This window comes from Hyperolius riggenbachi, chromosome 3, assembly GCF_040937935.1.
Source record: "Hyperolius riggenbachi isolate aHypRig1 chromosome 3, aHypRig1.pri, whole genome shotgun sequence".
Lineage (NCBI taxonomy): Eukaryota > Metazoa > Chordata > Amphibia > Anura > Hyperoliidae > Hyperolius > Hyperolius riggenbachi.
Genome location: NC_090648.1, coordinates 167,378,785 through 167,661,502, shown reverse-complemented (window position 1 = coordinate 167,661,502; position 282,718 = coordinate 167,378,785). Strand labels below are relative to the sequence as shown.

Below are 282,718 nucleotides of genomic sequence, written 5' to 3'. Positions count from 1 at the left end.
TATCTGCACCACCATCACCCACTTTGTGCTATAACGACACCCACTATCTGCACCACCATCACCCACTTTGTGCTATAACGACACCCACTATCTGCACCACCATCACCCACTTTGTGCTACGCTGACACCCACTATCTGCACCACCATCACCCACTTTGTGCTATAACGACACCCACTATCTGCACCACCATCACCCACTTTGTGCTACGCTGACACCCACTATGTGCACCACCATCACCCACTTTGTGCTATAACGACATCCACTATCTGCACCACCATCACCCACTTTGTGCTATGCTGACACCCACTATGTGCACCACCATCACCCACTTTCTGCATTAACGTCACCCACTATCTGCACCACCATCACCCATTTGTGCTACGCCGACACCCACTATCTGCACCACCATCACCCACTTTCTGCACCAATGTCACCCACTTTCTTCACTCCCATTACCCACTTTCTGCACCACCATCACCCATTGTCTGTACCACCATCACCCATTGTCTGTACCATCATCACCCATTGTCTGTACCACCATCACCCATTGGGCCTGATTCACAAAGCGGTGCAAAGTGTTTGCACGCCTGTGAAAAGCCCTTTATCACGCCTAAACTCAGTTTAGGCGTGATAAAATGAAACTCGCGCGAAATTCCTTTGCGCAAAATTTTGCGCGCGCAATCGCGTGGCGCACGGTGCAGTGCGCGCGATGCGCCCATTAAAACCTATGGGCACTGTGCGCGGAGTTGCAAAACTTTGCGCGCGGGACTTTCTGCGCGATAAAGAGCACAACACGGTGCTAACTCAGCAGTGCAAAGGTTATCACGTCTAAAGTCTTTTAGGCGTGATAACTGAGATATCACCGCTTTGTGAATCAGGCCCATTGTCTGTACCACCATCACCCATTGGAGGGACAATACTGGCTAACTGCACTATCTATCTAATATTTTTGAGAGGTACATCTGGCTACCTAATACTATTTAGGAAGCACATTGCAACGGTACACCCAATACTACTCATTGGGGGACTCACATGACTACCTAATAGAGCACAGGACTAATCCTGCTAAGTGGGGTACACACTTGGCTACCTAATACTTATCTGGGTAAGGAGTCATACATGGCTTCCTAATAACTAATACTGCTATCTGGGGAACTCACAGGGTTTCCTAATATTGCTAACTGGCTGGGGACACATCTGGCTACCTAATACTGATTTCTAGGGACACATAGCTTAATTCTTAAGGCCCATTTAAACTGCTATGCACGATCACAAGTGCAATCGTGCTGCATTGCGATGATCTCCCAAGCAGTAATTTCCACTAGCGCAAGCCGGGGAATGCTTTTTATAAGTATTGTATCCGGTATTTTAGTAAACTCAGAAAAACAGAATGGGTTAATAAATATGTAGGGCATTGTCTGAAAAAATACTGATTAACACAGTAGTGGTACAATATCTATGCAATTCCTCTTGCTTGCTAACAGAACATACTGTATATTTAGCTAAACTTTTTTGGCAAAAGAATGTTGTTTTAGTAAGGGAGCTGTAACACTAAAATCTTTAGCTCCCCCAGGTGTTAGTTTTTTGAATGGCACTGGAAGTATATGTAGGTGCTTTACAGTCGTGAAGAACACATATTTTTAATTAAAGAAGCTGAATTGTGCTGCCATTGCAACATTTACAAAAAAAAAAAGTTTCCGATGTGCAGCTTCCCAGGACTGAGAACATATATCACTGATTCACAAAGGTCAGATATGACCCATGTCATAGCAGCAAAGCATCTTATACGGCTTAATACAGTATGTTTTGTACAGAAAGTCTGCAAACATTTATCCTCTAATAAAGTGAATAATCCTATCTAAATGTTTTTAGCTATAATTATTTTTTTTAAAGCTTCAAATTTTATTACTGTAACCTCTATTTTCCAGTCCCTCTCATGTAAGATCATTTAGAGGACAACTGAAGTGAGAGTTATATGGAAGCTGCCCTATTTATTTCCTTTTAACTGGTTGCCAACTGCTCCACTTGGCCAATTGGTGTGAATGCGGCGCCGGCCCCAGGACCGCTCAACGCCAATTGGCGTGAAGTCCTCAGGTGGTGTTTTGCAGGAGATGGCACACGCATGTTCGCTCTGTCATCAGTCTCCCAGCGGTGATCGCCGCTAGGAGAGTGTTAGACGGCGAAACCGTTGTCTATTTACATTGTACAGCGCTGCGATCTACAGCAGCACTGTACTGGGGACAGCCGTGTGACACAGCTGTCCCCCTGGGGGACACAGAAGCGATCGGCTGTCATCGGCTGATGCCTATGACAGCCGATCACTGTGATTGGCTGGTGGGAGGAGGGAGGGATGGGTATATTTTTTTAAAATTAGTAATATTTATTAAAATAAATAAATAAACATTCTGGCAGGGATCAGAGCCCACCAACAGAAATCTCTGTTGGTGGGCAGAAAAGGGGGGGGGGGAATCACTTGTGTGCTGAGTTGTACAACCCTGCAGCGAGGCCTTAAAGCTGCAGTGGCCTAAATTCTAAATAATAGACTGGTCACTAGGGAGGTGTAAGCCTCTGGTCCTCAAGTGGTTAAGCAATACCAGTTACTTGGCTATCCTGCCGATCCTTTGCCTTTAATGCTTTTAGCCATAGACCCTGAACAAGCATGCAGCAGATCAGATGTTTCTGACATTATTGTCAGATCTGACAAGATTAGCTGCATGCTTGTTTCTGGTGTGATCAGGGCCGGATTTTCCATGAGGCACTGTAGGCTGATGCCTACAGGTGCCTGATGATGGAGCGGCGGCTCACTCCCCTCCCTGAGAGCCTGCCTCCTTTCCTATGCAGAGTCCCAAGCGGAGTGTAAATGAGATGTTACTTACCTGACTCTTGGCATTCTACTTGAGATCTCCATTCAGCCAGAGGCAACTCTAGCTACCTAATATTTGGGGGCACCTCCAGCTACTTAATATGGAGGGTACCTCTGGCTACCTAATGCTAAGGATCACCTGTAGCTACCTATGACAGGCAAGGGAAGGAAGGAGTGACAGCTGGGACAGACAGCCAGCACACTTGTGGTGTGGTTAGGTGGGGGATTTGGGGGTTCGAGGAGGGAGAAGACCAGAGCGCCAGAGCATCTGTTCCTAAAGGCTCCTCTGATGTAAATCTGAGCCTGGGTGTGATTCAGGCACTATTGCAGCCAACTAGATCGGCAGGGCTCCCAGGCAATTGGTATTGTTTAAAAAGAAATAAATATGGCAGCCGCCATATACTTTTCTCTTCAGTTGTCTGTTTGTAGTGTTTGTAGTGTGTAGTTTGTAGTGGGAGGGTGGGTGATCTTGCAGGAGTGCTTTGCTTTGGGGAACCAGTGCGGTCTTTACTTCCTTGCACTAGAGCGAGGAGGCGACCTGCCAATGTAATTGCAATATTAGACAGCACAGCATGGTGCTGAAGGGAATCAAAGTCTCTGACTTAGTCTGACACTTTGATCCACAAAGTCTGACCGTGGCTGAACACTTCTGTGACAGCCAGATTATCTTGAGCAGCCTTGCCAAATGCTGCCCAGGAGTCGGGACCTACCACAGAAAAGAACACCACTGCACCTTTACAACTGGAACACCTTGGCCAGCACTGCCAGATGCCAGCAACCAGGATCCTCAGCAGTGTCAGCCATCACTGCCAGTCTCTTTCATGAAGAACTGGGCCATCACTGCTGTACCTTCACCTCCCTCTGTCCCTCACCCACCTTCGATGTCTTCCTAGAGATAACAGATCATTGCCAAGTGCGACTGGTGACGCTGTAGTACGGCAGCCTTGGCTCTTGGACAATTTCCCACTTACTCTAACCATCCAACCCCCCTTCCAGAACATGTATGAGCCAAACCAAATCCAGGCAAAACCTCCTTTGTATTTGGTGAAATAAATTATTCTGATTCTGTTGGACTATGCCCGACATTGGGCCTGAACTGGAAAATGCCAATGTCAGGCAAAAGTCCGACACAAGATAGAAAAAGGTTAATATCCAGAAATAGTCACATAGCCAATTTCAAAAAATTGTATATGTAATTTCATCAGTTGCATACAAATTGCACAAAAATATACATTAACTCAAATACATATTTCTGTGGAAAATACTTTTTTTTCAAAATGTTTTTTGTTTTGTTTTATTTTCTATGCATTTAATGCATCTATGCATTTTAAAAGAAATACGTAGGAAAATAATGGAAACCATTTGTTAGTTTTCATACACAATCGTTTTAACATAAACAACACAACTGAATAAAAGCTTAAAATTCCATAAACTGGTTTATCTACAGTGTGTAGAGGGGATATTTGATTTTGAAATTAAGGAACAGGTAGATTTTGTTCTGCATCCTGTACAGTTTTCTCCTTGTACCGTTTCATGGTAACATGGGGAAGAAGAGGTTAATAGGGAGGGCACTTGGTTACTTTACTGTGTTGGGGGTGTGGTCTCAAAATATGCATGGATATAGAAGGGGGATAAACAGTATTATCATTGCACTATCCTTCATATGTTCTTCCTATTGTACCCTCTCTATGATGTGCACCTAGTATTAAATGCCCACATTCCATTTATCTACATTTAAATGCTCTGTGCTATAGTTCCCCACAGTACAGTGCCACATATAGTGAACCCTTTCTCATTGATTGCACCCATATAGTGCACCTTTATGATGATTTCATTTATGGTTATGGTACCACCATGTATAAGGCCCTCCTTACTGTGCGTAGTAGTAGTAGCCCTGCATAGTGGCCCCCATGATTAGTTCTAGTTATATCCAGGTCCCCTAAAATTAAGTCAAGGGCCTCACTGACGGACCCCCTCCACAGACCTCTACACCCCCCCCCCCCCCCCCATTCCTTCCCAGAGCAGCACTAGGGGACCCTTGGTCGATGCTTAATTCCAAGCAGCATAATTCTATTTTTGGAACATGCTGGGAGATGTAGCGTGCCAGGCTGCTAGAACACACCGGGAAAGGTAGCATGCCAGGGAGATTTAGTCTTTAATGTCTTTACATTTCCCAGCCTAGAGATGTATTGACTACACCTCCTGGCATGCACTAGCGGCATAGTATGTTACATCTCCCAGTGTGCTCTAGCAGTCTAGCATGTTACACCTCCTGGCATGCACTAGCGGCTTAGCACGTTACATCTCCCGGTGTGCTCTAGCAGTCTAGCATGTTACACCTCCTGGCATGCACTAGCGGCTTAGCACGTTACATCTCCCAGTGTGCTCTAGCAGTCTGGCATGTTACATCTCCTGGCATGCACTAGCGGCTTAGCACGTTACATCTCCCAGTGTGCTCTAGCAGTCTAGCATGTTACACCTCCTGGCATGCACTAGCGGCTTAGCACGTTACATCTCCCGGTGTGCTCTAGCAGCCTAGCATGTTACACCTCCTGGCATGCACTAGCGGCTTAGCACGTTACATCTCCCGGTGTGCTCTAGCAGCCTAGCATGTTACACCTCCTGGCATGCACTAGCGGCATAGCACGTTACATCTCCCAGTGTGCTCTAGCAGCCTAGCATGTTATACCTCCTGGCATGCACTAGCGGCATAGCACGTTACATCTCGGGGTGTGCTCTAGCAGCCTGGCATGCTACATCTCGGAGCATGCTTAACAACCGGAGCACACTATCTCCCAGCATGCTGTAGTGGCCTGGCACGTTGCATCTCCCAGCATGCTCCAGCGGCCTGGCACGCTACATCTCCCAGCGTGCTCTAACAGCTGGGCACACTATAGCCGGGCACACTATATCTGACACTTTGAACCACGACTTTGACAGGTGCAAGATGGATGCTCTTGTGAAGAATTTAATGCTGTCCACCCCCCCAGCCCCCGCTCACACCCTCACATAGCACACATCATTTATGAACCTTCTAGGAGGAGGTATATATATATATATATATATATATATATATATATATATATATATATATATATATATATCATACAAGGAAGAGAGTAGAAAGCGTCTGGCACTGTAGCTTTAATTGAACACAGCAGGTGTACAGTGAAGTGGCAATAAACATACACAAAGAACAAAGTTCATGTGATGCTAGTGATGCTGGTACTTATCGTGCTCTGCTGAAGGTGGGAAGGCAACTGTGGGCGCCAGAGGGTGCACGGCCTTACAGCCGTTTCACGTTGGGGTGATTCTTGCTTCTTCGGAGGCTAATCGTGCACGATTAGCCTCCGAAGAAGCAAGGCTCACCCCAACGTGAAACGGCTGTAAGGCCGTGCACCCTCTGGCGCCCACAGTTGCCTTCCCACCTTCAGCAGAGCACGATAAGTACCAGCATCACTAGCATCACATGAACTTTGTTCTTTGTGTATGTTTATTGCCACTTCACTGTACACCTGCTGTGTTCAATTAAAGCTACAGTGCCAGACGCTTTCTACTCTCTTCCTTGTATGATATGGTCACAATGCTTGAATTGCATACGTCTTGAGCACGTAGCTGCTGCTGAAGCTGCCTGCACCACACTTGGCGGAACCATTTCCATCTGTTATCTCACTGAGTGCCTACCTACCCTCTTTTTAGTGTGTGTATATATATATATATATATATATAATATATATATATATATATATATATATATATATATATATATATATATATACCGGTATATATATATATATATTGCTCAGGTCTCCTTGAAGTTTGCTAAACAACATTTGGACAAGCAAATAAAATACTGGGAGAATGCAGTCTCGTCAGATTAGACCAAGATAAACTCTTTCGGCTTGATTCACAAAATAGTGCTAACTGTTAGCACGGCCGTTTTTGCGCGAATTTTCGCGCGCAATTAAACGCTTTCACGCGCAAAGTAAAATTCGTGTCTGCGCACAAAAACGATAAAGATTTAGAGTGAAAATTTGCATTTGCGCACGAAACCATTTAGTTGCACGCAAAAATCCTTAATTCCGCGCAAACGTGAAAATCCTCGTGAAAACGGCCGTGCTAACAGTTAGCACTCTTTTGTGAATCAAGCCCTTTGGATGTCATTGCTGACACCAGGGGCTTGATTCACAAAACGGTGCTAACCTACTTAGCATGCCTAAAGACTTTTGGGAGTGATAATAACCATTGCACTAAGTAGGCTAGCACCGTTTTGAGGAATAAACGTGCGCGCAAAGTCCCACGCGCAAGTCCGGTGCATGCGGAAAGTCGCATAGGGTTTAATGGGCGCATAAAACTTTATGCGCACTAAACTTTACGCGCGCAAACTATTACGTGCACATTAGCCTGTGAAGAGGCAGTTTGCACGTGATAAGCAGCTTTTCACTGGCGTGATAACAGTTAGCATGCTTTTGTGAATCAAGCTCCATGTGTGTAGAATTGGCACTGTACATCACTCCCAAAACACCATGCCAACAGAGAGGTTTGGGGGTGGGAACATCATGGTGTGGGGCAGTGGCATAGCTAAGGAGCTATGGACCCCGGTGAAAGTTTTACATGCCCCCCCCCCCCCCCCCCCCCCCGGCCCAAGGGCCCCGATGCGGTCGCTACCTCTGCATCCCCTAATGCTACGTCACTGGTGTGGGGATGTTTTTTAGCATATGGTACTGGCAGTCTTCAGACCACTGAAGGAAGGATGACTGAGAATTGTATTGGGACATTCTTAATAAGAATCTGCTGCCTGCTACCCACCAGAATGCTAAGGATGAAACAAGGGTTGGCATTTCTGACAGACAATTATCCTAAACACACAGTCAAGAAAACTCTCAAGAAGGAAACTGGAGCTGCTAGAATGGCTAGTCAATCACCCTAAGTTGAATCCATTTGAAAATCTATGGGTAAAACTGAAGATCAAAGTTCATAGAGGAGCAGGGGGTGCAGAGGTAGCGACCGCATCGGGGCCCTTGGGCCAGAGGGGCCCCGAAGGGTCCACCCTCTATCACAGTATTAGCTCTCTATTGGTCCTGTGCTGGTAATAATCACTTCTACAGATGCTTTGAATAGTAGTAATCCTTAACACACTGTTCCCCAACCCCTTCTTGCACCTCTGACACTGGGGTTGTCCTTGGCAGGTTTTGGTGCGCCGTATCAATTGTTATGTATAGAGTGCTTGGGGGGGCCCCATGTAAAACTTGCACCGGGGCCCACAGCTCTTTACCTACACCACTGTAGAGGAGGCCCCAGAACCTTCAACATTTTAAGCCAGTTTGTGTTAAAGAATAGGCCAACATCACACCTGAGTAATGCAAAATGTGGAGCAGACATGTAGATCAATTTGTTTTGATTGGTTGATCTAAGCATCTGCTCTACTGTACTCTCTCTGCATTAGTTTTGATAAACGTGTGATTGTTTTGGGTGAAATTTTAGCATGGGTACAGGTGTCTCCTAGATTTTGGCCACCATCCTTTTAGTAATCCACCAAGCCAAATACAACTCGGCTGACTGCTATTTAAGTTTTAGCAGAGAACTACTGCAGGCTTTTCATCCCTCCCACCTTTCTATAGCTGAGCAGTTCATCATTCACTACATTGATCAGGAAAAAATGCCAACCAAAGAAGTCACAGGTAATCTGGCCAGTTGCAGCCAGTCCTGCGCTCCTGCGCATACGTGGCTCAGCCACTCATGCGCCCCAATGCGCTAATGTGCCTAGATCTTTCTGCGCAGGCGCAATACTACTGCTCAGGTGCAGAATGCTCCCGGCTATGGGAGTGCAACAAAGGGTGCGTGCGAGGCTGGACTGAGCTTGAGCAGAAGAGCATGGTCGGATTACCAGAGAGAATTAGAAGAGAACAGAGCCGCCCGGGAGGACGGTGAGGGAGCCCACAAGCATCATCATGGGGCTGGAGGAAGCCCTAGGTAAGTAAGTAGAAATATAGCCTGGAGTACAATCTCAGGATCTCTTTAAGACTCTGAAACCACATGGTTTGAACACAGATTTCAGAATAAACTGTTTTATAGATAATTCTTACTGTGTATATATAATGGAATGCCATTTCTTTTTCTTTTTTTTAACAGACTCGCAATTTACTTTTTGGCCACAAGATGCCAGCACTGAGCATGTAAAACGACTTGTCACACTTAGTATGTATTTGTGTTTATTTTAATGTTGTGTGCAGCTTTTATACTTTTTTAAGCTTTCATTTATCTATGTTGATTCTAAGTACGTTTTAACCAGCCTGTTTTTTTTTTGTGCAAGGACTACATCTCCCATGAGTTTGTAGGCTGTGAGTTCACAGGCTTTGTTGGCAGCTGACACGCACTGAACCAATGAAGAGCAGTGCTTGTCAGATGACTAGCCCTGACCAATTAGAGCACTCAGACAAGCGATCAGCTGACTGCTCTCATCCAATGGCATGCTTCCAATTAGTTTCTATGAGAATCTCAGTGGAGGAGCATTTGAACTATGGATTATCACTAGATAAGGTAATTACTGTATATACAGGGATAATACACGTGTACGCTCGTTCTCCTATCCTCTGATGACGGTGGAGCTACAACTTCCCAGGGAGAAAGGAGGTCTCTGTTGTTTCCCTGCAAAGCTGATTACTTTTCTTTTTGTTGAAAAACTTTTGCATCTCTGGGAATACATCTCCACTTATGTATGTATTCTCTATAACATAATATAGTAGAGTTGCTGGTACATGATTCTGCATACTGTAAAAAAGTTTGCCGTGACTTTTCACACTTGCAGAACAACTTGCAACCCATCTCCAGGCTCAGTATTTGAGAAGGTGCCCAGTGTCAGAGCTTGTCATTATCTGACTGTACAGGTGCCGTTTGATTATCTCATTTTACTATAGATGACCATGCATGCACAGATTGCTCCCTAAAGTGCCAAACAGATTAAAGGGATACTGTAGGGGGGTCGGGAGAAAATGAGTTGAAGTTACTTTAAAGTCTGAAAACCACTACGCCTGCGTTACCGTGTCCTCGCTTCCCCTGATGTCACTAGAAGCGCACGGGGGAGGCACAGACCATACTGTGCCTGCGCAGTACGCTTCTGGTGCCATCAGCGGGAGTGAGGACACGGCAACGCAGGCGCAGTGGTTTTCAGACTTTAAAGTCTGAAATTCCAGAAGTGAACCGGAGGCGGGGCCAAAGCATCAGTGAGTGGCTGCGCAGGCCCAGGATGTCTGCGGGGGACCATTAGAAGCCCCGGGTAACTTCAACTCATTTTCCCCCGACCCCCCCTACAGTATCCCTTTAAGACCTCTTTTATCTGAATCTGATCAGAGAGGGTATCAAATACATCCATACACTGCACACAGATCTTCAATAGCTGTTCTCATGAAACTTTTTGAAAATGTATGTAACGGTTTGATACAGTGCAGCACCATGGGTTATCAGTCTGCTGTTTTCTCGCAGTGTCTGATCGACCAAAATTTTACATCCAGTGTAATGAGAAATATTGCAACCTGTAATATTTTGCAACTTGAATTGACTGTGTATGCATGCCTTCTTTCACATTTCCTGCCTGTCATTATTTGCAACTGCCAGTGTTTAGTTCCCTCCAGGGGGTGTTATTAGTTGCCCACCAGGGGGTTCTTTATTTCTGTGGGGGGTGGGGGTTATTAGTTGCCTAGTAGAGGAGGGTTCTCTGTGAGAATAAGGTTAAGTTGGGTTGGATTTTCTGATACAAATAAGAATTGAAATCAATGGTTAGGTTACACTTTCTAAAAGCTATAAGTATAAATTATTGCAACCGGTTGCAAAATATTATAAAGGTGCAAAAATGTTCACCGCACTGGTCATAATTTTGATCAATCTTTGCCACAAATTAATTGAAATTACTATCCATACGGCATGTGCTATAGATTTTCAGCAGATTCGGTCAGAGTCGCTTCGTACTACTGCACAGGTGCTGACCGTAGTAGTGCATGCGCAGTACAACCATGTTCTTACGTGGAGTGGAGCACAGAAATAAGAAGGGAGGGACCCGGTGCTGGAGCGGTGGGCTCATGGATGTATCAATTTTGAATTTAGTGATGCATATATTCCATGCTTGATAACTGAGTGGGATAATCATTGTATGTTATATGTGCGAGAGCTGACTAAATCCTTATGCTCTTTTATGTTTCCTTTTTTTGTACTGAGAGACATGTATTTTTGTTGAATAATAATGGGTATCGCATGATCTGAGATTAGAATGTGAAAATTGGGAAACTCTTAACCGAATCTAGCAAACAACCAGAATTGTACTTTTAAAGGACAACTGAGAGAGGGATATGGAGGCTGCCATATTTATTTCCTAGAAACACCAATTGCCTGGCAGTCCTGCTGATCCTCTTCCTATAATACTTTTTAGCCATAGACCCTAAACGAGCATGCAGCAGATCAGGTGTTTCTGGTATTATTGTCAGATCTGACAAGATTAGCTGCATGCTTGTTTCTGGTATTCAAGTACTGCTGTAGCGAAATAGATCATTGCCTGGGACCCTCCAGCTGATCAGGGCCAGTGTTCTCCCCAGGCTCTTTTAGCCAGGTGCTTCACTCAGCTAATTTTGGTGAGCACTCGGCTGTCATCGGCCCACCTCTTCCTCCTCCTATGCTGAAAGTAGAGTTGTGGCGGTTCTGCATCCCCCCGCCACACCCCACCCAGCTGGAAAAAAATTCTGTGGAGAACACTGAGGGCTGTGCTCCTTTTCTGCACAGTAGCATAGAGCCGTTTGTGCTCGAGTGGCTCTGCCTTACTGCCTACACATGGCTGTACTTGGACAGGCACAATATGGCCACACAAATACTTACACGCAAAGATAAGCACGACCCTGATCAGATTACCGACAAGCTTTTGCATGTAATCTTTGGAGGGTTGGAGCTCGGTAACAGGGGACCGGAGGATGCTGTGGGAAGTATCATTAGGATCCAGAGGCTTCCTTCTTCTTGGGTAAGTATGTGATTTTGTACCCGAGCTTTGGCACGAGTCCACTTTACATCTTACCTGAACTGACTTTTGATATGTGTGGTGTACATGTTATGGCCAAAGCCAGAAGATGGCCAAAGTGACAATGGCTGGTCATTTCTCAAAATGGCCAGTTTACAGTGGTTTGCAAAAGTATTCGGCCCCTTGATGTTTTCCACATTTTGTCACATTACTGCCACAAACATGAATCAATTTTATTGGAATTCCATGTGAAAGACCAATACAAAGTGGTGTACATGTGAGAATGAAACGAAAATCATACATGATTCCAAACATTTTTTACAAATCAGTAACTGCAAAGTGGTGTGTGCATAATTATTCAGCTCCCTGAGTAAATACTTTGCAGAACCACCTCTTGCTGCAATTACAGCTGCCAGTCTTTTAGGGTATGTCTCTACCAGCTTTGCACATCTAGAGACTGAAACCCTTGCCCATTCTTCTTTGCAAAATAGCTCCAGCTCAGTCAGATTAGATGGACAGCGTTTGTGAACAGCAGTGTTCAGATCTTGCCACAGATTCTCGATTGGATTTAGATCTGGACTTTTACTGGGACATTGTAGCACATGGATATGTTTTGTTTTAAACCATTCCATTGCTGCCCTGGCTTTATGTTTAGGGTCGTTGTCCTGCTGGAAGGAGAACCTTCATCCCAGTCTCAAGTCTTTTGCAGACTCCAAGAGGTTTTCGTCCAAGATTGCCCTGTATTTGGCTCCATCCATCTTCCCATCACCTCTGACCAGCTTCCCTGCCCCTGCTGAAGAGATGCACCCCCAGAGCATGATGCTGCCACATCATATTTGACAGTGGGGATGGTGTGTTCAGAGTGATGTGCAGTGTTTGTTTTCCGCCACACACAGCGTTTTGCATTTTGGCCAAAAAGTTCCATTTTGGTTTCATCTGACTAGAGCACCTTCTTCCACATGTTTGCTGTGTCCCCCACATGGCTTTTGGCAAACTGCAAATGGGACTTCCTATGCTTTTCTGTTACAAATGGCTTTCTTCTTGCCACTCTTCCATAAAGGTCAACTTTGTGCAGTGCATGACTAATCCTACGACTGTCATATGGACAGATTCCCCCACCTGAGCTGTAGATCTCTGCAGCTCGTCCAGAGTCACCATGGGCCTCTTGACTGCATTTCTGATCAGCGCTCTCCTTGCTCAGCTTGTGAGTTTAGGTGGAAGGCCTTGTCTTGGTAGGTTTACAGTTGTGCCATACTCCTTCCATTTCTGAATGGTCGCTTGAACAGTGCTCCGTGGGATGTTCAAGGCTTTGGAAATCTTTTTGTAGCCTAAGCCTGCTTTACATTTCTCAATAACTTTATCCATGACCTGTCTGGTGTGTTCTTTGGACTTCATGGTGTTGTTGCTCCCAATATTCTTTTAGACAACCTCTGAGGCCGTCACAGAGCAGCTGCATTTGTACTGACATTAGATTACACACAGGTGCACTCTATTTAGTCATTAGCACTCATCAGGCAATGTCTATGGGCAACTAACTTCACTCAGACCAAAGGGGGCTGAATAATTACGCACACCCCACTTTGCAGTTATTGAGTTGTAAAAAATGTTTGGACTCGTGTATGATTTTCTGGACTTGCTTCCTCTAAACTAGCTTCATTAGAATTAACAAGTTTTCACACCTGTTGTGCATCTGAGGGACTCTAAACCTATTTAAGCACTACCTGGTCAGCAGTGCAGGGGTCATGGGAATACCTGAAGAAGCCCAACACCAAATTTCAGCCTGCAAATCTTCTGCTAGTGAGTCTTTGCAGCTACCTAGAATAGGTAACTATACACACTACAATGCACCTATGCCTTTGATATGCTACTATGCCTATGCTTTTGATAGAATCACAGCACACGGGCTTAGCCACACCATCCTACCCATCTACCACCGTAACATAGAGACCGTCAATGAGATGCAAATAATTATGGTTAACATGCGATGATGCAAATTGTATGCAGATTGGACCTGGGTAAATTTTGCATGCAGGCTGAAGATTTTTTGTATCCCATCTTTGTATACCATTAATCCTTATTTAGAGCAGAAATAGAGGGACTGTCATTTTCTCAACAAAAGTGGAATTCCTCTTTTATATAAATGATATATTTAGATCTCTACAACCAATACATAAAGTAATAATCCTCTTATTATCTGTTGTACAGCAGTCATGGCTCCTAAAGCCCAACCGGTCCGAGGGGAGGAGACAGCAGTGCGTGTGGTGGTCAGGGTCCGCCCATTGCTACCTAAAGAGGTGCTCCATGGACAGCAGACATGCATCCACATTGATCCGGACAAGCAGAAGCTAACACTGGGCTCCAACAGGCACTTCCACTTCCAGGATATTGTGGATGAAACCCGCAGCCAGGAAACAGTATACCTTCGCTGTGTGCAGCCATTGCTTGAAGCTTTCTTTCAAGGCTTTAATGTCACTGTGGTAGCTTATGGACAGACTGGGTCAGGAAAAACCTATACTATTGGAGAAGCAAGCATATGTGAGTATATCTAGGATGGAAAAAGTAATAGTAGTAGACTTCCCCACTCTCACTGATTTGTATAAGGAGTTGTTACCATAAACTAGTACCTATGAACATGATCACAGAGCTGCAGTTCAAAGTCTGTTAACTGGATCAGTCGTATAAACATCCCTGCCAAAATCAAAATGACAAATCCCAGCATTTGGCTAGTGCTGACTAGTTCAGCACTCTCCCACATGGCTAAATTCACACTGGAAGTTTTGAGGGTTTTTCCCTATCCTCTAAAGCTGCCATTATGGTAATTATAGTTTTTATGTACATGAGGATGGTGCTGTTAAAGGCATTTAAAGGACAACTGAAGTGAGAAGAATATGGTAGCTGACATATTTATTTCCTTTTAAACAACACCAGTTGCCTGGCAGCCCTGCTGGTCTATTTGGCTGCAGTAGTGTCTGAATAACACCAACAAGCATGCAGCTAATCTTGTCAGATCTGATAATAATGTCACCTTATCTTCTGCATGCTTGTTCAGGGTCTATGGTTAACCGTATTAGAGGAAGAGGATCAGCAGGATAGCCAGGCAACTGGTATTGCTTCAAAAGAAATAAACATGGCAGCCTCCACATACCTCTCGCTACAGTTGTCCTTTGAGGGCCCATTTCCACTACAGCGGAAAATGGTCTGAATTCCCAGAGTTTCCCCGCAGCCAGATCGCGCTGGGAAACTCTATCATAGGGATAATGCTGCCGCTGTCCGAAACGCTTGCCATAGCGATTTGTCTGGTTTGCAGCATTTTTCTGTGCGGGCAGCAGAGAATCTCATCATAGCCATGCATGGCACGGCTTCCGGGATTTGGTTGCGTACTTGCACATCAAGGAAGTGCCGCAGAGCGTCTCGTAGGACGCACAGCGGCTAGTGGTAACGGGCCCTAAATCACCCACAGCCGTGTACATGTTTATATACTGCCATATTGGTTTTTGCAGCGAGCTTGGGATTGTTTCTAAGGATAACTAAGTTTAGCTTTTTTTTTATAACCACTGGCTGCTCTCTAATATCTGGCTTGCTGGTTCCTGAAAAGCATCTGTGGTTTTCCAGACAATTCCAAAACCATGAGTTTGAACTTAGGCTTTAATTTCCCATCCCTATCTTGCATTTCCTGTATGTAGAAGTGGCGAGACATTGTCACAGCTGCACCTGTAGGATTCCTGCACAATGCTAGTTCTGTGGCAGTTCTTTACTTCTACTGGTCCCCATAGAGCAGGCTTTCTCAACCAGGGTTCCATGAGTACTCTGCAGGGGTTCCTTGGCATTTTCCCCCATTATGGGGGGAGTATAATAGAGCACATTATAATAGGGGGTACTGTAAAAAGAAGCACTAAATTAGGGTCAGAATAATAATGAGATAATGAGTACATTAATAAAAAGCACTAGGATAAGGAGACCATATAATGAGTGGCAGTGTAATATATGGGGTAGTGAAATAAACAGCCTCACCTACTCTACACCTCATGCAAAAAAATAAATGCAGGGGTTCCTCGAGATCAAAACATTGTTTGCAGGGGTTCCTTGAGATGTAAAAGTTATTTGCAGGGTTCCTCCAGGGTAAGACGGTTGAGAAAGGCTGCCATAGACTATCACAAGGGGATGCATGCACAAGCAACGGCTAATGCTAGCCTATAAGAGCTAGGACTGCATCCCCTGCTCAGTATTTGAATGTGGCAAAGATAACGACTGATAACCACGTTCCACAGAATGTGGGAGCTAAGGATAAAGAGTTATGAGCTAGCGCTGAATTAGTCCTCACTAACACTATGCTGAGATTTTTTTTTATCTTGACTTTTAATAGGCTGTTGGCTGTATAAATAACAAAGCTCTAACAGCAACTGGATGAAAAAACACAGACCTCCCCCAGAAATACTTACCGAGCCTCCAGCAATGTCTTGTAGTCTCCCTGCGGCTTCTAGCTGGCCCCTGGTGGCTTCCTGGCGTCCTCTGTGGGCGTAAGCTGTGGTGTCATCTGGCCCGCATTGGGTCAGGCACACCGTCTTCTGTGCACAGCACCGTAAAGCCGCTAGAAGCTGCAGGGAGACTACAAGACACCGCTGGAGGCTCTGTAAGTATTTTAAATGCCTCCAACTCCCCCCCCCCCCCCCACCCCTCAAAAAAAAAAAGTCTTCATTATCTATTACGCAAGCCGGTTAGTTGAGACTTCCGGTTGCCTGACTTCAATATAAGGAGAACTCTGCAGTAGTATACTTGAGATATTCATATGTAAAACTTACTTCCCTCTTTTAAAAATCACTTACTGCTGGCTTAAATTACATAGAATTTGCATGACTTTGTTGGCATAGATCCTATTGCTCTCTTTTGCTGCTTTAATAGTACCATGCAGTAAATCTTTTTTTTTTTTTTTTTTTTCTTGTAGCTTCCATCTCGGAGGATGAGCAGGGCATCATACCACGAGCTATGGCTGAAATCTTTCAACTAGTTGATGAGAATGATCTGATTGATTACACCATCCGAGTGTCCTACCTAGAGGTCTACAAGGAGGAGTTCAGTGATCTGCTGGAGGTGCAGACATCTAGTAAAGACATCCTAATCCGAGAGGATGACAAAGGCAATGTCGGTAAGATATGCTAGCAATATTCCACTGAGTGTGTCTGCAATGATGAAAGGCATTTCCCAGATATGCTCAAGGCATCCATACACTTATCGATTTTCTCATTCAATTTGCAGTAGATTCGACAACTCAGATCAACTTTGCTTTAAATCGATCCCCCCCAAAATGTGTAATTGGTTGACTTTCAGTAAATTTTGACTGAAAATTGATGGAAAGCATTAATCGGAGAGAAAATGTAGGTCCAACAGGGACAGGGCAAGAGCAGTGGTAGATCGCCTGGAAATATTATTGCACTGTACTGAACAGTGCAGTACAGCAGTGGCCTATTTATATAGGTAATTCTAATACTGCTGTGGCCTATTTGTATAGGTAACGGAGTGCGGCATGGCAACATACTGTGCGTATTAACAGTTACAGTGAAGTTGTTTTCATTGACTATATGCTTCACTGTATGTGACGCAATGCTCTGATCGTATGCAGCCCCACTTTCCCGTTATGAGTTGTGTCTGTGCTGTCACAGCGAACACAATGTAATGGTCACTGTGAATATTGCCTCAGCTAAAGGCTGTGATATATTTTGAGTGTATTATGTCATTTTTGAGAAAAAGTACGTTTCTACAAATCAACTATAACAAAATCACATAAACCTTACAATGCAGTTCCTGGGCAGCAGTGAGCCAGGACCCCTGAAAAAGATGCTGCCGGCACCTCATGTTTTTTTATTTTATCCCTTCTTATTGCTGCTGGTGGAAGCCTGTACTTTGTGGTTGCATATGGTTGATTGGTATATCTAGCTCCTGAATTTGACACCACTGAACCTCATCTGCCTGAGCATGGAGAAAAATTATGTTTTCCCAGAACGTCATTTCGGACAGCACCCCTGGATGAGACCTGTCTCCCTCCCCACTGTGGACAGGAAACTGTTAAAAGAAGAATTTGCATAAGCAATAGGCAGCCACATATAAGATACTACACCTGCCACAGTACCTCAGTTTAGTTTCCTGTCCCGGACGGGATGCATGGGAGAGGTCTCCAGGAGTGCCATCCATGTCAGGCGGCAGGGGCAGCGTTTTCCAGGGCTCCAAGCAGCGCTGTTCAGTGAACAGTCGGAGCCCTGCAGCGTGGAGGAGGCTTCTCCATCGGAGGCAGCAACTTTATGCGCGCATGTGCGTGCATTGGAGAGAGGTCACTTCCGGTTGAACCGGAGGTAGTCACGCGCTGGCGTCCCGCGTGATCTGAAGTCTGAGCCGGGCGGCAGGGGCCGCGGCGGTGATTAGGAATCGGCATACAGCTGATTCCTTAAGGTAAGAAGCTGATTAAGCATATGCTTAGCCGGCAGGGGCCGCATGCATAATTGGATCAGCTGCATCAAATCAGCAGCACAGGTATAAGTTTGTAGAGTCCATGATGCACTCTGGTTTGTGGCTGAGATCATGGAGGACGCCTCTGGGTCAGCTCCTGCACAATCTGCTGAATCTGCCCAGGATCCCTCTCTGGCAAGTAGATGTGATTATGTTTCTTCTGCTTGGCTGGATGTATGTTATGTATAGAGGGATTTGTCTAATGGCTGGCTATCGTTTATTATGTTTTATACCCAAAAGACATAAGACTGAGAAGGTTGAAAAGTCTGAAAAATCTTCTACTCAGTCCAGTCAGCATGGATTGGCAACTCTGAATGGAAATGGTGCCAGTATTGTACAGAGAAGGTCCACAGCAATAGGAAATTAAAGATTCTGCTATTGCTTCTACCGCCTCAGCTGCTTCAGATGGGCCTGGGACTAGTACTGCTATGGCCTATCTACCTGTTATAGCTAATCCATCATCTCCTATGTTGTCTGCACCTCTAACTATGCCTCCTGCTTCCAAGAGACATAGGCCTCTATTGAGCATTCCTGCATGCGGTAATGCTCAAAACAGCTGACTTTACCCACCATTTAGTAAAGTGTGCATTCATAAAACCTGTGTCCGCATGAAAATCTATAATTCCTGAGCAGGTGCGGGAAATTAACACCTTGTGTGGAGATTATCACAACACAGGTCACTGAAGGTTAATTCTTAAAAATTAAAGCAGGCAAATGTGAGCAGAGAAACCCTGGCTGTTTAGAGAAGGCGATAAGCCAGCCATAACAGGCAAGCTAATGGAGAGACAGACCTCCCGGGCAGCTGCAGTGAGAGCAGAACAAACTGCATCCCAGAATACCCAGGCTGTGTTTTTAACCCCTTGGGTACCTGTTTTCAGATAAATTTCACATCAGAAAGCCTGCATGTGTAACATTCTTGAAGTTCTTCTAAGCTGCAGCAATTAAATAGATTGTTTAAAAGAACTAGACAGATTCAGGGCAAGGAGAGGCAATTTAAACAAAAATGCACATGTAAAGGAATGCTGGGGCTGCCTCCTTTATAGTAACTCTCTCTGCACAGAGAAAATGTATCAAACTAGGAGGAAGATTTGAGTAAAACTGACTAAGGGCCTTTTTTTCATTACCCTGCGAGCTACGATTTGATTCTGATCACGAGGTACGTTAAACTAATGGAAACTGCAGCAGCAATTTCCATTAGTGCAATCTGATTGCGATGCGATTTGGACAAAGCACAATCGTCATCCTCCTGCATTGTATGCAATTGAGCTGTACTAGAAGTATAGTAGCGCAATCGCATAGTGGAAATTGAAGTACGATTGGGATCGCAAATGTGGTTGCGATCGCATTTCATAGTGGAAAAGAGCCCTAACCGCAATGTTTTTTTCCTGAATTAATGAAAGACTTACTAATAGGTATTAAGTCTGAGCAGAAATCTTTGACACCTTTGGATCAAATGTATGAGAGTTTGGCGGATCCTCATTCTCGGTTTATTCCAGTCCATTCTACTTTTAAGATTAGGATTAAGGAGTGGGATAATCCTAGGAAAAGGTTTTTTTTTTGGCCCAGATCATTATCTAAATGTTGTTTTTCTCCTGAAGATCAGGGTTTTTGGGAACCCCACCTAAATTAGGTCCATATTTTTCAAGGGTATCAAACAAAACTGACCTACTTTTTTGAGGATTTCTGGGAAATTTTGAATGATTTCCCTAAAGTTTGGAATGCTTCCAATTATCTAGTGGACGCTTCAGATGATACGGTTAAACTTATGGCCAGAACTACGGCATTAGTTAATTCAGCCAGAAGAGGTGTATGGGTAAAAACTTGGAATGATGACAATTCTTCAAAATCAAGTTATGTGGTGTACCTTGTGAAGGGGGTCTGCTGTTTGAGTCAGTTAGACAACCCTCTAGACAGAACGGCAGACACACATGTAAAAAAAAAAAAAAAAAAAAAAAAAAAGGATTCCTGTTAAAGGAATTCTATCGATTTCACATATTTTCAATTGACACAGGAATTGTTTGGGAAGTGTTGCTAAGTACTGGTGTATACATTTTTAGTAGCAACCTTTTTGTTTACTGTTATCAAAATGCTTTCAAACTTTACTGACAAAACTGACTCCGAGCCATGAGGAGAGGGGAAATTCCCCTCACACTTGATCAGATAACTCTGTGTAACTGTGTGTGACAGAGAGAACAGCTGCAGCTTCTGTGTCCTGTTTTGGACTGAAGTGTCTGTAGAGAGCAGAGGAAATGTAACTAATTGTTACAGCTTTTCATACTGTTTTTTGCTTTCAGAGTTTGTTTGATATTTGCTTTCTGTAGTCCGATATGCAACTCTGGCTGTGCATTGAAGTAGACACCCCTTCTGCAATTGATTTGTCCCAATATAGCTAATCCTACCCTCAGTAAATTACAGCTTTTGCCTCTGATATTTAACATGAAAGGTAGGGAAATGTTTACACAGCAACTTAGACATTATTTGTACATTGTTATTTTAGAACACTTGGGTATTGATAGTATTCCTTTAAGAAAGGACCTTTTCAAAGTAAACGGTCCTTTCGTCCCTCCTTCTAAGAATAAGTCAGATCCCTAGTCCTCTAAGGGCAGGAGATGGGCTCTCTACAAGTCACAGAAGCCTAAGGGCCTGTTCAGACTGCACACGTTTCCAGCTGCGTTTTGGAAACGCGTGCAGAAGGCCAACACGCACGACATCAGACAGTGCATAGAGTGCACTGTCTGATGTTCACACTGCATGCGTTCCGGACCTGTGCGGTCCGGGAACGCATGCTGCACGCAGATTTAGCAAAAAACGCACGGCTGTCCCATTCACTTTTCAGTGATGGGATCAGCCACGCAACGTCGTACGCGTTGCGTTCCGCATGCGTGGCTGTCCGTGTTTGTAATGTGAACCGGCCCTAAGTCCAACTTCACTTTTACTAAGAAGTCAGATAAGCAATGACGCTAGTATTCCAGTGAGATGGAGAATTGCAAATTTCAAAACATGGCAACTACAGTGCACAAAATATTGGTTATTTAGGCTTTTCACAGTGGGACGTTACAGGCGCAGGTTAGAGCAGCCTGTAACGCAGCCCAGCTCACAGTAATGAAAAATCAATGGGCTGTTCACAGTGCCCACGTTGTGTTACACTGTAACGCTGGACGTTTAAAGAAAGTGCATCATGCTGTGCGTTATACACGGTTTTAGCCGCATTAGACTGTTTGCATATGCTCAATAATGTGTGTTTTGTTTTTTTTTTGTTTTTTTTTTTCTTGCAGGAGAGGAGGGGAGAGTCCGCTGTTGTGGCCATCCACATGACTTATTAATATGCACTGCAGTGTTAACTTCCTGGAGCGGCCGCTTATTGGCTGGCAGGACCACGTGATGCGGAGTTTTCCGATCACGTGCTCTCCACAGTCTTTTGCCGCATGTGCCGTTTTCGTCCGATAGTATGCGTCAAAAAGTACGCATCACAGACCCATCAGGAGACGCATAACGTGGCTCTAAATAGCATCCAACTTCAAAGCTCACATGCGTTGCGTTGGGGGCACGTTATGTGACCTTAGCGTCGCATCTAACGCAACGTCTTAGTGGGAAAGAGCCTTTAAAGTGTTTTTTTGGAGGGATACAGAATAGAGTTCAGCCAGCCTCCTTTTAAGAGCTTTTGCATTACTTCCCGCTTGCAGGACCAAATAAAGTTTTCAGCCCTACAATCGAAAGTCCTTTCCCTGTTTAGAAAAAAAGGGTAATTCGAGAAGTACCGAAATGTCAGAGGACAGGGATTCTATTGCCCTGTGTTTTTTCTAGTAAAGGAGCTACAGGGAAATTATCAGTTCATACTAAATTTAAAGAGTCTAAACCAGAAGGTAAAATACAGAAAATTCAGGATGGATTTGATCTATTATTCATCTCTTACAGAAGGACGATTTCCTAGCCTTTCTAGACTGAAAAGATGCGTATCTTCAATTACCGATACATCTGTCTTCTCAATAATACTTAAGGTTTGCCATCCAGATGGAGGAAGAGGTAAGAATGTATCAGTTTAATGCTTTGCCCTTCGGATTATCCTCAACTCCAGGGTTGTTTATGAAGGTAATGTCTGGGGTTCTGGCTACACTTAGACAGAGAAAGGTTAACATTTTGGGTTACCTTGACTTTCTGTTTTGGTGGACATCTCCCAATTCGGTAAGAGATCAGATTGTTGCGACAATAGTCTTACTACAAGATCTAGGTTGGATCATTAATTGGGAGAAATCTTCCTTAATTAAATCCTACACAGATTATACATTTGTTTGGGCTATTTCATTAGCATATCAGACACAGGGGAAGCAATTCAATTCTATCATGGCTCATTCCACAAGAGGAATTTCGACTTCCTGGGCAGAGAGGGCAGGGGCCTCTATAGATCAGATCTGCAGAGCTGCGACCTGGTCAAGTCACAATACGTTTGTAAAGCACTATCGCCTTAATGTATCTGCCTCTGCAGGGTTATCCTTCAGAAGGAAAGTTTTGCAAGCTGTGGTCCCACCCTAAGGTTTTAACTCTTGTATATCGTCTCATCCAGGGGTGCTGTCCGAAATGGCGTTCTGGGAAAGACCACTTTACTTACGGTAAAGTCTTTTCCAGTAGTCATGAGGACAGCACCCCTGCAACCCGCCCTTATTTGGGTAGGAAAGAGAAATAAGTTTGTGTAAGCATCATTAAATGTCCGTGTCATCTTTTTATTAACTGAGGTACTGTGGCAGGTGTAGTATCTTATATGTGGCTGCCTATTGCTTATGCAAATTCTTCTTTTAACAGTTTCCTGTCCACAGTGGGGAGGGAGACAGGTCTCATCCAGGGGTGCTGTCCTCATGACTACTGGAAAAGACTTTACCGTAAGTAAAGTGGTCTTTTTTGGCTTTTGAAAGCTGATTAGATTTTTCTATTCAGAAAATGTACCCACTGGGGACTAGAGGTAGTTTTGCATTCTAACAGCATTCAGTATGTCCATCATTGTGTCCGGAGGAGTAGACTGGTGACCGTGTTTCTGATTTAAAACATTGTCAGAATGAGCCGGGGTGCAGCATTAACTCAGGGGACACCCCCGCAACAAGATAATAATGGGACCTCCTCCTTGAATCCAAACCCTGCTCCCTCCCCCCATTTAACTGGAAAGACACACATACACGCCTTCCCTCCCACACCATCTCCCCACATAGTAGAGGAGCGCAGCAGAACAGTGTAATATTTACCTACTCCATCAGTTGGCGCGTGTAACGTCACACACGTTATGCTGGCAAGCATGTGGGGCACGTGTATGAAGGCGGAGCCAGCGGCGGACATGGACTGGTAAAGTGTACTGCACGGGAAGGGGCTACATTTTACATTGGAGTGACCTTGCCGGGTGTTCTGTCGCATTTGTTGCTTGTCCTGCTATCGCACGCCATTACCGCCTTGCACCCGATCAAGCATGTTGGCCCTGCATCTTGCAGCATGTCCGATTGATGCATGTGACCAACTTAGGCCTGAATTTGGTCGCATTGTCGATCGGGTATACCCTTGTCGGCACCGATTTTCATCAGATTATAATAATTGAATTGGATGGCCGATCGACCACCAAGTCGCCTGATGTATAGCTACCTTTAGTTTTAGACTGTTCAATAAATGTTGAATCTTCGTAAACAATTTGGCCCATGACAGACTGTTTTAGATTTTGTCCCCTTACGTGATTGAGTTTGACACCCCTGGTGTAGAGGCCCCCCAGAGTTTGTGTCCTTACTCCGGCCATATAACATGCATAGTGCATACAGTGCATAAACCTAGCAAAACTTTTAGAACACATATCATAGAAAGGTGAGGGGGGGAACCTAGAAGAAAAATATTTTGGCAGGTAAGTATCCATATTCATAAACGGAATAAAAATGCAAGTAAACACTAATATCTGGACTTGCTGCTTGAAAAGATTGCAATAAGTATCTTCCTTTCACTTAATATACTTGTTTTAATATTCTATACACTGTAATTAATTTTGTTTGACTGTTTATTGATATAAGTAGAATACTTACAAATATTTAGGGTAATGGCCATATTGCTATGTAAGGATTGGAGTGTGTGCTTACCTGCATGCCCATGTCTATTTTTGTCTGTCTTCCAGTGCTGTGTGGTGTAAAGGAGACAGAAGTAGAAGGCCTGGATGAGGTGCTCAGCCTGTTAGAGGTGGGCAATGCTGCTAAACACACGGGAGCCACACAAGTCAATACACATTCCAGCCGCTCTCATACAATCTTCACTGTCACCATGGAACAGAGGAGAGTGGCTGGTCGAGTCACCAGAATAACCAATGGGGAAGATGGCTCCATACTTGCGTTTGGCCAGGTTCTGTCTTCCAAGTTCCACTTTGTAGACCTGGCTGGTTCTGAGCGGATTCTGAAAACGGGCAACACTGGAGAGCGGCTGAAGGAAAGCATTCAGATTAACACTGGACTTCTGGCGCTGGGAAATGTCATTAGTGCTCTGGGTGACCCAAAACGGAAGAGCAGCCATATTCCCTACAGGGATTCCAAGATCACCAGGTATTGTGCCCTGGTCCAGATACTCAGTCATGTCTCCATGTCTCTCCTAGTCATATTGCAGATGTGCTGCTTGTGGTATGTGACATGTTGGCAGATTCACTATGCCATTATGTTACATCCACCCAAAAGAATATAATTTTACTTTCTAATCTAAGCAGGGATGTTCTTGTTGAGGCTAGCTGGTACTTGTATGTAAGACTAGTTCATGCTAGAGTGCAGAAGGGTCTGACCTGAGGGTGACCTATTTTGAAATGAGGTGGAAATTCAGTTTAAATGTGTGTGTATAGCAACTAATCAACACAGGCTAATCAAGTTCTGCAATTTAGTGCTTTAACCACTCGAGTGACCAGGCTATTTTTTACAATTTAGGTCACTGCAGCTTTAAGGGCTCACTGCACGGCCGTACAACTCAACACACAGGTGATTTCCCCCCCCCCTTTTTCTGCCCACCAACAGAGCTTTCTGTTGGTGGGCTCTGATCCCTGCCAGCATGTTTGTTTGTTTTTGTTTTATTTGTGTTTTTTTGTTTTTAAATGTGACTCATTTTTTTAATTCCCGGCCCTCCCTCCCTCTGCAAGCCAATCACCGTGCTCGGCTGTCACCCGATCGCTCCTGTGCCTCCCCGGGGGACAGCCAAGTGACACGGCTGTCCCCAGTACAGCGCTGCCTTAGATAGCAGCGCTGTACTTTGTAAATAGACAGCAGTTTCACCGTCTTAACAGTCTCCCAGCAGCGATGGGAGATGCGCGCACATCAGCGCGTGCAATCTCATTCAAAGCCCCACCCCAGGACTTCACGCCAATTGGCGTTGAGCGGTCCTGGGGCTGCCACCACGTTCACACCATTTGGTGTGGAGCAGTCGGCAAGTAGTTAACCTAGGAGTTGTGGCTTTAAGACAGGGGTCTCAAACTCAATTTACCTGGGGGCCGCAGGAGGCAAAGTCAGGATGAGGCTGGGCCGCATAAGGGATTTCACAAAAAAAGTCCTCAAATGTCATTATTAACAGTTTTAATTATTTCTTCTGAACATGAAGTGTCCTACCTCATAGTTCGCTTCAGTGCTCCCATTACAAGTAATCCGCCGTGTCCCCGCCGCAAAACGAGGGCTGCAGAGCCCCCTAATCGCCCAGGGGAGCAATCCGCCGGCATTTCCTGGAAGGGGCAGAGCTTTCAGCTTCAGCTCTGCCCCTCCTGACGTCAATCGAGGTGGATCGCCGCCTCTGCCCGCCCCTCAAACGATTGAAGTCTGGAGGGGCAGAGCTACAGCTGGAAGCTCTGCCCCTCAGCGCAGTCGTGGATGTTTGCCCGGGGGATTTGGGGGCTCTGCAGCCCTCGTTTAGCGGCGGGGATGCGGCGGATTACTTGGGAGCACTGAAGCGAACTATAAGGTAAAATAGTTCGCTTCAGTGTCTCTTTTGCCGGAGCGGGCCACAAAATATTGTACTGAGGGCCGCAAATGGCACTGCGTCGCCCTGCGTTATGTTTCCCCGCCACAAGAACCATGCAACTCTATGGACACTTTCACACTTCTCATGATGCAACGCAGTGCGCCAGGACTATCCAAATCGCTGCATATCTGACGCAAAGTCTGCAGGCAGTTGCCATATGATCTGTGCCTACCTCACGGATTGTGCAGCAATGCAAGTCAATGAGCGACGCAGCAAGTGTGAATGGTGTGACCCGACTCCCAGCAGGGAGTATTGTCACTGAGCAGAGTCAAATGAGTGCGGATTTCTGTGATTAAACTATACTCATAATCGATGGTATTTCCCCTCTGCTCTTCTTGAAAACCTGTACGGACAAACAGTTATTTTGTAAAATTACTGAAAGGGTTAATAGACTTTCACTTTGCTGAGGTTATCAATCACATGCAACTCATCAGTGTCCTTGAAAGCTACCCAATTTGTTCTTTAAGCACTAAATGTAGTCGGTTAAAACTGCACAAACATGTCAAAGAGTTTTTTTTTCTGCACTAGTCAGTGACTGTACATATAATGCATCAAAAAGCTAGTACTAGGGCCCAACCATACAAATACTAGAAAATTATTCACCCCACCTGATGGAAGCTACTCTGCTGTGAGCTGCTCATTGTCCCTTCTTCCCTTTCCATGGTAACAGACATATCGCTAGTCTCTACTCTCTAGGCTAGTCAGGGGTGTTGCTAGCCCCAAAGGTCAGTGGCACGTGCCCCGGATCTATTCTGGTATTCTGTTGTTCCAGATGTCCCCCAGGCAAAGTAGAGGTGCCACAGCACGGCACCACATAATACCCAGCATGCCCCACAGAGGCACCAGCATAGCATTACAGCACCCAGAGTGCCCCATAAAGGCACCATTGCACCCAGCATGGCACCACAGCACACAGCAATGGGGTGTATGCTGGGTGCTATGGTGCCTCTATGTGGCCATATTGGGTGTTGTAATGCTATGCTAGGTGCTGTGGTGCCTTTATGGGGACATGCAGGGAGCTGTGGTTCTTCTATGGGGGCATGCTGGGAGTTGTGGGAGCATAGGACGTCCTCCCATGCTCCCACCTTCCAATAGAAGGTCAAGGAATGCTATGGGGGGACTGGCCGCAGGCCACCTCACCCAGCAGAAATACAGACCAGCCAGCACAGAAGCCAGGTAACTCTGCCTAGTTACAGTGGTTTGCAAAAGTTTTCAGCCACCTTGAAGTTTTCCACATTTAGTCACATTACTGCCACAAACATGAATAAATGTTATTGGAATTTCACGTGAAAGACCAAAACAAAGTGGTGTACACATGAGAAGTGGAAAGAAAATCATACATGATTCCAAACATTTTTTTTACAAATAAATAACTGCAAAGTGGGGTGTGCATAATTATTCAGCCCCCTTAGTCAATACATTGTAGAATCACCTTTTGCTGCAATTACAGCTGCCAGTCTTTTAGGGTATGTCTCTACAAGCTTTGCACATCTAGAGACTGAAATCCTTGCCCATTCTTCTTTGTAAAACAGCTCCACCTCAGTCAGATTAGATGGACAACATTTGTGAACAGCAGCTTTCAGATCTTGCCACAGATTCTCGATTGGATTTAGATCTGGACTTTGACTGGGCCATTCTAAAACATGGATATGTTTTGTTTTAAACCATTCCATTGTTGCCCTGGCTTTATGTTTAAGGTCGTTGTCCTGCTGGAAGGTGAACCTCCGCCCCAGTCTCAAGTCTTTTGCAGACGCCAAGAGGTTTTCTTCCAAGATTGCCCTATATTTGGCTCCATCCATCTTCCCATCAACTCTGACCAGCTTCCCTGTCCCTGCTGAAGAGAAGCACCCCCAGATCATGATGCTGCCACCACCATATTTGACAGTGGGGATGGTGTGTTCATGAGTGATTTGCATTTTGGCCAAAAAGTTCCATTTTGGTCTCTACTGACCAGAGCACCTTCTTCCACATGGTTGCTGTGTCCCCCACTTGGCTTGTGGCAAACTGCAAACGGGACTTCTTATGCTTTTCTGTTAACAATGGCTTTCTTCTTGCCACTCTTCCATAAAGGCCAACTTTGCGCAGTGCATGACTAATAGTTGTCCTATGGACAGGTTCCCCCACCTGAGCTGTAGAACTCTGCAGCTTGTCCAGAGTCACCGTGGGCCTCTTGAGTGCATTTCTGATCAGCGCTCTCCTTGTTCGGCCTGTGAGTTTAGGTGGACGGCCTTGTCTTGGTAGGTTTACAGTTGTGTCCTACTACTTCCATTTCGGAATCATCGCTTGAACAGTGTGCCGTGGGATGTTCAAGGCTTTGGAAATCTTTTTGTAGCCTAAGCCTGCTTTAAATTTCTCATTAACTATATCCCTGACCTGTCAGGTGTGTTCTTTAGCCTTCATGGTGTTGTTGTTCCCAATATTCTCTTAGACAACCTCTGAGGCCGTCACAGAGCAGCTGTATTTGTACTGGCATTAGATTACACACAGGTGCACTCTATTTAGTCATTAGTACTCATCAGGCAATGTCTATGGGCAACTAACTGCACTCAGACCAAAGGGGGCTGAATAATTACGCACAACCCCACTTTGCAGTTATTTATTTGTAAAAAAAATGTTTGGAATAATGTATGATTTTCATTCCACTTTTCATGTGTACACCACTTTGTATTGGTCTTTCATGTGGAATTCCAATAAAATTGATTCATCTTTGTGGCAGTAATATGACAAAATGTGGAAAACTTCAAGGGGGCCGAATACTTTTGCAAACCACTGTATGTTTAAGTGACACTGTTGGGCTTGATTTTCTAAAGCGTGATAACTGCTATCACAGGAGCTGCTGCGCGCAAAGGTTAGCGTGCGAACAGCGTTACTTAGTGTGATAAGCAAAGATTTGCATGCGATCATGTGCACTTTTCACGTGCAAGTGTGATAGCAGTTATCACGCTTTGGAGAGTCGAGCCCATTATGTGATATGATGCATTTTTCATTATGGCGAGGGAAGCTTCATCCAACATTTTCCTGGGCAGGCCTACTTAGCCCGCTGTTAAGTGAATGGAAGTTTGTCTCCACCCATGACCACACCCACATTCTGGTGCATGGCCACACCCATTTTTTAGCTAGAGTACCCAAAAGTGCCCCTGAGGCTAGTGATGCGTCTGCACAAGTCAGACGCAAACTGTTGTCTAAGGCAGTGTTCTCCAATCCTGTCCTCAAGGCCCATCAACAGTGCACATTTTGTGGAAATCCACAGAGGTAGGAATCGGCTCTGCTGAGACACTAATTACTTGACACGAATGTTTGTGGTTTTCTGCAAAACATGTACTGTTGGTGGGCCTTGAGGACAGGGTTGTGGAACTATGGTCTGACGCTAGGCATAGACTGTTCGAGAATGCGCTGGTATCGAGCCAGCGCGGATCGATTCACGCTCGTCTCCGCGGGCATTCTTTATCAGACGCTCGTTTCCCTGCTATTGTCCGCCGGTGGGGATCGAGCGGGGAATCTATCGGGCGGGCCGCGGGTCATTGGACCTGTCAGATATTATCAATTGAGCCATCAGCGGCTCGATTAATAAGGACACAAATGAACTGTCTATGCCCAGCATAAGTGATTAACTTCCTAAACAAATGCTGGCACTGATTGTTTTGTTCTCTATCACTGTCTAGATTAGTTGCCTGCAACCAGTGCCGTTTTTTATGTGCGGGTGGCTCCCCACATGGAGGGGGGGGGGGGGGTAGCAGGGCCAGGCAGATGTGCACAGTGGAACAGACACTCTCCTCTCTTTACAGATGCCTGATGCTACACTGTGCTACCCTAATTTGGGGGGGGGGGGGGGGGGGGGAGGGCACCCTGGCCTACCACTGGTGGGCACATCTGGCTACCACATTGCAACAGTGTGCTGGGGAGGGGGGGGGCACATTTCACAAATTTGCTATGTGAGGTTGTTGGTTTTTTTCCCCTAGAAACTGCCCTGCCTGTGCATGCAGTTCAGGTATGATGACTTTCTTCTGACCTTTCTGATCTGATAGAGAATCAGAACCACAGCCAGGAAACTGTTTTTTTGGGGAGAGGAGGTATATTATATCAATAAACTATTTTCTTTAGCTTACAGACTTCTTACATAATTAATGTTTATTTGTTTTGGAGATTCTTTAGTTCAGCTATGTTTACAGCATGGAAACTGGGTTGATTAAAACTGTTAATTTCCTTTTCTGCCTGTAGAATTTTGAAGGATTCCTTGGGAGGCAATGCCAAGACTGTGATGATTTCTTGCATAAGTCCTTCTGCTTCTGATTTCGATGAAACACTGAATACGCTAAACTATGCCAGCCGAGCCCAAAATATAAAGAACAAAGCAATCATCAATTGCAAGAGAGAAGCAGAACGTGTGGAAGACCTCCAGCAACAAATAAAATCCCTGCAGCGTGCTCTGGAACAGAGACATCGCTCCGAAACTCGCATACTCAATAGGTTTGACCCTAGCAAGCATGCAGCCCATAGGTCCACTGAAGATCACGTTTCCAGGTTAATGGCTGAGTGCGCCCATTACAGGACATGTACAGACACAGGCTACCTCCTCCTCATGGACCTTCTCTCGGAAGGAGGCCTTTCTGCTGCTCAGGTCCAGAGGGTCAGGGATTGGATGTGTACTGTAGAGGAGGAGAGAAGTGAGGTTACATCAGCTTCTGGCTTGGATAGTGGTATAGAAAGTTCTTCTGTTGAGGACCCCACTGCAGAGCTCAGCAGGAAGCAGGTGAAAAGCAAGGTATTAATCACAAGCAAACAATCGCATTTCATCATCTCTCTTCTATTATTCTTTACACAGTTTTATATAGTTCCATACCTTTCCATAACTTTGTGAGATAACAAAGAGGGACACTTAAAGAGAGAGTGAAGCGAAAATATTTTGACATTTTTACCTTATAATTCGCTTCAGTACTCTCATCAGAAGTAAACCGCCGCATTCCTGCCGAAAAACGAGTGCTTTAGACCCCCCAGGGGCGGAGATCCGCACTGCGATTGACGTCAGGAGAGGCAGAGCTGAAACTGAAAGCTCTGCCTATCAGCACAGCAAAATCCACGACCAAGTTGGTCGTGGATCTTTGCCTGGGGATTTGGGGGGTCTAAACTCCTCGTTTTGCAGCAGGGATGTAACGGTTTACTTTTGATGAGACTACTGGCGCGAATAACAAGGTAAAAATGGCAAATTTTATTCGCTTCAGAGTCTCTTTAAGGTATGTCCTTGCATGGCCCTGGCACACCACTAATCACAAATGTCATGACCATTTCACAAGAAAAATATGTTTTATAATTCAAACCACATTGGTCCTTTCTATCCTGGCTCATTTTCCTTTATATTAATGTTCGAATATAAGAAATATATCAATTTAAAAGATAGGAATACAGTTTATAGTCATTTAAGCAAATTTTTCAGTGGAAAACGACATATATTTACGCAGATCTGTACATGAGTCTTGAAAGAGGGTAAAATGAGGAAGACAGAGGGACTGAGTACCCAGAGAGGGACTGTCCCTCCAAAAGAAGGACAATTGTGAGCTATGTAGGTCTGACAGTTTTTGCAGTGATTTACAAAAGTGGTAACTCCGTTCCTGTCCTCCAGAGGAGCTCCCACTGTTTTTTGTTTTTGTTTTTTTTGTGTGACAGATATTTGCTTAAATTGGCAATCATATAAAACAGTGGTCAGGCTTATCACCGCTTTTATAAATCTGTTAGTCTGAAACATAGCTTTATTTCAGTCGAAATAATGCTGATTAATAAATAGGCTTAACTACAAGAAAATGTATGCGTGCTCAACACCAAGCTTAACCCTTTCAAGTCTGGCTGTGCAAATCTGGCTAAAATGGCTTATCATGAGGCATTGCTCATGCAGAAACGCATCTGCTTTCGCATGCCAAACTTTGCAGGGTCAAAAACTAATACCGCGAAGCGGTTGCCCTGCGGGACTTAGTTCATGCTATACAGCACTATCCAGGAGTGCCACGGGGAGGCTTTTCTCTCTGTTGTAATTAGCAATGATTAATTAATAGGCCCCTATGTGATAGGACTGCCTTTTAACGGGTATATTAAATTCTAGCACAGGTTCAAGTGGACTGGCACTTTACTCAGTGACTGAAATCATTTCCCTCTGAGCCAATGTTTGTTTAGGATGGAAAGTGATTTAAAAACCCTGCATGCAGATTTGCATTTCTGTGCATTCTAAAATGGTGCATAAAGTTCCCTTTTTATTGTTCTGCCATTGCTTTTCAATGACTGCAGGTCATTCATTACTCTGCACTTTTATCATAAATATCTCTATTAGACTAATAAATAGGGTAAAAGAACAGTTTTAAAATGCCATGGGTTGAAGCTAAATAAGTGTAAAGAGAAATATCTTTGTATATTGGGCACTAAATAAACACAAAAGTATTTACAGTGGTAATGACAACAGTAAAACACTGGTATACATTACCTGTATTTTACTACAACTAAACCTAACCCTACTCTCACACAGAACCCTATCCCCTATAGTTCCTAACCCTAAAACCTTTCTTCCTGATTCCTAACCCTAAGACCCACCTTCATGACACCTAACTAAAACCCCCCTTCCTAATGCCTAACCCTAAAACCCTCCTTACTGATGCCTAACCCTAAGACCCTCCTTACTGATGCCTAACCCTAAGACCCGCCTTCCCTACACATAATTCTAAAAACTCCTTCCTGATGCCTAACCCTAAGACCCACCTTCCTGACACCTAACTAAAACCCCCCTTTCCTAACGCCTAACCCTAAAACCCTCCTTACTGATGCCTAACGCTAAGACCCGCCTTCTTGAGGCCTTACAATAACTTAAATACAAAAACTATACATTTCCCAAACAATAAATGTTAAAATGATCATTTTCAAAAATAATTTCAGGATCATTTTCATAACAATAATTCTCAAAATGAAAAATTTCGGTTGCACTGGCGTCACTCCCGCTATTTTTTTGCATACGTAATCCGTGTTTTCCTTGTGTGCTGTGTATGAGTTCAGGTTCACTTTAAAGCAATGTATTAAGGAACGTACCACTCAACATGTTTTGGGCTGTGCCTGATGAAAGCCATAGATATGCTGGAAACGTGTGATATGTTCTTTCATACATTACTTTTAATGTGCACCTGAGGGGTGTGATTAAAAATGACATACCTAATGAAGAAGTAGCCTCTGGATGCTGCAGAGGCTTCCCATATCCTCCTGGCCACCACCATTTCCGTGTGCAGACCCCTGGGGCAAGTCTTACAAGAGCTTGTTGGATATGTTATGTGGCTCCTTTATGCACGAGCACTGCCATACTGCACATGTACCATAAGCTGGAGCTGCTCATCCATGTGTGTTACTTCGCTGGCGTGGCTGTGCTCATCAAGGTGTAGCGTGGCCGCGCTCGTGCACCAAGAGGAAGACAGACGTGATCTTCAAAAGGGTACCAGGCAGTGGCGATAGTCTGAGGAGGGTGATCCAGAGTAGGGATGGTCAGTGAGATGCAAATTTCAAGTTTATACAGGATTTTGCAGAATTTGGTTCATGGTCAAGCTGCATAAAGTTGCATAATAATGCATCTACTTGAAATTATTTGCATCTTATTGACCATCCCTAATCCAGAGGTCTTCCCTACATTCTAGGTATCATTTTTTTTTCTTTTTGTTTATTGCTGCCTCAGGTTTACTTTAAGCATTGCTTGTGGTGTGCTGCCTTCATTTCTTCTTTATTCTTTATTCTTTATTTGTACTTTAGCAACAGGCATTCACATGCTCTAGATGGGAGAACTTGAGCCTCTTTTCCACGGGAAGTTGATAGGCAGCAAAATGCCTCTTAAACTCTCTCAACTGCTAGCTGCTACCTGGTTACTGTTCACTGCTGCCTGGTTACTGCTTACTGCTGCCTGGCAACAGCTTGCTGAGCATACAGTTCAACTGCTCGTGGAAAAAGAGGCCTTAGTGTGGCCTGTGCTGGAAGATAAAGGTCTTTATACCAAATTATATGATAACTACAAGGTGCCCAGTAATAATAAAATGGGTGTCTAATGTATACTATATACTATATTTTTACTATATACCAACTACAGACACTGCCATAACTCTCATTTTATTTATTTATTGCATTTATAGAGAAGCAAAATATTACGCATTTGTCCAGGAACTGGTCCATATACAGTTTCCATCCTGCAAGAGTCATTGATATTAGCACTTTAGAGCAATTCCATGTCCATTTAGCACACTGCCCTTCCCAAAGTGATTTTTGGTGTCCATAGAAGTTCTCAGTCTGCAGGTGAACATGCTCGCGCTAGTGGTGGCTGAGACTGTAATTATGCCCTCTCAACACAGGGCCTATTCACACTGCACGCCCTTCACTCCCAATTTAGCAACACATGCGGTTTGCAGATCGCATGGATGGCGGTGTGGTAATGTAGTTTGTGGTGCGGAGTTTTCACTACTGTAGTTCGATTTCCAGCAATTGGAAAATGCACTATCTGCTTTGTTTTTTGCATTTGCACAAACAAAGTAGAGGAAACACGCAGGAAAAACTATTGTGCTATGATTAGGGTTTTTTTGTGTGTGCTTTGCCTCTGAAATCCTAAATGTTATGGACACATTTCATAAACCATACATGCCTCACATCTTTGTATGTGTGTGCTTTTGTACTATTTAACTGGAGACATGAGACTAATGTTCATGTCATGAATACTTTTTTAACGGAATGATTTATTCTGCCATAAAAACGTGTAAGACAATTTAAATAGCATCAATCTGTAAATGATCAGCCTGTACGAGCTAAACAGCTGTTGGTTGTTAAGCATGGAGATGGCTTTACAGTTCCGTGGAAATCTTGACTCTGGACCACGAATGTGAGCAGCCTAATTCGTGGGAAGAACAGCTGTAAACGGTTTATCCCTTTGTGAAAGTGGTGGGTAGTCTCCCTGCCGCACTTCACAGTATTGTCCTTGCATTATGAGCTCATGAAAGCCAATTTTAGCTTGCTAAAAATATTTTGCAGTGATCTTGCAAAAAAGAGCAATTACCGTACATATCCTCCAACTGTCTCTGGTTTAGATGCAAAAGAACTTCTAGCAACAAAATGTGTTGAAACTAACGTATTCATGTATTGGCCATCCACAAAAAGCATTTTATTTTAGGGCGCTTACACACATTCAATTTTGATTGGCCAATTTTACCACCTCTGTGTAGTATGAGGGCCAACGGATTATGCATACTATGAACTGATTGCGTAGGTAAGCTCTCCTACTGCACGGAAGTGGTAAAACTAACCAATCAGAATTGCATGTGTATGCATGCACCGTTAGCTACATCTGCTCCAATTTTTATATTTTTGTGGATTTTAAGGATAATGTGAAAGTGTGGCAAGAAGCCCTGCTGATCTAGTTGGCTGCTGTAGTGTGGGAATCACATCAGAAACAAGCATGCAGCTGATCACATTTTACAAAATGTCAAACTGCTGATCTGCTGCATGCTTGTTCAGGGTCTGTGGCTAAAAGTATTAGAGGCAGAGGATCAGCAGGATAACCAGGCAACTGGTATTGCTTAAAGAGACTCTGAAGTCTCAAAAAAAGCTTCTTTTTATGTAGTAAAAGTGTTTAGCCCTAACTAAACCGCTGCATTCCCGCTGCTCTAATCTATCTAAATCCCCCCAAACTTAAATCTTGTATTTTTTAATTTGGGTCCACTTTAACTATAAAAGGAAACCAAGATTCTGATTGGTAATGCCTGGTAGTGTCTGTTTCACCTTTGCTCCAGTTTTCATGGAATGGTCTTGATCAGTTAGGCTCACTTTTCTTTATAGAATTCTTATAGTGTTCCTTACTTGATGTAGGATTAACATCTAAATGGGCACATTTGACTAAAGTAACAATAGGTTTCAAGTACTATTCATGTACTGTAAAGAATCGTTTTGATTTGTTTTACATTGACTGTAACAACATTTTTGCATTCCTAAGACAATCATTATAAGGCTCCCTGCACACTGCAAATCTGTTTTGCAATTCCGATGTGAAATTCCGATTTTCCCTGAATACAATTAACAGAAAAACAGGAAAAAACGCAGCATGCAGTAACGATTAAAAATCGGAATCGGGTGTAAAAACCAATTAAAAATCGGAATCGCATGCAGTGTGCAGGGCCTTATGGTGACTCAGACAAGATGAAATGCATAAACAGTACAGTTCTCTATGGGTGTTTGTTGCATTGCTAACCGTCTGATTTCCATCCATAAAAGTCGTGCAGGATGAGATTTTATGTTTGGTCACTGCATTGGACACAACAGTCTGAACAGATCCTACGTTTGACATGTCCGATTGCTTGTCCGTTCGTTCGTTCTGTCTGAACAGCTTTATTCAATCCATGTTTTCTATCCATGTTTTCTGGAGCCAGGACTGTTGGTGTGTATATTTTGTGTAACTGCAGGGGGGATAGGGGTATGAACAGTGTCTGGGATCCATCCCACTTGCCTCCAGTGATATGTAATGTTACTCAACTATAGTTCTGAACAGGGCCGCCATCAGAAATTTTGGGGCCCCTCACAAATCATCAGTCTGGGCCCCCCCCCCCCCCCCAAACTGAGAAATGTGCGTAGCCATTACATGTTGGCAGAGCTAGTTGGAGGCTTGCTGTCCACAAATTAATCACGAATAACCACAGTGGATACTCGTGATTCAAGTTAGCTCCAATTGCCACAGCTGAGCGGCTAGATGCGGCGGGGTTAATTACCCAGAACGCCACTCTCCGCCCAGCGTTTCAACGAGGTGCAAGTGTCCGAATGGACGCGTTGCAAGCCTCGATATCGAGCACTTCCTCCTTCAAGCCGGAAGGAGGAAGTGCTCCATCATTTTTTTAGAACCTCCCAGTTTTCTTTTCTGTTTAAAAAAGCTAAAAAAAAGTAGGTTTAATGCTATTGTCTCATATGGTAATGATTCAGCTTTTCCCATAGTCTCGCAGTTAGCAATCATGAGACCCCCAACAAGACAAATTCAGCAATCATGAGGCCCCCAACAAACCATGAGGCCCCCAACAAGACAAATTCAGCAATCATGAGGCCCCCAACAAGACAAATTCAGCAATCATGAGGCCCCCAACAAATCATGAGGCCTCCAACAAGACAAATTCAGTAATCTTGAGGCTCCCAACAAATCATGAGGCCCCCAACAAGTAAAAATTCAATCATTAGGCCCCCAGCAAGACAAATTCAGCAGTCATGAGGCACATAAATAGACAGCATTTCACATAAATAGGCAGAATGACCCCTTATGGTAGACACCTCTCACCTGGATTCTGACAGGGACCCCCAGGTTAGGTAGTGAGTGACATGGAGCCCTTTAGGCAGTGAGTGACAGGGAGCCCTTTTAGGTAGTGAGTGAGTGACAGGGAGCCCCTTTAGGTAGTGAGTGAGTGCCAGGGAGCCCCTTTAGGTAGTGAGTGAGTGCCAGGGAGCCCCTTTAGGTAGTGAGTGAGTGCCAGGGAGCCCCTTTAGGTAGTGAGTGAGTGCCAGGGAGCCCCTTTAGGTAGTGAGTGAGTGCCAGGGAGCCCCTTTAGGTAGTGAGTGAGTGCCAGGGAGCCCCTTTAGGTAGTGAGTGCCAGGGAGCCCCTTTAGGTAGTGAGTGCCAGGGAGCCCCTTTAGGTAGTGAGTGAGTGCCAGGGAGGCCCTTTAGGTAGTGAGTGAGTGCCAGGGAGGCCCTTTAGGTAGTGAGTGAGTGCCAGGGAGCCCCTTTAGCAAGTGAGTGATGACAGGGAGCCCCTTTAGCAAGTGAGTGATGACAGGGAGCCCCTTTAGCAAGTGAGTGATGACAGGGAGCCCCTTTAGCAAGTGAGTGAGTGACAGGGAGCCCCTTTAGCAAGTGAGTGAGTGACAGGGAGCCCCTTTAGCAAGTGAGTGAGAGGGAGGCCCTTTAGCAAGTGAGTGATGACAGGGAGCCCCTTTAGCAAGTGAGTGAGTGACAGGGAGCCCCTTTAGCAAGTGAGTGAGTGACAGGGAGCCCCTTTAGCAAGTGAGTGAGTGACAGGGAGCCCCTTTAGCAAGTGAGTGAGTGACAGGGAGCCCCTTTAGCAAGTGAGTGACAGGGAGCCCCTTTAGCAAGTGAGTGAGTGACAGGGAGGCCCTTTAGCAAGTGAGTGAGTGACAGGGAGGCCCTTTAGCAAGTGAGTGAGTGACAGGGAGGCCCTTTAGCAAGTGAGTGAGTGACAGGGAGGCCCTTTAGCTAGTGAGTGAGTGACAGGGAGGCCCTTTAGCAAGTGAGTGAGTGACAGGGAGGCCCTTTAGCAAGTGAGTGAGTGACAGGGAGGCCCTTTAGCAAGTGAGTGAGTGACAGGGAGGCCCTTTAGCAAGTGAGTGAGTGACAGGGAGGCCCTTTAGCAAGTGAGTGAGTGACAGGGAGGCCCTTTAGCAAGTGAGTGAGTGACAGGGAGCCCCTTTAGCAAGTGAGTGAGTGACAGGGAGCCCCTTTAGCAAGTGAGTGAGTGACAGGGAGCCCCTTTAGCAAGTGAGTGAGTGACAGGGAGGCCCTTTAGCAAGTGAGTGAGTGACAGGGAGGCCCTTTAGCAAGTGAGTGAGTGACAGGGAGGCCCTTTAGCAAGTGAGTGAGTGACAGGGAGGCCCTTTAGCTAGTGAGTGAGTGACAGGGAGGCCCTTTAGCAAGTGAGTGAGTGACAGGGAGGCCCTTTAGCAAGTGAGTGAGTGACAGGGAGGCCCTTTAGCAAGTGAGTGAGTGACAGGGAGGCCCTTTAGCAAGTGAGTGAGTGACAGGGAGGCCCTTTAGCAAGTGAGTGAGTGACAGGGAGGCCCTTTAGCTAGTGAGTGAGTGACAGGGAGGCCCTTTAGCAAGTGAGTGAGTGACAGGGAGGCCCTTTAGCAAGTGAGTGAGTGACAGGGAGGCCCTTTAGCAAGTGAGTGAGTGACAGGGAGGCCCTTTAGCAAGTGAGTGAGTGACAGGGAGGCCCTTTAGCAAGTGAGTGAGTGACAGGGAGGCCCTTTAGCAAGTGAGTGAGTGACAGGGAGGCCCTTTAGCAAGTGAGTGAGTGACAGGGAGCCCCTTTAGCAAGTGAGTGAGTGACAGGGAGCCCCTTTAGCAAGTGAGTGACAGGGAGCCCCTTTAGCAAGTGAGTGAGTGACAGGGAGGCCCTTTAGCAAGTGAGTGAGTGACAGGGAGGCCCTTTAGCAAGTGAGTGAGTGACAGGGAGGCCCTTTAGCAAGTGAGTGAGTGACAGGGAGGCCCTTTAGCTAGTGAGTGAGTGACAGGGAGGCCCTTTAGCAAGTGAGTGAGTGACAGGGAGGCCCTTTAGCAAGTGAGTGAGTGACAGGGAGGCCCTTTAGCAAGTGAGTGAGTGACAGGGAGGCCCTTTAGCAAGTGAGTGAGTGACAGGGAGGCCCTTTAGCAAGTGAGTGAGTGACAGGGAGGCCCTTTAGCAAGTGAGTGAGTGACAGGGAGGCCCTTTAGCAAGTGAGTGAGTGACAGGGAGCCCCTTTAGCAAGTGAGTGAGTGACAGGGAGCCCCTTTAGCAAGTGAGTGAGTGACAGGGAGGCCCTTTAGCTAGTGAGTGAGTGACAGGGAGCCCCTTTAGCAAGTGAGTGAGTGACAGGGAGCCCCCCCCAGCCGCCGCCGCTTCCCCTACCTTGCAGCCAGCAGCCCAGCGTCAGACCTCAAGATCAGCGGCGACCCGACCAGTAAGAGCGGGCACCGGACGCACCCGCTCTATATGCGGAAGTGATGTCACTTCCGCATATCAGTGCGGGCGCTGGGTCCTAGCGCCCGCACTATTGTCGCCGCCTGATCGAGGTCTGACGCGGCGGAGGCGGCTATAGGGATGGAGGGAGGGAGCAGCGGCCAGAGGGGTTGAGCGGCGGCCGGGCGGCACCCGCAGCGCCGCGGCGGGGATGGGGCCCCCCTGCAGGCCCCGGGCCCGTGACGGGAGTCACGGATGTCCCCCCCTGATGGCGGGCCTGGTTCTGAACCCCAGATAAACTCTGCTGTGAATATTAGATGCAGACTCGTAGTGTTTGTGAGACTTTTGCATGAATATGTATCTTCGTAATGGATGCACCTGCTGCTTTATTCAAGTTTTGATAATCTATAGAAGTGTGGTTATATGGTAACACCCGTCCCTAGCCTTGTATTGCTGGAGGTAGCTGCAGAGTAAAGGTGGCTATACACTTATCGATCTTTCCAATCGATATCTGTCAGATTCTATCACTCTGTTTGAATCTGCTAAAAACCAGTGGTAAATCAATCAATATCTGACCTAAATAGATTGAATTGGTGAAGCACTGGACGGAAGAGATCACTCGGCTGGAGGAAGTCCCAGGTATGTATAAATCTTTTTACTATTTTCAGCTCTGAGTCCCGTTAACCTCCCTGGCGGTATGATTCTTTCTAGATTTTTTTTTTTTTTCCAAAAGCGGTACAATTTTTTCCCTGACTTTCAGACCCTAAAAATCATACCGCTTGGTAGATCTGCAGCAGCCCTGCATATTCCACACCTCCGACGGATCCAACTCTGGATTACTGCTCTGAGCTGCGAATGTTTGTCCCGAGCCTGACTCGGGGTTACCGCTAATCATATCTTGCTCTTGTCTATATCAGGCAGTGATCATCAGCCTCTGTATATTCACAGCAGCTTTGGATTTTTTCTTTAATAGTTGAATACAGCTATTAGGACTTTGATTGAGATCTTTTCTTTACACTGAGTATAATTCTCAGACATTAATCTGTGTGTTAATTGTAGGGAACCTTGAACTTTAAAACCACAAGTGATGGTGAGAAAGACAAGTGCATTGATGCTCTGCGGAATAAAGTCCAGAGGCTGGAGGATGAGAACACCGACTTCCTGGCTGCATTAGAGGATGCCATGGAGCAATACAAGCTGCAGGTACCCGCTTTATCCAGTGTACAAATTAGCCATTTATACAGCCAATTTCTTGTTTTACCTCTTCAAGAACTCTATTATTTTCAAGTTGTACACTCCTTGCATTGTTGTAATCAGCGTTTTATTATTTCACCCTTTGCTAAAACTCATCCAGAAGATTTTTATTTCACAGACCGCAGTAAAACCTCTGTTAGGATTGTTTACAATTGGCAGTTTTAGTTAAAGTGGACCTGAACTCTTGCACAGGACAGAAGGAAAACATAGAGAAATGCACCCTGTATGTACTTAGAGAGTTTAGCCTGTCTAATTCCCCCTCCTCTGTGTCTAATCACAAGTTGCAATTTGATCTCTCCCCAGTGTCAGCTGACTGCCACGGCAGATAAGCTCATTTGAAAGCACAGGATGTTAACAATGTCTGCTTCCATGAAAGCAGGAAGTAGAAACAGTGCAGATTTATTGCAGGATTTGTAACAAAGGATTGTTTGTCGCTAAAGGTTATGTTGTTTTGTATCTTTTAGAGCAGAGCGGAAGTTCTAAGTTCAGGTCCACTTTAAAAAAAAAAAAGACTGAAGACATTTGGTTGATCAGTACACTAAAGGTGCTATTGTGCGATATTGTGCTACATTGTGCGATATTGCCCGGCATATTTGAACACCGATCAAAGCCCTAACAATGCCACCTGATCACAATTTTGATCGGTCAGAAATTGATCGATATTACAGATAAGACAGGAATTTTTTAAAAAAAAATTTTGTGGTCAAAAAGGAGGGCTGGTGGGACCTAGAACTGGTGATGGCCCAGCTATACTGCTTCCTGGGGCCCCTGCAGAGTATTAGTGCAGCGGAGAGAACTTGTCCGGCCAACATGCTACCTCCTGTGTGCTTCTTTCATCTCCCAGTACCAGTGGCTCGGCCGCATGCTGTGGTGTAACTATGTACTAGCCAGCCCCGCTCCTTCCTGTGTGCTTTCATAGTCTCCTGGTGCCCATACTTTGTGACATGGCGGCACAGTGTTACTTACAGTGGAGGAAATAATTATTTGACCCCTCACTGATTTTGTAAGTTTGTCCAATGACAAAGAAATGAAAAGTCTCAGAACAGTATCATTTCAATGGTAGGTTTATTTTAACAGTGGCAGATAGCACATCAAAAGGAAAATCGAAAAAATAACCTTAAATAAGATAGCAACTGATTTGCATTTCATTGAGTGAAATAAGTTTTTGAACCCTCTAACAATAAAAGACTTAATACTTAGTGGAAAAACCCTTGTTTGCAAGCACAGAGGTCAAACGTTTCTTGTAATTGATTACCAAGTTTGCACACATTTTAGGAGGAATGTTGGTCCACTCCTCTTTGCAGATCATCTCTAAATCCCTAAGGTTTCGAGGCTGTCTCTGTGCAACTCTGAGCTTGAGCTCCCTCCATAGGTTTTCTATTGGATTAAGGTCCGGAGACTGACTAGGCCACTCCATGACCTTAATGTGCTTCTACTTGAGCCACTCCTTTGTTGCCTTTGCTGTATGTTTTGGGTCATTGTCGTGCTGGAACACGACCCATTTTCAGTTTCCTGGCAGAGGGAAGGAGGTTGTCGTTCAGGATTTCACGTTACATGGCTCCGTCCATTTTCCCGTTAATGCGATTAAGTTGTCCTGTGCCCTTAGCAGAAAAACACCCCCAAAGCAAAATGTTTCCACCCCCATGCTTGACGGTGGGGACGGTGTTTTGGGGGTCATAGGCAGCATTTTTCTTCCTCCAAACACAGCAAGTTGAGTTAATGCCAAAGAGCTCTATTTTGGTCTCATCAGACCACAGCACCTTCTCCCAGTCACTCACAGAATCATTCAGGTGTTCATTGGCAAACTTCAGACGGGCCTACACATGTGCCTTCTTGAGCAGGGGGACCTTGCGAGCCCTGCAGGATTTTAATCCATTGCGGTGTAATGTGTTTCCAATGGTTTTCTTGGTGACTGTGGTCCCTGCTAATTTGAGGTCATTCACTAACTCCTCCCGTGTAGTTCTAGGATGCTTTTTCACCATTCTCAGAACCATTGACACCCCACGTGGTGAGATCTTGCGTGGAGCCCCAGAGCAAGGTCGATTGATGGTCATTTTGTGCTCCTTCCATTTTCGAACAATCGCACCAACAGTTGTCACATTCTCTCCCAGCTTCTTGCTAATGGTTTTGTAGCCCATTCCAGCCTTGTGCAGGTCTACAATTTTGTCTCTGACATCCTTGGACAGCTCTTTGGTCTTTCCCATGTTGGAGAGTTTGGAGTCTGCTTGATTGATTGATTCTGTGGACAGGTGTCTTTTATACAGGTGACTAGTTAAGACAGGTGTCCTTAATGAGGGTGACTAATTGAGTAGAAGTGTCTAACCACTCTGTGGGAGCCAGAACTCTTAACCTGCTGAGCGGTCTGGACGAGCTCAGCTCGTCCAACACCGCCAGAGGCTGCCGCTCAGGCCCTGCTGGGCCAATTTCCACCAAATAAAAAGCAGCACACGCAGCCGGCACTTTGCCAGCCGCGTGTGCTGCCTGATCGCCGCTGCAGCGCGGCGATCCGCCGCGTGCAGCGGCGAAAGAGGGTCCCCCCAGCCGCCCGAGCCCAGCGTAGCCGGAACAAACAGTTCCGGCCAGCGCTAAGGGCTGGATCGGAGGCGGCTGACGTCAGGACGTCGGCTGACGTCCATGACGTCACTCCGCTCGTCGCCATGGCGACGAGGGAGGCGAAACACGGAGGGCCGCTCATTGCGGCCTTCCGTGTTATTCCTTGCCGCCGGAGGCGATCGGAAGATCGCCTCCGGAGCGCCCTCTAGTGGGCTTTCATGCAGCCAACTTTCAGTTGGCTGCATGAAATAGTTTTTTTTTAATTTAAAAAAAACCCTCCCGCAGCCACCCTGGCGATTTAATCAGAACGCCAGGGTGGTTAATGGTTGGTAGGGGTTCAAAAACTTATTTCACTTAATGAAATGCAAATCAGTTGCTATCTTTTATTTAAGGTTATTTTTTCGATTTTCCTTTTGATGTGCTATCTGCCACTGTTAAAATAAACCTACCATTGAAATGATACTGTTCTGAGACTTTTCATTTCTTTGTCATTGGACAAACTTACAAAATCGGTGAGGGGTCAAATAATTATTTCCTCCACTGTATGTAATTCTGTTGGGTCACTGAGTATCATGCTGTGGCTAATCTTTTAGTGCCAAAAGGAAATGAGTTCAAATCCACTTTAACGTGCCTTTCCATACAGTATTACAGCAATGCATATGCACTAGTGTGTATTTCTGCCAATGATATGATGGCACCATTCCAACTGAATAATCACAGGGATGTAATGTCTTTTTGTTTGCAATCAGAATTTCTGAAAAAGATTGATTTTGTGTGACCTATTATTTATCAGCACCGCTAACTTTTTATACATTTGATTTCTTCCCTAGTAATGCATTCACACAGCTGGTGTACTTTCTCTGCATTATACCCCTTTCACTGCCTACACACTCATACTGCATGTTAGACTGGTAGACGGTGAAACCTCCATCTAATTAGGCTGTACAATGCTGCAATCTATGGCAGCGCTGTACTATGGACAGCTCTGTAACACTGCTGTCCCCCTGGGACACAGGAGAGCGATCAGCTCTCATAGGTTTAAGCCTATGACAGACAATTGCTGTCATTGCCTAGCTGGGGGGAGGTAGGGAGTTAGGAAAAAAATAAATACAATATGTAAATTTATTAAAAAACAACAAATATTTATAAAAAAAATAAAATAAACACGGGGGGGGGGGGGGGGGGTCAGACCCCACCAACAGAGAACTCTGTTGGTGGGGAGAAAAGAGGGTGGGGGATCACTTGTATGCTGTGCGGCCCTGCAGCGAGCCCTTAAAGCAGCAGTGGCCTATTTACAGAAAAATGGCCTGGTCTATAGGGGGGTTTAACACTGCGGTCCTCAGGTGGTTAAACTTTTTTACTTGCTCAGCTTTAGTCATGCGTTATTGGGGTAATTACTTGCTCATGTAAATCTGAATGCTGAAGAGCCATTTTTTATGTTACAGAGTGATAAACTGCAAGAACAGCAAGATGAAATTGAGCAATTGCAGGCCTACCTGGAGCAGCTGAAGCCTGATCTCTCCGTCACAGCCCTGCTGAAAGATGTACACTTGTTACAGATTGGAGCCAGGCCAAATACAGCTCCTCTGATCAGAAAACATTCACATCCTGTGGAGCAGAGCAAACTATTACCTTTGACATATTCAAACCAAAGAAAGGTAGGGATGAGGTGCAAAAGTAATTACTTGACCTATAATTGCCTAAAAAGGGCAGATCTCAAAATGTGTCCCACACTGGAACTGGAGCCCTCAGGACTAATACGGTAACTTTTATTGAACAATTAAAAGGGGGGTGTCTATGTGTATAAGACATAATCCAAAACTGTAAAGTGTGTCACTACAAATGTAACACTGAGATTCTGTAGTAGGGTCGAGTAATACATAGCCCAGACACATGCATAGAATGCCCGTATTCACATTTATGTAATGCCCATCTACCTACTGACTAGTATAACTCAGTGGTCACACCACTATTTGAAGACTACATACATAGTGCAAGTGCTAGATAGGAAAACATCAACCTACATCAACATGTTTCACCTAGCTAAAGCTTCCTCAGACTAAGGTTAAAGTTGTATGTTAACCTTAGTCCTGAGGGCTCCAGTTCCAGAGTGATACAAGTTTTGATATTCATATTCCTGGACGTCTTTCTTTGATCTAGTTTATTTTAGAATGGGCAGACATAGTGTTTCACACTACAACATTACAATTGGTTAAGAAAATAGAGTTTAAAATAGTAAAGTAATTCAGGTCCCTTAGAAAAATGAGCCAAGCTGATGGCTGTGAGCAAGGATGGATAATGTAAGGCAAATCACAGCTGAGTCACGTTAGCAGAAAAGGAGAGGGCAGAATGAAGACATAGGTAGAGAAATTCTTGCTGGCAATGATTACTTTTGCCAATTATCCAGAGATAAGCAAGGCTGTACTGCTCTCTGCAGTGAAAATAAACATTTTTACATATAAAAATACTCGGAAATACTTCCAAAAGTGATTTTATGTACCTAAGAATAGTTACCAAAATGTTAGTTTTCAGAGTAAAATCCCACTTGAAAATTCAGGCCCACTAGCCCCATGACCCAGAGCATGTACAGTACAAATGGCTTTGCTCCACATGAGAGCTTAGATGGCCTCTGCAGTCCAGCAAGCTTCTCAGTAATCGAAGGATATTTGCATTTCACTGTTAAACGACACAGTAGATATAGCCAATAACGGGATGAGCAGTCCTGATTTGAGGAGCATCTGAGTTACATTCTGAAGCTCCATGACTCTTATACAGAGTTCTTTGAATGACATTCTTCTTATATTTTTTCTTATGTATATTTTGTATTAGAAAGCTGTGAGATTATAAATGTACTGTGCATTTTATTTCTAGATTTCAGACAGCGTGGCTTCCTTGTCCAAAGAACTAAAGAAGAACTTTCAGAGTAGCACACAGAAGTTGCTTAGTAGCCTGGAAGAGGCAGACAGTGTACTCTACAGACATTTCAGTGAAGAATCTGACCTTACAGAAGAGTCTGATGAGGATAAGGCCAAAGAGAAGGTGGAGGTCGAACAAGAATCCAGCAAGTCACATAGGTAAATAGATCTGGTCTAGTTCCTGGGTTTATATAATTGACTTCTGGATTTTCTGGATTTTCAAAGCGGTTTAAACAGTATATTGTCTGTTATGCTCCTTTAATTGTGATCCTGCCAGCCTATATGCTATTCAGGTATTTTCATCAGCCTACAAGCCTGATCAATGTTTATTCTGCTAACAGCATAGATGATGGGCTTGTATAAAAATCATCCAACTCCTCGGTTTATGATTCCTCACATTCCTTTAAATTACAAATAACAATCTTGTTGATTTGAAAGTACCGGTATGTAACATATTTAATCACTGCCAAAGCTTAGGTATTTTAAAGCTGTATTAAGATGGCATCTGCCTCTGGCCAGGAATAAGGTTCCAGTGAATCTTATTTATTGGAGAATGTGTTGGGACACTAACTTTTAAGCATTGGCGTGCCTCTGAGTTTGTTTGTTTTATGTACACCAGAGATGAATTTTAACTAAACTTAGGATATAGCTCTAGAGTAGCTGTTACATAGACATCAAAACTAGTCCTTGGTTACAGAGTTAACTCTATACATGCAGAGGGTCCAGACGGGAATAAAGAATATCCATCAAGGCCCTAGGCAATCTAACTATGGGCACATGTAAGAATGATGTGCAAGGTACTCTGCAGGCAAATTTTTTTAAAGAGAATTTTTATTGAGATTTATACACAAAAATAAATAACAATTCCAACCTTTAAACACACCTACCCCTACCCCTACCACACTCAATGCCCATACAGATACATATTCCAGTAATACAGATACATATTCCAGTAATACATATGCACAAAGGCCTGGTGCACACCAAAAAACGCTAGCAGATCCGCAAAATGCTAGCAGATTTTGAAACGCTTTTTCTTCTTTTTCTGTAGTTTCAGCTAGCATTTTGCGGTTTTGTGAAGCGTTTTTGGTGTAGTAGATTTCATGTATTGTTACAGTAAAGCTGTTACTGAACAGCTACTGTAACAAAAAACGCCTGGCAAACCGCTCTGAAGTGCCGTTTTTCAGAGCGGTTTGCGTTTTTCCTATACTTAACATTGAAGCAGAAACGCATCCGCAATCCAAAATCTGCAGCAGCCCGGGAGTATGCGTTTCTGCAAAACGCCTCCCGCTCTGGTGTGCACCAGCCCATTGAAATACATTACCCTAGCGGATCCGCACCCGCAAGCGGATCGCGAACCGCAGCCGAACCGCTCTGGTGTGCACTAGGCCTTACAGTATAGATCAAACTGCTGCAGATATTTACCATAAATAATCCAGCAGCACATAGAGCAATGAAAAATGTAAACGTTTACAAATGCAGATCCGATACACTGATTGTGATGTCCAAGTCAGATATGACTGTGTGACCAGTCTCTACCCAACGACCCCATACCTTATCCAATTTAACAGGGTGACCTCGGGTTTGATAAGTGAAACAGTACAAAGGAATAAGGGAATTTTGATTGACCAAGGTTTTGAAATCGTCCAAAGATGGAACATAGTATTATTTCCATTTAAATAGTTAACATTTACTAGCGTAGAAAAAAGCAATTCTGAAGAATAGTTGTTTATACTCACTACAGGTGTCGTTGACAATAATCCCCAACTGTCATTACAGTACCTTAGCTAGAAATTGTGTAACATGATTCCAGAATTTCTGAAGGAGATTCTTGTAACACTTTCTTCATGCACGATCTGAACCAGGTTTGCGGGATAAATAAAACACCTCTGTGTTCAATGTTCTCAGTGGATTCACAACAGTTCTGCAGGGATTGCATACTTGGAGTATAATACTTAGTCATTGGGAGTCATTAAAAAAAAAAAAATCCACGTGCTGCATGTACTTCCTGTTCTTGCATTCCATGTCACAGTAACAGCACCCCAGTATAGGTGCCCACTATCCAGGGGCATAACTAGAACTCACTGGGCCCCCCCTGCAAGAATCAAGGCCGTTATGAGGGGGGGGGGGCAGGAGGGGTTGCAGCATGAGGGTAGAGCATTGCACATCGGTGGGGAGAAGGGACAGTGTTTAAACGGGAAGTAGCATAAAGCACTTACAGATCGGAGACCTCCGGGGGTGAATGGAGGTATGTATTGCTGCTGCCGCTGCTGCCAGTAATAGATGCAGGAGGGGAGCGCAGAAGGGAGAGCCCGAGGTGAGGGAGAGGAGGGGGGTTGTCCCCCCTCCCCGCCGATATGCAATGCTCTCCCCTCATGCTGCGACCCCTCCTGCCCCCACCCCAAACGGTCCTGAGTGGGCCCCAGAGGGCCCCCCACGGGTGCAGTTGCTGCACCCCCAAATGTTACGCCCCTGCCACTATCACAAAAACTCAACTAAAGATGTAGTATTAGGTATATGCAAATACCAAACACTGAGACTGGACCACAGTCTCCTAAGAAGCCCTTCCTAAATGGTATCTATAGTACCTAAAATATAACCTTTAATAAGTTCCAATTAAAATATACATATAACCGGGCCATACAGCCTCCACCAAACATATAGTGTGGTGGGGGTGATAAACAAACCCTTAATCAACTGGACTATACTAGATGTTCTAATAAACTGTATCAAAACAGTTAAATGTATAAACATGGTAGGGATGTTGACGTGTGTGTGTGTGTGTGTGTGTGTGTAGCCCTAAATAGGGAATCATCCACCTACCATTCGTTATAGTCCATATATGAGGCTAAAGCGCACATACATCTATTAGTTTAATCGAGGTGCACATATCCAACGTAATGGAATATATAAGGTATAGCTGTGTAACCACGATATATGGGAAACCCAAATTATGTGCACCACACATCACCTCCTTAACATACATCACCCCTAACAATTCGACATTAACATAATACAGTCTTTATCAGGAAAATAAAAAAGGTGCAGTGCTTAAAGCGGACCCAAACCAAACATTTTTTTAATTCAAAATATCTAGTTGCACCACTCTGACACATACAAAGATAAATCAACACTCCTTCAAGCCTATGAGCATTTCAGTGCATGCTTTTCACCCTTCTCTTTTCATAACTAGGGTTATACAGGTGGCAGCCATTACTTCTGAGCTTAGTAGGAGGTTTTAGATCATGGGTGTGTTTGTTGTCATCAGCTACAGGGGGGTCATCTATGTGAAATCTCACACAAGCTGAGATCACCTCCCCTGTGACATCATCAGTAGCAGCCTGTGTTTTGTTTTTGTTTTTTATCTTCTCCACCAGTCTGCCGGATTCTGTCCTAGCAACATGAAAGGAAGGGAGGGGTTCCTCTAATAAATGTAAAATATTTTATATTTGTCATCATGCAGCTGAAAAAAGCTGCTATTTATTATTATAATTTAGAAAATACATTTTATTTCTGAAATCTTGTATTTTTAATTTGGGTCCACTTTAATAGTGCATAGTGACAGTGATATAGAGTATAGCCCAAGTCAGAGCCCGCTTCATAAACTGAGGAGTTGGAGTCAGATGATTTTTATACTGACTCCACAGCCCTGGGATCAAATGCTAGAACTAATTACAAAATCATGGTTACAGTTAAACTAGAATTACAGTTTGGCATAACTTAAAACAAAAGCCCGTCTCTGGACTCCCTCTTGCACATATAGTTGTCCTGCCTGTCTTTTTCCCAAGATAATATCCTCTATTTATAAGTCACCATTAACCCCTGGTTACACTTCACTTAGTAATGGTAGCAGCTATAGTGTATTTTTTGTCATAGGAAGTTGTGACAAAAGCTTCTCGTTTGTTTGCTTAGCAAACTGTACCTCATCTCCTGCTTTGTGCAGATGAAAGGACAAATTCCGATATGCAGGAAGAGCTGAGTTTGCTTCCGCTTCTTGTCAGCACAAACCTATGATAAGATTTCAGAGGTGGGTACAAGTGGGCCAGTTCCATTATCTGAACAGGAGTCTGCCTTTAGATGTTTTAATGATGTGATCAATGTATTGGAGTAGAGGGTATTTTTTTTCACTTCAATTCTTCTTTAATATCAGGTCTTTCCATAAAATAAAGCATCAACTACTAAGTATGTAAACTAAAAATTAATAATAAATTATTGAATCTACCCAAACCTAGGGGAAACTGTCAGCCATCTCCACAGACCAGCGAAGAGGAGGATGAAGATGCTGCATTAGAAAGAGAGTTACTTGAAGGTAAGTAGAAATCTGTGGATTTATTAGTGTTTCTGAAGTGCTATTCCATAATATGCAATGTGCATAAGCCTTAACCTCTGTACACACATGGGATGAGTGTCTACTGACCTTTCATGATCGCTTTGTATGGCAGTTTACTTGTGATCTCTGTTCACATTCGTGTTTAACCTGTGATTCTATAAGGAACCTGAAGTGAGAGGACTGTGTAGGCTGTCCTCTTCATTCTCTGATTAGCGTTACTAGTTGCCTGACTTCTGTGTTAAAACAATTCCTCTAATATTATAAGTGACTGGCCCAGAATGAGCATGCAGATCAGATGCTGTGACTCTGCTGTGACTCCCCTGGCTGCATGCTTGTTTCAGGTGTGAATCACCAACAATTAACAACTAAAGCCAAACGCCCATCGTGACTGCCAGGCAACTGGCATGGTTTATAAGGGAATGAAGATGACAGCCTCTGGATTCCTCTCACTTCAGGTTCCCTTTAAATCTAGCTATTGAATGAAGTGCTCATACTACATTGTTACTTGAAGCTCTCTTACATGGCCTTTCATAGGATATAAATGAATGTTTCATGGGATATGTTTGTATATAGCTTAAAGCACACCTGAATAGTGCCAAAACCTATAATTTAAAGGACTACTGTAGGGGGGGAAAGAGTTGAACTTACCTGGGGCTTCTAATGGTCCACCACAGACGTCCTGTGCCCACGCCACCACTCACTGATGCTCCGGCCCGGATCACTTCTGGAATTTCTGCCTTTAAAGTCGGAAAACTACTGCGCCTGCGTTGCCGTGTCCTCGCTCCTGCTGATGTCACCAGGAGTGTATCAGCGGGGGCGAGGGCATGGCCACTCAGGCACAGGGGTTTTCCGACTTAAAAGTCGCAAATTCCAAAAGTGAACCGGAGGCGGGGACCGGAGCATCGGTGATTGGCTGCATGGCACAGGACGTCTGCGGGGGGCCATTAGAAGCCCCAGGTAAGAGGTACGTTCAAGTCTTTTCCCCCTACTCCCCTACAGTACTCCTTTAAAACATGCTAGTACCCACCTCCGACAATCCTCCCACTGCTCATCTTCTACAGGGTCCCCTCCACTCTCTACTCCTACAGGTTTTTTTCTCCACTCCCTCCTGCAAAACTTTGTGCATAATAATTAATGCAAATTTACTTGGCCAGACTAGAGCTGTAAATGTTTATAGCTGGAGTATGAAATTCACCATACCAAACAAAAGAGGGCAAGAACATCCTTAACGACTTTATGACCGCAGTGTTAAACCCTCCTAAAGACCAGGCTCTTTTTGGCTGAACTGGGCTGTGGAGGCTTTTCAGCCTCCTGCACAACCCAGCTAATAAGTATGGCAATCGGACTCGCCTCCTATTTTTGTCCCTAAGGGGGACATGCTGCCGGAGGGGTCCGATCGCTCCTGTCACGTTTTTTTTTCTTAGCCTGTATCAGGCTCTCTTTCACTCCCCCTCTCTCCTCCCTTCCCTCCTCCCCTCCCTCCTCCCCTCCCCACATTACACTGAACAGGACGGCGATCCATCCTGTTTCCGCCTCTCATAGGCATCAGCCTATGAGAGGACAGCGATCCCCGGCCGGGGATCGCTGATTTCCTACAGTGCTGCTGGAGACTGCAGCGATGTGCGCTTGTAAACAAAGGGGATTTCTTTCCCCTTTAGTTTACAAGCAGCCTGCTACCCGCGATCATCGGCTAGCAGGCTATTCACAGAACTCCGTGAACGGGCAGGGAACGATCACGCATGCGCGCGGCCATTCCCTGATGCATACTAGGTAGAAATGGGAAGTGAAATTCAACAGGCTGGTTCTTCTCTCTTTTTCTTTTGCTCTGCGTTGAGCAGAAACACACTGGACAGTCAATAAGATGCTAATAGTGATGAGTTAATGTAAATGCATGCAGCTGGTAAATGGACTGATCAGATTCAGCAGTTCCTGCATTTGATTGGTCCATTGCCAAGGTGCATAAAATCAGCACAACTTTTGCATCAACGTAGAAAGTGTAGCATCTTGACCATACCAATTAATGAATAGTTTGAGAATCTGATAGCTCGATGTTACCGTAATTAACAGAGTTTGGGTTTTGGCTATAGTGGAATGTGAGGCTCTTCTGTAGCTGTGGTCACACTGTATAGAAATTATGCTGGCTATTGTAACACTCACACTTTGTCTTTCTCACCCGTGTAGCTGTGGTCACACTGTATAGAGATGATGCTGGCTATTGTAACACTCATACTTTCTTTCTTACCCGTGTAGCTGTGGTCACACGGTATAGAGATAATGCTGACTATTGTAACACTCACACTTTGTCTTCCTCACCCGTGTAGCTGTGGTCACACGGTATAGAGATAATGCTGACTATTGTAACACTCACACTTTGTCTTCCTCACAGCTAAGCGTAAGAGGAGAGAGCAGCTTGTAGTAAGAGAGCGCACCAGCCCTGGCAGAGACTCTAAATGGCAGCTGCGGCAGGCTGAGCAGAAGATCCGGGAACTCGCCATCAACATCCGTATGAAGGAAGAGCTTATTAAAGAGCTGGTTAAAACTGGTGAGGCTCAGGCTGGTCTTGTTACTCACTTACCTGTCCTAATAAACAATAATGGATTTTAACTGTATTAAGAATATTTTAGGCCATCCACCTAAAATAATGTTTCTTATATGTGTTCATGGTTGTTTACAGTAAAGCATTAGCATCGTTACATGTGCCTATAATATTTTAAAATAGGACCTTAATCAATGCTGCAGTTTATAAAGTACTTACCGTATATTATTGATAATGCAAATAGTGCACTATATAGGAGCTTTCTCCCCGCCATGGAGCTATGTCCATGAGGATGCCGGTTTAGCGCAAAACAATTGTTGGGCAACTAGTCTCTATGGGTGTGCAGCACGCTGGATTGGTGAAGTATCTCTGTGTTGTGAAAACATGTCATTTTAAGCTATGCTGTGAAAACACCGGTTACCAGATTGAAATATATGCTTGAGAACTATCAGTGCCCACATTGCAATTTTTTCTTGTTGAATGTAGTGCACTATGTAGCACTTGTATTGTTGCTGCTCCTCTATGAAGATATGTCTACTCCAGTATGTACAGTGTAAGGCGTACATGCAAAAAGGGCACTGGGAAAACTTGATAATAGAATATTGGTAAATTTAGCTAAATTTCCCCCCAATGCTGGTATTTCAGTGGGGGCCTGTGGTGGTGCCCAAACTTCCGCCACTAGCAGACACCCAAGTTTCCGGTCACCCAGTGTAAGCTATTGCAGTGTGTGTAGATCACTATCTGAAATATGTGCTTCTAAAATGTTCCCAATGCTTTGTAATGCTAGGTACACCATACCATCCAATTTTCTGGATTTACCTGCCAGATCGATTATTTTCAACATCTCCGATCTGACTTTCAGTCGATTTCTCCCCCGATTGTTTTTACCATCTTTTTTTGATTGTTTTTCATAGAACTAAATGAAAATCCTTTGGAAAAAAAAATAATTAAAAAACGGTCGGAAAATCGATTGAAATTCAGATCGAACATGTTGGAAATAATCAAACTGAAATTAATCAACTCAAAGGTCACGGGAGTGGACCCCTCAGATGACCCCTCATACTACCTCTTACATAATACCCCAAGTCGGCTTGGTAAATACAAGAAATCGCTCTCTAAACATATGATCAATGCGGCAAGGCTGCTCATTGCTCGTCATTGGAAATCAACTCGGACTCCCCCTGTGGTTGAGTGGATTAGAGAGATCCAACATATTAAATGAATGGAAAATCTAACCCAAACTATGCACAAATGTGATGAACAATTTAGCCGTACCTGGGCGCCATGGCACGAGTATGAGGAGTCTGATGAGCTCAAACATCTGATGGCCTAGACTCTGGAATATGGGCAGCGTACTGATTTCCCCCCCCCCCCCCCCCCCCATGTGAGTTTTGTGAAGATACAGCAAATGGCTCCATGGAGAGGGCATCTGTTCTCTCAATGCATTAGCAGCCAGATGCCTAATTCTCAGGACGCTATTCCCTGGTTTCTCAATCTTTTCCTGTTCTCTCTTCTTCTCTCTTTTCTATACTCTACTGTTCTTTTCCTTTTTTCTCTCTCTTATACCCTCTGTGGGTAAGGTATCTAAAGTTCTAATGGGGCCTTAGGTTCACCCCAGATTGGGAATTGTCTCTATGCTCCCAGATTGCACTAAAGCAAGTTTGTAGGGATGTGACTCAGGGAAATGATCATCCTGGGCCCCCCTTACTATCACTAGTTCCATGGTATTCAGTCTGGTTATTAGCATGAAGGTTTAGCTTTATTACTCTTATAATTCAAGCATACCATCTCTACTCAGGTAGATACTAAATAAGTTCTCCTATGGCCCCGGCTTGGTGCTCTTGAGGCGCTGCTTTTCTTTCCCTATAACCAGAATTTCTTACAGGTACGGACATTTCTCCACATGACTGGTCGGCCGTGCAAACTGCATTTGTTCTCTACTTGTTATGTGAGACGTTTGTAATGTATATTGAAAGATACTGTGAACAGCTATTATTTCTTGTTACTCTTTAAAAATTGTTCTAAAAATAAACAATCTTTAAAGGGAAGGTTCAAGCAAAATAAAAAAATGAGTTTCACTTACCTGGGGCTTCTACCAGCCCCATGGAGCCATCCTGTGCCCTCATAGTCACTCACTGCTGCTTCTGTCCCCCGCTGGCAGCTTGCCGACCTCAGAGGTCGGCGGGCCGCATTGCGTACATTTTTACGCATTCCCGCTAGTGCAGGAACATTAACACATACATTTTTACGCATTACTGGTTCAATGCGTACATTTTTACGCATTGAATCAGTAATGCGTAAAAATGTATGTGTTAATGTTCCTGCACTAGCGGGAATGCGTAAAAATGTATGCAATGCGTCCCGCCGACCTCCGAGGTCGGAAAGCTGCCAGCAGGGGACTGGAGCAACAGTGAGTCACTACGAGGGCACAGGATGGCTGCATGGGGCTGGTAAAAGCCCCAGGTAAGTGAAACTCATTTTTTTATTTTGCTTGGACCTTCCCTTAAAAAAAAAAAAAAATAATCGAACTGGCAGGTAAATCTGCCAGAAAATTGTATGGTGCGTTCCTAGCATTAGTCTTTACCCTCCTTGGTTGTAAATTGTCCCTCTCTTTATTCTTATCCCTGAGCAGATGTTATCAGCAGTTCAAACACATGCAGTTACTGTTGACCACAGGGACTGGGAATCAATCCCTCAGAGACAGTTCAGGGCCAAGTACAGTATCAATTCTAGTCTACAGGTTAGCAATTATGGAGAGGGAAGGAGGGGTGATGATGCAGCTTCAAAGCAGGAAGGGGTAAGGAGGCGAACAACGCACTTTGCTGAGATGATCCAGCACTACATATCTCTTGGTGATGCACTGGGCTGCCAAACGCACACTAAATTTTAAAGTGAATTTTAAGCCAGAAAAAAAAAAATGAGTTTTATTCACCTGGGGCTTCTACCAGCCCACTGCAGCAGTCCTGTGCCCTCGCAGCCACTCACTAATCCTCTGGTCCCCCGCTGCCAGCTAGTTTCGTTTTTGCCAACAGGGCCGTCAGGACTGGCCACGCGTATCTTTTTCTGCATTCCCGACTGTAATTAGCGCTATTGCGGACCGCAATGCGTACAAAAATACGCGTTGCCGCATATTTACGCGTAGGTAATGCGGCAACGCATATCTTTGTACGCGTTGCAGTCCGCAATAGCGCTAATTACAGACGGGAATGCGGAAAAAGATACGCGTGGCCAGTCCTGACGGGCCTGTCGGCAAAAACGAAACTAGCTGGCAGCGGGGGACCAGAGGATTAGTGAGTGGCTGCAAGGGCACAGGACTGCTGCAGGGGGCTGGTAGAAGCCCCAGGTGAGTAAAACTCATTTTTTTTTTCTGGCTTAAGGTTCACTTTAAGCAGAGACATCCCAACTGGCCGCTGAGAACCCTGCAGCATGTTTACTAGAGAACAGGGCAGACACTTGCGGTAAGTTTACGTACACTATAGCTCCCAACTGTCCCTTCTCCAGAGGGACAGTCCCTCTTCAGGAACCAAACCCATCTGTCCCTCCTTCTTCATTTGTCCCTCTTTCAGGACTGATGTATAGATTTGTGTAAATACCGGTATGTATTTTTCTACTGAAAACTGTGTTTAAACTTTACTCTAAATTGATACATTTTTATTTTTAGATGTTAATATGAAGGAAAATGAACCAGAATAGAAAGAACCAATGTTATTTGAATGATAAAACATATTTAAGATATTCCACGGTTTTATTTTATATTTAAATCTACTTTTTACATGTTTTACTGTTTTATTGTTTTTACTCAATGAAACATTCATTGAAGTATGCCAGAGCTAAAATCTATGAATTATTGACCCTTTTTATCTCGTTCCTGCTCATAAGTCATTTTCTGCTAGGAAAGTGTTTTTTAGTTGTAATTTCTTATCAGTGAGGGTCACGCTGTAGTCTGACCCAGTCCTGACTCAGACAAGAACTGCCACTTACATACCTGATGCTTAACTCTTTCAGGCAGAGAAAGGAAAAAAAAGGAACACAGCATAGTTATTTGTGTGCTTGGCACTGTACATGTCTATCTCATCATGTCACATATCACCTCGGGTATCCATTAAGTGTCCCTGTTTCTTTTCTCAAAAAGTTGGGAGGTATGCGTACAACTAGCATCTTACATTAAACCTGAAAGCTGTGTTCTCTTCAGTCAGCTAATGGCATGGCCAAGTGCATGCAAGTTGTGATGTCTGCGTTGTGCACATCAACTTGCTCCCCTGGTAAGCAGTCCTCATATAGAAGTACATGTGAAAAACACTGTTTTGTGCAGAGTGCCTCCTAGCAGCTCTGAGTGAATGAAGGGTCAGGGGACTATGCAGTGTAACCACAGATATCAGCTGGTCACAAGCATGCTGTGGCTATCAGTGATCTGATGAACCTTGATGAAGTGGCAGGCAGATAGGTCTGGAAGCAGGGTATTTCCTCCCATCTATCATTCCTCATTATACAAGCATATTGGAAACAGATTAGCCATTTTGTTGATGATTTCATGAGATCGGCTGTTTCACAAGACCTTCAGCTGCGTTTCCTGTACTTTATGAGAGCTTCAGATATTTATTTTTTCTTTTATGTGAGACTCAAAGCTTGGAAAATCTTAGCTGGAATATGGCTAGCTTTAATTCCCTCAGTGAGCATTTTAGTTAACTCAGTAAACATTGTTCTGCCATATAAAATGCGGAATATACAGTATATTCACAAGAAATCCCCTATTTAGTTTCAGTGGATTTCCAGAATAATAGTATAATTCCCTTTAAGGGAACCCGAGGTGCGAGTGGAGGCTGCCATATTTATTTCCTTTTAAACAATTGCAGTTGCCTGGCAGTCCTCCTGATCCTGTGTCTCTAATACTTTTAGCCATAGACCCTGAACAAGCATATGCAGATCAGGTATTTTGACTCAGATGACTCAGGTCTTAGGGCCCGTTTCCACTAGCCACCGCGAGCGGCTGCGAGACGCGCGGTGGCACTTCCTGGTCAGTGGGAACGCTGACGAATCCCAGAAGCCGTGCCATGCACGGCTATAGGATTCGCTGCGTCCTGCGCGAAATCTGAGGGCAATGTCGGCTGAATCGCTAGGGCAAGCGATTCTGCCACTGGCGCCATTATTTCCTATGGCAGTTTCCCCAAGTGATTTGCCTGCAGAGAAACTCTGCGGATTCGGCCCGGTTCCCGCGCTAGTGGAAACGGGCCCTTACTGGTTTAGCCATATGCTTGGCTGGATGGTGTAATGGTTAAGGGCTCTGCCTCTGACACTGGAGACCAGGGTTCAAATCTCGGCTCTGCCTGTTCAGTAAGCCAGCACCTATTCAGTAGGAGACCTTAGGCAAGTCTCCCTAACACTGCTACTGCCTATAGCGCGCGTCCTAGTGGCTGCAGCTCTGGTGCTTTGAGTCCGCCAGGAGAAAAGCGCGATATAAGTGTTATTTGTCTTGTCTTGTCATATGCTTGTTTCAGGGTCTTGGCAGGACTGTCATGCAATAGGCATTGTTTACAAGGAAATAAATATGGCAGCCTCCAGATCACTCTCACCTCAGAATCTCTTTAATACTGGTTATGAGTCATACTATGATTCCATAGAAGTAAAACGCCCACATTCCTTGGTATAATGTATTCCATATAACCAAATTCTCCATGGCCATGTTATATAGATGGTTCTGCTGCTGCAGCAACTGTGATGTATATTTAGAGTAGTTGCCACCAGCAACAAGGTTACTCTGCAGAAATCCTGAAATCACTATGGAAGTTATTTATGAAATCAGAGCTGTACAGATCCGTTGCTAGTCTATAGGCTGGCAACATGTTCTGTTACTCTGGAGGTGGGAGGGGATTTGTGAAATCAGACCTGTACAGATCCGTTGCTACCGGTAGTACATAGGTTGACGATATGTTCTGTTACTATGGAGGTTGTAAGGGATTTGTGAAATCAGCTCGTACAGATCTGTTGCTAGTCTATAGACTGGTGACATGTTCTGTTAGTATGGAGATGGTATGATAGTGCAGCCTCAAGTGGGAGGGTAAAGGAGGAGAACAGTGTACTTGGCTGGGATGATCTGGCACACCTGATCTCTTGGTGATGCACTGGAGCTGCTGTGCATGCACTGGGTTTTAGGCAGAGATGCATGGCAGCAGAGAACGCATTGGAGGAGGAGGTCGGTAAAAGAAAAGTCCATATTTCTTACCAGCACGGATTTCTGTGGTGGATGGAAGTTGTTTTGACTGGACTGCTTGATAGTAAGACTTGCTCCCAGCAAATACACCATGACCTCGATAAATCTGAATCTTCACATACCGTACTGGTTTCACATCTGTGACAAAGTTTCTTTATTACTTCAGAGCTGGGACTTAGCTGAGCATATGTCAAATGGCATAATTTATATTTTGGTACAGGTAGAGAGGCTCAGGCCATAAATAAAGAATATTGTCTGAAGATATCTGACTTGGAAGCTGAAGCAGAACAGGTGCGGATGGAGGTCAGTGAGAATCAGCGCCATCTGCAGGAATTGGAAGGTAAAGATGTGCGGGATCCAGTTGAGAAATCCAAGCTACAAGAATACCGCAAAAAGATAGCCGCGGCTGAGAATAAAGTGCAGGTGCGTAAAGAGTTTGCCAGAGGTAAAACATTTAGTAATCATTTTTCTACAGCTTTTTCTTCTGTGACATTTAATGTAGTAGATTGACTCAAAAACAATGAAAGCCAAAAGCTCAGTATGACAACCGGGCAACTGGCATTGTTTATAACGGAATGAAGATCGCAGCTTCCGAATTCCTTTTCAGTTTCTTTCATGTGCAGACCGCCTCGTTGATTATGGCAGACATTACATTTTCTTTTTTTGTATATGTTAGCTATAAGGTTTTTTATTTTTAATATCCCTGTGAGAAATTGAGCCATAAAGCAAACCTGAAATGAGAAAATTCACTACAGGTTTAATGCCTACCTTGATAGAAAGAAGACTCTGGATAGTAAAGGGCTTTCCTGTGCCTCTGCTCGGCCCATCCTTCACAGAAAATAAAGGTGTATTTTTTCTGTTAGTGATTTTTAATACTTTATCACTAATTAAAAGCCTTTATTTTCAAAATTAACAGTAATATACCCTCATGACATACATATTAACCACTTAAGGACCACCGGCTTAAACCCCCCTATCGACCAGGCTATTTTTTTTAAAATAGGCACTTCAGCTTTAACGGCTCGCTGCAGGGCCGTACAACTCAGCACAGAAGTGATTTCCCTCCCTTTCTGCCCACCAACAGAGCTTTCTGTTGGTGGGCTGTGATCGCTCCTGGGATGTTTTTTTTTGTTTTTTTTTTTAATATATATATATATATATATATATATATATATATATATATATATATATATATATATATATATATATATATATATATATATATATATATATAAATATTTATTAATTTTACAATAAATAATACTATTTTCTTCTTGATTTCCCACCCTCCCTCTCCCCCTGCCAGCCAATCACAGTGATCGGCTCTCATAGACATCAGCCTATGAGAGCCGGTCACTTCCTGAGCCTCCAGAGGGGATAGTCGTGTTACATGACGGTCCCCAGTACAGCACTGCCTTAGATCGCAGCGCTGTATGGTGTAAATAGTCGGTGGTTTCACCATCTAACAGTCTCATAGCGGCGATCGCCGCTGGGAGACTGATGACGGAGCGGAGCGCAGAAGTGCGCACACCGACGTGCGCACACCGACGTGCGCACACTGACGTGCGCACACTGACGTGCGCACACCGACGCGCGCAATCTCCTGCAATATCTTGCCGCAGGACTTCATGCCAATTGTGGAGTGGTCCTGGGGCTGCCAAAAGGGGAAAAGGGGTTAAAAATTCCATAAGGAAGCTTTTTTTTTTTTTTTCTTCTTTATGGTTTGGTTTTTTACAAGTGTTTCATTTTGTTAACTATAGGGTAGGGGTGTAAAGGGGTTAAAATTTAATAAAAATGTATGTATTTCTCTCTTAATATGTATGTGTGGGTGCATTTTTACTTCTTAAGCAGCCCATACACTCAGACGATTTTCTGGCCGACCGATCGATCCCGATCGGTCGATCGATCGATTGCAAATCGGTTGGCCAATCGACCGATCGACGGCCGATTTCGATGGATTTCCATCGAACTTGCAGGGTGGAAAATTTAGGTCGATCTGATGAGATTGCTTATCAGTTTGCATTGGCCTTAATGGAAATCTGATGGCAAAAAAATGCCATCAGATCGAATTTCAATAGATTTCAAACTGAAATCTATTGGAATTCTATCCTGGTAAAAAATGTTCTAAAAACGCATCAGATAGATCATCAGATGCATTTCTTATCTATCTGCTGCCAATCTGACGAGTGTATGGGCACCTTTAGCCATAAGTGCTACACTGGACTGCCGAGTACTGCTTACAGTACTTGGAAGTACTGTAGTTAGTGTATCTGTTTACATTTGTTTTGTGAATGAAATGTAGGCATTGCGCTGATGCTGGCTTTTCATTCATCACAGGCACTGCAATCAGGTTTGGGAACAAGCTGTTCCCATTCCCCGATCACTGAACAGCGGGATTGCAGCCGAAACAAACGACAGTGGCAGGGCGATTGGGAGTGGCGAGGTAAACAAAGTGGGTACATGTATTTACACCACTGGTTGTGAATCGTTGTGCAGGGGGTCGTAAATACACAATACAGCAATCGTGTAAAGGTTAAAGGGCTTAAAGAGACCAAAAAGTCCTCTATTAAAAGAACGCCAAACGTAATTTTGCCTTCTTAAAAATCAAGTCCGAAAAAGGCTGTATGTATGTAGGATTGTTGAACTTTGCAAAATGTATTAGCTATAAGGCTCAGTATACACCAGCGGTTCTGGATTTGCAACCTTTTTTTCAAGGGCATAAAGAGATGATTTGCATATTTGGGAGTGATACATCATGGGAAACCACAGTTGCTCACTTATCCCAAATACTTTAAGGAGGCAAAATTACATTTTAGCTTTTTTTTAATAGACAGCTTTTTGTCTTTTAGCCCTTTCTACCTGCTGTCTGGGTATTCCCCATGCCCGGATTTACATCACAGGAGCCTATATCCACCGAAAGTCTTGGCACCCTAGACTTTGCCCTCCATAAACCTACAAACCCCTGCTGAACCGCACCACAAGTGTGCTGGCTAGCCCAGCGGTCACTTCTCCCTTACTTAGCCAAAGATACCCTCAGTATTAAGTTGCCCCCGATTGAAGGGAGATCACATCAGTGGAATGCTGAGTCGGGTGAGGACTCTGCATAGGGAAGGAGGGAGGCAGGCATTCAAGGAACAGAGTGAGCCGCCTTTCTATCACCAGGCGCCTGTAGGCACGTGCCTACAGTGCCTTATGGTAAGTCCGGCCCTGGTATTCCCTATACATGAAATATAAAATCCTGATCTTAATTAGTCATCTGTTGTATATTGTTGTCGTTCTCAATTGTATTTACAGCACATTGCATTCTTGGCTGTTAAACGGTCTATTCCACATGAATCATGTGTTGCTGGTAACCCTGGGTATCATTATCTCTGCAGGTTCTTAAAGAGAAGAAGCAAGCCACAGAGAAGCTGGCCTCCCTGTCCATCCAGAGCGAGCGCCGGGTTCAGGATCTGGAGAAGAACATCCTGCAGATGAAGCAGCAGCAAGGACAGCTACAAAAGAAGCTGAAAGAGGAGACTGAACAGAAGCGCCGGCTGGAGACTGAGATGCAGAAGAGGCGTCACAGAGTGAAGGTGACCGCGCTAGTCTGTGCAGATGAATCAAATGTTTTATTCTATTTAATAATGTTCATTCTGTGAAGAACACGTGTTTATAGGACGTCTAAAGGATTTCTTTCGAATCTGTTAAATATTATTATCCCGTCTGAGAGGTTTTGTTATTTAAAAAAAAATGCAAAGTTGTCCTTTTTTGTTTTTGTTGTCAAAGCGTTTAGTTGACTTATTGTGATAGGAAATGCAAAGTGGGCCTGAAGCAGCTCAGCAGGTGGCAGATGCTAAGAAGTCCAATTAACAAAAGATTTCCTGGCTTGCCTTTTAGGAGCTGGAGCTAAAGCACGAGCAGCAACAAAAGATACTGAGGATCAAAACAGAGGAAATTGCAGCTTTTCAAAGGAAGAGGAGAAGTGGCAGCAATGGATCAGTTATCAGTCTGGAACAGCAGCAGGTAGGCTGCGCAGATTTCATGGTGTCTTCTAGTACAGAGCCTTCTTGATCCAAAGGGGTTCTGTAATTGTTCTTTCATCAGCAGCCAAATAGGTTCAGTGCTGCTATCGCTCCGGCGCTGTTTAGCTGGTTTTGTGAAGGCATAAAATAAGCCGTTTGACTTTCATAAAATGAGTTTGCAAATCTCCCCAATGTAGTGGTGCGTTTTCTCACAACATGTCTTATTTTTGCAGAAAATTGAAGAGCAGAAGAAATGGCTGGACAGTGAGATTGATAAGGTGCTTGAGCAGCGCCAAGCCTTGGGGGAGTTAGAAGAGGAGCTCAATAAAAGGGAAGGCATATTGATTAAGAAAGAAGCTCTCCTGCAGGAAAAGAATGATTTGGAGATCAAAAGGCTTCGATCCAGCCAGGTGAGACTGTGGCCTTGTACTGGTAGGCAGGTCGGCTGCTGCTGCTTCCTTAGACTTCTTTTAGGTACGCATTAAAATTGGAAGTGTAACTAATCCATTCCAAATACAATACTTCAAAAGTATCGCCTAATCAATAAGACAAGTACTTTGCATGCTTAATGTTGACGTTTTCATATTCCATAAGACGGCAAGAGGGTCGTTGTTAACAAAATGCTGTGTACAAAATTTGTACTGTTGCTGGGTGGCGGAGGGACAACGGAGTGGCGCAGGAGTCAGGTGAGTGGGAGCGTTCTGCCAGGACGGATCACTGGTGGAGTAGGGCTGCGGTATGCACGCTTGGAGTCTCAGCAGATGTGGTCATTATTGGGTACCTCGACTGAGTTTCATCTGGCCTATATGTACTGAGCTTTATATCAGAAGGCGCTTTTAGCTGGTTGGTTCCTGGTTGTGATGAAAGTCTTCACCCAATTTTCTAGCCATCACACCGCAAACTTTGGAAGACGGACACTCTTCTCTTGTTGGGAATATTGCAGCGATGGTTGATTTTCTCAAGTGTGTATTCAGGCAGCCAGATATTTTAGGAGATGATGATCCTTTACAAGGAAGCCAGCATCTGCATAGTCTTTCCTTTTTATTTGAGCACTAACATAGTTCTATTGTTTGTTTAAAGTATCTGTATACAATCTCTAGGCTCTGAGCAATGACATTGTGCGGGTGTCGAGTCGAATCGAGGATTTGGAGAAGGAGCTATCTGAAAAGAATGGACAACTCCGCCAGGGCAGCGCATATGACCAGCAACGCATAAGAGATGAAATTAACAACCTCAGACAAGAGAAGGATCTACTTTTGAAGCAGCGAGTGGAAATAGATGACAAACTGCGGCAAGGAAACCTCCTTTCTGCTGAGGTAAAGCTGTGTGTAAGGAATTCTGCTACTTACACCTCAGCCCTCCCTGTAGGGGAAGGTTGGATCCTGTCAGGTTTTTATTGTCTGTGTACACACTAGAGCTATTCTCCCTCAGTTCTTGTCGTTGTGATAGTTGGTGCTGGGAAAGCAAGTAAAGTGGATTACAAAGTGTTACAGTTGTTACTGGAACATTCATTGCAGGGCATTATTTCAGGTAAGGCTTGGAACACGCCAATTTTCACTTCAGATCCTACTTGAGTGAGCGATGAGATTGATCTTCAGATCTGACATCGATTGGATATAGGAGAAAGCTAGCGTGCACAGGTATAATTTTTTTCTTCTCTTCAAGTTCCAATCATTTTTCCGATTGGATATCAAATGAAAATAAATCAAGAGGAAAATGCTAGCAGAATTGAAAATACACACGGGACGATGGGCAGTATTTAGATTGATAATTTCCAGCCTGTCCAATCAAAGACACGTTGATTTTGAGCTTGGAATCGGCCGCTGGCAACCAATAAGCTGTATATTCTATTTGTCTTGTGCGATCATTTACTTGATCTGATTAAAAAATTGAAATCACATTTGACATAAGACTCATATAACACAAGACATCACTTAGCCATGTATTCTAAGACACAGGAGTCTAATATGCAATCCTTTAGCCAACCTACCTGTACAACTGATTAGAAGTGCATAAACTTGAGATTTGTTTAGATCCACCTTCATGGTTGGGTAAGTATTTAATAGAGGCAGTACATTTAAGTCCATTACTTTTCAAACTTCCAGATTTTGCATAACATCAGTTACTGTCCTCTACGCTGATCCGGTAACTGTTCCAAATAGACTACCACACTACTGTGCTGTAGGATATTCTCCAGGGTTTGTCATACCAGCCTCAACAGCTCTCTTCAGTATCCAGCTGATGATTGTCACACATACACAATAGCATGTGCAACAGGAAGAGCTTACAAGTCTCTTTCATACTTCCAGCAGCTAGAGCCGCTTAGCTCACCATTCCCGATGGAACTGTTCTCAGACTCTCTTCTGGCTCATGCCTCACTTAGTCTGTAATAAGATCTGTGTTGCCAGGAGGGTGCTCTAACTGGCAGCTCTCCCTTCAATAAACTTACCAGCCTGGTATATTTCTATATTGCCACTATGAATGCAGCAGTGTTGGGCTCAGGCTTGCCCCTTACTTACACCTAACTGCGAATTCTTGTCTTCTGCATAGGAAGCATGGCACAGACACAGGTTACATGCATACTTTTTTATGCTAAATTCAAGACATTGAGTTTTCAACCTTTTGATTATTTTGTTCATTTTTACACATCATTGCCATCTAATAGTTTCAATTATTGTTAAAGAGACGCTGAAGCGGAAAAAAATTATGATATAATGAATTGTATGGTTGTATAGTACGGATAATTACTAGAAGATTAGTAGCAAAGAAAATATTCTCAAATTTTTATTTTCAGTTATATAGTGCTTTTTATAACATTGCATTATTCTCTAATATTTGCAGTTTACACACTACTCAGCATTCTAAATGTTTTTGCAAATCAGTCTTGTGAACTATTGACGTGTCCTCTGGAGAGAAAAAGAAGATACAATGACTGACAGTTGAGATAACAATCTTCAGAAGACAGAGCTCTCTGCGACTTTGAAAGTCGTGGAGCTCAATGGCTTTTTTTGCATAGATAACAAGAGTTTCTTAACTCTTCCTGTACTGGAAACAATATTAGACTAATGTCTCTGCTCCTAATGTTTTATTTCTTAGCTGTACAACACATACAACTCCTTATAATATATATATTTTGCTTCAGTGTCTCTTTAAATCACATTCTGTTTTTTCATTACAAGAAAATAGAAAACTGCAAAGCAAAAGTAAATGGGAAACGTAAAATGAAAGCACAAGGGAAAACGAATGGTTGAGCAAAAAGGGACCAAATATTATAAATGTAATTAGTGCCTACATATTCCGTAGCACAGTATTGGGGGAGAGGCTGGTAGATGATAGAATTATATGTTTCATGCATAGCTGGTTGGAAGAAATGAAAGTTCAGTAACTAGGTCTAGGAGAGCTTATAAACTCACTTGAAAAAGTGAGTTCTAGAAAAATGCCAATTGGTGTTGGTCTCTGAGGAGTGTGAGCCACTCGCAAAACTGCTATCAGGCTGTGCACTTTAACCTTTTATCTGTTTGTATTGAGGATGGAATAGAAGTCGGTGATGTGCATTGCAACTTCCTGGTACTCAGAATCTGTTTTTTGTTGCCATTGGGATTTTATAGATATCTGTTTTTTATTATCTGGTACTTTGTAAAAGCTGAATGGCTGTGCAGGAAACCTCATTCTATAATGTATGTCCAGGGCACAAGTATCAGCCTTCCCACACCACATCTAGTATATATCCCAGGAATATGGGAATGACACCTTTTTCATAGGCTATTTGCTTCTGTAGGCTTGATAACAAATTATTATTCAAAACAATCAATAGTGTGAAAATACACAAGCTAATATTTAAAAATTGTAATGACAGGTATTCAGAATTCATCAATAAATGCATGTGGTGTCTACTCTTATCTCCTCAGGAAGAGAGAATTCTGTTCCAGCTGGATGAGGCAATAGAAGCTCTGGATGCAGCCATTGAATACAAGAATGAATCTATCACACGCAGGCAGCGAGTACTGCGGGCCTCAGCCAGTCTGCTCTCCCAGTGTGAAATGAACCTGATGGCAAAGCTGAGCTATCTGTCGTCCTCTGAAACCCGGGCTCTCCTCTGTAAATATTTTGACAAGGTAAATATTCTTGTAGACCGGTGAAGAGTGTTTAGTGTAGAAGGCCTGTGGAATGCAGAGAATGGAGTGTTACAGTCTAACGCTGACAGACACTGCACTGAAGTCATTTATAAAGGGAGTGTCTGAAAGAGAAGTATGCTTTTGAGCAATGTTGGAGTTTGTGCGGAGATAATTTGCAGATTTTCCTGTGGTGGCTTCTCAGCCTAGTTGGGTGCATTTGGTCTCGGTGCTGGTGGATTCTGCATGTGTGGCCAATAAAATAATGTGAATAGGATATTCTGCTATAATTTGTGATGCAGTTTTGTTGATGTTTGTGCATTTCCTCCATCAATTACTAATTTCCTTACAGGTAAATGCCCCCTCCCCCTTCAGTGACACTTGTGCTTATGGTAGCCCTGTGCTGTACCCCCTATTTTCCCTGGTGGTATAGTGATTCCCTTTCACACTTTCTAGTTTTCCATAGTGGCCCCCCTCTCCTTATAGTTTTACCTGGTAACTCCCACCTCTTATAGTTTCCACTCGGGGTCTAGTGGTTCCCCCGCCTTCTTATACCTTGCTCTGGTTGGCTAGTGGTTCCCCCTCCTATTTATATCTTTCTCAGGGGTATCATAGTCCCCTCTCCCTTTCATATAGTTTTCTTTAGTAGTCTAGTGGTCCCCCTTACCTTCATATATTTTTTTTCAGTAAGTCCAGTGGTCTCTTCCTCCCCAACCTCCCCCCTCCCCCCCCCCCCCGCCATATATATAGCTTTTCCTAGCAGTCTCTTCCATCCTCTTATAGCTTAGGTTTTCATTTTCTTTGTAGTCTAGTGGAAACACTTCCTCCCCTTCTTATAGCTATACCTGGTAGTCTAGTGGTCCCTTCATCCATCCATTTCGGTTCTTGCAGCCTCACACTCTCCCTCCATATTAGCTCCACAAACACTGTGTTCCAACTCCTGCTGTCGGTCACTCTCCCTTCATTTCTACTTGCACAACCTGTCACTTTCTCTCTGTTTCACTTCCCCCAGCTTGTAACTCTTGGAGTGGGGTATTTGTAAGGCTGCAACAGTTTAACGATATGTAAACTTATGAGCACAACTATATGTTCACATAAAGTGTGTAATGTGCATATTTAATTAACAGAACATGAAAATACAAACGTTTAGCTAGTAAACTCTATTATTTTAGTGCAAATCCAAGAAACCCAACACTAATGTTAAAGATCATCTTAGATCAGGGGTGTCAAACTCAAATACAAAGTGGTCTGAAATTGAACACTGGGACCAAGTCGCAGGCCAACCTCAATGTCTACTGGCCACCTTACAAAGTTCTCTGGTGTCTAATGGCCCCCCTCAAACTCCTATACAGTTCCCTGGTGTCTAGTGGTCCTCCCCACTATACAATTCCCTTGTGTCTAGTGGCTCCCACCCTTTCCTACACAATCCCCCAGTGTTTAGTGCTTTCCCCCTACCTCCCCCATATGGCTTTCCTGGTGTTCTAGGGCTTCACCTCCAGTATAGCTTCCCTGGTGGTTTAGAGTAGGCCAAACATAATGCAAAGAGGGAAAACCACTTGAGGGACAAATTTAATGGTTCTGAGGGTCAGATTTGGCCCGCGGGCCGGAGTTTCACATGTATGTCTTAGATGAACAAGCACAAAAAGAGTATGTGAAGTTGTTGCGTATTTTTAGGACGTACATCAAGAAATATATATAGAAATATATATATAGAAATATATATATATATATATATATATATATATATATATATATATATATATATATATATTAATGAGCTTTTGTATCTGCTATAAGTAACACATAACTGTCTCACAGGTAGTTACATTGCGTGAGGAGGAACACAAACTACAGATCTCCTTCTCTGAGATGGAAATGAAGATGGAAGAGCAAGAGAGATTGGTGTACTGGTTGGAGGCAGCAGTAGAACGACAGCGCCTTGAGACAGATCGTCAGCTCACCTTACAACAGAAAGAACATGAGCGCAACCTACAACTCCTGCTGAAGCAGTGCCAAGGTGAATTACTATAGACTTTATTTACCCTTTATGCGATTGTTTTGGGAAAAGGGCATCTACATCTATCTCCATACGGTGCTTATGTGACGACACACAAGCGCGGTGGGAGACGGACATGGCTGTGAGGAGGGTTGGATGGAGATGAGACAGAAGGGAGGATAGGGAGCGCAGTATGGGATGTGACTGGTAACTATACTTGCTCTGATATGCCTCCCTGCACAGTTCTGCTTATACAGTGGTTTGCAAAAGTATTTGGCCCCCTTGACGGTTTCCACATTTTGTCATATTACTGCCACAAACATGCATCAATTTTATTGGAATTTCACGTGAAAGACCAATACAAAGTGGTGTACACGTAAGAAGTGGAACAAAAATCATACATGATTCCAAACTTTAAAAAAAAAAAAATAACTGCAAAGTGGGGTGTGCGTAATTATTCGGTCCCCTGAGTCAATACTTTGTAGAACCACCTTTTGCTGCAATTACAGCTGCCAGTCTTTTAGGGTATGTCTCTACCAGCTTTGCACATCTAGAGACTGAAATCCTTGCCCATTCTTGCTTGCAAAACAGCTCCAGCTCAGTCAGATTAGATGGACAGCGTTTGTGAACAGCAGTTTTCAGATCTTGCCACAGACTCTCGATTGGATTTAGATCTGGACTTTGACTGGGCCATTCTAACACATGGATATGTTTTGTTTTAAACCATTCCATTGTTGCCCTGACTTTGTTTAGGGTCATTGTCCTGCTGGAAGGTGAACCTCCGCCCCAGTCTCAAGTCTTTTACAGACTCGAAGAGGTTTTCTTCCAAGATTGCCCTGTATTTGGCTCCATCCATCTTCCCATCAACTCTGACCAGCTTCCCTGTCCCTGCTAATGAGAAGCACCCCCAGAGCATGATGCTGCCACCACATTTGACAGTGGGGATGGTGTGTTCAGAGTGATGTGCAGTGTTAGTTTTCCACCACACATAGTGTTTTGCATTTTGGCCAAAAAGTTCCATTTTGGTCTCATCTGACCAGAGCACCTTCTTCCACGTTTGCTGTGTCCCCCACATGGCTTGTGGCAAACTGGACTTCTTATGCTTTTCTGTTAACAATGGCTTTCTTCTTGCCACTCTTCCATAAAAACCAACTTTGTGCAGTGCACGACTAATAGTTGTCCTATGGACAGATTCCCCCACCTGAGCTATAGATCTCTGCAGCTCGCCCAGAGTCACCATGGGCCTCTTGACTGCATTTCTGATCAGCGCTCTCCTTGTTTGGCCTGTGAGTTTAGGTGGACAGCCTTGTCTTGGTAGGTTTACAGTTGTGCCATACTCCTTCCATTTCGGAATGATCGCTTGAACAGTGCTCCGTGGGATGTTCAAGGCTTTGGAAATCTTTTTGTAGCTTAAGCCTGCTTTCAATTTCTCAATAACTTTATCCCTGACCTGTCTGGTGTGTTCTTTGGACTTCATGGTGTTGTTGCTCCCAATATTCTCTGAGACAACCTCTGTGGCCTTCACAGAGCAGCTGTATTTGTACTGACATTAGATTACACACAGGTGCACTCTATTTAGTCATTAGCACTCATCAGGCAAGGTCTATGGGCAACTGACTGCACTCAGACCAAAGGGAGCTGAATAATTAAGCACACACCACTTTGCAGTTATTTAATTGTAAAATATGTTTGGAATCATGTATGATTTTAGTTCCACTTCTCACGTGTACACCACTTTGTATTGGTCTTTCACGTGGAATTCCAATAAAATTGATTTATGTTTGTGGCAGTAATGTGACAAAATGTGGAAAACTTCAAGGGGGCTGAATACTTTTGCAAACCACTGTAGGTAGCAGTAGTAAAGGGGTGGGGTGCAATACCAGTGAGGGGGCATGATTATACTTATTGGGGAGCTTAGCTGTACTTGTTATGGGGTCATGGCTATGTTTGTTTCTTATGTTGACTTGTACCTGTCTTTTTATGTACTTCAACTTAAAGGGTCAAGTGTTAGGATATCAAATATCATTATATGATCTTGGTGGGCTATTCTTGAGGGTTGGATTTAATTGGTTAACACTTGGCTTGGTTTAATTAAATTTATGTAGAGTTAAAGATTTTTAGTACTTTCTCATGTTTTTAGTATTTGCCCAGCAATGATTTTTGAGGAAATCCTATGAACGTTAGAAATGAACTTGCTTGTCTTTCAGACCAAATGGGTGAAGGGCTCGCTGGAAGCAAGAGACAGTATGAAGGCAGAATCCAAATGCTTGAGAAGGAACTTAGCTGGTATATGTGGGCTCATCAGGAACTTAGTCATAGACTAAGCAAAATGGCTGTCCCTCTGAATCCTCCAGGAAATCATGCAAAATGTAAGGACATAGCATTACATACTGGTATTGAAGTTAATTGTGTATTATACACTAATTAATTATTATTTTCGGCTTTCAAGGTCCTCAAGGAGATGGCAGAGTTCTCCCTAACGCTGACAGACATGTATCCTTGGCTGGATGCTCTGAAGAAAATATGAACCTAGTCAGTCACCCATCTGTTCCAGAACGTAATCTGAGGCCTAGAGAGGAGTTGATTCACGTGCCTCTACCACCCACATGGAGGCGCTCCTCCTTACCTTCTGAAGAACAGCTAGGTTTAGAAGAGATTAGGCATCGCGATACTGTGATTGAACCTCTGGGGAACAAGATGGTACAACAAAATGATACTGTTTGTCAACGACCTTTAATGTTCCTTCCTAAATCTCGGCGAGATGTTCGAAGATGCAACATAGGTGTCGCACCACTCATGTCTAATGTGGAGATGATTGACGTGAGGAAAAATCCCCTGTAAGAACAGTGATCAGACACTATGGGATCGATTTATAAAGAAAGGAAACTATAGAGAAGGTACAACAGCTGACTAGAGCAAACAATCAGGTTCCAGCTATAAACTGAAACAAAGATTATAAATTCTCTGGTCAACTGGGTCAAGTTTTCAATGTATGTGCCCTGATACTTATCCACAATGTTTCTACACGTAGCATACCAATGTTAAAGGGACACCGAGGACCTCTCATGGGTATGCCTTTAAGACTCCGACCAGTAATGCAAAGTACTTAAAGATGCATACCTTTCTGTAGCTTATACTCTCCTCTTTCATTTGATGCCTGAATCGCCGTTCTACACCAAATAGTTTTCGTTCGATTTCAATTTAAAAATCGCGATGCCATCTTGGCTTTGTTATAACTTCTGGGTCACCCCTGTCTTCTCTGTTAGAGAAGTGCATCACTGAATGAAGCAGGAAGAGAAAGTGACACGCATAGCCATTGCAAGAGGCTCCTCCAGAGGGGTCATAGCACGACTTTGTTTGAAGTCCTCTGGCTTAAAGGCATGCCCATGAGAGGTGCTCTGAGTCCCTTTAAATTATTTACATGCAGACTGAGGCTTAATACACATTTCTGTGTTTACGGGGCGGAAGTGGGATGGCTGTCCTGGGATGTGTACTTTTTTTGGTTGTTCTATGGAGAATTTATTAGGGAACCTCTAATATGGTCTCTAATTACCAGTGGATTCTATGAGTATTATAAAGATTGTGCACTGCAACAAGAGAAAAATAATAAGTTTAGCTCATGCCACAAGGGATCCATGCAGCAACTAGAAACCTGACAACCTTTGCCACTTTATCCCACATTTTCACTAATCGTGTCAAAATGTACAGTTGTCATATTTATTGTTTACTACTGTTTCTGTGAGTGTACGTCTTTTGAATCTGATATATATGAATTATGTCCCTCAAGAGTTTCTAAAGTTAATCTTCAACATTGAACTCAGCATATTTGCAAAGGTATAATTTACAAAAATCTCCAGGTATGTCACGCCGGTGTTGATGGAACATGAAATAAAGAAAGCCATCTAGTTAGAACATTAAACTCAACCACAAAGTGACACACCTCTGCAGACCCTGGACTGGTGTTTTGACAATTAGGTACATCAAGATGTAGCTACCCGTCTTTCCCCGAAAATAAAACAGTGCCTTATATTCATTTTTGCTCTAAAAGATGTGCTAGGGCTTATTTTCAGGGGATGTCTCAGCAGAACATTTCCTGTTCCTTTGTACTGTGATGTTCATGGATTTGAAAGTCTGCTACTTTACTGATCAGGCATCTGCTCTGTCTTCCCTGCACACAGCTGATAACCTTGCTGTGTGCTGGGATGACATGTTCACTCAGTGCCCGATTGGCACTGCACCACTGTGTCCCCACTTACTGGCTGCCTCTGTAACTTCCGCTAGGGCTTATTTTTGGGGTAGGGCTTATATTTGAAGCATGCACAAAATTCCAGCTAGGGCTTATTTTCAGGGAAAGAGGGTAGACAGTCTCAGTGTTTTCTTTATCCCTCCTGTATCTCCCTACTGTTGGAAGCCAGATTGTCAGAGACACCTATTTTTCCTCCAGAGGAACTGCTGCTAGAAGGTGTATGGTCAATGAGATGCTAATAATTTTGAGCTTATGCATATTTTTTTTTTATTATGTTCACAGCCTGACAATTGATCAATCGGATGTATCAGCTGATGATTTTGATTGGTCCAACTCCAAGCTACATATATTTGCATAAAATGAACATGAATCTTTTATGAACTCCAAATTATTATCATCTCATTGTCCATCTCTATTCTCAAGTTTTTTATGTACAAGCCAGCTCCGTGAGGCTTCTCACTGGTGTCTATTTTTTTTTCTTCTTCAAGTTTCAGAACTCCAAACCCCCTCCACAGGAGATAAAAAGTAAAAAAAAAAATACAATTTTTTTTTTTGTCATTCTGTGTGTGAAGCCCTCTAGTAGGCTTTCAGTGTATGGAGTTCTATGTTATTTACTGTATAACCATGCACTATCCCTTAGGATACATGCAAGACTGAAGAGCTGGTCATTCTGATGATCTTGCTTTTGTCAAGTGGTTGGTGTCTGTTGGCCAAAGGTTTTCATGTTCAAGATGGAATTGTGCCTTAATAATAGATATTTACACAAGGGTATCAAAACAATGAAGTTAATGAGGTTTACCTGTATTTCCATGCTATGTGCATTCTTCCTTGATGTAACGTCTTCCTATTCTGAAAATATATTCTGAAATCAAACCTGACTTTATAACCAGAATTACATACTGCTTACTTGCCAGTGATTGTAATGCATTTTAGGTCCTGTTCTTGGTAGCTAAAGCAGACCATAGAGGACATCTAGATAAGTTGTAGCCATGTACAATTTGTTTGCAAAGGCTTGGGAAAACCTTCCCAAAATTACATATAGTGTAATATCCACAAGTGAGCAGTAGTAAACATTTGCCATTGCTGAGGCACAGTTACAATTTCAATTGTTCCTTTTTCAAAGTTAATGAAATAAAAAGTAATTGTGGTGTGTGCAAACTTTTGAATACCCTTCCATATAGTCCATTGTTAGTGACCTTCTAACTACCTCATTTGGGTTTTAATATTAGTATTTGTCACCTCACAATTGCAGAAATTTTGACACTTCACAATTTGTGCTATCTCTCACCATCCACGGGTGTTTCCAAGCAACTGCATGAGGATCTAAAAAATTATGCCTACAAAGCAGGGCAAGGCCAGAAAAATACTGCTAAATTTCAGTTTCAACTACACTTAGGGCTCGTTTCCATTACATGCGGTGCGATGCAGGTGTCCTGAAACCAATGCATGGCATTGGAACAGTTTCCATTGTGTGCAGAGCGATCTGCAGCATGCTGCAGATTCTCACACAGCCGCACCTGCCCGCCATCCCCTTCATAAGCTTCTACATCTCCTGATGCGGAAGTGATGCAAAGCGGCGAGGTAGCCACATTTGCATCACTTTACAATGGAAAAGGGCACTTAAAGAGAAACCGTAACCAAGAATTGAACTTCATCCCAATCAGTAGCTAATACCCCCTTTTACATGAGAAATCTATTCCTTTTCACAAACGGATCATCAGGGGGCTCTGTATGGCTGATATTGTGGTGAAACCCATCCCACAGGAAACTGTAAGGACCAATATGGCCTATTGGGAATTACATGTTCTGGGGTGTGTGAGAGGTCCCGGAGGACCTGCGCAGTTCACCGCGGTGCTTCGCACAGCCGCAGTAAAGCCAACCCCGCGGTCGGCCTGAATACTGAGACCGGGGCGAATGGCGGGGACCGGAGCAGTTGGCGTGGGACAGTCAGCTGCAAGGGGCTGGAGAGAGCCCCAGGTGAGTAAACCTCATTTTCGTGCATTTGGCTGATAACTCCTTTAATAAATGTCTGCACCCAGTTTTACCACAACAGTATTTAGCTAGGTTTACTCTTTCAATTGCCATGAGATGGCCAGTAGACTTAAAGGGAACTAAGCAGCTTCTGGCTTCAAATAGCTGCAAGGGCTGCCATTGTTCAGAAGCTTAACCCCTGCTATTTTACAACATTGTCCAGGCTAGGTGTGAAATGCTTCAACTGTAACTGATGTTTTCTGTTTGAAGTAAAATGGGGGTTTGTTTGTGGTCAATTAAGTCTGAGATGATTTCTTATCTGTGTTCCATCTCCTGCTCAGGGACCACAGGTCCTTTACGGACGGACAAAGTGGCTATTTTAACCCTTAGATGTAAAAAAATGAGGTAAAATGAAAGTTGTTTTTTTTTTAATAATAAACCACATTTTTAGAATGCATTTTTAATTTGCTATAGAGCTGCCCTGGGTGTTAAAAATGATGCTCGGTTCACTTTAAAGAGGAACTTGGCCAAAGTGAGAAGTAAAAAAAATAGATCAAGAATTGATTGACATCTGCCATGTAATTTCTTAATGTTGTTTGATCCACAATGAGCCTGCCCGTCTACTACAGGCAGACAAGAAAAAAAAACTAGACCGCACCACCTGCCATTATCTATTACCACACCCACAAACTATGCAATTGGCGAAAAAGTTTTTTTGTTATAAATATGCCAAGAAACTTGCATTGCTAAGCAGGTCAAGATGGCAGCCTCCTTAGCTCTGTAATTATTGGTGTACTTTAAGTAACAGTATTGGTTTACAAAAGTTGAGAACTCCAACAGCTTTATATTAAGGGGAAAAGTGATCAGCAATAATGAAAGATTTTATTTTTTTTATTGTGAGAGGTTTATGCATTTAACCACTTAAACCCCCGCGGTACGAATTTCTCCGTCCCTTTTTCCCCCCCTAAAAAACCAGGGACGGAGAAATCCGTACCTTCCGCGCTACCGCCGCTGTCCGCGCTCCCGCCACTCGTGCGCGCGCACCCGCCGCTCGTGCACGCCGCCGCCTGCTCGCACGGAGATCAATGAACGGGAAAATCCATTCCCGTTCGTTGATCTAAGCCCCCGCAATGATCGCGTTGCTTCTATTAGAAACAGCGCGATCATAGTGATTCTCCCAGCCTCCTACTGCTTCCTGTAAGCGTCCGGAAGGACGCTTACAGGTCGCATGTAAACAAACACACTGTGGCCATCTTGTGGCCAAATAGTAAACTACACCCTAAAAGCATTTTACATAAACAAACATTACATTTACATTTATAAATTAACTCATTACCTCCCACACTCCCCAATTTTTTTTTTTTTTGTAATTAAAAAAAAAAATACAATAAAAAAAAAACATAAATAGTTACCTTAGGGACTGAACTTTTTAAATATTTATGTCAAGAGGGTATAACACTGTTACTTTATAAACTGCGGGCTTGTAATTAGGGATGGATGCAAAACTGAAAAAAATGCACCTTTATTTCCAAATAAAATATTGTCGCCAAACATTGTGATAGGGACATAATTTAAATGGTTTTATAACCGGGACAAATGGTTAAATACATTTCATGGGTTTTAATTACAGTAGCATGCTTTATTTAAAAACTATAATGGCCGAAAATTGAAAAGTAGTAATTTTTTCCCACATTTTTTCCTATTTTCCCATTAAAACACATTTAGAATAAAATAATTCTTGGAATAATGTCCCACCTAAAGAAAGCCTAATTGGTGGCGAAAAAAACAAGATATAGTTCATTTCATTGGGATAAGTAATAATAAAGTTATAGACGAATTAATGGAAGGAGTGCTGAAAGGTGAAAATTGCTCTGGTGTTCAAGGGGTAAAACCCCTCAGTGGTGAAGTGGTTAAGGACTTTTTAGCCCCCAGCCTACCAGGAGGTAGGAGTACTTTCAGAAATGACAAGCAAGTTCACATACAGCAGTTTTTGTAGGTGTTTTTCCATTGTTTTATGGTTGATCATATTTTTTAAAAAGCAAAACCAGGTAGATGGCCATCCTCTTTATGTTGTAGCTAAATTTCCAGTTGCCTGACAGCCCTGTTGATTTATTTGGCTGCAGTAGTGTAAGAGTAGCATTAGAAACAAGCATGCAGCTAATCTTGTCAGATCTGACAATGTCTGAAACACCTGATCTGCTGCATGCTTGTTCAGGGTCTATGGCTAAAAGTATTAGAGGCAGAGGATTGGTGGGATACCCAGGCAACTGGTATTCCTTCAAATGAAGTAAATATTACCTGGCCACCCTGCTGATCCTCTGCCTCTAATACTTTCAGCTATAGACCCTGAACAAGCATGCAGCAGATCAGGTGTTCAGACACTACTGCAGCCAAATAGATCAGCAGGGTGCCAGGCAACTGGTATTGGTTAAAATAAAATATATATGGCAGCCTCCATATTCTCACTTCAGCTGCTCTTTAAAAACAGCAGACTGTAAACTGACAAGGAAATATACTTTTTAATGACCTTTTATGACCATATTGTTTACCACTGAGCAATCTTTAGCAATATAGTTAGAATTTCACTTAAACACATTGTTACATTTCCAGGTTGGACTATGCAGTAACTTTAGTTTACATGTACATATGTATATCTGTGTTTGTAAAGTACCTTGCTCTTTTGTATTTTTGTAATTTTTTTATTACATTAAATTCCTATGAAACAATGTGTGTGTGTCATTTTGGTCACTTTTTCACGTGGGTCTTTATCCCACTGTAAATCACATTTTTATATGCATCTGCACACATTTTCTATCGCGCCATTAGTTCATTGTGAATCAACATTTTTTTTTAATTATTTTGAGAAGAGTTGCTGTCTATAGTTTTCCTATACTAGCTGTTAACATACCAATGGGGGCTGTGTTCCCAAAACTGGCATCACCCTATGTACAATCGCTGAAGTGACTGAAATAAAAATCTGAGGAGGCACTGTAAAGACAGCAGCATTGGCTGTGATGTGAGACCAGTTTTCATGTCCTCTGCTTTTACTGGTCACTTCTGTGCTAATTGCCCAATTCACATAGATTATTGGAGTATAAATATGCTTAGTCTATGTGTTGTGATGATTTAAACAAAGACACGATACACACTGCTAGAACCCGTTTCCAGTGAAGCGCTGCTATCTGATATAAACCTAACACCGGAATAGGGAGCAACTTCTTTTTATAATCTTTACTAAAAAAAAATTGCAAAAGTTTATAGTAAAAAGTTATTATTGAGCTTTTAATGCAAATGAGAATTGAAAAAACAAACACTTACCTAGGGAGAGGGTCCTATCGAGCCTTCCTGCTCCTCTCACATTTACCACGTTCACCGATGTCACCCTGTTTGAATCCCCTGCCACGGGAGGCTTAGTAAGCACGAGTGTCCCCAAAGACGGCCAGGTCTATACCGTGCATGTGCGAGCGAGAGCGCTCGCGCAGTGCAGAGCTGCCCGTCTTGAAGAGCACTCAGGCTCCCGAAGACTCCTGTGGTGGCAGAGAGCAGTATTCAACCGATCGGTCAAATTCTGCTACCCGGGGTGACAGCACTGGAAGACTGGGACTGGGAGAGGAGCGGGAAGGCGCTATAAGACCTAGAGCCTTCCGTCTCCTTGGGTAAGTATCAGATTGCTTTTCAATTCCCATTAGCTTTTACAGAAAACACATCATGGGCCAGAGAGCATAGAACTTTCCAATATACTGTACAGTGCAATATGGGAAAGAAAAAAAACAAAGCAAATGTCCATACATTACCTGCAATGCATGAAATTTCCTGGGGTTCTTATAAAGTTGTTAATAAACCAATGATATAGATCCTTGGCCCAAAGCTCTGTTCAGTATACATGTTCAAAAGTAGTTTTGCTACAGGAATTAAGTGATATTCCCAGGGAGTATATATTTACATTGACGGCACCAAAAAAATGAATCTTTGACATATCGATTACATTTTGTTTCCCATACTCTATGGTCTAATTTTGTTCTACCTGAAGTAATCAGTCACCCTGGAAATCTTATGAAACCCCCCCAAAATTGGGCCTGACACGCTGATTTCCAGAGGGAAGTGCAAATTATGAACTAATGAGGTCACAGAAGTTAGGGGCTGTAAGTTTTTATTTTTTGTTTGCAGTCAAGATGCTGATCCTGGCTAGGTTCAAAGTGGTAAGTTGCATAACACCCGCATTAAAATGACTGCGAACTGCAATGGAGGCTGGACATAGGCTTTAACCACTTCCCTACCACGCTATTTTGTGCTGATCTGTGCTGCGTGGGCTCTCCAGCCCACAGCACAGATCAGGTTGCAGCCAGGCCGATCAGACTCCCCCCCCCCCCCCCCCCCCTTTTTTCCCCACTAGGGGGATGTCCTGCTGGGGGGGTCTGATCGCCGCCGGCTGCTTGCGCTTGCGGGGGGGGGGGGCTCTTCAAAGCCCCCCTCCGCAGCGCTTCCTGGCCTCCTTCCCCTTCCCTCCCTCTCCCTCCCCCTGTGAGCGGCGCAGGACGGATTTCCGTCCTGCGCCTGATGGGATAGGCTTTAGCCTATCAGATGCCGGTGATCCCCGGCCAATCAGAGGCCGGGGATCACCGATCTCCTCTACGGCGCTGCTGCGCAGCAGCGCCGTATACATGTAAACACCGGGGAAGGTCTTCCCCGTGTGTTTACATTTACCCTGCGAGCCGCCGATCGGCTCGCAGGGTGTTCACGGAGACACCCTCCGGGAACTGACATGGAACGGCCGCTCGAACCATGGAATACACTTCAGGATTCAGGGGCGTGTATATACGCTCCGAGAATCCGGAAGTGGTTAATACAAAGCCTGCATGGGTTTAGCGAAAATAATGCAATCAGTTACAACGCAGTACTATGAACAGGCCCATAGACTTGTGTGGGCAGTGAGTTGTAATGCAGAATTATTCTGAAACGTAACTGATCACTGTGAATAGGGCTTAAACTATAATTTTTGGGATACCATGGTAAGTGGAAAACTCTATGGGGACTAGTTGATTTTAGTACAAAAATCTCACTTGTCCTCCCCAGAAGCAAGTCTTAAGGCCCATACACACGTCGGATTTTAGCGAACGCTATCCCGCGGCTTAATGGGAGTCCCTTCACCCCCAAATCCCCTCGGTGCAGCGGGGGAGCGCTTCCTGGTTCGGGCAGGGCTAACCGCCGCAGCCCTGCCCCACGTGCATCTGTCAGACGCGTATCTCCGCCTCTCCCACGCCCCTCTTAGTCTTCCTTCACTGAGAGGGGCGGGGGAGAGGCGGCGATGCACGTCTGATAGACGCGACTGGAGGCAGGGCTGCAGCCGTTAGCCCTGCCTCCAGGAAGAAGATAATTTACGACCAACTTGCGACCAAGTCTTGCGGGGGTGGGTTTGGGGGTGAAGGGACCCGCATTTAGCAGCGTGATAGTGGCGTTTTAGCAGGGGCACACATGCCCCTGCTAACTATGAGCTCCGAAGCGAGATTTATTCTCGCTTCAGAGTCTCTTTAAGGAAAGGGAGTTGCTGAAGGTGGTGTGGCCAGAAAAATAGCAAGAAACAACCTTTGCACACCTCCCTTTCCTTAAAGCAGTGTTTCTCAACATTTTATTGGTATGTACCCCTTTTAAAACCCTGTGCTCACCAAGTACCCCCTGGTATAGTCAAAATTATCACAAGTACCCCTTGACAAATATATATTTAATGGTAGCACATGGTAATTGGTCCTAAACAATTTCCAAGCATTTACTATTGCTTTTAATTTGATAAAATACTGATTTGGTGTTGTTTAAGTTAGATTTATCATTTTCTAAAACTCAAAATTTGTTATTCTTGGTTAAGTATGTCAAGCCTGAGTACCCCCTGGAACCATCAGAAGTACCCCCTGGGGTACGCGTACCACACGTTGAGAACCTAGGCCTTAAAGGACAACTGAAGAGAGATGTATATGAAGGCTGACATGTTTATTTCCTTTGAAAAGCAGTAAGATCAGCATTATTATGCCAGGGAAAAAAAACACATAAGTAGATAAATACTTGATCTACTTACACAACACATGTATTATACTGTCCACGTTTTGATTTCAGTGAATGTTATATAGTAAATTACGAGAATTCTGTTCCTGGTGGGGGCCATGTCTTTTGCCCACAGTTAAGGCTAACTCGTGATGTCATTTCTGCCCTTTACTTTTTTTTCTTGTCTCCTCCAATCGCTGAGTCGCCTCAGCCTTGCTTGTAAACAGTGATTAGGTTTCAGATAAGAAGCTGGCAGGGAAATAAAGGGAAGAGGAGGAATAGATTATAGATAAAAAGAACCCCCAACATGCAATTCTTTGGCAGGACTACTAAAGGGCCAGTGTTCCTTAAGTATGTGATAACTCCAAATCATAACAGCAGAAAAAGTTTTGAATGCAGGATTAGCATCTTTATCGCTTAATACACTCAGACCAGTTGCTGTTGAAATTTGATTTTTATGGTGACGATACTGCTTTAAGCAATACCAGTTGCCTGGCTGTCCTGCTGATACTTTCAGCTATAGACCCTGAACAAGCATGCAGCAGATCAAGTGTTTGACATTAATGTCAGATCTGACAAGATTAGCTGCATGCTTGTTTCTGGTGTTATTCTGACCCTTCTGCAGCCAAATAGACCAGCAGGGCTGCCAGGCAACTGGTATTGTTTAAAAGGAAATAAACATGACAGCCTCCATAGTCTTCTCACTTCAGGTGCCCTTTAACCTCCTGGGGGATACAATTATATCGCCCAGGAGGTGGCGCTGCGCCGCTGTGCAGCGGCATCCCCCCACCCCCTCCGATCGCCTCCGGCAATCAAAGCAAACAGGAAATCCCGTTCAGAACGGGATTTCCTGTTTGGCTTCCCGGTCGCCATGGCGACGATCGGGATGACGTCAACGACGTCGTGATGTCAGAGGAAGTCCCAATCCACCCCTCAGCGCTGCCCGGGATTATCCCCCAGAGGGTTAAGTGACACTTGAGGTGAAAATAAACTAACGAAATAAACAATTGTATCTCTCTTCCTTCTCCTAAAAATGACTTTTTAAGATATTCCAGTTTTATTGAAAAATCTACTTAAGTTAACTGTTTTATTGTTTTTGCTCAATGACACATTCATTGAAGTATGCTAGAGCTAAAATTTATGAACTATTGACCCTTTTTATCTCCTGCTCTCAGAAGCCATTTTCTGCTAGGAAAGCGTTTTGTAGTTGGAATTTCTTATCAGTGAGGGTCAAACTGTAGTCACTTCCTGTCTGAGTCAGGACTGAGTCAGACACTTAATGATATTTACTCACCCGGGGCATCCCTCAGCCCCCTGAAGCTGGATGGTGCCCTCGCAGCCCCGCTCCGATCGTCCTGTCCCCGCCGGCGGCTACTTCCGGGTTCGGCGACAGCCTGGGAACGCGGCAGATTCTCCGCGTTCCCAGCCACTATATCACACTCTATGCTGCTATAGCGTATGTTCTGTCAGCGCGGAAAACTTCGCTCGATCGCTGGCAGGTTGGGAGTGCGTTGATAGCGGTGTTTGAATGTCCGACCGACTCTAGCGGCAATACATTACCTGTTCTACTGGCGCGTGTCCCCGCTGTCCCTTTTCCGCGCTGGGCTTCGGCTGGCTTCACTTCCTGTCGGGCGAAGTTTAAACAGAGCACCCTCTACTCTTTAAACTTCCCCCGACAGGAAGTAAAGTGAAGCCCAGAGCGGAGAAGAAGACAGCGGAGACCAGAGGACTTGCGCCAGCCGGATCAGGTAACGCATGCTGGGTGCGGCGGCAGCTCCACAGATTGTGAATCGATTTCATAGTGAAATCAATTCAAAATCTGTTTGCAGTGTAGGCAGCCAATAGATCCCTCTTTGATCAGATTCGATCACCGAGGGATCTTTCTGGTGGCAATCGACCAGTGTATGGCTGCCTTAAAGGACAACGCATGTTGCACATGGGCTAATTAGCTTGAAGTACTTGCAACAATGCTGGCATGCAATTCTGTTATCGCTAATCAGTTCACTACAGAGCCACTGCCTAAAACTTTGGGATCACTGATCCATATCACAGCAACTGCCCCACTGGGACTTTCACCAACTTGCAGCAGTAATGTCTCAGGCTTTATGTAGTATATCAGCATCCAAGTCTGCCTTAGCCAACTGTGTCACAGTCTCTCATTTACAAGCTGCGTAGTCCAAGAAGCACGCTGACAGCGCGCATGGCTTGTGCTGTACAGATTATACCGCTGATGTCACTGGCTTGTGTCACGTGATGTTTCGCTCCTCCCTCAGAGCTTTCTCAAACGTAAAGGAGGCTTGGTACATGCTTCCTCTTTTTTAATCAAATGGTTCAATTTTCCTCCAATCAGTGATTTTTTTATTCTGCCCAGCAACAAGTGATGATTCCATTTCTATGGGTTATGAATGGTTAGTTGCACTTCATACCTTTTAACTTCTATTCCAAACCACACCGACTCCTCTCGGTCAGACAATGGGCAGTTTATAATAACGATTACTCATAAAAAATAACTATATTGGCCCCATCGATGTCAACAAACTGAACTTTTTAAAGAAGGCACACTGCCCCCACAGGAACAAGGGAGAGAGAGGGGTTAGGGGATATCGATCAACCACAGTCTTATTTTGTCTTACAATCCTCTTAAATAGCATTCAGGGAAAATTGGATATGCAGTGTGCAGGGAGCCTAAGATCCACCTCAGTTCATTGCACTTTAGCGCCCTCTCAAGGTCACCTTCCCTTGAGGGGATGTTCATCTTAAAGCGGAATGAAACCCAGCATTTCTTCTTTGCTCTAAACAATTATTTACAGCATATTATATACAACCATCTTTTTTTTCTTTTTTCTTTACTAAAACAGCATTCAAAGGGTTACACACACAGAGCTAGAAAGTTCAGTGCAGAGAAATATGGAGGCATCTGAAGTTATAGATAATGTTAACTTGTGTTTACTTAACCACTTGAGGACCGCAGTGTTAAACCCAAAGACCAGGCCTTTTTATTGTTATTTGGCCACTGCAGCTTTAAGGCCAAGCTGCAGGGCCGCACAACACAGCACACAATTGATTTCCCCCCCTCTTTTTCTCCCCACCAACAGAGCTCTCTGTTGGTGAGGTCTGATCGCTCCACAGTTGTTGTTTTTATATATATATATATATATATATATATATATATATATATATATATATATATATATATATATATTTTTTTTATATGTCTTCCCCTGCTCACTCCCTCCCTCCCCCTGCCAGCCAATCAGGGTGATCAGTTGTCATAGGCTTCAGCCTATGACAGCCGATCACTGTGCAGCCTCAGGAGGGGATAGCCGTGTCACACGGCTGTCCCCAGTACAGCGATGCTGCCGATCGCAGTGCTGTACATGTAAATAGACACCGATCACGCTGTCTAACAGTCTCTCGAGCGGCGATTGCCGTTCGGAGACTGAAGAGGGGGCAGAGCTCCGCCCTCCCGAGCAGGAGATGCGCGCGCAACATTCGCGCGATCTCCTGCAGAATGCAGCCCCAGGACTTGATGCCAATTGGCGTTAGGCGGGCATGGGGCTGCTGCCGCGACCACACCCATTGGTGTGGGGCGGTCTTTAAGTAGTTAAATGTATCAAGTGAGGAATGTGACATTCTCTAACTGTGGAGAAGCTGCTGGACACAGAGAGACACTCAAAGCATTTTTGCCTTCAATACATGAATACAATAATAAATGAATAAAACCAGTTATGAATAAAATGCAAAGTCAGCTCACAAAGCAAAAAACTACTTTTGGGAATGTATAATTTCTAAATGAATAATAATACCTATGTGTGACGCCGGGCGACGCCCAGTCGTCCGAGGATTCGCGGCCGATTGTCCGATCGCAACCGTGATCGGAAAACTGACATTCTTTATTTTTAAAATAGAAGTTTTTCCTTCCTGCCTTCCCCCCCCCCCTTTTGCCATGAGGGCTGAATGGGCCTGCGTTAGCATATGGCTAAAGCAACCTGGTTTAGCAAGAAATCCTGTTAAGGCTCCCGGAAAAGCTCTGGTGACACTAATGTGCTAATTGGGCAGAGCTGAAATACCAACAGAGTCTATTCAACAGGGGAAGCTAGCACAGCATGAGGTCTATTGACACCTACATTCCTCCCAGTCTTGACGGCACCGACTAAACTGAGTATGGAATGCATGGTGTTGATAACTTTGTCACATTTTGCAAATACCATCCATTGGAGGAATATGAAAATTACATAATTTTGTTTCCCTAATTCTGTAGAATATGGTGATACTAGACATAGCCAGGTAACCCGAGCAGGGGCTGAGATATGAATAATGGGGTCCCCGTGCGCCCCAAATATTGCAAGTTTGATGTCCTATGAACGTGTATTCTCAGCCCAATCTGAATATGAAATCGGTTTGCATGTGCGACAAAACCCCGGCGGGGTATGAAATTGGACATATTTTGTGGATGGCTGGAAGTTCCTCCCCTGAGAACTCACTGCCTGACACGCCCCTGGGCTGAGCTTGAGACTCCGCCCAGAAATGTCAGTGCTCAAAACTGATTGCATGAGGACCCCCAGCCAATTCCCCCACTTTCCATCATACCGAAAAGACTGCCACTGCTTGGGGAAATAGCAGTGGCCATCTTGCAGGCGGAGCAACGGCCATGTGGTTCGGCCATATTGCGAACTAACTGCAACAAAGGAACTTTGTCTTTTCCCGAACGGACTTTCCACAGAATCATAAGTATTCGTTCTTTTTATCCCTTTTTCTTTTATGTACTGTGTTATCACTGTCTCTCATCGTTTAATTGTTCACGATTGTCTGTATATATTAATTATTTATATTGTAACAAATAAAGGCTTTTTAAAAGGTCTTTACCTCTCAGTAAAACCTTCTATTCAGTATACACAGACGAGACCTAAACTTCCGAAGGGACGCTACTGTTTTGATAGATAGATAGGAATTGCACAGTTTTAACCGGTTGTTTGTTTCACAGGTCTATAGCCAGTTAGCAGTTTTCTCTGGGCTGATAGAAAACAGAGATGGTGGCAAATCTACCCCTGGGTTGGAGTAAAAGTGTATTTTCGTAACCTCACAGGCTCCCTACTGCGTCGTGACGCTCAAACTCCGCCAATTCTACGCAGATTGCGTCCATAGCTCTCAATCTGTGTGCTAGAATCGGATCGGACGGTTTTGCGTGTTCACGGCCAGTGGGGCTCTTGTGACAGTGGTCGGCAGCGTTTGGGATCTGTGTGTGCTGATAGTATCTCAGGTAGGGCTATCGAATTAGCCCTATCGAGAAACGAACTAATTCGTTGGTAGTGACTGAGTGCAATATATTTTTCATATATACAGAGAGACTGTGTAACCAGTACCCCTCCCCTAAGTTTTCTTTTATTTGGCATGGAAATGTCCGGGAATTACAAGGTCATGGTCCTATCCGACCTGCAGAGTCTGTGCGAGGCAAGAGGCATGGACATCCGCGGCAAGAAACAGCAGGACCTGATAACGGACTTGTACCGATGGGATAGCCAGAATCTGCGGACGCTGGAGGTGTCCACTGTGGAGGACACCGGCTCATCTAACGCAAGTCGAGGGGAACCAGAGACTGAAGATCCTGTGCGTACCGAGGTTGAGCAACCCGCGGGCAATGCGGCAACAGATACGTAGGAGGCTGTCAGTGTGATCCCCGACCCCAGAACCCCTGAAAGTACTCGCCTGGAACCGGCCAGTACTGGACTGTCCAGTTATGTTGATCCAGTAATGCAGCAGGCATTGCAAAAGCTGATGGAAACTGATGTGGACAAGTACCTGCAGTACATGGCGGAGCAAAAGCGAGAGGAACGCCAATCTGCAGAGGCGCGGGAGAGACGACAGCATGAGCTGAACATGGCGAAAGTGCAGCAAGCCAGCCGGAGTTCAACGCCCAGCCTCCCTGCTGAAGGGACTGCCGCTCCAGTAAGTGCAAAATTTAAATTTGCTATTATCGAAAAAGACACTGACATTGACTTGTTTTTGAGGTCTTTCGAAAAGGCCTGCCGTCAGTATCGTCTGTCCCAAGACCAGTGGGCCAGACATCTGACACCCTTGCTGCGCTACAAAGCGCTTGATGCTTTCTCAGAGCTGCCTGTGGAAAAGGACAATGATTATACCGCTATAAAGGAGGCTATAATCACTAAGTACCAGCTGACGCCAGAAGCCTACCGGAAAAGGTTCAGGTCCTGGCAGAAAAAATCTACTGATTCTTATCAAGATGTGGTCAGCAGTCTGCTCACCACACTCCGCCAGTGGACGCTAGGCCTCACTAAAGGGTCTTACGGTGTCCTGGAGGACTTAATCGTCCTGGAGCAGTTTCTGAACATTTGCCCGGCTGATGTACGCCAGTTTGTGCTGGAGCGCCGACCGGCGTCAGCGACGGTCGCTGCAGACCTCGCTGAGACCTTTGCAACGACCAGGGTGCCGGAGACCCGCAGGACTGCCCCATCTAGCTGGAGAGGAGGTCAGTCCCACAATTTTGCAGACTCTCCTACCTCTGTGAGCCGTGCGCCCCAGAGGCCCTCCAGCGCAGCTGCTGCGTCCAGGAATGCAGTAACAGAGGGCATCACCTGTCACTTTTGCCGCAAGCCCGGACACATGAAGTTTAACTGCCCGGAGCGGAGGCAGACCGCGCCAGCTCCTGCACCACCTACACCTCGCCCACGGCAACTGCCGCCAGCCAGCGCACCCCAGCCGGGAGCACCCAACAACGTCATGTTCGCAGGTGGGAGAGGGATCCACTCCGCTACGAGCAACCACCAGCTGGTTACAGTGAACGACCAGCTTGTTACCGGTTTCCGCGACACTGGAGCGGATGTCACCCTGGTGCGTGCGCACCTGGTCCCGACGGAAAATATCCTCCCTGACAAATACCTTACCCTCACTGGAGTGGGGGGCACTCTTTCTCGCATTCCCCAGGCTCGGGTGTCCATCGATTGGGGGGTGGGGGTTCAAGAGAAGGTTGTTGGGGTCCTGGACCAACTGCCGGTCCCAGTTTTGTTGGGGACCGACCTGGGCAAGCTTGTGTCCTATTATGAACCTGCCCCAAGCCCCTCAGACTGCCAGGAGGGAGACGGACTCTCCGCCCACACTAAGGTACTTTGCACCAAGGGGCAAGAACAGGGGGGAGGTGGGTTGAATGTGCCCAGTCCAGGGGTACCGAGTCCAATAGTACCTGTGTCACAGGTACCTGTGTTTGATATACCGATTGTTTGTGATGAAAATGTTGTTGTACCTGTCACTGTAATTCATGCATGCAGCCAGGATGTGAGTAATGCCAGTATGTGCCAGTCTGAAGGTGTACCTGTACTGGCAGTAACACGCAGCCGCGCTGCTCAGAACCTGGGCTCAGAGCAGGTGGAAGAGGTTCCGGCCTCCTCCCCCTCCTCTGACCACAGGGATGGTAGCCTTCAGCCACTAACTGCATATGCCACGGGCCAGCTGGCTGAGAGCGAGAGTGCTGCATTTGTGCAAGCACTCCAGACTGACCCTAGCCTCGAGGCACTCAGAAGACAGGCTTCGGAGCCCCTCACGAATGAAGATACCTTCAAGGTATATTGGGAAGGTGGTAAGCTGTACAGCGAGCCTGTACAGCCCACCGAAGGTGAAACAAGTGTGGGTACCAAGTTGCTTGTGGTACCCAGTGCCTTCCGGGGGCATGTGCTGAAGTCCGCACATGACATTCCCCTGGCAGGGCACTTGGGAATCCACAAGACACTTGACCGTATCCAGGGTCATTTCTACTGGCCCAGGATGCGGATCGATGTGACCAACTATTGCCGCTCATGTACTGTTTGCCAAAAGGTAAAACGGGCTGGGAACCCCCGCAAGGCTCCCTTGTGTCCACTGCCAATCATAGGTGAGCCCTTTCACAGAGTGGCAGTCGACATAATTGGACCATTGCCCACTCCCAGCAGCAGTGGCAAAAGGTACATCCTGACGGTGGTGGATTACGCCACCCGCTATCCTGAGGCCATGGCGCTTTCCTCCCTGAGGGCGGACAAGGTAGCAGACGCGCTACTTAACATTTTCTCCCGAGTCGGGTTCCCTGCGGAGATGCTCTCCGATCAGGGATCCCAGTTTATGTCCGAACTCATGGAGGCCCTGTGCAAAAAGATACACATGACGCACATTGTCTCCAGTCCCTACCACCCGCAGACCAATGGACTGTGTGAACGGTTCAACGGGACGCTGAAGCAAATGCTGACCACGTTTGTTGAGTCGCAAGGTGGGGACTGGGAACGATACCTGCCTCATCTGTTGTTTGCGTACAGGGAGGTGCCGCAGGAGTCAACCGGGTTTTCCCCGTTTGAACTCCTGTATGGAAAGAATGTCCGAGGACCCTTACAATTGATGCGGGAGACATGGGAGGGCAAGGGCGACCCCGCTGATGTCTCCGTGGTCGATTACGTCCTCAAGTTCAGGGACAAAATGGAGTCCCTGTCCGCAGTAGTGACCAACAACCTGGCCCAGGCTCAGGCCAAACAAAAAGCATGGTACGACCGCACTGCTGGAGAGCGGTCATTTGATGTGGGTGACAAGGTATATGCCCTTCTTCCCGTGAGGCAGAACAAGCTGCAAGCAGCCTGGGAGGGGCCTTTTACTGTAGTGCAGCGGTTAAACCCTCTGACGTATCTAGTGAACATGGGGGGCAGGAAGCAGAAGAGCTTTCATGTAAACATGCTGAAGGCCCACCATGACAGGACCCAGTATGCGCTGCCAGTGTGCAGCCGGTTAGAGCAGGGAGAGGCAGACCCCCTGTTAGACCTGCTGGCTGACGTACGAGATGTGGACGGCGACCTAAACGTCAATCCACAGCTCGCCTCAGCCCAGCAAGAGCAGTTACAGAAGGTGCTGGGCCAGTACCAGCACACCTTCTCCGGTATCCCGGGGCGGACCAGTATGGCGGTGCATGGGGTAGATACAGGTACCCATCCCCCCATCAGGCAATCCGCTTACCGTGTCTCTCCCGAGGTACAGGCGGACATGCAGAAGGAGGTGAGGGAGATGCTGGAGTTAGGGGTGGTTCAAAAGTCCAGTAGTGCCTGGGCAGCCCCTGTTGTCCTGGTCCCCAAGAAGGACCAGACAACTCGGTTCTGCGTAGACTACAGGAAACTGAACGCCATCACCACTACAGACGCCTACCCCATGCCTCGCATTGATGAGCTGCTAGATACACTGGCATCAGCCAGGTACCTATCAATCATGGATCTGAGCCGGGGGTATTGGCAGATACCACTTGCACCTGACGCGAGGCAAAAGTCGGCCTTCATCACCCCTTTCGGCCTCTTCGAGTTCACGATGATGCCCTTTGGGATGAAGAACGCCCCCGCCACGTTTCAGCGGGCCGTGAACGACCTGCTAGAGGGAATGCAAGGGTTCGCTGTAGCGTATCTGGATGACATTGCGGTGTTCAGCCCCACCTGGGAAGAACACCTCAAACACCTGTCCCAGGTACTAGAGAGGCTGGCCATGGCCAATCTGACGGTTAAACCGAGTAAGTGTCAGATTGGCATGACCGAGGTGCAGTACTTAGGTCACCGGGTGGGGGGTAACACCCTGAAACCTGACACGGGAAAGGTGGACGCCATCCTGGCATGGCCTCGACCTATCACGAAAAAGCAGGTCCAGGCGTTCCTGGGGACCGCCGGCTACTATAGGAAATTTGTTCCCGCCTATAGTACACTGGCGAAGCCCCTGACCGATGCCACTAGCAAGAGGCACCCCAAGGTTGTTAGCTGGACCCCCGCTTGCGAGAATGCCTTCCAGGCCTTGAAGCAGGCCCTCGCAAGCGCCCCTGTGCTTCAGGCCCCAGACTTCAGTCGTCGGTTTGTGGTGCAAACCGATGCCTCTGACTACGGTCTCGGCGCAGTCCTCAGCCAGGTGGATGGAAAGGGGGATGAACACCCTATCCTCTACCTGAGCCGGAAGCTCCTGCCCCGAGAGGTAGCCTACTCCACAACTGAAAAGGAGTGCCTGGCGATCGTGTGGGCCCTACAGAAACTGCAGTCGTATCTGTACGGCCGCTCCTTCACGATCGTCACTGATCACAATCCCCTGAGTTGGCTAAACCGTACTGCTGGAACCAACGGCAAGCTCCTACGGTGGAGCCTGTCATTGCAGCAGTACGACTTTACGATCCAACACAAAGCAGGCAGCCGACACCAAAACGCTGATGGGCTGTCGCGGTGTCAGGGGGAACCCGACCCAACAGCGCCAATAGCTGCTACGGAAGGCGTCCTGTTGACACCTCCCTGAGCAGAGCTCGGGAAGGGGGAGGTGTGACGCCGGGCGACGCCCAGTCGTCCGAGGATTCGCGGCCGATTGTCCGATCGCAACCGTGATCGGAAAACTGACATTCTTTATTTTTAAAATAGAAGTTTTTCCTTCCTGCCTTCCCCCCCCCCTTTTGCCATGAGGGCTGAATGGGCCTGCGTTAGCATATGGCTAAAGCAACCTGGTTTAGCAAGAAATCCTGTTAAGGCTCCCGGAAAAGCTCTGGTGACACTAATGTGCTAATTGGGCAGAGCTGAAATACCAACAGAGTCTATTCAACAGGGGAAGCTAGCACAGCATGAGGTCTATTGACACCTACATTCCTCCCAGTCTTGACGGCACCGACTAAACTGAGTATGGAATGCATGGTGTTGATAACTTTGTCACATTTTGCAAATACCATCCATTGGAGGAATATGAAAATTACATAATTTTGTTTCCCTAATTCTGTAGAATATGGTGATACTAGACATAGCCAGGTAACCCGAGCAGGGGCTGAGATATGAATAATGGGGTCCCCGTGCGCCCCAAATATTGCAAGTTTGATGTCCTATGAACGTGTATTCTCAGCCCAATCTGAATATGAAATCGGTTTGCATGTGCGACAAAACCCCGGCGGGGTATGAAATTGGACATATTTTGTGGATGGCTGGAAGTTCCTCCCCTGAGAACTCACTGCCTGACACGCCCCTGGGCTGAGCTTGAGACTCCGCCCAGAAATGTCAGTGCTCAAAACTGATTGCATGAGGACCCCCAGCCAATTCCCCCACTTTCCATCATACCGAAAAGACTGCCACTGCTTGGGGAAATAGCAGTGGCCATCTTGCAGGCGGAGCAACGGCCATGTGGTTCGGCCATATTGCGAACTAACTGCAACAAAGGAACTTTGTCTTTTCCCGAACGGACTTTCCACAGAATCATAAGTATTCGTTCTTTTTATCCCTTTTTCTTTTATGTACTGTGTTATCACTGTCTCTCATCGTTTAATTGTTCACGATTGTCTGTATATATTAATTATTTATATTGTAACAAATAAAGGCTTTTTAAAAGGTCTTTACCTCTCAGTAAAACCTTCTATTCAGTATACACAGACGAGACCTAAACTTCCGAAGGGACGCTACTGTTTTGATAGATAGATAGGAATTGCACAGTTTTAACCGGTTGTTTGTTTCACAGGTCTATAGCCAGTTAGCAGTTTTCTCTGGGCTGATAGAAAACAGAGATGGTGGCAAATCTACCCCTGGGTTGGAGTAAAAGTGTATTTTCGTAACCTCACAGGCTCCCTACTGCGTCGTGACGCTCAAACTCCGCCAATTCTACGCAGATTGCGTCCATAGCTCTCAATCTGTGTGCTAGAATCGGATCGGACGGTTTTGCGTGTTCACGGCCAGTGGGGCTCTTGTGACACTATGCACAAATGCAAATATGATAACCATATGGCATATAAAGAGTAGGAAAACATGTTTTTGTTGAATATTATGTCAGGGTTTTATACCGCTTTAGGTCTCTTTCACAGTGGGACGTTAAAGTTGCACATTATAAAAATGTATAATGCAGACTAACGCACAGCAATACAAAGTCTGTGCGACATTCACAGTGCACACTTGCATTGTGTGTAACGTGTAGCAATATTTAGAAAGTGCTGCATGCTGTGCATTTAGCAATAAATGTGCTGTGTTATTGGTGTTGCACATGCTCAGTAATGTTTTTTTATTTTTTTAAATGTAACGCATGCGCAGTTTTTGTTCCATCAGTATGCGACGAAATCGGCGCACCAAGAGACACAACGCTATGCAAAATAACGTCCAATTTTATAACCTACATGTGCTGCGTTAGGAGCATGTTGTGCGACTTTAACGTCGCATCAAACGCAACGTCCCACTGTGTAAGTAGCCTTAAAGAAACCTTTGAACTTTAATTTTTCTGGGTCACTGTTGTGATACAATTGAAAATGTTCTCCTAGGGGACTACCCACCACAGCATGTCTTATATTACTAATGTGTTCCTGGATGCGTACTTTCAAAGGACGCAGCGCTTCCGACGTATTTTAGTCCGCATGGACACGAAATCATATACAAAACAAACTTGGTATTACAGTTTATAAATGACCGAATATCATACTGATATCTCAAATTAGCATACATGAACACATCAGTACATTCAGCCAAATGGCATACACTACATTACATCAGCTGATGCTCACTGACAAATGGTTGTGTTGTCGCTATTTTTAAGGGAGAATAAGGCGGATTTTCTATGGTTGTACGGATTGGGTTTTTCAATTAAATAGGTCTGCGGTAGACACCTTGAGTTTTTTGATTTTTGCTGGTGTTATTTTAACTCACTGCATGCTGGCTTTGCATTAAAGTCTGTCCAGTCTCTATTTCAGTTAACACTCATAGCGCGTGTTATGCAACTGACCACTGTGAACCTAGCCTCAAAGTGTAGAATCTCACTGAGAGCCCATTCACACTTAAAAGCGCAAAACGCCAGTGATTTTTTCAGCAGAAAAATCACTGAACACTGCTGCGATTTTTCCACGATCGCGTTTAAGCTTCTATAGCACTGAAACGCGATCGCCGGGAAATCGCCTGAAAATGGTGCAGGCGACGCGTTTGCGTTTCGCAATTTTTGGGTGATTTGCGGCGATTAGTGTAAATTGCCCAAGTAAGAATGGGCCCATAGGGTTTTATTGCAGTAGCACTTTTAAAAAGCGCTAGCGTTTGAGCTTTTTTCCGAAATCGTGGCAAAACGCTCTAGTGTGAATGGGCCCTTATAGGTTAGACATCACAGTGTAAAGAGTGGAGTATGGGATGTTGACTCTAGTGAACTGATAAGGGATCCAAAGGTACTCTGCACTAGTGATGGGCGAACAGTGTTCGCCACTGTTCGGGTTCGCCCGGATTTTGGGCTGTTCGAGTTCGGTTCGGGCTCCGCCGGACACCTCGTGGTGTTCGACCATGCGTTCGGCCATGTGGCCGAACTTATGTTCGGCCTGACAGCGCATGGCCGAACGTTCCCCGAACGTTCGACTCGCGCTGATTGGCCGAGCGGGTCATGTGGTTCGGGCTCGAACACGCGGCTCGCACTGTGATTGGCCGAGCGGGTCACGTGGTTCGGGTAAATAAATACCCGAACCGCGTCATTTCTCCGCCACTTGAAGTTGGGTTTAGCTTTGGGTAGGCAGGCAGGTTAGACTCTCTCACCAGCTAGGCTAGCCAGGGCCCCCCCAGCCTCCTAGTCATACTACTGCAGCGTGCTTGTACTGCTGGGATCAGTAGTACTTCCGCCACCAGTATATAGCATTGTCTATTGCCACTGTACTGCCAGTCAGCGTGTACTTCTGGGATCAGTAGTACTTCCGCCACCAGTATATAGCATTGTCTATTGCCACTGTACTGCCAGTCAGCGTGTACTGCTGGGATCAGTAGTACTTCCGTCCGTCACCAGTGTATAACATACTCTATAGCATTGTCTTATTGCCACAGTCAGCGTGTACTGCTGGGATCAGTAGTACTTCCGTCCGTCACCAGTATATAGCATACTATATAGCATTGTCTTATTGCCACTGTACTGCCACAGTCAGCGTGTACTGCTGGGATCAGTAGTACTTCCGTCCGTCATCACCAGTATATAGCATACTATATAGCATTGTCTTATTGCCACTGTATTGCCACAGTCAGCGTGTACTGCTGGGATCAGTAGTACTTCCGTCCGTCATCACCAGTATATAGCACTATATAGCATTGTCTTATTGCCACTGTACTGTCAGTCAGTGTGCGTGTACTGCTGGGATCAGTACAACCATAATGAAGAAATCCAGTGAAAGAGGGAGGGGCAAGGGAAGAGGTGTTTCCCCTGACGGTTCACGTAGAGGCCGCAGTGGAGCACCTAAGAAAACCCACTCAATACCACCCATGTGTGCCAGACAAACAACCCTCACTAATCCAAGAGCAGGACCGGATAGTGAATTGGTTGACCTCTCAAGCATCCAGCAGCGAGTTAAGCAGCAGCAGCACCAGCACATCCTTGTCACGCACGAGGTCCTCTGCCAGTTACAAGGAGCCAGTTGGCACAAAGGTGACACAACCAGCAGCTACACCATGCACACAATGGCCAAATAACCAGTCCGAACAATTATTTCCGGACACAATGGGCTCTTCGGAGGAGCTATTCCCACTCCTACCCCCACAAACAATGGAACAGCCAGAAATGTTGTGCCCGGATTCACAACCATTGTGCGAGGAAACTGCACCACTCATTCAAATGCAAGGCGAGGACGAAGACACCCAAATCCCTGAGCAATGTGCGCAGGAATTGGAATTGCAGGAGGTCCACCAAGAACATCTTGAAGACATGGGAGTGAGGTGCGCAGAGGGTGTTCTGGGGAGCTCTAGTCCACTGCACACAGACACAGTCACAGATGAGGAGATGGAAGAGGAGGTTTTGGACGATGTGGACACAGACCCGGATTATCGAGTAGAACCTCGCCGTCGGGATAGCAGCAGTACAGATGAGTCTGCTGCAGAACCCACTGCTGCAAGAGTTCGCCGTGTGCCACAAAGTAGGCGGGGTATTTCGGACACAACAGGCGTAGCCGTAGAAGTGAGACGCCAAAGAGGCACGAAGCAAACTCGCCAGCAAAGCAGGAGCTCAAAAGTCTGGGCTTTCTTTGAAGACTGCAGGGTGGATGTTACCATGGTGATTTGCAAGGTGTGCAGGACCCGACTGAGCAGGGGGAAAAATGTCAACAACCTCTCCACCACCAGCATGCGCCGCCACATTGTAGCCAAACATAGCACTCTGTGGTCAAACACGCAAGGCCAGGGTAGCGGCTCACTTCCAGCCCCCAGCAACACTGCCTCCGTTGTCACCAGACCCTCCTCAGCAGCAGCCCAGCCATTACGTGGTGCACAAACATCCGTAGTAGATGACGATGTCAGTTTCCGCAACAGTCCTCTTGAAGTTTCCCAATCTTCAACCACCACGACAACAACAACCAACTGTCCTTCAGTGTTTGATCCTACGGTTCAGTTGTCTGTCCCGGAGATGTTTGAGCGCAAGAGAAAATTGCCAGCAAATGACCCCCGGGCCGTGGCACTAACAGCCAGCATAGCCAAGTTTGTGGCCTGCGAAATGCTGCTATATCGCGTGGTGGAGACAAACAGCTTCAAGCGCATGATGGCGCTTGCCATCCCACGTTACGTGGTTCCCAGCCGATACTATTTTGCGCGGTCTGCAGTGCCAGCGTTACATGAGCACGTGGTTAGCAAAATAACCAGAAGCTTGAAAAATGCCGTTGCCTGCAAGGTTCACCTCACCACAGACACCTGGACGAGTGCCTTTGGACAGGGTCGATACATCTCCCTGACGGCGCACTGGGTGAACCTTGTGGAGCCTGGCAGTGACTCCTTCTCACCGGCTACGGCGCGGGTGTTGCCTGCGCCGCAAACTGCTGGACCAGCATCCCTCAGAGGCACCAATCTCGACTGACTCCTTCTCCTCCAACGCCTCTCAAAGCTGTACCTCATCGCGCATCGGTAACCCAGCAATAGGGTCGTCGTGGAAGCAGTGCAGCACAGCTGTTGCCATGCGTCAGCAAGCCTTACTGAAGCTGATCTGCCTTGGAGATAAGCAGCACACAGGTGAAGAAATTTGGAAGGGAATCAAGGAACAGACCGATTTGTGGCTGGCACCGCTGGACCTGAAACCAGGCATGGTTGTGTGTGACAATGGGAGCAATCTCATTCGCGCTTTAAAGTTGGCTAAGCTGAGACACATCCCTTGCCTGGCACACGTTATGAACCTAGTTGTTCAACGGTTCCTGAGGACATACCCAGGCGTGGCAGATCTTCTGCTGAAGGTGCGACGAGTGGCCAAATATTTCCGAAAGTCCAGTACCGCTTCGGAGGGACTCACCAAGATGCAGGAGCGGTTCAATCTACCGAACCATCGCTTGGTGTGTGACGTACCCACGCGCTGGAATTCGACGCTGCACATGCTAGCACGCTTTTGCGAGCAGAAGAGTGCAGTGGTCCAGTACATGACGGCGCAGTACCGAGGCGCATCCGGGCAGCTACCAAGCTTCTGTGGATCTGATTGGGCCACCATGTTGGACCTCTGCCAAGTCCTCCAAAATTTTGAGCAATCCACGTTGCTTGTGAGCGGTGAAAACTCTTCAGTCAGCATTACGATACCACTGCTGTGTTTACTGAAGAGATCAATGTTGCAGATCAAGGAAGCCGCAGTCAGGATGCAAGTGGAGGAATCTCAAGAGGACAACGATCAGCGTGATGATGATACCAACATCAGACAATTTGCGGCAGGAAACGCTGGTCCTCCCAGCTATGCTGAAGAAGAGGACGAGGAACAGCTGGAGTTGGAGCAGGACTTGGATGCCCCCACTGCCGAGGGACAGAGCGGTGCACGTTGGACTTCCACGATTCAGCGGGAATGGACAGCAGAAGAAGACGAGGAAGAAGGTGGGCGACGGCGTGATGCTGGTGATGATGATGAGGGTGCGTCAAGCTCAGAAGAACATGATGAGGATTCTGTTAGGACTGTGGCAGACATGGCTCAATTCATGCTAGACTGCATTGAACGCGACCCGCGCGTTGTTCGAATTCTGGACGACGTGGATTACTGGGTTTATACCCTTCTGGATCCACGGTACAAAGACAATGTTCAAAAACTCATTGGAGAAAGTGTCAGACAGGTCAAAATTGAAGGATACCAGCAGGCCCTTGTGGAGACATTAGAGAGGAAATTGACATCCTCCCCCTCCTCTAGCCAGTTCCACGCCGACAGACTGACTTCCGCTAACCCAGGACGAGGAGGGGAACAAAGAACGCAAGCTGCAGGTAGTGCCCACAAGGGAATGGTATCGGCAGTGTCCTTGGAGTGGCAAAATTTTATGACACCCATGCAGCAGCCCACAGAACAGCAATCGCCCAGTTCCACCTCCAATACCGATCGCCTGCAGAAGATGGTCAAGGACTACATGTCAGATGGCGTAGCCGTGTTGAACAATCCATCTGCACCCTTCAATTATTGGGTCTCTAAGCTACACATCTGGCACGAACTGGCAATGTACGCAATAGAGGTGCTGGCTTGTCCTGCAGCCAGCGTTATGTCCGAACGCTGTTTCAGTGCTGCCGGAGGCATCATTACAGATCGGCGTATCCGCCTCTCCACAGCAAATGCAGACCGGCTGACACAAATTAAAATTAATCAATCGTGGATTGGAAACGACTACGCAACACTCCCCGAGTCTGACCCCGACCAAGGACCATGAACATCTGTGATGGCTTAGCGTTGCCACTTTCCGTAATATCCCATTTCTATTTAGTAATCACTGCATGGCGACAAAACTCATTGCTTTGCTTTGAAAATAATACAAGATTGTTGTTACCTGTGCCAAAAAAACCTGACATTTTCCGCATTTAAAAGACAATTTCCCTTTGAAACTTAAAAATCATTTTTCTCAAAAACTATAAGGTCCTTTCGGAAAAAAATAGTTTCCTCTTATACCCCCCCCCCTCCCACCCCACCCCCCTGTCCACATACCCTGAAAATTTGGTCTACGTTACATGTAAGGAGGCTTTGCAAAGCAGGAAAGTTCGGGTCCCCATTGACTTCCATTATGTTCGGCACGAACGTACCGAACATCAAGACACCGTTCGGCCGAACGTTCTCAAACCCGAACATCTGGATGTTCGCCCATCACTACTCTGCACTAGGAAACTTTTTAAAATTAAATAAAAATGCTAAATTTACAAGTTGACTGCAAACAATTTGATAATCCAGTTTGCAGACATTTCCAAGGTTGTTGGAGAAAATGTATTTTTTTTTCTATCCATACTCTGATGTGATTGGCATTGCTGGTATGTTAACTTCAGCATGTGACAACCAATCATTTTTAGCTTATGTTGGCCATTCAGAAGATGGTTTTTAGAAGAATCTGTTGTCTTCACCGATCACTTGGTTGAAAAATGCTGATTTGATAGAGAAATTGTTTACTTATCTGCAGTGGTGGCCATCATACAAGATGAGTACAGATAGTGAAATTATCCATAATACAAAAAGGAAAGGAGAAGAAAATTGCACAGGTATATACTGTATATTTGACATGTTTTTGACTGACGGTAGTTTCACACTGTGCACATTACACATTCACTATACTGCAATTGCAAAGCTGTGAAAGGGTTTGTCAGCAAAAAAATGAAAAAAAATGCAACAACAAGAAAAACCGTGGCCCAGCACTCAGTGATACAAACTGCGGGGAGGGTGACCAGGACTACAGTGTGCCACAATATCAGTTTGCTCAAAGTTAAAGCAGTTCAATGCAGCATCAATGAAGACAGTGGAAAACACTTGGCACTATTGACACGTAATTTATTGCCGATTCACTCGAACTCAAAAGCAGAATGCATCAAATTCCATAATGTGCAATACAATTGACATGGTAGATAGTGGATGATACTTATTGTGTGTAGCATGGAGGGTTGCAGGGGATGGCGGTGGGTGGGTAGCCATTCACCGCTAGCCGACCCAAATGCTTTTGGATTCAAGTGAATCAGCAATAAATTACTGTCAGTAAGTAATTTTATTTTAGTGGCTGTTACGGACGGTTGCGGGGCCGCAGACGCGTCCTGGAACCGCACCCGTGAAGAAAAAGCGATCGCACTCAATTCTCTGCATCGATTGCGCTTCAGATCAATAGAATCTGGATTGATTGTGTAGGAGCATCTGTCTTTTCTCAGCAGAGAGAAGACATCAGCTTAACTGCAGGATGGCTCTTTAGATATGCTAATGAGCAGGAACAAACCCTTGAGTTCAGGAAGCTAATCTCCACAGGGGGGCCATAGAAAGCCAGCCGAAGCGGCTCCGACCAGGCCAAATATGAATGCATGTGGGGTATGGTTTCTTGACGATTATATGGCAACCATACCTCGCACAGCTATAAAATTCATATCGTCTTGTTCGCTAAAATCTGGCCATCGTGCTGATATGAAACTTATTGTGATAGTCCGTCCGGTTATTGAGGTATGACCCTTCTCAAGAACTGGACCCACTGTCCTAGCCATATCTGATGTCATATTAATCTGTATTTTCCGACAAGTATGAATCTGTTATCCCCCTAAAAATAACGTGTATCGTTCATGAGTTACGGCATTTTATAAGTTTAGCCCTAAAATCTCTCAGAGGGAATGAACTGTCATTGGTTGGTGACTCAGAGGGGGCCGGCTTTGCCACACCCCCAAACCAGCTTCATCAAAAGTGTTTGCAAGGGACCACTCCCTCAGTCCTCCACATTCCATCTGTACAGAGCTGTCTGGTGCTAGCCAGAGGACACATGGCTAGCGGCCATCTTGATCGGCCATCTTGTCTAAACTGAACAAAGGACATTTTCCATATTGCTTGGATTTTAAACTTTGCTGAACTGAACAAAAGGAACTCTACAAGTTTTACCAGAACGGACATATTACCACAAACCCTAAGTATTTTCTCCCTTTTTTATTTCATACTGGCTATTACTGGTTTAATAATTGTTGATTTTAATAATTGTCTGTATATATTAATTATTTATATTGCTTTCAATAAACCAACGCTATCGTCGGTTGTTGTTCCAGCTACCCTATTATTCCGCATACACAGGAACTGAACTCAGATCTCTGAAGAGACACTACTATTGTTGATATCTAGACAGAATAGAGTGTGTTTAACCGTTTTATTCGCAGGACTAGTCAGTCAGCGGGCTCCTCTGTCCCATGGTAACAGAGGTGGTGGCAGTTATACCCTGAACTAGTGTGTAAAGTTGTATTTCCGTAACCCACAGGCTCCCTTCTGGTCGGGCTGCTGCCCAAATTTCTGTCGGTTTCTGCGCAAAGATCACGACCAAAGCTTGCATGGTCTGTGTGCTGAAACCGATTGGAAGGCAATTTGCGGTCTGACCACTAGGGCTCCTGTGACAGTGGCCGAGTTGCCTTTATACAGTCCTCATTTTCCTGGTTTCACAGGATTTCCCAGTAGTGGATTGCACTCCTTTACCAATAAACCTCCATATAGCAGTCTGGCCAAATAAGCAGCAATCAGCCAATTGCAGCATCCAAACAATTCTGTTTTCCGCAAGCACAAGTTGCAATAATTAATTCTTCATGCAAACGCTACAGCAGCATGGAATCATCCACTGACTCCTCAGTACATAGCTTAATTACAAATACCGAAAAGCTCTCATGGGTGTAGCTCAAGCTGTTTATACTTATACAATTTAATACTTGCTGCTACTGTGTTAATCTATGAAACATTGCAACCGGGGCTCTAGGGACTCTATACTGGCTGAATTGTGCTGTTTCCTGGTACACTACAGCCTAAGCTACACCCATGAGAGCTAGATTTGTAATTGAGCTATGTACTGAGGTGTCTGGACGATTCCATGTTGCTGTAACATTTGCATTAAAATAAATTATTGAAGACTGAAACTTGTGCTGGTTGAAAACCATTTCTTTGGATACCTAGTTTCACAGAAAACGAGTCGTTGTGGGCCTGTTCTTTTCATTACAATGTAAACCCACAAAAAAGGGCCAAGTATATTACACATAGCTTTCCCTGCATTATCTTAACAGCATCCGTTGCTCCACTAAGGCCTCTTTTCCACACGTTGCCAGACACGGCTTGACCTTATCGCACATAAAGGTTCCTTAACCCTCCTGGCGGTCTATTAAAAACCGCCAGGGGGCAGCGCAGCCGTTTTTTTTTTATTTTTATTTTTTTTAAATCATGCTCAGCGGCATCCCCCCAGCCCCGCCGATCGCCTCCGGCGATCAGAAAATCCCGTTCAAAGAACGGGATTTCCTGGAGGGCTTCCCCCGTCGCCATGGCGACGGGGCGGGATGACATCACCGACGTCGTGACGTCTAAGGGAGTCCCGATCCACCCCTTGCCGCTGCCTGGTGCTGATAGGCCAGGCAGCGCAGGGGTCTGGGGGGGGGGGGGCTGTGTTGCGACGCGAATAGCGGCGATCGAGCGCGGGGCGGCGGCGATTGAAGTGCTGACGCAGCTAGCAAAGTGCTAGCTGCGTTCAGCAAAAAAAAATTACTCAAATCGGCCCAGCAGGGCCTGAGAAAACCTCCTGCGCGGCTTACCCCGAACGTTACCGCCAGGAAGGTTAAAACCACTTCCCTATATAGCAATCTTGTTGCTTGGACTGCTATAGGGATATACTATCTAATGAATTGTGTACTAGACAGTATACAAATAATTTGAGCTGGAGACTTTTCTCACCGGGGTCAGATCAGTGAGTGAGTTCTGCAGGGGTCTTTGCTGATCCCCCCCAAAAATGCACTGTGCTGCTAAATTGGGGTGTAGCTATCCCACAAGACTCTCACTTGGTTTGATACTGAACCACCTCAGTGCGTCTCTATGCAGCATTCAATGTCTGTCTATGTAACACTGTATCAGCTTGGTCCATACTGTACATGCAAGCTGATATATCTATCACAATACAGTCCCCATAGGGGACGCAATAGCCTTCATAGAAGGTAGCTGGGTGGGAATATGATCACCACAGGGTGTATGAGCAGTGCAATATAGATGCCCAGATAGTGTCACTCAACAATTGTTTCACCTCATAAGGAGAGGCGTCATCAGGAGTTTGTGATACACAACATTCATATATTTACAATATAATACAATATGTACAGCCCTCCACCCGACCAACAAAGATTCCCCCAGCACCACGCTCAAGTCAGAGCTGAATGTGTACTCAGGCAGGACGCTTAAATAGCGATATTTCCCACACCCCTCTTGACCAACTCCTCCCCTCCTGTATACCCCCATACTCGCTCACCTCCCGCTTTCTGAGCGCCTATGTCGGCGCTCTGTATATCTTAAATGTCCCCCTCCGTCCTGTGTACATCAATCTCCTGTTGGTCCGGCGAGTGACGTCGTTTCCTGTGACGTCACATCCGCCGGCCGTGTGGTGCGCACTGATTGGCCGGGCCTGCTGGCTGCTTTCTCGTTGTCATGGTGCCCATACACCATGCACGGAAGCTTCGTTTTCCGGCCATTGTGTTGTGCGCTGATTGGCTGTGCCGGCTAGCTGCTTCCTCATTGTCATAGTAACCATACCCCATGCATGGAGGTTTTATTTACCTCTGATGCGTGTGCACTATGTGCGCCGATCTAATGTTGCATCTAAACATATACGCCAGTACTGCCAGGTACCCTTATTGTGGCAATTGCAATCGTCAAGACATTACGATCTACCCTCCACAACTGGGTAACTGCAATTTGTACCTATCATAGCAGTCATTATCAAGATGCAATCTCATGAACACAGATACACTACTAAGGTATAGTTATTGCCCTAGGACTCCGATCCTGGACAATTTGTATAGATGACGGTATGCTAGCCTATAATGCTTAGATCAAGAGACTCAGGGTGGAGTAGGTATGCAGTGAGCAGTTACCAGGCAGCAGCAAGCAGTTGGAGAGGCATTTCACTGCATATAAACAGTCAGTGGAAAAAAGGCCTAACACAGATGTTAACCATTACAATATAATGGTGTTGCATCACTCTGCGATTATATAGTCCATTCAGTGTGAAAGGACCCTGAGGTAATATCATAAGGTAATCCCAAGGCACTAAATGATTATCTCATTCTCTCAATTATGATTTGTGATTAGTTCAGACAAAAAAAAAAAAAAATAGATGGGGAATGCATTGCTCGTGTCAGTGATTATTGCATTTCCACACAAAGTGTGCGGTTTAGTTTGTCAGTCACCTGTGTGTACCTCATTAGGGCAGAGATCAGGGCTGTGGAGTCGGAGCAATTTTGGGTGCCTGGAGTTGGGAAAAAACGTTTAGACTCCTAATGAATTTAAACTGTAATTAAAATAGAAAATATGATAAAATGTTTTATTTCTCAGATAATAGTCATCATAAATAATTTATATATACAGTAATAGCTGCGCTTAGTCCACATAAATGAAATAAACCAATCCAAATTAGTTACTTGTGCTGCTTCAATAAAGCAGTCCCCGTATTTTTAAAGTCAGATATACATATATGATTGTGACTGTACAGTATATATGATGTGTACACAGGATTCTCTTATATATACTAAATAACATTTACAGTGGTGTGAAAAAGAAATTGCCCCTTGAACCTAATAACTGGTTGGGCCACCCTTAGCAGCAATAACTGCAATCAAGCGTTTGCGATAACTTGCAACGAGTCTTTTACAGCGCTCTGGAGGAATTTTGGCCCACTCATCTTTGCAGAATTGTTGTAATTCAGTTTTATTTGTGGGTTTTCTAGCATGAACCGCCTTTTTAAGGTCATGCCACAACATCTCAATAGGATTCAGGTCAGGACTTTGACTAGGCCACTCCAAAGTCTTCATTTTGTTTTTCTTCAGCCATTCAGAGGTGGATTTGCTGGTGTGTTTTGGGTCATTGTCCTGCTGCATCACCCAAGATCGCTTCAGCTTGAGTTGACGAACAGATGGCCGGACATTCTTCTTCAGGATTTTTTGGTAGACAGTACAATTCATGGTTCCATCTATCACAGCAAGCCTTTCAGGTCCTGAAGCAGCAAAACAACCCCAGACCATCACACTACCACCACCATATTTTACTGTTGGTATGATGTTCTTTTGCTGAAATGCTGTGTTACTTCTGCGCTAGATGTAACGGGACACGCACCTTCCAAAAAGTTCAACTTTTGTCTCATAGGTCCACAAGGGATTTTCCCAAAAGTCTTGGCAATCATTGAGATTTTTTTTTAGCAAAATTGAGACGAGCCTTAACCATCTTAGCGGTATGGACGAGCTCAGCTCGTCCATCACCGCCGATGGCTGCCGCTCAGGCCCTGCTGGGCCGATTTTGTTCAAATAAAGAGCAGCACACGCAGCCGGCACTTTGCCAGCCGCGTGTGCTGCCCGATCGCCGCCGCTCTGCGGCGATTCGCCGCGAGCAGCGGCGAAAGAGGGTCCCCCCAGCCGCCTGAGCCCAGCGTAGCCGGAACAAAAAGTTCCGGCCAGCGCTAAGGGCTGGATCGGAGGCGGCTGACGTCAGGACGTCGGCTGACGTCCATGACGTCACTCCGCTCGTCGCTATGGCGACGATCTAAACAAAACAAGGAAGGCCGCTCATTGCGGCCTTCCTTGTTTATTCTGGGCGCCGGAGGCGATCGGAAGAACGCCTCCGGAGCGCCCTCTAGTGGGCTTTCATGCAGCCAACTTTCAGTTGGCTGCATGAAATAGTTTTTTTTAAATTTAAAAAAAACCCTCCCGCAGCCGCCCTGGCGATCTTAATAGAACGCCAGGGTGGTTAATGTTCTTTTTGCTTAAAAGTGGTTTGCACCTTGGATATCTGCCATGCATGCCGTTTTTGCCCAGTCTCTTTCTTATGGTGGAGTCGTGAACACTGACCTTAATTGAGGCAAGTGAGGCCTGCAGTTCTTTAGATGTTGTCCTGGGGTCTTTTGTGGCCTCTCGGATGAGTTTTCTCTGCGCTCTTGGGGTAATTTTGGTTGGCCGGCCGGCCACTCCTGGGAAGGTTCATCACTGTTCCACGTTTTTGCCATTTGTGGATAATGGCTCTCACTGTGGTTCGCTGGAGTCCCAAAGCTTTAGAAATGGCTTTATAACCTTTACCAGACTGATAGATCTCAATTACTTTTGTTCTCATTTGTTCCTGAATTTCTTTGGATCTTGGCATGATGTCTAGCTTTTGAGGTGCTTTTGGTCTACTTCTCTGTGTCAGATAGCTCCTATTTAAGTGATTTCTTGATTGAAACAGGTATGGCAGTAATCAGGCCTGGGGGTGACTACAGAAATTGAACTCAGGTGTGATAAACCACAGTTAAGTTATTTTTTAACAAGGGGGGCAATCACTTTTTCACACAGGACCATGTAGATTTGGAGTTTTTTTTCTCACTAAATAATAAAAACCATCGTTTAAAACTGCATTTTGTGTTCAATTATGTTATCTTTGACTAATAGTTAACGGTTTTTGATGAGCAGAAACATTTAAGTGTGACAAACATGCAAAAGAATAAGAAATCAGGAAGGGGGCAAATCGTTTTTCACACCACTGTATTCTGTAAGAATAAAGCCTGATGTGTAGCCGTGTCTGTAATAGAGATGGTCAGTGAGATGGAAATAATTCTGCGTTGATGCTTATTTATGCAAATGTATGCACTCTCTTTGCTCATGAAATCAAATAATTTGATATGTTAAAATTTGGTTTGGTGACTACGAATTAAAGGGTACCTGAGACAGATGAAAAGAAAAGTGTTATACATACCTGGGGCTTCCTCCAGCCCACTTCAGGCTAATCAGTCCCTCGCTGTCCTCCACCACCTGGATCTTCTGCTAAGTCCCGGTAATTCAGCCAGTCAGCGCTGTCGGGCCACGTGCCGCTCCTACAGCCAGGAGCATTCTGCACCTGCGCAATAGTGCTGCGCAGGTGTAGTACGCTTCCGGCGGAGTGTGTGCATGCAAACTAAGCAAGACAGGCTCAAGTACCTGGACTCAGCAGAAAATCCAGGTTGCGGAGAACGACAGCGAGGGACTGATTAGCCTGAAGGGGGCTAGAGGAAGCCCCAGGTATGTATAAAACTTAAATTTAATCTGTATCAGGTTTACTTTGTTACACAGTAGTACTATACTCTACATATGCACTCTCCACAGAGCTGCAGGTAATCCACTGAGAATGTTGTGCACATTGAACACAGAGGTGTTGTCTATCGCCCATAAATCTGGTTCAGATTGTGCATGAAGAATGTGTAATAGAGGAAGAATCTCCTTATTCCCCGGCAGACTATCTGCTCGTCACTTACATGTACCCACAGTTACATTGCCTAGGGCCTGATAGATGTTCTTTGTTCCGGCCTGTACCTTTTACAAGTACTCTTACCAAGGACTAATTGTAGTCTATGACTAAAGAGAATAAATATGGTAGTCTCCATATCCTTCTCACTTCAGTTGTCTTTTAAAATTCCTAAGCGTTGGCAGTTAAGAGATTAATTTTATCTTAAAGAGACTCTGAAGCGAGAATAAATCTCGCTTCAGAGCTCAAAGTTAGCAGGGGCACCGCCGCTATCGTGCCGCACAAAGGGGGTCCCTTCACCCCCAAACCCACCCCAGCAGGACTTGGTCGTGCATTTGGTCGCTCCTGGAGGCAGGGCTAACGGCTGCAGCCCTGCCTCCAGTCGCGTCTGTCAGCGGCGCATCGCCGCCTCACCCCCGCCCCTCTCAGTGAAGGAAGACTGAGAGGGGCGGGGGAGAGGCGGAGATACGCGCTGACAGACGCGCGTGGGGCAGGGCTGCGGCGGTTAGCCCTGCCCCAACCAGGAAGCGCTCCCCCGCATTACGGAGGGGGATTTGGGGGTGAAGGGACCCCCGTTAAGCCGCGCTATAGCGGCGTTTTAGCAGGGGCACACATGCCCCTGCTAACTCTGAGGTCTGAAGCGAGATTTATTCTCGCTTCAGTCTCTCTTTAAATACTTTCAATCAACAACATTGTAATATGCAAATTAGAGGAGTCGGAGTCGAGGAGTCGGTGGAATCCTAAACTGAGGAGTCTGAGTCGGTGGATTTTTTTACCGACTCCACAGCCCTGGTAGAGATCCAACTACTGTAGCAGCTATGTGAAATTTTACTTTAGGTATATAGGGTATAATTAAAGAGATCATAAGCACATGGACTGGTCTCTAGAGGCCTGCCACCCCTTTGGGGCATGTCCGCAAATATGAAGCATTGTGTCTGGCGATTAACAGCCTCAAAAGCTACAGGATGCCATGTAAAAGGTAGAAAAATAAGGTTTAATCCCCATTCAATATGTTTTTAGATCTAAATATGGTTAACTTGCTTTAGTGTATGTGTGGTGAGCTAAGCAGATACTACCCGGGACCCTTACAGGACCCTGGCTGTACACTCAGAGCTGCAGGTCCACACAAGTATTGAGCTAATCGGTCCACTCTTAAAATGTACCCGAGAGCATTAAGCTACATACACACTCAACATGGAAAGTGGCTGAGGCGACAGTTCAGAGCTATCTAGAGTAAAGTTGTCCCTCTGAGGTCGGCTAAAGATCTGGAACAAAAGGTTTATTTCCCAATGCGATTCTCGTTTCCCAACCTCGTTCCAAAAGCGCAATGGGCAAAAAAAAAAAAATTGCATTGCAAAATTGCTAAATCACAAAATCACTAGGTGATTGCAAGTGTAAACCGGTCATACGGCAGGGTTAACACTTGTGAAAATCACATGCATTTTCCCCCATGCGAATTGGCATTGCAACTTAAAACTAAAGGAAGTCAATGGACTTGTGCACACTTAAATGTGAATTTTGCATGCAAATTCTGTTTTAAGAAGGCAAACCAAGGCAAAAAAAAGCTTACAGCAGTGCAACAGAGTAACCAAGCAGCTCAGGGTGACCCAAAACCACAAGGGTCACTCTTAGCTGCCTGGTTACTCGGTTGGGCTGGTCCAAGTTCCTATCCCATAGAGCCATATCAGTCCCTGCCATACACTGAGGAGGACTAAAAGTCCGAAACAGGCTGTCTGCAAGTGGGGTTGATGTGGCTCTGACAAATTGAAAGCTATAGGCTTGCTAGACACCTGCGGTTCTGGATGTAAGCCTGGCTTAAGGGGTATAAAGAGACAAATTGCATATTCAGTGGTGCATTGTGGGGAACCACAGATGTGCACTTAAAGAGGAACTCCAGTGAAAATATTGTAATAAAGTGCTTCATTTTTACAATAATTATGTATAAATGATTTAGTCAGTGTTTGCCCATTGTAAAATCTTTGAAATCCCTGATATACATTCTGACATTCATTACATGGTGCCATTTTTACAGTTGGCAGGTGATGTAGCTGCTGCATGCTTTTTTGGCAGTTGGAAACAGCTGTAAACAGCTATTTCCCACAATGCAGCAAGGTTCACAGACAGGAAACCTCCAAGAGTACGTACTAAGAATTTCTTTGTGGGAGGGGTTTCACCACAATATCAGCCATACGGCGCCCCCTGATGGTCTGTTTGTGAAATGGAATAGATTTCTCATGTAAAAGGGGGTATCAGCTACTGATTGGGATAAAGTTCAATTCTTGGTCAGAGTTTCTCTTTAAAGCTGAATTATTGCAAATTCCTTCTGTTTTAAGAAGGCAAACCACACTAAGCAGTGCAGCATAATTTGCACATTGTGTGCATTTTCTTACTGACCATCATTAGCTACTGTTGAAAACCATGCACAGCTTCCCCTTACCTACTGTCCTATACCTTAAACCTGAAGGGCCCGTTTCCACTATCGCGGAACCGGCCGCGATTTCGGAGAGTTTCCCCGCAGGCGAATCGCATGGGGAAACTCTCCCATAGGGGAACATTGCACCGCGGCCGATTCGCTTGCGTGAGCGATATGGCCGGTACTGCCGGCAGAATTCGCTGCGGCGGCTGCAAATCCCATAGCCATGCACGGCACGGCTGATGGGATTCGCCTGCGATCCCATCCACCTGCTCAGTGCCGGCGTGCGTCTGCAAGACACACGCCGCACAAGTGGAAACGGGCCCTTAGACTGTAAGGGCTTTTGGCCAGGGTTCTCTGCCCCTTTTGTCTCACAATGCTGTGTAATGTGTTTGCATACCTCTCACTCCTGTAGTTTATTGTTCACTGCATCAGCGGTAATCCTCCATTATCTAGTATTAACTGTTGTATTGTATATTTGTATTGCATGTATAACTTTGCTCTATAGTATTCCAGGAGAAAGTGAGGATTGGCACATGCAGTACTCCTTATTAAAACACAGCTTTATTGTGTCTGGCTGTACATCACAGAAAAACAGGACACATATCCAATGTAGTTGAAAAGATTCCTACCCAGTCTAATGTCCGGTGGGGTGAGGTGGGAGCGGTGGCTTGCCTGACGCACGTTTCGCTCGTATGAGCGTCTTCTGAGGCTCTGCGCACGCCGGACATCTTGCGCTGTAGGTTTAAATAGGGAAATCCCTTATTATCCGGCGTGCAGCAGGCCGTTGCCCGTCCCCAACTTCCGGTATATGACGTCATGACGTCCTCCGGAAGCTCAGGGGAATCCACCGTGGTTGCTGGTCTTGCGCATCTACTCCAGTTTCGTCCAGCCGGCTCAGCAACCACTAGGTGGAGCCAAAGATAATCAAAAGGCGACAAACAGCACGGCATGGATTTATATAGGCAGACGTAGTGCCCACTTACATAGCAGTACAGTTTGCGGCTGCAGGACAAAGGAAGGAACATTTTTTTCTTATGGAATTAAAAATACTCAAGTAGGGCAGGAACAGGGGAAGAAAAAATGGGGGAGGGCAAGCGGTGGAGGGGGAGGAGGAAGGGGGGAATCCCCTGGAAAAGGCTCTCAAATATTTTTCTATTACTTTAAGCAATTTTAGTGCCTTTAATACAAAGGAACACAGGGGGATGTAAGAAATATATCAATTGCTTCTATTTCATTACAGTAAGACCATGCTTTGCTGAATAGATCCCCATCAAGTACCTTTGGTTAAAAATCTTTAATAGATTATTCAAAAAAACTCCCACAGAACTGATATAGTAATCACAGGAAGAAGGTCTAATAGAGTAGATTTCTCTGGGGTATTTCTGCTTCTCTCTTTCTCTCTCTTCGTGTTTTCTTCCTTTCTTCCTTCTCTTTTCTCCTTCTCCTCTTGTTTTTCTCCTGTCTACCTTGTCTTCTTTCCCCCCCTTTTTTTCTTTCTATTTCTTTTGTTTCTCCCTCCGAACTTGATATAGGGGTGAATAATGAAATGCTAATTGTCCATAGTTCTCTTAATTCATTGGTTTTTTACTAAGGGTTTTTAATTTCATGTAGGTGGGATGGGGGGAGATATGGGTGGAGGAAGTGGAGTTGTAGGTGGGAGTTTTTTTTGAATAATCTATTAAAGATTTTTAACCAAAGGTACTTGATGGGGATCTATTCAGCAAAGCATGGTCTTACTGTAATGAAATAGAAGCAATTGATATATTTCTTACATCCCCCTGTGTTCCTTTGTATTAAAGGCACTAAAATTGCTTAAAGTAATAGAAAAATATTTGAGAGCCTTTTCCAGGGGATTCCCCCCTTCTTCCTCCCCCTCCACCGCTTGCCCTCCCCCATTTTTTCTTCCCCCGTTCCTGCCCTACTTGAGTATTTTTAATTCCATAAGAAAAAATTTTTCCTTCCTTTGTCCTGCAGCCGCAAACTGTACTGCTATGTAAGTGGGCACTACGTCTGCCTATATAAATCCATGCCGTGCTGTTTGTCGCCTTTTGATTATCTTTGGCTCCACCTAGTGGTTGCTGAGCCGGCTGGACGAAACTGGAGTAGATGCGCAAGACCAGCAACCACGGTGGATTCCCCTGAGCTTCCGGAGGACGTCATGACGTCATATACCGGAAGTTGGGGACGGGCAACGGCCTGCTGCACGCCGGATAATAAGGGATTTCCCTATTTAAACCTACAGCGCAAGATGTCCGGCGTGCGCAGAGCCTCAGAAGACGCTCATACGAGCGAAACGTGCGTCAGGCAAGCCACCGCTCCCACCTCACCCCACCGGACATTAGACTGGGTAGGAATCTTTTCAACTACATTGGATATGTGTCCTGTTTTTCTGTGATGTACAGCCAGACACAATAAAGCTGTGTTTTAATAAGGAGTACTGCATGTGCCAATCCTCACTTTCTCCTGGAATACTATATATGCTTTGTTGCTTTTGTGGATTAGAGCACGCAACCCTTCAATCCAGTAGTTCCAGTCAGTGTCATAGCAGTCCGATCTATGTAACTTTGAATTCCTGTTATTGCAGTGCCTGTTGCTTTCTCTTCTTTTGTGTCTACATTAACTTTGCTCTATGTTGTATAACCTTGTTATGTCCGTCATCCTTGTATATATTTATTATATTTATAAAGCGCCAGCATATTACGCAGCGTAATATGTTGGCGCTTTATAAATACAATAAATAATAATAATAATTGCTATACCCTGTATGGTGTTGTATAGCGCTATGGAAGATACTGGCGCTATATAAATCAATAATAATCTAAAATATTTACTGCTGTAGAAAGCACAGTTAGCTGAACTAGTAATTGAACCCCTAACGTCTGATCCAGAGTCAGAAGCCTTAACCATTGTACCATAGGTCTTAAATAGGGGGTGTGGCCATGCACTCTGTAATTTACTATACAGCTGGCCTGGAGTCTCCTGCTGTCTTCTTTTGTTAGATGTTTTTTCTGCTGCTGCGGTTTCCTTTGTAAAGGTAGCATGGAAATAGCTTAACAGACATGTTGGTAGTGACAATCTGACCATCACCCACCTTGCAAGTTTTTTCTCTGTGTGCTGCCTTAAACTCTCTGTGCTGCCTTTCCTACATTATCACTATGCACCGTTAATATAGGAACCCTGTAGTACAGTGCCTGCTAACAGTTTAGCAGATGCAACAGCTTATGTAAAGTCACATGTTGATAGCATAATTGTACCTAGGAACCAATTGCAGAAATCACATTTTGATTAAAATAACACTGTAGCAATAAAATGTGAGATTAAACAAATGTGACAAAATGAGTCGAGCCAGCCAGGAGTCGAACCTAGAATCTTCTGATCCGTAGTCAGACGCGTTATCCATTGCGCCACTGGCCCACTGCTGAAAGTCTGCAATGTACTCTGTGGGCTGGATTAGTTGCTGTACAGACCCTTTTGTAAGATGAAGCTGGGCTGTAAAGTTTACAAGAGCTAGAATGACTGTACGTTTGCTTTGACAGTCACATCTCCTGCACAAGTACTCAGAGTATTCAGGAATACTGTGTATAGTTACTGTGAAGTTAAAGTAGAATAAATCACAGACAAACCTTCCACTACTAATACATCTATAAAATAAAATTTTAAAAAATTACGAGCCAGCCAGGAGTCGAACCTAGAATCTTCTGATCCGTAGTCAGACGCGTTATCCATTGCGCCACTGGCCCTTGCAGCTTTCAGCAAGTTGGATTGTAATTTGCTATGCAGAAGTAAGAAAGAGTACAGTGCATATCTCCCTTACAAAGTTTACTACTGATGGAGCAAGCCTTGCAGCACTAAAGTCCCAGGCTCAATTACCAAGACTCCAGGTAGTTTGTAGCTTCCTCTTATTGCAACAGTTTCCTCCGAGAATACATTTGAAAAAGTTGCAAGATAATTTGGGCGTGACGTTAAATAACGATTTTACTAGCAATATCAGTAAACAACAATTTATGAGTAATGTTAAATAACAAAAACTATAAATTAATTGCGGTATTACATTATCGGTAAATTTGCAGATAATTTTGAACAGAACTATAACCTAACCTCTCCCTACTCTCACACAGAACCTTCCCCCGTAGTAGTGCCTAATCCTAAGACCCCGATCCCAGCTAACAATAATACGATAAATTTCAGTTGAATTGCAGCCGCCAGCTAAATAGCATAACGGCTTTGCGTGCTTTTCTGGCTGTGACTTTTTCAACTGCTCCTTCCTCCGGATACATCACTTTTTTTCTCTACATCCTGAAGACAAAATGGTAATTATTTTAACCCCAAATTTGCCTCTATTGTTAACTGTATTCTACGATATCTATTACTAGTACCGGTATTATTTTTATAGCACCAACATCTTCTGTAGCACTGTACAGAATACAATAGTAAGGGATCACAGATACATAGTTTACATGCAGTACAATCAAACATCTGGCCATATAAGTGCAAAATACATACAAGGGTCATCAAGAAAGTAAAGCCTATTTGCCTTAACTTGCACCTGTTTTGAATCAGGATGATACAATTTATTGGCTAATTTAGAGATAAATAAAAAGTACGCCTTCATTGGACTTGATTCCTGCATATACGGAAAATATTTAAAAAACACAGCTTATATACATTGGACATACAGAGGAGAAACATTCTTGGTGGTTTGTTTTTTTTAAAGGAAACCAGAGACGATAAAATACATTTTTATACATACCTGGGGCTTCCTTCAGCCCCATCCGCACAGATCGCTCCCACGCCGCCGTCCTAAGTCTTCTGTACCAGGTCCCGTAACTTCAGCTAGTCGGTGCAAGAGAAGTGTGCTCTCTATGTATCTCTCCGGCAGTTGCCAGAGAGATACGTAGAGAACTGCTGGAGAAATATGTAGAGATCGCATTTCTCTTGCATCAGAATGGCCCGTGACTGGCTGAAGCTACGGGACCCGGTACTGGAGCTGGAGAAGACCGAGAACGGCGGCGTGGGAGTGATCCGTGCGCATGGGGCTGGAGGAAGCCCCAGGTATGTATAACATTTTTATTCTATCGTCTCTGGTATACTTTAAGAATGTTTCTCCTCTGTATGTCCAATGTATCTAAGCTATAAGTGTCAGGCGTGGACTTACCACCGCCGCGGCCAGCGGCACGAACGCCGCTCTCGGGGCTGACGTCACCGGGACTCCGAACTTCCGGCCTGCCTCGGCTGCTGCCGCCGGTCAGCGTTCCAGTCGCAGGTTGTCCCAGCAGGGCAGGGCAGCACGCTCACGCACGGAGCGTCATGCCCTTTATGCCCTAAGAAGGAGGCTCCCATGAGCGGCTTGCTGAGACACTTCCCGCCCCCTCTCTGACGTCACCTGGGGGGTGGGGGTTGCTGGTTTGACAGCCTGCATTTAAGCAGCAGGCTGCCAGTGCTCTTTGTCCGCTGTAGCGATCACACCCCTGTGCTAGCTCTCGGATCCACAGTATACTTATATATTGGTTACGCCAATATATAAGTACTGGAAGACCATACCATTGTGATTTACCTGTGCCTTTGACCTTTTGCCTGTTCTTGACCTCGATTTCTCTTGATCCTCTTGTACCGCTGCCTATCTGACTTCCCGTTGCCAACCTTGCTATTCTCTCGTTCATTCTCTTGCCTGTGTGTCTCTGTGCCTCGTGTATCTGATTTCTGTTGCCGAACCTTGCTTGTACGACATTTCTCCGCCAGCAGGCCCGTGCCGCTGGACGGAAGTTCCTGCGCTCTGTGGGCCCTCGCCACTGAGTAGTACGAGAATTACTGTTGCACCAATCACTACATCTTTGTTATTTTCATTACCTGACTGTGGGTCTCTTTTCCACAGCCAGAGAATTGTGTATCCCGTTATCTTTGCTAAGCTTTGCAGTTAGCTTACAGAACGTGACAATAAGTATATGCAGGAACCAAGTCCGATGAAGGCTTATTAGCCAAAAGCTTACTTTTTATTTATCTGTAAGTTAGCCAATAAATGGAATCATCCTGATTCAAAACTGCTTGCTTTTACTGATGGCTAATACGGTACAACTCTACTGCTTCTACTATACAACAAAAACCGTGTAAAAAATACTGTGTCATCAATAAAATCTTTACAGAACTGAGTGAGTAAAGATTAACCTCGTACATAGTTTATGCATGGTATAATATATGTATAAATCACCAAGCAATACAGGTAAAATGTTCATTTGACAGAATAAGGCTTTGGTCATATTACAATGCAAGAAATCACAAAAACTGATAGCCAACACATCCTGTTTTATTAATCAGATCTGTTAACATTTCTCAGTGCACGATGAATCTGTTGTGATACCCTCAACTCAAATTCAACCTTCTCAATTTCTCCAGGCAGCAGATACATTTTCCATAGGACCCAATGGTGGAAACAACTGCTGTGGACTCCAACCGGACCACAATGCACCATCACAGTGAACATTGCCCTGTCCACTCTGATTGACCATTGGCAATCCAGCTTAATGTGAACAGAGACTAAGAACAGTAGAAACAAGAGAAACCAAGGAAATGATTCTGCACTTGCAAGCTTACAATCTAAAAAGGAGAGACATCCTATTGCAGAACTTCATACAGCACTGATAGCAGAGGCTATCAGCATCACAAGTTGAGCCCAAACTAAAATCGAATGCTTTTCCTCCCAATACACGTTACTTGATCTGATTTCATGAGCGCACCTGTTATGCTGATTGCTAGGACACTCATTTTGTAATATAGTTTGTGGTATTACGGTCCCACTACTATGATGTGATGCTGAATCACAAACATACCGCATACCATATTTTCCAGGGCTGTGGAGTCGATACAAAAATCCTCTGACTCCATCTCCGACTCCTCAGTTTATGAAACCTCCGACTCCAGGTACCCAAAATGGCTCAGACTCCTCAACTCTGACTCCTTTGTCTTATACTTACCAGGGCTGTGGATCTGGTACAAAAATCATACGACTCCCGACTCCGAAGTTTATGAAACCACCGACTTCAACTCCAGGTACCCATAATTGTTCCAACTCCAACGCCCTGATATTTTTTTTGCGTGTTTGCACTTCTATTAAAGTCATTAGAAGCAAACAAGATCACATATTAATGCAGTGCAAGCCCATTTTCCCTTACTCTCAAAGAGCAACAGAAATTGTGTAGTGCAAAAGAGATAATATTGCAATTGGTTTTGGGTTTGTGTTTTTTATTGGGAACAAGTGGCCATTAATGGTGCAATTTTTAGTGAATGATTGTATTTTCCATCAGATCAAATTGTATGGAAACAGAAAAGCTGATGAGCCTAATCAATCCTGAACGATTGCATTTTCAAATGTCCCCTTAAAGAACCAGTCGGTGAGGCATTATTTTTTTTTTATTTCTTTTTACAAACATAGAACCACAACTTTGAATTGTTTGGATCCATCAATGCGGTGGGACCAATTAAAAACAATCTTAATTTGAACTGAATGATCAGATCAAAAATACGATTGTTCACTAAAAAGAGCCCCGTTAGTGTGGGGGTGGAGGACTCACCACGGCTGTCTTGTGCCTTGAGACAACAATTAATAGCACTTCTCCAAGGGAAAAGGAGACTTGTTTAAAACGATGGCTGTAATTAAGGACAGCCTTCAATGCTCAAAAAAAATTTTGCTGGGAAAAAAAGTCAGAAGGTATGGTTCTGGGTTTTGATCACACATTGGGTTTTGATAGCACTGTGTGGGTTTGATCACACAATGAGTTGGTTGTTCTGATCAGTTGTCAGATGCAGGTTAGCATTGAGCCACCCGACCTTCCTAACAAACCAGCAGCTTCTATGACATTTGTAACACCCACAGCGCACGCACTTTGCATACATTATATACTTACTTTGTTAGTCACAGTACTTCTGTGCTGTTTTGCTCAGTGTAACTGTATGACTGGGACAAGCAGGAAGTATTGTAATACATTACATTTTAAAGCTGTGGTCCTCCGCAGATCCATTCCACGTAAGCTCATTGCTACCTGAGGTTACAGTAGCTCCGGAGGTGTGGCAGACATGCACCTTCTGTAGTAGTTTCTTGCCAGCTACAACAGGAGGGTAAGATTGGCAGCTGTGATGCATTTCCATGTGAAAATGCCAGGCTGATGAGTGATCTGTGCTCGGCTGTCTGCTTGGCATGCCTTCAGTGTATCCATCGGATTAGAACGTTAGTGTCCCTCCCCCCATATTGCTGCCGATTCCTTCTTCTCTTTATAGCTCCTCTCTATACTGTTGCCAGATTACTTTTTTGTCCATTTTCCCTGATGGCAACAGATCACAAAGACAGTCAACAGATCTTGTGTTATTAATCTGACACTTTTCAGTCTGCAATGAATCTGTTGTGGTAACCACAACTCAAATCCAACCTGCTCGATTTCTCCAGATACGTTTTCCACAGGACCCAATGGTGGAAACATCTGCTTCGGACTGCAACCGAACCACAATGCACCATTAGAGTGAATAATGCCCTGTCCACTCTGGTTGGCCAATGGCGATCCAGCTCAATGTGAACAGAGCCTTGAACAGTAGAAACAAGAGACACCAAGGGAAGGATCCTCAGATTTGCAAGCTTAGAATCTAATGGAGAGAGATCCTATTGCAGAACTTCATACAGCACTGATAGCAGAGAATATCAGCATCACAAGTTGAGCCAAAACCAAAATCTAATGCTTTTCCTCCCAATACACGTTGCCAATCTGATTTCATGAGCGCACCGGTTATGCCGATTGCTAGGACACTCATTTTTTTTATATAGTTTGTGGTATTATGGTCTCACTAGTATGATGTGATTAATGCTGAATCACAAACTTATTGCATAACGTTTTTCTTTGTGTGTTTGCACTTCTATTAAAGTCATTACAAGCACAAAAAAGATCACCGTAAGGCTTGACAGGTTATGTCCACAATCAGTCTCTATGCCCCAATCTACTGCTGTGACTCTGAGCCCGGCCCACGGTCTTCACCTACAGACAAGCCCCCACGTGAACAGGACACTATTTGTCTCCTGACTACGGTTACCCCCAGGTTTTAACGTGCAATGTATACAGACTGAAGTAGAGTGAACAATAACTCCTCAGAGCACCACTGAGCTAGTATCACTACAGTTCACAAGTTCAAATATGAAAAGTACCTGAGATGATGAGGATGAGCACCACAATGGAAGTTAGATATGTAGCAGTATACAGTCCAGGCTGCATACAAGAGTATCCAGGTAACAGGCAAGGGTCGGTCCAGGCAGCAAGCAAGAGCATCCAGGTAATAAGCAAAGGTCGGTCCAGGCAGCAAACAAGAATAGTCAGTAACAAGGGTCAAACAGCAATTCAGCAATCAGGATTCAGAGTGCATACCCAGCAACTAGCTACAGCTATGCTTATCACGGGCAATGACTGGGAGCACTCAGGAAGTTTAAATACAACTTTCAACCAATCAGTGGCTGGCTACACTCCACAATCCAATCACACAGCAGACCTACCTAAATGTCAGCTGACACCGCGCTGTCAGCTGACTATTGTCTACCTGGGTGTCTGCAGCCGCTTCCTTCCCTGGCTCACAAGCATTCTCCGTTCCCTTGTCGTCTGGCACGCCAGGAACGGTTGGTTCTTTGACTCACAGGAGGTCTGTCGTGCGCGGAGACAGGACCTTTATGCTTGCAGAAGGCGCGTCAGCTGACCTGCCGGTCGGCTGACGTCAGGGGGGACTCTCGCCGCTCGGATTGGCGGAAATCCGAGGTGGGAGTGGCTGAGGGTCTCCCTCTTCCTCATAAGCCTTTACTTGTCAATCGGTCCTCGTCTGCTTACGTGTTAGCGCTCAGACCTTAGACTAGATCCCAGGTGTTGAAACCAAGGACTTCACACCTAGACTAGGAATTGTCATATTGTTATTGATTACCTGTGTATGATTTTCCTGTGTATGATTCTGGCTATAACTCTGACCTTGCTTCCTGTCTAACGTTTCTGTACTTCTGCCTATCTGACCAGTTGCTGAACCTCTGCTTGTTACCCATTATCCCTTTGCCTCACGATTCTGTACTGTTACTTACCTTCCTGTTGCCGAACCTTGCCTGTCTTACCACTCTGTCCTCACCAGTGGGCTAGCCTCTGGTGAAGGATTCTTAGTATCGTAATCACCTGCTCCTCAGGTGATCAGTAGTTGCAGTATTGTTTGTACACCTGCTCCTCAGGTGTCCACTAGACTACAGTATAGTCTTAATCACCTGCTCCTCAGGTGATCAGTAGTTGCAGTATAGTCTGAATCACCCGCTCCTCAGGAGATTCCTTCAGCATCACCAGTTGCTGGGGCTTGTTTTCTGTCACATTGTCTGTGTACTGATAGTACCTCATCAGCCCCTTTGGTGAGGCCTCACCTAATTACTAGGTTACAGTCTGTGTATTATAGTACCTTACCAGTCCCTATGGTAAGGTCTTGCAAAACTAATAAAGTTACGGTTGCACCAAGCACTACACTCTTAGCACCCTTTTAGCTATACTAGTATTATTGGTGATTCTGCAGATCACCACATAATCAGGTATAGCATCTGTATTATTGGTGATTCTGCAGATCACCATATAATCAGACATCTGAGTTGCTACACCCAACCGTTACAGCGCCCTCCACCTATCAGGATGTGCGGCCTGCATTCCAGCAGCTGCGTCATCAGCAGGGAACAAGTGCTGGGACCCGGAAGTAGCAGCCTCAGCCCGTGTCTTGGCATTATTACCATCAGACCAATGTAAGTTCCTTACAATCACATATTAATGCAGTGCAAGTTTATTTCCCCTTATCCCCTTACAGTTAACGAGCAACAGCCCTGGATACAGTCATCTGGTTCAAACCGCCTTTTCAATAGACTCCTATTTCTCCTCTGAGAGGTCACTGTAACAGAATAAAGAAAACCTGGCACAGTAACAGATTCATATTCATTTGGTTATATCATAATTCTTAAAACAATACAATAATCATTCTTAAAGCATCACTCCAGCACACTAGTTTGATTATATCAGAGCGATACTTTCAGCAGTTTAGGAATATAAAAGGTATACACACAATTATAAAACTTTCGTTGATTCTTTGCACAACAGCCTTCAAAACTCAAAAAAAAATTTACTGGGGAAAATAAAAAGAAAAAAGTCAGAAGGTGTGGTTTTGGGTTTTGATCACACAAGGTGTTGGTTTGTTCTGATCAGTTGTCAGATGCAGGTTAGCATTGAGCCACCCGACCTTCTTAACAAACTAGCAGCTTCTATTACATTTGTAACACCCACAGCATACGTACTTTGTTAGTTACAGCACTTCCGTGCTGTTTTTCTCAGTGTAACTGCATGACTGGACAAGCAGGAAGTACTGCAATACATTACATTTTAAAGCTATGGTCCTCAGCCCATGAGCTTTTAGCCTGTTAACCTTTTTTTAACTACCCCTAAAACATTAGGAATTTGTGTATTAGGCCGTCCACCAAGCGGTGGCTTTGTTTACCCCACAGAAAAGTCTACACACAGTTCATATAGCAGCTGATTTGTCAGGAAATGAACAGCAGATCCATTCCATGGAAGCTCATTAATGTATATGGATTAAGTCCGATTCCAGCTGAACCCATAAAGGTGCATTTGCTTTAGCACACATTGCTGGGACTTGGACCAGTTGGGCTGCTTTATAATAGTTGAGCAAATTAGGAACTCGTAATCCACCTTCCGACCTCTGCTTCATCAGAGTTGAGGACCGAATCCTTGGCCATTTATGAGCACAGATAAATTGTATACATTGCTGATGTAATTTCTTAATATGATTTTTATTAATTGCAATTGGAAGTACCCATAAGAAATATAAGATTCATGTAAATAAAGAAAAGTTTGATCAAAGCTATTCTGCCCGAGAAAGATAGGAGGGAATTGTGCCATCGGGACAGGCAGGGCTGTGGAGTCGGTACAAAAATCCACTGACTCCGACTCCAACTCCTCTAATTTGCATATTGCAATCTTGTTGATTGAAAGTATGTAACATAAAATTCATCTCTTAACTGCCAACGCTTAGGAATTTTAAAAGACAACTGAAGTGGATATGTAGACATACATATGCCATATTTATTCCCTTTAGTCATAGACTAAAACTAGTCCTTGGAAAGTCAATTTGTAAAAGGTACAGACCGCAACAAAGAACATCTATCAGGCCCTGGGCAATGTAACTGTGGGTACATGTAAAAATGATGTGCAGGTACTCTGCAGGAGAATTAGGTGATTCTTCCTCTATTACACATCTGAACATGGATCAGGCCCTAGGCAATGTGACTGTGGGTACATGTAAGACTGATGTGCAGGTACTCTGCAGGAGAATGAGGCGATTATTCCTCTATTTCACATTCTTCATGCACAATCTGAACCAGGTTAATGGGCGATAGACAACACCTCTGTGTTCAACGTGCACAACATTCTCAGTGGCTTCACTGCAGCTCTGTGGGAAGTGCATATGTAAAGTACTACTGTGTAACAAAGTAAACCTGAGACAGATGAATTTAAAGTTTTATACATACCTGGGGCTTCCTCTAGCCCCCTTCAGGCTAATCAGTCTCTCGCTGTCCTCCTTCGCCACCTGGATCTTCTGCTATGAGTCCAGGTACTTGAGCCAGTCTTGCCTAGTTTGCATGCACACACTTCGCCGCCGGGAGCATAGTACACCTGCGCAGCACTATTGTGCAGGTGTAGAATGCTCCTGGCTGTAGGAGCGGCACGTGGCCGGACAGCACTGACTGGCTGAATTACCGGCACTCATAGCAGAAGATCCAGGTGGCGGAGGAGGACTGTGAGGGACTGATTAGCCTGAAGGGGGCTGGATGATGCCCCAGGTATGTATAACACTTTTCTTTTCATCTGTCTCAGGTACCATTTAATTCGTAGTTACCAAACCAACTTTTAACATCATATCAAATTGTTTGATTTCATGAGCAGAGTGCATACATTTGCATAAATCAGCATCAACGCATAATTATTTCCATCTCATTGACCATCTCTATTAGAGACACAGCTACACATCAGGCTTTATTCTTACAGCATAGATGTTATTTAGTATATATAAGAGATTCCTGTGTACACATCATATATACTGTACTGTCACAATCAAATATGTATATCTGACTTTAAAAATACAGGGACTGCTTTATTGAAGCAGCACAAGTAACTAATTTTGATTGGTTTATTTCATTTTTGTGGACTAAGCACAGCTATTACTGTATTTATAAATTATGATGACTTTTATCTGAGAAATAAAACATTTTATCATATTTTCTATTTTAATTACAGTTTAAATTCATTAGGAGTCGGAGTCGGTGCATTTTTCCAGACTCCAGGTACCCAAAATTGCTCCGACTCCGACCCCACAGCTCTGGGGACAGGTCTTGTTCAAAACTGACGAAGCAGAGGTGGATAATTTAATGAACGTAAATCTTTATGGTCCAAAGAGCTATTTCATGTTGCATATTGAAAAGTTTCAAGGGCGGTCAGAACTGGAACAAGGGACCTAGAGAGGACTAGGATGGCTTTAGAAGATCCAGAGCCTTCTCTAAATAAAACAAGATTTTGCCTTCTTAAAACATGAGGTATTTACGATTATTCTGGTTAGAATAAGCATATGAGGTGTCCCACAGTGCATCACTGATGAATATGCAAACCGTCCCTGAAACTAAACACACCTCCAGGACAGGTAACTAATTCAGGATTGGCACATAAAACCAATACTTCTGGGAAGCTTACACTCATCTACAGAGCAAGTGGTCACACCCACCAGGAAGGGCCAGTGGCGCAATGGATAACGCGTCTGACTACGGATCAGAAGATTCTAGGTTCGACTCCTGGCTGGCTCGACTTGTTTTGTCACATTTAAAGGGATTTGTTAAATCTCCAATTTCTATTCATTTTAACGGAAAATATGATTTCTGCCATAAGGTCTTCCATTACATCCTATTAACAGGTCATGAGCACATTATAAGCATACATGATGTTACATAACCAGTGGTGTCTGTGCTAATTACAAGCTGACACATCATTGCATGCCAGCCCCATCTGGAGGTGTGTTTAGCTTCTAAGGAGGACAATGGTTAATTTGCATTTATTCAGCAGTAATGCACTGGGAGACATCTCAGAGCTCACTCCAACCTGAATTATCGCAAATACTTCTGTTTTAAGAAAGCAAACTTGTGTTTTCTGTGCTAATTCATACACACTAACAGATTGTGAGCATGCTATATAAGTACTATAAAGTACACGGTTTTCTGTGGTAAAGCAGTCTTCTTCCCCTTGGACAGCCGAAGAATTGTTTTACACTGACGCCCGAATGTAAAAACTGTGAGGTCTTAACAGGCAGCACTATACTGCGAGGAACTCACATGGCCAATGTGCATGGCAATACTGCAAGGAATGTATAGCTCAGAGCACCAATAACAAATGACAGACAAATCCTGCATGGAGAATATAGCAGCACAATATTGCAAGTAAGCTCTCTACAGTCCAGCTCACACGTCAGGCGTTCTGCGCTCTGCAACCAACAACTCTACTACCAGAACCTAATGGGGGAAGTCGAGTCTCCTCTGTGAACTTGAAGCGCACAGCTCCCTCCCTGCGTCGCACTTACTACTCCTCCTTCAGGAATCATGCCGGAAGTGACGTGCAGCGCGGGAGATTCGCAGCCCGGGCTGGAGTGCAGGAAGGATTAGCGCTATCGCTGTAGCCCTGCGTCAGTGTGAGCTCAGCGTGTACATTCAGGCGCTAACTGGCAAGAGGAGGCGTGGCCGTACTGTACTGCAGCTTCAGTCTCCGCCATCCCAGCTAATTTCCCTGCTGACAGGTCTCTGTGCTGTCTGATCTCAGCAAAACTTTCTGACACGTTCGCTAACTTGTCATAATGTCAGTCTGACAAGCTATTATGAATGTTCTATAAGCAAAATTAAACATGATTTTGTTTCTTGCATCTTTTGATTGGGCGGTTTGTTTAATGCTTTTGTGTCTTGTGCATTACTTTAATCCTATGCAGTTACTGTTATATACTCTTTTTTAGGGGCCTTGGTTACATTAAATGGACCAAAAAATCATATCCCTAGCTTCTGACAAGAAAACAGAAGGACTTCAGAAGTACCTGCAGACTCTCAAAGATTCAGAGGTAAAAATCTCATTGTAAATTGCATGCATTGTACATACATTTTAAAAAATATTCCAATTATGCATCTCATTAGTCCTTAATACTTGTCTGACTTGCTATATCATTATTTCTAGGTATGGTCAATGTGATGCAAATACTCTTGTAGTGTAAAGCAGTGTTCCCCAACCTTATCCTCAAGGCCTACCAACTGTGCATGTTTTGTGGAAATCCACAAGGGTAGTTAAAGGACTTACGAGGTGAAATCTTAAAAACGTCAAATACCTGTATGCTCATTTAAGGCACGGAGGACGCCCTCCGTGCTGTTCCGCCGGGTCCCCTGTGCTCAATAGCCCCCCGGCCGGGTCCCGACCGCTCGGCCCGGGTTGGGCTCTCTTGGCTGCACAAAGATGGCCGCATGAGCCGGCTGCGGCTGCGCAGTCCGCTTAGCCGGCTGCGCAGCTCTAGGGCCAACCCCCCGATCCACGCTACAAGTTGCGTGGATCGGGGGGTTGACCCTAGAGCTGCGCAGCCGCACTCGCGGCTAAGCGGACTGCGCAGCCGCGGCCGACTCATGCGGCCATCTTTGTGCAGCCAAGAGAGCCCGGGCCGAGCGGTCGGGACCCGGCCGGGGGGCCATTGAGCGCAGGGGACCCGGCGCGGACGGCGTCCTCCGTGCCTTAAATGAGCATTCAGGTATTTTACTTTTTTTAAGATTTCACCTCGTAAGTCCTTTAAAGAGAACCCGAGGTGGGTTTCTGACATGAATATTAGGACACAGATGCTAGTTCTGCATACTATCACCAGCCTCTGTGTCCGTATAACCGCCACGCTAGCGACATGCACCTTGTCGCTAGCTGGCTGTTTACCTTTGTGCTGCCTGTCACTGCTGCTCCCCTGCCTCCTCTATAGTGCCGCTCCCCACCTGCATCCCTTCCCTCCAACCAGCTTACTGAGGTGGGGAGGGAAGGGACGCCGGTGGGGAGCCGCGATATGCAGGAGGCGGGGTCGGCGGTGACAGGCAGCACAAAGGTTAACAGCCAGCTAGCGACAAGGTGCATGTCGCTAGCTCGGCTGTTTTTATATTGGGGGACAGCAGGGGGGGGGGGGGGGGGCGCACTATACGAACACAGAGGCTGGTGATAGTATGTAGAACCAGGCCCTGTGTTCTAATATTCATGTCAGAAACCTACCTTGGGTTCTCTTTTAAGAGGAACTATTAGCCATACTATGCCAGGAAAAAAAACGACATATCTAAGTAGATATATACTTGCTCTACTTACATAACAAATGTATTGCACTGTCCACGTTTTGATTTCAGTGAATTTTATATAGTAGATAAAGAGAATTCTGTTCCCTGGCAGGGGCCATCTTTAGTTCCTCCGGTTGAAGCCAATCCTGATGTCATTTCCTCCCTTACTCCCCCCTTCTTCCCACAGCAATAGAGAGCGCCGCATCTATGGGCACCCACCGCATCCTTGTGAACCCCCTGACCCTGCTACCATATCCATAGGGATTCCCCCTGCATTTACCCTGTGCCCTTAATCCAACCACATCGATAGGCAGCATCCCTGCTCGTTCCGCAGCATTACAGAGCTTGGCGGGGAATAATAAATGCAGCGCACACAGACTCACCTCAACATGGTTCCTGGCGATGGAGTTCCCATCTATACTGTCTGCACTACCGCCGCTCTGTACGGTGGTAGTGCAGAGAGTATAGACGGGAACTCCATCGCCAGGAACCATGTTTGAGGTGAGTCTGTGTGCGCTGCATTTAGTATTTTCCACCAAGCTCTATAATGCTGCGGGACGAGCAGGGATGCTGCCCATCGATGTGGTTGGGTAGAGGGTAAATCCCTATGGATATGGTAGCAGGGCCGGGGAGTTCCCATGGATGCGGGAATGCCTATTGATGTGGAGGTGATACCTATCATACTGCTGGAGTGCAGGGAGGGGCAGGCGGTGACAGTCACGAATCCAGCCAATCAGAGAGGAACAGGAGTGAGTGACACAGGCTTAAGCCAATCAAGCTGAACTAGCTGTGTCTGGAGAAGAGGAGGAAAGTAAAAGAGAACCCCATGCCGCCCCAGCATGCACTGCAACTTCTCTTTTGAAACTGATGTACGAATAAGAGCTGCAGGATATGAGGAATAATGTTCATCTTCAATTAAAAAAGTAAGATTGATTTTGAAGTTTGGCCTTGCCTTTTTAGCATCCTTTTTATCTATTCAAAAGATAGAAATAGAGAATTAATTTTGGTTTTCATGCCTATCAGTTATTCTCAAATCAGCTCTGCTGAGAAACTAATTACCTCACCTGTACATGTTTGTGGTTTCCTGCAAAACATGCACTGTTGGTGGGCCTTGAAGATAGGATTGGAAAACTCTGGTCTAAATGTTCTACAGAATCTCAATAGCTACAAGAATTCTACATGCAGCAGTTTTGTAACTTTTAATAAATGAACCGCTCCAGTGTGAAATAGCTTGTATGATTAACCATGCACTTTTTCAAAACGTGGGCAATTGGAAAATCTTTGAAAAGTGCTCTTGGTGTGAAACAGCCCTTTATTTATGTTATTTACATTAAAGTAGTAATGGGAATTCCGGCTCTTCTCGGAGAATCTGCTCTTTTGAATCGGCTCCCATTAAAGAGCCGGCTCTTACGGCTCTGAATCGGCTCTTCATTAAATATTACTAGACACCACTCAGAGTCTCCATGACAACTCCAGACTGCTTCTCTGACTGGGGCAATCTCTCCTGCTACTGCTCTGCTCCGCCCCATACACTCCTACAAGCTGCAAGAGGAGGACTACATCTCCCAGCATGCCTCAGCGCCCTTTATTACACAGCAAATCAGAGCTGTGTGGGGCGGCTGAGGCATCGGCTCTTTCAAAACTGAGAACCGGCTCTTGTCGTTCGCAGCAAAGAGCCGGCTCGTTCGCGAACGACCCATCACTACTTTAAAGCGACCTGAGCACCTCAACTATAAAAATATTTCAAGAGTATTCGAGCCGAAGCTTGGGGACAAAATTTGATACTTGCCTAAAGAGAGGGAAGCCTCTGGATCCTTTTGAGGCTTCCCTTCTTGTTGTGTTGTCTGCCATAGCTGAGCACTGCCCCCAGAAGATTAGCGACAGTGCATTGCCTCTAATCCTATCGGGGCTGCCCAGCTCTTCTTCCTCCAGAGTAGCTGCAAATAGCCGACCTAGCCCGCATGCGCAGGCTCTGTGGTAGTGCTACTGCGCGGCCCACTTCAGGAAGAAGAGCTGCATGGCCCCGATGTGGAGGGTGGCCGTGCTCCGCAACAGGGGGTTTTAGATCAGCGGGGAAAGCCTCAATAGGATCCTGAGGCTTCCTCTCTTAACCTCCCTGGCGGTAAGCCCGACCTAGGGTTGAGCTAGCCGCCGCAGGGGATCACATGGCTCCGGGAGGATTTTTGGCTATAAAATGTTATTTATATTCTTCAGCTAACACTTCGCTGGCTAAGTATGCCCCCCAAGTGCCTCCAGTCCCCTCTGATCGCAGCCGGTATACGTACTCCCCAGTGATCCCGCGATGTCGCAGCCTCCCAATCAGCAACGAGTGAAGCTGTATGGAGAAGCTGCGGCTCTCGCGGAATCGCAGACGGGTACATTTTACCGGCTGTGATCGGGGGATCAGAGGGAACCGGAGGCACTTGGGGGGCATATTAGCTAGCGAAGTGCTAGCTGAAGAAAATAAATAACATTTTATAGCCAAAAATCCTCCTGCGGACGCAGACATTGAAACTGCGTACTGCCAGGGAGGTTAAAGAGAGCTCGAGGTGGTCTAAAAAAAACCAAAAAGTAGGCTACCTGATCCCCAGGGCTGAGCGGATCAGGTAGCCGCAAATACCGCTGCTCCCATGGGCCGCAATGGCCCACTTTCACTTTCGTGACACCTGGGTCTCGATGCTGCGCTGAGAGACTGTGTTGTCTCATAGCGTGCAGGGAGGCAGGGGAGCGGCAGGAGGCGCAACCACAGGAGAGAGCTGCCCAGTGGCAGCTCAGGAAACACTGTAGGAACGCCCCAGGCAGGCATTTTGAACAGGAAATTCCTCTTCCCTGTGTTTACCTCAGAGTTAGTGACTCGTGGGGGGGTTGGGGCAGAGAGCAGTGGTTCCTGGACACAGCCCCATGTCATTAGGCAGAGAACATGCCTCTGTGTCCCATCTACCCCCCCCCCCCCCCCCCCCGAAGATCCACCCCGGGTTCTCTTTAAGCTATGTATCTAGTTTTGATCCTGAGCTTCATCTTGGGATCACTTTAAAATGAGCGATTATACATGATGTCTACTTTCTGGGGGGGTTCAATTACCTTACCTACCGGGCTGTCCCATTACTAGCGATGGTGTCCATCTTGGAGCTGTCACTGCTGCATGACCGCAGTTCAAAGTGGCTGCAAGTCCAGCATGTTTCTTGCCGCAGATGCATGCTGGGTGATGTAGTCTTTTCCCAGGTTGCACAGCATCTGGTGTGCTACATCCCCCAGCATGCATCAGCGGCTGGGAATGCCACATCTTCCAGCATACACCTGTGACTGGGAACGCTCTGGAATTGCCGGTCACTTTGAACTGCTTCAGTGACGGCTCCAAGATGGATGCCATCACGGAGATGGGGGCTTTGGAGATATGTTATTTAATGCTGCTTCCCTACAACACATACTTCCCTACAACATACTGCAACATACACCCCTTAGGGGCAGGTTCGTTTTAAATATAGTTGAGGTACTCGGGTCGCTTAAAGTGTGGGAGAACACTTGTTTGTGCAGAAAAGAATTTGTGTACGGCTTTTAATCTGTCTTTTCAGCAGGAGAGAAAAAATACAGATCTGTTTTTACAAAACATTATTAAACAATAGACCGCTAATTAGAGATGGCCAATAAGATGTTTATAAGTCTGTCTTGCATTCAAATTGTATGCCGATTGGAGTTGGGCAGAATCACTATCATCAGGAAATGCATTTGATTTGCCCAATTTCAAGTTGCATATGATTTGTGTTAAACTTGCTTGCAAGATGAAATTAGTTGCATCTCATCGAACATCTATATTGTAAACCAGTATTTCTCAAATTTGTCCCAGAAGGCAGGATCAGCGGAAGTCACCATACCAAGCTAGAAGCGCAGCTACCAAACTGCCCAATACTTATTTCATGTGTGATCTGTGGACAGGACCGGACTTGTACTGTTTACCGCCCAAGGCTGCCGTCGCCAGCCGCCCCCTTCAGTATAGGTAGCCAGATGACCCCCTCCCTTCTAGTATAGATAACCTGATGACTCTCTCCCCCCCCCCCCCCCCCTCCAGTGTAGGTAGTCAGATGACTCCTCCCCTCTTTACCTCCAGTGTAGGTGACTCCTTTAATCCCTCCTTTTCTCACTCCCCCCCCCCCCCCCCCCTCCTTTTAGTATAGGTAGCCAGCTCGCCTTCACACCGCAGAAGCGTCTCCAGAAGCAGAAGCGTCACTCCGCTCATCTCCAGCACAAAAGCCGTCTCCAATGCTGCCCAATTCCGTAGCTGCCCAACACAATGCAAACGTGCACAGAGAGCAAGGTGGCTGCTGCACAAGCCGCTGGCAGCAGAGTACCATGGTCAGGCGCTCGCCTGATCTCCCTGCCTTGCAGCATTTCCAAGCTTGCAAATGCTGCATAAGTTCAGCCTGCTGCTTTGGTGCCCTAGGCCATGGCCTAAATCCGGCCCTGTCTGCGGAATTGGGCCAATCAAAATCAGCGGGAAGAGCATTTGATTGGTCCAAATTGTAAGGTTGGTGGTGTGTACACACACACAATATATGACCCCTACAGGTATCGGGAGTATTTCCTTTGTGTGACAGTTTAGGGCTGAGAGCTGTACAGACGTTCTATTTCTATGGATAGGAGACAACGAAGCAGCTTGCAGGCAGGGTAAGGATGGAAACCATGTGCTTGGCTGAGATGTTCAGGCACAACGGATCTTACTGCGATGCATCGGGGCAGCTGTACATGCTCTAGACTCTTAATATTTTTATTTGTTGTTCTTGTTACAGCTTGTCAGTCTCATCACAAAGCATGCAGTTAAAGGGAAAGAGTTTGGAACACTACTACGTGGCATTTTCAAAGGTAAATATATATGTTCAATATTGGATGTGCATGCCAGTGCTAAATAGAGCAACTCTGAACAGTTCAAGCGGAAGTGAAATGTCTTAAAACAAAGAGATTCACTTACTTGGGGCTTCTGCCAGCCCCCTGCAGCAGACCTGTGCCCACTCCATGACATAACGATCTTCCGTTTCTCCGCCACAGCTCACTTTTCTTCTCGTAGTGGAAGCTGACATCTAAGTCGACGGCCACTGGCTGCGTGTATCCTCGTACACTTTCCCGTAGCGAGGAGCCTCCTGCGCAGTACGAGAAAATCTCTACTGCACCTGCACAGTACGTTCCCGGCGACGGAAGCGTGAACAAGGATGCACGCGGCCAGGCCCGTGCAGGCGCAGTGGACACGGCCTGCAAGAAGTGAAAGTGAGCCGCTGCATGGGAACAGAAGATCGGTATGTCACCTTGCGGGCACAGGTCGGCTGCAGGGGGCTGGTAGAAGCCCCAGGTAAGTGAAACTCTTATTTTTTTTTTCAGGACATTTCAGTTCCGCTTTAAATGTGTATTTAGCAATGATATTTAGTATTGTGTGCATTTGTTACTTGTGAAAAATGCTAAAAAGCAGCGTTGCTTTACTAAATAATGCCATGAATCATCTTCATTAATTAAGTACAGTAAATAGAATAATGAATTAAATCAATATTTGGTGTGAGCACCCATTCGCTTTTATCTCAGCAGCAATTATCCTTTAAAGTGAACCCAAAATGAGTGACGTGGAGGGTGCCATATTGGTTTCTTTTTAAGCAATACCAGTTCCAGCCCTGCTGGTCTGTTTGGCTGCAGTAGTGTCTGAAGTACACCAGAAACAAGCATGAAGCTAATCTTGTCAGAAACACCTGATCTGTATAGCTGTTCAGGGCCTATGACTGAAAGTATTAGAGGCAGAGGATCAGCAGGAAAGACAGGCAACTGGTGTTGCTTTAAAGGAAATAAATATGGAAGCCTCCATGTCCCTCTCACCTTGGGTTCGCTTTAATGGAGGAGGGATAGTGTTAGGCATTATAGGAGGACAGTTAGTGTTAGGCATCGTAGGATGATGGTCAATGTTTTGCATTAGGAGGAGGGTTAGTATTAGGCGTTACGAGGAGGGTTAATGTTAGGCATTAGGAAGGGAGGTCAATGTTAGACATTTGGAAGGGGGATCGAGTATGTTACTGGTAAAATATAGGAGGGAGGTTTAACCACTTCCATACCAGCAGAGTCTGGCCCTTTAAACGGCGCCTCCCGAAGAATCGCCACAGTCATGCCACTCCTCCATCCTTGCATGCCCCTATCTCTACCATTGTTATGATGGCATAGCTGTGTGAGCAGGTCAGTAGCCGCTTTTATTGGCTCCTGACGCTGGTCTGCGGTGAGGAGAGAGAGTCTGCGATCGGCAGGAGCATGCTGCGGGATGATTGAAATGTACGCCCTGGCAGGTATAACAGGATCAAAACAGTGCATAGATTTCTATCATCAAGGTCCGGAAGTGGTTAATGTTCAAATACGGGGCTCGGTATGTTGCTGGTAAAATATTGGTAATATTATATTACCAATATTTTAACTATCAGCATGAAAATGGTGCCCAGTTCATCAGGCGGCTCTTCAATAGACTCGTACACGATGCAATTATATTGCAATGGCTCTAGCAGCGTGGTCTGCCGAATTCCATCAGAATAACATGCAGCAATGGAACTGTGCTGAAAAATTTGCTTTGCATGTTGCCAGTACAACGTGAAACATACAGTTCATAGACTTATGCTTACATCCCAACCGTTAGTGCTTTGTCCAGTAACGTGCAGCATGCTGTACGCTGCTGGACAATGTGTGCTAATGTTGCACTGTAAGCGTACGTCTATGGATTGTATGCGCCATATCGCACTGGTAGCATGTTATGCAAATTTTCAACACATTTGTGTTGTGATCCTATTTTTCAGTATGCCCGTGTGTGTAGTGTGTACAGCGTGAAAACACCCTTAGATGCACATGTATGCACTTTGTGAAAGTACATGCCTGGTATTTTGTGCTAAGAATTCTGGAAAACCTGCCACAGTTCAGTGCAAGTAAAACCAAAGTGGCTTGCTGATAACCACACCAGTATTTGTGTATGTGAATTTGTGACTATAAACTAATCATGAAAGTGTGTACCCCAAGTAGAGATTCTTGCTAGCTGATTGAGACCAATTACCGTATATTCTGTCCTCTGTATGTTTTTGTCCTTTTGTCAGGCTCTCCATGTTCAGAAGATATAGCCGTGCATAGACGGTTAGCAATCTATAAACATTGCATAGAACTTGTTGAGTCTGGAGACCTACAGAGGGAAGTGGCTTCTGAGACTGTGGGCCTGTTAATGCTAGAGGTAAAACAATTTGATCCTATCTTTTTACTGATATCCTTGGTTTTTTTTTTCTGTTTTATATTTATGTAAAGTTAACTTTTTTCAATTTTTTTTTACATATATATACAATAAGAGTTGTTCTTACTCTCACTGTTATCTGATTGGTTGCTTTATGCCGCAGCTCCTTAAATCCACACCACAGACATCAAGGTATTCTGATGAGAGGGAACATGTTTCAAAAACCTGCATCTTTATTAAATCGATCCATATTTCCTGTTTTAGGATCAAGGAAGAGGTCCCCTTAAACAACCGTATCTAAAACCATCAAACTTTATTATTATCTACAGACATACACGCATGTCTTTATAGCTACGAATCAGGATCCTGAATGGTCAGAACTGCGTCAGATGATTTGGGGGTGGGGGGGTCACATCTTGCTATACCCATGCTATGCATATGCACTTCCTTTATTGTGCTTAATGTCCATGTTACTTGTCTATACAATATATCTTGTACGGTGCCAGGGACAACGTGTGCTTTATAATTCAGTTATAACTTCCTAAAATATTGCTGTCCAAATGAAGCCTCCTGTATGAGGCATAGAAATTTACCATAGCCTACTTTACACAGCCAAAACAAGTCTTCTGTTATTTTTGTAATGTGTAACACTATCCACACATTATGGATCTTTGCTTGCTGAGAAACAATTGTGATAAATGTTGTCCTTATCTATATTGTCTTTCAGGTGCATCAGTTTCCAGGGGTGTCACTTCTTGAATTGGCTAACATATATGTTGAAGCAGTGAAGGCTGGAAGTTTATCCAATGGGAAGTCTTTGGAACTGTTCCCTAATGTGCTTAAAGCTCTTTCATCGAAGGAAACCCTAGTCTATGGCAATGGTAAGGTGTGAAGCAAGCCTTCTTTATTCAGGCCTTATAATTACCCTGAGGAAATAGTCTTTATGGGTTTGTGACTGGAACAAAGAATGGTAGGTCATTGACTACCTGTACTCTTTGCTGACCTACCTGTCTGTAGTCAGACTTATGCTGGATCCACACGGTGCGTTTGCGCACTCGATTTCCCGCTCGATTCCCGTCGATTCGTTTATTTCCAACATGTCCGATTTGGATTTCGATGGATCGTTAGGTCGATTCGCATGCAAAGTATGCCAAATCGACCTAACGATCCATCGAAATCCAAATCGGACATGTTGGAAATAAACAAATCGACGGGAATCGAGCGGGAAATCGAGTGCGCGAACGCACCGTGTGGATCCAGCATTAAAGTGGACCCAAACTAAAAATACAAGCTTTCAGAAATAAAATCTATTTTCTAAATTATAATAATAAATAGCAGCCTTTTTTCAGCTGCATGATGACAAATATAAAATATTTTACATTTATTGGAGGAGCCCCTCCCTTCCTTTCATATTGCTGGGAAATAATCCGGCAAACTGGTGGAGTAGGTGGTGTCCAGCAAAGGAGGAATTGCTAATGGCTGCCACTTGTATAACCCTAGTTATGCAAAGAGGAGGGTGAAAAGCATGCACTGAAATGCTCATAGGCTTGAAGGAGTGTTTATTTATATTTGTATGTGTCGGAGTGGTGCAACTAAATATTTTGAATTTAAAAAAATGTTTGGTTTGGGTCTGCTAAGGACAAATGAAATGAGCGTGATATGGAGGCTGCTGTGTTTATTCCTTTTTAACCACTTAAAGGGGTTCTGTGGGGGTTTCTGAGGAGAAAAACTGCCACTTACCTGGGGCTTCTATCAGCCCCCTGCAGCGGTAATGTCCCACGCCGTCCTGCTCCCATCCGCCGTTCCCCGCAGCCGGCACCGGGCTATTATTCGTCTGACACACAGACGAATAATGCGCGTTACCGCGCCTCCGCTCGCGTCATCTGAGGCTTTCAGGCGCTTGCGCAGTAAGCTTCCGATGACGCAGGTGGAAGCGAGCGGGTGCGTGGCCACTGTAGCGCAGCCGCAGTTGGATCCCATGCCGCTTAGACCGGGGCCGGCGGCGGAGAACGGCAGATGGGAGCAGGACGCCGTGGGACATTACCGCTGCACGGGGCTGATAGAAGCCCAGGGTAAGTGTCTGTTTTTCTCCTCTGCAACCCCCCACAGAACTCCTTTAAGCCCTCGGTCGTTTTCACTTTATACATCCGAGCAATGTTCACCTCCCATTCATTAGCCTATAACTTTATCGCTACTTATCACAATGAACTGATCTATATCTTGTTTTTTCCGCCACCAATTAGGCTTTCTTTGGGTGGTACATTTTGCAAAGAGCTACCTTACTGTAAATGCATTTTAACAATAAGAATAAGAAAAAAAAACGAATGCCTCCATAATTAAAACTCACGTATTGTATTTGCCCATTCGTCCCGGTTATTTCACCGTTTAAATTATGTCCCTATCACAATGTATGGCGACAATATTTTATTTGGAAATAAAAGAGCATTTTTTCCGTTTTGCATCCATCACTATTTACAAGCTTATAATAAAAAAAAAAATAGAAATATTTCATCTTTACATAGATATTTAAAAAGTTTAAACCCTTAGGTAAATATTTGTGTTTTTTTTAATTGTAATGTTTTTTTTTGTTTTTTTAATTATTAAACATTTTATGAAAAACAAAAGTTTGCTTTCTTAAAACAGAAAGAATTTGCGATAATTCAGGTCGGAGTGAGCTTGAGATGTCTCCCAGTGCAACACTGCTGAATATATGCAAATTAACCATTGTACCCTTAGAAGCTAAACACACCTCCAGAACCGCTGGAATGCAATGATGTTTCAGCTTGTTAATTTGTACAGAGCCATAATAATCCAACATGCATACAGACTGTTTCGGATTGTTTGATCCTCATCAGTGCATGGCATGGATTAATTTGGCTCTATGCAGTAGGGCTTGCAACACCGAGAGGCACAGACCAACCAGCAAGCTCATGGTGACCCAGAACTCATTGGAGTGTGTAAGGGACTACAATGGTCCTAAAAGCCCCCTTACTAAGATGTTAAGAAAAACAAAAGTTTGCTTTCTTAAAACAGAAAGAATTTGCGATAATTCAGGTCGGAGTGAGCTTGAGATGTCTTCCAGTGCAACACTGCTGAGTATATGCAAATTAACCATTGTAAACATTTTGTGTGTATTTTTGGGAGGGTGGGATGTAAATAGTATTTGTTTGGGGTAAATATATGTGCATTTGAATTTTTTTTTTACATTTAGATGTAGTTTTACTTTTTTTTTTGAGTTTGTTTACATGACGTCACTCAAAGCCTGGGGTCTCAAACTCAATTTACCTGGGGGCCGCAGGAGGCAAAGTCAGGATGAGGCTGGGCCGCATAAGGGAATCAATCAATCAATCAGCAGCTCCCCCCCCCCCCCCCCGGTCCCTTGCATTGATTTTGATTTCAAAATCAAATTCACACTGAAGTGAACTATTTTGCCTATTTTACCTTATAGTTCGCTTCAGTGCTCCCATTACAAGTAATCCGCCGTGTTCCCGCCTCAAAACGAGGGCTGCAGAGCCCCCAAATTGCCCGGGGGGCAATCCGCCGGCATTTCCTGCAGGGGGCAGAGCTTTCAGCTTCAGCTCTGCCCCTCCTGACGTCAATCGCGGCGCATGCCACCTCTGCCCGCCCCTCTCACTCTTCCTTCACAGAGAGGGGCGGGCAGAGGCGGCGATACGCCGCGATTGACGTCAGGAGGGGCAGAGCTGAAGCTGAAAGCTCTGCCCCTTCCAGGAGATGCCGGCGGATTGCCCCCCGGGCGATTTGGGGGCTTCGCAGCCCTCATTTAGCGGCGGGGATGCGGCGGATTACTTGGAAGCACTGAAGCAAACTATAAGGAATCTTTTGCCGGCGCGGGCCACAAAATATTGTATCGAGGGCCGCAAATGGCCCGCGGGCCGCGAGTTTGAGACCCCTGCTCTAAGCGTACAATGTACGCTTAGAGCAGGCATGGGCAAACTTGGTCCTCCAGCTGTTAAGGAACTACAAGTCCCACAATGCATTGCAGGAGTCTGACAGCCACAGTCATGACTCATAAAGGCAAATGCATTGTGGGACTTGTAGTTCCGGAACAGCTGGAGAGCCGAGTTTGCCCATGCCTGGCTTAGGGCCCGTTTCCACTATCGCGAATCCGCATGCGGGCAACGCATGCGGATTCGCACAGTCAGTACAAGTGGATGGGACTGTTTCCACTTGTGCGTTTCCCCGCACGTTTTTCTGTGCAGAAAAAATCTGCAGGGTAGGGGCCTCAGAATTCGCCTGCGTGTGGAATGCAGGCGAATCGCACGCAATGTATTTAATAGGGAAATCGCATGCGTTTTCCCCATGCGTTTTTTGCCGCGATTTCGCATGCGATTTCGCATAGGTACCCATGTTAATTTACACAGGCAGTGACATGGTTAAAATCGCATACAGCCTTACCTATGCGAAATCACATGCGAAATCGCGGCAAAAAACGCATGCAGAATCGCACCCGCATGCGATTTGCCTGCGGTGATTCGCCGGCGATTTCGTAACGCTATAGTGGAAACGGGCCCTCAGAGGGACATAGGAGTCAGAAAAAGCAAAGCTTCCGAGAGAAGCTGTCGCTTTTTCTGCAGGAGAGAGGAATCAGTGATCGGGGCACCATGGCCCGATTCATTGATTCCTGGGCTAACAAATCCGCGGCCGGGATCATCGGGCGCGGGAGCGCACATGTCCTCTTTGACGTAGAACTACGTCAAGGAGGACAAACTGGTTAAACAATGCAGATTGACTGGCTGTCCTGCTGATCCTCTGCCTCTAATACTTTTATCCATAGACCCTGAACATGCAGATTAGATGTTTCTGACAAAATCGGACAAGGTTAGCTGCATGCTTGTTTCAGGTGTGTGATTCAAACTCTGCTGTAGCCAGGAGATCAGCAGGAATGCCAGGCAACTGGTTTTGTTTAAATGGAAATAAATATGGCAGCTTCCATATCCCTCTCGCTTCAGGTATCCTTTAAAGAACAACTGTAGTGAGAGGTACATGGAGGCTGCCATATTTATTTCATTTTAAGCCATACCACTTTCTCCCATCGTCCTCCAGGATGGCTGCTGCTGAGATATTGCTTGTCCCTCCCCGAACGGAAACACCTGTAAGAGTAATCAATTTAAAAGAACCCGCCCTTATATAAGGACTCCTCCTCCCTCACCAACTCAGTTTTTGTTTGTTTTCCATCACCTGAGGATACACCTGTAGACCTTTCTTGTTTTAAGGCATAGGTTGGCCTGGGGCGCCTATGTTGTCAGGCAGGGGTTTTTCCTGGATGGCGGTGGAAACTGTGAGTAGGATGCCCCAGTTTTAACCTGTGTGCGGTGGGGGCGGAATGTTACCTGGCTGCAGGTTGTCCAAAAGGATCACCGCCATTACCGCCCTTCTTGCTGCGTCCATGTGTTACAGAGCAGCTAGAGATGTCAGAAGTTATGACATAGGATCTCCTGGTCCCGCAGGTGTCACTTCTGCTAGCCGCTGTTTGGCCAATGAAGACAGGAAGTGGGGCGGTGTCTTCTGAAGCCAAGAGAAGCGCGAATTCCGTGCTCTCTACACGTGGGACGCCAGCGACGCTGCCATGGAGCAGAAGCAGTCCTCCGCAACAGCAGCCTCTGATGCCCGACCGAGACTCTCTCTCGGAGGAATTGGCACAGGTACATATATGAGAAAACGATTGCTATCTATAAATACCTCTAGCAAAATGTTTTCTGAGCAGTGACTCTTCTTTCACGGTTTTGCAAAACTTGCACTGCAACAGCCTGAGAGATAGAGATGCCAAAAGTGTAACATTAGATTACATGATAAGAAATGGAACTGCTCCTCACGTTCTCCACTATGCTGGAAGATGGGATCACAGACAATAGGCATCCCAGCCTGTTCCAGCAGCAAGGTGAGTGCACTGATGGTGCATTTTTTGCAGGAATATACACTCCTATGGTGAGATTGCAGTGTGATTTCCCCTGTGTTTTACCTTTTCCCTTTCCCTCTATAACCTAGCAAGCTAAGTGCATGCAAAACAGAGGGGGTATCGGATAGGGTTGGAGAAGCTAATATCTTAGAAATGTTGCTACTGCAACATTGGGCTTCCCCAGCAATATAACAAAGAATTGTCAAGCCTGCACGAGATCTGTGGTAACTCGTGGTTGACAATTTACATAAACAGCTAATGGAAACTTTCAGGGTAATAAGGAATCCCTGAGCAGTTTCAGGGAGTTATTGGTTTCCCATTTTTGATTGTTAGGTTTGCAGTAAACCTATACTAGCTGTAGAGACTGAGGATTGTTTGCAGGAATATGCACTTACATGATTGATTGTTAGTGGTTTCCCTTGTATGGTTTATATTTTCCCTTATCCTCTGTGCCCATGCAATGTAACAGTGGGTGCAAAGCATGAGTGAAGGGGAATTGTTGCCATTGCGGCAGTATGTTTCCCCAGGGTTATAATAAGATTGGTCAAGCCTGAACTGGAGCGAGGGTGATTGACAATCTATGTAAATGAGAAATAGAACTTTTCAGGAAGTGAAACTCTGGTAGTTTCAAGGAGTTCTTTTTCTTTCAGATCTGTTTTGCAATGGCATTGGTTCAGATCTGTTTTGCATTGGTTCAGAACTGTTTTGCATTTGCATTTGTGTCAGATCTGTTTTGCATTGGCATTGGTTCAGATCTGTTTTGCATTTGTCAGAACTGTTTCGCATTTACATTTGTGTCAGATCTGTTTGCTTTTGCATTTGTGTCAGATCTGTTTGCATTTCCATTGGTTCAGATATGTTTGCATTGGTCAGATCTGTTTTGCATTTGCATTGGTGTCAGATCTGGTTTACATTTACATTGGTGTCAGATCTGGTTTGCATTTACATTGGTGTCAGATCTGGTTTGCATTTACATTGGTGTCAGATCTGGTTTGCATTTACATTGGTGTCAGATCTGTTTTGCATTTACATTGGTGTCAGATCTGTTTTGCATTAGTTCAGATCTGTTTTGCATTGGCATTGGTTCAGATCTGTTTTGCATTAGCATTAGTTCAGATCTGTTTTGCATTAGCATTGGTTCAGATCTGTTTTGCATTTGCATTGGTTCAGATCTGTTTTGCATTGGCATTAGTTCAGATCTGCTTGCATTGGTTCAGATCTGTTTTGCACTTGCATTGGTTCAGATCTGTTTTGCACTTGCATTGGTTCAGATCTGTTTTGCACTTGCATTGGTTCAGATCTGTTGTGCATTTGCATTGGTGTCAGATCTATTTTTGCATTTGCATTGGTGTCAGATCTGTTCTGCATTGGCATTGGTTCAGATCTGTTTTGCATTTTGCATTGGTTCAGATCTGCTTGCATTGGTTCAGATCTGCTTGCATTGGTTCAGATCTGTTTTGCACTTGCATTGGTTCAGATCTGTTTTGCACTTGCATTGGTTCAGATCTGCTTGCATTGGTTCAGATCTGTTTTGCACTTGCATTGGTTCAGATCTGCTTGCATTGGTGTCAGATCTGTTGTGCATTTGCATTGGTGTCAGATCTGTTTGGCTTTTACATTGGTGTCAGATCTGTTTGGCTTTTGCATTGGTGTCAGACCTGTTTTGCATTTGCATTGGTTCAAATATGTTTTGCTTTTGCATTGATATCCGATCTGTGTTGCATTTGCATTGGTTCAGATCTGTTTTGCTTTGGCATTGGTGTCAGATCTGCTTTGCATTTCCATTGGTTCAGATTGGTTTTGCATTTGCATTGGTGTCAGATCTGTTGGCTTTTGCATTGGTGTCAGATCTGTTTTGCATTTGCATTGGTTCAAATATGTTTTGCTTTTGCATTGGTATCCAATCTGTTTTGCATTTGCGTTAGTTCAGATCTGTTTTGCATTTGCGTTAGTTCAGATCTGTTTTGCTTTGGCATTGGTGTCAGATCTGCTTTGCATTTCCATTGGTTCAGATTGGTTTTGCATTTGCATTGGTGTCAGATCTGTTTTGCTTTTGCATTGGTGTCAGATCTGTTTAGCTTTGAATTTGTTTCAGATCTATTTTGCATTTTGCTTTGGTTCTAGACCTGTTTAGCATCTGTATTGGTCTCAGATCTGTTTCGCTTATGCGTTGGTCTCAGATCTGTTTCGCTTATGCGTTGATCTCAGATCGGTCTTGCTTATGCGTTGGTCTCAGATCGGTTTCGCTTATGCGTTGGTCTCAGATCGGTTTCGCTTATGCGTTGGTCTCAGATCGGTTTCGCTTATGCGTTGGTCTCAGATCGGTTTCGCTTATGCGTTGGTCTCAGATCGGTTTCGCTTATGCGTTGGTCTCAGATCGGTTTCGCTTATGCGTTGGTCTCAGATCGGTTTCGCTTATGCGTTGGTCTCAGATCGGTTTCGCTTATGCGTTGGTCTCAGATCGGTTTCGCTTATGCGTTGGTCTCAGATCGGTTTCGCTTATGCGTTGGTCTCAGATCGGTTTCGCTTATGCGTTGGTCTCAGATCGGTTTCGCTTATGCGTTGGTCTCAGATCGGTTTCGCTTATGCGTTGGTCTCAGATCGGTTTCGCTTATGCGTTGGTCTCAGATCGGTTTCGCTTATGCGTTGGTCTCAGATCGGTTTCGCTTATGCGTTGGTCTCAGATCGGTTTCGCTTATGCGTTGGTCTCAGATCGGTTTCGCTTATGCGTTGGTCTCAGATCGGTTTCGCTTATGCGTTGGTCTCAGATCGGTTTCGCTTATGCGTTGGTCTCAGATCGGTTTCGCTTATGCGTTGGTCTCAGATCGGTTTCGCTTATGCGTTGGTCTCAGATCGGTTTCGCTTATGCGTTGGTCTCAGATCGGTTTCGCTTATGCGTTGGTCTCAGATCGGTTTCGCTTTGGCGTTGGTCTCAGATCGGTTTCGCTTTGGCGTTGGTCTCAGATCGGTTTTGCTTTGGCGTTTGTCTGAAATGTTTTTCATGTGTTGCAGATCTGTTTTGCCTTTGCGTTGGGTTCAGATCTGTTTACCTTTTTGATACGAAGGTGGAGGATTTCTGCTCTCTCCACCCATCGGTGTCAGGGAACAGATTGGATGAGTTATTAGTGGACTGGCTGAGCGGTCTCCTCTACACATTTCCACCATTCAACTTCACTCCCAAGGTGCTGAAAAAGATGGAGGTTGAAGGGCAACAGTGATATTCATAGGTCCCTGGTGGCTGAGAAGGGCATGGTTCCTTATCTGTTGTCTCTAGTCCTGAAAGCCCCATGGCATCTGGGAAAGACAAGACCTGTTAGTTCAGGGGTCAAATGTTCACCCTACTCTCCAGATGTAAAAGTTGATAGCCTGGGCATTGAGGAAAGAATCCTGGTTAAGACTGGGTTTCTAAAGAGGTGGCATCTACTTTAGTTAACTGCAGAAAGATTTCCACAACGAGGAAATATGCAAAATTCGGAACGCATATTCTTCCTGAAAGGAAAGGAATAATATACAGACGGAGGACCTTAAGATTATTTTGGGAATTTTTTACAGAGTGAAATTGATATGGGGCTGAAGGTAAGCGCCCTAAGAGTCCACATATCGGCCTTATTGGGTTTTCTTCATACACAATTGTCTAAGAAGGGTTTTGTTAACTCTTATTTTCAGTAGCGAATTTTCGACCAATGCCAGGGAAATTAGTTCCCCCTTGGGATTCATCTTTAATTCTAAATTTCTTGACTTCTGATAAATTTGAACCTATTGCTCAGACCCCTTTAAAGAATCTAACATTAAAAGTAGCAATAACGTCAGCTAGAAGAATTGGGGATATTCAGGCACTATCCATTAACGTCCTTTTGATATGGTTATTCATTCAGAATTGCGTTCAGACCTGACCTAGTCTATCTTCCAAAGATCTCTTCATCTTCTTTCATCATTCACAGGAGATTGTTTTACCGTCTTTTTCTCCCAAGCCGCAGGATGCTAGAGGAGCAGTGAAACAGATTAATGTGAGAAGAGCTATCATAGTTTATTTAGAAAGGACAGCTCGGTGGAGAAGATCTAGCCATTTATTTGTATCATATATGGGAGCCTCAAAGGGGTTGCAGGCATCAAGAAGCGCCATAGCTAGACGGGTTAAGGAGCTAATAGGTTGGGCTTACAGGGAATCGCAGGAAATATTCCATACTAGAATTGCGACACATTCCACTCTATCCTTGGCAGCCTCTTGGGCAGAGAGGTCGTGAGCAAGCCTGGAACAGATATGTAAAGCAGCTACCTGGTCGTCACACACAACTTTTGTGAAACGCTACAGAGTTGAACTACTGTCAAGCCAGGTTCAGAGTTTCTTTTGGAAGAAAGTATTACAAGCCATCATCCCTCCCTAATGAAACTTTCTCGCTGGTCTCAGCAGCAGCCATCCTGGAGGACGATGGGAGAAAACCCCAGCTGCTTACCTGTAGCCGTGTTTCGGCGAGTCCTCCAGGATGGCTCCTGAGTTCCCATCCCTATTGTAATATAGTTGCTAAGTTTGATTTATGTTAAAGGTAATATACTCTTAATAACTGAGTTGGTGAGGGAGGAGGAGTCCTTATATAAGGGCGGGTTCTTTTAAATTGATTACTCTTACAGGTGTTTCCGTTCGGGGAGGGACAAGCAATATCTCAGCAGCAGCCATCCTGGAGGACTCGCCGAAACACGGCTACAGGTAAGCAGCTGGGGTTTTCCTGGCTATCCTGCCAATCATCTGGCTTTAATACTTTTAGCCATAGACCCTGAACAAGCATGCAGCAAATCAGGTGTTCCTGACATTACTATCAGATCTGAGAAGATTAGCTGCATGCTTGTTTCTGTTGTGATTCAGACACCACTGCAGCCAAATAGATCAGCGAGGCTGCCAGGCAACTGGCATTGTTTAAAAGGAAACAAATATGGCAGCCTCCATATATACCTCTCACTACAGTTGTCCTTTAAAGTGTCTCTGGTTTCCTTTAAAAGAACCCGAGGTGGGTCTTAAGAAAGCTATTAGGACACAGAGGCTTGTTGTGCATACTATCACCAGCTTCTGAGCCTGTACTGTGTCCCCCCAGCCCCCCTGCGTTGTGCTCCCCCGCCCCAAAAAAACCCGCCGTGCTAATGACATGCAGTGTGTCGCTAGCCGGCTGTTTACATCCAGGATGTCACTCTCCCCCGCCTTTTCTATAGCTCCGCTTCCCACCTGCGTCCCTTCCCTCCCCGCCTCTGTAAGCTGATTGGAGGGAAGGGACACAGACGGGGAGCGGCGCTATAGATGAGGCGGGGGATCGACGGAGAGTGACATTCTGGATGTAAACAACCTGCTAGCAACACGCTGCATGTCGCTAGCACGACGGGTTTTTTTTCCGGGGGGGCAGCAGAGCGTGGGGGGGGGGGGGGGGGGTCACGGTATAGTAACAGAGGCTGGTAATAGTATGCACAACCAGCCTCTGTGTCCTAATAGCTTTCTTAAAACCCACCTCGGGTTCTCTTTAATAATACCACATAGTCGGCAATGGCCCAATTTTGACCCCTTCTCCTATTTTATCCCTCACATTTTTACAATGTGACTGAACTTCTGCTCAGCATTGTGACTATTTTAGATGTGATTTGGATCTGCAGCTAGTATAAGCTAAGCATAACACCTCATACTGTACCTGCCAGTATTATAAAATGGGAGTGATATCCATAATGCAGGTATGCTGCAGCTTTATCAAATTGATCAATTTTAACATAGTAAATTGGGGTTTGATATCTTGTTTTCCTGCTCTGAAGAACCTTAATTAATGAGTGCCTCTGTCCCCTTGCACTGTTGCTATAGCAAAGAAATGAACAGCGCTACTTAAAAACAGATGAATGCTTACCTGCAAAAAAGTGCAGACCCCACTCATGGGATACAAATACACAATGAGCACACATACAACCTGTCTACCACTTGGAGGATGTTAGTTTCCACTAACAGCTTGCAATGCAATTTGTTAGGTACTCGTCCCTCCCACTGTCGAAGAAGTCTTTCCTCCATGAAAGGGGACCTAACACTAACTAAATCCTACCTATGCATATGCATAGCCTGGGCGCGCTACCAGTAAAATTAAGAATTGCGCAGAACAAGTGGGATGTTTGTACGTTTGTAGTTCCTGGGGGGGCTCAGCGCATCTCTGAGTTGAGGCCATTCAGAGGCGGCCTGGTGATGCGCTGATCTCACTTTTTCTGCGCCTCGACAGTGGGAGGGACGAGTACCTAACAAATTGCATTGCAAGCTGTTAGTGGAAACTAACATCCTCCAAGTGGTAGACAGGTTGTATGTGTGCTCATTGTGTATTTGTATCCCATGAGTGGGGTCTGCACTTTTTTGCAGGTAAGCATTCATCTGTTTTTAAGTAGCGCTGTTCATTTCTTTGCTATGTTTGATTTAATTCTGGTCAGCTGCTCCCACTTGTTAGTTTTTCTTTGGTGTATATGCAGAGCCTCTGTTTGGTTCAAGGTGCGTTTTGTAGTTCCTGGGGGGGCTCAGCGCATCTCTGAGCTGAGGCCATTCAGAGGCGGCCTAGTGATGCGCTGATCCCACTTTTTCTGTGCACTGTTGCTATGTTTGTCTCCTCCTTCGTATGATACCATGTTTTCTTTGTTTTTAGGAGAACTTACAGGAGAAGAATGTAAGAAGCAGATAATAAACAGTCTCTGTTCTAGCCGGTAAATGTATTTACAAAGTGGTTTAAAATTCTGCTTTTAGTTTGTCGTTCCTGTATACTGAGTGTTGTGTAATAAGTGAAAGCGCTTTGAAAACTTTCTAAAGCTACTGTACTATTGCAAATGCATGCATTTTAATGACTTGTTTCTGTTTTACTAACTAGATGGGATCCAAAATGTGTAATTTTCCTTACGTCAATGTTCAGGTAAGATTAGGGTTGTCAAACTTTATTCTCACTCTCCCGTCTACTTGGTTGTGGAAAACAAAAGATTGCTTTCTTAAAACAGAAAGAATTTGAGATAATTCAGTTGGGAGTGAGCATGATGTGTCCCAGTGCATCACTGCTGAATATATGCAAATTATCCATTGTTGTCCCTGCAAGCTAGCCACACCTCCAGATCCGCTGGAATGCAACGATGTGTCAGCTAATTAAAATTTCAGAGCCAGAATAATTTTAATAAGCTGACACATCATTTCATTCCAGCAGATCTGGAGGTGTGGCTAGCTTGCAGGGACTACAAAGGATAATTTGCATATTTCAGCAGTGATGCACTGGGAGGCATTTCGGAGCTCACTCCAACCTGAATTATCGCAAATTCTTTCTGTTTTAAGAAAGCAATCCTTTGTTTTCCATAGCATTTTATTAACCTCCCTGGCATTCAGTATCCCCAGGATTTATGTGCAAAAAGTGATCTAATTAATTTTCATAACCTTTTTTTTTCCTGTAATTTGCCAAAATGTGTCAAGCAAGGGTCAAGCATACAGTGCAGGAGAGTGTTCACAGCATATTTTGTATTGACGTGTATATCCGTCAATACCGCCAGGGAGATTAAATGAAGAGGGCTTTTAGGTCCATTGTGGCCCCTTACACACTCCTAAGAGTTCTGGTTCACCATGAGCTTGCTGAGTACTCTGAACTACTTGGTTGTGTATCTCCCTTTCCTATGTTTCACCACTTTGTTGTATCTCCCTTTCCTGTGTTCCACTACTCTGTTGTATCTCCCTTCTCTATGTTCCACCCCTCTGTTGTATCTTTCTTCCCTATGCCCCCCCCCCCCCCATTGTTGCAATTCTCTTCCCTATGTTCCTCCGCTCTATTGTATCTCTCTTCCCTATGTTCCACCCCTCTGTTGTACCTCCCTTCTCTATGTTTCACACTAAATTCTATCCTTCTGTGTGTGTGGCCCATCATACTCTTTTACCCCTCTGTTGCATCTCCCTTCCATATGTTCCACCCCTCTACCGTATCTTTCTTCCCTATGTTTGACACTAAATGCTATCCTTCTGTGTGTCTCCCATCATGATGTTCCACACTCTTTTACCCCTTAATTTGCATCTCTCTTCTGTATGTTCCACACTCTATCCTGACCCACTGCACGTTTCCCTTCTTCATGTTTCCACTGGTGGGCTCTACCCCACCCTAATTTCTGTTCTCTGTCACTCACTCAACAAAGCAGACCAGACTCCTGCCAAACAACTGTCCATGGACCATAAATTCTTGATCATGCAAGCTTGTTAAAACTCACCAGATACAGTGTTCTCCCCAAGCTCTTTTAGCCGGGCGCTCCACCCGGCTGGTTTTGGTGAGACTGTCATCAGCTCACTTCCTCTCCTGCTGTAAGCAGTTGTGCAGAGAAGCACCGGTCCTGCATTTTCTCATCTCACCCCACCCGGCTACTTTTTCATGCCACCCGGCTAGAAAAAAAATTCTGGGGAGAACACTGAGATAAATATGTATATATTGTGTGGGTTAAGATATTTGACTTTGAACAGGTTGTTAGGATACAGTAGATCCTAATACTAAAAAGATGTACCGTAAGATTAGATTACTGTCTCTACAATCAGAATTGTACATTCTACGGTTTGCTTGATTCCTCTGTGGTTTTCAACTGAAGATAGAATTGTACAAACGTGCGTATGCAGAGGCTGGATGGTGATTGTAACTAATTTTCCCAAGTGTGCATTTTTATTCTGCATTATGTAGCAATGTAAAATGCAGTATTGTATAAAGGGATGATCAGTAAGATGCAAATTGTTCAGGGTTGATGCAGGATTACGCACCAATCAAATCCGGACAGTGTGGAATTCAATTGGTCTATTTTCAAGCTGCATACATTTGCATACAGAATTTGCACAATCCTGAATCATCTCAGAATGATTTGCATCTCATTGACCATCCCTAGTTGTATACAGAATGTTGTATTTTCAGTGTTTGCTTCGATACAATTTCATATTCATGTGTGTTTCTATTCAGGGATGTTCTGCTCACTTCGGAAGAGCTGCAGTTTGTTGTGGAGAAGGTGTTAAGATTGCTGTCTAAGTTGGACCTCCAAGAAATGCCTCCTTTGGTTTATCAGTTGCTTCTTCTTTCTGCTAAAGTAAGAACACATTGTGATTCATGCAGTGTGCTGTACATTATTATTATTATTATTATTATTATTATTTATTGTATTTTTAAAGCGCCAACATATTACGCAGCGCTGCACAATAAATAAATGGGTTAACATACAGGTAGAACATACGGAAACTCACAACAAAACAAGATCATGCAAATGATTTGATAACAATACAGTGTCATAGGTCAAAATAGAGACTGTTCGAGTCTACAAGAGGGGTGGTTGTGAGAAGATTGCATAATCAAGCTGGATACATTAGGGAGGAGGGCCCTGCCAGAGGCTTACAATCTAAAGGGTGGGGTGGAGACAATAGGTGCGTCTTTTGAGAGGGGGTCTAACAGAACATATTATGGTGCTGGTGTAGAGGGGTATGCGAGCGTGAAGAGGTGAGTCTTGAGAGCTTGTTTGAAGGTATTAAAGGTGGGGGCGAGTCTGACGGCTGGTGGGAGAGAGTTCCAGAGAGTAGGGGCAGCCCTGGTGAAGTCCTGCAATCGTGCGTGTGACTGAGTTAAGCGTGGTGCGACTAGGCGCAGGTCATTGGAGGATCGGAGGGGGCGGGCTGGTATGTGCCTGTGGACCAGATCAGCGATGTAGGTCGGGCAGGTCTTGTGCACCGATTTGTAGGCCAAGCACAGGATTTTGAAATTGATCCTAAAGCTGATGGGGAGCCAGTGTAGTGCTTTACAGAGCGGAGTTGTAGAGGCGCTGCGGTGAGAAGAATGTATCAGTTTGGCTGCCGCATTCATTACCAATTTAAGTGGGTCAGTACGGTTAGAGGGGAGGCCAGATAAAAGAGAATTGCAGTAGTCTAGGCGGGAGATGACAAGGGCGTGGATAAGGAGTTTAGTGGTGTCAGGGGACAGGTAGGAGCGGATCTTGGAGATGTTGCGGAGGTGGAAGTTGCAGGATCTGGCAATACCTTGGATGTGGGCTGTAAAGGAAAGTTCAGAGTCCAGAGTAACGCCTAGACAGCGGGCTTGGGAGGTAGGGTGGATAGTAGTATTTTCAATAGTGACGTGCAGATCTGGGAGGGGTGCAGCTGTGCGGGGTGGGAATATTAGAAGCTCAGTCTTGTCCAAATTAAGCTTCAGGTACCTGGCAGCCATCCAGGAGGAAATGGATGTGAGGCAGGCAGAGACTTTGTCCATGGTAGAGGAGGAGAGATCTGGGGTGTGGAGATATATCTGGGTGTCGTCGGCATACAGGTGATAATTGAAACCCATGGAGGAGATGATTTTGCCAATTGAGGCAGTATAGAGTGAGAACAGTAGTGGTCCTAGGACGGAACCTTGAGGAACACCAACTGAGAGGGGTGTAGGAGTGGATGAGGAGCCATTGAAAAATGTTGTGAAGGAGCGGTTGGAGAGGTATGAGGAGATCCAGGCTAAGGCTAGGTCCTGAATGCCCATTAGCTGCAGGGAGTGGAGGAGGAGGGAGTGGTCGACAGTGTCAAATGCCGAGGAGAGGTCCAGGAGGAGCAGGATGGAGTATTTACCTTCGGCTTTGGCAAGGGCAAGGTCGTTTACCACTTTGGTGAGGGCTGTTTCTGTAGAATGGGCTGTGCGAAAACCAGACTGCAGGGGATTGAGAAGGGAGTTGGAGTTAAGGAAGTTGGTCAGGCGTTGGTGGGCCAGGCGTTCAAGAATTTTTGAGGCAAAAGGGAGGAGAGAGATTGGGCGGTAGTTGGATGGCAGAGCAGGGTCGAGTGAAGATTTCTTTAGCAGGGGAAGCACAGTGGCCTGTTTGAATATGGAGGGGAAGATGCCGGTGGAGAAGGAGAGGTTGAACAGATGGGTAAGGAAAGGGGCCAGATCAGAAAAATGTGGGCGCAGAGAATCAGATGGGACCGGATCTAGGGGGCAGGAAGTGGCAGGTGAAGTTGCCAACAGCTGGTTGACTTCCTCCACCGTGACAGGATTGAAGGAGGTAAGGGAGGAGAAACCTCCTTAGCAGTAATCCCGAGTCAGGCTCGGGATGGATATCTGCAGCTCAGAGCGGTAACCCCATGCCTGAGTGAGTTATATGCAGGAGCTGCTTCAGAGCTCTCCGTGGTATGTATTTTTTCTTGTTTTTAGGCTAAAAGCTTGTGAAATAAATTGCACGACTTTTAGACCTTAAATCTAGAAATAATCATAACGCCAGGGTTGTTAAAGTGGACCTGATCTAGTGGAATAAGTTATCAAATAAGCGTAACACAGCTTTTTTTTAGCAGTGTTACTCATGTTTCCTTAGTACTTAAGTATTTAAAGGATAGCAAAGCTCAAAATGTTTGGAGAAACGGGTGGAGCAGGCATATATATTCCCCTGTTCTCCTATCTGCCCCCGTAGTTCACCTAAAAGCCCCCCGGGGAGCCTCTTCCAGTCGGCAGGGTCGGGCTTACTGCGCCGGCCGGGCTGCAAGGGTCCTACAGTGTGCACCTGTGCCCGGGAACACACTGCGCATGCGTATGACGTCACTACGTCATGCACAGTGCACTCATGGACACGCGCTCTAGGATGCGCGCAGCCCGGCCTGAGCAGTAAGCCAGACTTGTTTCTCCAAACATTTTGGGCTCTGGTATCCTTTAAACCCAAGATGAGAGTGATATGGAGGCTGCCATCTTTATTTCCTTTTAAACAAAAACCAGTTACTTTGCAGTTATGTTGATCTTCAGGCATCAGTAGTGTCTGAATCACACACCAGAAACAATTACGTGGCTGATCCAGCCAGACTTGAATCGGAGCACCTGATCTGCATGCTCGTTCAGGGTCTATTACTGAAAGTATTAAACCTCGTACACATGCGTGACTAATCCTGTTACTGTTATCCTCCAGTGGTGTTTACGATTGGGGGAAAAAGGGAGGGGGGCGGGTTAAGGAGCGCAGGACCAATGGGAGGCGCTCAATGATTCCCTATGGCAAAGAGGACAGCGTGTGGCGTTTTACTACTTCAGAAGTAAATATAGATATGTTGATAGATGGCATTTGATGAGAGACTTGTATTTCTTTGATGTAGCGAATCTGGGAGCTCATACTTATCTGTAAATAATGTTTTTGATACTATGTTATGAGATATAGTGCCCAATCAGCAATAGGTAATGCTGATTGAAAGGCTTATGAACCAATGGTAGCCAGAACTGAGTGGGAGGGATTGAATCTGCATATGCACTCCCCCCAGTGCAGAGTATATAAGGCTGCCTTTGGATGTAGCTCATTTGATGACTAATTGAGCTAGAGAGCAAAGCTCTCATTTTTTGTTTTCCATATGATGTGATTGTTATATGATATGTTATGCACTTAGCACCCTAGCACGTAGCACCTTTATTCCCTGACGACGGCTCCAATTAGGGGGCCGAAACATGTTGGATTTGTGGTGGAGGGAATCTTTATAGAACTTTAGCAATCTTAGTGAGGAGTAGGGTGATCGGATATAGATTTGTCAATTATCTGATCACGAGAGTCAATCCTACCTCAGTTAGTAAATAATACATATGGAAATTCAATTTTAATTTTAACAATAAAAGTTATATTTTAATATATATATATATATATATATATATATATATACACACACACACACACACACACACACACACACACACACACACACACACACACACACACACACACACACACACACACACACACACACACACACACACACACACACACACACACACACACACACACACACACACACACACACACACACACACACACACACACACACACACACACACACACACACACACACACACACACACACACACACACACAAATACTCTGGATAGCAATCAATTCTGTGTTTCTCTAATCTCGACTGAGGCAGCTGTTACAACCACATCAGCTGTGTGTACAGAGGGTCCTGATCTTCGACCCGCAATGCGCAAGCTATCCGCTTGGCGGGTCAACTCACCCCCAGCAGGGGCTGATTCTTTTGTGCACACTGCTCCCCCACCCGCCACATGACGTCACGCACGTGCCACTCCGTTGCCCCTCCGCATAACAACAGTACATGTCCTCAGCTGCTCGATCCCCGACAGGCGACATCCATGAAAGGTGTGTAGAAACCTTTATAGTTGCAGGGTCAGAGGGACAGCCAGGCAACTTGCTTTGTTTAAAAGTGAATAAATAGGCATATTCCATATCACTCTCACCTCGGGTTCCCTTTAGAACAAAGCATATCTGAGTTGAGGAGGATCCCCTGGTGACATAACATCACAGGAGGGTAGATGTGCTCACCACTAACATTAATACAGGCTCCGGGAAGACACCAGTGAAGCTAGTAACATGTAATTTGGATATCTTACAGGCAGCTTAGTTGTGCTATAAGGGCCTGTTTCTTATTTATGCCTCTGCATGTACACACTGAAATTCATGTCCACTTCTTATACGCTTATGTGAGAAAGTAAGTTGTTTAATGCACATTCTACTTTAAATGTGTTTTGGTTTCTGTAAGACAGGTATGAGAAGGCCCAATCTTTTACTTCCCAACCTCTTTATTTCTTAATACTTTTTATGCAGGGCAGTAAAAAGACTATATTGGAGGGCATTATAACAGTTTTTAACGATCTGGATCAGAAGTTGATGCAAGAGTCAAAGAACGAAGAGTGAGTAAAATATACTAGCCATCATTGATAGTCATTGTGTAAGCATTCAATTTAATAGTTGGGGCATTAACCTGGTAGCAGGTTTAAAAAAAATATTTCGTTTGAATCTGCTGTGCACTCTAAAACTCTGCCACTGATCTTGATTGGTTGCCTAGTGCAGCCAAATGAGGGTGTGACAGAGAGCAGTTATAGTTACCTGTTCTGGACAGCTCCTTCTCTTCCTCCACCCGTGGCCCTGAACTTCCGACATGTATTCTGGGTCCCCATCTGATCACATGATATGACGTGATTGGGATCAGCATTACAGTGCCACACGGTGGTTGAAGAGGGGTGCTGGAATAGACTCTCCCATCACCCCTCTTCCACCCACAAGTGGCACTGTAACGCTGACACAGTCTCCTGGATCCCAATCGCCCAGTCGCCTGGACAGGTAACTATAAAAGCTCCCTGCCGCCCACTCTGCATACCTTGCCAGGCTGGGCGACAGGAAAAATTTGGCCCTGCTAAAAGTTTAAACAAAGACAGTTTGGAAGTTGTGCTTTGTGTTAGAACACAACATTTTTCCAACAGTGTTGGAGAATAGTGGAAAACATAAATGACCCAGAAAACCTGAGGACATTTTCCACAGAACGAAAGAACTTGCCCAAGAAATCCAAGAATTTATGAATGCACTTTGACAATGTGTTTCGCAGGTAATATTCCTACTTCCTTAGTTGTCTTTTGGCAGACCCTGGCCAGTACATAGCGTGAGCACATTTGTCCTTTTTTTCCTGAAGCAGGTGGAATGTTGACCGCAAGCATTTTGCAAAGAGCGATAATGAATTGTTAGCGTTACCTGTGGTGTATGACCTTCCTTTGGATACATTTTTTTTGTCGTATGGGTGTGTCCATAATATCAGATTTTCAGCATCTTCCCTGGGATCAGTTATTGCATTGCCTAGAGATGCACATTTTTGCCATCTTATAACCAGGGGTTTTTATTTTTAGTTTTGTTTTTTTAAAGTCCAGGTTTACTGCATCACCTATGTTCCCAATTAGAATCCAGCATGCAATGCAGTGTAAAAAATAAATTGGCAAGATTGGTACGTTGGCAAAACCAATCAACTCCTGACTAAGCGTATGGCCCAACAAAGGAGAGACAACTCTTCAGGTCAAGATTCTGCAGTATAGCTACATATTAAGCAGAATAAAAACACTTTTTAGGGTTGAGGAGTTTCTTTTGTACAGAGTTTGCAAGAAGAAAGAAAGAAGCCATCTATGTAAAACTGGAGTAACCCTCACTAAACAGGAAAGGGGTATTATCTTGTTTTCTTATACATTTTGTGGGCACTCCACTCTGTCAGGCATGTAAATAACATCTGTAAAACAAAGATGATCAGTGAGTTACATATTTATGCAGTATGTTGCAAATTTTTGTTGCAGATTGCATGCAACTTTGAAATGACCATTATCTGCAACTCCTTCTTTTCTTTGGCTCATTTGCAGGCTACGTGCAGTTTGGAATAAATTTGCTATTGCAGTTTATTTTTAGTTGATGATCTTTGCTGCATGATTGTGTCAATAATCAAAAGTAAGTGCATTACCTGTACTTATAAAATGCCTAGGAATCACCTTCACTCATTGGAAGTGAAGAATTTACATTTGATGAAACAGCTGCTAAAAACACAAAAAGGATAGAAGGCACCTTTTGGTTTTTACATTCTTTTTTTCGAGTTACTGTGAAAAGTCATCAGAATCGTCTACAGAGAAAGGACATTAAGTGATGCTGGCTAGACATTGCCAAATATGGTAACGAGCATCAAATATTAAGTTTAGTTTGCTTATAAAATGGATGAAGGGGCTTTATGTAGCGCATTCACACAGAGCTTGCCCATATACACTAGCTTTATGTAAGGATTGTATGCAGCAATATTCATACACTCCTTGTGGTGATTCATTACATGTAGGACTGCCATAAACCAGCTCCGTGTTGTGTAGTGCATGTGCAAAGCATTTATCTTATGGTGTGTACACATGCTATACAAAACTTTCCATAGCCACCTCGGCAGAGAATTAAGCGTGTATACAGGTGTCATTTGTGCTTGTTTTAAGATTTGGAATGCCAGACGTAACAGCAGTGACCTCTCCGAGCACATTATTCTCCTCTTTACCCCGCCCACCTGAAGCCACTCCACCATGTACTGCGCCGTCATATCACCCTACCTTCCCTTAAAAGTAAACACTGTATTATAGGAGTGTTCGGCCCCTGAACTGTTGCCCATGGTATCACATCCCAATCCACTTGATTGGCAACCAGTGTGTGTGTTTGTGTGTGTGTGTACCTTTTTTGTTCCAGTGCGTTATACTGTGTATATTGTGACCAACCGATCACAGACTTGCATATCAAACAGGTGAGCTCATGAATCATCACTGCTTGACTACGCTAGAACACATGAATTATAATGAATTGGATAAGGTGTAAAATGGTGAAAGAAAGGGATTATGGTTTCCTTCCTTTGCACAAAATTCTAACAGCTGTTACTTTTCTATATTCTTTTGTAGCTCTTTAGACCTAGATGATTGTTCTATACCAAAAGACCAGCTTCGCCAGGTGGAGGGTACCATCATCTTACACATTGTTTTTGCTATAAAGTTTGACCAGGACCTAGGGAGAGAGCTTGTTAAGGTAAATTATCTCTGAATTTCAGTAAATCCGCAAATTTCGTCACCAAGATATTTAAAAAAAAAAAAAAAAAAAAGCTTTTGCACCACATAAATTGTATTTTGTGCATTCAATTTGTGCTTCTATTTTTAATAACAGTAGCCTAGTGTTCATATATGTACCATAATCAATCGGTCTTTATTACTGAAAATGAGTAGATAATCAGATTACACTTTCTGATATAAAGGAGGTACTTTTCCTCCCACCCCACTTTCCCTCCTCACAGTCATGTGACTCTCCTGAGCTACAGTAGTTAGCAGAGTTAGCTGTCGGGCTTGCTTTAAAGGGTGTTTTGTATACACTGGCATGTTCCCTTGCTGTCCACAGTTTCTACATGTAGAAAAGTGGCGAGTCTCCTCTGTTCAGGGTGTGTTTATAGCTTAAAGAGAATCTGTATTGTTAAAATCGCACAAAAGTAAACATACCAGTGCGTTAGGGGACATCTCCTATTACCCTCTGTCACAATTTCGCCGCTCCCCGCTGCATTAAAAGTAGTCAAAAACAGTTTTAAAATGTTTGTTTATAAACAAACAAAATGGCCACCAAAACAGGAAGTAGGTTGATATACAGTATGTCCACACATAGAAAATACATCCATACACAAGCAGGCTGTATACAGCCTTCCTTTTGAATCTCAGATCATTTGTGTGTTTACCTTCTGTCCCCTTCTTCTCTCATGCACTGAACATTACAGGCTTCCTGCAGACAGCTCTGCCTGTGCCTGTGTTTGTAATTCCTCAGTATGTGTCAGCCAGCTACTTTCACAGCCTAACAGGAGAATTTTTATCCAGCTCTCTTCGATTACTGATAAGATAGCAGAGAAGTTGCTGGCTTATGTAAATAAAACACACACTGGAGTGTGCATAGAGGAACAGACCAGCACGGAAGAGTTGGCAGCCTTCCAGACACAGGCCGACAAGTCTGACAGGGGAAAGATACATTGATTTATTACAGAGACCGTGATAGTACAAAGTGCTGCAGTGAGCCAGAACAGATTAGAATAGGTTTAGGAACTTGTAGCATGGTAGAAAAAACGTTGTAATTTTTGTTACAGAGTCACTTTAAGTACACTTAAATATCTACTCCCAAATCTGTACAGGTAGCTTTTCAAGTATTGGGGCCGAACCTCCGATTTTAGGTTCGCGAACCGGGTTCGCGAACTTCCGCGTAAGGTTCGGTTCGCGTAAAAGTTCGCGAACCGCAATAGACTTCAATGGGGATGCGAACTTTGAAAAAAAAAAAATTATGCTGGCCACAAATGTGATGGAAAAGATGTTTCAAGGGGTCTAACACCTGGACCCCCAGGTGGAGGAGTGGGATACATGCCAAAAGTCCCCGGGAAAAATCTGGATTTGACGCAAAGCAGCGTTTTAAGGGCAGAAATCACATTGAATGCTAAATGACAGGCCTAAAGTGCTTTAACACATCTTGCATGTGTATACATCAATCAGGTAGTGTAATTAAGGTACTGCTTCACACTGACACACCAAACTCACCGTGTAACGCACCGCAAACAGCTGTTTGTGTAGTGACGGCCGTGCTGGACTGGTGCGCACCATGGCGAGAGTGCAGGTTTTGGTGGCTTTACAGCCCATATGGTCGCCTGGCTGATGAACAGAACAGGTATGCAGTGGCGGGTTCACTGAACAGAACAGGTATGCAGTGATGGGTTCACAGAACAGGTATGCAGTGGCGGGTTCACTGAACAGGTATACAGTGGCGGGTTCACTGAACACAACAGGTATGCAGTGGCGGGTTCATTGAACAGGAATACAGTGGCGGGTTCACTGAACAGGAATACAGTGGCGGGTTCACTGAACAGAACAGGTATGCAGTGGTGGGTTCACTGAACAGGTATGCAGTGGTGGGTTCACTGAACAGGTATGCAGTGGTGGGTTCACTGAACAGGTATGCAGTGGTGGGTTCACTGAACAGGTATGCAGTGGTGGGTTCACTGAACAGGTATGCAGTGGTGGGTTCACTGAACAGGTATGCAGTGGTGGGTTCACTGAACAGGTATGCAGTGGTGGGTTCACTGAACAGGTATGCAGTGGTGGGTTCACTGAACAGGTATGCAGTGGTGGGTTCACTGAACAGGTATGCAGTGGTGGGTTCACTGAACAGGTATGCAGTGGTGGGTTCACTGAACAGGTATGCAGTGGTGGGTTCACTGAACAGGTATGCAGTGGTGGGTTCACTGAACAGGTATGCAGTGGTGGGTTCACAGAACAGGTATGCAGTGGTGGGTTCACAGAACAGGTATGCAGTGGTGGGTTCACAGAATAGGTATGCAGTGGTGGGTTCACAGAATAGGTATGCAGTGGCGGGTTCACTGAACAGGTATGCAGTGGTGGGTTCACTGAACAGGTATGCAGTGGTGGGTTCACTGAACAGGTATGCAGTGGTGGGTTCACTGAACAGGTATGCAGTGGTGGGTTCACTGAACAGGTATGCAGTGGTGGGTTCACTGAACAGGTATGCAGTGGTGGGTTCACTGAACAGGTATGCAGTGGTGGGTTCACTGAACAGGTATGCAGTGGTGGGTTCACTGAACAGGTATGCAGTGGTGGGTTCACTGAACAGGTATGCAGTGGTGGGTTCACAGTACAGGTATGCAGTGGTGGGTTCACAGAACAGGTATGCAGGTATCCAGTGGGCTCACTGAACAGAACAGGTATGGTGGGCTCACTGAACAGAACAGGTATGCAGCCAGGAACAAGCTAAGCCTAACTAATCTTTCCCTATGAGAGACAGTCTGCAGCAGCTCGCCCTACTCTCACTAACGCAGGCACACGAGTGAGCGTAATGGCCGCCGCTGCCTGCCTTTTATTAGGGGGGGAGTGGCTCCAGGGGCTAGTGTAGCCTAATTGGCTACACTGGGCCTGCTGACTGTGATGTAGAGGGTCAAAGTTGACCCTCATGGTGCATTATGGGGCGAACCGAACTTCCGCAAAAGTTCGCCTGCGGGACACGAACGCGAACCACTGAAGTTCGCATGGAACCGTTTGCAGGCGAACCGTTTGGCCCAACTCTAGTTGTCAGTACATGTCCATAGATAGGATGCTTGACGCGTAGCTGAAGGGATATTGGCGCTGGGAGATGAGTAGGCCGAGTAACATTTCATTTGCGCTTCGCTCGCAACTCTGCATACACTGATAAGGGAGCTGCCAACACTGGGGCATAGATGACTACCTATACTGGGGAGGGGGCTGCCTAATACTGGGGCACTGATGGCTACCTATACTTGGGAGGAGCTTCCTAATACTGGGGGCCATCTGGCTACCTATACTGGGAGGGGGCTGCCTAATACTGGGGGCACACCTACCATAGCTACCTAAACTGGAGAGGGGTTGCCTAATACTGAGGGCACACCTAGCTACCTAAACTGGAGAGGGGCTGCCTAATACTTAGGGCACACCCCCAGTAGCCACCTAGGCTGGGGAGGGGGCTGTCTAATACTGGAGGCACACCTGGCTACCTATACTTGGGAGGAGCTTCCTTATACTGGGGGCACACCTGGCTACCTAAACTGAGGAGGGGTTGTCTAATACTGGAGGAAAACACCCAGTAGCCACCTACACTGGGGAGGGGGCTGCCTAATATTGGGGGCACCCCACCCCCAATAAGCAGCATTATTTTGATATGCCTTAGCATTATTATGATATGCCTTATTTCATAACATCTGACCCGTAAGGCTTTCTTAGTATTATCTATGATTATTGAAATGGATCCATATCATGAGTCAGTTTGAGTGCATTTGCATTGTGCAGAATACTGTTTTGATTTATCTATTCTTTATAACAGGCTGCCCAGCAGGGGGACACAAGCAAGTTCTTATGTCCTTTCATTGTCGCTCTTCTGTTGTCTGTGTCAAGAATACACAGATTTGAGAAACAGGTGAGAATAATTCTATCATCCAGTCTGTTTGATACTGGAATATTTATTTGTTTTAGGAAATTATTTATCATTAAAGTCAATGGGAAACAAAACAAAACAAACAGATACTCACCTAAGGAGAGGGAAAGCTCTGGGTCCTATAGAGACTTCCCATTCCTCTCGCAATCCTCTCATTCCATTGCGGTCACCCCCGGTAGCAGTATTCAATCGATCGGTCGAATACTGCTCTCTGCCGCCGCAGGAGGCTTCGGAATTCTTCGGGAGCCTGAGTGTTCCAGATGACGGACGGCTCTGTACTGCGCTAGTGCGCTCTCTCTCACACTCATGCATGTGCAGTACAGAGGCGCCCGTTTTCAGGAGCACTTGGGCTCCCAAAGCCTCCCGCGGTGGGGAATTCAAACGGAGGAGCCAGTGCTGGAATGAGTGGACCATAAGAGGAGCGGGAAGGCTCTATAGGACCCAGAGCTTTCCCTCTCCCTAGGTAAGCATCTTTCTTTCTTTTTCCCCACTTATCATTAGCTTTAGGCTAATTTCACACCAGGACGTTGCATTAGAGGGGGCGTTAAGGTCGCATAACGTCCCCCTAACGGAACGCCTGGTGGTGCTAGATCTGGACGTCAGAGTGAGCCGCGTTGTGCAGCTCACTCTGGCGTCAGTGATGCCGTGATGCGCACTCTTGTGCGCATGCGGCATCACGTGGTCCCGCCGGCCAATCGCCGCACAGAGCGGCTGCTCCAGGAAGTAAACACTGCACGTCATAACGTGCAGTGCATATTAATTAGCCATGTGCCTGGCCGCTCTCCGCTCCTCCCCAACATTACTGAGCATGTGCAAGCAGTCTAACGCGGCTCAGCCGCGTCCAAAGTACTGCATGCAGTACGTTGTCTTGTGACGCAGCGTTACAATGTAACGCAACGTCCGCACTGTGAACAGCCCCATTGATTTTTCATTACTGTGCGGTGGGCTGCGTTACAGGCTGCTCTAACGTGCGCCTGTAACGTCCCACTGTGAAACCAGCCTAAAAGTTTGCAGTTTCTCAACATTTGGAACACTAAAAGGTGTGCTGTGGCTGACTGAGACCTGTATATAGGGAGTTGGCAGTACATGAGAACTTCAGGAGCATTGCTGTGTGAGGTGTGCATACTGCATACTATAAATAGAAGGCACACACGCTATATTCTGATATATTTAGGAGGAAAAGACCTTCCTTTATTATAACTGCATTATTGATCAGGGGCAGTTTTAAGTTCTATTATCCAATAAAAGAAAAGACTGATATAAGTGCAAACTTTTACAGAAGTTCACTTTTTCACATATTTTCTTAAGTAATTGTCGCTTAAAGCGGATCCAATATGAAAAACTAACTATTACAAGTAATTTCTCTATATATCTTATCTAAAGTTTAGATAATTTACACAGCAAATCTAGCTGCAAACAGCTTAAATAGAATATGATTATTTCTTCCTGTGATACAATGAAAGCAGCCATGTTGTTTGTAAACATTACACAGAAGCAGGCTAATCTGCAGCCTGTGAAAAAAACCTACTTCCTCCTCCCTCCTCCCCTCTGCCTCTGAAATCTCTGGCTAGTAATACCTCCCCCTCCTACTGCCCAGACTGAGCTCCCATGAGCCCTTGCTACTGTCTGAAAATGACTTGGCTCTCTGAAAACCTGTGGGCATGGCTTGTTTAGTTTATAGGGAATTAGAGCATTAAAACAAAAACAAAAAAAGTATTTGGCTTGAGGAATTCCCTATAAACAATAGGAAAGGAACACAATTATGCAATGAGTAAAAGTTCATCTCGAATCCACTTTAATGCAGTGTAGTGAGAAGATGAATGTGATGCACACACCTAGAGGTGTCTGCAGGGCGTTATTACTTTTAAGTTATTACTTTGTTTTCCAGGAAGTTCTCAAATATGAAAATGCCCCCTTAAAGGACTCCCGAGGCAAACAGCAAAATCTTCATTTACTTACATGGGGCTTCTTCCAGTCTCTAGAAGTCATTTGGGTCCCTTGCTCCGTTCCTCCTCGCTGACCGACTGTAAAGATTGCCAACCCATCGATGGGACTGCACTTATGTGCGGGCGCGTCCACGTCACCGGGGGCCCTGATGATGTGGGGGCGCGTGCCATCCCACACATGCGTAGAAGCGCCAACCCTCCAATGGGTCAATGATCCTTACAGGCGGCCTGCAGGATACCAAGAAGTACCAAAGCTGCAGCAAGAGACCCATATGATTTCTAGGGGCTGGAAGAAGCCCCGTGTAAGTAAACGTAAATGTTGCTGTTCGCCTCAGGAGTCCTTTAAAGGGAACTTGAAGTGAGAAGGATATGGAGGCTGCCATATTTATTTCCTTTTAAACAATGCAGATTGCTTGGCAGCCCTGCTGATCTCTTTGGCTGCAGTAGCGTGAATCACACACCTGAAACAAGCATGCAGCTAATCAAGACATTTTTGTCAGAAATATTTGATCTACATGCTTGTTTAGAGTCTATGGCTAAAAGTAGGATCAACAGGACAGTCAGGCAATGTGCATTATTTAAAAGGAAATAAATATGGCAGCCTCCATAAACCTCTCACTTCAGGTGTCCTTTAAGTTCCTGATGTCTACTTTGAGTTGACCTCTTCTTATTTCGGCACTTTAGTATTACTTTTTGAGGTCACCATTGTAGTTATAAACAGCAGGAAAGTGCAGGTACATGTCATGTATATAGCTATGGCACTAGTAATATTGGTGCTGGATAACAAGCTGAGAGTTGTGCTAGTTCCTGCATTAATCACTTCTCTGATATTCTAAACTGTTCCAAAGCTATTCTACCTAGCCAAACTAACCCCACCCCCTATACAATGCTTATGTTCCACTTTTCTTGCAACAACCAACCCAAATAGCCCGAATTATAACATAGCCTGAAACCTTAACCCCTGTTCTACCTCAAGTTTAATCTTGGCCCTGACCTTTCCCCTATGTCTTAAGCTGGCCACTAACGGTCCAATTTCTAGCGAAAAATCGTTTGAGTGATCAGATATTCTGATCAGACGAAAAATCGTTCTCTACACCATCAACTAACCAATCGTTGCTTCCTATCACGACCACCAAGAAAATCCAAATTTTCGTTCGACGAAAATTCATTCGGGCAACATTTTTTTCACTCGTTCATAATCGATTGTGTCCACCAATGGAGATTTACAACCAATCCGATCAGAATTTCTGATCGCTCGAACGATTTTTCGCTAGAAATTGGACCGTTAGTGGCCAGCTTAACTCTAACCTTACCCTAATCTCTCTTCTTATCCATCCTTAACCTCATTCTAAGCAATTGCAGGGTCATCAGGCACACAGAATTGGGCTGTGTGGCCATCTCTCTGATGTACAGCTGTCAGGGAGTTGATTACTTTTGCTCAGTAGTGAAAGTAGTACATAAGCAAATAACGCAAGATAATGAAAATCCAGCGCATGATTTACAATTTTGTAGGTGAATGCAAAAATATACTTCTTGTGCTTGCTGGGCAGTGTGGGGTATCGGGATGCAACAGTGGGTGACGCTGGTGCACTTAACCTCATTCTAACTACTTTCCCCAAACCCTAACTGATAAACCTGAACCCAATTTCCTCACACTACACTTCCCAAACCTCCGTTTTCTCGCCCAGACATTTCTGGTACATACCCACTGGCACTGACACAGTTTTCTGGATTTCATGCTTTTTATTGGGCAAATCATTCCAGGATTTCAGATGCTGATGAAAAGTTTATATAATAGGACATCCGGCCAAAGCAATAACTGTGACTGTAGAGACATTTGCAGTAGCCAGTTACTAGGTGCCTCTTACTGCTTTGTTGTCATTGGTTATTCATTTGGTATATTTCATTATACAGGTGTTTGATTTCCTGAAAAGTACTATCCTGAAGGGCTTTAAAGATCACCAGTTTCAGCAAGGATCAAACTTTCTGCGGGATTTAGTCCCACAACCAACATGTGTCTCCTCTATGCTGCTGGAAATCGTGAGAAACAGGTAGCAGAGCCCAGACATAATCCTCTGGTACTTTCTATGAAATGTGAGATTTACAGTATGATTAGAGATTGTTGCTTTCTACCTCCCCAGTGTTTTTGGTTGGGACCACGTCAGCCAAGGATTGGTGGAGCTAGGTTTTCTCTTGATGGATTCCTATGGTCCCAAAGCTATTCCAGGCGCAAAAGTGGAAACCTCTACAGGATTTTTAAAATCTCCAAGTCAACAGGCCAGTCAGCTAGGTTCAAACATTTTACTAGAGACTTTCAAGGTAAAGTAATGTGCCTACACAGTGGTTCATATGTCCTTCAGCTCTATGTGCTAATATTAATGTGATCTCTATTGCATCTTCTGTTGGACTCCGTTAGGTGCATGAAGCCATCAGGAGTGTGATTTTGGAGCAGGTTTTGAACCGCGTTATTACAAAAGCCACATCTCCAACAACACATTTTATAGGTAATATATTTTCTGATGTGTACAATACTGTGCATACAACAATGATGGGAGGATAGAAATCTCTCTACATTCTCCTGTCAGATAATACAATACATAAAATCCACTGTAATACAACTGGATATACACTCATCTGGCACCTTTTATAATAATTCATGCACTTACTTGTTGTGTTGGTAAAGCTTCCTACATTCCTATATTGTACACAGGTCCTTGCCTGGCTTCACATTATGCGGCATGTTAATACAGAAAGGTTGCTTCCCGTTTAGTATTAAAAGCCCTCAAAATGTATTGCTGATTATGTTGATTAAAGCTGAATTTAAGGCTCCTTTCACACTGTGTCGGCTGCAACGGACAATATTGTTGCAATGCAATATAGGGATATTCCTGTGGGGCTTTCACATTGAACGTGGCAGGCTCTGGTAGAGTAAAGCACAACAGCTTGTGCATTTACTGCAGCAGCGCAGCATACTTTCATTGTATGCTTCGTTTTTCAGCACCGTTGCAATGGTAAGGCGAAGCATAAAAAAATGCATTTCTTTAAACTGTTACTTAATCAGTGCACAAAACATCCTCTGTGATAGGCACACCAAACTACTAAGCATTGGTGTCCGTTCACTCTTCCTCCACCAGGTCCCCTTAAGGTGGCCACACACCATACAATTTTTTTAATATCGCTTCAATTCAAGAATTGCAATACATTTTTCAGATTGATTGTAACATTGATTGTAACATTTCAAAAATCTGACTAATGTACCACACACCTATGTTCAATTCTCCCCCAATTATGAAAAAAATGATTGAAAAAAATTGCTGGGGTCAGTACATCAAGTAATTGACAATGTACCCTACACCATTCAATTTTCATAAAAATTTATCAGAAAAATCCAACTCTCCCAATCTTTAATAAAAAAAAATAAAAAATGGAAATTCGATGAGATTTCTCAAACGAATGAAAAAAGAGCTTTCAATTTTTCAGGATAACCGATTGTTTTTATCAAATTGCTGTAAAATTGGATAATTTTATTGTATGGTATGTGGCCACCTTTAGGCTTCTTTCACACTGCGTTCGTTGGGTTATTTTTAACTGAAAGGACAACTGATATACAAGGTAATGTCCATGTTTTTCTGTGACCTCCTTCGCCTTGTACCCTGATAAACTGAAGTTTTTTTTCACAGTGCACTGCTGTGGAATACCTATAATAACCGCATTGGTTTTTTAGCTTACAGTGTAAAAAAGGCCTTTAGGAAAGACGCACACTTGTTAGGTCAAAACAAGCCTGTGGTATCTTGTAGGCATCCCAGACCCTACTGCACGTCTTCCTACAGCGTTGTGATCCCTGCACGTAACTTTGGACTGTGTCTCAATAGAAAAGTGAACCTCTCATAGCCTAAAAACATTTAATAGCCATAAAACGTATTTTAAGTGTTTGGTGATGGGTTCTCCCCCATGTCCACCTTGTCTTAGGGTCCCTTTTTAATTTTTTACTTCTGCTAGAGTTAATAAACCAGTGCTTTTATCTAGATAAATGTATTCAAATTCGACCACAGCTCTCCTGACAAGTAAACAGAAACCAAAACACTTCTGTTTGGCTGAGAAAACACAGCTGATAACAGAAAGGGACTGAAAAGTTCAGAGCCTATTTGTTTGCAGCTGAATGAAGAATATTTCATGTCACATTTCAGTCTGAAAAAATGTTGCCCTTAGGGTGTGTGCACACAAACAATCATTGTGGCGCACAGAGATCAGAACTTGATCCCTCAGGCTAGAGCTCAGTGCTGAGAGCTATACAAAAGCATTGTTTTCTATGGAGGTGGGATGATAGCACAACACACCATGGAGTGGAAACCAGCATGGGAGGTATAGAGGACAACTGTATGTGCTAGATCTTTCAGTGACACTTAAAGGGGGCTGTACACAAGCTACATTGACAGCAGAGTTGGCCCCAACCTCTGCTGAGTTTATACTAGCGTGTGCACAAAGCTCTGGATTGAAGGTAAGACTTCATGAAAGGCATATTTACCATTTCTATTACAAATACAATTGACTGTCTTCTAACTGTATTTTAAGTTCACAGTTGCATTTATTTATTCTTTTGTTTACAGTGCTCTCTAAATAGCACTGTACAATGTGATATCACCTAATTAAAATAACACTGTCATTGTGTTCACTGTAGCCCATAATAAACCTACACAGTCAGTTTTGCCACTCACCCATGGTATGTGCTGCTAATGGCTGGTTCTAGAGCGAGCACATTCTCCCACAAGGCATTTCTGCACAACAATCCTGAGCAGTGCAGTGTCGCACCTTTTGCACTAACGAGTTCAACACTGTAGCAAACATGGCCTTAATCTACTCATGTCCTATTTTGTTATTTCTTATATGTCAAGTTTAATATACGTTATACTCAAAACGTGTCTGCAACATATAAAACATGCTAATATTGTCTTGCAGATCTCCTCTCGGATATTGTGTTCTCTACACCTCTAATTCTCCAGAATGCGGCCTCTAAACTGACTGCAGCATTTGACCACTTGTTCCAGCTGCCTTTCTCCACAGTGCTGGGCCTGCTCAAGGCCTTACAGGTAAAGGTTGTAACCTATGTCAATGAAAGGATTGACTAGGCTACAGATACAGTATAGAGTATTAACAGCAGAGCATGTTAAATATGTTAGTTTACCAGCCACAACTGTAGGGATGAGACTGAATTACTTTCTAGGAGCACTGGGAGTCATTGTGTAGAGGAGCTCCTGACTGTTGTGTTATGCCCTGTACACACGCATGATTAAAGTTGGCTGAGACAGCCGATAACGACTGTCTCAGCTGATAATCTGGCTTGTGTACAGCACCCCCAGACCTCCCCCCCCCCCCCTTGGTGAGCAACCGCCACGCTGCCAGGCGAATCTGCTCAGCCGAGCCATGGCCAATGTGTGACGTCACGTCTGCACCGCTCCGTTGGCCCTCCACCTCCGTGCATTGAAACAGAGCGTGTAATCAGCTAACTATGCGTCTGTACAGCGTTGGCCCAGTGATGTTGCATAAGGGGATTGGGTCCCGATCCCCGACAGACCACATCAGTCATCAGTGTATACAGGCCTTTACTGTGATTATACTTGGGTTGATTGCAGCCCAAACGGGTAAAACAATTAACTCTTCCTCAATTAGGTGAGTAACATTTGATTTGCCACCTTGCACATCTTGATCAGAACTACTGTAATCAGAAACCAGTCAGGTAAATAAGTGAATAATTGCTGAGTAGAGAGAAGCAAAGCATAGAGTCCATGAAACACTAAAGGTGCCCATAGATCTAGTGTTGTATGGGCACATTGCACTTTCTATTAAGCTCTTTCCAGCATGTCAGATCGACGCATTCGACCAATTTTGGCACAAAATCGAATCATGGATCGGGCAGACATGTTGCAGTATCTGTTTTTATCCAATTCATTAAAATTAGGAATTGGATGGACAATCAGGCCGCCAAATTGCTAGATACAGTATGTGGATGCGTACAATTTTGATTGGCCAATTTTGCCACAAACTGATTCTGAATACTATGAACAGATTGTGTAGGTAAGATCTCGTGCTACATGGAGGTGGTAAAATTGGCCAATCAAAATTGAATGTGCGTACCTGGCATTAATCATTATTACATTCACAGCAACATCTTGCACATTTTAAGCACCTCTTGTGTGCTTCCTCAGAGATGTCCTGGGAACACTGACCTGGATCATAATTCACCTCTAGTCATCTGTTCTATTGTACGTTTATTGACATTCAACTTTATTTTGTCCACATGAATTATCTAATTTATTGCACTAAAGAGCCATAAATAAATTGTGTTCCTCTGATTAAATTTTAGTTTTTTCCTTCCAGCCTCTCTTCAAGATTAATATATCTGTGCGGGATTTTATTATCCTAGTTCTGAGGAAGGCAATGTTTTCAAGGTATTTTTTCTAATGCTTTTTTGTTAAATATACATGTTGCTTCAATGGACAATTCAAGGATCAAATGCATTAAAGCCCCAGCAACCTATTATTTCATTTCAGTGAAGTCAACCCCATAAAACATTGTCTTTTTTTTTTTTTTTGTCTTTTTTTAATAGCTCATTGTTATCTTTGCCTCTTCCACTGCTTTATCGGAATACGTTTGAAAGTCTAATATAGATGGAAAGATTGGCAGCACTCAATCAGGCTGCAACTGAAATGAAACAAACAGAGCCCTGAGCCACAACCGAGGGACTTAAATTACACACCTTGAATTCAAATCAGATGCAAAAACTTGCACTAAACTCTAATCTAATTAAATTGAATTATTTATTTATTATTATTATTTATTTTAAGTATTTATATAGTGCTGACATATTACGCAGCGCTGTACAGAGTATATTGCCACTAATTGTCCCTCAGAGGAGCTGACAATATGGTCCTTACCATAGTCATATGTCTATGTATGTATCATGTAGTGCTTGTATCGTAGTCTGCCCATGCAGCGGATTGCACTGCGCCAGGTATGAAATCCCCCATAGACTTTCATTGGTGTAGCGTTAGGGTAACAGGGTAACGCAACGCATCAGTGTGAAAGGGGCCTTAGGTTTTAATTTCTAAAGTGATTTGACCTTAGTTTCGGTGAACTGTATGTTAAAATGGGGCCAGATCTGGTGAGTGTGTGACTACTGATGTGGTGTGATATGGAGGTCCCAACTTTGTACGAGTTGTGGTATAGAAGGGTTCAGTGAATATGCTTAGACTTGTCATGTTCTAGGGGATTTTTTTTTTTTAAATTCATGTTCACGCAACAATAAAGTAATTTGATATTGAGCTATTAGAACTTGCAGTGGAGGATTATTTTTTATTTGTATTACTATATATTACATAGGTTTACATTCTGTAAGTCTGTTAATATTGAACATCTTGTTACTGTTGCTTATCTGTTTTTTGTATATTTGTTTAAAGTCAAATAGAGGCCCGGAAGTCTGCAGTTGCCGGTTTCCTGCTTTTACTGAAGAATTTTAAGGTCCTTGGAAGCTTGTCTTCCTCACAGTGTAGCCAGGCCATTGGCGCAAGCCAGGTACTTGTTGCTTAGTATTTATATTTTGCTGCCTAGTTTTCCATACTTTAAGTAATTCTCCACATAAAATTTTCAGGTTCTAGTGGATGTCCACACCCGCTACAATTCTGCTGCTAATGAGGCATTTTGCTTGGAAATTCTGGGCTGTCTGAGAAGGTGTTTGAGCCAACAAGAAGATATTAGGCGGATACTTTATGAGGTAACTTGCTCAAGACGTAAGCTTACTTTCAGGGGTACTCATCATAATTTTGCCCTCCTGAGAATCAGTGCTACAGACACCCTGCACACTTGTGCTTACAGACATGCAGCCAAAATCTGGCCTCTATGTTGCCTATTCAGTCTTTTTCCTATATTTCCAAATGTGATGGGGCAGCAATATGTGCTGTCAGGGCAGTTTTCACTGATAATTGACGTTAATCCTCTCTGTTTAATAGCAGTTATTTATTGGATTTATATAATGCCAACATATTACACAACAGTTCATGTCCCAGTTAAATTCGTATGCTCAGCCTGAACTCAAAATTAAAAAAGGGCACTATTGCAAAGTCAGTGATTTCCAGTTCCTGTAGTAAATATTATATACTGTATATGCAAGTGGAGTAACTTTTAACATAGCTAAAATGGCGGAACAAAACTAAGGCTCGGTTCACATTAGCGTTTTGGCCCAAAACGGATCCGGTGTCCGCATCACCGTATCTGGATGGCCCAGTCCGTTCACATTGTGAAAGCGGATCTGATCAATGATTGATCGGATCCGTTTTCACTCAGCAAATACATACCTTATCTTGAGCAGCAGCCGGCAGTAGAGGCTTCTTCTTCTTCCGCTGTGATTACACAGCGCGCCATGTGACTAGTCACATGACGCGTCATGTAGTCACATGACCCGGAAGAAGACGGAAGCCTCTACTGCCGGCTGCTGCGCACGATTAGGTATGTATTTTGCCTCCCTCACCCACCCGCCCGGCTGCTGCACCCTGCCCTCACCCTCTCGTCGCTCAGGATCGCGTCGCCCATCCCCCATGGAACGGTCAGTTTCTTCACTAGTGTGAAGAAACGTTCCGTTTCCCATTGCCCGCAATGCTGCTGCATTTTTTTTCCAGCTCCATTCCGCTGGGCAGAGCGGTCCAGAAAATTAGGGCCTGCGGCATTTTTGGGATCCGGGGGCCGGAACGTACGGCACGTACCCATACCAACGGACGCATATGAATGGATCCATAGGTTAACATTGGATCCATTCACATCCGTTCCGTTTGTACAGTATACGTTCCGCTTACGTTCCGGAAAAAACCGCCAATGTGAACCGGGCCTGACATTATCTATTTCAATATAGAGAGCCACAACGGAAGATACACTACTGACGCCAGTGTCGCGCATTCTGTTGTAGGAGACAACTGTACCAGCTGATGTCATTGCTGGTATTGTTCACCCCTCTTGTGTGGCTGAGGTAGGAATCTCCTAGCTCGTACTGCATCCTCGTGCCATTCTGTGGCTCCTACGGCTTTGTGAGCTACGTTATTTTCCGAGCCTCCTTCAGTGTTGCAGACATGGACACCTAATGTAGTCTGTTGCTTTGGCTACAATGATTTAGATCTGCGCATGATCCTGGCAGCAGGCAGAATGGCAGAATGAAATGCTCTTGCTATAGAATGCTATAGAAAGCTGTGCCTTCCATTGTGGCTCTCTATATTGAAATAGGTTAGGTCAGTGTAAAGATGAAGTTTTTTAAGCCATTTTAACAATATTAAAAGTTACTCCACTTGCACGTATCATTTATTACATGAACAGGAAATCACTGATTCCGCAATAGTGCCCCTTTAAGACTAACTGATCATCTGACAGTGAGCTGCAGTTGACCTGCAACCAAACTAATGTTATCTAGCATTGAACTGAAGTCAAAGGTCCATGTACACTAGCATTTAGAAAGATGCTGACCCTCAGTGTTCTGTAACCATCAATCTTAGACACCCCTTTGGTCTTTTGTTTTGCTTCTTACTTTATAACCATTATAAGGTGACATATTACATTAAGATTGCGCTTTTCTCCTGGGGGACTGAAAGCATTACAGAGTCCACTGGCAATCGGGAGCATTAGGGAGCCTTGCCCAAAGACTCTTTACCATTTTACATACTGTCTGGATCCAGGATTCAAACCCTGGTCAAAGACTCAAACCCTACACCAAAGGCAGCACCAGTAACCAGTAGGTTATCCAGCTGCTTAGAACTCCATTGTTGTAATAACAGGTAAAACTTGAAGTTGTGGGCATACTCCAATGAGGGTAAAGTGAATTAATACTTATACTAAAAGTGGGCTCCTGCTTCAGCCCGCTTACTAGGATGTATTGCTTACTATAATGTATGTCTTGCTGTTATTTATGTTGCCTAACAGGCTATACTCAGTAATTTAAATTAAAAGCATCTACATACAGTAAAGGTAGCCATACACTGGTCGATTTGCCATTAGATCGACCAACTGACAGATCCCTATCTGATCAAATCTGATCAGACAGGGATCGTATGGCTGCCTTTATTGCAAACAGATTGTGAATCGATTTCAGCCTGAAACCGATTCACCATTTGCTGAGCTGCTCCTGCCGCCTGTCCCCCTGCCCCCCCCCCGTATACATTACCTGAAGCTGGCTCCGGGTCCTCTTCTCCGCACTGCACCGCATCCCAATGTACACTGTGTCACTCCGTGACCAGGAAGTTCAAATAGAGCGCCCTTTATTTGAACTTTCTGGTCACTGGAGTGACACAGGAAGTTAATGTACGCTGGGATGGAAGCAGGAACAGAGCGGTGCAGTGCGGAGAAGATGCCTGGGAGCCAGCGTCAGGTAATGTATACCTGTATCGGATGGGCCGCAGCTAGGGAACCACTCCCTACCCGCAGGCGATCGACGGTAATTTCCCGCACGGCGCGATCGACGGTCCGATCCGATTTCGGGAGGAAATCGGATCGGCGGGTGCGTTTAGCGGGAACGATTGGCAGCAGATTCGATCCCAGTGATCGAATCTGCTGTCGAAATGGCGGCAAATCGGGCCAGTGTATGGCCAGCTTAAGACAAGCCACAGTAACAGTTTATATCTCCATCTGTCTTTACAGGGCTTTTATGATGTTCTGAGGCGGAACTCTCAATTGGCCAGTCCAATCATGCAGACGCTGGTGTCTCAGGTAGGTCTTTGTAGCAGAAGACACTCAGAAAGAAGAGCAAGCGATCCTAATTATCCAGCAAAAGGAAACAAATTGAGCTAAAATATAGATTTATGCCATCATATTTTACCTTAATCTTAATTGGAACTGAAAGTTCTGGTATGTAATATATTATTAATCACTGACCTTTTAGTCCATTGCAATACAGTTTTTATTGCCTGTAAACTTCATGAATGATAGCATTTGTGCTGCTCTTGCCAACCAGTGCTTTTCATTGGATTGGTCATATGGTCTCTGATGAAGTAGAGGACCACTTTTCTGGCAAAGGCCATGCTGTTTCTGCTCTGGAGATCAGTCTCCTTAACTTCCATGGCAGTGATCACATGACCTGTGATAATGAAGTGCTGACCACAAGACCTCAGACTACAGTTACATAAGAACTAGAGCTATTTAAACTTTACTGATTACTGCTTAATGAATATTCTTTTTAACAATGTGACATTATAAATTATTTAGTCAGTGTTTGTCCACTGGAAAAAATCTCATCTCCCTAACTTACATTCTTACATTCATCACAGGTGGCACATTATTGACTAATATGTCAATTTATGTTAAAGAACTGGAACTTTGCAAGGACTAATCAGGTTTGAGAGCTGCCAATCAATTACAGCAGTGGTGCCCAACCTTTTTTGGCCCGAGGGCCGAACTTTAAATCAAGAAAAATCTCGAGGGCCGGAACACATACATACAAATTTTCGATGTAAAACTTTAAACGTTTTTCTAGTAACAGTTAACATGGTGTTGGAAATGGAAAGAAAACGACAATATAAGAATTGTTGTACTCACCATTTGATGCACATTTTCTTAATGAGAAGTTTGCGGCTGTTTTTCAGAAACCAATTTCTGGATATTCGGCTCCAAATTTGTAACATTTATTCTTAATACAGAATGAAGATGATCATCTGTGATGCGAGAACGTGAGCCAGTTTCTGTGTGGGGCTGCCCGCTCTGTGTGGTGCTGAGGGGGCTGTCTGCTCTGTGTGGGGCTGAGGGGGCTGTCAGCTCTGTGTGGGGCTGAGGGGGCTGCCCTGTCTGTGTGGGGCTGAGTGGGCTGCCCTGTCTGTGTGGGGTTGAGGAGGCTGCCCCGTCTGTGTGGGGCTCAGGAGACTGCCCCGTCTGTGTGTGGCTGAGGAGGCTGCCCTGTCTGTGTGGGGCTGAGGGGGCTGCCCTGTCTGTGTGGGGCTGAGTGGGCTGCCCTGTCTGTGTGGGGCTGAGTGGGCTGCCCTGTCTGTGTGGGGCTGAGTGGGCTGCCCTGTCTGTGTGGGGCTGAGGAGGCTGCCCTGTCTGTGTGGGGCTGAGGAGGCTGCCCTGTCTGTGTGGGGCTGAGGAGGCTGCCCTGTCTGTGTGGGGCTGAGGAGGCTGCCCTGTCTGTGTGGGGCTGAGGAGGCTGCCCTGTCTGTGTGGGGCTGAGGGGGCTGCCCTGTCTGTGTGGGGCTGAGTGGGCTGCCCTGTCTGTGTGGGGCTGAGTGGGCTGCCCTGTCTGTGTGGGGCTGAGGAGGCTGCCCTGTCTGTGTGGGGCTGACCTGTCTGTGTGGGGCTGAGTGGGCTGCCCTGTCTGTGTGGGGCTGAGGGGGCTGCCCTGTCTGTGTGGGGCTGAGGAGGCTGCCCTGTCTGTGTGGGGCTGACCTGTCTGTGTGGGCCTGACCTGTCTGTGTGGGCCTGAGTGGGCTGCCCTGTCTGTGTGGGGCTGAGGAGGCTGCCCTGTCTGTGTGGGGCTGACCTGTCTGTGTGGGGCTCTGTGTGGGGCTGAGGCGGCTGCCCGAGGAGGAGAGGATCGGGTGGTATTGCGTAGTAAAGTATCGGCGTAGTCCCGCGCATACTTGAGAATGTGCTGGTATTCAGCCCCGGGTAGCGCTGGGATAGTTAGAAAGCCTCGCTCATTGGTTAGTGCAGGAACCTTCCTCCAATAGGAATCAGCCTAATTCCTATTGGAGGAAGGTTCCTGCACTAACCAATGAGCGAGGCTTTCTAACTATCCCAGCGCTACCCGGTGCTGAATACCAGCGTGTATGCGCAGGACTACGCCGATACTTTACTACGCAATACCACCCGATCCTCTACCCCTCCGCGGGCAGCCTCCTCAGTCTCCCCCAGCCTCCCCCTCCGCAGGACACCGCCGCGCGGGCCACAGAAACTGGCCTTGCGGGCCACACATGGCCCGCGGGCCGTAGGTTGGGCACAGCTGAATTACAGTAACTGGCTTCTGGTTAATTAGCAGCTTTTGAATCTGATTTCCTTGCAGCTTTTAGCTTTAGGATGGTGTCTACCCTGTACTGGTACTTATCTTCTATTATAGTGGTGGTTCATATGGAAGTTTTGGTGCTAGTGGCAGGTTTTAAAAAAAGCTACAGACATGTTAAATCATTTTAGTTAGATACAGTTTAGTTCCTGTTTTGAGACAAAAGGTCTCAGTTAGCAACTAGTGCTGTCTGTGATAAAGCCACTCTTTTTCAAATCTTCTGTTGGCAAATGATGCATTGGTTTAGAAAAACATTGAGGTTTAGACTGATACAGGCTACAGCAAAAAAATGGGAAAGCACTTTCTAATGTCTCATTTGCATAATTTGTCTTTATTGCTGTTCTTTATAGTTAAAGCGGTATTACGAGGCAGAACCAGACCTGTTGCCACCGCTGAAGTTGGAGAAATGTATCACAGCCCAAAAGGAACAGATCATACTACAAGAACCTCTGGTGAGGAGGACAAAAGACTCTAAAGAGATGCATGGTCCGCCTAGAAACCTGTAGGATGCAGACTGCTGACATTGAGGTTTAACTCATGGCAGACTGGTTTCCCTAATCTTGTACAGGCACTCTGTGCATACCATGCTTGTTTTGTTCTGTTTTATTAATTTAAGCTCACTTGTTTACCTCCATTTCTTGAAGCTCATACTTTAGGGTCCTTTTACACTTAATGCATTGGTATGCGTTAGTGTGTGTTAGTACGCGTTGATATGCATTTTTTTTCCATAGCAGTGCATTGTGAAAAAGCTTTCAGTTAAAACGCATATAGTGGGAATTGAGGGCCCGTTTCCATTAGAAGCGGTGTGATACGGCTACAGAGCCGCATCGCACCGCTGGTGTCCTGTAACCAATGCACGGCAATGGAACAGTTTCCATTGCGTGCGGAGCAATCCGAGAATCTGCAGCATGCTGCAGACTCTCGCATGGCCGTATCTGTATGCATCCCCCCGCCGTCCCCACCATACACTTCCACATCAGGAGATGAGGAAGTGACTCGAACAACAGCAGAAGTGATGTGATGCGGTGAGGTAGCCGCATTCGCATCACTATAAAGTGGAAAAGGGCCCTTAGCCATAGGGAAACATGGGCATTACTTTGAAAATCAGTTTTCTTTCAGTTTTAACTGAGAGCAACTGATTAAGTGTAATAGGACCCTAAGGTGCTGCAAGCAGTCATCTCAGAGTTCTCTGCAATTTGTGCAGTATGATGATGCAGAGCCAAGCAAAAGCTCCACTAACCTTACCTGCTTTAAGCATATATTACCACATTTTCATAACTGGCATTTTAACTACAGAACCTCATATGACAGTAAGGCCAATTGCACACCTAGGGCTTGATTCACAAAGCGGTGCTAACTGTTAGCGCCGCTGTGAAAAGCCTTTTGTGCCCCTTAAGTAGCTCTGTGCGCAGAGCTACTTCGGCAACAGCCCCGCTCAGTGCACACACACTACTGGGCACCTGTATTAGTGCGCGGTGCGACGATAACGTTGCACCCGCTGCCCTTAAACGTCACACCCGGTGCAACGATAATGGCGCATCGGGTGCCCCCGAAGCGGCGCATTGATGCGCTGTTTCAGGGGCACCCGGTGCGCCGTTATCGTCGCACGGGGTGCGACTGTTAAGGGGCAGTGGGTGCGAAGTTACCGTCACACCACGCACTAATACAGGTGCACCCGCGCTGCAAGCTCAGTGAGCGGGACTGAGAGTGATGTGTGGGCGCAAACTACTTAATGCCGTGGTTTGCGCCCACTAAGTGATAGGGCTCACTAACCGGCTTAGCGCCGGTTAGTGTATCAAGCCCCTAAGATTAGTACCGCAGAAATCAGCCTTCACATGATCCTGCTCCACAATGCAGCATCATGGTCATTCATAGCACCGCCCCCAGCTAGTGACGTACTCCTTGCTAGGCAGGAAGTATGTCACTGGAATTCCCATCAGTCCACACGTGCACTGCACCGCACTCCCGTTGTGTGCTCTTACTGCATCACCCATTGACTTGCATTACTGCATAATCTGTGTGGTAGGCAGGGCAGGGCTGTGGAGTCGGGACAAAAATCTTCAGACTCCGACTCCTCAGTTTATGAAACCACAACTCCGACTCCGGGTACCCAAAATGACCTTGACTCCGATTCCTTAGCCTAATACTTAACAGGGCTGTGGATTTTGTACAAAAATCATTCGACTCGCGACTCCTCAGTTTATGAAATCAACGACTCCGACTCCGGGTGCCCAAAATTTCCCCGATTCCGACTCCTCGACTCCGACTCCAACTCCGACTCCACAGCCCTGAGGCAGGGATCATTTGGTAATGAGCTGCTGACTTTGCATTGGGATTGCGATGATTTTGATACTTCCGGCACACAACACTGCACTGTGCAAACTGTGCAAGTCTCCATAGAAGCGTGCTGCAGTGCAAGGGGCCTAAAGGTTAATTCTTCTTGCTTTAGATGTTATACTGTACTTTGGCTTTTAAGCTACTTACAGTTATGTGATGATCATTATTCAATCTAGACTGGTACATGATCATTTGCCTGTACATGCTCCCTCCCCCTCTTTAAAGGGGAATTACAACCTGATATGGCACACAGTAAAAAAAACTTGTTTCCATACTCTTTATTGCCCATGCAGTTTTGATTTGTACAAAACATTTGTTTGACTTGTCCGTTCTGAGAATCTGACCGGTTTAGGTTTTGGTGTGAACAGAGCCTTAAAGGACACCTGAGGCGAAAATAAACTAATGAAGAAAATGATTGTATCTATCTTCCTTCTCCTAAAAATGACTATTTAAGATATTCCACTGTTTTATTTTATGTTTAAATCTACTTTTTAAGTTTTAAATGTTTTACTGTTTTTGCCCAATAACACATTCATTGAAGTATGCCAGAGCAAAAATGTATGAACTATTGACCCTTTTTATCTCTCTCCTGCTCTCAGAAGCTATTTTCTTCTAGGAAAGTGTTATATAGTTGCAATTTCTTATTGCTGAGGATCACACTGTAGTCACTTCCAGTCTGAGTCAGCCGCTTACAAACCTGATATTTCACTCTTTCAGGCAGAGAAATAAAAAAGAAACACAGCACTGTATATACCCATGTCTTTCTCATCCTGTCACATGTCACCTCGGGTATCTGTCACGGAACAGCCGTGAGAAACGCAGGTGAATCTAGAGAATTCACAGTCGACTTCCTGATCGCTCCCTGTCGGATCTGGGCAGTCGTGCAAGCGATCAGAAAATGACACTTTTGTGTTTTTTTTAATCCAGAGATCTGTTCCCCTGTGAGCAAAGCATTCCCCTCACCCCTGAGGAATGCCTCACCCCTCAGGAATGTCGCACGTGGCCAGATTCCCTGCAGGGACCAGCTCCGTTTCCCCCACAGCCAGATGGCCCCATGAAAAGAACCAGGAAACTGGCTCTCCAGGGGGCCATGACAAAGCGGCACCGACAAGGCAGATATGAAAACCTGTGGGATAGGGTTTCTTACCTATTAAATGGAGACCATATATCGCACAGCTATAAAATTCATATAGTCTTATTCGTTAAAGTCTGCCCAACGTGCTGATATGAAATTCATCACCATAGCCCGTGCGGTTATTGCGGTATGATTCTTCACAGGAACCTGACCAGCTGCGCTAGCCATGTCTAATGTCATATTAATCGGTATTTTCCGACAAGTATGCATCTGCTATCCACCTAAATATGACATGTGTCGTTCATGAGTTACGGCATTTTATAAGTTTAGCCCTAAAATCTCTCAGAGGGAATGAACTGTCATTGGTTGGTAACTCAGAGGGGGGCGGCATTGCCACACCCCCAAACCAGCTTCATCAAAAGCACATGGCCGGCAGGCGGGCCTTCAGTCCTCCACATTCCATCTGTATGAGAGCTGTCTGGTGCTATCCAGAGGACACATGGCTAGCAGCCATCTTGATCGTCCATCTTGTCTGAACTGAAACAAAGGACATTTTCCATTTTGCTTGGATTTTAAATTGAGCTGAAACAAAGGACTTTACCAAGGAACTTTGATTCTTCCCACTAAAGGACATCTTTCCAGAAACTAAGTATTTTTTCTCCCTTTTATTTTCATACTGTGTTATCTCATGTCTCAATAATTGTTGATTTTAATAATTTTCTGTATATATTAATTATTTATATTGCCGTGAATAAAGACTTTATCAAAGTCATTCACTGTTCCGCTACCCTGCTTTTCAGCCATACACAGAAACTGATCCCAGGTCTCTGGAGAGACGCTACTACTATTGTTGATATCTAGACAGAATAGAGTGTGTTTAACTGTTTTTTTTCGCAGGACTAGTCAGTCAGTCGGATCCACTGGCCCATACCAGTGGTGGTGGCAGTTATACCCTGAAATCGTGTGTAAGTTGTAATTACCGTACCTCACAGGCTCCCTTCTGGTTTGTCTGCGGCCAATTCCCAACGGTTCCTACGCATTGACTGCGACCAGAGTTCGCACGATCCATGCGCTGGCACCGTTTGGAAGGCATTTCGCGTTCCGACCATTAGGGCTCTTGTGACAGGTATCCTTTAAACACAGTCTACTAACCCTCCCAGTGCTCTCTGAAAAGTGAAACTAAAGCAAAACTGTTAACCCTTTCAGTAAATGTTCATGAAGAAATGTTTTTGTCTATAAAGGTTGTCATGGTGTGGCTTATCTTAGAGCAGGAAGGAAATTTTGACTTTTGTTCCACTTAAATTCCATCTCCACCACATAAATAGGTATACTACATAATATCTGCACATTTACCTGGCATATTTATTGGTGCCACTAGAGACCCAAAAATGTTGTCTGTATTTTCTCATGTGATATTTTTCTTGTTTGCTTACACAATGTCACTACTGTTGCCCAGGCACACTTACTGAGCAGCATCCACAATTGCCTGAGCTGGTATAATCAAAGGAGCAGCTTAATGCAGGAGAGGGGCTTGGAAGACGAGGATGATGATGATGACTATGTAGCTTGTCGGAAAGAAATTGATGAAATTCTGGAGTCCATAACAAGAAGAATGATTAAATGTGACCTGGAAGAGTTTGAACTGGTAATGCTCACTCTTAAAGATGTTTATAATGTGTCATAAACAGTGCTAACTATATCCCTTCTCCTTGTATTCTTCCAGGACAAGTCAGCTGACTTCTCTACAAACACTGGGGTTGGAATGAAAAATCATACGTATGCGGTTTTAGTGATGGAAGTTTGTGAGGTGCTGATCGAGTACAACTTCACCACTGCAAACTTTTGGTAGGAACCTGTCCTTGTGGAACTTTGTTCAGACTAACGATAAAAGATCATTTCTGTGTTTCAAAGGGAATGTATCATTGGATCTGTACATATTTATTTGAATTTTGTGTTTTTCACTAAGAAAATGGTTTTTGTTTTGTTTTCTATTAAAGTTGTAATCTTACTAGTAGATATTTTTTTTTAACCCTCACCTATACTATCACTTGCCAATGTTTAGTAAGTACAGGGATTATCTCTTTGCTGTGGAAGGAGAGAAAATCCCCAGACTTAAAAACTGCTAACTAGAACCTATTATTCTCTTTCGGATCTATTTACTATACTGCAGGGCCGAGCAGAGGGTCCTTAAGTTGGGAGTGCTCAAACTTAAGAAAAGGGATCTTGCCCCTCCCCCCCCCCCCCCCCCCCCCCAAAAAAAAAAAATGCTGAGTAGTACCTACAAGTGGTGGGCATTCTTCCCCAGCCCCCTTGCCCTGCAGTGACATGTGACCTTCACCCCCCTGGCTCTCAAACGGTCCCAAACCATACCTCTGAGCCCCTCCGCTTGACACATACATACAGTCACAGAAGTGCTGGCTGCATTCAATGGTGTGGAGTCAGTCGGACCTGTCCCTCCTCGTTTCTGGCTAGGGGTTACTGGTTGTCATGTGGGTGCTGAATGCAGATGCTGGTTGTCATGTGGGTTCTCGGTGTGGGTACAGGGTGTCATGTTGGTTCAGGCTATGGGTGGGTATCAAGTGTCATGCAGGTGTTGATTACTTAGTGCCATGTGAGATCTGGGTGCGTGTACTGGATGTCAGGTGGGTGCTGGGTGCATGTACTGGGTGTGAATACTTGGTGCCATGCCTATACTAGGTGATGGCTATGGTGGGCATTGGGTGTCGTGGGTTTTAAATGCAGGTATTTTGGGTGTGGGTACTGGTTAAGTGGGTGCTTGGTGCAGATAGTGGGTGCCATGTGGAGGCTGTATGGAGGTGTGAGTACTAGGTGCAGTGTTAGGCCTGGGTGCAGGTACTTGGTGGTGTCATGTGAGTACTGGGTGCCAACTATGGGGGAAAGGGGTGTGGGTGGATGTTGGGCACCCAGAGCTCTCCCCCATGCACATGCCTGCTATACTGTACTGGAGTAAAATGAAGCTCTCCCCCTTGCACTTAGAAAGCTTGTTATTCAGTCCAGTAGGTCTAGCTCTTAATAAATAAATATCATATTCTACTTTGTTAGCATTAATATGTTAGTTAAAAGTACAGTAAATCATTTTCTTTTGAAAAAAATCTTTTTTTTTGTATTAAACATTATGAATAGAACAAAACAGTAAAAAAAAACACTATATTATCAGAGTGGGATGAAACTAAATTTCTTTTTCCAATGGAACCTAATTAATTGATTAATAACATTAATAACATTGCCGGTTTTAGGACAAATGATCAAATTGACTTGTAATTAGTAATTACTGAGCAAATAAAGGTGAGAAAGTACCTTATTTTGCTTTCTCTCTGGATACAGCAGAAACAGCATTGTTTACACAACTTACCGTAGTCCAGCTCAATTAATTCTGGTGTGGCAATGGCTATCACAACCCAACGTTTAAAGCTAATGCTAATTAAAATGGATTTCCTTGGCCATCCCCTACAAAGGTAATTTGTTGGGAGAAAATATGGTACTCTCCTCCCCTGAAGGCTACCTCCAGTCTATTGCTGATCCTATTCTTTCTTCCTTTAGTCCAGGTATAGCATCCTGAGGGAGATTTTCATTCGTTTTGTACACCTTTGCAGCAGGGGAGAGTATGTGACTAAAACTCATTTTGGGGGGGTTATTTAACCTCTAAAGCCCCTGGTCAGAATCAGAGAGACTTTAAGCATTCTTTTCAATGCCTTCGTGGATTCTCTTTCACTGATTATTTCATTTTTGTTTCACTCTTGTTATTCACAGTAAAAGTAACTTTGAAGACATTTTAGGACTTTTTAAATGCTACACCAAACTAGCCGATATCTTGAAGGAAAAATCTGGGAAAGGAAGACCCACTGGCAATAATAAATCCAGTAAAAGCTTGCTGTCTATGGGATTTGTGTCCATCATTCTAACCGCATTATTCAGGTGCAGTATAACGTCCTACATCAATACATATAAGCTACTATCTAATGATGTTTGAGATGATTGTTTGGTAGTGTGACAGCCTGGTTATTACTGTTGCTATAAGTTTATCTATCTTTCTTTCAGGGACAGCACACGAGCGCATGAGGAGAGCCTCAGCATTCTTAGAGCCAGCCTAGACTTCATGAGATATACGGTGTCTGTGGCCTTGCTGAAAATACAGCAGCTGAAGGAGACAGGAGTCACTGATGGGCCTGATGGGCAGAATAGCGATAAAATGTTTCACAATATTTGTGAAATTACCAGGTAATAATCAATATGGCTACATATAAGTACCGTGTAGCATCTGCTTCATAGAGACTCTTTATTACATATTTCCATCATTGTGTAGGGAGATGTGTGGCCTGCAGAGATGAATCTAATGCCCATTCTTACTGGTTAACTGTACATTTAAAGAAAAGGTCAATTATTGTTCGGTACTGCATAGGCCTGAACAATAAATGGAATGTAAACTGAAATCGTGATCACCAAGATCACGATTTCGGAATCATCAAAGCGGCAATTATTGTGATGACGTGATTTCCGCATGGGGGAAGTCCCGGCGTGTGCGGCCCGCAGCATCGGACACGCCTTCCGCACTAGTCCAACGCTGTCCATTCTCTATTGCTGTTTGCCAGCTCTTGTGCACGGCATACTTCCTGGTTCAGTATGTCACATGACATACATGAAGTATGCCGTGCATTAGAGCCTGCAGGAGGCAAAGTGGATAGATGGGCAGTGCTGGACTCGTGCTGGAACGTATGTCCAGCACTGTCGCAGCTTGGGGGACAGAGGAGGCACAGAGAGAGACCCAGAGGGGGCACAAAGAGAAACGGGGGCAGAGAGGGGGAACAAAACTTGATTTGAAGGAAATCGTAAATCGCAATTTAGGACAGAAATCGCTCCATTCAATTTTTTTCTAAAATCGTTCAGAAAATCAGGATTTGCTCTCTTTTAAATAGGAAATATGGTCATTAGCCATTCACCAGCATGTAGCATAGACGTAAGCTGGGTACACACTTCAGATTACAGTCACCTGGCAGGAATCAGCACACTATCCCTCAGGCGGCAGTTGGGGGGCGAGGCTGTACAGACACATCACTAGCCTGCAGGCTAGCAATGTGTTCTGTCACTAGGGAGGGTGACGGAGGGTTGGTGTGCAGCACATGTCAGGGTGTATGGAGTGAGGGAGAGAACAATACCGCTGGGCTGCAATTGGGTTAGACAATCTGCATGTGTACGGCGGTCCAGTTCAGTTTACAAGAGATCTGGCTTGTCAGAGAGCAGGCACAGGCTTTTGTTCTACTTCTTACCCCTACCGCTCCATCATGCACTGCACTATCATCCTTCTTTCACCTCCATAGCAACAGAAAGCGTTGCTATCCTGTAGGCTGTACAGCACTCAGTACTGACCAGTCATTCGAGGGATCTAGTCCTGATCCTTGCAGATGGCGGTTTTTGTACATGTGTACGAAGGCTTGGGGAAAATGAACCATTTAGTCAGATATGATTTGTTAAGTTGTTTACATACAGTATAATGGTGCATACATATCTTCAATTAGTGTCGCCTATCACTGTCAGGATCGAGCTTGATCATGCAGGTGACAAATCATGATGGTATACCAGAATGATGAGTACTGTTTCTGTGGAGATGGAAGGAAGGATGACAGTGTGGCGCAAAATGATTTGCCACTCTTTTATTATTTATTGTATTTATAAAGTGCCAACATATTACATAGCGCTGGACAATAAATACATACAATGGTACAAAGGATGACAGACATAACAAGGTTATACAACATAGGACAAAGCTATTCAAGGCAAACCGGGTACAAGATACATGATCATGTGATTTGGGGCTGGTTAGGTAGGCCTGAATACAAGTAAAAGGCTGTCATAGGAAAGGAGCATGCGTTCATGGAGAATACACTAGGTAAAAGAGGACCCTACTAAAGGTTTACAGTCTAAGGGATTGTATCTGGATCTTTCGGCAAAGTATAGGGGCAGCTGCATATGCTAGATTCTAGCCTGAGCCAGCCCTGAATGACTGCCCTGGTCAAGTTCCATGTAGCGTATATATGAGGCTTAAAGTGACACTTAAGTCTGGAAAACAAATGCGTTTTACTTTCTACCAGCCCTCTGCAGCCATCCTATGCCCTTGCAGTCACTTACGGATCCTCCGGTCCCTCTCCGCCAGGTACTTTCGTTTTCAGCGACAGGCCTTGCCATGCCTCTGCTTCTATGCGTTCCTGTCCGCTATAGCGTGTTTTTGGGATCCCAAATTCATTATGAAGTACAGTATATTAGTTAAATAATCTTTTGAGCAAAACCGCACCACCCTGAAGGTCTGAATTCCATATGTACAGCTTCCAGTACAATCAGGATTTGCCCTCTTATATAAGAAATATGGTTATTAGCCATTCACCAGCATGTAGCATAGACTTAAAGTGAACCTCCGAACTAAAAATCTACTCAGCAGAACTGAACAGGCTTCGTGTTTCTTTAACAGTTTCATAGCATCAGAACTTTGTTTTTCTTACCAAAGCATCATTTTTAGCTGCGTTTTTAGCTAAGCTCCACCCATCAAAGAAAACTGCCCGGGCTTCTTTTCCCTGATGTTGTGCAAAGCACGATGGGATTTCCTATGTTGTTATTCACATTGCCTAGCAACTGTGAGGGGTGATCAGCACACAGGACAGTTGGAACGGTGTCTCAAGCTCCCTGTCACCTCCTTTCAACCAAAAAAATGGCTGCCATCATGAAATCAAACATTTGCCTGTTCTTTTAAAACAGGGTGGCTAAGAGATTATATTACCTATCTATTTTAATTAACATAACTAATGTAACTTAATGACAGTATGTTTGTTTAGGCTGAAGTTCCTCTTTAAGATGGGTACACACTTCAGATTACAGTCACCTGGCAGGGATCAGGACACTATCCCTGAGGCGGCAGTTGGGGGGTGAGGCTGTACAGACACATCAATAGCCTGCATGCTAGCGTTGTGTTCTTTCACTAGGGAGGGTGACGGAGGGATGGTGTGTGCCACATGTCTGGGTGGATGGAGTGAGGGAGAGAACAATACCGCTTGGCTGCACTTGGGTAAGACAAATTGACATGCCGGATTGCTTGCCCAAGGTGGTCCTTAGCGGCCACATTGGCAAGATTTAATTTAAAGTGTGTCTGGACCTTGACAGGGCTGCAGGCTGCACTCTTAGGGCCTCAGAGAATCCTGTCTGCATGACTGTGCTGATTCAAGCGGCAGTGCGCTGCACAAACAAAGCCTTTTGCTATTTCCCTTGGCAGAGATGTTTGAGCCTCAACTGACACATAAAAGTAGCTTCTGGTCATTCTGTTTAGTTAAGCAATTAAATGGCTTATTACTTCCCTGGAGCTGGACTTTAACCAATGAAGCTGCACATTAGAGGAATAAGAAACCATCGCTGTGATCAGAACTTGGCTCACTATGATATGTATCTACATACAGGGTGTTATTGTGGAGGTACACATCCATCCCACCTGCTTCTGAGGATTCTGGGAAAAAAGACAAAGGAAAAAACATTTCTCTGATGTGTCTGGATGGTCTGGTGCAGATATTTCACACTATTCCGCTACGCTATCAATCAAAAATATCACAATTTTTTGCAGCAATTGGTAAGTTTTGATTATTTGTTGTGAAAATCTTTCCAATAAAATGTAATTCCAGGCCAACTGGACTAATAGGAGCATTTGAGAAATATCTGGGTACATTGTTGAGTGGAAGCTATTCTTTAATTTTGGAGGGACGTTAATTGCTTCACAGATTTGCTATGTATACTCTGGACTTGTAGCACATATAGCTTAGTATATTGATATTAATTATTCATTAAAAACAGGTTAGGCTATGTACAGCCTGCTATATGTAATGGCTGAAATGCAGTACACCAGTTGTGATTTGTGAACTTGTTCCCAGATGACGATAATGAAGAGGAAGCCAAAGAAACAAATATAATGGAAAAGGCGGCCTACCAAATTACACAGTTTCAGGTATGCGCTATAATCCGTTAAACTCCACCCAGAACTTTTACTTCAACTTTGGACAAACTGATCATATTAAAACCTCAGTCAGGTTTTTATTTTTGTCTGGGCTGTGATTTTCAAGATTTTCCCATTACTTAGTGTCTCATGGGCTGCTGTTGTTGATAATAGGAAGTACATTTCTGAAATGGTAACACAGACAGTAATAAAAAAAAAAAAAAATACCTGCTTAATGATCTTGCATTTCCACTCTGAGAACTACTGCATCATTAATATCAGGCAGTCATTTACAGATGCTGTCAGTCAATGACACTATAATGACCTATTTGAACAAACAGGGAGGAATTAGATCCATGAGTCTTTAGCACCTCAGCACCAGCAGTACTTGAAATCCTACAAGATGTGGCGGAAAGGGTTTAGCTCTTGGCACCTTTAGGGCCCTTTCACACTAGAGGGCTTTTTCGGCGTTTTAACGCCACGGCCAAAGTGAGCGTTTTCCAAGGTAAAATGAAAGTCCATAGACTTTCATTCTACCTTTCACATCTAACGCCGCGTTTTGGAGCGTTGCGTTTCAACGCTCCCAGGCGCTTTTTCTGGGCCTACCACGGCGTTTCTTATTACAATTGATAGTGATATTGGCGTTAAAACGCCTTGAAAACGCCTGCAGCCACAACGCAGCGTTTTAGCCTTTTACCGCTGCCTGTAGTGTGAAAGAGCCCTTAGAGTTCAAATAGTAGCCATCGCCGCTCTTTCTGGCCTCGCTTTAACAGCCAGGTTCCCAAAGTTTGTAAAACTAAGAAAAACATTTTTTGGGTTGAAGTTGTACTTAAAATCATTGTGCTTAAAGTGGAACTGAAGTATCCTAAAAAAATAAAGAGTTTTACTTACCTAGGGCCTCTGCCAGTCCCCTGCAGCTGACCTGTGCCCGCAAAGTTATTATTCGATCCTCCATTCCCATGCTACGGCTCACTTTCACTTCACGCAGTTGGAGTGCACTACGCCTTCCTTCGCCGGGAGCATACTGCGCAGGCGCATTCCAGGATATGCGTGGCCAAGGCGCAGTGGACGTCAATTTAGAAGTCGGCTTCCACTACGTGAAGAAAAGTGAGCCGTGGCAGGGGAACGGAGGATCGTTTGGAGACCTATGGTAGATCGTTTGAGCATAGGTCGGCTGCAGGGGGCTGGCAGAAGCCCCAGGTAAGTGAAACTTTTTTTTTTTAGGATACTTCAGTTGCGCTTTAACTCGTAGTAAATGATTGGTGGGTTTAGGAAACAAGTCACCAAATATTCTATAAAATAAATGTATGATATGATTTGTATGTGTAGTACAGCTAAGAAATAGAATATTAGTAGCACAGATATGAGTCACTTGGCGTGGAGCAGTCGGCAAGAGGTTAAACAGTTCATTTGTTTTGATAATGTATTAATGTAACAAGTAATGTATACAATCTGCTACTGTCTACTCCTTGAATGTGTATTTTACACTTGTTTACTAAATAACTCTGCCATTGAATTCCCTGGGAGGAGGAGAGGGGTTTGCTATCATTATTTTACAACTCTGTAGTGATGATATCAGGTAAGAGATAAACAGTGTTATCCAATATTTTGTATGATGGAGAGTGCAGAGATTTATTTTTATGTCATAGGAGCAGCAAGTGGTTAAGGTTTTACTGCAGGAAAGTTTAATGTTTAATAGGTCATTAGCTCTGCTCTGTTTCATAGTTAAAATACAGTGTACAGAGTGTAGTTTGCAAACTGCAAATATTAGAGAATGATGCAATGTTATATAAAAAAAAAAAGTGATATAACATAAAATAAAAATATGAGACTCTTTTCTTTGCTACTAATGTTCTATGAATTATCCGTAATACACATACAATTCATTCTATCATAATATTAATTCATTATATCATAAGCTTCGGTATTGGCGTTAAATAGATCCGGAAGTGGGCTTAAAAAAAAAGTAGGCTACCTGATCCGGGAGAGCTGAGCGATTCAGGTAGCCGCAAAAGAACGCCGCTCCTTTGGGATGCACTGGCCCACTTTCACTTTCATGACCTATAGGTCACAACGCTGCAAGGAGAGACTGTGTCTCTCATAGCGTGCAGGGAGGCGGGGGAGCGGCAGGAGGCACGGCCAAGGAGAGAGAGCTGCCCAATAGCAGCTCTGGAAACCCCTGAGGCGGGGGGAGCGGCAGGAGGCACGGCCAAGGAGAGAGAGCTGCCCAATAGCAGCTCTGGAAACCCTGGAGGCGGGGGAGCGGCAGGAGGCACGGCCAGGGAGAGAGAGCTGCCCAATAGCAGCTCTGGAAACCCTGGAGGCAGGGGAGCGGCAGGAGGCGCGGCCAGGGAGAGAGAGCTGCCCAATGGAAGCTCTGGAAACCCTGCAGGAACGCCCCTGGCAGGCATTTTGAACGGGAAATCCCTCTCCCTTTGTTTACCTCCGAGATGGCGACAAATATTGTGGCTAATCCCGGGGGGGGGGGGGGGGGGGGGGGGGCTATAGCGTGGCGGTGTGGGGACACAGAGGCATGTCATGAGGCAGAGAGCATGCCTCTGTATCCCATCTGCCCACCTCGGGTTCTCTTTAACCAGGATCACATCTATGACCTCTTGTCTGCTTTTCTTGTTAAGGGCAACTGGTTTTGGCAGTGAAATTAGTGTTGTGTGATGCTGTTATTACAGTTAGCCTTTGCAAATTAACGTGAAAAACGTGTTCTCTTTACACAGAGGTCTCTGACCAATCTGCTGAGCTGTGGAGAAGAGGAGTTTAACAGCAAGGAAGCTGTGCTGCTAGTCAGCATCCTGTCTATACTGTACAGATTTCTGGAGCCCTCCTCACAGCAGGTCAGGCAGTGTCATGTGCTGTGAATGTGGTGATGTGGATGGTCTATAGGCTCTTCAATGTGCTGCAAAGGCTTTTCTCTGCCTGCAAGGCACCTGCAATACACTTGTCATGAGAGAACAATGGGAGCAAGGAAGGCAAACTGTCTGAAAATAGTCAGGCATCTGGAACAGGGATGCTGATTAGGAGAGGTATTGGAACACTTAATCGGCATGCTTGTTCCAGCAGAGTGATTTAGAAACAGACTACAGCCAAATCAGTATATGTCAGGAAACTGACATTTTTGTTGAAGATTTACAATGACCACTTTGTACATTCCTGTTATGACAGAAGTGCCACTGTTAGCTCGGAATGACTGTTTCCTTTACGGTTTTAAGCAATTCTATACAGGATCACTGATGATAAGACACCATATTATACCCCTTGCCCATTCCACAATGCTTCCTGCTGTCACTGATTGGGGCATAGTCCCAGCAGGACTCTGTATTCAGCCAGACATCAATGTGCAGATGCTGGGTTTGTTACTATTTGTGACAGCATAATGCACTGCTGAGATGGTAAGGTTCCATACCCTTCTACAGGGTTTTCTTCAGGGCCACATTGATTGTATTGTAATTGTCAGCTTCTGCCCATTGTTAAGCCGTACACAAGCTCATGGATTATTGTCCTGTGTGATCATTAGTGATTGGTGTGGGTGACCGTTTTACAAACCAGTGCTGTGCAGACGTGCTGCCCAGCTATAACCAAGCAACCTGTGATAAACATTTTTGAAGTATAATTTTTATATACTTTTTTTTTGTAATTCAATTTCTAAGAAATGTGCCTAAACCACCATAGGTTTAAAACAACAACGAAACAACGAATCAATGTTGTACTATTAAAGCCCATTCAGCAATATTTGTCTGTCACGCTCCTATTGGTGACTGCACTGAAAAGTAAGTAGTAGTCCTGCTACTCCGAGCCATTCCTATATATTACCAAGTGCCAGAAGGGGCAGACCTGCCATCTTGGAAAATGGCACTGCAGAATGTTTACTGTTAGAACTTTAGGGGAAAAGAGACCTGGTACAGACGGAAGGGGAGCTGTATTATATTGGACGTGAATATTGTTACTAAATTGTGTTTTATTTTCTAGTTTGTGCAGATGTTGTCATGGGTGGTTAAGATATGTAAAGAGACCAGTTTTGGTAAGAATCCATTTTTAAGTGTTAATATTGTTTTGACCTGGTTATTTCATTTTCCGTGTTTTTAGTTGAATATCATGGATAGTTTATATAAAATAATATCTGGCAGAGATTAAAATGTAGCCATAAAGTGGACTCCATGCATGTGTCAACAAAAACATAATGGCGGTAAGCCTACATGCTGTGAAGCAATTTAACTTTGATAGTGCTAATACTGCAGCAAAATGGGCCTCAAAAGTCGATGGGCTTTCTCATTTAGAATTCCAGTGGGAAGTTATGACCTGCTATATGTTTACTCTGTGTGCTCCTGCAAATGTTGGGTTGTAGACACACTAGGTTTTTGTTTTTTTTTGGGGGGTGCATTCTTCTTGAGTTCAGTTTGTCTCTTGAGCCAAAACTACTCAGCAAACACCTAGCTGGCTGCGTTGTGCTCCCACTAATTAGGGGAAAAAAACCTCAAATGGAGCAAGACTTGCCTCCTCTATGACATGTACTTGTGGGAAGTTCAAGATCACATGGAGGATGTGTGTTGACGGAGTATAAACCACAGTAATGATGCACATTATTAGTTTTATTAGTATACCTGTGGTTTTCTCACATGCTTCTGTATGTATTTTGGTTATTTTAGTATTTATAGTTTTCAGGTAATCTTAATCCTCTTTATTATTATCGCCTAACTTATCCCTTCCTTGTCTTCACTTATTTCTAACCTTTGAATTGTCGCCAATAAAACTAACCCTCCCATATCCTGTCACCAATATCTGGTCCTGACTGTTATCAGTAAAGGTCCACGACAGGATTCTACTAATACTCGTGCCAGTGACTTGCTCTACAGTATTGGGTTGTTCCTAAGTTGCATTTACTTTACATGTGATCTTCAGAAACAAAAAAGTTTCCAGCAGTGGCTTGCACTGGTTATAGTGTCCTTTCCTGTGTCCACAGAGGATGTCCAGTTCTGTAAAAGTACCATGACTCTGCTGTTCAGTATGCATTCACTGTTCAAAAGTCCAGTGAGTGTGCTGCGTGAACTCTGCCAGGACATCCATGGGCACCTCGGTGACATTGATCAGGTGAGTGTGCTAAGTGAACTCTGCCAAGACATCCATGGGCACCTCGGCGACATCGATCAGGTGATCTGAAAGACTCTATAGTGAATGGTTTTTGCTTGGATTTATAGTGGTATGATGCAATGAAAGGTTTTCATCCATTTATAAAACATGTAAAGTATATCCAGGTTGAAGGTATACAAATTTTGAATCGGTAACCATATCACACAAGGATTACAGTTTTTCCACACTTTAGGATTGATTGATTTCATCTTATTTATGCCGATTTGGTGATGCAATAACAGTCATTCAAGGATACTTTTCTATGGAACAAAACGTGTCACTCCTGTTGGGCAAACTCAGGATTTTCAAGGGGGGATTCCTGAAAGGTCTCCCTCAGCCACGCACAATACTGTATAATATGGTAGGACATCATGCTGGGTACACATAATGCAATTTCCCGTCTGACCGACAACAGGATTGATCAGGAGCAGTTTGGATACAGATAATGAAGACAGCCGACATTGCTAATGAAGGGGGAAGTGAAGCCTTTGCACAGCAGGGCACAGAGCTGTTCTCATACCTGACTCTGTGCTCTCTCCCCAGAGCTGCTCCATGCTCTGTACACACACTGCTGCTCCAACCAAAGTCAACTGTAGCAGAGAAAGAAATTGCAGGCAGCAGCACAGGGTTGAGACCTGCAGGATGGCTGCAGATATTCTGGTCCCCAGACACTGCACTGCCCTAGTCTGAGGGGGGATTCTGGGCAGCTGTAATCCCCCCTGCGTTTGCCTATGCCTGTGTGAAGTAAATATTCAGTAGCAAACACTGTTATGATGGAAGAAGGTAAAAAGGGCAGTGACTGAATCAGCACTGTTGCATTAACACGGTAAGATTGGATTCCCTTGCTTATGGGACTGGAGGAAGCCCCGGGTAAGTAAAAAAACAGCCACATGACTCATCTGAGTCTCTTAAACTATAGGTAACACATCATAAACAGAGTGTAATGATGCCAGTGATCGTTACTGAAATACTTTTCCTTCTACAGGACATAGAGGTGGAGAAACAGTCACACTTCCGCATTGTAAATGTAAAGACTGCGGCTCCTACTATCACTGTGAGTATGTAACCAACACGCTGGGAGGGAGAAGAGCACCTTCACTTGCCCTGTAGTTGTGCACATTTGTGAACAGCTAACCGCCATAACTCTTACCTTCCCCAAAGTTGATTTTTCCAAAGGTAGTGAAGCAGACCTGAAGTGAGAGGGATATGGAGGCTGCCATATTTTTCATTTTAAACGGTATCAGTTGTCTGGCTGTCTTGCTGATCTCACTGGCTTAAGTCATGTCTGAATCACACACCTGAAACCAGCATGCAGCTAATCTTGCCAGAATTGTCAGAAACATCTAATCTACAGTCTTGTTCAGGGCCTATGGCTACAAGTATTAGAGGCAAAGGATTATCAGGAGTCACATGCAATGTATATTGTTTAAAATTACCGTATTTTTCGGACCATAAGACGCACTTTTTCTCCCCCAAAAGAGGGGGGGAAAAGTCACTGCGTCTTATGGTCCGGATGTAAGTTTGTAACACCCCCCCCCCAGCCTCCGAGAGTGCAATGCCGGTGGAGTGTCCATGTGTACTTCTTGCCTGTGAAGACCCCAGTGAGGAGAGGAAGCAGAGGAGCAGCATTTGCAGGAGTGATCTTACTGGCAGAGGAGGATGCCGAGCTCCTGCACCGCGATCGTGCCTTGGATGAACCCTGAGCAAAGTCCCCAGTGAGGAGGGCAGCAGAGGTGCAATGTGGGTTACTAGGAAGCAAGAAGGTAGAAGATTCAATGCCAAAATGCGATCGTACCTCACCACTAACGAGCGGCTTCTTCCTGGCACGCCCCCTGCCTGTATTGGCTGCTGGCCCTGCAGTTCCTAGTGATTGGTCAAGACGGGACTTCAAGGTCCGCCCCCCGCAGTATATGAGCCTATAGCTATAGCCCCGACACCTCCGCAGGTGGGATCAAGAAGTCCCGTTTCGGCCAATCACCATGTACTGCAGGGCCAGCAGCCAATACAGGCAGGGGGCGTGCCAGGAAGAAGCCGCTCGTTAGCGGCGAGGTACAATCACGTTGTTGCCATTGAGCCTTCGACTCACTCGCTTCCCGTTTCGGCCAATCACCATGTACTGCAGGGCCGGCAGCCAATACAGGCAGGGGGCGTGCCAGGAAGAAGCCACTCGTTAGCGGCGAGGTACAATCACGTTGTTGCCATTGAGCCTTCTACTCTCTCGCTTCCCGGTAAGCTCTCTTCCGCCCACATTGCACCTCTGCTGCCCTCCTCACTGGGGACTTTGCTCGGGGTTCCTCTGGTCGCCCTGCACAGAAGTCTATTTATGGTCTAATTGGTGCTAATTGTGCTATTGCGCTAATCTCCTCTTTTATCATTACCATTGCTGCCATAATGGTTAATTATATAAAGTTATATACAGTATGTATTAGTATAATTTATTGGTTCATCATTGTGTGCCTTTCTGCATACTTTTTATCTTCTTTGATAGAGTACAGAGACAGCTTGGGGGCAGGAGGTCCACAAGACGCCCCAGCACCATGGGCGCACCAGATTTAGTATATTTTTTTTTCCTGATTCTTGTCCTCTTAACTTAGGTGCGTCTTATGGTCCGGAGCGTCTTATGGTCAGAAAAATACGGTAAATAAATATGCCAGCCTCCATATCCCTTTCACTTCAGGTTCCCTTTAAAGCCACGAATTCCACTGTCTGGGGAAAAGGATCAGTGCTATTCCGTTGCTGTTATTTTGTTCATTTTTCTCATCTGTTTTAACATCAGATGTGCTTAAAACACTTGATGAGATGAACATGCAACTAAGAAAGTGTCTAAATTCCCTTTGTTTTCAGTACAGCACATGTTAAAACACTACAATTGTTATCTACAGGTGGTGGAATTCAGTCAGTTTACTGAAAAGTAAATAGAAGCCAAAAGAGCTTTATCTATGAGAAAAGGCTAGTGATAAGGTTTTAAAGCTGAAAAGTTCAAAGTGTCATTACTTCTGTTTGTTTTTTAGCTCAATAAGGCAGATTTGTCAGTCACGGTTTAGAAGGAACTCTTAAAACGTACCTTTTAAAAATATAAGACCTAGTTTTGTGTTAAATTTACATTTAGTAAAACGCATACACCTAATCATCTTGAAAGCTTATTTTCACTACGTATTCCGTGAAGTCCATTTTACTGTTTACTTTGGTGGTTGAATTTGTTTATAGTTGTTTTGTGTAAACAGTTGCTAGTTGACTTTGAAAGTTGAACTAAACCCTGAATTGAAGTCAAATTCTTAAAGGAATACTGTAGGGGGGTTGGGGGAAAATTAGTTGAACTTAGCTGGGGCTTCTAATGGTCCCCCGCAAACATCCTGTGCCCGTGCAGCCACTCACCGATGCTCCGGCCCCGCCTCCGGTTCACTTCTGGAATTTCAGACTTTAAAGTCTGAAAACCACTGCGTCTGCGTTGACGTGTCCTCGCTCCCGCTGATGTCACCAGGAGCGTACTGCGCAGGCGCAGACCATACTGGGGAACCGGAGCATCAGTGACTGGCTGCGCGGGCACAGGACGTCTGTGGGGGACCATTAGAAGCCCCGGCTAAGTTCAACTTATTTTCTCCCGACCCCCCCCCCCCCCTACAGTATTCCTTTAAGTATACACATTTAGTATACATTATAATTAGTGCTGTTTAATCTTTAGTGTAGTAGACGGCGCTCCAACTTGCATATACAGATCTGTAGCCTTATATAAGTGATAACACTCACCAAATCCAGTTGACCACTGTGAGACTGGTCATAAGTCGCTCGTTTGTTATCCTCCTCGGTGGGTATGTTGATTCCGTTGCTCCTTCTTCCTAAGTATCACCACTTTCAGGGGAATATGTACCTTAGGAGACTCTTTAACTCCAGAGTCATGTCTGGAGTTAAAGAGTCTCCTAAGGTACATATTCCCCTGAAAGTGGTGATACTTAGGAAGAAGGAGCAACGGAATCAACATACCCACCGAGGAGGATAACAAACGAGCGACTTATGACCAGTCTCACAGTGGTCAACTGGATTTGGTGAGTGTTATCACTTATATAAGGCTACAGATCTGTATATGCAAGTTGGAGCGCCGTCTACTACACTAAAGATTTTGAAGCAAGGTGAAACTGACACATACTAGAGGCGCATACAAGCAAGAGAAACTTCTTTTTATACTGCTTTATTCTGATTGGAATTATATTTTAGATCCCTGGACTTTGGAACTTTTAATAGATAGCATGATCGTATGGGACTGTTTAAAGCAACACTGATTGTTTAAGGTGCTAGTGTTGATCATCATCACCTAAACAACAATATTCATTTGTAGATGGTAGTGTGCATTTATCCACCTGTAGCGCTTACATTTTAACCTTTATAATTAGTGCTGTTTGCACTTAAAGAGAACCCGAGGTGTGTTTAAAGAATGTTATCTGCATACAGAGGCTGGATCTGCCTATACAGCCCAGCCTCTGTTGCTATCCCAAATCCCCCTAAGGTCCCCCTGCACTCTGCAATCCCTCATAAATCACAGCAGTGCTGTGAGGCTGTGTTTACATCTGTAGTGTCAGTCTCAGCTGCTCCTCCGCCTCCTGCATAGCTCCGGTCCCTGCCCCCGTCCCTTCCCTCCAATCAGCAGGGAGGGAAGGGATGCAGGCGGGGACTGGAGTTCTGCAGGAGGCGGGGAGAGCAGCAGACTGACACTATAGAGATAAACGCAGCCAGCTCTGACAAGCTGTTTGTCAGCAGCACGGCTGTGATTTATGAGGGATTGCAGAGTGCAGGGGCACCTTAGGGGGGTTTGGGATAGCAACAGAGGCTGGGCTGTATAGGCAGATCCAGCCTCTGTATGCAAATAATATTCTTCAAACCCACCTCGGGTTCTCTTTAATTTTCAGATTTTAAAAAATATACACCTATCCATACAGATACAAGAAATCTACACTGGTTGGTCCCTTGTTCTGAAAGTGACATTTTGCTAACTCCACTTCCTGTGGACTTACGGTCTGCAGCAGGCTGTGCTAGTATAGTGAATGACACAGCACCCACTTATTTCTTGTGCATAGAACTTAATACAGGTGAAGTGGGTGGTGAAATTATTATTTTTTTTAACGTTCAGTTCAGGTTCCCTTTAAGCTGTGTAGTTCATTTACCTGGGGTTTTTACTAGCCCCCAGCAGCCACCTTGAGCCCACACCGTCCCGGAACGATCCTCTGGTCCCAGGCAGCAGCTGTGTTTCGTTTTTCGGCGACTGGGCCAGTCTATGGCCATTGCACCTGCGCGTCCTTGATCATGCTCCAGTGATTGGGAGTGTCCTGTGCATGCGCAATACAAGATTTTCTCATACTACGCAGGACGCGCCCAGCAGCAGGAATGTGATAGAGTACCTACCCGCTTGCATGGGATGCCACGCCGCCCCGCTCTCCACCCAGGCATCACTCTGAGACCCTTGCCATCGGTCTCTCCCAGCTGCACTGCTTGCCATCTTGCACAGGGAGCAGGTTAAGGAGACCTCTGGGGCACTTCCAGCACTCGCAGGAGACACACAGGACATGCATTGTGGCCTCTGTGGATAGACCTGGACCAGCACTTTTTACCCAGAAGCATGGTGAGATGAACTACTTCTGCTGAAAACATCCTGTGAAGGAATGATGTGATGGCAACAAGGAATCCATGCAGCTGCTGTTGGTAGATGTGGGTGAGATCAAGTTGATTCTAAGGTTGTGATGCATTTGTGATATGTAAGTCATCCCATACAACATACACCATTATCCACCTTTGAAACCGCTGCTTTGGCATGAACTGCTGGATTATTTTCCTTATTATTTTTCTGCTATGCTCTGTGCTACATTGCGCTCTCAATGGTGAACTGCTTGCTGCATGGCAATTGCAACATTAATATCCAAGCTTCTGCCTATTCTGCTGGAGTGCATAGCCACTTATGTCATTTAGTCTTAGATGCCGGCGTGTGCATGCTGAGGTGAATGATGGTTGAGGTGGTTATAGCGTGACGGGGTGGCCATCCCATGTGTTTTTAAATATATGAATATACATAGAAATATGTTTTGGAACAATAAAATTTGATACGATTTTCATAATTGATAGTCACTTCTTGTGATTGTTTGGGAGTGTACACCCTACCTGAAAGAAAAATATTTTCTGCCACTGCCACACTTTTTGAATAATGTGATAGAGTATGCGTGCAGTCAGGGCTATGCAGGCGCAGTGGCCATCGACTGGCCAAGTGGGTGAAAACAAAACTTGGCTGCTGCGGGGGACCAGAGGATCGTTCCAGGATGGTGTGGGCACAAGGCGGCTGCAGGGGGCTGGTAGAAGCCCCAGGTAACGGCCTGACAGCCGTTTTGCGAGTACAACTCACTTCCTCAGAGACCAAACTTTTGGTGTTGGTCTCTGAAACGGCCCGCTTACACTACTCTGTGTCCGCTTGTATTAAGGATGCAATAAATAACGGTGTCTTGCACTCGCAATCTTACTGGTGCCCGGAATCTGTTTTCTACTATATTGGACGAAGTTTTAAATCAGGACGATACCATTTATTGGCTAACTAAAAATGAATAAGAATAAGCAAGCTTTCGGCCTTGCAGCCTTTGTCGGGCTTACGTCTTCTTGCTTTTACTGATGGCTAACATGGTACAGTACCCTACTGCTACTACTGTATTGGATTTATAAATAAATTTGTGTGTTCCACAGTCCACCCTTGGCACAGCCTCTGTCACTGCACTTTGATACCATGTTCAGCCATATGTTCTATTGAACTAGTGGAAAATGAAATGTGTATTTGATGGTGCTTTGTACTTCGGGAGTTGCAGGCTCACATCTGAGTGACCAACCCACCAGCTACATCCAGACTGGGCAGGAAGCAAGCTGTAATGTAATTCTGTAAAAAAGATCCTTTTAAAACGTTATTTTGTCCAACACTTTGCTTCTGTACATTGTTTACATTCTAGTATCACACTGATTGCATAGAGAATTTTCAGTTTTGGGTTTAGTTGGGCTTTAAAAGTGATGTATCCACATCTGTGAAATAAAATGGATTTGTATTCTGCTTTATGACTTTTTTTTTTTTTAGCTTTTGGTTTTAAGCCAAATTGCAAAGGTCTTGGATGAGGTGGAATGGCTGATTACCAAGCTGAAAACACAGATAGGCTCTGAGAAGAAAACGAGTAAGTAAACCAGCTGTCTGCAGTGGTCAACAAAGGAAATGTTCACTACAGGCCCTCATTTATCACTATATTTCTCCTTTGTAAGAGGTTGGGTTTTTTTTTTTAAATCCCCTATATGTTATTTTCCATATTTTCATTGTATATTGTTTTCAGAGTTGTCTGCTTTTGAATAAGTGATTCATTTATTTAGTGAGGCCTATGGGGGGGGGGGGGGGGCACACTTCATATTTATGGCATTCAGTATGGGTGGGCTAAGAGACTTCAAACTACTTATGTTGGTTAAATTGTACTCAAGTAATAATAAATGGCCTACCAGAGATGGACAATTACTGATGCATTGATATAGTATGGGCCATGGTCAGCCTTAAGCCTTGTAAGACTGCCTCTGCCAAGAATCCAGCATGTGTACAGTGAGGCCTAACCCCCCTTTTAATGCACCACTGAGAGATTGAGACTGGTGAATCGTCTCAGTTGAGCACAGGCCAAGCCTATTGTTCTCTTGTTCCATTGTGCCCCGCATTGTCGGCTCTTCTCTCCCCCCTCCATAGCAACAGAATGTATTGCTAGCCTCTGGGCTAGCGAATTGTCTGTACAGAACTCAGCCCCTAACTGTCGCCCAAGAGATCAAATCCCGAACCCTGTGGACAACAGTAACTCTGTGTGTGTGTGTGTGTGTGTGCAGCTTTAACCCTCCTGGCGGTCTATTACAAACCGCCAGGGGGCAACGCAGCGTGTTTTTTTAATTTTTTTAAGTCCTCGCTAGATGATAGCCGCTGTGCAGCAGCATCCTTCCGGCGATCTTTGATCAGGAAATCCCGTTCAAAGAACGGGATTTCCTGGAGGGCTTCCCACGTCGCCATGGCGATGGGCGGGATGACGTCACCGACGTCGTGACGTCAAAGGGAGTCCCGATCCACCCCTCAACGCTGCCTGGCACTTATTGGCCAGGCAGCGCACGGGGTCTGGGGGGAGGGGGGGGAGCGGCGGCTCATCGGCGCGGAGCGGCGGCTAATCGGCACGGAGCGGCGGCGATCGGAGTGCACACACAGCTAGCAAGGTGCTAGCTGCGTGTTGCAAAAAAAAATTATGCAAATCGGCAGCAGGGCCTGAGAAATCCTCCTGCGCGGCATAGCCTGAGCTCAGCCCGAGCTTACCGCCAGGAAGGTTAATGTGCACCTGAACTGTAAGGGGTATGGATGCTGACATATTTATTTCCTTTTAAACAATACTAGTTGCTTGGCAGCCCTGCTGATCTCTTTGACTGCAGTAGTGTCTGGATCACACACCTGAAATGGGGCTAATTCAGTCTGACTTCAGTTAGAAACATCGGATCTGCATGTATTTTTTCAGGATCTATGACTAAAAGTATTAGAAACAGAGGCTCAGCAGGACTGCCAGGCAATATGCAATGCTTAAAAGGAAATAAATATATCAGTTTCCATATCCCTCAGTTCAAGTGTGCTTTAAACTGGCCACCAACTGTACAGCCTTGATTGCACAATGTTATAATGCGAGAATGGAGGGGATGTAATTTCTAATGTAGTTGGCATGACTCAGCTGGGTAAGAATTAAACTATGAACTTTTATTTAGCAAAATGAGTTTAGTAGGATCTATATTTACTGAGTGGGTAGACATGGAGTACTTTAAAGTAACAAAGACCTAAACTTGTTAAACGAAAAAATTGCACAAACTAAACTAAACAAGTGCTCTAAACCCACAGCTGAACTCTGGTCCCCTACCTTTCATGTCCCTACCTCTCCCTCTAGATTGTAAGCCTTTGGGTAGGGTCCTCCTCCTTTTGTGGCCTACCTGATCATGCACCTCCATTACGGTGAACCCATGCTATGCATTTGAGCGAACTTAACTTGCCTAATCTCCATGCTCCCCTCCAGTGACTGACTAAGCATTGCCTTGTACTCATACTATGCTGTTATCTGGTTTGCATGTATTCCTGTATTGTCATATTGCTGTATGTCACCACTAAATATTGTATGTAACCTAATGTCCAGCGCTGTGTAATATGTTGGCTCTTTATAAATACAATAAATAAATAACATTGTCCTTGTTTTCTAGATGACAGTATCAGCCAAGCTCCAAATTCAAGAGAACCTGTAGAAAAGGCTATCATTCTGCAGCTTGGCACATTGCTGACTGCCTGTAATGAGCTGGTGCAGACTGCACTGCCTGCTGGAGGTTGTATGGACACTTTGCTGAAGGAACTCACAAAGATGTACACAGTACTCACTGCCCTTATTAAATATGTGAGTTATATCAGTTCAAATGGAAAAGAATTGGAAATGTATGACTGTGGTTCCCATCCTGTGTGGCAGCTGAGGTCATGTGTCACCTCCAAACTGCTGTTTACATGCTTATCATCATGACTTGGTTAAGAGTTCTGATTGTTAAATATGGTGCCATTAAAGGTAGCCACACATCAGGCGAGTAGGATTCAATCGACTAAGCGATTTACTTTATTGAGCGATCAACTTCAGTGTGGTGTGGTTGATGGAAAGTTGATAGACTAGTGGCCCACACATTACAAGCGATATCCTACACAATTCAACTTCACTAACTGATCTGGCTGATGATGTGCCTCCATGTAAATTCAAAAATCGATTTAGTGTCGATTGAATATGTGAACGACATCTGCCATCCTGCACAATCGACTAGGTTGGTCGATTCGATATGATAATCGGCCACTTTTCATCGATCGGGCATACTGGAGCACACTTGATTCCATATAGTGATCAAATCGAACGGTGGTTCGTACATCCAAATCGCTAGATGTATGGCCACCTTTTAAGTATCATCTAAAGAAGGTTGGGAGCCACTGATGTATGCCATATGTATAGAAGCGGAGATCTTAGTAAAAGAAAAGCAGTCTTGTCTTACACTACCTTTCATCTCTAGTATTTGCAGGTGTGCACCATCTATGTAGGGACTATTCCTGCTCGTCTGGAAAAGTTGGTAAGTTCTTTTCAACATTGTCATTTGTTCAACTTCTGCCTAAATGAATGGAGTTTAACAGCAGCTTTCTCATCTCCAGGTTAAACTTTCTGGTTCGCATCTAACACCACAGTGCTATGCTTTCATTACCTACGCACAGGTATGGAGAGTTACACAGGGCATTTTCTACTGTGCAGTTTTTTACTGTGCTTATGTTTTACATATCCAAAATTCCTGATTGAGTATAGACCAATATTTCTGCTGAGCTGTGCTCAGTTTGCATGCAGAATATTCCGTGCTGGACCCTTCCACCGTGATGAAGCCATCCTTTTGGAAGGGACCCTAACATCTAACTAACTAACTAAGCAATGTTTTTTATTGTAAAGTCTTTCCTCGCCCTAATTAACATTCTGAAATTGATCACCGGTAGTGATATCGTAAAGCCCCATCTACACGATATGATTCTTTATACGATTCGTTTAAATTTCTATTTCCGATCCGATTAAATCCAACATGGCCGATCGGGATTCCATTCGATTTGCCATTGTTTTGCAATGGCAAATCGAATTGAGTCGAATCCCGATTGGACATGTTGGATTTAATCGGATCGTAAATAGAATCGTAATCGTATCGTGTAGATGGGGCTTTAGTCCTGGCAAACAATCTCAGCAGAATGTGTAACTGAGATTTCTAAAGCCAACAGAAAATGTGCCTAGTCAGGAAATTTACCATAAAAGCCAGTATCCTGAATAATTTTCTGCATTCTACTTTGTCACTAAAGTGTCTCTTTAAGTGAGTTTTTGGTTCTGTGCATATGTCTAGGGGTGGCCACATGTCTTGTTTTTCTTTGCACACCAAGTGATAACAGACTTTCCCATTTAGCAGATCATCTCATGAACTCTGGTTGCATACAATCCAACCCCACTATTGACAAAAAGTAAAGGCGCCCATATATCAGATGAGGCAATATATACCTTGTCAGATTGTGGGTGGTACACCTGAGGAAGGGCTCAGCCCGAAACATGTTGTGTGTTCACTGAGCTTCAATACAGCTAGTTACTGTCACAGCCTACTGAGTGCCGGGTCCTTTATGGCTTTCTGTGTATTGGCTTGACAGGAGTAGTGTACCTGTGGGATGCTAGGCACCGGCTGGCCGGTCACTATCTGATTTTCTTATCCGAGGTCTGCAGTCATTTGGTTTGGCTGATATATCAGATGATGTATCGGCAGATTGGCCAAGAGACATCTCTCTGATAGGAGAGGGATCTGTTGCCTGCCCAGCATGCTATGCGCCAGCGGCATGTATAGGGCTAACGCAATTGCAGCGGATTCGGAAGATGGACGTGCACGGCGACACAGGACAGGTGATGTATAAATGCACACATACATGAACATTTATACACTGGGGAACAGCTCTGGGAGATTTGTCGCATTAGCCCCAATATCGCTCACCATTACCGCCACGCACCTGATCACCTGACCATGACATCTTGCGGCATGTCTGATCGACATGCTTGGCCCGAAATTGGTTGCATTGTCGATCAGGCATGCACTTGGCGGCACAGTTTCGATAATAATTATCAAATCGGATGGACGATCGGTCGCCAAGTTGCTATATGCGTACCTTCAGACGCTTTGCAGTAGTAGATATGTGATTCCTTTTTAAATCTTAAGCTAATCACACGATACTGTTATCAACCCACATAATCTGTATAGTTTTACAGATCTAATAATATAAAATGTGTGCTATATCTGTGCACTGTATAATATTGTGTTTTTGTTTGTTGAACAGACAATACAGAGCGAGAATTTGTCTGAAAACAAGAAGAAAAAGGAGGAAGTGTCTACTGTAAGGACACATATGAATCAATGATCCGTATAACATTCTGTAGTGGGTCTGGTGTAATCCATGTTTCAGGCCACTGGAAAAAATATTTAAAACATTGTTTTTATTAATAATGCCTTACACAGGCGCTGCTGACTTACAAAATGCACATTGCAATGATGTAGACTCTGTCCTGCACTCCCCAAACCCCATTCAGTTTGCTGAGTATGCACAGCGTAATCAGAAGCTCTTGTCTCACCTGCTCTGGTGGGGACCATCTTGCAATGAGCGACTTTTTCTCACCATCACTGTTCCCACTAGTGCCAGCTTCTTCTGCATGCTGTGTTTAATTATGTGAATAGGAGAAACTGGCACTAGGGGTAACACTGACAGTAAGAAGTGGTCGCTCATCTCTTCTGCTGTGCTGTACCGGGCTGGGGGAGCAGAGACAAAACAAGGCCCAATAGGGGGACAGAAGGAGAGCGACAAAGGGGAACAGGAGGGGACACAAAAGGTAGAAATAGGTAAAGGTGGACAGGAGGAGGTACATTAGGACAGAAGCAGGCAGAGGTGGTAGTGTGACACATACTAATGTATGGGCACCTTAACTATCACTGATAATTATTTACAGCTGATAAAACTCTGGGTGGCTAAGATCAAGAGTGGGGAACTGATACATTTATGGGAGCTAAAAAACATCAAAAACCTTGTGTATTTCAAATGCTCTCTTAGACCATATAATAAAATTACTTGGAAATTGTATATTACAGTTGTATTAATGCACCATATTTCTAGTTATATAGCTTTAATATATAAAATCTTTCTTAGGCTAAAATCCTCCGTGAAACCAAGCCAATACCAAACCTGATCTTTGCGATTGAAAAGTATGAAGAGTTTTTAATAAAGCTGTCCAAGAAGTCTAAGGTATGGTTATTGAGTAATCATGCTGTTTAACATGGCAAACATGGGGTGGAAGTATTTTCTTTGTAATATTTGTTTGTATTATTTTAAGATCAACTTGATGCAGTACATGAAGCTGAGCACTTCCCGAGACTTCAGAATCAATGCAGCCACACTGGATGCAGCGCTTCAAGAGAGGGGCTCTGAGGAGGAAAATGAGGCCGACAACATGCAGGTACATTACATGCCAGGCAGACCAAAGCGGCACCAGGAAATGTGGGTGTGCCATGCGCTGCCTTAGGTCGTAATGTGAACTATGGCTATAGCGGCGCTCATTGGGTGCCGTCAAAAGACTGAGCCCAAATTACTTTAAAAACTGTGTAATTCGGCCACCAGCAATAGCTGGAAGCTGAATTAAAACTTTCCCCCTGGGTCCATGGCGGCCTGGAGGGGGAATAGTAATCAACGCCGCCAAGACTTTTACTGGAGCAGGATGAGCCATTTTTCTGCTTCACCCAAATTTTCTGTTTTTGCATGGATGTCATTGTCTACACTAGGGTTCCTATGCTGGAGCTTGTGTCTGATGAATGGACATATTGCTGCAGTGCACCAGCAGGTTCCTATGCTGAAGCTTGTGGGTAAGGCTGTATAGTCTTAACCACTCAACGACATATTGACATATTGGTTGATCCCACCTGTGTTTCCATGGAAACGGCCGCTCGAACTTCGAGCGGCCGTTTCATGTCAGTTCACGGAGCGGGGCTCCGTGAACAGCCTGCGAGCCTCTGATCACGGCTCGCAGGCTAAATGTAAATGCCTGGTGTTTACATTTTACAGTGCTGCTGACACAGCAGCGCCGTAAAGGAGATCGGCGATCCCTAGCCTCTGATTGGTAGGGGATCGCCACCATCTGATAGGCTGAAGCCTATCTGAGGCGGTACAGGATGGTTCGCTGTCCTGTACTGCCTATATTGAGAAGGGGAGGGAGGGGGGAATATCGCTGCGGAGGGGGGCTTTGAGGCGCCTCCCGCTAGGCAGCGGCGATCAGACCCCCCCAGCAGGACATCCCCCTAGTGGGAAAAAAAGGGGGGGGGGGAATTCTGATCGTCCTGCCTGCAACCTGATCTGTGCTGGGGGCTGAAGAGCCCACCCACCCAGCACAGATCATACAAAACAGCGCTGGTCCTCAAGTGGTTAAAGAGCCTATGCTGTCTAAATTAAACATGCAATGGATCCTCTTCTCATATAAAAAGTTATAATAACCTGCCAGGTATTTCTTCTAAATCACTCCCAGAACCCCATTTCTGCTGGCTTCCGACAAGTAGTCCCATGCCATGGCATTTTGCTGCAAGGAAGCAGGGATACGTGTCGGTGGTCGGCGGATATGGTGCTCTGGGAATGATTAAGAAGAAAAAGACCTGGCAGGTAATTACAACTTTATATAAGAAGAGGATCCATTGAATGGTTAATGTAGAGTAGACTGTAATGACCCTTTAAAGGGATAACTGAGGTGACATCATGAGATAGACATGTGTATGTACAGTGCCAAGCACACAAATAACTAGACTGTGTTCCTTTTTTTCTTCTTTCTCTGCCTGAAAGAGTTAAACATCAGGTTAGCAAGTTTCTGCCCAGATCAGACTATAGCATAACCCTCAGTGATAAGTAATTACAGCCATAAAACACCTTCCTGTCAGTAAATGGCTTCTGAGAGCAGAGTAGAGATAAAAAGTCAATTAATAGATTTGAGTTCTGGTATAGTTCAATAAAGGTGTCATTGAACAGAGACAATGAAACAGTAAAAACTAGATTGAAATATAAAATAAAACTGTGGGATATCTAAAAGTCATTTTAGGAGGTTTATTTTCACCTCGGATGTCCTTTAACCTCCTGAGTGGTATGGACGAGCTCAGCTCGTCCATTACCGCCGGAGGGTGCCGCTCAGGCCCTGCTGGGCCGATTTTTATCAAATAAAAAGCAGCACACGCAGCCGGCACTTTGCCAGCGGCGGCGATTAGGGTCCCCCCAGCCGCCCGAGCCCTGCGCAGCCGGACCAATCAGTTCCGGCCAGCGCTAAGCACTGGATCGGAGGTGGCTGACGTCAGGACGTCGGCTGACGTCACTCCGCTCGTCGCCATGGCGACGAGAAAAGGCCCTTCTTGTTACTTCTGATCGCAGGAGGCGATCAGAAATATGCGACAGAAGCGCCCTCTAGTGGGCTTTCATGCAGCCAACTTTCAGTTGGCTGCATAAAATAGATTTTTTTTTTTATAAAAAAAAAAAACCTCCCGCAGCCACCCTGGCGATCTTAATAGAACGCCGGGGAGGTTAAGCATACTGTTACTTCAGAGTTGATTTAAAGGGAATCAGAGATGAGGAGGAATATAGGTGGTCAATGAGATGCAAAGAATTTGTCTTTGATGCAAATTTATGCAGCTTAGATTTATGCCAATAAAAATGAACAGGAAGTGCATGTGATAGGCCCAAAGCCAAGCTGCCTACAGGCTACAATAAACTTGCATGCAAGCCACAATTATTAGCATTTTATTGATCTCTAATACAGTGTTGGCCAGAGACCTAAAATCTAGAAGAGAGCCAAAAGCCGATTGTGCAGTATGTGAAGCTAATGAGAGAGATGAATAAAATAATACATGGATACTCACTCTGCTTGTTAACCAACCCCCTCCACCACACTTATTGGTTTATCTGCTGTGCAGTGGGGACATGGATGATCTGTGTGGCTCGTACAGCGGCACTCATAAAGCTCCTTATAGGTTGAAAGCACTTTTAAACCTTTAATTATTAGCATCCAATTTGCTAATCCATGTTTAGCTTAAAGAGGAACTCCAGTGAAAATAATGTAATAAAAAAATGCTTAATTTTTAAAATAATTATGATTTAGTCAGTGTTTGCCCATAGTAAAATATTTACTTTCCAATTTACTTTCTGACATTTATCACATGATGACATTTTTACTGCTGATAGGTGATGTGAGTGGAAGATGCTGCTTGCTTTTTTTGGCAGTTGGAAACAGCTGTAAACAGCTATTTCCCACAGTGCAATGAGATTCACAGACAGAAAACTGTCAGGACCATGAGAGGGGTTTCACCACAATATTAGTCATACAGACGCCCCTGATGATCCGTTTGAGAAAAGGAAATGATTTCTCATGGGAAAGGGGGTATTAGCTACTGATTGGGATGAAGTTCAATCCTTTTTTTTATGGTTTCTCTTTAACTAACATTTCCATAGTACTGTAGTGTGTCCAGCATGGGTGAGGCGAACTGCTTGTAGCTACTACTGACTATCAGCCTGTATACAGCTGTGTGTATTGATGCATCATTGGTTTCTCCCCTCTAGTCGGCAACTGACCGAAATGAAAGTCAGGAACCAAAAAAGAAAAGAAGAAAGAAGTAATTGACAACGACTTTCACCATTTCCCAAAACTTATGTTAATTTATTAAAATGTAAGTTTAACTGTTATTTTCAAAACCTAAACAAAGCTAGCTAACCGTTATTTTCTCCATAAACAAAACATAAGAGCGTATATCAATCTCATGAAAAAAACCATGAAGAGACTGGAACTCCGCAGGAGTCAGATAGGAACAGCTGCAGGCAGAGCTCAGCTCCCCTTCCTCAGATTCCCATTAGTAAGTTTAATTACTTCATAGATATCCAAAGCTTCACCTATAAAGACACAGGTTATAAGAATAGGTTACTTCACAGAAATGGTGACTGAACCTAGTTATGTGCAATAATAAATAACGCTACTCCTTATTTTGTGTGCTGATTTAAGCTTGTTAACATTGCAGTTTTGAGGTTTGATAATTATGTTGCAGTAAATAGCACTGCATTGCCTGGGGCCTGTATTACTGTTCTTTCTTTAAAGGCCCGTTTCCACTAGGAGCGGTGTGATGTGGCTACATAGCCGTATCGTACCGCAGGTGTTCTGAAACACATGCACGGCAATGGAAGAGTTTCCACTGCATGCATGCTGTGCGGAGCAATCAGAGAATCTGCAGCATGCTGCAGATTCTTGCACGGCCGCAGCCGCGTCCCATTGCCTCCATTGGCTTCTGCATCGACAGATGTGGAAGTGATGCAATGCGGCTAGGTAGCCACATTTGCATCATTTAGCAGTGGAAATCGGCCCTTAGACTTCTTCTTGCTATTGCCACGCCCTGGGAAAAGCTGCTGCCTGTTTTTTGTTTTTAAAAAGCCTATTTATAAAAAAAAAAAATCATCCAGGAGAGGGAAGGCTCTGGGTCCTATAGAGCCTTCCCTCTCCCAGTACCCTAGTGTAAGAGGCGGCTCCCCATTTTGAATCCCACCGCCACGGGGGACTTCAGGAGCCTAAGTGCTCCCAAAGATAGGCGGTGCCTGCGAGGGTGCTTGCTGCGCAGTACACAACTGGCCATCTTCAGGAGCACTGAGGCTCCCGAAGACTTCCAAAGCCTCCTTCAGCAACAGAAAGCAGTATTTGACCAATTTGGTTGAATACAGTTGCCGAGGGAGCCAGCAACCCCCCCCCCCCGACTGTGCACAGTGTAGCTGAAGCACTCACCTGCCAGCTGCTTCCTCTTAACTCCTGAGTCTTGGGCACTTAGAAGCAGCTGGCAGGGAGAGAACAGATGCGACGTACCTACAGTGGTCAAACACTAGGGGCACTGTGGCACATATCTTATGTGACCACTAGGGGCCTTTAGCATTTAGGATGTCACACAGGCAACTCGGGAGAGAAGAGGAAGAAGCAGCCAGTGGGAAGGGAAGAGACTGGAACTGGACTGGTGAGAGTAGCTTTGTCGGTCATCGAATTAAAAGCCACTAGCTATGTGCTCCCGATTTGCCACCGATTGACCTGTTTCACCCACCTATAGTTTGAGAAATATTTGCTGCTAATGCAAAACTATATATAAAGCTATCACAAACTGATGAACAGTTTTAAATATGAAGTTGTGTGCTGTTGTAGAGAACTTTCTGTTTCACCTATTTCATTAAAATGGATTTCCATAAAATGATAATGTGATGAGTGTGTTCCTCATACCTGCATATTACACTACACCACCGCTGCTTCCCTTAGCCATACTATAAGGCCTTATTCCCACTGGAAACAGTTTCCGATACGACCATGGCTCCCATTCTGCTGCAAAGCCGCAATCGCTAAGCCATGCCATGCATAGTAATTTGGCTGCATTAGCATGCCATCCAGATTCACACCGAAGAGTGATCTGGACGGCAGGACATGAAATGGACAGGCAGCGTTTCCCTGTGCAGCTTTCATGCAGAGTCAGGCATAGTGGAAATAAACCCTTGAGCAAGCAGGAACCTCAGATTACAAAGCCATTGTGCTGCTGTTGTATTTGGAAAGATGTGTGATTACCAAACTGTGCTATAAATTGTCTGAGATTACAAGATTCAGGGTTAAGGCCCATACACACGTCGGATTTTTGCGAACGACCCGTCGTTTGAACGTTCCGTCGTTCGCACGTCAAATCCGGCGTGTGTACAGACTTATCGTTCGGGTGATAAGACTGGTTTTCAGCGATCCGCTCGATAGTCTGTACACACGCCGGATTTGACGTGCGAACGACGGAACGTTCAAACGACGGGTCGTTCGCAAAAATCCGACGTGTGTATGGGCCTTTAACTGCACTGAGATGACGGCGGTGCATCCTTTACGTCATGTAAGGGAGCAGTGCAGACAATGCGATCGTCCATCGCAGGGGACCAGTTGATCCATGGGCTGATCGCTCACAGGATGGCATACGCTGTACACACAGTTATCAGCTCAGGCGGTCATTATAGCTACCTGAAATTTAAATTAGATAGCGCTGCCCATGGCAGAGGGGGGTTAACTTTCCCATGCCATCACCTATAGCTAAAGCATTCCACTGGCAGTGCACAAAACACCACTACTTACTCTTTGCGGGTTTGACGGAGGAAGTAGTGGAGTTACGTGGACTGCAAGTGTAACGCATTCTCACATCAGTTGTTCTTGAAAGATCATTTATTTTCATTATTATTGGGGAAAAATTGAACACGTGTGTGGCACATTGGTCAGATTTTTAATCTGCTACAATCTATCAGAAAATTGTAATTCTTGAATTAAAAATTGTATGGTGTGTGGCCACCTTTAATGGAGAACATATTACATACATACCACAGTGCAGGCCTGCACAAGCTTTCCTGACTGCCTGGTCATTGGCACTTTTTTTACAGCTTGAAAATGGACCAAGCTGCGTATATTTGCATAAACACTTGCATCAACTCAGAACTATTTGCATATCACTGACTATTCCTATACAGTGGAGGAAATAATTATTTGACCCCTCACTGATTTTGTAAGTTTGTCCAATGACAAAGAAATGAAAAGTCTCAGAACAGTATCATTTTAATGGTAGGTTTATTTTAACAGTGGCAGATAGCACATCAAAAGGAAAATCGAAAAAATAACCTTAAATAAAAGATAGCAACTGATTTGCATTTCATTGAGTGAAATAAGTTTTTGAACCCTCTAACAATAAAAGACTTAATACTTAGTGGAAAAACCCTTGTTTGCAAGCACAGAGGTCAAACGTTTCTTGTAATTGATGACCAAGTTTGCACACATTTTAGGAGGAATGTTGGTCCACTCCTCTTTGCAGATCATCTCTAAATCCCTAAGGTTTCGAGGCTGTCTCTGTGCAACTCTGAGCTTGAGCTCCCTCCATAGGTTTTCTATTGGATTAAGGTTCGGAGACTGACTAGGACACTCCATGACCTTAATGTGCTTCTTCTTGAGCCACTCCTTTGTTGCCTTTGCTGTATGTTTTGGGTCATTGTTGTGCTGGAACACCCATCCACGACCCATTTTCAGTTTCCTGGCAGAGGGAAGGAGGTTGTCGTTCAGGATTTCACGATACATGGCTCCGTCTATTTTCCCGTTAATGCGATTAAGTTGTCCTGTGCCCTTAGCAGAAAAACACCCCCAAAGCAAAATGTTTCCACCCCCATGCTTGACGGTGGGGACGTTGTTTTGGGGGTCATAGGCAGTATTTTTCTTCCTCCAAACACAGCGAGCTGAGTTAATGCCAAAGAGCTCTATTTTGGTCTCATCAGACCACAGCACCTTCTCCCAGTCACTCACAGAATCATTCAGGTGTTCATTGGCAAACTTCAGACGGGCCTGCACATGTGCCTTCTTGAGCAGGGGGACCTTGCGAGCCCTGCAGGATTTTAATCCATTGCGGTGTAATGTGTTTCCAATGGTTTTCTTGGTGACTGTGGTCCCTGCTAATTTGAGGTCATTCACTAACTCCTCCCGTGTAGTTCTAGGATGCTTTTTCACCTTTCTCAGAACCATTGACACCCCACGAGGTAAGATCTTGTGTGGAGCCCCAGAGCGAGATCGATTGATGGTCATTTTGTGCTCCTTCCATTTTCGAACAATCGCACCAACAGTTGTCACCTTCTCTCCCAGCTTCTTGCTAATGGTTTTGTAGCCCATTCCAGCCTTGTGCAGGTCTACAATTTTGTCTCTGACATCCTTGGACAGCTCTTTAGTCTTTCCCATGTTGGAGAGTTTGGAGTCTGCTTGATTGATTGATTCTGTGGACAGGTGTCTTTTATACAGGTGACTAGTTAAGACAGGTGTCCTTAATGAGGGTGACTAATTGAGTAGAAGTGTCTAACCACTCTGTGGGAGCCAGAACTCTTAATGGTTGGTAGGGGTTCAAAAACTTATTTCACTCAATGAAATGCAAATCAGTTGCAATCTTTTATTTAAGGTTATTTTCCTTTTGATGTGCTATCTGCCACTGTTAAAATAAACCTACCATTGAAATGATACTGTTCTGAGACTTCATTTCTTTGTCATTGGACAAACTTACAAAATCAGTGAGGGGTCAAATAATTATTTCCTCCACTGTAAATGCTTACATTTATAGGAAAATAGGCTGCTTACACACTATGGGGCTATCACATTAATTGCGGTACAGCACAGTGGGCTCTGTTGGAAAAACACACAGCATGCAGTGCGTTTAAGGGTAATGTGTGCATTTTACAGTGGCAGTCAAGCACATTGTACTGTATGGTTGCAATGCAACTTTTCAGCTGCGTTTGGCTACAATATGACAATGTAGCACTGTAAAAAAGGTGCCTATCTCCATAAAGCTGTTTGCCAACAGAACTATGCTGGGAGCAGTGATATTACCTATTCATTATGCAACTTGAAAAGATCCAACTGCATGCAACTGAGGTGGGATTTGATTAGCCCATTTTCATGATGCATAAAAATGTGCATCTCCTTGAGATTATGAGATTAAAATCTAGATAAATGAACCGTACCTGGGGAAATGCCATATCTCTGTACACCTGCTGGGTTTGATGGAGTGACACAATCCATGTTCACCTCTTTCCTGAGGCAACAATCAATGTCTACAGCACTGAAAAATGCCACCGACTGAGGCAAATCCTGCATCCCAAGCTTGTAAGCAAACATACATCTGGAAAACAAACACACATGAAGCAGGAACCATGCTGGACTCAAATGATATCTTCCAAGGGCTCGTATGCCAACATACACCTGTGCTGCTTTCTTATGCAGACCTGACCATACTCATTACACTGAAAAATGCATCACACCATAGTGCAGCAGTAAGGGAATGTGTCACATTGCTTTCTATGCAAAGTCTCATTTACTTGTAGATCATAGTATGTGTGATGCTGTTACACAACATGCAGCATATATTTAGTGATATTAACCCATCCATGTTCCCTCATACTGACTTTCCGACCCTGTCGCCTACAGGGTAACCCAACTCACAAACTGTCTAAGTGCCGTAAATACCACGATATGAGTTTGATTACTGAATTACCTCTGACTTTTATATTTCTTCAGTGGTTTGTGCACCTTTGTGTATATTGTGCACTGCATCGTAACACTTCACCTGCCTTGTTTTATACTGTGCTTTAATGGAGAATTGCCTGTTTGGGTACAAATTTAATTAGATCTTCATATTTTGGTTAAAGTGGATCTAAGATAAACTTTTACTCATTGCATAATTGTGTTCCTTTCATATAGTTTATAGGGGATTCCTCAAGCCAAATACTTTATTTTGTTTTAATACTCGAATTCCCTATAAACAAGCCTCACCCACAGCTTCAGAGTGCCTTGGCACTGTAGCAAGGGCTTATGGGAGCTCAGTCTGGGCAGGAGGAGGAAGTTACTAGCCAGGGATTTCACAAGGAGAGGGGACTGAATTTGTCACATTACACGCATCTCCAGCCCTCAGCCTGTGACAAACAGAACATGGCCGCTGTCATTGTATCACAGGAATAAATAATCATATACTATTGAAGCTGTTTGCAGCTAGATTTGTTGTGTAAACTATCTAAACTTTATATAAGATAGACAAGTTACTTGTTATAGTTAGTTTTCCAGCTCGGATCTGCATTAAAGAATAAAAATTAAGAATTAAAAATGCACAAGCTGTTTGGTGCAGATGAAGGCTAATCAGTAATTGTATGGAAACTGCTTGTTTAAAGCTAGAGTTCCAAGCTTTTTTTTTTTTTTGTTCTCCCTGGAACAGTGTCTATACCTTGTAAGTAGATTAGTGATTTGGAGCGCCAATGCTGCGCGGTATCTGTCCTCGCTGCACACCAGGTAGCGCACCTCGTCATGGATACTGATGCAGAAGCGCCCATCTATGTTATGCTCCTCAAACAGCCACTTCATGGCCACCAGCATCAGATGAAGATAGTCAACAGCTGAACTCTGTACAACCCAATTCACTCTGCTGGTTATAAACTAAAACAAGACAAAATACATTAAAGCAGGAGGATTGGCCATACTATGCCAGGAAAAAAAACACACATATATAAGTAGATAAAAGCAAGAAATGTTTTAAACCAGGATGATACCATTTATTGGCTAACTAAAAATAAATAAAAATAAGCAAGCTTTCGGCCTTGCAGCCTTCGTCTGGCTTATATCCTGTTAGTTTATAAGCCAGTCTTATCAGCTGCTTGAAGAATAGCAAGAGATTTTTTATTTTTTTTTTAGTTGTTTCACAAGAAAAGTTGTGACAGCCTAAAAGGTAGGTGTGTGTGTGTGTGTGTGTGTGTGTGTGTGTTTAAAGCGGAATATAACCCATAATTTCTTCTTTGCTCTAATAAATTATTCACAACATATTATATACAACCAGCTTTTTTTTTTTTTTTTTTACTGGAACATCAGTCAAAGGGTGATGCTGGGTACACACTATGAGATTTTCTGGCCGATTTACTGTCCGATCAATTTCCATTAACTCTAATAGGAAACCGATCGGAAAATGTTTGGAAATCGATCGGAAAGCAAATCTGACATGTTGGAAATAATCGATCTGACAGTAAATCGGCCAGAAAATCTCATAGTGTGTGCCCAGCATTAAAGTTGGAGATAATGTTGATCAAGTGAGAAATGTAAACAAACACTTCTCTGACACGGCAAACTCTCCTGAAGACAGTGAGGCAATCAGAAAGCATTTCTGCTTAAAGGGGCCCATACACCTAACGATTTCCCCGCTGATATACAACATTCGATCACTGATCGAATCTGCTGTGAAATCGTTGCGCAAACGCTGACAGAACGATCGATTTCCGTCCGAAATCAATCGTTCCCGACGATCCGTCCGTGCGGAAGATTTTGCTCGATCGCTAGTGGGTCAGGAGTGCGTTGATAGCGGCGTTCGAATGCCTGACGACCGTCGCTAGCGGCAATTACATTATCTGCTCAGGCCGGCGCAAGTCCCCTGGTCTCCGCTGTCTTCTTCTCCGCTGGGTTCCGGGTTCTGGACCTGCTGACTACTTCCTGTCCCGGCAGGAAGTTTAAACAGTAGAGCGCCCTCTACTGTTTAAACTTCCCCGGACAGAAAGAAGTGAAGCCAGCCGGTCCGAAACCCGGAGCCGAGCGCGGAGAAGGAGCAGCGGAGACCAGGGGACACGCGCCGGCCGGATCAGGTAATGTATAGCTGGCGGGGGAGGCGGCAGCTTCGCAGATTGGAATCGGTTTCATGCTGAAATAGATTCACTATCTGTTTGCAGTAAAGGCAACCATACGATCCCTCTCTGATCAGATTCGATCAGAGAGGGATCTATCTGTTGGTCGATCTGATGGCAAATCGACCAGTGTATGGCCACCTTAAGTTAGAAGATGAATAAAGGAATTATGAATACAATGCAAAGTCCGTTTTCAGAGTAAAAAAATGTGTTTTTTTATTTATGGGAGGAAATCTTCTCACCTGACTTCAGTGCAAATGGCACGTGTCTGAGGTGTACAAAACAGCATCTAGACTTAATTTGCAGTAGAAAAGTAAAAGCAGGAAATGGACCACATCTTTCACATTACACAATATTTAAACACAAGAATGATGAAGGTTGTTTTGTACCTCTCCTTGTACAACTGCTGGTTCCAGTGCCCTGCTGATGTGACATCCCAGAACTGGTGTACTGGGGGAAGAACTCATAGCAATACTTTCCAGTTTGTTGAACATCTCAGATTCTGTACCGCCAGTCCATATCTTACGACTTATCAAGTTCCACTTCCTCCTTGAACTGATCAGAGACATTAGTTACCATAGAAATTTAATCACTTCAACATATTCAATGCCAGGCAGCTGCCACTAAAGCAAATAACATTTTGCGATGCATCAAAAAGGAAATAAAAACTCAGGATGGTAGCATAATGCTAACCCTCTCTTGTAAGGCCACCTGGCTCGATCGTGCGTGCATTACTCTAAGTCTCCTGCACATGCACGGTTCTCAAAAGACTGAACCGCGCATGCACAGGAGGCTTATAGTGGCACCCATGATCAAGCTGGATGAGTGGAACGGGCTGCCCATGCGCAGTTTGCCCGAAGTCGCCAGGCTATCGGGGCCACCAGGGGGACCATGGAAGGGACCCAGTGGATGCCAAGGGACCTCGCTGGCTATGGAGGGCTGGTGGAAGCACCAAGTAAGTGCAGATTTTCATTTTAAGGGTCCCTTTCACATGAAAGGTTAGGTAAACTGAGCTTATTTAGTCTGGATAAAAGAAGCCTTAGAAGATATCGAAGTGACATGCATAAATTCATCAGAGGGAAATATCGGGATAACTTGCAACATGCAGTGCGTTTACAGGGCACCATGTGTGTTTACAGTGGCAGTGAAGCATATGTTCAACGGTACTGTATTCATCGCACTTCTAATGTCTTTTCGGCACTGTTGCACTGCGATCTTATCGCAACGTAACGAGCATAGTGTGAAAGGAGCCTTAGGGCTAATTGGTCCAAGCCTTGTAAGGGTTCCTCACCTTTCTGTGGTTTAACATGGCTATCTGGGGGTGCAGACTAGTTGTTCCATATTTTCTGGTTGAGCTCTGATCAATGTCCTTTTTTCTACCCAACTATGTAACTATAATATGTGTGTATAACGCCACATTATGCTGTTCAGAGCCGGGACAAGGTCCTCCAGCACCCAAGGCTGAGACACCAAAGTGCGACCCTCCATCCCTTCCACCCCAGCACATTGAGAGCTATTAGACTAAGAGGCACCCCAGGGCCCCCAACACCTTAATCTCTAGTTATCTGTCTTGCAGTCACTGCCGTGTATTCCCTTTTCTTATTTTTCTCTGCCTCAAACACAACAGGGGAATGATAGCTGAGTGAGTTGTGTGCCCCCTCTTGCACTGCGCCCTGAGGCTGGAGCCTCTGCCTCAGCCTGGCCCTGATGCGGTTATGAAAAAGGTTTATTTGCACATACTTCCCTCCCCATAAAATCTAATTTTCGGTTGCAGATAGTCAATGAAAAGTATGCTTGACTGGCACTGTAAATGCAAGTTATGCAGTAACACTGCATGCTCTGTATTGGGATACTCTTACACCTCAATGCCCCACTCTGAATTTAGCTTAGAGATTATAAATGACAGCCTAATGATTATGGCATTTATGCAAATTTTGTGCATATTATATGCAGTTTAAAATTGGGCCAATCAAAATACGGTACACTTCCTGGCAATTTTAAAATTGGCCCAATTATAAGCTGCATGTAATTGTCATTAAATCTGAATGCAACGGCTCCCCCTCATGCTGCATACAGCGTCACTGCACACAAATGTTCTCTTACCAATAACTACCCACAAGCAGTTTAGTTGGGGACATAATGGGGGAAGGATTAGAGACTTTCACTGCCTGCAGTCTGCATGCCTCTGGTCCATAGAGCACTATAGATGATGCTTTGCAGTGGGCGTAATGACTTACTTGAATGATGCCTGTTTTTGAATCTTCCTCACATCATCCAGGCTCACAGAATTCTCCACTCCTCTCTCAACAGAGATCCCCAGCTCTTCTACCAGCCACTCTGCATCTTCAGATAAGATGTACCTGAAATACCCCAGATATCATGAGATGGTGTCCACAGCTCAGCCTACAGACAGATGCTAGAAACATGTGGTATAAAACAATCATTAGGGATTTTTTGGGGTGACAGTTCAGGAGTGACACAAACGTGCAGGCGTGATCCAGTCACTCTCCATCCATACTGTGCCAGCAGTGTAACAAAGAGGAGTGCTGATTCAGTTGAGTCTTCTATGAAGCCTTTTCAGCCTTATTTCTTCTATCCTATAGGTTCCTATACCTGTTTTAATGTGCTCTGGATTACTGCAGCCTTTTCCAGTTGCACTGTCTCTGTAATATACTGTATGTAATCTTCTTTTCTTTGTCAAGCTTTGTCGACCCAGGGAGGAAGGAGCTGCCTCTGCTGTGATAGGGACAAGTTATGCACGCCCCCCTTCAGGCTCACACCTGTGTGCTTTGTTTATTGCAGTTTGTGAGGCTGAGGGGGAAGGGAGCTGCTGCCTGTCACATGCAAACTGTGACCCAGACTGGAGTGCAGATAATTCACTATGTAATACAAAGTTGTAGTATACTGTAACATTAGGTGTGTGTGTGTGTGTGTGTGTGTGTGTGTGTGTGTGTGTGTGTGTGTGTGTGTGTGTGTGTGTGTGTGTGTGTGTGTGTGTGTGTGTGTTGTAAACACTGCATAAATCTGATTAAAAGCCAGGATCGCATAGGGGATCGGCGGAAACGACAAATAGGGACCCAGGAGATCACAGGGACTCTATTTTTTTTTCGTACAAATTGGACAGTACAGATTCTCTTTAACCCTCCTGGCGGTATAAAAAAATCTGCCAGGAGGGAGCGCAGCAGTTTTTTTTTTAAATTTTTTTTTCCTACATCATGTAGCGAGCCCAGGGCTCGCTACATGATAGCCGCTGCTCAGCGGCATCCCCCGCCCTCTTCGATCAGGAAATCCCGTTCAAAGAACGGGATTTCCTGGAGGGCTTCCCCCGTCGCCATGGCGACGGGGCGTGATGACGTCACCGACGTCATTGGGAGTCCCGGGCCACCCCTCGGTGCTGCCTGGCACTGATTGGCCAGGCAGCGCACGGGGTCTGGGGGGGGGGGGGGGCCGTGCGGCGCGACTGATAGCGGCGATCAGTGTGCTGGCGCAGCTAGCAATGTGCTAGCTGCGTCCAGCAAAAAAAAAAATTAAACAAATCGGCCCAGCAGGGCCTGAGCGGCACCCTCCGGCGGCTTACCCCGAACTACGTTCGGGGTTACCGCCAAGGAGGTTAAAGGGAACCTGCAGCAAGAGGTATATGGAGGCTGCCATATTTATTTCCTTTAAAGGGAACCTTAACTGAGAGGGATATGGATATTTCCTTTTAAACAATACCAGTTGCCTGGCAGCCCTGCTGATCTTTCTGGTTGCAGTAGTGGCTGAATCACACACCTGAAACAAGCAAGCTTCAGTCAGAGCACCTGATCTGCATGCTTGTTCAGGGGCTGTGGCTAAAAGTATCAGAGATGCAGGATCAGCAGGAAACTGGTATTATTTAAAAAAAAAATCCATACCCTCAGTTTAGGTTCCCGTTAAGCAATACCAGTTACCTGGATACCCTGCTCATCTACTTTTAGCCATAGACCCTGAAAAAAAGCATGCAGCAGATCAGGTGTTTTGCCCAGTGCATACTGAGCGGTTTTAGCACCGATCCGCCAGCTGCATCCGCCAGTGAAAACGCTTGGCTAATGTATTTCAATGGGATGGTGCACACTAGCGGTTTGAGGTTTTTCCCAACCGCAAACGTGCCTCCTGCTGCACGTTTGTGGTTTTCAGAAGAGTTTTGTCCTGTAAATGTAAAGTAAAGGAAAAACGCAAACCGATCTGGAAAGCGCTACATCAGAGCGGTTTTCCAGGCGTTTTTGTTATAGAAGCTGTTCAGTAACAGCTTTTACTGTAACAATATTAATCTGCTACACAAAAACGCTAGGCATGTTTAGGAAACGTCTCCATACATGCCTAGAATCGCTCTGAAATCAGCTCCAAAAACCGCTAGCGTTTTGACGATCTGCTAGCGGTTTTGGTGTGCACTGGACCTTTCTGACATTTCTGTCAAATTTGACATTAGCTGCATGCTCCTTTCGGGTGTGTGATTCAGAAACTACTGCAGCCAAATAGACCAGCAGGGCTGCCAGGCAACTAGTATTGTTTAAAAGGTAATAAATATGGCAGCCTCCATATCCTTCTCGCTTTGGGTTCCCTTTAAGGACTCAATCAGACAGACAGTCTGGCCTGGTGCTTGTTAGTGCTCGGTACCAGAGCTGGACAGGATGCCCTTCCATGAACAGGGGCAAACCCAGGATTTTTAAGGGGGGGGTTCCTGAAAGTTCTTCCTCAGCCATGCACAATACAATATAATAATATGGTACATCATGCTGGGTACACATAATGCAATTTCGCATCCCACTGAAAGGATCTGACAATTATTTCCTAAATGTCCGAACTGCTTCCGATCGACAATGGGATCTATCAGGAGCAGTTTGGATACAGATAATAATGAGGACAGCCGACATTGCTAATGAAGGGGAAAGTGAAGCATTCACACAGGGCTGAGCTCATACCTGGCTCTGTTAAGTTCCCCAGAGCTGCTCCATGCTCTGTACACACGCTGCTGCTACATCCAAAGTCAACTGTAGCAGGGAAAGAAAGGGGGTGGGCCGGCACATAGTGCAGGCAGCAGCACGGTGCTATGAGCTGCAGGATGCCTGCAGATATTCTGGTGTCTCAACATGTGCCTGTCCCCAGACATTGCACCGGCCCTGGTCTGAGGGGGGATTCTGATTCTGGGCTGCTGTAATCCATCCCCCCACCGCACCTGCGTTTGCCTGTGATGGAGTCCCATCTGAGCGAAGCTGCAATAGTGCGTGTACCGAGTTCAGCATCCCATCTGAACGAGGCCTAAAGAGGACAGAAACATTTGTTCCTGAGCTGCTCTGCCTCTTCTCTGGGGATGGTCAATGAGATGCTAATAAATCTCGCTTTCATGCAAACTGTATGCAGTTAGTAACTGGGTCAGTCAAAATAAACTCCTTCAAATAACATCTCAGAAAATTATTTTCATGCGTTTTTGGTGCCTAGACCAGTGGTTGTCAAACTACGGCCACTGAGCCTTATTTAGTGGCCCCGATATGATCTTTAGGCCAGGTTCACACTGGCACAAAAAAAAAAAAAAACTGTTCCATTAGCGGATCGCAACCGTACAGATGCAAACGCATCCAATGTTAACTCATGAGTCCGTTCACATTGGTCCATTCGAACGGATCCGTTCCGCACACTCTGCTGAACGGAACAGAAGTTTAGTGCTGCAGCGATTTTTCCAGACAGCAGAACCGAAACGGAGGCTAAAGTGCTGCATGGGAGGCAATGAGAAAATGGATCTTTACAACACACTGACTATAAAAACAGACCTCTGTAGCCACTTGTCCTGTCACACAAGCCCCTCGAGCACCCCCTGCAAGATTGCATTGCCTTTCCCATCATGCAATGAATGTCGCTGTTACCATCTTGCAGCAGCTGCAAACTCTAGGAAGCAGGAGTAGCAAATAAAGACAATGCACCAAATGGTGGATAAAAAAAAAATGCTCAATATGCAACTCCAGTGCAATATATGCAAATAATAACCGAGGAGGGGCAACACTGCAACGATTTAGCTCACTTGCAAGGTTTGGGGGTTTTTCATTGCAAAATTGCTTTGTTTCTCTGCTATGCTTGAAATCTGCGTTGCATTTATGTATTGAAAAATGTATGCATTTCAAAGTAGGAAGGAGATTAGCACCTTCCATTGTAACGTAAAGGACACAAAGGCAAAACGGGTACCAATGGAATGGAGAAGGACACAAACATTGCAACAGAAATCGGATCCGTTTACCTGAAAGTGCCAGTGTGAACCAGCCCTTAAAATGCATAACCTGCAGCCCGAAAGGGAACCTGTAATAAAATCCAATGGACTCGCCGGCTTCTGAGTCCCTCCCTGCACCTGAAAGTACATGAAGACCAGGGCACATGGGCAGGAAGATGTAGCTGGCTCACTATCAATAGGCAAGTTCTTCCAACCTCCTGAATCTGCCAGGGAACCCACCACAGTCATGTTTCTGCTTGATCTAGCACTGGGAAAAATGCTGGACTTACAGGCATCTCAATATACTTCCAGAGGCTTAAAGATATTTTGAAAAACAAATCTTGTAGGGAATCTGAATTGAGAGGCGTATGGAGCCTGTCATATTTATTTCCTTTTAAGCAATACCAGTTCTCTGGCAGTCCTGCTGACCTCTTTGGCATCAGTAGCATCCGATTCACACACCTAAAACAAGCACGTAGGACAGCCAGGCAATATGCTTTGCTTAAAAGAAAATAGTCGGCCTCCATATTCCTCTCAGTTCAGGTGTGCTTTAAAGAGACTCTGTAACAAAAATTGCATCCTGTTTTTTATCATCCTACAAGTTCCAAAAGCTATTCTAATGTGTTCTGGCTTACTGCAGCACGTTCTACTATCACCATCTCTGTAATAAATCAACTTATCTCTCTCTTGTCAGACTTGTCAGCCTGTGTCTGGAAGGCTGCCAAGTTCTTCAGTGTTGTGGTTCTGTGATGCATCTCCCCCCTCCAGGCCCCGCTCTGCACACTGCCTGTGTATTATTTAGATTAGGGCAGCTTCTCTCTTCTCTCATCTTTTACAAGCTGGATAAATCCTCCTCTGAGCTGGCTGGGCTTTTTACATACTGAGGAATTACATACAGGCAGAGCTGTCTGCACTCTGCAGGAAGAAACAGCCTGACACTTCAGTGGAAGATAGCTGCAGGGGGAAAGAAACACACAAATGATCTCTTGAGATACAAAAGGAAGGGTGTATACAGCCTGCTTGTGTATGGATGTATTTTCTATGTGTGGACATACTGTACATCAACCCACTTCCTGTTTTGGTGGCCATTTTGTTTGTTTATCAACAAACTTTTTAAAACTGTTTTTAACCACTTTTAATGCGGCGAGGAGCGGCGAAATTGTGACAGAGGGTAATAGGAGATGTCCCCTAACGCACTGGTATGTTTACTTTTGTGCGATTTTAACAATACAGATTCTCTTTAAAGTAAAGCTGAAATCAGCCCCAAAAAAGGTATTTATACATATCTGGGGCTTCCTCCAACCCCCTTCATGCTATGGGTCCCGGTAATTTCCCAAGTCGGGGCTAGCTGTGCATGGTCTGGTTGCGCACGCACACCCCATTGTGCTCTTGTCGCTGGGAGAGTTTTGCGCCTGTGCATTACCTACTGCGCAGCCGAGGAACACTTATGCCTGCAGGAGCATGCACAGCCAGACTGTGACGACTTGGGAAACTACTGTGAACCATACCAGAGGATCCAGGTGGCAGAGGAGGAAAGTGAGGTTCTGAACAGCCTGAAGGGGCTGGAGGGAGCCAGAGGTATGTATAAAACTTTGTTTTTCCTTTTTCTGCATAATTCTCTCCTACAATTGACAAGTGTAAACATGCTTATGTGGTACTCACCTCCTGACTCCCTTTGTTGCTGCATACAATTGTTTGGCTTTATCCGCTGCTTCTGTTTGGGTGAGCCTGTGGTTAAACTGCATGAGCAGCCGTTCAGCAAAGGGCTGGCCAGCGCCGTAAATACGACCGTAGTTGAAGACCTTGGCGTGCTCACGGCTTATTCCCACGGTAGAAGCTGTATTACTGTGCAGATCTGTCCCAGTGCTCTTCTTACCCTGTAGTGTCATCCATCCAAAGGCAGTGCATCCTGTAATCACACTCCATTACTATGCATTATCCAAAGGCAGTGCATCCTGAAATCACACTCCATTACTAGGTACTATCCAAAGGCAGTGCAACCTGAAATCACACTCCATTACTATGCATTATCCAAAGGCAGTGCATCCTGAAATCACACTCCATTACTATGCATTATCCAAAGGCAGTGCAACCTGAAATCACACTCCATTACTAGGTACTATCCAAAGGCAGTGCATCCTGAAATCACACTCCATTACTATGCATTATCCAAAGGCAGTGCAACCTGAAATCACACTCCATTACTATGCATTATCCAAAGGCAGTGCATCCTGAAATCACACTCCATTACTATGCATTATCCAAAGGCAGTGCAACCTGAAATCACACTCCATTATTATGCATTATCCAAAGGCAGTGCAACCTGAAATCACACTCCATTACTAGGCACTATCCAAAGGCAGTGCAACCTGAAATCACACTCCATTACTATGCATTATCCAAAGGCAGTGCATCCTGAAATCACACTCCATTACTAGGTACTATCCAAAGGCAGTGCATCCTGAAATCACACTCCATTACTATGCATTATCCAAAGGCAGTGCAACCTGAAATCACACTCCATTACTAGGTACTATCCAAAGGCAGTGCAACCTGAAATAACAGTCCATTACTAGGCACTATCCAAAGGCAGTGCAACCTGAAATCACACTTCATTACTATGTGCCATCCAAAATCAATGCAAACTGAAACCACACTCCATTACTATATACCGTCCAAAGGCCGTGCAACCTGAAACCACACTCCATTACTATGCATTATCCAAAGGCAGTGCAACCTGAAATCACACTCCATTACTAGGCACTATCCAAAGGCAGTGCAACCTGAAATCACACTCCATTACTAGGTACTATCCAAAGGCAGTGCAACCTGAAATCACACTCCATTACGAGGTACTATCCAAAGGCAGTGCAACCTGAAATCACACTCCATTACTATGCATTATCCAAAGGCAGTGCAACCTGAAATCACACTCCATTACTAGGTACTATCCAAAGGCAGTGCAACCTGAAATCACACTTCATTACTATGTGCCATCCAAAATCAATGCAAACTGAAACCACACTCCATTACTATATACCGTCCAAAGGCCGTGCAACCTGAAACCACACTCCATTACTATGCACTAGTAGTGGCTGGATAGTGTGCTGGTTAAGTGCTCTGCCTCTGACACAAGAGACCAGGGTTCGAATCTCTTCCTGTTGAGTAAGCCAGCACCTATTCAGTAAGAAACTTTGGGCAAGACTCCCTAACACTGCTACTGCCTATAGAGCGCCCCCTAGTGGCTGCAGCTCTGGCGCTTTGAGTCCGCCAGGAGAAAAGCGCGATATAAATGTATATAATTGTTCTTTGTCTTGTCCGCCATCAACTGCAGTGCAACCTGAAATCACACTCCATAAAGCTCATTAGACCAACACTATGAATCAGTGCAAATCCAAAGATCTGAAGCTGTGCACTGAAAATACATGCAGCAGTGCACTGTGTGCTGCAATGCATGCATTGTCATTACACTGCATGGCACAATGTCTGGATGACAACTGGCACAATGACAGTGCTTTCAGTGTAAACTGGCCCTTAATAAATGTCTGTCAGCTGAAGTTCTCAAGCCAAAGAGTCATCCGGAGAGGCGACAAGATAATAGACCAAAGATGGGCGGAAACAAAATAGGCAGACCTTTTCAGTCTCGGTCAACTTTCCTGTCTATGGAGCTTCACATGTTCTTGAAGTGTAAAATTTTACATTTAAAGTGGACCTGAACTCTTGCACAAGACAGAAATAAAACATAGACAAACGCACCCTGTAAATACTTAGAGAGTTTAGCCCAGCGCTGGGAAAACTACACCCCGCAGGCCGGCGCTGTTAATCCGGCCCACTGACAGACGTCCGGGTTCCTCTCCTGCCTCCCTGCAGAGTCAGTAGCGGGCAGAATGAGGGAACTTAAAACTCACTGCAATGCCGAATCCAGCGTCACATTACACAACGTCCGGACGTGCCAGCCTATTACACACTGGCTGCCAGGAGGAATTTAAGAAATGCAGCAGACAGCATGTGGCTTGCGCCGTGTAAAGTTTGCCCAGCACTGGTTTAGCCTGTCTAATTCCCCCTCATCTGTGACTAATCATCAGTGTAATTTGCTCTCTCAGCTGTGTCAGCTGGCTGTCTCGGCAGAGCAGGTAATTTTTAAACATGGGATGTAAGCCCTATGTCGTCTTCCATGAAAGCAGGAAATAAACACACTGCAGATTTATATCAGCTGTAACAAAAACATGTTTTTCTTTAAAGGTTTTTTATGCTGTTGCTTATTTTTTTAGAGCAGAGAGAAGGTTCTGAGTTCAGATCCGCTTTACAGGTTTTTGGAGTTGTGGCCCTTTAATGCCTCCAATACCAGAACTAGTTACAACCCTTTCAGTGTAGTGTGATGTGAAGCTCATTAGACCAGCACTTTGAATCAGTGCAAATCCAAAGCTCTGAAGCAATGAAATGGAAAGAGCATGTCCTTCCCGTGGTGCTTCCAGGGAAAATGAACCCAGGGAAGATGCATGAGTAATGGAAGATGCTACACAAAGAAGAAGGCATAATAAAGAGGTGTAAGACCATAAAGAGGGTAGAGGTAACAATCTGATGGGATTATGAAGAGGAGACTGCTGGAACTGGAAGTGATGGGACTCATTGAGGAAAGATAATGAACTGGAGGATAGAGGAGATATAATTAGAGCAGAATAGGGAGAGACAGATAATGACATGCGTGTAGGATAATTAATCACATAAGAGAAGTGATGAGTGGGAAACATATGGGGGGGGGGGGGGGACGACATAAATGCCTTTCATTTCCCGTCAATGGCTGACAAATAATAACTGAAACATTTTAGGAGGGAAAAAAACTGCAGCGCTCTCACATATAATTATGCAAATCTCTAACAGTGTTTTAGTTACATATTTAACACTGGAATTTCTCATGCAAGTCAATCAGAATCGCAGACTCTAATAAATTCACCAACAGCAGACTCCAGAATGTAATGCCACCATAGCCAGTCCGTGACAATCAGATAACAATTCCAGATTGCTCCAACATTCATTCACAAGGAAAATTCACATTACTATGCAAACTAATGATTGTGATTGGGACATTTTGACCCAGTGGGTTTAGCTACTGCCAGGGGGGTAAATTAAGTATACATTTAGTGTTAAAGAGGAACTCCAGTGAAAATAATGGAATAAAAAAGTGCTTCATTTTTACAATAATTATGTATACATTATTTAGTCAGTGTTTGCTCATAGTAAAAGCTTTCCTTTCCCTGATTTACATTCTGCCATTTATCATATGGCAACATTTTTACTGCTGGCCCCTGAACATTTCCACTATGGTGTCCCTTGCTCTCTGACAGATACCAATTGATACAAGAACAGAAAAGACCAGACACAGCAGATTGTGCATCACCAAAGTGGCACAGTGTGGACTTAGCCTAGCAAGGAATGGTTGTTTAATGTGACTGCACAGTTTGCAGCTTTTACATCTGCATGGTTTTATCTTGGTATTGTCATAGTCAGAATGAAGTCAGACAGTTTGTATTAAGTTAGGTAGAGATGTGAAAAATAACATTTATACTGTGCTTTCTCCTGGCAGACTCATAGCGCTTGAGTTGCAGGCAATAGGACATGCTCTATAGGCAGTAGCAGTGTTAGGGAGTCTAGCCCAAGGACTCCTTACTGAATAAGTGCTGGCTTAGCGAACAGGATGAGCTAAGATTTAAACACAGGTTTCCTGTATCAGAGGCAGAGCCCTTAACCATTACACTCTCCAGTCACTTAGTTGTCTAAAAGCTAGAATAGGAAAATCAAAGTCTCATCCTTGTCTTACAAAATTCATCCCACCACTAAACTCTTAAGTGGGATATTAAATGCCAGATTATGATTTCCTAGATTTTAGAACTCTCCAGACCAGGTGACTGGATGACACTGATGGTCTCATGTTTTTGAGACAGACTGAAGAACATTCAGTTATTGAAGCACCTCAGTCTCAATTTTCCAATACAGAGGAGAGCCTGGCTTAGTACAGTTAATTAATTTGTGCAAGTGTAATTCAAATGGCAGTGGCTTTACCCATATAGACATATCCGGAAAGCCCATCAACAGACTGCTGAAGATGCATACAGTACTTTTTAGACACAGCCATTTCCACAAGGCCACCATATACAGTGGTTTGCAAAAGTATTCGGCCCCCCCTTGAAGTTTTCAACATTTGGTCACATTACTGCCACAAACATGAATCAATTTTATTGGAATTCCACGTGAAAGACCAATACAAAGTGGTGTACATGTGAGAAGTGGAACGAAAATCATACATGATTCCAAACATTTTTTACAAATCAATGACTGCAAGGTGGGGTGTGCGTAATTATTCAGCCCCCTTTGGTCTGAGTGCAGTCAGTTGCCCATAGACATTGCCTGATGAGTGCTAATGACTAAATAGAGTGCACCTGTGTGTAATCTAATGTCAGTACAAATACAGCTGCTCTGTGACAGCCTCAGAGGTTGTCTAAGAGAATCTTGGGAGCAACAACACTATGAAGTGCAAAGAACACACCAGAGAGGTCAGGGATAAAGTTATTGAGAAATTTAAAGAATCTTAGGCTACAAAAAGATTTCCAAAGCCTTGAACATCCCACAGAACACCGTTCAAGCGATCATTCAGAAATGGAAGGAGTATGGCACAACTGTAAACCTACCAAGACAAGGCCGTCCACCTAAACTCACAGGCCGAACAAGGAGAGCGCTGATCAGAAATGCAGACTTGACACTGGGGCGGAGGTTCACCTTCCAGCAGGACAACAACCTTAAACATAAAGCCAGGGCAACAATGTTAAGACACAAAACATATCCACGTGTTAGAATGGCCCAGTCAAAGTCCAGATCTAAATCCAATCGAGAATCTGTGGCAAGATCTGAACACTGCTGATCACAAATGATGTCCATCTAATCTGACTGAGCTGGAGCGGTTTTGCAAAGAATGGGCAAGGATTTCAGTCTCTAAATGTGCAAAGCTGGTAGAGACATCCCCTAAAAGACTGGCAGCTGTAATTGCAGCAAAAGGTGGTTCTACAAAGTATTGACTCAGAGGGCTGAATAATTACGCACACCCCACTTTGCAGTGATTGATTTGTAAAAAATGTTTGGAATCATGTATGATTTTCGTTCCACTTCTCATGTGTACACCACTTTGTATTGGTCTTTCATGTGGGATTCCAATAAAATTGATGCATGTTTGTGGCAGTAATGTGTCAAAATGTGGAAAACTTCAAGGACGGGGCCGAATACTTTTGCACACCACTGTACACCGCACACATACTTTATATTGGTATAAGGGTCGGTTCACACTTGTTTAAAAAACGTATCCGTGGCTCCGCTTTTTTGCCCTTTTTGAAAAAAAACGGATCCACGGTATCAGTTTTGAAAAACTGAACGGAGAGTCCGGATTTGCAGGTCTTTCATGGACCCCGGATCCACGGAGGGGTAGTGAAAGGCTACACAAAAACGGATCTTCCTCTACACAGAGAACTTTTGCACACTAAAGAGAGGCAAAAACGGATTGCCTACTGCCTGCTCCTCCCCTCAACATCATCTCTTATCCAATAGAAACACACATGAAGAAAGGACATGCGTTTAAACGGCCTGGAAACGTATGCTACAAAAGGACAACCTTTTGAATAACTGATCAGTTTTGCATCAGTTTTTAGAAAAACTGATCCGTTTGAAACGGATCCGATCTGCAACTGGACAAGTGTGGACCAAACCTTAATCTACATCAGGAAAAGAAACTGTAACAAATAAAATACCATGAATTCTGGCAAAATGAGCTTCTCCAAGAATGGCTGCTATCCAGAGCTCCTGTGAATCCACATCTGCTCCAATGATATGGTAGCCTGGAGGAGACTGAACCATGGCCTTCAGCTCACTGCCCACCCGGTCTGCCTGTAAAAATAAAGTCCATCAGAAGATGCAGAGGACAAAGAAAAGCTTTCTCTCTTCCTTACCAGGGCAAACTGGAAGGGTTTTTTTTATATTTAGATCAACTAAGGGTAGGGTATAGGGGAACAGATTTTAATTGTGTAAAATGAATGAACATGATTTAGCCTAACCAGATAAATGTTTGTCACTGTTTACCCAACAGTGTGAAAGGCACACTGTACAAAGAATGCTGTATATTTTGACATTGTATTATTTCTGATTAAAGAATCTAATGAAAGGAGCATTGACAGGTTAGATAGATTCCTAAAAAAAAGTGAGCACGGTAATTAATATTAATCAGACACCAGGTGCATTATATGTTAGTTAAAGGAAAACTGAAGTGAGAGGTATATGGAGGCTGCCATATTTATTTCCTTTTCAGTAATACCAGTTGCCTGGCTATCCTGCTGCTCCTCTGCCCCTAATACTTTTAGCCATAGATCCTGAACAAGCATGCAGTAGATCAGGTGTTTCTGGCATTATTGTCAGATCTGACAAGATTAGCTGCATGCTTGTTTCTGGTGTGATTCAGACACTACTGCAGCCAAAGAGATCAGCAGGGCTGCCAGGCAACTGGTATTGTTTAAAAGGAAATAAATATGGCAGCCTCCATGTCCCTCTCACTTCAGTTGTCCCGTTAGGTAATACCCTAATCTGATGCCCGGCTGGTACACACTAGCTCCCTTGCGGAGCCCCAGTGAGAGCCGCAGTGATTGGTTTGGCAAGCAGGAAACCTAGGGGAGGGCATAACTCTCTATAGGGCATACCGTGTGGCTGCTCCTGCAGCTACCCAGTGAGGAAGCCATATATAGCAGACCTCATACATGCGTATTCATTAACAGTACAATATTTTCCTCACGTGATCATTCGAGCAGGTAAGTAATCGGAAGGTAATTATCAATTGTTGCCATAAACGGGTCGAGTACTTTCTTTGTTCAGACACAATCATAAAGTCCAACATTCCGATCTGCAGAATTCTGTATTCCAGTCTACAACCACACAATGGTTTCACGTCAATTCTCTTGGCCCTACTTCTCCTGGAATGTAGTGCACCCTACAAGCCTTGCTGCCCTAGATTTGTGTATACTAGTCTGCTGTGGCTGGGAAGCAACTGCAAATGTGAGATTTCATTTCCCATGTACATGGTGTTATTCTGTAAGAGGAACATCTGACTTCAATGGTCACCTACCCGTGCATTGCTGGCAGTCAGCCATGTGGGCTCCACCGCTCTGCGTGTGATGGTTCCAGCAGTGACCACCTGGGGGAGAATAGCACCATACTTGTTTTCTTCATCAAAATCTGGACTCCTAGAATACATCAGAAATGCAACAGTGAAGCACAGCACTCCATGATGGAAATACACAGGTAACATGTTAAAGTGGACCTGAACTCTTACACAGAAAACAGAGAAATGCACCCTGTATGTATTTATAGAGTTTAGCCTTTCTAATTCCCACTCCTCTGTGACTAATCACAACTGTAATTTGATCTCTCAGTTGCATCAGCTCGCTGCCATGGGAGAGCACCTAATTGGTCAACACAGGATGTTAATATGTCTGCTTCAATGAAAGCAGGAAGTAGACACACTGCAGATGTATTGCAGGATTTGTATCAGCTGTAACAAAGAAATGTTTTTCTTTAAAAGGTTGTTATGCTGTTGTGTATCTTTTAGAGCAGTGAGGAAGTTCTTTGTTCAGGTCCGCTGTAATTCTGTACAATTCCTGCAGGCACACAACCATGCAGTGTTTCTAAAGTCATTCCTGGGTACAGAGCAAGTTATTCTTACTGATAAATAATACCTAGTGACAGTGCGAGGCAATTCTCCCTTCTTCAGCCACACCACCTTCTGAGAACTGGAATACAGAGCAGAGGGTTACAGGTCAATGCATATACATCATACAATTATATAACACAGTCACTGGCATGCAATGTGTTAGAGCAGTTGGCAGGAGGTAATCCCTGCATCAATGGCCTCAGTATTTTTGTACCCAATGCATGCCATATGTGGCACTAGAGATGGTGAATGAGATCCTAATAATTCTGCCTTGCATGCAACTGTTTGTTTTTTTTTTTACTTTTTTTTTCTTCAAGCAGAATTTTTATTAAAGTGTGACAGTAGAAGTTAGTAAATTATTCAGGACTAGTAAAAAGGCCCGTCCGTTAAAAAACGGGCGCTAGGTCACAGCCGCTACCTCCCGCAATGCACGCACATGTGCGTCCTGCACCACTGTCTGAAGTATATGCACACGGGGAGCTGCTTGCTTGGCAGTTGGAAAAAGCTGTTATTTCCCACAATGCAATGAGAACCTCTGTGAACCACTGTCAGATCCGGTCCTGTGTCCTAACTGCCCTGGCTTCGCACATGCTCAGTACAAAAAAGCTAGGGACACACAACCATTCAGTTGATGACGCAGGGACACTTGCATTTTATTGTATAGGATGCCCACTTTTACAATAATTATCCAGGTTTCAGCATCAGAAACACTTCCTACAGCTATATATTGCTGTACAGTGGTATGTAGCCCTGCCCTTTCAGTGATTCTTAGCCTATGCTATCTAGCAATGTGGAAGTCTCCTCCCAGAGCATCCAGTGAGGCCAGATCATTTTTCTACTGGCTGCGGAACATTTGGTATACAAACATGATGCAGAGCAGCACCTGACAGAACTAAAGATGTCACCATCTGTCAGAATGTAAATCAGGGAATGGAAAGATTTTACAAGGGGCAAACACTGACTAAATCATTTATACAGTAATATTGCAAGAAAAAAGGCAGTATTATTCATGAAGTTATTTTCAGTTAAGTTCCTGTATAATTTCATGTAGATTTTTTTTTTAACATAACAGCAATTCCTGTTTAACTGCTGTAAAATTAAACAAAACCACTGTTAGCAGGTTGTGCTTGTTTCCATTTACAATAAAACGACATATCACAACCAACAGTATGTTGCCTACACTATCCCATTTTATCCCATACTGGTATAGGGTAATTAAACTCAGTGTTTCCTTATCCCTTGGCATAAAAGAAATCAACTCAATTTACAGAGAAACCGTAACCAAGGATTGAACATCATCCCAATCAGTAGCTGATGCCCCCATGTCCCATGAGAAATCTTTTTCTTTTCTCAAACAGATCCTCAGGGGGCGCTGTATGGCTGATATTGTGGTGAAACCCCTCCCACGGTGTTATGTCAGGAGCTTGGTCCTGACATCACACTGTGGGAGCCTTGGTGCATTGTGGGAAATAACAGCTGTTTCCTACTGCCAAAAAAGTAAGCAGCATCCTTCCACTGATATCACCTGCCAGCAGTAAAAATGTTGCCGTGTGATTAATTTCAGAATGTAAATTAGGTAGAGGAAAAATCTTACAATGGGCAAACAATGACAATCATTTATACATAATTATTGCACTTTTTTTTCATTATGTTATTTTTACTGGAGTTCCTCTTTAAGTACATCAAGGCATAAACAAAACCGCCTGGGTACAGACATTGTTGAGATTGATATTTATATCTAGTTTTGGTATCGTGGACATGGAAGAGGCATGTCTTACCTTATCAAATTTAGATGACAGCCCCTAAGCTTGATATGTCAATCAGTCTAATGGTAAACTAGTATTTTTCAATCTTTTAAAGATGGCACCTTTCAAAACGAAACATTTCCTAGCGTACAGTCATGGCCAAAAATGTTGACACCCTTGCTTTTTATGTCAGAAATGAAAGGAGAATCACATACTTAAAATGCAATGATTTTGTACAATTCAGCTAAAATATAATCGTGCCCAGGCTATTTTTGAAGTTTTGTGTGGAATGTGTCCACACAGATTTTTTTGTTTCCGTTTTTGTATTTTTGTGTGTGTTTTCTTCAAGTGCCAACAAAAGAAATAGACATGACAATATCAAAGCATTTGCAACAATTTCCTGGGAGAAGTAGTGAGCTTTCTGGCATAAAGGTGCCAATATTCTTGACTGTAGTAGTATAAAATCCTCCTGATTAGCAATGTTGTGTTGATTGCATGGCTACTCCTCTAGTATACCCAGCATGCAACCGTTGGTGTAGTCTGATACTGGTAGTTTCAGTTTGTTTTTCAAGAACCGAATGACTGACTTCCAGCATCTCTGGACATCGTCACACCCAGTGTGGAAAACCTGCAGTTGATAAATTCCATTTAAAACAGTAAGAATGGCCTATAAGGAAATAGAACCATACATCTTAACCTCTTTGGGACCAAGTACGTTACAGTTACGTCCTCGGTGTGGCTGTCTGCTGCAGATAGGACGTAACTGTAACGTCCTCGAAGTCCTGCTGCTCCCGACGTGATCACACGCACCTAAGAGGGGAGATTAAGCTGTCATATGACAACCGACATCTCCCCTCACTGATCAGGAGCCTTGGAGATAGCTCCTGATCACTACTGATCGTAGTGATCACTGAAGCAACGGCGGTGGCAGAAGGAAGGAAGAGAACTCACCTCTCCTGACCACCTGACCGCTGGTATCCAGCCTTGCTCTGCCTCTAGTGTCGGGTCCCAACTTGATGAAGTCATCAAGCCGGGACCTGGAACTTAGCGGCAGTGCAAGGCTGGATGGCGGGGAGTGAGGAGGCGGGGGGAGCTGCTCTTTGCTGCAGCTGAGGAGGTAATGCCCGCTGCCTATACTGAGGACACCTATCTATACTAGGGACACCCATGTCTAGCTATCTACACTGGGGATACCTATGCCTGGCTATCTAAAAGGGGGACCTATAAAAAGTTAAACTGCTATGGTCCATAATGACAACCCAGGGTGGGCAGATGGGGGGCTGATGGGACACAGAGGCATGTTCTCTGCCTTGTGACATGCCTCTTCCCCCCCCCCCCCCCCCCACCACCACCACCGTCCAGCTATAGACCACTGAGATTGGTGACATTATTTGTCGCCATCTCAGAAGTAAACACAGGTGTTCAATTAGGTCTTTTCACATTCTGTCCAGCCTGTTTCTGTGATAGAGAATTCTGCACACCCCCGGTGTGTAATCACATATTTTTGTTGTTCTCATTTCTCCAGTCATCAGAATATTGCAACCTGTCTCCTAGCTACACATACACATATCTATCAGGGACCTACCTGATGCGCTTGTGGGCATTTCTCCAGAAAGATACCATCTTATTAATCTCCAGAGCCCTGGTCGCACTGGTCCCTCCTGTACTGGCTTGCAAGGTGCCATCTTCCATTTTTGGGAGAAAATCTTTTGCAAATGGGTTACCCACGTTATTGGCATTCCCATCCTACAAATAGAAGACAATGAATACATCTGCTAAAGGAACACATGATAAGACAGCCATAACAGGAGCTTCAGCTATGGGCAGGGCCGTGCAGAGGATCCTTAAGTGGGGGTGCTCAAATTTAAAAAAAAGGGCCCCACCCCCCTTTTTCTCTGCAGTGGCATCTTCTTCCAATAAGACTGTCCCCTACCCCGTCACAGTGCTAGCAAGTAGTAAAGTCAACAGTCAGGTGTCTGCCCTCTCCCACAGTGCGAGTGACAGAGGTGCCACATTGCTATGCAGTCACTGTCAGCCCTGTCACCAGTAGCCACACTCCCTTCTCTGCCGGTTGGCCTGCTTGTTGCTCTCCCTGGCAGCCGTGTGTCTGTTACATAACATCAGGTTTTTATGTGGTGCGGTTGCCATGCAGATGCAAAGCTTCTTGGAAGTTCCTCAATGTTGTTGGCGCCTAGGTCCTGCATCTGTCATAAACAGCCAGCGAATACTGCATGAATTATTATTATTATTGACTCTGACATCTTCTGCATGAAGCGTTGCAGAAGATGTCCATAGTTGTGCCCATTGCAGTCTAGGGCCAATTTTTGGGAAGAAGCCAATTACCTTATCTGTATGTTTTTGGGATGCAGGAGGAAACTACAGTGCCTGGGGGAAACTCACGTAGACACGGAGAACATATTAACTCTGTGCAGATAGTTCTAGGGATTTGAACTGGAGACCCAGTGCTGCAAGGCAGGAATGCTATGCACTATGCCACTGTGCTGCCCACAGCTATGGAGATGGATGCAGTATGCAAATAAAATACAGCTGGCACTAATTTATCCCCGCATTAGAATTTGGAAGCAGTCTATTGAATTCAACAGGCCGCAATTCCATGTCTGAAATCATGTCCACGGAAATAGTGCAAATTTCCCCAAGTGGAAATGAGTCCTCATGCTTCCCTTCAAAACCTGTAACAGATGAAGGCAGCTTTTTGTGGAATCATAAAGGTACTTACACACGTCTGACTTTTTCAAATGACCGGTCATTTGGACGTCAAGTGTACAAACGATCATTTGACTGATAAGGCTGGTTTTAGCGGATCTGTCAAAATCAGCCTTATCAGCCGGGTGATCCTTTGTACCCACTCCCGATTTGACGTCCAAATGACCAGTCCAAACCACCGATCGTTTGGAAAAATCAGACGTGTGCATGTACCTTAAGGCTCAGCATAGGTTCAAAAGGAAGGGGGAAGAAGATACAATGCTGTGAGGACCTTGATGTGTGTGAACTGAAGGTCTCAGCTTGTCTGACAGATACCTGTGTGACATCAGATTAGGCTCTCCCTCCTCTTCAGTGCTTTTGCCTTTGCACTCTGCTCCTCCAAGCCTCCTCTCCCAGCAGCCAGGACTTCCCTGCTCTCTGTAGCTAGTGCACTGACATTTGTGAAGAAGCAATTGCCAGATCACTGCCCAATCTTCTCTATTCACTAGTGTTGCAGGTACAGGTAAGTTTCCTGCCAAATATTAGCTACAAGTTCTGTGGTGAAGGAGAGAGGTTTGGGGAACTACTGATGCAGTTTATAAACTGACTTAGTGATGCCACTGCCCACCATAGTTCAGCCACTACCCTCCTACCCTAAGTCACTATAATGCCCCATGTACTATACACACGTATGCATTTCCTGACATAGCAGATAGACACTCTTCTCTCTGTGTCACCTCACTGTGGTGTGACTTGTGTCCCTGCAGGATCCTCGTGGTGGCTCAGTCAACCCTGCAGCAGCCAGCCTTCTGTGGAGTGTGCTCTGTGCATGACAAGCACTGTGTGTGCAGCTTCGAACGGGAGACTCTAGATCGGGGGCGGAGTTACAGAAGCCTAGCTGAAATAGGAGGTGGCATGAAGGAGAGGAAGCAAGAATTCAGCTCTGCCAGTTCCCTGCAACTCCTCTGCACTGGCCTGGCGGCAGCTACAAAGACTGAGGCTGAGAGCTAAGTGTGCAGCAGCAAGCGCACACCGATCCTGACCCTGGTGAAATAAACAAGGGGAGACAGCTTGGTGGAAATCTCCTCCTTTACTCCTGGCCAGTCCCTGCCTGAGCAGTTAAAGTAGAAGTCCGGGGGAAGGGCCACAATGATGTCTGTAACAAAAAGGGGGGTGCTTGAGCACCCAGAGCCCTCCCCTGTGCACGTGCCTGGCTATGGGTTAAAGATGGTTATTTCTGATACTCAAGATACGTCAAAAGACGCAGCACAAATTACTATGAAAACTGGGTAATTCTGCCGCTAGCAGCAGCTGACAGCCAAATTACATCTTTCTCTACTGTCCACGGCAACCTGGAGGGGGAATAGTAATTAACACCGCAGCTTAATTATATGTATGCATACCAGTTGAATGGCTATCCTGCTGATCCTCTGCCTCTAATACTTTTAGCCATAGACCCTGAACAAGCATGCAGCAGATCAGGTGTTTCTGACATTATTGTCAGATCTGACAAGATTAGCTGCATGCTTGTTTCTGGTGTTATTCAGACACTACTGCAGCTAAATAGACCAGCAGGGCTGCCAGGCAACTGGTATTGTTTAAAGTGGACCTGTCAGCCATACTATCTCAGAAAAACAACACATATATAAGTAGATAAATACTTGCTCTACTTACAAAACATATGTATTGCACTGTCCACATTTTGATTTTAGTGATTCTTGTATAGTAAATAAAGAGAACATCCTTGTTAGGACTTTCCATTTTGTCTGTGTCTATCTTGAAGCCAATCCTGACATAATTTTCTAACTAATTTACTCGGTCTGTATCATTGCCCGCCCCCCTCCCAGTCTTCAGACACTCCCACCCATGTCTGCAGTAGAAAGTGCATTGAGAAATATTGGCCAATCAGAAAGGAACAGATGTGTGGGAGGGGAAAGCAGGAGGGAAAGAGGCTTTAGCCAATCAGACTGCATTAGTTAAGTCTGAAGGGAAAGTAAAGAAAAAAAAAACAGCATGCCCTGCAACTTCCTTTGTGCGGCAGATGTACCAAATAAGATCCAGGGAAACTGGGGAATAATGTTTTATTGAAAAGAAAAACAAGAGTGATTTTTTTAAATTTTGGATTGTCTGGTTAGCATCCTTATTACTCATTTACCAGATAAAAATAAAGAATTGATTTTTTATTTTATGCCTGACAGTTACTCTTTAAAAGGAAATAAATGGCAGGCTCCATATTCTTCTCACTTCAGTTATCCTTTAACCACTTCGCCATATCTGGTCGGATATATCCGTCCAGATAGGCACTGCTGCTGCAGCTGTGTGGTGCGCGCGATCGCTCCCGCTGCCCCCCAACCCCCGATCAGTGAATGGGAATATAATTCCCATTCACCGATCTAAGTCCCCGGCAGAAATACCGACTCTTTCTCATCAGAGAGCGTGGTATTTCTGCCCGTACAGAGTCTCCCCAGGCTCTTTATACTTCCTGGATGCGCGATCGTTCGCATCCAGGAATTTTTTGAATGTGGCCATCTTGTGGCTAAATAGTAAACTGCACCCACATACCTTTATTAAATAAAAAAATACATTATATTACATCTAAAATTAGCTATTTACCTCACAAACTAAAATTACCCAAATAAATTTTTGTATTGAAAAAAAAAAAAAAATTACAATTAAAAAAAAAAAAAAAAAAAACACTACATAAATAGTTACCTAAGGGTCTGAACTTTTTAAATATGCATGTCAAGAGAGTATCTTATTACATTTTTTTAAAATTATAAGCTTATAAATAGTGATGGACGCAAATTGAAAAAATGCACCTTTATTTCTAAATAAAATATCGGTGCCATAAATTGTGATAGGGACGTAATTTAAACGGTGTAATAAGCGGGACAAATGGGCACATAAAATACATGGGTTTTAATTACTGTAGCATGTATTAATTTTAAACTATAATGGCCAAAAACTGAGAAATAATGAATTTTTTCCATTTCTATCTTAATTTTCCTGTTAAGATGGATTTAAAAAAAAATAATTCTTAGCAAAATGTACTACTCAAAGAAAGCCTAATTAGTGGCGGAAAAAACGAGATATAGATCAATTAATTTTGATAAGTAGCGATAAAGTTATTAGCGAATGAATGGGAGGTGAACATTGCTCGGATGCATAAGATTTTCGAAGCTGTAGGCTGAAGTGGTTAAAGGGACACCGAGCAGTGCAGAAACTATGGAAAGATGCATATCATTTTAAAGCTCTCTTTCTCCTCTTTCCAATGATATATAAACCACCGCCCTACGCCTTTTAGTTTTTGCTATTTTCGCGATTGAAATTGCCGCGGCCGCGATTTCAATAGCGAAAATAGAGAAAACTAAAAGGCGTAGGGCGACGATTTAGGTGTCGCCAGAAACAGGAGAAAGAGAGCTTTAAAATGATACCCATCTTTCCACAGTTACATTGTATTACACAGGGCGACTTTTTCCTAAAGTCAGCAGCTCCATTCTGCTAAATGGAGCTGCTGACACTGGGGAAAGTGTTGGCCTGTGTAATACAATATAACTATGGAAAGATGGATATCATTTTAAAGCTCTCTTTCTCCTCTTTCTGACGACACCTAAATCGTCGCCCTACGCCTTTTAGTTTTCTCTATTTTCGCTATTGAAATCGCGGCCGCGGCAATTTCAATCGCGAAAATAGCAAAAACTAAAAGGCGTAGGGCGGTGGTTTATATATCATTGGAAAGAGGAGAAAGAGAGCTTTAAAATGATATGCATCTTTCCATAGTTTCTGCACTGCTCGGAGTCCCTTTAAAGGCACAATAGACAAAAAGTCTCTGTATTACAATACAATGGAGTATAACATCTTCTCATATGTTCCCACTTTTTAATTGGCTTCTGTGAGATAAAGTTCACACATGCTGCAGTCTTTTCTTTATAAACTGGTATACAGGGTCAATGTCTGTAGGATGCCGAGTTGGAACAAAGTGTAATAAGTGCATTTTATGAACTTACTTTATGTGGCAAGCGGTAGAACCAGCAGCCTGCAGCATTGACATCACTGCAAGGCCCATTTCCATGGTGATGAGACACAGAGTTCTCCAGGCCAGACTCATGTACCGCAGGGTGCTCCTGTTACAGTGAATAAAGTGTGGATTATATGCAATTACCCAAACAAACAACTTAATGATGATCGAAAATCAAGCAGAAATAGTCTGCCAGTTCCGCTTTAATAAAAACTGTCAGGATTCAGTTGTTCTGTACCAGTCTCCTAAGCTGATTATACAGTAGGGCTGCTTGAATTATAGTTATATTGTGCAAAAATATCTCAAGAAAGGAACAGAATATAACAGAATAGGTGACCAATGAAGGGTTCAATTAGATTCTCATACTAATGTAGCAACTCCAATGGATATCAAAATCCTGAATGCCCTTTTCCTTCTTCAAAAAAGCATATTCTATTTACAGTGCTACCTTCTGTATATTCCGGTGTATAAGACGACCCCACAACTTTTCCAGTTAAAATATAGAGTTTGGCATATATTTGCCGTATAAGACTACCCCTCTTCCAACGCACACCAAATAAAAAAAAAAATCATAATTTGGTGCTATGTATGAACAGATACTGGTGCTGTACTGTATGTGGTACCCAGTATATAACAGTATACAGGCGATTGACTGGTTGAATTGGTCAACTCTCCCTCTCCCTAAGCGGATTGGTCAGCTCTCCTTGTCTCCCTGTTTATCAGAGCGGTATGGAAGAACAGATCGCGATGTGCCCATAAAACATGCCTCTCTCACCCTTCTATCCTATTTACCTCCTTCTCTGCCTCTCAGATCTCGCACGTGTGCCTGCGCCACTTCACTACAGTCCTCAGCAGCGAGATCTGAGCGTCGGTAACAGGACGTATGGGCGTATCACCCAGCATCAATGACACCTGGCAAATAAGACGACCCCTGACTTTTATGAAGATTTTCAAGGGTTAAAAAGTATCTTACATGTCAGAATATAGTGTGTGTGTGTGTGTGTGTGTGTGTGTGTGTGTGTGTGTGTGTGTGTGTGTGTGTGTGTGTGTGTGTGTGTGTGTGTGTGTGTGTGTGTGTGTGTGTGTGTGTGTGTGTGTGTGTGTGTGTGTGTGTGTGTGTGTGTGTGTGTGTGTGTGTGTGTGTACACTAGCTGGACGCCCAGCATGGCCCGGGTATGTATTTGGCTGGTGTTGGCCCTGCCCCCTTTTCCTAACCCTAACACACAATTACTTAATGACCAAGTTTGTGAGCTTTGCGGTCTTTGGCATCAATAATTTGCATTGAAGTAAAATAAATATGATTGGCTGTGGCTCCACCCCTTTTCTGAATTTGAACCCAAAATCACCCAATGGCCAAGTGTACAAGGTTCAGGTGATTAACAGTGCAAGAGGCTTTTGCCATTACCAGTGCAAGAATGGCAGCAATTAAATATGCCCCTTAAAAATCAATAGGTGGATTTTGATTGGCTTTTGTACGCTCCACCCACCTTTCTGAATATTAATTCCAGTCACCCAGTGACCAACTGTGCAAAGTTTGAGAACCCTACCATTAACAGTGTAAGGCCACATACACACATCAGACTATAGTCTTTGGAAAATGAAAGATCACAGACCAATTTTACCCCCTTCCATGTAGTATGAGAGCCATACCTACACAGTCTATTCTATGGAGCTGAACTCCCCATCAGATAGAAATCTTTGCAAGATGCTGCACACACAGATGCTGTAGACATTCAAAAGATCAGAATCTGCAAAAGATCAATTCCTGCAAAAGATCCGTTCCTGCAAAATGCATTCATAGTCTAGGATATCTGCAGATCATCATACACACCTTGTTTAACAGACATTCATCTGCAGATCAGATCCACCAGGATGGATTTTCAGATCAGCAGATGATTGTCTGATCTGCAGATGAATGTCAGTTAAACAAGGTGTGTATGATGATCTGCAGATCTCATAGACTATGAATGCAATTTGCAGCAACGGATCTTTGGCAGGAACATATCTTTTGCAGATACTGATCTTTTGTGTCTGTACAGCATCTTTGTGTGCAGCATCTTGCAAAGATTTCTGTCTGATGGGGAGTTCAGCTCCATAGAAGACTGTGTAGGTATGGCTCTCATACTACATGGAAAGGGGTAAAATTGGTCTAAGATCTTTCATTTTCCAAAGACTATGGTCTGATGTGTGTATGAGCCTTAAGAATGGCTGCAGTTTACATTTTCCCAATTAAATTTGTATTTTTCTCCACCCACTGATTTCCTGACATTGTTCAGGTATGTATTTGGCTGGTGTTGGCTCCGCCTACTTTTTCTAACCCTAACACACAATTACTCAATGACCAAGTTTGTGCGCTTTGCGGTCTTTGGCATCAATAATTTGCATTGAAATTAAACAAATCTGATTGGCTGTTTGTGGCTCCACCCCCTTGTCTAAATTTGAACCCCAGTCACCCAATGACCAACTGTACCAGGTTTAAGGTTTGTGCCATTAACAGTGCAAGAATGGCAGCAATTACATATTCCCCTTGAAAATCAATAGGTGAATTTTGATTGTCTTTTGTAGGCTCCACCCACTTTTCTGAATATTAATCCCAGTCACCCAGTGACCAATTGTGCAAAGTTTGAGAACCCTACCATTAACAGTGTAAGAATGGCTGCAGTTTACATTTTCCCAGTGAAATGTGTATTTGTATCCGCACACTGATGACCCGGTATTGCCCGATTATGTATTTGGCTGGTGTTGGCTGCACACACTTTTCCTAACCTTAACACACAATTATTCAATTACTTAACCTCCTTAGCGGTAACCCCGTGTGTGACACGGGGTAAGCCGCCGGAGGGTGCCGCTTAGGCCCTGCTGGGCCGATTTTCATAAAAAAAAATTTTTGCTGGACGCAGCTAGCACTTTGCTAGCTGCGCCAGCACCCCGATCACCGCCGCCGCGCGCCCGATTGCCGCTATCCGGTGCGGCGCGCGCCCCCCCCCCCCCCCAGACCCCTGCGCTGCCTGGCCAATCAGTGCCAAGAAGCGCCAAGGGGTGGATCGGGTCTCCCAATGACGTCCCGACGTCGCTGACGTCATCCCGCCCCATCGCCATGGCGACGGGGGAAGCCCTCCAGGAAATCCCGTTCTTTGAACGGGATTTCCTGATCGCCTATCGCCGGAGGCGATCGGCGGGGCTGGGGGGATGCCGCTGAGCAGCGGCTATCATGTAGCGAGCCCTGGGCTCGCTACATGATTTAAAAAAAAAAATAAAAAAATAAAAAAAAAACTGCTGCGCTGCCCCCTGGCGGTATTTTTCATACCGCCAAGGGGGTTAATGTGGTCGCTTCCCCCCTCCCCCCCAAGCAACGCAAGCAAAGATGTGTCCCGCTCGCCCATCTTCCACCGCTGTCTGCAGTATATGCACACAGGGAGATGCAGTTGGCAAAAAAATGTTATTTCCCACAATGCAATGAGGTTCACAGACAGCAAACTGTCAGGTCTGGAAGCAGACACACACACACACACAGGGACAATAGGAGAGAGAGAATATATATATATATATATATATATATATATATATACACACACATACACACACACATATACCCATATATATATATATATATATATATAATCAGACGTGTGTGTGTGTGTGTGTGTGTGTGTGTGTGTGTGTGTGTGTGTGTGTGTGTGTGTGTGTGTGTGTGTGTGTGTGTGTGTGTGTGTGTGTGTGTGTGTGTGTGTGTGTGTGTGTGTGTGTGTGTGTGTGTGTGTGTGTGTGTGTGTGTGTGTGTGTGTGTGTGTGTGTGTGTGTGTGTGTACGGGTACGTGTACGTGTGCGTCTCTCTCTCTCCATCACTTGAAAACTCCTTGACCGTTTTCAGCGAAACTTGGTATACAGATCTCTTGCTACCCGGGAAGATATGAGATATGTTCTGGGGGGTCTCACATCCCCTCTGCACACCAGTACGGATTTCACCCATTCACATCAATGGGAAAAATGTAAAAGGCTGCCATTCTAATAGTAATAAAGCTACACTCCCCAAACTTGGCACAATTGGTCGGTATCTGAGGTTACAGATATTATACTGGTTGAACTCGATGGACGTAAGTCTTTTTTCAACCAAAATAACTATGTAACTATGTAACTATGTAACTATGTAACAAATTCAGGGGAAGTGGGTGGGTTATAATATGGCCAATCAAATGTCAGCAGTTCATTTTAAATGGGAAAATGTAAACTGCAGCCATTCTTACACAGTTAATGGCAGGATTCTCAAACTTGGCACACTTGGTCACTGGGTGACTGAGATGAATATTCAGAAAAGTGGGTGGAGCCTATGACAGCCAATCAAAAGTCACCTATTGATTTTCGAGGGGGATATTTAAATTGCTGCCTTCAAGGGGGATATTTAAAGAGAATCTGTACTCTAATATTCTTACATTAAAAAGCATACCATTCTATTCCTTATGTTCCCCTGTGCCCCTCTGTGCTGTTTCTGTCACTCCCTGCTGCAATCCTGGCTTGTAATTAACAGTTTTAGGCAGTGTTTACAAACAAATGACTGGCTTCTAACCAGAGTATCATAGGCTGAGAACAGCTTACTTGTGATTCATGCAGAGCTTGGAGGGGGTGTGTAAAGCTTCTGCCAATGACAAGCAGTGCTGCACATTCCACACATTCCAGCCTCTGCCCGACAGACACGACAGAGGAAAGGAGACAATATTTATTACAGAGACAGTGCAAGTAGGAAAGGTTGCAGTTAGACAGACCACATCAAAACAGGTATAGGAACTTATAGAATAGAAGAAATAAGGCTCAAAATTTTGTTACAGAGTCTCTTTAAATTGATGCCATTCTTACACTGGGGTTCAAATTCACAAAAAGGGACGGAGCTACTAATAGTCAATTAGATTTTAATTTCTTTGGGAAAATGTAAAATTATTTATGCCAAGGACCCCAAAGCTCACACACTTGGTCATTGAGTGACTGTGTGTCAAGGCTAAAAAAAAGTGGGCAGAGCCAACAACCACCAAATACATAGCCAGGCATCACCGGGTCATCAGCTAGTGAAATATATATTCTAGCCATTCTGAGAAATGGTGTATGTGGGTGCCATGATAGTGATTTACATAAAACCAGCTCTATTATAATGATTTGCAGTTTTGTCTGCCATTAGCAGCAGCCGCCATTGCAGGTTATGCGTGATGATTGGGGCGATGTGGATCGTGTGTACAAAACTGACTGTCAGTTAAAGGCTTCAGTTCAGCTCTGTATTTCAAGTGGGTGGGGGTCTCAGGAAGTGCTCACCTCCATACCACCCTTATTTCAGGTTCATCCTATGGACGCATTACAACTTACTGATATGCTTGTCTTGGTCTTCTTAGATTTTGCTTTGGCCGGGGTTTCAAGGACCATATCTGTCTCCAGACGACTGAGTTCTTCTACCTGGAATATGTATAAAAGCCAATGCACAACTTGATTATTTTAAACAGCTAAATGACCAGGTCCCTAAACCAGTGCAGTAGCCCAGTTCACTACCTTTTGCCAGATAGAGCTGTCTTCTGTAAGTAAAAAATCTTCATTAGCGGAAGAAATTTTCCCTGGATTTCCCTTTGCTTTAGATTCACTGTATTCCATGTATAGATCTTGTATTGCTTTGTAAGGACAGAGATTGGTGACTTCAATATCCTTCTCTTCTTGGCTGGATAACAGATTGTCCTTTCTCCCTGGAACGAGGTAGCCCCAGCCATGCTTATCAGAGAAGTGCAGAGGATAGCCGTCCCATGTCAGACGCATTAGCTTTGGAGTTACTCGCATCTGAATGCTAATCAGGCTGGGGCCAGGGACCCAATCGGGATCATCAAATTTAGGACAAAGCTTACGATACCACCTGCAAGAGCAGACAGAAGCCCTTCTTTAACTCCAATACAGATTTGTACATATCAAGCACATTTCTTTGTATGTTTCACTTACTCCGGATGTCCTGGCAAGTGCTGATTTCTTTTAGGTAAGGAAGGCAGTGTATTCTCTATGATAGTCTCCATGTAAAGTTTACCAGGGGAGGGGAGCAATTCTTCCTCTTCACTCATGGGGCCAATATCTAAATGACAATGCATAAGCATATATTACATTTTTTTTGCCAGAGGTTAAAATAAACATTAAAAACAAAATAACATAAATTTAAAACATTTTAAAGGTTACCTACCCAACCTACATTTCCGATCTTTTTCAGAGGTACACACCTAGCCGCGCTCACTCCACTCCTCCAATGAACTTCGTCTGACTGCCCCCCACATAACCCAGTCCCATGCACACCGCCAGGACTTCTCAAGAGCTGCTCCAACACTATGGAACTCCCTACCTCCCCCCCATTAGGGCAGCCCCCTCCTTCAACATCTTCAAGAAGGACCTCAAAACTCACCTTTTCACTCTGGCCTACCCCCCTCACTGGTGCTCTAAACCCGCAGCTGAACTCTGGTCCCCTACCTTTCATGTCCCTACCTCTCCCTTTTGATTGTAAGCCTTCGGGCAGAGTCCTCCTCCTTTTGTGTCCTACCTGATCATGCACCTCCAATACTGTGCACCCATGCTATGGATCTGAGTAAACTCTTGAGTGATCTCAACTTGCCTAATCTCCATGCTCCCTCTGCTTTGCAGCACAAAACACTGAGGTTACTGACATCTATACGGCTACAAGTGACTGAGTTGCTGTCTGGTGTGAATGGCATGAATCACTTCTCACCTTCATGGGAGTCGGGGAGGACAGTGGAGCCTGTAGCATGCTTTGAAGCGGATTTTAAGTCTTTCTGCTTTTTGCTGACTTTTACCTTCTTTTGTTTGAACTCTTGTACATCCCACTCTAAATCCCAAAGCCAAGGATCTGTTTTGTACCTGATGGCAAACATACAGGAAGTTACATCATATTTGTCATACATTGGGATTTTTAAACACTCTAAAATATGTATGTAAGGTAAGATTAAATATATATATGTAATTCCTAACCGATTACAGGGTTTATCTCCAGTATAATGATAGAAATAAACATTTAAGGTCCTTTCACATTCCAGCCATGACTTGCGCAAAATCATCCTATGGGGCTATCACATTGCAGTGCAGAGAGTTCTGTGAGGATAATACAGTGTATACACTTGCGTTACAGGATGATGTGCGCATTTACATTGCTGAGAGCCATACTTTTATTGTACTGTATGCCTCACTGTATTCTGTTAACGTGCGGTGCACATTTTTTGACACGGCGCGATTGAAGAGTAATCGCATTGAACCATTCTGTTCTAAGTGTGAAAGTAGCCTAAAGGGTCACTGTGATGAAAGACCCAAAACTGGATACAAAATCCTGATGCGTTGTTGGTAGTGCAGACCAGAAGTGAATGAAACCTGATTGTCAGTGAAATACATAGCAAGCGCCTCAGTACCAGCCAACAACTCCACGCATGTCCTGCAAAAGTGTCAATGAACACCAGTGGGTTTTTCTTTACAGCAATTAAAGTGAAAATGCACCCTATGAATCACAACATTGTTTAGATATTTTTTCACAAAAACTCTACAAGACCTAGAGTAAAAGCACTAGTGTAGCTTAGGAGCTCTGGGCCCCAATGCGAGTTTTGCATTGGGGCCCTCAAGTGCTCTATACATAACAATTGATAGAGTATCAAAACCTGCCAAGGACAGCTGCAGTGTCAGAGAGTAGGGATGGTCGGAATGCCAATTTTTCGATTCCCCGGTAAATCCGCATTCCGCCATTGCCAAATTACTGATTGCGCTACCAATTTCCGCATTCCAATGCGGAATTTCCACCGAAAATCGTGGAAATTCCGCCCGATTTTAACATCGATTTTCTCAAAAACTATAAAGTCTTTTTGAAAACCTTTTTTGCATCTTGTTCAGAAGATTCTGTTTAATAATCCCTGAAAATTTGGTGTTTCTAGGACTTACGGGGGCTTTGCTATTAACCGCTAAAGTCGGCGGATTTTTACTGTAATGTAAAATGCAGAAAATAGGCAGATGCAGATTTTCTGCATTTTATATTACAGTAAAAATCCACCGACTTTAGCGGTTAATAGAAAAGCCCCCTTAAGTCCTAGAGACACTAAATTTTCAGGGTTTATTAAACTGAAGCTTGTGAACAAGATGCAAAAAAAAGTTTTCAAAAAGACCTTATAGTTTTTGAGAAAATCGATGTTAAAGTCGGGTAGAATTTCCGCGATTTCCGGCGGAAATTTCCACGATTTCCGGCGGAAATTTCCACGATTTCCGGCGGAAATCCGCCTACCGCACTAGAATTAACGATTTCCCCATTCCGATGCGGAAATGCAATTTCCGATCGGTATTTCGGAAATTGCATTTCCGCGGAATCCGAATGAGCATCCCTATCAGAGAGGCGTAGGCTGGGGAGGAGAACAGTCTATTAATGGTAACCACTAATCAAAGCACATATAGAAGTGATCTTTACCAGCCTAGCACCAATAGAGAGCTAACAAGGCTGTTGAAGGAGGGTCAGTCCAGGGTGTTGTTACCTCTGCATCCCCTAATGCTACGCCACTGAATAAAAGCCTGCACAAACATTTTACTTATTAACACAGATGTAAGCTGTCTTTTCAGATAGCTCCTAGTGTACATTATTTGTTATATTACAGAAATAAAAAATACTGTTTACTGCCAACAAGAATCAGACTCTTCTTCACTACTTCTCTTCAGTTCAGTAGAAAGTAGGAATTCAAGTGGTTGCTGTAAAAAACATAAATGGGCAGCACAGTGGTGTAGTGGTTAGCGCTCTTGCCTTGCAATGCTGGGTCCCTGGTTTGAATCCCAACCAGGTAAACATCTGCAAGGAGTTTGTATGTTCCTCCAGGAACTCTGGTTTCCAATGAATTTATACAGATAAATTCATTAGCTTCCCCTAAATTGGCCCTAGACTAGGCTACATACATTACACGATACATACATAGACTTACTATGGTAGGGACTAGATTGTGAGCCCCTCAGAGGCACAGTTAGTGCCAAGACAATATACTCTGTACAGCACTGTGGAAGATGTCAGTGCTATATAAATACTAAAATAATAATAATAAATGTCTCCTCCTCCATGAGGCTTGATTAATAAAGTTCAATACATACCATAATGACTTGCGTGATTGCCATGAATATATTTAGTAACTTACACATCATCAGACAGAAGCTGACAGGCATCATTAGCCAAGTTCATCAGTGATTTCTTCATCTCCTTCTGCAGTTCATCATAAGTGGTCTGAGCCTCATCCACATACCTCTCCCAGTTCTGGTTCACTGGCAGGTAGGAAACCCCCATTTCTAGCATTCCAGCCAAAGTCACAGGGTTAGGACACCTATGTGCATATATGTACAATAAAAAGAACACTGTAATTAAAACTGTATTAAATATTTTCGAACGATACCATAGCATGAATGGATTTGTTACTCATCACTGTATATTTCTCAGCATGAATGTACTTTCCAAGATCTAACCTACATCATTAACATAGGTTGGGCTGAGGGAACTAGGCTCTCCTAGATAATGGCTTCATCAATGCCTTCATGTTCCTCTTGTCCTTTAGAGGTGAAGGGACAGCAGAGGAGGCTGGAGGGAAGGGTACGGAGGAGGCAGCATGGCTTTGCTGAAGGAGCAATGACACATTGTGGCAATCAGATCTATACTTCTCTGATCTGAAATCGCACACAGATTTTCAATAGATTTCACCATGAAATGGTGTGACAACCTTCAGCCCTGTCTCATCTACGTTGTGACAATCTCTCTCTGGCAGGCTAAAAGGCACAGTCTTGTGACATACAGCCATCCATACTGGATGGCGCCGTCATATGACCAGAAGCACGAGGAAGGTCATTGGCCTATAGGCTACTGCTTGAGGAATGCAAACAATCGGTTGTTCTAATGCTTTCACCTAACATTATCATCACACCACTTTTGATTACTAAATAATGCTAGAAGGGATGGTAAAAAACTGTTTTCAATCATGTAGGGGGGGGGGGGGGGGGGACATCACAGACTAAACCCTTATCTTGAACTAAAAAAAAGGAAAATAAATTAAGAGAACTCTCTAAATAAAGCAGGTCTTATCTATTGCTTGTACATTCAATGTGACTCTGCACGTGAGATGACATCAGCTAATATTACCTCTCCATAAAGAGTGGAAACTGTTCTCTGAACACCTCATGTGTTGCCTGCACATCCTGCGCACAGTAATACATAAGATTCTAAAGAGAAAAAAAGCATAGCCTCCATGTTAGGCACACAGGTAACAAACACTAGAGAACAACACTAAGCCAAAAAATAGCAAGCAAAGAACTACACATATGGTTACACAAACGTAAAGAATATGCAGAGACAAACATGAAGTTGGTAGTTTTCTTAAAATGCCTAGCTCTGTGTGCCACTCTTATTTGCAGGTTATAAGCATTATGCCATTTTACTTTTTGTTGTTATTCTGAGGCTGTGAAATCTGCTGTCATGCTAATCCTTTGAAGTATGAGTTCTACTTGAAGGACAAAGGGAATGATTAGAATCTCTGAAGATACTGTTCCTGTGGTTTTCACATACATCGCGCTACAAATATCCAAGCTTTTAAACAGACAGTTTTTACAGACCTAATGGTACTAACTACTTAGTTGGCAAAGGTCACATAGAAAAAGAACATGCTTGCACAAGACATTTCGTAAATTAATATTAAAAAATGTCTTTCCATTACAAGCCAGCCAGATATGAATTTCTAAAACTGAGGGAGGCTGCAATTGCATTTATTGCAAGCCTGGAATTTGCCGGTTGTTCCAATTATGCAGTGTCTGAACATCTTTGGTACCCATTATGGTCTGTGCGGTACACTGCACAGTGCCACAGATGGCGAGGGAGCTATACAAGTCATAATAATAGTAAATGAGCAAAAGATCAAAGAAAGAGTTAATTCTTGCAATTACACAACCCTGATAAAGAGGTCCCAAGAGTAGCAGCAGGTTTACCTGGAATTCAGCTCTTATATCAGCCATCGTCCCATTTACAAACAGCTCTCGACTTTCCTTGTCCAGAGGCGGCCCTCCAACATAGAGAGCATGGACATCAGCAAGGTTGTTGATGCTGCTTATATTTACCCAATCCCAGGAATTGATCTGCAAAAAGATCACAATGTCAATGTTACTTCAAAAGGAAATGCTGGAAAACGTTCTTTTTAAATTCATATTCACAAAATCTTCTTTTCTCGGTCATCTGGACCTCTTATTACTTTTATACATTTCCTAACCAGTAAGGAAGCACACACACTAAATTGAGGAAACTGCCATAGGAAGAAAAAATATATCTATGACCAATGAATGGGCAGACTGAATCTGAGAAACTGGTTCCCAGCAGTCATTAGATGGGATGCATGTGCAGTATGATCATTATTAAAATAAAGAATAAGGACCATTTTCTTTCCTGTTTTTATTCCTTGCGTCGCATATCACAAATACACTGTAATCGTGCCTGTACACCTATCAGATCACAGCAGAATTGCTGCACGATCACTGTAGTGGCAAATGTGAGAAGTGCAATCATGTTTCTCAGTGGAAAACAGCCCTAGCAATATACAAAGGATGTAATACTAACTTCACAGAGGTCAAAGACTTAAAGTACCACTGAACTGAGCGGGGCTTTCATTGCTCTTAGTTTCGTTTTGTGAATGGTGCTGTGACACGTCACAGCATCATCCTCTCAGTCCAGTGCCCGTAAGTGTCCACACAAAGCCGAAATCTTCTATTGACTAGAACAGGCTTGGGCAAACTTGGCCCTCCAGCTGTTAAGGAGCTACAAGTGCCACAATGCATTTGCCTTTATGAGTCATGACTGTGGCTGTAAGACTCCTGCAATGCATTGGGGGACTTGTAGTTCCTTAACAGCTGGAGGGCCGAATTTGCCCATGCTTGGACTAGAACGTCAAATAACGGAAGGGAGGAAGTGGCAGTTATCCACATTAGGAACACCCCCGATCACGCCCACGTCTAACGCTGTCATTTTAGAGCCTTTTAAAAATAAAAAATAAAAACACAGCATAACTCACCTACTTCGGTTCCCTTCACTGTCTTTTCCGCCCTGTTAGCACTCTTGTTCTGCCGCTGGGTCCTCTCGTGTAAACCGGTATTGTCACTGCAATAGCGCTGACCCGGAAGTACTGCCACAGTGTATGTATGCATGCATATATACATATACATGCACCTTGGGCAAGACTCCCTAACACTGCTACTGGCAATAGTGCCTTAGTGCCTGCAGCTCTGGCGCTTTGAGTCCACCAGGAAAAAAAAAAGCACAATATAAATGGGTGGTGGTGGTGGTTAAGGTAGTCGTTAGTAGAGGGAGGGTTCTGTGTGAGGATAGGTTTTTGTTAGGTTGCGTTTTCTGATAGTAACAGCTTTAAGCAGTTGGTTAGGTTTCACTTTATGATAGAAGCTGTAAATAATTGCAACTGGTGGCAAAATCTGAGAAAGTTGCAAACCTTTTCATTACAGGGTCTCTCCCAAGAATCTAGCGCGTGTACGTAAATGTCCAATGCCTTGCTGAGAGATCTGGACTGCCAGAATGTATACACACACATACATACATATTCACTGCTACGGCGCTGATCCGAAAGTAACCCGAAAGAAGACAACATTTATATTGTGCTTTTTTCCTGGCGGACTCAAAGCGCCAGAGCTGCAGGCACTAAGGCGGGCTTCTATTGCCAGTAGCAGTGTTAGGGAGTCTTGCCCAAGGTCTCCTACTGAATAGGTGCTGGCTTCCTGCTCAGTAAGCCAGCACCTATTCAGTAGGAGACCTTGGACAACACTCCCTAACACTGCTACTGCCTATAGAGTGTGTTCCATTGGCTACAGCTCAAGAACTGGGAATCTGCTAGGAGAAAAGTGCGATGAAAAGGTTCTGTGTCTTGACTTGTGCCTACTTCTGGGTTACTTTCAGATCAGCGCCCACCGGCGTACCTACCGGGGATGCGACCCCCTCAGCCGTAGGGGGGCCCGGGGCTGCTCTGGGGCCCGCTCACTGTGCGTGGAGGGAGCGCTGCTCTGGACCCCCCAGCAAGGTGCTCAACTGGCCGCAGCGTCTAATAGACGCTGCGCCAGTTCATTCCCCGCAGCCCCGCTCCAGCAGCCTGCATAGTCTCCGGCAGGCAGAGCAGGGCTACGGCAAGATGGCTGCCGAAGAAGCCCTACACTGGAGACTATTTGTGTCTCTAGTACAGGGCTTCGGCAGCCATCTTGCCGTAGCCCTGCACTCTGCCTGTCAGCGCGGGAGATGTGCTGCAGGAGGACTCGGGGAGCTGCGAGCCAGATGCCGGGAGAGGAGAAGACTTCTGTCAGGTAAGTGAATTGTTTTTTTTTCACAGGTGCATTTTTTTTTCTAGTGTCTGCTGCCCACATTGTGATTTTCAGGTGTCTGCTGCCCACATTGTGATTTTCAGGTGTCTGCTGCCCACATTGTGATTTTCAGGTGTCTGCTGCCCACATTGCGATTTTCAGGTGTCTGCTGCCCACATTACGATTTTCTGGTGTCTGCTGCCCACATTACGATTTTCTGGTGTCTGCTGCCCACATTACGATTTTCTGGTGTCTGCTGCCCACATTACGATTCTCTGGTGTCTGCTGCCCACATTACGATTCTCTGGTGTCTGCTGCCCACATTACGATTTTCTGGTCACTGCTGCCCACATTGCGATTTTCTGGTCACTGCTGCCCACATTGCGATTTTCTGGTCACTGCTGCCCACATTGCGATTTTCTGGTGTCTGCTGCCCACATTGCGATTTTCTGGTGTCTGCTGCCCACATTGCGATTTTCTGGTGTCTGCTGCCCACATTACGATTTTCAGGTGTCTGCTGCCCACATTACGATTTTCTGGTCACTGCTGCCCTCATTGCGATTTTCTGGTCACTGCTGCCCACATTGCGATTTTCTGGTGTCTGCTGCCCACATTGCGATTTTCTGGTGTCTGCTGCCCACATTGCGATTTTCTGGTGTCTGCTGCCCACATTGCGATTTTCTGGTGTCTGCTGCCCACATTACGATTTTCTGGTGTCTGCTGCCCACATTACGATTTTCTGGTCACTGCTGCCCACATTGCGATTTTCTGGTCACTGCTGCCCACATTGCGATTTTCTGGTGTCTGCTGCCCACATTGCGATTTTCTGGTGTCTGCTGCCCACATTGCGATTTTCAGGTGTCTGCTGCCCACATTACGATTTTCTGGTCACTGCTGCCCTCATTGCGATTTTCTGGTCACTGCTGCCCTCATTGCGATTTTCTGGTCACTGCTGCCCACATTGCGATTTTCTGGTCACTGCTGCCCACATTGCGATTTTCTTGGTGTCTGCTGCCCACATTGCGATTTTCTGGTGTCTGCTGCCCACATTACGATTTTCAGGTGTCTGCTGCCCACATTACGATTTTCTGGTCACTGCTGCCCACATTGCGATTTTCTGGTCACTGCTGCCCACATTGCGATTTTCTTCTCACTGCTGCCCACATTGCGATTTTCTGGTCACTGCTGCTTACATTGCGATTTTTTGGTGTCTGCTGCCCACATTATGATTTTCAGGTGTCTGCTGCCCACATTACGATTTTCAGGTGTCTGCTGCCCACATTACGATTTTCTGGTGTCTGCTGCCCACATTACGATTTTCAGGTGCCTGCTGCCCACATTATGATTTTCTGGTGTCTGCTGCCCACATTGCGATTTTCTGGTGTCTGCTGCCCACATTACGATTTTCTGGTGTCTGCTGCCCACATTACGATTTTCTGGTGTCTGCTGCCCACATTACGATTTTCTGGTGTCTGCTGCCCACATTGCGATTTTCTGGTGTCTGCTGCCCACATTGCGATTTTCAGGTGTCTGCTGCCCACATTACGATTTTCAGGTGTCTGCTGCCCACATTACGATTTTCAGGTGTCTGCTGCCCACATTACGATTTTCAGGTGTCTGCTTGCCCACATTACGATTTTCAGGTGTCTGCTGCCCACATTACGATTTTCAGGTGTCTGCTGCCCACATTACGATTTTCAGGTGTCTGCTGCCCACATTACGATTTTCAGGTGTCTGCTGCCCACATTACGATTTTCAGGTGTCTGCTGCCCACATTGCGATTTTCTGGTGACTGCTGCCCACATTGCGATTTTCTGGTGACTGCTGCCCACATTGCGATTTTCTGGTGACTGCTGCCCACATTGCGATTTTCTGGTGACTGTTGCCCACATAAGGATTTTCTGGTGAACGCTACCCACATTAGGATTTTCTGGTGAACGCTGCCCACATTAGGATTTTCTGGTGTGTGCTGCCCACATTACGATTTTCTGGCCCACATTACGATTTTCTGTTGAACACTGCCCACGTTACGATTGTCTGGTGAATGCTGTCCATGTTACAATTTTCTGGTGAACTCTGCCCACATTACGATTTTCTGTCCCACATTACGATATTCTGGTGAACGCTGCCCACATTACGATTGTCTGGTGAATGCTGTCCACGTTACAATTTTCTGGTGACTGCTGCTCACGTTACGATTTTCTGGTGACTGGTGCCCACATTACGATTTTCTGGTGAACTCTGCCCACATTATGATTTTCTAAAGGCCCACATTACGATTTTCTGGTGAACTCTGCCCACATTACGATTTTCTGGCCCACATTACGATTGTCTGGTAAAATGCTGCCCACTTTACAATTAATTTACAGTGAAACGCTGCCCCATTACGATTATTTGGCACCTATGGGGGGGCCCCATCCAAATATTCGCAGGGGGGCCCAGTGATTTCTAGTTACGCCCCTGTCAGCGCCGTAGCAGTGAAAATGCCAGAATATATACGAGAGGACACTGTGGCAGAACAACAGCAAAAGGAATCCGGAGTAGGTGAGTTATGCTGTGGGGCTTTTTAAAACATGTCATAAAAATACAGTACAGGTGTACTATAAAGCGAACCTAAAGCAAAAAAAAAAAAAAACTTGCACTATAATGTATGTTTAGTATGGATAAGGAATAGAACATAATCAAAAAAAAAAAAAAAGTATCTCGTATTTTTATTTTCAGTTGTACAGTATATTTTTTTTCCTATAACATTGTATCATTCTGTTGTAGTTTTAAAAGCACACTGTCTTGTAAACTGTAAAACAAAGTAGGGATAATGACCCTTTGAACTTTCCTGCAGTAAAAACTTATCGCAAGCTGTCTCTCGCTGTTTCTTTGCTGTTTAAGTGCTTCAGAAAACAGGACTGTATTCGACCCAGTGGGTCATAGAGCTCAGAGAAGCTCTTCTGCATAGATAACAACTGAAGTTTTTTTTTTTAACTCTTCCTGTACTGGAAAACAATATGAGACTTTTCATCTTTGCTACTAATGTTCTATTTCTTAGCTGTACTACACGCGCAATTTATGTGTAAGGTGCATACGCACATCCAATTTTGATTGGCCAATTACTGAACAATTTTACAACCTTCAGTATGAGGGCCAAAAAACATGTTTGAACAGATTGTATAGGTAAGATCTCATACTAAAAAAAAAAATGGCCATTCAAAATTGGATGTGTGTACCAGGCTTTCTGTGTTGGCTGTCCAGCAAATAGATAAAATCCCATTTCTCTTTTGATGTAGATGCTCTAAGTTACTTACAGCTGGACCATCATACTTGTGTCTAGTTTTCATAATGTGCTGTTTGACCTCTTGAAGTCCCTTCTTCTTCCCATATCTACTGGCCATCCATAAAGTGCGCTGAAATCCAGTCAGGCCAGAAATGGCCATGTGCATACTCATCGTATCCATAAACCGCATCTTAGAGCCCTAAAAAAATAAACATTACTTTACAAATATGTGCCAATATGTGTATTTTAGAAGATATACCATGTAGTTTGCTCTGATATTTGGATAGTTTACTAAACCCATCCATTATCAGTGCATGCTGTGGAGGTACCGCCTCACATGTTAACAGTGTTATTATATGTATTTATTTCTTTTCTATAGTGTTATTATATGCTGACCATCTACAGATCATTAACCGTGTGTGATACATGGGAAGTGCCTGCAAAAATAAGGATGTGATCTGGGCACCAAGCACAAACCCAAATGATTTATTTCATAAGCAGTCCCCCGGAGAGAGGCGGCTGTGAAGAGGGAGCAGACGAGGCACTACAGCTGTTTCTATGCTACTCATGCTCATCAGAGAAGAACACATGAGCAAGTGTCGCATAGACACAAAACAGCTGTAGCTGTAGTGCTCTGTCTGCTCCCTCTTTGCACCTGCCTAACCTAATATAGCGCCGAAGACCATTAGCAGAGGTAACGTAACACCTTGGTCAAACTTCAAAGAAATTGATGACGAAGTCACATCAAACATCCACCTTCACGACTGAAGATAATGTTATTGTTAATGTTGATATATCTATGACATCATCCTGTTTACCCAAGTTGATATTTGTCAAACGAACCAAAAGTTACTTATTATTGCCTTACCTGAATTTATACTGGATGTATTGTATTTGAATGACTACGATAGATGGATGATGTGATCCTAAGCTATTCTTTAAATTCAAACAATAAAAATAGTGTTACAAAAAAAAACATCCACCTTCACCTCCTCCAAACTACCTGTGACCTGGATCCTGGCCCAGCACAGTTCATGTTGAACTGCCCTGACATGTTTGTACGGGTATTCCTCAAAATTGTAAACTGTTCCTTACAATCAGGGATATTTCCTGCTTTACTGAAGGAAGTAATCATCAGGCCTCTCCTCAAAAAACCCTCCCTGGATAGGGTTGCCAGGTGTCCGGTTTTACACCGGACAGTCCGTTTTTTGTGCGCTGTGTCCGGTGCAAAAAGGCATGCTAAACCGGACAATTAAGTTGTCCGGTTTAGAGCCCCCCCCCCGCAGCACAGGAGGAGAACAGCGCAGCAGAGAGAGAGCTGGGAGCAGCGGTGGAGAAGGGGGGCAATCTCCCCCCCCCCTTCCCTCACCTTAGGGTGCTCTCTCTCCCCCGCTGTCTCCTCCAGGATGATGTGCAGGCTGGCGAGTGGCTGCAGGCGGAACTTACCTCTGTGTCGCTCCAGCGCCGGAAGTTCGGGTCCCGCAGCCGCTGAGATTCGACTCAAAAAAGATCCGGATCAAAGATCCGAATCATTCATGAGCCGGACAACACTAATCAGTCTGAATAGTGTTGTCCGGCTCATGAATGATTCGAATCTTTGATCCGGATCTTTTTTGAGTCGAATCTCAGCGGCTGCGGGACCCGAACTTCCGGCGCCTGCGACACAGAGGTAAGTTCTGCCCGCAGCCACCCGCCAGCCTGCACATCATATTGGAGGAGACAGCGGGGGAGAGAGAGCACCCTAAGGTGAGGGAAGGGGGGGGAGATTGCCCCCCTTCTCCACCGCTGCTCCCAGCTCTCTCTCTGCTGCACTGTTCTCCTCCTGCAGGGGGGGGGGGGGGGGCACCTGGCTACCTAACCTATTCTGGGCACATATAGCCCCTGGCTACCTATTCCGGGCACATATACCCCCTGGCTACCTATTCTGGGCACATATAGCCCCTGGCTACCTATTCCGGGCACATATAGCCCCTGGCTACCTATTCTGGGCACATATAGCCCCTGGCTACCTATTCTGGGCACATATAGCCCCTGGCTACCTATTCTGGGCACATATACCCCCTGGCTACCTATTCTGGGCACATATACCCCCTGGCTACATATACTGGGACATTTACACCCCTGCCTACATACACTGGGACATATATACCCCCTGGCTATATATACTGGGCACATATATCCCTGGCTACATATACTGGGAACACTGGCTGTTTGTCATTATGTGCATTTAGTGGTGAAAAGCTGTCTCTTTTGTGCATTTACTGGTGAAAAGCTGTCTCTTATTATGTGCATTTACTGGTGAAAAGCTGTGTCTTATTATGTGCATTTACTGGTGAAAAGCTGTCTCTTGTGCATTTACTGGGGAAAAGCTGTCTCTTATTATGTGCATTTACTGGCGAAAAGGTGTCTCTTATGTGCAGTTACTGGTGAAAAACTGTCTCTTATGTGCACTGGACCAGTACTACTGGTGAGGACAGTTAGTGACATGGCTATGTACTCTGTAATGTCCTGCAGAAGATGTCAGTGCGATATAAATACTATAAAAAAAATTTTTAAAAGGCCCATTGCTTAGCCCCACTCTACATAAAAGTGTGCTTCTGACTCCGCCCCTAACTCCACCCCCTGTCCGGTTTTCTCCATCAGCCGACCTGGCAACCCTATCCCTGGACCCAGGTGCAATGACCAGCTACAGACCTGTCTCTAACCTTCCCTTTCTGGGTAAGCTAATTGAAAAAGCTGTATACCTCCAGCTAGAAGCCAAAATCCTACAAAACAGTTCTGACCCATTCCAGTCTGGCTTCAGGAAACATCACAGCAGGGGCGCCTAAAGCCACTGGCACTAAAGGCAGCTGCTTGGAGCGGCATGAAGGAAGGGGGGCGCGCTGCTGCGGGGGGAGACTGAGGCTGATCGGCGCTATTACAATCAGCTGCGGCTGCTCTGATCGTGGTTTATTTACACCACGTGCTCTGCCGCTTGTATCCACGCCCCCCGCCCAGGCCCAGCCAATAGACTTGCAGCCAGGAAATCCCTAGAGTCCCACCCACTCAACCTCCTCCTAATCGCCTATCCTGCCCCTCTCCTAGCAGCAGCCGCATGATTTGTTTACTGCGTGCGGCTCCGCCTCTAACTCCGCCCACCCGCCAGCCAGAAGTTCGGGTCCCTGGCCTTCCCGCAGTCTGACCCGTTGAAGCTTCGCCTGTGTCCCCCTGAGTGTGTGACGAGCAGGCAGAGGTGAGCTGCAGCCTGCAGGGGGGAGAGACTGGGATCAGCGCAGCAATGCTGATCAGTGCAGAGAAGAGAGGAGGAGGAGGCAGCTGTGCACTGTGGGAGCCCAGAGCTGTGTATATCGGCATTGTAACATGTGAGCTGTACGATGCTGGTATACACAGCTCTGAGCAGCTCACAGTGCACAGCTGCCTGTCTGGAGACTGACACACATCCCCTGACCCCTGCTCTTATCAGCTCAGCTGCTGCCAGGAGATCGTCACTCCTGATAAAAACCCTCGCTGACTGTCACGTGCTGGGGGGGGGGGGGGGGGGGGGAAGAGAAGCAATATACAGCTGCATACATGCTGACAGTGGGGGGGGGGGGGATGAACAAGGGCACACAAAGTAAGAGCAATTATCTAGGACTTTGCTCTGGGTGCCCATACATCTAGCTATGATAGGCAGATCAACTAAGAGACAGATTTCTCTCTGAACGAATCTGATCAGAGAGAGATCTGTCAGCTGCCCATACACCACAGGCTGATTCCAGATCAATTTCATGCTGAAACTGATCAGGAATTGGACTTGTGACGCCGCATCTCACCGCCCGACGCTATCCCCTAATGTAAATTGTGTCCCCAGGTGCCCTGTGCAGTAGAGGTTACCTGGCAGTGTCTGTCTCTGCTCTGCCTCACATACATGCGCCCTATGTGGTTGCCGGCGTATACGTGAGTGTGTATGTGACATCACACAGGCACGCACATATACGCTGGTAACCACGCGGGGCGTGTGTATGTGAGGCAGTGCAGAGACGGAGCCATTGGTGGACACAGACAGGTAACGTATACTGCATGTTACCATTATTTTTTGGTGAAAGATTGCTGCATTAAGATTTAACATTGCAGCATTATGATTATTTTATGGTGAAACATTGCAGCATTAATGTACCCCTGACACCAGTATTTTTAATATGTTTTCCTCCCTGGTGCTGTGTGACTAGCAAACAGCGTCATCCTCCCACCTCCAGCACTTCCTGCGGCCCCCGTTCTGACGTCACATATGGGCAGGGAGGAAGTGGCAGTTCTTCCTCCCTGTGCCCGTGCTCAACTGAGCCCCTTCCACCTGCCGCTTTAGTTCCCATTATGATCTGCCGCAGACAGTGTGCAGGGGAGCTGCGCTGTGTGCGGTCTTGTGGTGATTGAGGCTGAAAGGATATCCGACCTCAATAATCACAAGTCCACACACAGCGCAGCTCCGCGGCCCGCTGCATGCAGTGTTTCATGAGCGGAACTAGAGCGTCAGGTGGAGGGGGCTGCATTATGGATGGGCAGAGGGGACAAGGAACTGCCACTTCCTCCCTGTCCATATTTGACGTTCTGCTCAGTCGAAGATTACGACTGAGCAGAATGGGGTCTACAGGGGGCACAGGAGGGGGGAGGATGGTGCTGCGTGCTAGTCACACAGCACCAATAACGTAAACGATGTTAAAAATATCGGGACCAAGGTGTGTGTCAGGGGTACTTTAAGATTATTTTCATTGGGGGGGGGGGGCACAGGTTTTCTTGCCTGGAGTGACAAAATGGCTAGAGGCGCCCCTGCATCACAGCACTGAAACTGCCCTCATCCAAATATGCAACCACCTGCTCATGGCAAGGGACAGAGGAGAGCGCTCCATCCTGATACTGCTAGACCTTTCTGCAGCCTTTGATACAGTTGACCGTGACATCTTGATAAACAGGCTACAGGCATACTGCAGCATTGATGACATAGTTCTTCAGTGATTCCAATCCTTCTTGAGTGCCAGAACCCAAAAATGTCTATGGGGCCCTTCCTGTCCACCTCTGTACCACTTAAGTATGGGGTGCCCCGGGGCTCAATCCTTTCTCCCCTGCTTTTCATGATTTACAGGTTACCGCTTCGAAAACGAATCCAAAAACATGGCCGGACATACCACTGCTATGCTGATGACACCCACCCAACTATAACTTTCCTTCAAGCCTGGTGTGACAGACCCAATTCCAACTATAAACGCCTGCTTACGTGAACTACAGCAATGGATGAATGACAACTGGCAGAAACTCTAATGCAGACAAAACTGAAGTCCTTCTGATTGGAGGGCAGCACATGACAACAAAACAACTTAACTTGCAGTCTTCACCACTGGGAATAGGAGGCACTGATCTACACAGCTCTGATCATGTGCGTAGCCTGGGAGTTATAAATGAGAAATTGGGAATTTGAACTCACATCTCTACTGTGGTGAAATCATCCTATTTTCACCTGAAGAACAATCGCAAAAATCAAGCACCTCATCCCCCCAGAAGATCTACCAACCTTAGTTCATGCCTTCATTACATCCCGACTGGACTACTGCCATGCTCTCTACACTGGCCTTCCAAAAAAGGACTTGTACCGCATACAGCTGATACAGAATACTGCTGCCAGACTGCTAACCAACCAACCCCGTTACTGCCACATAACGTCAGTCCTGCACTCCCTTCACTGGCTACCTATAAAATGGAGGGTCCTATTCAAGATCGGCCTACTGACATTTAAATCACTAAATAATCTGGGCCCTGGATACATGAAAGAAATATTACAGCTGCGTAGCAATCCCTGCAATCTCAGATCTACAGGTTCTAATAATCTAGTCATACCAGAGTCCACTTGGAAACTTTTGGTCTCAGAGCCTTCTGTCATGCTGCTCCTACGTTTTGGAACTCCTTACCCCAGCAGATCAGGACAGCTCTATCCCTGGACGTGTTTAAATCTAGACTGAAAACCCACCTGTTCAGTTTGGCATTTGCAGAAATATGACTTTTGTTGTGTGAATACTTCATCCTACTATTAACTACTGAATCAGAGAGCCTAAGCGCTTTGAGTCCAATGGGAGAAAAGCGCTATAGAAATGTTTTTGTATTGTATTATTGTATTGCCTCTCTCTGGTATGTCTACCACCCTTCTTTGAATTGGTTGTAGGCTGCATGTGGCCTGCTTATGAAATAAATCATTTGGATTTGTGGTTGGTGCCCGGATCACGTCTTCATTGTAGCAGCTGATTCTAACTTGTTTTTTCGGATGCCTAGCGAAAATGTCCTATCCCTGATTCAAAATATTCTACAAGCTCCAGGTGAGACATTCTGGGCTGGGGCACACTGTGAAAATAACTGAATTCTTGTCAGCCAATCACCAAAGCTGGGGGTAGATAGACTGTTGCTATATTAAAGAATGACAGTTGCTTTATTAGAACATTTCATACTGAAATCTATTGGAAATCTGTTCCTAGTCTGTGGCACACATCAGATAGATTTCTGTCAGATTTGACCAGACAGGCATCTGACAGGAATGTATCGGCTGGTCGAATCTGCTGCAAAACCATAAGTGTATGGGTACCTTAACACAGCAATCAGCCATTTGATAATCTTCCCACAGACTCTCTCTCAAATCAGTGAATAACCATTACCTTGATAAGATACTGTTCTTTAATAAATGCTCTATCAAAGCTGACATTGTGGCCCACCAGCAGCCTCTCAGTCCAGTTGAGTTTGCTCATAGCACTTGACTTTGCTGAGGTCTCCAGTGGTATGAGGTCAGACAAGGACATTTGATTGGACCATGTGTACCGTTCTTCAATTAGTCTCCGACTACACCATGAATACCTGTTTAATGAAAAATACAGGAACGTTCAATATCAATTATTATCAAACTCTACATTTGTACATAAACACTCTGCCTCACCAGCACTGAGGAGAAACAGCCACAGCTAGCGTTGGGCACTGCCCCTCAGACATGCAGACCTCCACATCAAACACGAGTGCCTTTTCATCAGGGAACTCCACCTGCTCCCTCCCTCCTCCTGCTGTATACTTGGTCCATCCGGTCTGCCAGGCCCATTCCTGAGGCATTGCTGGAATCTGACTCTGCAACAGATCATTAGCTGCTTCCAAGTACGGGAAGCTTTGTTTTTGAGCCAGTATTCGGAAATGTTCCTCAATGTTATTGCCATACATCCTGGGAAGCTCTAACTTCACATCCGGCATGGTGGAGGTCTCTTGGTCCCAAAGTCCATGACTGATCAGATGGTCTTTGCTCTTCTGAAAGTCGTCTTCAGAATACTGTGGTAAAGTACCTTTGAATATCTGTTCATGAAGCCCCTTGGACAGCATCTGTATATTAAGCGGGTTCATACGTCTCTGTGGAGATTCTGATGTACCATCTTCAGGGGATAAGCGTGATGCCATTGTGCACATAGTATACTTGAAGTCTCTCATCTCCCAGTAGTATGCCAGGCATGTTTTTTTCCTCAGTAATCTGTTCATTTTTCCAGTCTGCGCACTTAGCTAGTAAAAAAACAAACAACAAAATAGTGAGATAAATTACCATTTTGGCAAGCTAGCAACACCCCCCTGTGAATTTTCTGATCATTTCAGCTCCTGTAGAACAAACTGCTGAAAAGTAGAATGATTTCCTTGATTCTACAGCAAAGTCCCAGTTATCTGCAACTCAAGCAAACGGAAGTCTCAACTAACTGGCATGCCTGATAGATAACGGGGACCGATGGGGGTCAGGCGATACGCCGGCTTACGTGCATGGAGGACACTGGAAAGCCGCTAAGAGTTGCAGGGAGACTACAAGACATTGCTGGAGGCTCGGTGAGTATTTATGGGGGGAGGTTTGTGAGTTTTTTTTGGCCAGTCTCAAGCAACCGACAAGAACATGTATCCAGCTCAGGCAATCCCCACCAGTGCCAGATGCCAGGTACTCTGCTGTATTAAGAATGGTGATCATTTTAAATTGATGAAGTTTATGCAGCTTGGCATTGGACCAATCAAATGCAGTGGCTGATGATTCTGACTGGTCCAAATCCAAGTTGCCTCGAACACTTCAAAATCCAGCGCAGGAGACTTGGGCACAGCCGGTGCCACCATAGGCCGTAATAGGCTATAGCAGGTACAGGGAGTAACTTCAGCGCCGTCAGAAGACGGCGCTGAAGTTGCTTTTAAAACAATAATTAAGCTTCCAGCAATTGCTGGAAGCCGAATTATTTCATTCCCCACCATCCATGGCTGCCTGGAGGGGGAATAGTAATTAACACGGCCGGGACTTGTGCTGCAGCAGGATCAGCCATATACCGGCTGTGTCCTGCGCCCAAGTCTCCAGCGCCGTTCTCTCTCGTACGCAGTTGCATAGCTATAGGAAATCTGCATCAACTCACAAGCTATGCATCTCACTTGACCATCTCTAATCTCTGTATAAGACTAGAGTTTATAAGACTAGAGATGATCAATGAAATATTTCTGACCTGAGGTACATTTTTATCTTGGAATTTCTATGAAGCTTGAAATTGGGCCAATGAAATGCAACAACAATGTACATTACAAAGGGGCGTCTGTAAATTTAGACACTGGGTGAAACTGCTAGTGGAATATCGGCAATATTACCAATATTCTACAACTAGGCGGTAGATAATACCGATAGTAGGATATATGTAATATTTTACCAAAATTCTACTACCACTTTACCTAACCTTACTCTCCTAACGCTAACCTACCCCTACCTATGCCTAACACTAGCCCCTCCCATCACATACGGACGTCTTGCTTTGCCGTTACCAAGTGTGCCACAGTTGCCTATTTTTGCTATAACTGCTGCAACTGCTGCTGTAGCTGCTATTTTTTCCGTGCGCCCAAATTTCTGTCCCGGCGATCGGTTGCTGCTAATTAACACTACACTCAATAGCGATGCCCGTATTGCAAAGTAGCCACGTCTGCTTCCGGAGGAGGCATAAAAGAGCAGCTTTCAGCGGCTGTGGTATGAAGGAGAACAATGCGCTTCTGAAAGCCCAGATCTCTCAGCAATGCTTTGGACATTTATGTACACACGCTAGATTCTTGGGAGAGACCCTGTAAATGTTTGCAACTTTCTCAGATTTTGCCACCAGTTGCAATTATTTACAGCTATTACTATCAGAAAGCGCAACCTAACAAAAACCTATCCTCACACAGAACCTTCCCTCTACTAATGCTGAACCTTAACCCCCCCCCCCCCACACACACACACACACACACACACACACACACACACACACACACACACACACACACACACACAGCCCTAACCTTCCCCCATGCCTAAACATAACTAAGCTGATGTATAACTTTACAACACCCCCCACCAACAACTAACCTTAAAACTCTCCCCACCGCCGCCTAACCTTAAAAAACATTTTAATTGCAAAACAATTACAGCCAAGAATATAAAAGGAAGCCATGCATGCCCAATAGTGCACAGTCCATACAGCACTCATGTGCTGCTGTACAGGTAATAGCAAAATCTTCCAGGTCGCAAAATATATCACTACACCAGCCTCAACCAAGAACCCTCTAAGCTAGAGTGTGTACTAGGTTTAGTCCCAGTTCTCACTGGCGGAACTAAATGGAACCTATACTAACGGAGGTGAACAGATCCTATGCTAATCAATGGGATCCTTTCACATTGCTATTGCTCTGTTAGAATGCGCACTAAGGGAATGAAAAATTGTTGCCTTTTCAAAAACTGATCCGTTCTATGGATCAGTTTTTAACTTATGCAATGTGAATCAGCCCTTGATTGAAGCCTATAATAGGATGTGGGACATATGGTTATGGTTCAGTTAAAGGACAACTGTAACCAGAGGGATATGGAGGCTGCCATATTTATTTATTCTTAATAAATACCAGTTGCCTGGCTGTCCTGCTGATCCTCTGCCTCTAATACTTTTAGCCATAGACCCCAAGCAAGCATGCAGCAGATCCAGTGTTTCTGACATTATTGTCAGATCTGCCAAGATTAGTTGCATGGTTCTTTCTGGTGTTATTCAGACACTACTGCAGCCAAACAGATCAGCAAGTCTACGGGCAACTGATATTGTTTAAAAGGATAACTATGGCAGCCTCCATATTCTGCTCACTTCAGTGAGCCATAATCCGGAAAGTTATTGAGAACTACACACAAAGTACACTTCCTCTTCAGCCCTCTCCTCCTCACACGAGCTGGAACTGGAGTACCCCTCATTACAGCCCTGAACAAGTAAACTCCTATACTATATTACTGTTATAAAACAGGAAGCTCATGTAACATCCGACGCCTCCTATGATAAAGAGCGGAACTCAGAGCTGGCATACAAATAGCTGTAAACACCGGAACATGGCTCTGCTTTTCACTTATGTAAGAAAGCAGCACGCTCGCACGGTTAGGCCCGACTACAGACCGGTCACCCGCCTGGAATGCCTCCCGTCCCCACGTGCCACTTACCACCGCTCACGTGTCACCACATGGGCCTCGAGGCCGAAGGCTATGTATATTCCATAAACAGAAATGAGAGGAATACCTGTTGCAAAGACTGGTGGGATAAGATTCATGCCATCTACATCATGTGAGACGCAACTTATCTGGCCTCCATTCAAAATATCCCAAACCGTGGAACGCATTATGCAAACAGCGACATCTACTGACGGAAAATAGTTTATATGGGCAGATTCTCAAAAAATGTAGGAAGCGAACGGCCGCGTGGCCTAATGGATAAGGCGTCTGACTTCGGATCAGAAGATTGCAGGTTCGAGTCCTGCCGCGGTCGCATTTTGCTTTGTGCCTACTTTTGACATTTTGTTATAAGGACTTTATGCATGCTTTGTATTTACTTTTTTCAAATTTCATTTATTTAATGTTTCCTTTTGCAGGGAGATAAACAAATATTTAAAACTATTTCTGGATCATTATTATGTTTATTTGAATATAATAGTTTTGTATTTTACTGGGGGCCACAGAGATTTACAGAAAACCTTGAACAGCTCATAGCATTCAATGGGGCTGATTTATCAAGATAGGAGACAATGGGGTGTATGCAATAAACAGGAAAATTGAATACTCACCTTCCGGTAATTTTCCTTTCCTGGAACAGAAGATGGCGGCATACTACTGGGTTAGGCCCCGCCCCCTGACCCCATAGGACAGACTTGCTTATAAATTAAACAACCCCGCCCCCCCCCCCGCCATTCTCGTGAAAATCAGTCCTCGAATGGACAGGAGGGAGGGATTCGTATGCCGCCATCTTCTGTTCCAGGAAAGGAAAATTACCGGAAGGTGAGTATTCAATTTTCCTGTTTCCTGGATACAGAGATGGCGGCATACTACTGGGACATAAAATATCACACAAGAGGGAGGGAATGCAAAGAATAACAATTTATTTATCCACTGCAGTTAATACAGCTTTCCCAAATTCAAGTGTAGAAAGAGAGGCAGGATCAACATGATAATACATAAAGAAAGTATGAGGAGAAGACCAGCTAGCTGCCCTACAAATGGTTTCCACTGATACTTTTGCAAAGGATGCCCATGAGGCAGCCATTCCTCTGGTTGAATGAGCATGGACTTGCTCTGGGACATTCAAACCTTTAATTCTGTAAGCTTGCTGAATCATCTTCACCAACCAGTTAGCAATGGTTCTGGATGTTACTGGATACCCTTTTCTAGGGCCCTGCACATTCACAAAGAGATGGTCTGAGGCCCTAAATTCCATTGTTTTGTCTAGATAGGCTCTCACACTTCTTCCCACGTCCAATGGGTAACACTCATGGTCCACTGGGAACGTTGGCAATGTTAATTCCTGATTTATGTGAAAGGATGATGCTACTTTCGGGATATGCTGAAGTACTGGTCTGATGACAAGTCTATCAGGATAGAATTGCAGCAGGTTCTGAGAACATCCCAAAGCCTGCAAATCAGAAACCCTTTTTGCAGATGCTATAGCCACCAGGAAGACTGTTTTAAGAGCTACATTCCATAAAGAAGCCGATTCCACTGGATGAAAGGGATGACTTTTCAGAACGTCCAGGATCACACCTAAATCCCACTGCGGGAAAAAAGGCTTTCTAGGAGGCCTCATTTTCTGTACTCCCTGAACAAACTGTATTACCAGAGGGTCAAAGGTCCATTTCTTGTTAGTTAATGCCGACAAGGCCGAAATCTGCACTTTAATGGCAGATAGGCTCAATTGCTTATCAACACCTGTTTGAAGGAAGCTAAGGACCTCCTGTACTTTTGGCTCAAGCATATCAAAATTCTCTGAAATAGCAAATGAGGCAAACTTCTCCCATATTCTGTGATACGTGGTATTGGTGGATGTTTTCCTTGCCTTCAATAAGGTAGCGGTTACTTCCTCCGAACACCCTAGATCTCTGTATTTCCTCCTCTCAACCTCCATGCCATCAAAGTAAGGTTGCTGCTGTTGGGATATAGCAGGTTGCCTTGGGAAAGCAGATTCGGTATCGCTGGAAGCTGCCAAGGTTCCTCCACGCTCATCTCCCATAGAAGCGTGAACCACGGCCTCCTTGGCCAATAAGGTAATATAGCTATGATCATGCATGATTCTTTCAACAGCTTCTGGAGGAACTTCGCAATCACTGGGAACGGAGGGAAGGCATATCCCAGCTTGAATGTCCAAGGGTGTACTAGACAATCCGTCCCCAGAGCGGCTGGATGGTGATGCCGAGAAAAAAAGTTCTTCAACTTCGTATTCTTGTGCGATGCGAAGAGGTCTACCTGCGGAAGACCCCACTTCTGCACAATCTTCTGAAATACACTCGGGTTCAGGGCCCACTCGTGAGCATTGGAGAACTGCCTGCTGAGTCGATCTGCCAGAGTATTGCGACATCCTGGAAGGTAAGTTGCTGACAGATTGGAAAGATTGTTCTGCGCCCAATTCATGATGTGCGTAGTTTCCCTCAACATAGCCTGACTCCTTGTCCCCCCTTGTCTTCTGACATAGGAGACCGCTGTTGTGTTGTCTATTTGGAGTAGAACTGACTTTCCCAATATCAAGTGACGGAAGGCTCTGAGTGCTAAGAAGGCTGCTCTGAGTTCCAGAATATTTGACGGGATCTGATGAGGAAAGATTCTCCACTTCTCCTGTACACACATATCCTTGCAGTGTGCCCCCCATCCTTTCAAACTTGCGTCTGTTGTTATCACTACAGCTTCCTCCTGCTGAATCTGATGGCATAACTGCAGATGGTGCTTGCAGGTCCACCAATAAAGAGAGTTCCTTACTGACAGAGGTAGGACAAACTTCTGTAATAGATTCCTCTTGTTCCATCGACTGAGAAAAAAGTTTTGGAACACTCTTAAATTCCAATGGGCCCACTTCACCATCGGGATCACTGAAGAGAACGTCCCCAAAAGACTTAAGCACTGCTTCGCCAGAATGGTGTGCTGAGACAACACTACCCTCACCTTCTGCTGAATCATTATGATCTTCTATGTGGGCAAACACACTTTGTTCTGTTTCGTGATGAACCTGGCCCCCAGGAATATCATATCCTGTGATGGAGACAACTGGCTCTTTTGAAAGTTCACAAGCCAACCTAATCTCTGCAATTCCTGTAAAAGCAGCTGTTGATGTTGCAATAGCACTGACTGATTCTGATTGACAAGTAGGATATCGTCTAGGTAGTGGAAAACTCTCAGACCCTTCTGTCTCAAGGATGCTATTACTGGAAGAAGAACCTTGGAAAAGGTTCTGGGCGCTGTCGAGAGACCGAATGGCAGACTTTGGAATTGCCAATGCTTGTTGTTGATTGAGAACCTTAGGTACTTCTGAAAGCTGCGTCTGATTGGTATGTGTAGGTAAGCATCTGAGAGATCGACCGTTGACATCCAATCTCCTATCTTCACCATCCTTATAATAGTTTGCAGGGACTCCATTCTGAAATGTCGTATTTTTATATACTTGTTTAAGAACTTCAGGTCTAGAACCGGCCTCCAACCCCCTGACGTCTTTGGTACTAAGAATAAGGGAGAATAAACCCCTCTGCATCTGTCTTTTGCGGACACCGGTAGCACTGCTTCCACTTGTACCAGGGAGTCGACATACTCCTCCAAAACCAGACGTTTTTGCATATTTCTTGGCAATCTTGTTTCCATAAACCTTGCTCGGGGAGGAGTCTTCTTGAATTTCCAAGAATGCCCCTTTTCTAAGGTCCTTTGAACCCAAGGATCGTCTACTGATTCCACCCAGTCTTTCCAAAAGTATCGCAATCTTGCTCCTACCGGGGGTGACTGGGTGGGCGCACCTTCAGAATGTCTTCTGACCTCCTGAACTGAGGGTAGACTTTGGTTTTCCTGTTTTGAGAAATGACGACTGCGAGCCCTTCCAGTTCTTGCTAAACTGTTTTCCTGGCCTGTAAGATTTGGCTTGCTGAAACCTCGCTGAGGTTTGCTTTCTGGATACTGGCTGACGAAAAGGACGGGTTCTCCTATCCTGGGGTAGCAGCCCCGATTTTCCACCTGTTACCTTCGATATTGCTTCATCCATTTCTGGGCCAAAGAGATGCTTCCCATCAAAAGGGATCCTGCACCAATTATTCCTAGATGACTGGTCTGCCGACCACGGTTTTAGCCAAAGAGCTCTTCTTGCTGTTACATTATGAAGCATCGCTCTAGCCGATGACCTAATGGTGTCTATGGCCGCCTCTCCCATAAAGTCACTGGTTAATTTTAATTCATCCAAGGCCTTTACTATGTCTTGTGTATCACTTCCCGAATTTAAAGCCAGTTCGATATTTTCTATCCATACTTTAACAGCCTTTGCCAGAGAGGTTAAAGCTATGGCCGGCCTGCAGGCGGCTCCGGCCGCCAGAAACGCCTTCTTAATATCTGTATCCACCTTTCTGTCAAGAGGGTTGCTGAAGGATACCGCGTCATCCATGGGAAGAGTTACATGGCGTGCCAATCTCATGATGGATGCATCCACCACTGGTGCAGACTCCATTATCTTTGCGTCCTCATCACTCAATGGGTATAGTTTTGCAAAGCGATTTGAAAGCGATGGCTTCTGATCCACTTTGCTCCATTCTTTCGTAAAGATTTCTTTAATTACCTTCATGAAAGGAAAGTTACTTGGCTGTCTATCCAAATGAGGATAGTACTTATCCGGCTCCTGTAGCGCTGCTTTGTCTTCCTCCCAATCTATTGCTGACTTTATTTCAGACACAAATGCTGGGATCAAGGCGAAGTCAAACCCCACTGGTGATGGCACTGCTGAGGTTGAAGCCTCCTCAGATTGAGCCTGCTGAGTCACAACTGTTGCTTGAGCCGCAGATAGTTTGTTAAACGATTCCTGCACTGCTTGCTGGATGAAGGACATAATCTGCTGATTGTCAGACTCCTTCTCCCGTCCTAACTCCATAAAGCAGGACTCCCACACCATTTTATCTGGCATGGCTGGTTGCCCACATGACCAGCAAGCTGATTTTTCAGGCTGGACATATCTAGCGGCTTTGTCTTGCTGTCCTGGAGACCTATGCCTCTGATAAGGACTAGGTGACCGCCTATTTGATCTATACCTATAAGATCTATACTCTGGCGAATAATCCCTTGAAGGAGATCTCCTATGATAATGTCCACGCCTTGGTGAACGGCTCCTGCGGGAACCATAATATCTACTGGAATAATATCTCTTAGGAGACCTGCTCCTACTTGGAGATCGTCTATTAGATTGACGCCTCTGGGGCGATTGTCTCTTTTTATCAGACTTCTTGTCACGTTTCTTTGGCGACTTTTCCCTTGATGCTCCCTCTTCCCTTGATCGAGAACGAGGCACCTCTGAGGATTGGCGACTTTTAGACCCCATGCTCCTCTCTCCTCCCTCTTGCGGACTGTGGAGACACAAAAAAAAAATATGTTTCCACTAAAAAACATCCGCTTCACAATCTAAGGGAGATAGCGCTCTTTTTCCCTAAGTGCACAGATAGCTCACTACAAAAAAACACCCTGGTGCTGATAATTTAAAATAAAAAACCTTGCTCCAATACCTCTCCTGAGCATTAGGAATCTCCTGAGAATCCTCCATCTTTAAAAGAGAAAACACATGTGCAAGCATAAATAATCTAAGAATAATGCATTTTACCTGTCTCGAAGAAACTTTTCCATGCCCCCCATACCTTCATACACCAAGCGAGATAGTTGAAGGACCGGCTGCCAGAAACCCCCAGGACTCCAGAAATGCTTCCCTGAGCGGTACCGCCAGCTGACACGCTGACACCCGCTCTACGCTTCCGGGAATGCGCTGTTTTCCTCCACTGTTCGGGCCAATGAAATAGGCAGCTGAACTCCCGCGAGATCTGTGACGTCACCTAGTGGAGGAATGCCTTGAGAGGGAGCGAGGGCGGAAGAATCCGCCGCTACTAGCAGCAACAGCTGCACTCAGCACCAGGAAGCAGCTCTAAGGGAAGGTGTTCCCTGCATATGTAAGCCCCCTTTAGAGGCCGCAATGCTCGCCACGGAGCGGGAGAGGCTGAACCCGCCACAGACTGCCTTATACCCCGGCAATAAGGGGCAATAAAAAAGTGGCAGAAAAAAAGAAAAAAAAAAAAAAAGCAAACCTGTCCATACGAGGACAGAAGAAAAGAGAATGGCGGGGGGGGGCGGGGTTGTTTAATTTATAAGCAAGTCTGTCCTATGGGGTCAGGGGGCGGGGCCTAACCCAGTAGTATGCCGCCATCTCTGTATCCAGGAAACTGCATTAAGCAGATGAGTAGAGCGTAATGCATTGCATGTAATGTATTGCATTCTGCTCTACTCCTCATGCAGTAAAACCCGAGGCGGGTATTTGAAATCTTAAAGGGAACCTGAAGCGAGGAAAATTATTTAAAATAAACACATGACATAGCTGCAAATGAATATTACATACTAACCTCACTGTCAGTTCCTCTCAGAGGCTCACCATTTTCTTCTTACAGTGATCCGGCCTGCGCAGCACAGCCCGGCGGACGTCCAATGACGTCAGCGCGCCGGCGTGGGACGCAGAAGTTCCGGGCCTTGGAGCGCAGAAGAGCCCGACCTGGCAGCCGGCCTGGCCAGGTCGGGTCGGCCACCGGAGACCACCGGGAGCCTGCGGAGCGGCGGCGAGGGCACCTCCTGCCTGCCACGGGCTGGAGGAAGCCCCAGGTAAGTGGAAATTGATTTTTATTTTTTACCCACCCTCCCTGAACCTTCCCTTTAAGTGGGTGATATTACAGTTGAACAGTGTGCTGACCAGGAAGCTGTTAGGGGGTAATGGCCATTTTTAAAATGGAGGACGGAGTATTCCATTGTTCTCAGTGGACAAATGGGACGCAGGAGAGGAGAAAGAGATTGAGTAGTAGACTACACAGGAGGGAAGTATGACATGTTTACAGTTATTTTGACTTTTTATTTTCAATTCAGGTTCTCTTTAAGAGACCACAGAGGCATGCCCTGTGCATAATCACATGCCTCTGGGTCTCGCTATTGCCGCCTCTTGTCCCCCCGGGGTCTCCTGTGCCCCCCTGTAAAAAGCACCCGGCTAGTGACAGTCTCCTTGTCGCTAGCCGTCTATTTACCTTCTGTATGTCATTCAATGCGTGCTCCCCCGCCTCTGTTTTACCATCAGAAATGGAAAATTAATGGGTTTGACCCTGAGTGCTGGTTTCAAACTGCAAACCAGAATTACCAATGCGATGCAACATGTTTATTTCCTTTTAAAGAATACCAATTGACTGGCTTGGGTGACGTAGCTTAGGAGTTCCAAGCCCCAGTGCAAATCTTACAGTGGGCCCCATTAACCACTTGAGGACCGTGGGCTTTACCCCCCTTAAGGACCGGCCACTTTTTTTCCATTTAGACCACTGCAGCTTTCACGGTTTATTGCTCGCTCATACAACCTACCACCTAAATGAATTTTGGCTCCTTTTCTTGTCACTAATAAAGCTTTCTTTTGGTGCTATTTGATGGCTGCTGCGATTTTTACTTTTTATTATATTCATCAAAAAAGACATGAATTTTGGCAAAAAAATGATTTTTTCAACTTTCTGTGCTGACATTTTTCAAATAAAGTAAAATTTCTGTATACATGCAGCGCGAAAAATGTGGACAAACATTTGATTTAAAAAAAACCCATTCAGTGTATATTTATTGGTTTGGGTAAAAGTTATAGCGTTTACAAACTATGGTGCAAAAAGTGAATTTTCCCATTTTCAAGCATCTATGACTTTTCTGACCCCCTGTCATGTTTCATGAGGGGCTAGAATTCCAGGATAGTATAAATACCCCCCAAATGACCCCATTTTGGAAAGAAGACATCCCAAAGTATTCACTGAGAGGCATAGTGAGTTCATAGAAGATATTATTTTTTGTCACAAGTAAGCGGAAAATGACACTTTGTGACAAAAAAAAAAAAAAAGTTTCCATTTCTTCTAACTTGCGACAAAAAAAAAAAAAAATCTGCCACGGACTCACCATGCTCCTCTCTGAATACCTTGAAGTGTCTACTTTCCAAAATGGGGTCATTTGTGGGGTGTGTTTACTGTCCTGGCATTTTGGGGGGTGCCTAATTGTAAGCACCCCTGTAAAGCCTAAAGGTGCTCATTGGACTTTGGACCCCTTAGCGCAGTTAGCCTGCAAAAAAGTGCCACACATGTGGTATTGCCGTACTCAGGAGAAGTAGTACAATGTGTTTTGAGGTGTATTTTTACACATACCCATGCTGGGTGGGAGAAATATCTCTGTAAATGACAATTTGTTAATTTTTTTTACACACAATTGTCCATTTACAGAGAGATTTCTCCCACCCAGCATGGGTATGTGTAAAAATACACCCCAAAACCCATTGTACTACTTCTCCCGAGTACGGCGATACCACATGTGTGGCACTTTTTTGCACCCTAAATGTGCTAAGGGGCCCAAAGTCCAATGAGTACCTTTAGGATTTCACAGGTCATTTTGCGGAATTTGATTTCCAGACTACTCCTCACGGTTTAGGGCCCCCTAAAATGCCAGGGCAGTATAGGAACCCCACTAATGACCCCATTTTAGAAAGAAGACACCCCAAGGTATTCCGTTAGGAGTATGGTGAGTTCATAGAAGATTTTATTTTTGTCACAAGTTAGCGGAAATTGATTTTAATTGGTTTTTTTTCACAAAGTGTCATTTTCCGCTAACTTGTGACAAAAAATAAAATCTTCTATGAAATCACCATACTCCTAAAGGAATACCTTTGGGTGTCTTCTTTCTAGAATGGGGTCATTTGTGGGGTTCCTATACTGCCCTGGCATTTTAGGGGCCCTAAACCGTGAGGAGTAGTCTTGAAACCAACAATGTCGCAAAATGACCTGTGAAATCCTAAAGGTACTCATTGGACTTTGGGCCCCTTAGCGCACTTAGGGTGTAAAAAAAGTGCCACACATGTGGTACCGCCGTACTCAGGAGAAGTAGTATAATGTGTTTTGTGGTGTATTTTTACACATACCCATGCTGGGTGGGAGAAATATCTCTGTAAATGACAATCTTTTGATTTTTTTTACACACAATTGTCCATTTACAGAGAGATTTCTCCCACCCAGCATGGGTATGTGTAAAAATACACCCCAAAACACATTATACTACTTGTCCTGAGTACGGCGATACCACGTGTGACACTTTTTTGCAGCCTAGGTGCGCTAAGGGGCCCAACGTCCTATTCACAGGTCATTTCGAGGCATTTGTTTTGTAGACTACTCCTCACGGTTTAGGGCCCCTAAAATGCCAGGGCAGTATAGGAACCCCACAAGTGACCCCATTTTAGAAAGAAGACACCCCAAGGTATTCCGTTAGGAGTATGGTGAGTTCATAGAAGATTTTATTTTTTGTCGCAAGTTAGTGAAAAATGACACTTTGTGAAAAAAACAATAAAAATCAATTTCCGCTAATTTTTGACAAAAAATAAAATCTTCTATGAACTCGTCATACACCTAACAGAGTACCTTGGGGTGTCTTTTTTCTAAAATGGGGTCACTTGTGGGGTTCCTATACCGCCCTGGCATTTTACGGGCCCAAAACCGTGAGTAGTCTGGAAACCAAATGTCTCAAAATGACTGTTCAGGGGTATAAGCATCTGAAAATTTTGATGACAGGTGGTCTATGAGGGGGCGAATTTTGTGGAACCGGCCATAAGCAGGGTGGCCTTTAAGATGACAGGTTGTATTGGGCCTGATTTGATGGATAGGAGTGCTAGGGGGTGACAGGAGGTGATTGATGGGTGTCTCAGGGGGTGGTATGAGGGGAAAATAGATGCAATGAATGCACTGGGGAGGTGATCGGAAGGGGGTCTGAGGGGGATCTGAGGGTTTGGCCGAGTGATCAGGAGCCCACACGGGGCAAATTAGGGCCTGATCTGATGGGTAGGTGTGCTAGGGGGTGACAGAAGGTGATTGATGGGTATCTCAAGGTGTGATTAGAGGGGGGAATAGATGCAAGCAATGCACTGGCGAGGTGATCAGGGCTGGGGTCTGAGGGCATTCTGAGGGTATGAGCGGGTGATTGAGTGCCCTAGGGGCAGATAGGGGTCTAATCTGATGGGTAGCAGTGACAGGGGGTGATTGATGGGTAATTAGTGGGTGTTTGGAGGAGAGAACAGATGTAAACACTGCACTTGGGAGGTGATCTGATGTCGAATCTGCGGGCGATCTATTGGTGTGGGTGGGTGATCAGATTGCCCGCAAGGGGCAAGTTAGGGGCTGATTGATGGGTGGCAGTGACAGGGGGTGATTGATGGGTGGCAGTGACAGGGGGTGATTGATGGGTGATTGACAGGTGATCAGTGGGTTATTACAGGGAAGGACAGATGTAAATAATGCCCTGGCGAATTGATAAGGGGGGGTTTGAGGGCAATCTGAGCGTGTAGGCGGGTGATTGGGTGCCCACAAGGGACAGATTAGGGTCTGATCTGATGGGTAACAGTGACAGGTGGTGATAGGGGGTGATTGATGGGTGATTGATGGGTAATTAGTGGGTGTTTAGAGGAGAGAATAGATGTAAACACTGCGCTTGGGTGGTGATCTGATGTCGGATCTGCGGGCGATCTATTGGTGTGGGTGGGTGATCAGATTGCCCGCAAGGGGCAGGTTAGGGGCTGATTGATGGGTGGCAGTGACAGGGGGTGATTGATGGGTGATTGACAGGTGATCAGGGGGGATAGATGCATACAGTACATGGGGGGGGTCTGGGGGGGGTCTGGGGAGAATCTGAGGGGTGGGGGGGTGATCAGGAGGGAGCAGGGGGCAGGGGGGGGGATAAAAAAAATAGCGTTGACAGATAGTGACAGGGAGTGGTTGATGGGTGATTAGGGGGGTGATTGGGTGTAAACATGGGTCTGGGGGTGGGCAGGGGGGGGTCTGAGGGGTGCTGTGGGCGATCAGGGGGCAGGGGGGGGGAAATCAGTGTGCTTGGTGCAGACTAGGGTGGCTCCAGCCTGCCCTGGTGGTCCCTCGGACACTGGGACCACCAGGGCAGGAGGCAGCCTGTATAATACACTTTGCAAACATTACAAAGTATATTATACACTTTGTATGTGGCGATCGTCGGTTTAACATCCCGCCGGCGCTTCCGTATAGACGGTGGGATGTTGCGGCGGGTGAGCGGCGTCAGGAGCTGGCGGAGGATCGCGTCACGGATGACGCGATCGGTCCGCCCATGCCCTTACAAGGACCGCCGCCTCTGTGGGTGAGCCGGTCCTTGCAGGGTACACTTCCCGGCCGCCGCTGTGCGTTAGGCGGTCGGGAAGTGGTTAAAGGACAACCGAGGTGATAAGTGACATGAGGAGATAGACATGTGTATGTACAGTGCTAAGCACACAAATAACTAGGCTGTGTTGCTTTTTTTCTTTCTCTGTCTGAAAGAGTTAAACATCAGGTATGCAAGTGACAGTTTCTATCCGTGTCGGGCTGGGTCAGACTATAGCAATGCATAACCCTCACTGATAAGTAATTAAAGCCATAATATAATTTCCTATCAGTAAATGGCTTCTGAGAGCAGAAAAGATAAAAAGGATCAATAATTCATAGATTTGAGCTCTGGCATACTTCAATGAATGTCATTGAGCAGAGGCAATGAATTAGTAAAAACTTAAAAACTAGATTTAAATATAATATGAAACTGTGGGATAGCTAAAAAGTCATTTTAGGAGAAGGAGGATAGATACAATTGTTTTTCTCATCAGTTTATTTTCACCTGGGATGCCCTTTAAGCACTTTATACTGTACATACCTGCCTACTTTCCACTATAGCCAGATACAGAATACCGCAGGGGCCAAAAAACAGGTTTACTACAACCTTAACCACTTAAGCCCGAAGGGTTGAAATTTTTTTACATCCGAGCAACTTTCACCCCCCATTCATTTGCCAATAACTTTATCACTACTCATCACAATTAATTGATCTATATCTTGTTTTTTCCGCCACCAATTAGGCTTTCTGTGGGTGGTATATTTTGCTAAGAGCCACTTTACTGTAAATGCATTTTAACAGGAAGAATAAGAAAAACATGGAAAAAATTTATTATTTCTCAGTTTTCAGCCATTATAGTTTTAAAATAATACATGCCTCCATAATTAAAACTCACGTATTGTATTTGCCCATATGCCCCGGGTATTTCACCGTTAAAATTATGTCCCTATCACAATGTATGGCGACAATATTTTATTTGGAAATAAAGGTGCATTTTTTCCGTTTTGCGTCCATCACTGTTTAGAAGCCCATAATTTATTAAATCATATTGATATACTCCTTTGACATGAATATTTAAAAAGTTCAGACCCTTAGGTAACTATTTACCGTATTTTTCGCCGTATAAGACGCTCCGGCATATAAGACGCACCCAGATTTAGAGGGCAAAAATCAGGAAAAAAAGAAAAAACGAAACCTAGGTGTGTCTATGATGCAGGGGTGTCTTAAGGACTTTTTACCTCCCCCTTTCCAGTTACATTACATACTATTTCACCACATATGGGGACAGTGTTATGTGCTGTGTCCCCCTGTGCCTGCTGTGTCCCCCTGTGCCTGCTGTGTCCCCCTGTGCCTGCTGTGTCCCCCTGTTCTGCCTGCTGTGTCCCCCTGTGCCTGCTGTGTCCCCCTGTTCTGCCTGCCGTGTCCCCCTGTTCTGCCTGCAGCCCTCTGTGCCAGTGTCCCCCGTCCCCCTGTTGTGGCAGTGTCCCCCTGTTGTGGCAGTGTCCCCCTGTTGTGCCAGTGTCCCCCTGTGGCAGTGTCCCCTATTGTGCCAGTGTCCCCTGTGGCAGTGTCCCCCTGTTGTGCCAGTGTCCCCCTGTTGTGGCAGTGTCCCCCTGTTGTAGCAGTGTCCCCTGTGGTAGCGTCCCCTGTGCCTGTGGCCCCGTTGTCCGTGTGTCCTCCAGTGCCGGTGTCCCCCTGTGCAGGTAGTGTGAGTACACATACATTACCTGCTCCTGCCGCCGCGCTCCTGGCTCCCCGATCCTCTTCTTCCATCTACCGCTGCCCGCTGCTGCCCCCGCCGAACATCGCTGGCCGGTCTTAGCCGCATGGATACGCTATCAGCACACCACGTGCCGGGGTCACGCATGCCGCCGAACAACGCTGGCCGGTCCTAATTATCCGCGCAGGGATACGCTATCAGCGTGCGCCGGGTCACACATGCGTATGCGTGACCCCGGCGCACGTGGTGTGCTGATAGTGTATCCCTGCGCGGCTAATTAGGACCGGCCAGCGTTCGGCGGCATGCGTGACCCCGGCACGTGGTGTGCTGATAGCGTATCCCTGCGGCTAATTAAGACCGGCCAGCGATGTTCGGCGGGGGCAGCAGCGGGCAGCGGTAGATGGAAGAAGAGGATCGGGGAGCCAGGATTGGAGCCAGGAGCGCGGCGGCAGGAGCAGGTAATGTATATAGTGCTTCCCTGCGCACCTCTGCATCCCGAAATCCGTACCTTCGCCGCATAAGACGCACCCACTTTTCCCCCAACATTTTGGGGAAGAAAAAGTGCGTCTTATACGGCGAAAAATACGGTATGTTTTTTTTTTTTTTTATTATTGTAATTTTTTTTTTTTTTAATTTAAACTTGTATGTGGGTATTTTTTGGTGTGGGAGGTAAACAGGGTTTTTTTAAAATATATTTATAGGTTTATTCTTAAAACTTTTTTTTTTAAGGTGTAATTTGCTATTTGGCCACAAGATGGCCAGAATCAAAAAGTCCTGGGAGCGATCGATCTCGCTCCCAGGCAGAAGAAAGGAGACCAGAGCTCAGAAAAGCCGCAGCGTCTGAAGAGACGCTGTCGGCTTTTCTCCGGGGGGGTCCGATCAGCGAAAGGGATTTATAATCCCTTTCACTGATCGGTGGGCTAGCGGCCAGCAGCGGGGGCGCGCACGGGGGGGGGGCCCGCGGGCGCGCGCGCGACCCGCGGGAGTGCGCGCAGCCCAACTGGACGAGAAATCTCGTCCAGTTGGGCTTAAGTGGTTAAAGGGATACTGTAGGGGGGTCGGGGGAAAATGAGCTGAACTTACCCGGGGCTTCTAACGGTCCCCTGCAGACATCCTGTGCCCGCGCAGCCACTCCCCAATGCTCCGGCCCCGCCTCCAGTTCACTTCTGGAATTTCTGACTTTAAAGTCAGAAAACCACTGCGCCTGCGTTGCCGTGTCCTCGCTCCCGCTGATGTCACCATACCATACTGGGCCTGTGCTGTGCGCTCTTGATGACATCAGCGGGATCGAGGACACGGCAATGCAGGCGCAGTGGTTTTCAGACTTTAAAGTCAGAAATTCCAGAAGTGAACTGGAGGCGGGGCCGGAGCATCGGTGAGTGGCTGCGCCAACACAGGATGTCTGCAGGGGACCGTTAGAAGCCCCGGGTAAGTTCAACTCATTTTCCCCTGACCCCCCTACAGTATCCCTTTAATTCTGCTATATCCGGGATTACTATATGAGGCTTTACTCCCACATACTTATAACCTGGACATTTAGTTTACTATACTCAAAGTTTTACTATATCGGAGTTTACTATAACAAGATTATACTGTATTGTTTAAAAGGAAATTAATATGGAAGCCTCCATATGTTTCTCACCTTGGGTTCCATTATAGCTAACAGCAGGGGCGTAGCAATAACCATAGCAGCCATAGCAGCTGCTATGGGGCCCTGGAGCTGAAGGGGCCCAGGTGGTACTTGATGTATTCACCATTAACTTTCTTGTGTTTCTCCACACTGTGACTTTGTCTCAGTGCCCATGGACTATGTGCAGTGTTGATTGCATGAGAATGTAAATTACCCAATTAACTCATATCCATAGGGTAGGGGCAGGTGGCATTGTTTATGAGTGTCTACATCTGTGGGCCCCATGACAGTTTTGCTATGGGCCCCATGATCACTAGCTACATCACTGGCTAACAGTTAATGTATTCCAATTGCTTTATGGAGAACAAAGTTTAAAATAACGTATGTAAATGTAAGAAAGTTAGCAGTGGATAAGTTTCATGACTGGTCTACGTAATTTTTTATCAATGAAAAGAGATAATCACTTGATTCTGACCAGGCTAGACATTCAGTGACTTCAGTGAGAGGGTTAAATATATCACATGCTTCTCCAGTGGTGTTCTTATAGGGGATGCAGACAGGGCCGGATTTGT

At 44.8% G+C, this 282,718-nt stretch overlaps 3 protein-coding genes and 4 non-coding genes across 16 annotated transcripts; 4 read left to right on the top strand and 3 right to left on the bottom strand.

Annotated features, from left to right (window-relative positions):
• The first annotated feature begins 9,333 nt into the window (after positions 1–9,333).
• Positions 9,334–77,529, top strand: KIF7 (kinesin family member 7). Of its 2 annotated transcripts, none has more exons than XM_068275198.1 (19): positions 9,334–9,404; positions 14,068–14,397; positions 16,805–17,005; positions 24,494–24,911; positions 30,577–31,120; positions 41,118–41,261; positions 45,311–45,523; positions 46,737–46,939; positions 51,013–51,089; positions 53,497–53,652; positions 60,075–60,277; positions 63,232–63,429; positions 63,734–63,859; positions 64,092–64,268; positions 64,959–65,174; positions 67,767–67,973; positions 69,789–69,987; positions 72,174–72,335; positions 72,416–77,529. In XM_068275198.1, the coding sequence occupies exons 2-19, from the start codon at positions 14,073–14,075 to the stop codon at positions 72,805–72,807; spliced, it is 4,161 nt and encodes a 1,386-aa protein (XP_068131299.1). In that variant the 5' UTR covers positions 9,334–9,404; positions 14,068–14,072; the 3' UTR covers positions 72,808–77,529. The 2 variants fall into 2 exon arrangements, with proteins under 2 accessions (XP_068131299.1, XP_068131300.1); XM_068275199.1 differs by having other exon boundaries at positions 9,362–9,404; positions 14,071–14,397.
• Positions 77,530–104,717: 27,188 nt separating this feature from the next.
• FANCI (FA complementation group I) lies at positions 104,718–208,766 on the top strand. 8 transcript variants are annotated; one of them, XM_068275207.1, is made up of 39 exons: positions 104,718–104,795; positions 117,159–117,812; positions 125,859–125,960; positions 131,973–132,045; positions 134,286–134,416; positions 135,141–135,294; positions 146,978–147,035; positions 147,197–147,238; positions 149,288–149,411; positions 153,933–154,018; positions 156,560–156,683; positions 160,524–160,616; positions 164,495–164,631; positions 164,722–164,899; positions 164,997–165,084; positions 167,537–167,667; positions 168,956–169,026; positions 170,035–170,149; positions 170,226–170,348; positions 173,249–173,317; positions 175,946–176,047; positions 180,464–180,652; positions 180,731–180,852; positions 182,779–182,943; positions 183,067–183,246; positions 186,465–186,631; positions 186,930–187,003; positions 189,724–189,840; positions 190,973–191,024; positions 191,964–192,091; positions 193,116–193,184; positions 199,224–199,317; positions 201,392–201,579; positions 202,229–202,285; positions 202,365–202,424; positions 204,057–204,113; positions 204,918–205,013; positions 205,102–205,224; positions 208,350–208,766. In XM_068275207.1, the coding sequence occupies exons 3-39, from the start codon at positions 125,877–125,879 to the stop codon at positions 208,404–208,406; spliced, it is 3,978 nt and encodes a 1,325-aa protein (XP_068131308.1). In that variant the 5' UTR covers positions 104,718–104,795; positions 117,159–117,812; positions 125,859–125,876; the 3' UTR covers positions 208,407–208,766. The 8 variants fall into 8 exon arrangements, with proteins under 8 accessions (XP_068131308.1, XP_068131304.1, XP_068131305.1 ...); XM_068275203.1 differs by having other exon boundaries at positions 104,794–104,868; XM_068275204.1 differs by lacking the exon at positions 104,718–104,795 and adding an exon at positions 104,998–105,133.
• TRNAR-ACG (transfer RNA arginine (anticodon ACG)) lies at positions 114,110–114,182 on the bottom strand. Its single transcript has one exon. It is a non-coding gene; the product is annotated as a tRNA-Arg (tRNA).
• TRNAR-ACG (transfer RNA arginine (anticodon ACG)) lies at positions 114,436–114,508 on the bottom strand. Its single transcript has one exon. It is a non-coding gene; the product is annotated as a tRNA-Arg (tRNA).
• TRNAR-ACG (transfer RNA arginine (anticodon ACG)) lies at positions 124,596–124,668 on the top strand. Its single transcript has one exon. It is a non-coding gene; the product is annotated as a tRNA-Arg (tRNA).
• On the bottom strand, positions 208,426–267,713 carry POLG (DNA polymerase gamma, catalytic subunit). Of its 2 annotated transcripts, none has more exons than XM_068275209.1 (22): positions 267,632–267,713; positions 264,001–264,602; positions 263,726–263,921; positions 257,086–257,253; positions 251,426–251,572; positions 250,587–250,666; positions 249,598–249,780; positions 247,161–247,309; positions 246,392–246,518; positions 245,957–246,308; positions 245,777–245,863; positions 240,417–240,533; positions 235,292–235,452; positions 231,987–232,040; positions 231,377–231,494; positions 230,016–230,151; positions 223,885–224,131; positions 218,243–218,365; positions 216,395–216,560; positions 214,568–214,776; positions 213,315–213,472; positions 208,426–208,676 (listed from the first exon to the last, which is right to left on the bottom strand). In XM_068275209.1, the coding sequence occupies exons 2-22, from the start codon at positions 264,579–264,581 to the stop codon at positions 208,612–208,614; spliced, it is 3,624 nt and encodes a 1,207-aa protein (XP_068131310.1). In that variant the 5' UTR covers positions 264,582–264,602; positions 267,632–267,713; the 3' UTR covers positions 208,426–208,611. The 2 variants fall into 2 exon arrangements, with proteins under 2 accessions (XP_068131310.1, XP_068131311.1); XM_068275210.1 differs by lacking the exon at positions 267,632–267,713 and adding an exon at positions 267,556–267,610.
• Positions 267,714–267,804: 91 nt separating this feature from the next.
• TRNAR-UCG (transfer RNA arginine (anticodon UCG)) lies at positions 267,805–267,877 on the top strand. Its single transcript has one exon. It is a non-coding gene; the product is annotated as a tRNA-Arg (tRNA).
• Positions 267,878–282,718: the final 14,841 nt, after the last annotated feature.

Coding starts and splice junctions, on each gene's coding strand:
- KIF7 (XM_068275198.1), top strand. CDS start 14,073: ATGGCTCCTAAAGCCCAACCGGTCCGAGGGGAGGAGACAGCAGTGCGT. Junction 45,524..46,736: donor CATATTCAAACCAAAGAAAG/GTAGGGATGAGG, acceptor TTTTATTTCTAG/ATTTCAGACAGCGTGGCTTC. Junction 63,860..64,091: donor TCAGTCTGGAACAGCAGCAG/GTAGGCTGCGCA, acceptor TTATTTTTGCAG/AAAATTGAAGAGCAGAAGAA.
- POLG (XM_068275209.1), bottom strand. CDS start 264,581: ATGAACAGATTACTGAGGAAAAAAACATGCCTGGCATACTACTGGGAG. Junction 246,309..246,391: donor CACTTGCCAGGACATCCGGA/GTAAGTGAAACA, acceptor CTGCTCTTGCAG/GTGGTATCGTAAGCTTTGTC. Junction 214,777..216,394: donor CAGCAGTTGTACAAGGAGAG/GTACAAAACAAC, acceptor GTCTTGTTTTAG/TTTATAACCAGCAGAGTGAA.
- FANCI (XM_068275207.1), top strand. CDS start 125,877: ATGGACCAAAAAATCATATCCCTAGCTTCTGACAAGAAAACAGAAGGA. Junction 132,046..134,285: donor ACTACGTGGCATTTTCAAAG/GTAAATATATAT, acceptor TCCTTTTGTCAG/GCTCTCCATGTTCAGAAGAT. Junction 164,900..164,996: donor TTTTACTAGAGACTTTCAAG/GTAAAGTAATGT, acceptor GGACTCCGTTAG/GTGCATGAAGCCATCAGGAG.